This window comes from Tasmannia lanceolata, unplaced genomic scaffold, assembly GCF_043159265.1.
Source record: "Tasmannia lanceolata isolate RefF3 unplaced genomic scaffold, GAP_Taslan_0.1 ptg000020l, whole genome shotgun sequence".
NCBI classification, from domain to species: domain Eukaryota; kingdom Viridiplantae; phylum Streptophyta; class Magnoliopsida; order Canellales; family Winteraceae; genus Tasmannia; species Tasmannia lanceolata.
This window is the reverse complement of record NW_027518697.1, coordinates 12,664,366-12,949,904: the sequence shown is the minus strand read 5'-3', so window position 1 is coordinate 12,949,904 and position 285,539 is coordinate 12,664,366. Positions and strand designations below refer to the sequence as shown.

The 285,539-nt window shown below is 38.3% G+C and overlaps 21 protein-coding genes and 4 pseudogenes across 35 annotated transcripts; 14 read left to right on the top strand and 11 right to left on the bottom strand.

Annotated features, from left to right (window-relative positions):
* The first annotated feature begins 19,475 nt into the window (after positions 1-19,475).
* Positions 19,476-21,886, top strand: LOC143854404 (phytosulfokine receptor 1 pseudogene; annotated as a pseudogene).
* A 16,676-nt stretch (positions 21,887-38,562) lies between these two features.
* LOC143854466 (phytosulfokine receptor 1-like) lies at positions 38,563-42,879 on the bottom strand. 2 transcript variants are annotated; one of them, XM_077364460.1, is made up of 2 exons: positions 41,781-42,879; positions 38,563-40,544 (listed from the first exon to the last, which is right to left on the bottom strand). In XM_077364460.1, exons 1-2 carry the CDS (start codon positions 42,293-42,295, stop codon positions 39,170-39,172), a joined length of 1,890 nt encoding a protein of 629 aa, XP_077220575.1. In that variant the 5' UTR covers positions 42,296-42,879; the 3' UTR covers positions 38,563-39,169. The 2 variants fall into 2 exon arrangements, with proteins under 2 accessions (XP_077220575.1, XP_077220574.1); XM_077364459.1 differs by having other exon boundaries at positions 38,563-42,879.
* A 12,592-nt stretch (positions 42,880-55,471) lies between these two features.
* Positions 55,472-56,176, bottom strand: LOC143853766 (secreted RxLR effector protein 161 pseudogene; annotated as a pseudogene).
* Positions 56,177-58,979: 2,803 nt separating this feature from the next.
* On the top strand, positions 58,980-62,489 carry LOC143854976 (transcription elongation factor 1 homolog). Its single transcript, XM_077365129.1, has 5 exons — positions 58,980-59,133; positions 61,316-61,446; positions 61,607-61,677; positions 61,970-61,991; positions 62,270-62,489. The coding sequence occupies exons 2-5, from the start codon at positions 61,334-61,336 to the stop codon at positions 62,328-62,330; spliced, it is 267 nt and encodes an 88-aa protein (XP_077221244.1). The 5' UTR covers positions 58,980-59,133; positions 61,316-61,333; the 3' UTR covers positions 62,331-62,489.
* Positions 62,490-63,722: 1,233 nt separating this feature from the next.
* LOC143855219 (gibberellin 2-beta-dioxygenase 6-like) lies at positions 63,723-65,240 on the top strand. Its single transcript, XM_077365446.1, has 3 exons — positions 63,723-64,177; positions 64,520-64,841; positions 65,010-65,240. The coding sequence occupies exons 1-3, from the start codon at positions 63,723-63,725 to the stop codon at positions 65,238-65,240; spliced, it is 1,008 nt and encodes a 335-aa protein (XP_077221561.1).
* A 1,512-nt stretch (positions 65,241-66,752) lies between these two features.
* LOC143854432 (uncharacterized) lies at positions 66,753-74,266 on the bottom strand. The gene is made up of 3 exons (XM_077364411.1): positions 74,106-74,266; positions 67,647-68,445; positions 66,753-67,542 (listed from the first exon to the last, which is right to left on the bottom strand). The coding sequence occupies exons 2-3, from the start codon at positions 68,352-68,354 to the stop codon at positions 67,078-67,080; spliced, it is 1,173 nt and encodes a 390-aa protein (XP_077220526.1). The 5' UTR covers positions 68,355-68,445; positions 74,106-74,266; the 3' UTR covers positions 66,753-67,077.
* Positions 74,267-78,633: 4,367 nt separating this feature from the next.
* Positions 78,634-80,940, top strand: LOC143854640 (BTB/POZ domain-containing protein). 2 transcript variants are annotated; one of them, XM_077364695.1, is made up of 2 exons: positions 78,634-80,286; positions 80,453-80,940. In XM_077364695.1, exon 1 carries the CDS (start codon positions 78,713-78,715, stop codon positions 80,123-80,125), a length of 1,413 nt encoding a protein of 470 aa, XP_077220810.1. In that variant the 5' UTR covers positions 78,634-78,712; the 3' UTR covers positions 80,126-80,286; positions 80,453-80,940. The 2 variants fall into 2 exon arrangements, with proteins under 2 accessions (XP_077220810.1, XP_077220809.1); XM_077364694.1 differs by having other exon boundaries at positions 80,403-80,940.
* A 2,547-nt stretch (positions 80,941-83,487) lies between these two features.
* Positions 83,488-106,431, bottom strand: LOC143855185 (uncharacterized). 3 transcript variants are annotated; one of them, XM_077365406.1, is made up of 8 exons: positions 105,018-106,429; positions 103,038-103,137; positions 100,696-100,764; positions 95,323-95,440; positions 84,943-85,031; positions 84,672-84,733; positions 84,476-84,548; positions 83,488-83,946 (listed from the first exon to the last, which is right to left on the bottom strand). In XM_077365406.1, exons 1-8 carry the CDS (start codon positions 105,536-105,538, stop codon positions 83,875-83,877), a joined length of 1,104 nt encoding a protein of 367 aa, XP_077221521.1. In that variant the 5' UTR covers positions 105,539-106,429; the 3' UTR covers positions 83,488-83,874. The 3 variants fall into 3 exon arrangements, with proteins under 3 accessions (XP_077221521.1, XP_077221519.1, XP_077221522.1); XM_077365404.1 differs by having other exon boundaries at positions 84,452-84,548; positions 105,018-106,427; XM_077365407.1 differs by lacking the exon at positions 100,696-100,764 and having other exon boundaries at positions 84,452-84,548; positions 105,018-106,431.
* Positions 106,432-122,190: 15,759 nt separating this feature from the next.
* Positions 122,191-123,742, top strand: LOC143854616 (two-component response regulator ORR3-like). Its single transcript, XM_077364661.1, has 5 exons — positions 122,191-122,573; positions 122,735-122,802; positions 123,157-123,234; positions 123,332-123,402; positions 123,493-123,742. Exons 1-5 carry the CDS (start codon positions 122,432-122,434, stop codon positions 123,596-123,598), a joined length of 465 nt encoding a protein of 154 aa, XP_077220776.1. The 5' UTR covers positions 122,191-122,431; the 3' UTR covers positions 123,599-123,742.
* A 2,848-nt stretch (positions 123,743-126,590) lies between these two features.
* Positions 126,591-133,812, bottom strand: LOC143854255 (Rhodanese/Cell cycle control phosphatase superfamily protein). Its single transcript, XM_077364128.1, has 8 exons — positions 133,421-133,812; positions 131,402-131,455; positions 130,595-130,744; positions 130,082-130,253; positions 129,346-129,437; positions 128,081-128,184; positions 127,714-127,983; positions 126,591-126,972 (listed from the first exon to the last, which is right to left on the bottom strand). Exons 1-8 carry the CDS (start codon positions 133,745-133,747, stop codon positions 126,819-126,821), a joined length of 1,323 nt encoding a protein of 440 aa, XP_077220243.1. The 5' UTR covers positions 133,748-133,812; the 3' UTR covers positions 126,591-126,818.
* Positions 133,813-134,815: 1,003 nt separating this feature from the next.
* THO1 (nuclear matrix protein-like protein) lies at positions 134,816-149,224 on the bottom strand. 2 transcript variants are annotated; one of them, XM_077364247.1, is made up of 21 exons: positions 149,065-149,224; positions 147,966-148,049; positions 147,215-147,289; positions 144,343-144,436; positions 144,069-144,214; positions 143,896-143,970; positions 142,536-142,608; positions 142,375-142,440; positions 142,214-142,260; positions 141,773-141,844; positions 141,492-141,620; positions 141,330-141,395; positions 139,890-139,931; positions 139,487-139,603; positions 139,283-139,365; positions 137,888-137,954; positions 137,126-137,197; positions 136,952-137,002; positions 136,690-136,749; positions 136,429-136,581; positions 134,816-135,500 (listed from the first exon to the last, which is right to left on the bottom strand). In XM_077364247.1, the coding sequence occupies exons 1-21, from the start codon at positions 149,164-149,166 to the stop codon at positions 135,207-135,209; spliced, it is 1,968 nt and encodes a 655-aa protein (XP_077220362.1). In that variant the 5' UTR covers positions 149,167-149,224; the 3' UTR covers positions 134,816-135,206. The 2 variants fall into 2 exon arrangements, with proteins under 2 accessions (XP_077220362.1, XP_077220364.1); XM_077364249.1 differs by having other exon boundaries at positions 143,896-143,967.
* A 5,413-nt stretch (positions 149,225-154,637) lies between these two features.
* LOC143854955 (uncharacterized protein At2g29880-like) lies at positions 154,638-166,086 on the bottom strand. The gene is made up of 3 exons (XM_077365102.1): positions 165,931-166,086; positions 155,619-155,968; positions 154,638-155,351 (listed from the first exon to the last, which is right to left on the bottom strand). The coding sequence occupies exons 1-3, from the start codon at positions 165,968-165,970 to the stop codon at positions 154,773-154,775; spliced, it is 969 nt and encodes a 322-aa protein (XP_077221217.1). The 5' UTR covers positions 165,971-166,086; the 3' UTR covers positions 154,638-154,772.
* A 1,527-nt stretch (positions 166,087-167,613) lies between these two features.
* UNG (uracil dna glycosylase) lies at positions 167,614-178,208 on the bottom strand. The gene is made up of 7 exons (XM_077364548.1): positions 177,832-178,208; positions 176,974-177,194; positions 175,814-175,972; positions 173,176-173,206; positions 169,530-169,665; positions 168,899-168,982; positions 167,614-168,233 (listed from the first exon to the last, which is right to left on the bottom strand). The coding sequence occupies exons 1-7, from the start codon at positions 178,136-178,138 to the stop codon at positions 168,167-168,169; spliced, it is 1,005 nt and encodes a 334-aa protein (XP_077220663.1). The 5' UTR covers positions 178,139-178,208; the 3' UTR covers positions 167,614-168,166.
* A 2,270-nt stretch (positions 178,209-180,478) lies between these two features.
* On the top strand, positions 180,479-188,583 carry LOC143854974 (CMP-sialic acid transporter 2-like). Of its 6 annotated transcripts, none has more exons than XM_077365127.1 (15): positions 180,479-180,586; positions 182,260-182,372; positions 182,453-182,516; positions 182,632-182,743; positions 182,950-183,029; positions 185,814-185,889; positions 185,987-186,087; positions 186,264-186,335; positions 186,666-186,717; positions 186,821-186,862; positions 186,934-187,055; positions 187,163-187,222; positions 187,305-187,353; positions 188,152-188,246; positions 188,349-188,583. In XM_077365127.1, exons 2-15 carry the CDS (start codon positions 182,303-182,305, stop codon positions 188,398-188,400), a joined length of 1,047 nt encoding a protein of 348 aa, XP_077221242.1. In that variant the 5' UTR covers positions 180,479-180,586; positions 182,260-182,302; the 3' UTR covers positions 188,401-188,583. The 6 variants fall into 6 exon arrangements, with proteins under 6 accessions (XP_077221242.1, XP_077221241.1, XP_077221238.1 ...); XM_077365126.1 differs by having other exon boundaries at positions 180,485-180,586; positions 182,260-182,320; XM_077365123.1 differs by having other exon boundaries at positions 180,485-180,586; positions 182,260-182,320; positions 182,426-182,516.
* Positions 188,584-190,394: 1,811 nt separating this feature from the next.
* LOC143853765 (xanthotoxin 5-hydroxylase CYP82C4 pseudogene) lies at positions 190,395-192,773 on the top strand (annotated as a pseudogene).
* Positions 192,774-194,965: 2,192 nt separating this feature from the next.
* LOC143854463 (large ribosomal subunit protein eL13z-like) lies at positions 194,966-202,297 on the top strand. 2 transcript variants are annotated; one of them, XM_077364453.1, is made up of 5 exons: positions 194,966-195,111; positions 199,591-199,705; positions 199,857-199,990; positions 201,305-201,463; positions 201,813-202,297. In XM_077364453.1, the coding sequence occupies exons 2-5, from the start codon at positions 199,597-199,599 to the stop codon at positions 202,032-202,034; spliced, it is 624 nt and encodes a 207-aa protein (XP_077220568.1). In that variant the 5' UTR covers positions 194,966-195,111; positions 199,591-199,596; the 3' UTR covers positions 202,035-202,297. The 2 variants fall into 2 exon arrangements, with proteins under 2 accessions (XP_077220568.1, XP_077220569.1); XM_077364454.1 differs by having other exon boundaries at positions 194,993-195,121.
* Positions 202,298-210,637: 8,340 nt separating this feature from the next.
* On the top strand, positions 210,638-219,421 carry LOC143854181 (transcription factor ILR3-like). 2 transcript variants are annotated; one of them, XM_077364016.1, is made up of 5 exons: positions 210,640-210,926; positions 211,585-211,647; positions 216,206-216,283; positions 217,446-217,608; positions 218,909-219,421. In XM_077364016.1, the coding sequence occupies exons 1-5, from the start codon at positions 210,835-210,837 to the stop codon at positions 219,188-219,190; spliced, it is 678 nt and encodes a 225-aa protein (XP_077220131.1). In that variant the 5' UTR covers positions 210,640-210,834; the 3' UTR covers positions 219,191-219,421. The 2 variants fall into 2 exon arrangements, with proteins under 2 accessions (XP_077220132.1, XP_077220131.1); XM_077364017.1 differs by lacking the exon at positions 216,206-216,283 and having other exon boundaries at positions 210,638-210,926.
* A 925-nt stretch (positions 219,422-220,346) lies between these two features.
* Positions 220,347-226,365, top strand: LOC143854574 (uncharacterized). 2 transcript variants are annotated; one of them, XM_077364607.1, is made up of 7 exons: positions 220,347-220,503; positions 221,383-221,542; positions 221,627-221,682; positions 222,147-222,281; positions 223,977-224,033; positions 225,699-225,833; positions 225,988-226,365. In XM_077364607.1, exons 2-7 carry the CDS (start codon positions 221,386-221,388, stop codon positions 226,051-226,053), a joined length of 606 nt encoding a protein of 201 aa, XP_077220722.1. In that variant the 5' UTR covers positions 220,347-220,503; positions 221,383-221,385; the 3' UTR covers positions 226,054-226,365. The 2 variants fall into 2 exon arrangements, with proteins under 2 accessions (XP_077220722.1, XP_077220720.1); XM_077364605.1 differs by having other exon boundaries at positions 221,383-221,682.
* A 2,072-nt stretch (positions 226,366-228,437) lies between these two features.
* Positions 228,438-229,952, top strand: LOC143853764 (pentatricopeptide repeat-containing protein At1g08070, chloroplastic pseudogene; annotated as a pseudogene).
* Positions 229,953-233,597: 3,645 nt separating this feature from the next.
* Positions 233,598-245,804, bottom strand: LOC143854592 (dehydrogenase/reductase SDR family member FEY-like). The gene is made up of 8 exons (XM_077364632.1): positions 245,500-245,804; positions 244,248-244,368; positions 240,453-240,570; positions 236,619-236,755; positions 235,780-235,881; positions 235,551-235,643; positions 234,351-234,423; positions 233,598-234,230 (listed from the first exon to the last, which is right to left on the bottom strand). The coding sequence occupies exons 1-8, from the start codon at positions 245,688-245,690 to the stop codon at positions 233,968-233,970; spliced, it is 1,098 nt and encodes a 365-aa protein (XP_077220747.1). The 5' UTR covers positions 245,691-245,804; the 3' UTR covers positions 233,598-233,967.
* Positions 245,805-248,661: 2,857 nt separating this feature from the next.
* Positions 248,662-252,496, top strand: LOC143854726 (kinase-interacting family protein-like). The gene is made up of 4 exons (XM_077364825.1): positions 248,662-248,784; positions 248,896-248,971; positions 250,773-251,287; positions 251,833-252,496. Exons 2-4 carry the CDS (start codon positions 248,902-248,904, stop codon positions 252,211-252,213), a joined length of 966 nt encoding a protein of 321 aa, XP_077220940.1. The 5' UTR covers positions 248,662-248,784; positions 248,896-248,901; the 3' UTR covers positions 252,214-252,496.
* Positions 252,497-254,832: 2,336 nt separating this feature from the next.
* LOC143854725 (kinase-interacting family protein-like) lies at positions 254,833-259,867 on the top strand. The gene is made up of 4 exons (XM_077364824.1): positions 254,833-254,958; positions 255,079-255,154; positions 258,335-258,849; positions 259,386-259,867. The coding sequence occupies exons 2-4, from the start codon at positions 255,085-255,087 to the stop codon at positions 259,764-259,766; spliced, it is 966 nt and encodes a 321-aa protein (XP_077220939.1). The 5' UTR covers positions 254,833-254,958; positions 255,079-255,084; the 3' UTR covers positions 259,767-259,867.
* A 1,804-nt stretch (positions 259,868-261,671) lies between these two features.
* LAP3 (Calcium-dependent phosphotriesterase superfamily protein) lies at positions 261,672-264,302 on the top strand. The gene is made up of 4 exons (XM_077364837.1): positions 261,672-262,089; positions 262,547-262,831; positions 263,037-263,204; positions 263,742-264,302. Exons 1-4 carry the CDS (start codon positions 261,725-261,727, stop codon positions 264,139-264,141), a joined length of 1,218 nt encoding a protein of 405 aa, XP_077220952.1. The 5' UTR covers positions 261,672-261,724; the 3' UTR covers positions 264,142-264,302.
* A 6,087-nt stretch (positions 264,303-270,389) lies between these two features.
* Positions 270,390-275,346, bottom strand: LOC143854438 (BTB/POZ domain-containing protein At3g19850-like). Its single transcript, XM_077364420.1, has 3 exons — positions 274,216-275,346; positions 273,017-274,114; positions 270,390-271,013 (listed from the first exon to the last, which is right to left on the bottom strand). The coding sequence occupies exons 1-3, from the start codon at positions 274,276-274,278 to the stop codon at positions 270,600-270,602; spliced, it is 1,575 nt and encodes a 524-aa protein (XP_077220535.1). The 5' UTR covers positions 274,279-275,346; the 3' UTR covers positions 270,390-270,599.
* A 14-nt stretch (positions 275,347-275,360) lies between these two features.
* Positions 275,361-285,176, bottom strand: LOC143854439 (tetratricopeptide repeat (TPR)-containing protein). Of its 2 annotated transcripts, XR_013237518.1 has the most exons (6): positions 284,472-285,176; positions 280,023-280,072; positions 279,346-279,433; positions 278,621-278,737; positions 277,014-277,137; positions 275,361-275,491 (listed from the first exon to the last, which is right to left on the bottom strand). XR_013237518.1 is itself a non-coding variant. In XM_077364421.1 (5 exons), exons 1-5 carry the CDS (start codon positions 284,952-284,954, stop codon positions 277,084-277,086), a joined length of 792 nt encoding a protein of 263 aa, XP_077220536.1. In that variant the 5' UTR covers positions 284,955-285,174; the 3' UTR covers positions 276,765-277,083. The 2 variants fall into 2 exon arrangements, 1 of the variants encoding a protein (XP_077220536.1); XM_077364421.1 differs by lacking the exon at positions 275,361-275,491 and having other exon boundaries at positions 276,765-277,137; positions 284,472-285,174.
* Positions 285,177-285,539: the final 363 nt, after the last annotated feature.

Sequence of the window (285,539 nt, the reverse complement as noted above, 5' to 3'; positions counted from 1 at the left end):
CTTGTAGTTTCTGTGTTAATTTGGCAATCTGGTCATTTAATTGTTAAATCAAGATTAAATATGAATTTAATGTAAAAATCTGTAAAACTCATTTATTAAGCTACATACATTCCCATCTTGCTGCTGTAGAAATTTCAACTCATTTCGAATTCGTTTGCAATAATTTCACTTGTAAAATCATTCATATGCTTAAAATTGATACAATCCATTGAAAATTCGAAATTAATTACTACCAAGTGATTTTCAACATTCGAAATTCGAAATTAAAATTGATAAAATCCATTTATAAAATCACATTTACTCAAACTTAATCTAACAAAACCTGAAGGCATCATAGATTGCGCGAACTTATTGCACACACTTACATCACTTGCATCTAAACCCCTGCATCTCACATGCACACACGTCCTATTTTAGGAACCCGGAGTGTTATCTAGCATGGTTGACTGGGATTTCATCACCTGGTGCCTCTGTGCTAGAGAAGCATTCCACCCTTAGCCTAGTACCTTTATGGTACGTAAACGGATCTCTTGTTCACGTACTGATACGCCGGACACTGGTACAGTATATCGAACATGGATTCGCGCTAAGGGAACTCTTGGCCTTACCCCTAGATTAACCCACACATGCATGTAGTATACGAACACATGTGCATCACGTGTGTGAGCCTAGTTTAGGATATCCTACCCATTTGTGTCTAGATTAGGCCGTAGTCCATCTTCCAATGGCTACGATCGGTCCTAGGTACACAAACAAAGTCATGAGTCGAGATCCTCTCTCCACTCCGCTAGATTATGGTTAGGGTTGATGCCTTCAGGTAACACTGATAAAATGTGCGAAGATTAAAAAACTTTTCCTTTGGGGTTAGGATGTAAATCCCATTCATTTCCAAAGATCTCATAGGATTAGTCATTCATGATCCATCCGTTGAAAGCAATCTTATGCTATCTCATTTCATCTTGATCACAGATTTTCAATCTTATATTATCTGATTTGACTCGTGTTTTCATTTCCTTTAGAGAGTCTTTGACTCATTTATCCTTTAGTTGGTGTTAGTGGAGTCTTTGACTCGTGTTTCTTTTCCTTTAGAGAGTCTTTGACTCATATATCCTTTAGTTGGTGTTAGTAGAGTCTTTGACTCGTGTTTTCACCTCTTTTAGAGAGTCTTTGACTCATTTATCCTTTAGTTGGTGTTAGTAGAGTCTTTGACTCATGTTTCTTTTCCTTTAGAGAGTCTTTGACTCATTTAGCCTTTAGTTGGTGTTAGTAGAGTCTTTGACTCGTGTTTCTTTTCCTTTAGAGAGTCTTTGACTCATATATCCTTTAGTTGGTGTTAGTGGAGTCTTTGACTCGTATTTTCATCTCTTTTAGAGAGTCTTTGACTCATTTATCCTTTAGTTGGTGTTAGTGGAGTCTTTGACTCGTATTTCTTTTCCTTCAGAGAGTCTTTGACTCATATATCCTTTAGTTGGTGTTAGTGGAGTCTTTGACTCGTATTTTCATCTCTTTTAGAGAGTCTTTGACTCATTCCTCCTCTAAGTTGTAGTATTAGAGAGTCTCTGACTCATTTGTTCCCCTCTTTAGTGTTGTTAGTTCGGAGTTTCTCCTTTAGAGTTGTTGATTACTTCGCTTTTGATTAGAGGTTAACTCAGTCTTATTAGAGCTTTGCTTGCTTGGGATCTTGGATCGTTTTCTCTCTTCTTGGGACGCTATCTTTCTTGTTGTGGTTTGTCTCTTTGAGACGCTAGTTGCTTATTCGGGGTTTCCCCTTTTGCTTTAGGGCTTTGCCCTAGTTTATGGTATTACTTGCGTGTTCCCTTTAAGATTGAAAATATTTTAAGGTCCTGAGCATTGGAAAAGCTTTAAAATCCAAAAAAAATTAGAAATTTAAAACTCAAAAAACATTTGAAAACATCAAAAACCTTAAAAAAAATCTAAAGTGTTGAGTGTTTTCTTTTATAAGCGTAGTTTGAGAGTTCGTTCCGAACTACGTTGGCTTGATCCTCTTCCACGAGGTACGTAGTGCAGCTTGGGATCCACATCCCAAGTCCAGCCAAACTTTTAAAAATAAACATTTTAAACCTTTGAAAATTACAAAAATATTCAAACCATTTTCAAAAAGATCTTCCTCTAGAGTTAGGAGTATGTCCTAGCTGTTTAGGTTGTGTTCTAGAGTTAGGAGTTTGTCTTGATTTGTATTGATATGGTATGTCCTGTCGTGTGAGTGTCCCTAGAGTTAGGAGGCCTCGAGTCGATCGGTTAGACATTTAGTCGAACCGATGGCTAGACTAGGCATATAGTCATCCCGAGGTTTTCATTAGGTTGCACGGCCTAGTTACACATAGGATTGTAGGAACCACCTGCATTAGCTTAAGGCTAATCAATCTGCATTTAGTTAGGGCATATAGGATGTCCTAAAATCCACCATTCATTGGAATTTAAATAATAGTTCAAGAAGCTTTAATAACTAGTCCGGTCTTTTAGATCGAGTCTAGGATAGAGGTCTAGGTGTCTTAGGCATCATAATTTTGAATAGGGCATCGAACTACGTGGGCTCCGATTCTTCCCGAGGCCGGGATACGTAGCGCAGCTAGGATGGATGGCCATTCTGGTCCGAGTCCAGTCCTGCATTAGAGTTAGGACTTGTCTTGTCCCGTCATACATAGCATAGATTTGTGTCTCATGTTTTGATATGTTTTCTTACTTTCTTGTACTGATACTATACCTTTGGTTGTAGCTTGCATGTGCGTGTCCACCAGAAACTTAGACACCCATTAGGCATGTCACTCATAACCTAGCTTTGCTTAGGTGACACATTTTTCATTTCATTTTACGTGTTTATTTCTCCATTCTCAGGAAATGCATGCTTAGGTAGACGATTCCTGAGGATTGTTCCCATTTCACATGATTTTTACTCAAACTTCTTTGGAATTAATGAAAATGGCATAAGAGACCAAGTGCTTGCACTCGGGCGAATTGGGGGTGCTCTCAGACCTTCCCCATTCGTAACCAGGCACGAACCCATATATATTTCTGGTTATCCATTGCACAGAGGATTTGATTTTAGGGTTCCATGGCCTATCCATGGATGGCGACTCTGAGTTCTTTTTAGGTACATCTCGGTTTCGAGCCCCGGCTCCTGATCAGGATGTATCTCATTCGTTTTGTATCGCCACTCGTGCTATGCTGTGAGGGTGGCATCCGTTTCGAGAGTTCCTTGGCAGAGCTCTCCTTCACATTGTGGAGATCTTAGAGGATTGCTGTGGGGACCTCGCGTCCCTCGCCGCACTCGTCCTCTCCGGATCGGGGTCCACAGGCTGGCGACTCTGCTGGGGAGTTCTTGAAGCATTGCCTAACTCTTTAAAAATGCCATTTTTATTAACTTTGGAGAAATTTGAGCTAAAATCATTTTAAATGGGAACTCTATCGTTAGAATCCAGGGGCACCAGGTAGGTGCGTAATTAAAACAAAGGATTCACACACTGCACATCATGCATTGTCATATTTTTTATTTTTTTTATTATTTTTCATTGTTTTTCATTATTGGCTCCATGGGATAGATTCAATGCGTGCCTGACTGGGATGTTATTACATTCTGATGGTACTGTTGAATCTATTTCCAAGCTATGCGCCAGCGCTGCAGCATATTAAGTATGTTTCATACGCATAGTACCCATTAGATTGAGTCCGGAGCCCTACTTTGTTTTATATATATTATATATATATACTTACTGACCTAGTGAAGCCCAACTAGGGAGTACCCGTGTGTATATTGCATTCATATAGGGTCGAACATCTGTTGCTTACACATGTGGAGCCTAGAGGAGCTTTGCCCCATTTGTAGACTAGGGTAGCTCATTTTTACATTGCTACAACACTGTCCTAGTACACTCACCAGTCTGTCTTGAGTCGAGACTTCCTTGACTCCGTTAGATTAGAATTAGGGCTGGTGCCCCTGGTTAGGATTTGTGTGTATGTGTATTTACTTATATATACTGATTATGTATATTATGGTTCTCCTCTTAGTCAGAGATTCCTTATTCCTTTCAGTCGGTTATATCCATTCCGAATTTAGATCTAGATCTAGTCAGTGGATTTTGACCGTCATTACCTTGGCCGGGTTTAGCCCTTGATCTGTTGATTATAGGGTTTGACCCATTGTTGTATATTCTCACCTTTGGTTAGTCCATCTGTTGATCACCCTTCTCTAGTAACCGTTATTCATACCTTTCGATTGAGCTAGGGTGATCCCTTGTATAGTCGTTATGCTGCCGGATTTTATCCAGAACATTTTGAGCATGACGGCTACCCTTTAGAGTCAGTTTACTTAGTCAGGACCTTGACCTCCTTGTATAGCTGTTGTGCTGCCGAATTTTTCGCAACACATGTTGAGCATGATTGCTATCCTTTGGAGTCAGTCTGCCTTGTCTTGATTCTCATGTATACATCATTCAGTAGGATTAGATCCTTACCCGTTTTGTCTTGAGATCTGGCCGATAGCTCGTTTGCTATCCTTATGACCATGATCTACCATTTCTGATCATATTGATCGTACAGTTGTTGATATCCATCATTCAGATTTTAGATCTGGTCTTTGACCCTACTTTTGTCATTCTTATGGCCATGGTCTATTATCTGAACCATTGATTTTTCATTGATCCATGTTTACCTATCATATATCTTTTACCCTTGGATCATATCGAAATCATTAATGGGAAAGTTTGATCTTACCTGTATTCTTTGAGTGCATGATCATTGCTGAGATCGAAATTTATTTTGATTAGGGATGTTTATCGTTCCTGACTCTTTCATTCCCAAAAAGAAGAGCAGTTATACTCAAATAAGACTTCAAGGTGTGGATTGAGAATTCATTGAAACCCTGTTGATGTAGGTCATATTATCACTGTCTATTTTTCCTTGACCTTCATAGACAATATTTCTTTGATTTTCAGAATAAAATACCCTTTGGTGTATTTCAAGATTACTCTTTTCTCTATTTGTTCAGAATCTTTATCCCATGACTATTGATCTAGTGTGTGTGCTTCCAAGTCAAGAGTCTATGTTTAGCGAAAGACCATTTTTTCTAAAGACTGACTATTTCTAATCATACTTGATCCAGGCAGTCTATTGTTTTACCCACATTGTCAACATAAGCCTTTTGTTGCCCCATTTAACCTAGACCTTGTGGAGTTGCTTTTTCTGGGATTTCTACTCCGGGATTGAACTTTATAGTTATCATTATCATGAGGAAAGGTGTATCACCTATAAGCTTTCAGTGTCAGTTCACTACCTTTGAAGAAGTGTCCTGTATCTTTAGATTTGTCTTTTATTGAGCGTACATCAACTTTCTTCTCTCTAAAGTTGAAAAAGTTCAGTTACGTAGATGTTAAAAGAAAAAAAAATGAAGTCATGTCTGTCAGTCTTTCTTATACAGAGTCAGTGTTCTGTTTTCTGTCAGAACTGATGAAGAGCCCATCGAGGCGCGTCAAAAATCATCAATGTACTTACAGTCTTCAATTCCATAAAATGGTTGATTTCGTATCTTTGATACTCTATGATTCACTCTTAGATCTAATGTTTAAACAACTAAAGACCCCCTTCTCAGATGAGAATGCAAACGAAATTCACCTCGAGATCTGAAAGATGGTCGAACGAGAGGAAGCGCGTCGAGCATAGCCACTTAAAGAAGAAATCAAAGCCATTGATAGTGGTATCGAAATCCGAAACTCGGGATGGATGGATTGGAAAAACTTTATCTCCTAAGGAGCGCAAAGAATTGATAAACCTGTTTAGAGGGATTTGAGGTAGTTTTGCTTGATCCTATAAGGATAAACCAGGGGACTGCCCTGTCGTTGAGCAAAGCAAGACTTCATCTGCTTTAGACATCCAGTTGAAGAGTAAAATTTTAAAGAGATACGCGTCAGGCATCCTGTGGAGCTGATGAGATATTGAGAGGAGATTTTCAGACAGAGTTGTGGAATCTTGAGCATAAATTCAAGATCTTTGAGACGGGAGTGGAGCACAGTGGTTGAAGTTTTGCCAGAAAACCACCAGACTCCTCAAAAAAAAAAAAAATTCAAAGGCTTTGAACCTTAAACAAAAGGGCTTGTACATCAAATACATCAGGAGGCCATCCTTGATCGTTTGAGCTTTTATAGCCAAAATCCTAATGTTTTAAAATCCATTTGTAAACCCTTTGGGCCAAAAGCAAAATTAAAACAACTTCTTTTCAAACACATTATAAACCCGGTGCATTTATGCACCCGAACTACGTCGGACCTGATCCCCACCTCTTCAGGGGTACGTAGGCAACTTGATTAATTCAAGTTCGGTCAAACCTTGGGATAAAATCCCCTTTGAAAATTTTGAAGCTAAATGCTAAACCATTCTTTGAAAAATCCCAAAGCGAACTACGCGGATCTGATCCTCCATCTTTGGGGTACGTAGGTAGTCTGGCTAGACCAGATTCGGTTCAAATCTTTAGAACCTTAGGTATTCAACCCTTTCGAACCCAAGCCCACCTAGAAAGTCCTTCTGGTGAAACAAGCAAAGGTTCGAGGCGAATGAAAAGAAAAACAGAAAGAAAAGAATGAGAGTCTGAAGACCCACTAGGTTGAAAACCCGAAAGGGCGGCCTAGAGATATACATTTGCTAAGTTAACAGCCAAAAGAGTTAGCTTATGTAAAAAGTCAGGGTAGTGGTCTGCTGGATTGAAAACTTGAAGAGGTAATCCAGTCAAGGGCAAAGACTTCCCATGGACAGTTGAGTTGAATAGAAGCAGAAGGAGTTCCTCAGTTACGTAGAATTCCCAAGTTTGAGTACAAGCAAAAGTTGAGATAAGTGGTCTTTCAGACTGAAAGCTTGGAAAGCAAAAGTTATGACTTCTTTTGAAGAGAGAAATCAGGGAGACGGAGAAGCCACCTCTGCACAGGGCAGAATCCTGGAATCCGAGTAGTGTCAGCGAGACTTATTTTGACACCTTTTTAAACTAGGGGCATTAAGACCGAGCAATCCGAAAGGGGTAACAACCATGACGGAGATCCCGATGGAGGAAATTAGGTCATCTTGACATAGTTTTTGAGAGTGCTCTAAGAGTGGCTGACCTTACCATTAAAAAATGATACATTTGATTTAAGAGTGAATCAAAATTTAGTCAAATTATTTGAATATTGTAAGTCTTCTTTGAAAGAGTCTTCAGGAGTCTGTTCCTTGTTTATCATTGTTTTCTTTTAGAATCAAAAGTGTTTGGCACTTGAGAGAATGGGTGTATACCTTCCAAAGTGAAAAGAAAATTCAAAGTAGATCCTGGTTTAAGAATCAAAGAAGGGCAAGAGATTTTTTATTCTGACCTGCCTGAAACATCAAAGCCTCAAACACTGAGCAAAATGAAGAATTCTTACGTTCAGCCTTTGTAGAGTTGGTTTTACCACTATACCAAAGAAAGAACCCATGCAAACTCAAATTTTTTCTACTTACCTTGGTTCTGCCTTCTTAAGACTTTGTCATGGAAGCACATCATACTAGGGGCATCTTTTATGACTTGCGTCATAAAAGATATTACACAATGATAACTGGGATATCTATTCTTAGCAAATAGAAACCAGAGAAGCTTGAACATACTCTTTGAGTTGAATTCCTTGATCCAATTGTTTCTTTTGGAGTCAGTTTCAGAAACTTTAATTCCCAGCGGAGTATAAAATCTACTCCTGCATCCTTCAAACCTCATCAGAATGCTTCTCACCTGTTAAAGAGAGTCAGCACCTGAAAATCTCATCAATCTATTTGAGTTTTGCTTTCAGCAAAGATCATGCGCTCCTAGTTATTCTTGGTAAGAGATGACTGGCCCATTAGTGAAATTGATCAAAGATGGTAAATTCTTCATTCCTTTTGAAAGATTTTAACAGAGTTTGAAATTACCGAACTTACGTTATGCGGTTTGGTCTTTTTGAAAGATTTTAACAGAGTTTGAAATTACCGAACCTGTGTTACACAGTTTGGTCGTTTTGAAAGTTTTTAACAGAGATAGAAATTACCGAACCTGTGTTACACGGTTTGGTCCTTTTGAAAGATTTTAATAGAGATGGAAATTATCGAACCTGTGTTACACGGTTTGGTCTTTTTGAAATGTTTTAATAAGGAAAATATTTCCGATCCTGTGTTACACGGATTGGTCTTTTCTTCCTTCTCCCGGGTATTTAGTACCCCGATGATTAGTAGTGTAATGTCAAGTAGTGACTTACCTAATCATCGTTCCGCAATGTGCAGCTTCTTAACGAGTTAGGAGTCATGTGTATCTGCGAAGAGGTTTGTAGGGGACTGTTTAGCAGGACCTACGAATTTGGGTTTATGTGGAACTGTTTAGCAGAACCGCGTGATCCGGAGTGATTCGCTACCTTGAAAGAGAGGAGTCAGAGTTACTCGGATAGTTAAACAGATTTATTTTCAGTAATGATCTGTATAACTATCGCTAGGCTTGAGACTTAGTCTCGCCTCTGGTACTTAGTACCCAGATGATTAGTAGTGTAATGTCAAGTGGTGACTTACCTAATCATCGTCCCGCAATGTGCAGCTTCCTAACGTGTTAGGAGTCATGTGTATCTGCGAAGAGGTTTGTAGGGGACTGTTTAGCAGGACCTACGAATTTGGATTTATGTGGAACTGTTTAGCAGAACCGCGTGATCCGGAGTGATTCGCTACCTTGAAAGAGAGGAGTCAGAGTTACTCGGATAGTTAAACAGATTTATTTTCAGTAATGATCTGTATAACTATCGCTAGGCTTGAGACTTAGTCTCGCCTCTGGTACTTAGTACCCAGATGATTAGTAGTGTAATGTCAAGTGGTGACTTACCTAATCATCGTCCCGCAATGTGCAGCTTCCTAACGTGTTAGGAGTCATGTGTATCTGCGAAGAGGTTTGTAGGGGACTGTTTAGCAGGACCTACGAATTTGGATTTACGTGAAACTGTTTAGCAGAACCGCGTGATCCGGAGTGATTCGCTACCTTGAAAGAGAGGAGTCAGAGTTACTCGGATAGTTACACAGATTTATTTTCAGCAATGATCTGTATAACTATCGCTGGGCTTGAGACTTAGTCTCGCCTCGGGTATTAGAAGTTTGAGTTTAGCTTGAATATTCGATTACCCTAATAATTGGTCGAGTCTTTGACTGATCGGCATGATTTAAAAAAAAAAACTCTTTGAGTGTTTGGTTTTGAACTTGTTTTGGACGAGTTTCAATACATTGGTCTTTGGCCTATTTTTGTAGGTTTCTAAAAAGAAAAAAAACTCTTTGAGTGTTTGGTTTTGAACTTGTTTTGGACGAGTTTCAATACATTGGTCTTTGGCCTATTTTTGCAGGTTTCTAAAAAGGAAAAACTCTTTGAGTGTTTGGTTTTGAACTTGTTTTGGACGAGTTTCAATACATTGGTCTTTGGCCTATTTTTGCAGGTTTCTAAAAAGGAAAAACTCTTTGAGTGTTTGGTTTTGAACTTGTTTTGGACGAGTTTCAATACATTGGTCTTTGGCCTATTTTTGCAGGTTTCTAAAAAGGAAAAACTCTTTAAGTGTTTGAGTTTGTGCTTGTCTTAGACAAATTGCAACGTGGTTTCTAAGAAAAAAAAATGAAAGCTCTTTGAGTAATTGAAGTGATTGGTTTGTTTGTTTGGTTTGTGCTCTTTGAGCAATTGTTATGTGTACTTTGGCTTAGCCTGATATATAAAAAAAAAGAAAAAGAAAAAATGTTTGTGTTTTTGTAATCGTTCGTTCGTTTTTTATTAATTAGTCGAGTCATGAGTATTAGGGAGAGACTATCTCTTTGAGATGTCTTAGTTGCCGAGTTAAGAGTCGGTGAGAGACTATCTCCCTATTGTTAGTAGAGTTTTATCTTTGTGAATATCGTTTTAAAACTGAAAACCCAAAAATTTGCTTTGTTTTGGTTTCGGGTCAGTCAAAATGTGTCGTCTGTTCAGCTTTGCCATTCGCGTGTTACACACGCTCTGCCAAAGAGGGGCATCTGTAGACACCCCATTTTGACCGGACCCAAGTTCGCTATGCTTGGGAGAAACCCCATCCGATCATTTCCGCCATGTTTCGCATTTTTCCGTGAGAGGTTGAGAGAGATTATTCATAAGAATCCAAGCGAGGGAGAATTTGGACCCGTTTGGTGGGCCCGCATTGAACATTTGTTTAAAATTCGAATCAACCGAGGGCCCACATTGTGGGGCCCACGTTGTGGGGCCCGCTTTGTGGGGCCCACATTGTGGGGCCTCAGTAGGGCCTCTTGTGAGGCCTCTTATGAAGAACAATAATGATGGATTCTCCACTAAAGAAACATGATGGGCCCTCCACTAAGAACAATAATGATGGATTCTCCACTAAGAAACATGATGGGCCCTCCACTAAGAAGAATGATGATGGATTCTCCACTAAGAAACATGATGGGCCCTCCACTAAGAAGAATGATGATGGATTCTCCACTAAGAAACATGATGGGCCCTCCACTAAGAAGAATGATGATGGATTCTCCACTAAGAGGGACAACATGATGAGCTCTCCACCAACACATCTCTCTCTCTCTCTTTCTCTCCCTATATATATCTTCCTTCCCATCCATAAAAAAGGAGGAGAAAAAAAGGAGATTTACCTTCCATTATCTCTTTCTCTTCCATTATCTCTTCCAATCACTCCCTCAAATCCCTTTCCCTATATTCTTCTTCCATTATCTCTCCCAATCACCTCCCAATCCTTCCCTCTAAGAGAAAGCGAAAGACGGCGGATCGGATCGGCGGCGGCAAGATCTTCACCACAGGTAGGTGCATTTTTCTCAAAATATTTCTGTATTTTTCCGAATTTTTCTGATTTTTTCCACAAATTGTGTTTTAAAAATAGAAAACTCTTCAAAAAAACATCTTTTGACGAAGAAAAATTAAATTATATACCAAACAGATTCCAAATTTAATGCAATTTCGTGGGAAATTAATATGTTACTGATTCATTTTACCATGAATTTTTAAGCATTTTTGGAGTTTATTTGGTATATTATTTAATTCTTTCTTTGAAAATTATCAGATTTTGTGAGACCTGTTACTGACATCAAATCACCCTTAAAATTCTTAAAATTTTTACAGTAGTCTTATCTTCCATATTTCTTGTTACTGTAAAATTTTCGAGTGATTTGGATCTGTTTTCATATGGGATGTAGTGTTAATTCTTAATCTGGTCTGAAAATTGTAAAATCCGAAATCGGTAGTAAATAGTCTTTATAATTTATGAAATTCTCACCGCATGCTCATTTTATTGATATCTTATTTCTGTAGAAATTTCATAGAATTTATATGTCTATTTCTTGTAGTTTCTGTGTTAATTTGGCAATCTGGTCATTTAATTGTTAAATCAAGATTAAATATGAATTTAATGTAAAAATCTGTAAAACTCATTTATTAAGCTACATACATTCCCATCTTGCTGCTGTAGAAATTTCAACTCATTTCGAATTCGTTTGCAATAATTTCACTTGTAAAATCATTCATATGCTTAAAATTGATACAATCCATTGAAAATTCGAAATTAATTACTACCAAGTGATTTTCAACATTCGAAATTCGAAATTAAAATTGATAAAATCCATTTATAAAATCACATTTACTCAAACTTAATCTAACAAAACCTGAAGGCATCATAGATTGCGCGAACTTATTGCACACACTTACATCACTTGCATCTAAACCCCTGCATCTCACATGCACACACGTCCTATTTTAGGAACCCGGAGTGTTATCTAGCATGGTTGACTGGGATTTCATCACCTGGTGCCTCTGTGCTAGAGAAGCATTCCACCCTTAGCCTAGTACCTTTATGGTACGTAAACGGATCTCTTGTTCACGTACTGATACGCCGGACACTGGTACAGTATATCGAACATGGATTCGCGCTAAGGGAACTCTTGGCCTTACCCCTAGATTAACCCACACATGCATGTAGTATACGAACACATGTGCATCACGTGTGTGAGCCTAGTTTAGGATATCCTACCCATTTGTGTCTAGATTAGGCCGTAGTCCATCTTCCAATGGCTACGATCGGTCCTAGGTACACAAACAAAGTCATGAGTCGAGATCCTCTCTCCACTCCGCTAGATTATGGTTAGGGTTGATGCCTTCAGGTAACACTGATAAAATGTGCGAAGATTAAAAAACTTTTCCTTTGGGGTTAGGATGTAAATCCCATTCATTTCCAAAGATCTCATAGGATTAGTCATTCATGATCCATCCGTTGAAAGCAATCTTATGCTATCTCATTTCATCTTGATCACAGATTTTCAATCTTATATTATCTGATTTGACTCGTGTTTTCATTTCCTTTAGAGAGTCTTTGACTCATTTATCCTTTAGTTGGTGTTAGTGGAGTCTTTGACTCGTGTTTCTTTTCCTTTAGAGAGTCTTTGACTCATATATCCTTTAGTTGGTGTTAGTAGAGTCTTTGACTCGTGTTTTCACCTCTTTTAGAGAGTCTTTGACTCATTTATCCTTTAGTTGGTGTTAGTAGAGTCTTTGACTCATGTTTCTTTTCCTTTAGAGAGTCTTTGACTCATTTAGCCTTTAGTTGGTGTTAGTAGAGTCTTTGACTCGTGTTTCTTTTCCTTTAGAGAGTCTTTGACTCATATATCCTTTAGTTGGTGTTAGTGGAGTCTTTGACTCGTATTTTCATCTCTTTTAGAGAGTCTTTGACTCATTTATCCTTTAGTTGGTGTTAGTGGAGTCTTTGACTCGTATTTCTTTTCCTTCAGAGAGTCTTTGACTCATATATCCTTTAGTTGGTGTTAGTGGAGTCTTTGACTCGTATTTTCATCTCTTTTAGAGAGTCTTTGACTCATTCCTCCTCTAAGTTGTAGTATTAGAGAGTCTCTGACTCATTTGTTCCCCTCTTTAGTGTTGTTAGTTCGGAGTTTCTCCTTTAGAGTTGTTGATTACTTCGCTTTTGATTAGAGGTTAACTCAGTCTTATTAGAGCTTTGCTTGCTTGGGATCTTGGATCGTTTTCTCTCTTCTTGGGACGCTATCTTTCTTGTTGTGGTTTGTCTCTTTGAGACGCTAGTTGCTTATTCGGGGTTTCCCCTTTTGCTTTAGGGCTTTGCCCTAGTTTATGGTATTACTTGCGTGTTCCCTTTAAGATTGAAAATATTTTAAGGTCCTGAGCATTGGAAAAGCTTTAAAATCCAAAAAAAATTAGAAATTTAAAACTCAAAAAACATTTGAAAACATCAAAAACCTTAAAAAAAATCTAAAGTGTTGAGTGTTTTCTTTTATAAGCGTAGTTTGAGAGTTCGTTCCGAACTACGTTGGCTTGATCCTCTTCCACGAGGTACGTAGTGCAGCTTGGGATCCACATCCCAAGTCCAGCCAAACTTTTAAAAATAAACATTTTAAACCTTTGAAAATTACAAAAATATTCAAACCATTTTCAAAAAGATCTTCCTCTAGAGTTAGGAGTATGTCCTAGCTGTTTAGGTTGTGTTCTAGAGTTAGGAGTTTGTCTTGATTTGTATTGATATGGTATGTCCTGTCGTGTGAGTGTCCCTAGAGTTAGGAGGCCTCGAGTCGATCGGTTAGACATTTAGTCGAACCGATGGCTAGACTAGGCATATAGTCATCCCGAGGTTTTCATTAGGTTGCACGGCCTAGTTACACATAGGATTGTAGGAACCACCTGCATTAGCTTAAGGCTAATCAATCTGCATTTAGTTAGGGCATATAGGATGTCCTAAAATCCACCATTCATTGGAATTTAAATAATAGTTCAAGAAGCTTTAATAACTAGTCCGGTCTTTTAGATCGAGTCTAGGATAGAGGTCTAGGTGTCTTAGGCATCATAATTTTGAATAGGGCATCGAACTACGTGGGCTCCGATTCTTCCCGAGGCCGGGATACGTAGCGCAGCTAGGATGGATGGCCATTCTGGTCCGAGTCCAGTCCTGCATTAGAGTTAGGACTTGTCTTGTCCCGTCATACATAGCATAGATTTGTGTCTCATGTTTTGATATGTTTTCTTACTTTCTTGTACTGATACTATACCTTTGGTTGTAGCTTGCATGTGCGTGTCCACCAGAAACTTAGACACCCATTAGGCATGTCACTCATAACCTAGCTTTGCTTAGGTGACACATTTTTCATTTCATTTTACGTGTTTATTTCTCCATTCTCAGGAAATGCATGCTTAGGTAGACGATTCCTGAGGATTGTTCCCATTTCACATGATTTTTACTCAAACTTCTTTGGAATTAATGAAAATGGCATAAGAGACCAAGTGCTTGCACTCGGGCGAATTGGGGGTGCTCTCAGACCTTCCCCATTCGTAACCAGGCACGAACCCATATATATTTCTGGTTATCCATTGCACAGAGGATTTGATTTTAGGGTTCCATGGCCTATCCATGGATGGCGACTCTGAGTTCTTTTTAGGTACATCTCGGTTTCGAGCCCCGGCTCCTGATCAGGATGTATCTCATTCGTTTTGTATCGCCACTCGTGCTATGCTGTGAGGGTGGCATCCGTTTCGAGAGTTCCTTGGCAGAGCTCTCCTTCACATTGTGGAGATCTTAGAGGATTGCTGTGGGGACCTCGCGTCCCTCGCCGCACTCGTCCTCTCCGGATCGGGGTCCACAGTATCCCCGCCTCCACGAGAATCAAGGCAACGTAGTTCTTCGCGTCTATTCTAAGCTAGGATGCCTAAGACACCTAGACCTCTATCTTAGACTCGATCTAAAAGACCGGACTAGTTATTAAAGCTTCTTGAATGATTATTTAAATTCCAGTGAATTGTAGATTTTAGGACACCCTATATGCCCTAACTAAATGCAATTTAGCCCTAAGCTAATGCAGGTGGTTCCTACAACCTATGTGTAACTAGGCTGTGCGTCCTAAGGAAAACAATGGGTTTGCTAACGCATCTTAGACCTAGTCATCAGTCGGCGATGTGAATCGCCAACTGACCGGACGGAGGCGCTCCTAGCTAGGACAAACTCCTAACTCTAACACAAACACACAACAAGCACAAAACGAAAGACAAACTCCTAACTCTAAAACAACACAAACAAGCACACAACAAATAAAAGACAAACTCCTAACTCTAAAACTCTCTATCTAGGACAAACTCCTAACTCTAGAGGAAGATCTTGTTGAAAACAAGGTTTTGAAGAAAAAAAGGTTAAAGCATTTATTTACAAAGTTTGGCTGGACTTGGGATATAAATCCCAAGCTGCACTACGTACCTCGTGGGAGAGGATCAAGCCAACGTAGTTCGAAACGAACTCTCAAACTACGCTTCTAAGAGAAACACTCAACACTTTAGATTTTTTTTAAAGGTTTTTTATGTTTTTCAAATATTTTTGATATTTTAAAAGTTTTCAAATATTTTTTTAGTTTCGAATTTCTGATGTTTTTGGATTTTAAAGCTTTTCCAATACTCTAAACCTTTAAATGATTTCAATCTTCCAGGGAACACGCAAGTAACACCATAAACTAGGGCAAAGCCCTAAATCCAAAGGGGAAACCCCGAATACGCAACTAACGCCTCAAAGAGACGAACCACAACAAGAAACTGGCGTCTCAAAGAGACAAACCGCAACAAGAAAGATAGCGTCCCAAGAAGAGAGAAAACGATCCAAGATCCCAAGCAGGGAAGGCTCTATATGACTGAGTTAGTCTCTAATGGAAAAACTCCTAACTAATAACACTGGGGAGGGAGAACAAATGAGTCAGAGACTCTCTAATGATACTACCGAGTCAAAGACTCACTCTAAAAGGGGAGGCCACTCTATCATGAGGCTAGGTAAGCCTCCTAAAGGGGAAACTCTCTACATGAGACAAGGCTTGTCTCCGAGACACAAATGACGTAAAAAAAGAAAAGAGACCCTGTGCATATTTGGCAAAGGTAAAACACCCAGCCGGGCCGGACAGCTACCTAGCCCTAGGGTGCAACAAATGTGCAACCAGATACCCATATAGGATAGGGGTATGAAGCCAAGCCGAGTAGGGTGTTCTCCCAAAACCAAACGACGCACAAAGAGGAGGTTTAGCAAGAGAATGAGACTGGGCAAGTCTCCAATATACAAAGGAGGGGTATGCTACTTGGACTGAGCAAGTCCCCTAAGGATGGGCTTGGGCTAGCGCCTTCATCGCCCTCGCAATGAGAGGGGATTCTAGTATCTAAAGAAAATTAACAGAAATCTATAAGACTGTGTTAGTCTATCAAAGAGAGAAGAAAAGGCTACCAGATAATCTCAAATTTCCAATCAATTATTATAAAAACAAAACAAATATCCGCAAAGTATGATTTACAACTAAAGAGTGCACAATCTGTAAGAATATCAACCATAAAATGGTAAACAACATTAATTAGTCCAGACCAGCCGCTGGATAGCCTAATAAAGCAAGAAACAACATTAAACACTTCTATGCCCAACCACAAGTACCACTGCCCCAATATGGGGGTGAAGTGGGTTTTTGAAGTGGGTTTGGGTGGCTGCAAATGGGTGGAAATCCAGGTGGGTTTGGATGGGAGATGGTGGTTCGGCCGGCGAGGGAGAGGCCGGGAAAGATGACCGGAGGCCCGGAGAAGATGGCTGAGGAGGTTGTGTTGGGAGATGAAAGGGGGTTCAATGGATTTTGGAGGGGTACGGTGGCAAAATAGAAGAAGAGGTGGAGGTGGCGATCGGAGCTCCGGTAGTGATGCCGGAGAAGATGATGAAGCTCCTCTCCTCTGTCTCTGTTCTCTCTACCAAACTTGAACCCAACACCTCATGGGAGCACTTACGGCCTCAAACCGCAAAACCATGTTGGAGATTGGTGGTGGGAATGGGATCTGCCGGCGGGAATGGGCTGGCCGGAGGTGGAGGCGATGTTCTTCCTCCCTCTCTTATGCGGCTGTGCGGCTGAAAAATCCCTATCTTTCAAAAACCCTAACTCGATGGGTTTTGAAGAAGGGAAAATGATTAATTTGCCTCCCCCCTCTTTCCTCTAGGACAACCGCTTTACATGAATTTTGACATTCTTTTTCCTAGCTAGGGGTGACCTTGGGTAAGAAAAGGATCAACATTTAAATACTCTTTTGCTACACAAAGGATTGGTATTGGCACTCTCCTGATGGATATCCCACCCCACTTCTATGATATTTTAACTTAAGCTCGTCCTACACCCCAAACATGGGTTCGGGTACCACTCATGTCAATTTTCTGGGATTCAAGCTAGGTTTTAACATAAAATCGAATCAGGCTCGGGCCGATTAAGCTCATTTTCTCATAAGAATTTTAATTTGAGATGACCTGAGTCAATTTATGGGGTTCGGATCCTTCAGAAATTTGGGCTTCGATTCTTGGATTTTCACAATCAGGGCACAGTTTCAGGGTTCAAAAAAATTGATTTCGGGACTTCAACTCAACTTTGGGACTATGCTCAATTTCAGAAATTTATTCGATTTCGCGGAAAAGGGGCCGGTCAAAATGGGGTGTCTACAGGGGGTTATGTAGAAATCACAAAGGTGAAGTCCTCTGGGCCTACTCGGGGCCTATTGGATTGGCAGACTCGAATGAGGCTGAGGTTAGAGCGGTTCACAGTGGGCTTCTCTCCATGCCTCGCCTGGAGTGCGACAGAATCATAGTCGAAGGGGATTCCTTAAATGTTATTCGATGGCTTTCGGGCGCCGCTTCTCCTCCATGGCGATTTGTGCCTCTCTTCGAGGAGATAGAGGATAGATCTAAGGGCTCCTCCATAGTTTATCGCCATGTCCGGAGATCAGCTAACGCGGATGCCGACTCCCTGGCAAAGCAAGAAGTTTTTCGGGCCGAGTTTGAGTGCTTCGACTTTCTCCCTCCTTGACTTATTGTATTGCTATCTTTCTATTCTCTTTGTTCCTTCAGGACCATCTCGGTTCTGCTTAAACATCTATATATATATATATATATATATATATATATATATATATATATATATATATATTCTTTGTTGCCCTCTTCAAAAAAAAAAAAAAAAAATTTAAAACGGATAGAATCAAAAGCGGCAATTTCTATTTAAGGCAAACTCTTTTTTGGAGTGCCGCAAACCTACATTCTTTGGAAACGGAAATAGTAGATTTTGGGGCGGCAAACCTAATTTGTTGGGGGTTCCATTTTGATGGGCGGCAAACTCAAATTTGAGGGTGGAAAATTATTTCCAATAAAACCATTTCTTGGAAAAGACGAATGACATTTTGGAATCCTACACTCTTAGTTAGGGGTGCAAGTTTGGCCCTGTCAGCCCTGACCCGCCCTGAGGCCGAAGAGGGTCAGGGCTGGATTTTCTAACCTTGAGGGTGGGTCAGGGTTCATTTTTTTAGACCCTGACTCAGGTCGGGCGGGTTTTGGGTGCCTCAGTTACCCTGACCCGGCCTGACTCTGAGTTTTCTATTATAGAATTGAACCATCTGTGCATGTTTCTTTTGCTAATGTTTTCTATTATCTTGGATTGATGTTTCTTTAGATTATTATTATTAATTGTCTCTGTTGCCCGTCATGTTGTTGAATTCATATTGTCTTATTTTGTTCCATTTCTCTGTTTATTGATCATTTTGTTCCATATGATAAGTGATTGCTTTCTTTTTTGGCACTCTTAACATGTATTTACACTAGGGTCAATTAGGGCCGGGCCGGGCCGGCACTGCCCAATCAGGGCGGGCTAGGATTAGCACAATACCCTGTAGGGCGGGTAATGGGTTGAGGTTTTCCGGCCCTGACTGGGTCAAGGCGGGTCAGGGCCGAGATAATGGGATCCAGGGTTGGGCTAGGGTTTTGAAAAACCCGACCCAACCCGACCGTGTTGCAGCCCTACACTTAGTATATTATAGATAGATAGGTAAATAGATAGATGGACAACATGGATCGTGGCACCGTTAGAGTTGAATCCTAAAGATCATCATCTAAGTCCCACATGAGACGTATGTTTAATCTGGACCGTTGATCTGTTGGGCCATTACAGGGCGCTTCGCATGCCCCTGTTCACATCCCAAATTGACAAAGCATTTGAGCCCACTAAAATCAAGGGTCAAGGAATGTCCGATCAAAGTGAGAACAAAGATAATGACCTTATTTCCAAGGATATATAATGGTTTTCAAGGATTTTATGTACCAACCATGATGAGAAAAAGAATCTTGATTTTTTTTTATTGTTGGTCAAACTTCTTTAACTCTCTTGTACAAGGATACATAACGGTTGTCAAGGATAAGAGAATCAATTGGTTACACACAAAAAATGCCATATATTTTGAGGTGAATAGGAGAAAATCGAAGAGATTCCTTTCACGAGGTCAAAGTAGAAAAATCAAGGAGATAAAAACACGGTTTCCTCCTCCAATAGCTACACGGTTTCCTCTAATACTTTTTGTATTCAATATTTAACATGGACTTTACACAGTCACAATTACAGTCAAGTGGTCAGTTTTCAAAGAAAAATAGAAAACAAAGCAGAGGAAGTTTCGTCATTCAACACTTTGAATCCATTTAACTCGAATGAATCCCAACGGCACTACACGATAAATGACCAAAACCTTTCTGTTTTGGATGTGCTGTTTGATATTCATAAGATGGGTCTCGGATATTTTTGGGTGTTCTTCACTTTTCTTGGATTTTGCTTCCAAGCACATGTCTTAAATTCTCTGAATCAGAGCTGTAATTCAAAGGACTTGAGAGCATTGGAGGGTTTTTCGAGCCATCTAGATACAGGGATTAATGGGTGGAGCAATGCTTCGGATTGTTGCAATTGGGTCGGCGTCGATTGCGAGTTCTCTTCTGTTTTGGGCAATCGGGTAGTTGGGTTGGCTCTTGGAAACAGAGGATTGAAAGGGATTGTTTCAGAATCCTTAGCTGGATTGGATCAGCTTAAAGTTCTTAATCTCTCTTACAATTCTTTTCAAGACCAGGTGCCATCTGAACTGTTCCATTTGAAAAGGTTAGAGGTCCTCGATTTGAGCTCTAACCGTTTTTCTGGCTTGATTCCGCCAGATACTGACCTACCATCACTACGAATTTTCAATATTTCGTCAAATTTGTTCACTGGCAGCCAGCCACTCCTTGTAAGGTGTGTGAATTTACAATCATTCATTATTAGTAGCAACAAGTTTTCTGGATCTGTTAACACGGGTATCTGCAAAACATCAAGCCAAACTAGTGTTCTTCAACTTTCGATGAATAAGTTCTCCGGCAATTTTCCCATCGGTTTTGGGAATTGTAGATTCCTAATTGAACTTTCCCTCAACTCAAATGATTTGACGGGGACTTTGGCAGATGATTTATTTGGGTTGGCGTCGTTGGAACGTTTGTATGTTCAGAACAACAAGCTTTCAGGTCCGCTTAGTGACAGAATTGGTGATCTTTCTAATCTTACTGATCTGCGTTTCTCCCTAAATGGGTTCCAAGGGCATGTTCCAGATGTTTTTGGGAAGCTTGAGAAGCTACAGTATCTTTATGCTTCTTCAAACCTCTTTGAAGGTCAGTTGCCCCCTTCCTTGTTGAACTTGTCAACACTCCGCGGGCTTCATTTGAGGAACAACTTTATGGATGGTGAGATCAATCTTAATTGCACAACAATGGTCAATCTCAATGCCCTTAATCTTGGTTCAAATCGGTTTCATGGTCGTATTCTTGATAATCTTTCCTCTTGTAGTAAACTGAAAACCATAAATCTTGCTAGAAATAGTCTGGGTGGCCAAATTCCTGAGAACTTTAAAAATCTTCAGGCCCTCTCTTACCTATCTCTTTCAAATAATAACCTCCGTAATATTTCAGGAGCTCTGTCAATTCTGCGGCAGTGCAATAACCTAACTACTCTAGTTCTCACCAAAAATTTCCATGATGAAGAAATGCCTGTCAATGGTATTACAGGATTTGAGAGCATAAATGTTCTCGTTATTGCAAATTGTGGTCTTTCTGGTTCAATCCCATTGTGGTTGAGGAGGTGTAATAAGTTACAGCTATTAGATTTATCATGGAATCAATTTGAAGGTAGCATCCCTACGTGGTTTGGAAATCTTGACTCTCTCTTTTACTTGGATCTATCAAACAATTCACTTACCGGAGAGATCCCCATAAGCTTGACGCAATTGGAAAATCTCATTTCCTACAACAACTCGCCGGAAGGGTCATCTCCTAACTTTCCTTTACTTATGACACGTAGTCAAAGTGCAAGAGGGTTGAAGTATGATAAGGTCACAAGCTTCAAACCATCTTTAGATTTGAGTTGCAACAAACTTACGGGACCGATCTGGAAAGAGTTCGGGCAACTGAAGAATATTCATGTGTTAGATCTGAGCAGGAACCTTCTGTCAGGTCCCATTCCCGATGAGTTATCAGGCATGAGAAGCCTAGAAATTTTGGATCTGTCTTCCAATAATCTCTCGGGATCCATACCTGCTTCTTTGACCAAGCTCAACTTTCTATCATATTTCAGCATAGCAAACAATCACTTGTCTGGGTTGATCCCTTTTGGAGGACAGTTCTCAACCTTTCCAAATTCAAGCTTTGAAGGGAACAAGGGTCTTTGTGCTAATCCATTACTATCTTGTGGGGAGTTACAAATTCCCTCCCAACAAAGCAAAGAAAGCACCATTAAAAGAATGATAAATGGAATTAAAGCCATCATAGGATGGCCATTCGCAGTTGGAGCAGTTGCAGGTTTTCTCGTCTCAGTTATCATATGCACAATGACGGGAAGAATATTCTAGCTTCCATGAATGACTAAAGTAGAATTCACCGAGGATAGTGGAGAGTAGACTTTGGTTTTTTTGGGTTATATGGAAGAGTTAATATGTTCTCTCTGTTACTATAAACCTGCTATATTTGTATTGTAAGCTACCTACTTTTGTGTATTTGGGAGTTATTTGCTTAGAAGCACGAAGCGGGGGCGGGGAAGCGGGGGGATCAAGAAGAGTTTAAGGTTGGGAGCACCGTGGGAGCGTTTATGTAAAATTTTCTTTATATATTTTCAAAATTCAAGTACATCAAAAAATAGTAATTTCTAACCATCTTCACATATATCTTTCAAATTTTAAGTACATCAAAAAGTAGTAATTTCTAACCATCTTCATTTTTATGCCCACTTTCTTCATGCCTTCTGAAGATGCTTTTGTGCTTACTCCAATGAAGTACTTTAAAGAGTTGGAGGAGTTTGATAAAAAGAAGTTGGTGATAGTGGAACTGATGGTATAATAGGAGTAGGTTAGAAGCGCCATGAGAGCGGTTCCCATCTCTTCGGGAGCGTCATGGGAGCGGTTCCCATCCTAAGGAGCGCCGAATCGGGGGTTCTGTCATGGGAGCGGCACCCATGATGAGGGTTCCCGCTTCTAAGGTTATTTGAAATAGTGTTAGCTATGTGTCACACTTAAGTGATATGTGTATAATTATACTTCTATGTTTCCCATTTTGTCTTGTTAGAAGATGAGTGTCATCTATGGAAATGTTGTGCTAAATTGAATAAGATTTACATTTAGTTTATGTAAGAAGATACTCCATCACCATTCTTGTGTCATTGATTTCTAAGAAAAAGCAGAAGGGCCTCTTTGGATAATGCAAAGTTTTTTGCATGCATCCTTATATGCACATGGTTTTGATGTTATCTATGATTAGTTGTTAAATAACGGTTAAAATGGTTTTATAAATAATATATTTAATGTTTTCCAAAGAGGACCTCGTGAATGCATTCGACTTCATATTTAACCAATATGAAGTTAAATATTGTGTGTCTCATATCCTTATGAAATGGGCTGCTGTTTTAAACATATTATCTCGACTTTTCAGTTTAGGAGTAGTATTTGGTATTTATTGTTTTGGCATGGTTTAAGTCGTTATCTTTTTAAATATTTATATTTATACAGTTTGAGTTTCTATCATTGTGGGATTGGAAACTAAAATTTTCTTAGGTTGTTCACCAGTCACAACTCATAATATATATATATATATATATATATATATATATATATATGAGAAAACGGTTCCTACACACATGTGTGGATAAGTTATCTACACACTAGCTTAAAATACAGTGGGGGCCACATTATTTGGGTGATCCAAACCATTCATATTTAAGGCCCTCACATAGATAGGGTGTCCAGAAAAAATCAGATCCATAGGATCATCCTAACCATTCGAACTGTGGAGGCAAAAAATGGACTAATTTGTGAAGGTTTAAAGACATCCATTTTACCTCTACAAATCGTAGGGTTGGGATGATCCTATGGATTTGATTTTTTGTAGACACCCTATCTATGTGAGGGCCTTTAAAATGGACGGCTTGGATCACCCAAACAATGTGAGCCCCCACTGTATTTTAAGCTAGTGTGTAGAGAACTCTTTACACATATGTGTAGGAACCGTTCTCTCTCTCTCTCTCTCTCTCTCTCTATATATATATATATATAGAGAGAGAGAGAGAGAGAGAAAACGGTTCCTACACGCGTGTAGAGAATTTCTCTACACACTAGTGACTTGTGGAGCGCCATTTAACAGCAGCCCTTGGATTAACCCATCCGAAACGTTCATTTATAAGAAAAACAAAAGCAAAAAATAATGCAGTTTTTTTCTCTTAGAACGAAACAGACATGCGCAGGGTTTTCTCCTCTACGACAGAACCTAGGGTTGCTTGCTTTCTCTCTTGCTGTCCATCTCGCCGGTTGCTCTCGCTCTCCCACTCGCTGGTTTGGTTTCTCCTCTACACATCCACTGGATCGGAATCTCCTCCCTCGCTGGTTTTTAGTGGGTTTTTCTTCAGCGGATATTCATCTAACAGGTAAACAACATCTTTAGGGTTAGGGATGTTAGGGTTTTAATTTCTTGTGAGAAAAACAACTTGTTTAGGGTTTACTAGGTTAGGGATTTTCACTCAAATCTGTGGATTGAGAAGAACAAGCTCTATTCTTTATTGATTTCCTGTGTAAAATGAGACTAAGGAGTTGGTAATGTTTCTAGGGTTATTTCCTTTTTATAAGTGTCTGTTTTTTTTTTTTTCATTTTTTCTAGGGTTCTTTCTTTTCTCGATTTACACTGATTTCCCATCAATTTTGAAAGTGGCTCCAGTATGATTTCTGGGTAATATGATTTGTTTTTTCATGAACATACCGTAAACTCATGCTTAATTTTTGGCATGATTTGATTTGGATCCTTGATCAGTTTTTTTTATTTATCACTGTAAAGAGTGATGAGGTTTCACTTCATGATGAACAGCTCCTTTAAAGAGTGATGAGGTTTCACTTCAAGAAGCACAGGGGAGTGTTTTGGAAACATATGGATTTGTTAGGATGTCATATCTTTTGATGGAGAAATGATTCTTGCTTTCATTTTTGAGGGAGTATGAAATGGAATCCCATAGTCTAGCCAAAAAACCCAGCCCCACATGCTTTTATTAGGTGGAAATTTAAGTCTGCCCCCATTGAAATGTGATGGATTCATGTTATTGCTAGCTAGCCAAATCCATATCTGTCATATAAAGAGAAAGGAGAGTTTTACTCTCTCTCTCTCTCTCTCTCTCTACGGATTTGGTAGGCAATTTTGCAAAAAGCCTTTTATTTGCATCGAGCAACTAGCTAGCAACATGGATCCATCACATTTTGTCCTCTCCAAAAAGCCGTTTAAAAATAAGAATAATATATCTGTTTATTTTTTTTCATTTTTTGTAGGATTCTTTCTTTTCTTGATTTACACTAATTTCTTTTCTTGATTTACACTAATTTCTCTGTGTTTTGTGTTTTGTTTCTGTTTTTTTGTGTTTTGTTAACAAAATGAAGCCCTTTATTCTGTGTTTTGGTTTTGTTTTTTCCTGTGTAATAGGAACTGGATCCGTTGGAGCTCTCTATTGTGGAGGTTGATGAAAATAGATTAATTATGGTTGGTGATACATTCTCGCAAGCCGATAAGTTATGTGTTGATGAGGGAGATAGATTAGAGATGAGTGATGAAGAGGAACCTGCGGATTCTTTAGGTTGGGTTGATAATGACGAGGGCGGTACTGGTACCTCAGAAACACCAAATAATGATGATGCGGGGAGTGTTTTAGCTAGCAAACCTTTTGAAGGCCATCTTTTTTATAATTGTGAAGATGCCTATGCATTCTATAACTCATATGCGTTGACTACAGGTTTTGAAATTCGAAAAGGCAGGACTAATAGGTCGTAAAAACAGGTGAACCTAAAAGGAAGAGTTATGTATGTGATAAAGAGGGATTGAGAAATTCTAATGATAAGAGACAGATTGGGAAGGATGTGAAGCAGCGTCGTGAAACAAGAGAGGGTTGCGAGGCAAAGATGGAGATCAATTTGACATAAGAGGAGAAGTGGGAAGTAAAATTTTTGTGGAGGAACATTGCCATGATCTTACATCTCCATTGAAGACACGGTTGTACCATTCACATAATACATTACATAAGAAAGCCTTATGTAAGAATTTGATGGATAAAATGCACAGTGATGGGTTTGGTCCTACTCGCATTGCAAGGGCAATTAACTCTTCAAACGATGGTTCTTCTAGTGCTCTCACACCAGATCAGGTGTCGTCTCATTTTAGAGCACAGAGGGCTAACAACGTGGGACGAGAAGCTGCCACAGTAGCTAATCAATTCCAAAAGAAACGAGCAGAAGATCCGAATTTTGAGTTTGCCATGGAGATAGATGTTGATTTAAACCTGAGATCGATGTTTTGGGCGGATTCGAGGGCCAGAGAGGCATACCTAACCTTTAGCGACGTAATTATTTTTTACGTCACTTATAAGACGAATAGGTATAGGATGCCGTTTGCACCATTTACCGGCGTAAACCACCACAGACAGTCTACACTTTTTGGTTGTGCCCTCCTAGCAGATGAGACGGAGGAGACATTCACTTGGTTGTTTCGACAGTGGTTAAAATGCATGTTTGACAAAGGTTCAGAGTGTATAATAACTGATATGGATGGGGCGATGAGAAACGCGATTAGGCGTGTTTTTCCAAATACACGCCATCGCTTTTGGTCTTGGCACATTCGTAGGCATCTAGTTGAGCATGTTCCAGACATGCGAGATGCAACTAGTCAGTTTTATAAGGAATACAACCATTGGTTTTATAGGAAACATAAAACCGACAGTGAGAAGGAATGGGGAGCTTTGGTGGAGAAATATAATTTAGATAAAAGACATTGGTTATGTAAGATGTGGGATTTACGAATGCACTGGGTTTCTACTTATTTTAGAGACACATTCACAGCTGGAATGACTTCAAGTGCACGAAGCGAAAGCATTAATGCTTTCTTCGATGGATTTGTTAACCAAAGCACCACTTTAGAAGAATTCGTGGTATAATATGAAAAGGCACTTGTGGATCGGCGGAAAAAGGAAGCTGAAGAGGATTGGAGGATTGAATCATTACATGCAATATTGAAAACAAAGAGCACATTGGAAGCAGATGCTGCAAAGTGTTATACTAGGAAAATTTTTGACTTGTTCCAACTTCAATTTCTAGTGAGTATTGATTGTTGGGAAGACAAGGAGAGTGAGAATGGGAACGTCATTGAATACATGGTAAGAATGCGTAATGAGGAGGAGTGGAAGAGTTACAAGGTTATATATGATGTATCGGAAAGTGTTAATGCTACATGTGAGTGTGCGATGTTTGAGACCGCAGGGATTCTATGCAGACACATACTTCGCATAATGGATATGAGGCGTTTAGGTTCTATTCCCGAGCGATATCTCTTAAATAGGTGGGCAATTGGGGCGAGATATCAAGTGAATAGTTTGGCATGTACAAGCATAGGAGATAGTGATGAAGTAACTTCATTTGAGAGATGGTGCATTACATCAAGGGTTCATAAAGTACTAGATGAACACCCGAGAAAGAAGAGTATTTTGAAGAAGATGGAAGAAGACTTAAATGTGTGGGTGGCGAAATGCGAACAAGCAAAGAAAGACAAGGAGATTGTCTTGGAAAGCAATGGCAGTCAAGTACAATCCAACTATCCTCTCGAAACAACCGAGATACGTATTCACGACCCTCAAGTTATGAGAACCAAGGGTCGACCAAAAAATGCTACAAGGTTTAAATCTCCACTGGAGGCCTCTCAATCTCAACCCAAGTAGCAAAGGACGTGTAAAAAATGTGGAGAAAAAGGCCATTATGCAACCACGTGCAAAACATACCCTAGGAAGAGGTATGTTTTTAAATCTCAATGTGTTTGTAATAATTTTTTCCAAATCGGAAGGTTTATAATATGTTTCTCATATAGATGACTACAACGAAGGTTGTAGAGAAAGAGGTTAGAGTTGGCAAGGAGGAGGACCACTGTTGGAGTGCACTAAGTAAGTGTTTACAATCAAATCTACTTCTAATAGATTTATTGAAACAATCATAATGCCTCTATTCTTTTTAATTAAAACTCATGCAAAATGGTTAGCCATCCTTTTTTTATCTGTGTGCCATATCTTGTTTCACTTCTAATAGATTTTTGTGTACCACTGATGAATTTTAATCATGTCAGAAGGTTTATAATATGTTTCTCATATAGATGACTACAACGAAGGTTGTAGAGAAAGAGGTTAGAGTTGGCGAGGAGGAGGACCACTGTTGGAGTGCACGAAGTAAGTGTTTACAATCAAATCTACTTCTAATAGATTTATTGAAACAATCATAATGCCACTATTTTTTTTAATTAAAACTCGTGCAAAATGGTTAGCCATCCTTTTTTTATCTGTGTGTCATATCTTGTTTCACTTCTAATAGATTTTTGTGTACCACTGATGAATTTTAATCATGCATTTGATGCAAGTCAGTAGAAGAGGTCGGAAATTGGTCACCGAAGCTTTAGTGCAGATGATTTTTTTTTGTTCACATGCTGTTTGGAACCTACAACATTTTTTGTTGAAGGAGAAAAGGACAATTAGTACAAACACATTTTTCCTATACATCCACTTCAACAATTGGAAGTAATATTCACATTTTTGTTCACCTGCTGTTTGGAACCTACAACGGTTCAACTGGTGTTTGGAACCTACAATTGGGAAGTTAATCCATACAACTGTTCAACTACAGTGGTTTTTTTTTTTTTTTTTGAAATTCTGTATGCTTGTACCCAATTTTTGGGATTTCGATGTAAACATTTGATGAATGTAAACAGGGTGCCCTTTGGAATGTAAACAGGGTGCGTTTTGGATGTGAATGTAAACATGTGGAGAATGTACACAGGGTTCCAATTTATCATTTGCCTTTAAACAGGGTGCCAATCTAAGAATATTGTCAAAAATTTTCATTTTCAGGGTGGAATGTAAACAGGGTGTTGAAAATATCATCACCCAATTTTTCATTTGCCTTTAAATTGTGGAAATAAAAAAATTCTTGGGAAAATTTCATATGGGTGAGACAAAATTTGATGACTTGTATCTAACCCATATAAAATATATCTACGAATGTGTTTGGATTGCCAGAATTAAGGGCTAGAATTGGTATCCTACTTCGATTTTGCCCAATTTCTGACATTTGGTTCAGAATAATTAACTGAATCAAGATGCGGAAATGACACCGGGGTGAAACTAAGAGGTGGTATTTTGATTCCACTTGGATTCTAATGATTTTTTTTTTGTGCCTATCTCTCATAACTGTCTCGACTATATTTCATGGAATACTTTTCATGTAAACAGGGTGCCTTTTCATTGTCAAAAATTTCCAAGTGGGTGCCTTTTCTTGATTTTGTGTTCTGAGTTTTTGATCTTTCACTTTGGAGTGGTAGATTTTGCCTCTGGCTTGGTGCCTAATGGTTTTTGAGATGGCAACCTGGAGAGGGATTTTCGAGTTGTAGGTATCTGTTGCATCATGAGTAGATTACTAACTAGCCATTAATGAGCATTTGCAAAGAACCTCAAAACTCCAACTATCTATCACATTCAAACATTCACCATTCATATATGAAAAAGGTCACTTGAAGTACATCACCCATTCAATATTACATCGCAATACCTTCAACACTAAAGAACCCCAAAACTCCAAGTACCTATCACATTAACTACATGTTCTAAGTCTTGACGATATACAAAAAAAAAGCCCAACAATTCCAAGTACTTTAACCAACGCATTTTCATTCCCGCGTTCCATCAAGACCTTCATTTGGGCTACCTCATCCCTATTGTGTTCCAACAACAACTTTATCTCATCCCTATTGAGTTCCATCAACAACTTCATTCTTTGTAGCTCATCCTTTTTGTGTTCCATCAACTCCTTCATTTCATGTAACTCAATCTCCCATCTTTCCATATGGTTGTTGGATTCCCTACCACGCCAACTTTCATAGGCGTCTACAACTTCGTCTACCCAGTGGAAAATTTTGCAGTTCCACTTCGTACCATCCTGCGTGTTTTAGGAAAGTTAGAAACTTAAAATATACTACAAACCTAATCAAACGTAATCAATCTAAACTTACATTGAATGCGCACGAGTAGAAAACCCGGCCTCGGTTATCTTTCCTATCAGTCTCAGCGATCTTCAAAGTTGCTTTAAACACACAGTCACAGTTTATGGGGGGTATTCTTAACCCACGGAACCTCCCATTATTGTTGCTCGATGAAGACATGACTTTGTTTTTTGTCTTTGCAAATCAAAGTTAACAATCAAAGTTATAAATTATTTCAATGACATATGTAAGAAAATAAGAGATACCTACTTAGCAAAAAATGAAACCAACTTTAGGTGCAAAAATCCAGTTTTTAGCCTCTTCAATCTAGATTTTTAGGGTACAGAATCCAGTTTAGGTGAAAAATATAAACCCCAAAATAGCTTTTGCAGCCACAAATAGCTAAAACCTAGATTGAAGATGCTAAAACCTGGATTGAAGATGCTAAAACCTGGAAAACTCAACCACACAAATTTACAAGTAGATGAAACCATGAAACCATAACAGACTTTTTCTATTCCACACAAAAAAAATTTGTTAGCCATTTTTTAAAGTAGATGAAGCCATGACAGTTTTTTTTTTCATCCCACACAACCACACAATCTACACACAGGTGGTTTTATGCTAATGGAAACCATGATTTTTTTTTTATGATAAATTAGTTTCTCAAGTGGAGAGAAAGGGTTAAGGTATGGTCTAAGAAGAAAACAAAACACCAATAACCTAAAACCATAAAAACCCAAACATAATTTCCAATATCCACACAATTAAGAATTGCATTTGCATGGACAAAAAGCAATTACTAAGAAGAAAATAAAACAGGAATCAACTGCTTGATTCCCATCAGAAACAAAACCAATACAAAACCCTAGACCTATAACCTAAAGCAAAAAGAAACAAAACAAACGTAATTTCCACCAAAGCAACCTCACAAAAAGTTCAATGAAATACAAAATAGGAAAAAAGTAACACCAAAAAAGTCATCGAAACCCTAAAAATATAGACGAAATCAGGAGGAAAAAAAGATGAGTTTCCCAATACAGGGTTTCATCCTATGGTAGAAATTAGGGTTTACTGACCACAACAGATTTCGAATTGGAAAAAACAAAATTATAGGAAGTTTACTTGATTAATCGTTAGAAGAAAACAAGGAGAGGTATTTCAGACCGGAGAAGAGAGAAAAGGGGGATGTATAATGCAGAAGAAAAAGGGTGAGAAGTGGCTAAATAACAAACCCTAACCCTTTTTAATGGAGTTTTTGTTTCCTTGTTTTTCAGGCTTTTCCAACAAAAAATAGTAAGGAAGCTAACAAACCATAACCCTTTTTAGGTGTTATAAAAATTAATTTTTATGTGTATAAAAACCAGGTTTTTGGTCTTACAAAACCAGCGTTTAGATGTTAAAAGATGGTTTTGAAACCCAGGAAGATGAAGAATCCAGTTTTTATGTGAATAAAAACCAGCTTTGATACAAAATCGAAGCTTTAGCGTACAACAAAAAGGAAAAAAGAAGAAGAAAGAGGTGGAGAAACCCTTACCTGGGGAAGATGTAAACCCGAAAAGGAGAATCGTTTTGAGTTTTGGGTTTTCTCCAGTGAGAAAAAAAAATCCAGTGTTTTGGGTTTTACTCTAGCGAGAGAAGATCGTTTTGAGTTTTGGGTTTCGTTTCACTTCGTGCCCTAATTTTCGATGACAAAACGATCTTCAAATGTATGGTGTAGATCAAAGCGATCTAAGGGCTGAGGTTATAAGGCACCGAGGAGGTCGCTAATGTGTAGAGAAATTCTCTACACACATGTGTAGGAACCGTTTTCTCATATATATATATATATATATATATATATATATATATATATATATATATATATATATATATATATAGAGAGAGAGAGAGAGAGGAAAATGATTGTGAGCTTGAAGCTCATATAGCTTATATGAGCTTGAGGGCCCAAACACATGTGAGCTCACATTGTTAGGATGATCCAAAACATTCATTTGAAAGGCCCTTACATAGATAGGGTGTGTACAAAAAATCAGCTCCATAGGATCATCCTAACCCATCCAAAAGTGGAGGGCAAAATGGACAAACACAGTTTGCCACAAATCTGCCCATTTTTGCCCTTCGATTTTGGAGTTGCTAGGATGATCCAATGGAGCTGATTTTTGGTACACACCCTATCTATGATGGGGCCTTGTAAATGAATGGTTTGGATCACCACAAAAAATGTGGGACCCATGTGTTTGGGCCCTCAAGCTCATATAAGCTATATGAGCTTCAAGCTCACAATCATTTTCCTCATATATATATATATATATATATATATATATATATATATATAGAGAGAGAGAGAGAGAGGAAATTGTTTCTAAGCTCAAGCTCAGATGAGTGCTCAGAAACAGTATCTGAGCTCGAGTGTCAAAAACTCATGTGGGCCCACATTTTTTGGGTGATCCAAAGCATTCATTTGAAAGGCCCTTACATAGATAGTGTGTACCAAAAATCAGGTCCATAGGATCATCCTAACCCATCCAAAAGTGGAGGGCAAAATGGACAGATATTGTTTCTCCATAAATGTGCCCATTTTCCCTCCACAAATGGAAGGGTTAGGATGATCATAACCACCTAATTTTTTGTGGGCATCTCATCAATGTAAGGGCTTTTCAAATGAGTGCTTTGGATCACCCCAAAAATGTGGGCCCACACTGTTTTGGACCTCGAGCTCAGATAAGCTTATCTGAGCTCGGGCTACTTACCTAATGCGGTTGTAGTTATACTAGGTTGCGAGAGATCGTAGTGGGGTTCATGGTAGGCCCTACAGGAACAACCATTGAATCCCTGCGACGATCCCACTCACAACTCGCTGGACCCCTGAAGGATTGTTGGACAATCTGGGTTTCAGACTTTATTGCATGTGAGGAATGGAATTGATCCATTGTATTTGATACAAGGAGGAGATGCACCATACATAGGGTGTCTGCACACTCATATAGAAGAAGGGGCACACCATGAGATGGTGGGGCCATGCTTAATTAACATGCCCACGTTGAATAATTAATTTCTATTAGTTGGAACTTATGTGATTTAATTGTGCATGTGCTTAATTAAAGCTTAAATCCTATTGGTTGGGATTTAAGTGAAATTCTATTGGCTAATAATTCGGTGGATTCCTATTGCTTGGAATTCTAAGAAGGAAAGGAGAGCAAGAGATGCCATTGGAAGCCCACTTGAATTGGAAAGCTTCTACACACTTCCACCATGGAATTTTCGTCCATACATATGCTTTATTTTAATAAAAGAAAGGTGGTGGAAGGCTAAAGTGTAATTGCACAGACGTGCCAATTCAAGAGCGCTTCCTAGTGGGGAACAAGTTCCCAAGGGTTCTCTATATAAAGGGACTTGGGGAGAATGAATGTTTCACTATATATATATATATATATAACTGTTGGTGCGCTTAAGCTCACCATTTTTTTGGTGCGCTTAAGTTGTTATAACGCCTCCATTCATTTAAATGTTTGGGTCCAGCTTAAGCGCACCAAAAAAAATGGCGCTTAAGCTCACCAACAATTTTCTCATATATATATATATATATATATATATATATATATATATATATATATATATATATATATATATATATATATATATATATATATATATATAGAGAGAGAGAGAGAGAGACGAAAACGTTGGTGCGCTTAAGTGGTTATAACGCCTCCCATTGGTTTTTGTATGTGAGACCCAAACATTTAAACGAATGGGAGGCGTCATAACCACTTAAGTGCACCAACACTTTTCTCATATATATATGAGAAAACAGTTTCTACACACAAGTGTAGATAAGTTATCTACACCCTAGCTTAAAATACAGTGGAGGGCATATTATTTGGATCATGGCCCTCACATAGATAGGGTGTCCACAAAAAATCAGATCCATAGGATCATCCCAACCCTACGATTTGTGGAGGTAAAATGGACGTGTATAAACCTTCACAAATTTGTCCATTTTTTGCGTCTACGGTTCGAAGGGTTAGGATGATCCTATGGAGCTGATTTTTTGTGGACACCCTATCTATGTGAGGGCTAATGGTTTGGATCACCCAAACAATGTGGGCCTCCACTGTATTTTAAGCTAGTGTGTAGATAACTTATCTATTTTAAGTTAGTGTGTATATTCTATTCTTCCCTAGAAAATTCGTGCAGGCCTTCTCCCCTCCCAACTCTCTTTCTCTCTTTCCAATTTAGCAAGTTCTAGTAGAGTTCTAGTTCTAGTTCCACACCGGTTCTAGTTCAAGTTCTAATTGAACATGTTTGGTTTGGAAGCCAAGGAATACTTCTTCAGCCTCCTCCATCTTCGCAAGCTTTGGAAGCCACTACTTCAACTTTCGGAGGAGTTCGAGTTCGAGAAACGAAGCACACAGCGAGTAGTAGATCAAGCAGCGATTATCGGACCAAGGATAATCATTTGTAAGTTCTTAATTATTTCAAATCACCACCAATATGAATCTAGTAACTAAGATCTTGGTTGAGTTGGCTGGAATCGAGAATTTTTTTTCTTTGTGCAAACTAGACTCCGTCGCGCTTAGCGATTCCACCACCAACTTTCATTCACAGCTAGGGAGAGCTTGAGATCGCGGCTGTGAATCCCCATCTTCATGGTGGCCATGGCAAGGTCATGGTTGACATCTTTGATCTGAGAGAGCTCACCATTGAATCGACGTACGTAGTCCGTTAATGTCTCGTTTTTGCCTTGCCTAAGGGACATGAGAGCATCGATAGTCTTTTGGTGAGGACGGTTGTTGGAAAAGTACACAACAAACTCGTGACTGAGCTCCTGGAATGAGGTGATGGAGTTTACCAGTAGTCTAGAATACTAGCCCCTCGCCAAATTTTTTTCAAGATGGAGGAGAAGGCCTTACACATGACCCCATCCCAAGCACCGTGGGGTTCCATGGTTCGATGGAAAGATATGAGATATTCTAGGGGTTCCGTGGTTCCGTCGTAATATTCTAGGTAAGGAATCTTGAAGGTCGGATCCATGCGGGCCGAGGCAATTTCTAAAGTAAACGGCAAAGAAACCTTGGCCTCCCACTCATTAACAGGATCTCTATTCTTCGGTCCGTTGATCTTCTGATGCACCTCTTGGAGTTGTCATGGAGATTTGTGATAAGCGAATCTACTAGGGACAGGTCAACCATAGCTGGGTCCGATGCAACAGGGTTAGTGAGCACCGGATCAGCTGCAGCTTGGAGGGCAAATGTTCCTCGGATTTCCCCCAGGAGGATCATGCTCTTCCTCGTCTCGGTCAATGGGTTGAACTTTTCGTAGTCGTGGCATAGACTGAGGAGGAGCGGTGCTTGGGTCGGGTGGGAGACTCCTCATGTTGCCTATGAGGAGCTGTAATGTCTCCGGTTCTCATCAAGCCAGGTGAAATCGTTGAAACTTGAACTGTTCTATTGTAGGTCCGGCTGATGATGGTGTGGTGGACAATGGAGATTCTTCCACATGTGGAAGCTTTTTTCCTCCTGGCGGAGGAACTAAATTTGAATCAGAGCCTTGATTAGTACAGCTCCTTCTAACGATGTTGCTTGGTTGAGGATTTGTGGGATTCTTCATCTTGAATTTTGAAGGGTCCCACGGACGGCGCTAATCTGATGATGCCGAAATCTGGTAAACTCTGGATGGTAGAGGTGTTCGTCTTGCGCTCAAAGAACACGCGTTAGGAGTCTCTGAGTTGTGACTCTGGGAGACCACTCTAACACTCAAGTCAAAAATCGGCATAAGCAGGAGAAAACCAAGCAATAGGAGAAACAAAGAAGCAGAGTAGCAATGCTTGTGAATTAATGAAGATTGGAGAAGATGCATACCTTTGAGCATGTGATGCAGATAATAGGCCAATAAGTGGCATATTTGCCCATTAGGATTTCTAAGCATTTATTTTCCATGTTATTAGTTTCTAGGATTTTATTTTCTATGTTATTTTTAGGAATTCTTGTTTTAGTAGGTTACTATTTCCTAGGTTGTTTATTTTCCTATATATAGGCCTCTTTACAACTTATTTTGTAACTTCGAATGATTATTGAATAAATATTGACTCTCCCCTCTACAAGTTTCTTCTTCTTCGTCCCCTGTTTTCTTCTTCTTCTCCTCTTTTCATATTCTTCTCTTCTCCCCTAATTTCGTCTCTTCTTCTCTTCTTATTCTTCTTCTATTCTTCTCCTTCTATTCTCTTCTTCTTCTAATTATATCCCCTTTCGTCTATTTCTCTCCCCTTTCTTCAATTTCTCTTCACGGTGCTACATCAATTTGGTATCAGAGCTTTTCTTTGTGAGATCCTGCGTCAGCGTGGGGTCTATTTATAGAGTTCACAACAGTCTAGGATACTTTCCTTAGTGGGAGGCTTTCCTTATTGGGAGGCTTTCATTGGAGTAAATTTCCATACTTATCTTGAGAAACACCAAGATTCCTCATGGGAACTAGTTTCTATTTCGATTCACCGACCCTGTAGGAGAGTTGCCGCCCTTAACAGGGACTTTCCCTTCGAACACTTTCCTACTTAGGGGAGGCTACTATTATGGAGAGAAGGAGAATCCTTCTTGCGCTCACTCTAGGAGGCAAGTTCGGTTTCCTATTTAGACCATGTGCCACGCGTTGCGTGCCAATTGGAAGTGCGGATTTTACCCCAAACAAAAATCACTCCTATCTTTCTTATTTCCCTACTTTCAGTGGATGGAAATCACTCTGGCTTTTTCACCATATTTTAGTTAGGTTGGTATACTTCTCCGCCACTTCAATCTCCAATATTTTCTGTCCAGCGGAGAAGAAACAAAGAAAACAGAGGGCAACTCCCCCAATCACTATCCAATACATTGCCACTAAGCTTACTTATGATAGGAAAATGCTATTAGGTGCATATCTAAGACAAAGACTATAGGGACTATAATATTTTTGAAATGAAATCGAATCATTCTTTCAGAATCTAATGCTAGAGACCATCAAAAGTTGCTTACAGTGTGTGGTTTATCCTCCCTACTCTTCATAGCCATCTTTCTCTGCTTTTCAAATGCTCATAAGTCAACGACACTATTCAACTCCCCCACATCAAACACTCATATTCCAACCCACTTTAGGTTTGGATTCTAGTATATATTGATGATGAAAAGTAACAAAATCCAACTTCCCCATTTACAGGAAAGGCATGCCTAGCAGCATAAGCAACAATAAGAATTATGAAAAGAAAAAAACTATCAAAATTCAAGAAATATTATATGACCTTTTTTCTTTTCTTTTTAAAAAAAAAATCTAGAAGATAATTTTACCTATTTAGTTGATCTTTTTTCTTATGTATATGCATGACCTAGCCTAAGCGCGAGCCTTGACGCAATGGTAATGTTGCTCCATTGTAACCTAGTGGTCACAGGTTCGAGTCACGGAAAGTAGGGGTAAGGCTGCCTCTCCAGACCCCGCAATGGCGGGAGCATCGGGTAAGGCTGCGTACATCTAGCCCTCTCTAGACCCCGCAATGGCGGGATCGAGAATCGTGCACTGGGCCGCCCGTTTTTTTTTTTTAGAGATCGTTTCGCATGCGTCACGGCATAGCAGAAATGGGTTCGTCGCCCATCCAAGAGCCGTTGGATCACCTTGACGGACGAGATTCAAGGGTTTGAAAAAGGTTGAAAGTGGTAACCCTGTAACCATCTAAATCTTTTCCGAAATCTTTGCGCGAAAAGTATCGCCCACTTTCATTTGCGAATTTCTCTCGAGTATCATTCTTCCTTGGCACTCCATTTTAGGGTTCCATAGACGATCTGGCATTGGTGATTTTGATCGGGAAAAATGTCGAGAATACGTTGGAATCCCCATCGCTATCACTCTAATTTGGTCGCTATCACCATCCCCACTTAAAGCAATGCTTGTGGAGGTGAATGTGACCCTAAAACGGAACCCACAAGCATTATCCATCTCTGGTAACTCTGTACCAGAGATGGATAATGCTTACATTAATTGCGTCCCGTGGCTCCAAGTTTAACACCACATAAGATGTAACAAGATAGAGGGGAAAGGTTATCATGTTGGTGTTTTCATTCAGAATATGATTATTATTAATTTATTGAGATGTTTGTCGCAGTAATTATGGCCTTAATTTCATTGCTCTGCTTGAAAATTTTGAACAGGGATTGGTTTGATTTGCTTCGAGTGGGAATCTAAATTCTTACTTGTAACTAGCTGAATAGGGGGCCCTGAAGTCTCTGAAGTCTAATAGATGATTTGAGATTTCGTTTACAACTGCTAATTCCGGATTGTTTGTATTGAGCTGGAGTCAAATTCCAATTTTTAGCATCCAAAGCCCCATTTTCTTATATTCTCATTATTATTACAAAAAAACCTCCAAGTTTCTCTGTCCTTATGTGCCAATTTAGACCAAAAAATAAATAAAAATCTTCATGTACAAGCAAAATTGAAACAGATCAATATAAGCAGTATCATAATTAAGCTAAGCAGTACAATACAAGCATCAAATACCCCATTACTTAAGAAACTGTAGTTTTTTTTTTACACATGAACAAAGTAACAAAATTTCTCAAATAATTGAAAGATTCTTTAAGAAAAACTTGCTTTTATGCCCCATTTTTCAACTTTATAAAATCCAAAGAATTTAAAGAATCTTGATTTTCTGAATTAAATGTAAATTATTTGAAGTAATTAAACCCAAAATTTCTGAATTAAATGCAATTGTGACGAATAATTCTTCAATTTCTCATTAGGAATTCTAAATTATTGGAAAAAAATTGGAGTGAAAACTAAAATGAAATCATAATCTAGCAAACACGTGCGCTTAACCAATTATATTCACCCCCTTTTTTTACTTGGGACAGCGCCCTCTAGTGTATATATGACTACATTTTTACACTAGAGGGGGCTATCCCAAGTAAAAAAAAAAAAAAGGGCAAATATATCATTACCCTTATTTTATTTTATTTAAAAAAAAAAAAAAAAAAAATTGGTAGAGATTTATTACTCAAAGGAAACCAAGGCCTGTGACTGAGATGGTCGGGCTATCAAGGTACAAAGCAAGGGAAAGAACAATAAAAGCAAGAAAAACAAGTTAAGGAGGGGATGACTGCTACCATCCAACCATAGAATCACGTTGAGGAAGTCTCCTTTTTTTCTTTCATATGCAGATATTTTTCCTTAACGCTTCCTAAACATTTTTAGTACACATTCTTTATACAACAGCTTTAAAGCCAACACTTTAAAGCTAAAACCAAGACTTCTGTGCATAGTCTTTCTACAATTGCTTCAAACAAATTGCATGTAAAGTTCTTACAATTTATGTCCTCTACCAATCCATATGTCTGGCAAAGTTCTATATTTTACATCAAACTTCTTACCCAAAAAAAAAATTACCTGAAAGTTCCATAATATTAAACAATAGCAATATGAACATTACAAAAGACCAAGAGAAATCCCTGCGTCTTGTCTCCATGGAGCAATGTGCCCATCTCTCTTCAATTGAAGTAAATCTAAGTCTTGGACAAAAACAGTTTTACTCATAGGCTTTTCATATAAATCTAAGTCTTGAACATAAACAGTTTTACTTACATGGTTTTCATATTCATATCTTATTGCTTCAGTTATATCCATCGCCTTGTGTGTAGATTTGAAAGTCAAAGTTTATCAGGTAGTAGGACATTGAGAATTTGGGAATGTGTAATTGTTACTAACAGATGGATTCACATTTGATGGAGAATACCTCATGGTGGAGAATTGAGCCCAATGCTGTCAAGCCAGTTAACTATCTGTTGGATAAATGGCCTTACTTTGGGACACTCATTTAAGCAAATACAAGCAATTTCAAGCACCTGCAACAATTGCTTGTCATTCTCCTTGTCATAAATAAATGGATCAAAAACCTCTGTTTCCCTCTTCTCCTTTTTCATCTGAAGCACCCATTGTATCAAATCTCTACAACCTCTAGGTTTGCACATGTCCATGGGCCTCTTACCTGTTAGAAGTTCCAAAAGAACAACACCAAAACTATACACATCGCCCTTAAAAGTGGCAACTGGAGCTTGACCATATTCAGGAGGGATGTAGCCTAATGTCCCAACAAGATCTGTTGTAACATGGGTCTCATAAGGTAGTATAAGCCTTGCAAGCCCGAAATCCGCCAAGTGGGCTTCGAAGTTTTCATCTAGGAGGATATTACTTGACTTAATATCTCGGTGAAGAATGTGGGGTTGACACGATTCGTGCAAATAAGCCAACCCCCTTGCTGTTCCTTGTGCTATCCGAAGTCTAGTGTCCCAATGTAATGCAGAACCCCCGTCGAGTTTCTCGTGCAGCCAGTAATCCAAGCTCCCATTCTCCATATATGAGTAAATTAACAATCTATCATTCCCATATCTGCAATATCCTTGAAGAAGAACAAGATTTCTGTGCTGAGCTCTAGAGAGTGTTTCGACTTCAGCTTGGAATTCTCTCTCCATCTGACCACAGTCTCCAGATAGACGTTTGATCGCGACCTTTCTTCCATCAGGAAGAATTGCTTTGTAGACCAGACCGAAGCCCCCACAGCCAATGATATTAGCCTGATCAAAGTTGTCTGTAGATTTTAAGAGATCGTCTATGGTGATCCCTTTGCTCTCCTTGTTTTGAAACAAAAATACCAGGCTAGACCCCAATAGTTCCAAATGTTTTTCGGCATCCACCACCTCTTTTTTGTTATCATCCCGTCTCCAAAAACGAGTTCTTGACACAAAAAAGAATGCAATAGAAATGAGAAAAACAGTTCCCAATCCAATCCCAACAGTCATTCCTATAATGATACGCTTGTTTCTCTGCGGTGTTTTCTTTGACAGGGAAGGAATTTGCAGCTTACAAGGTGGTAAATGGCTACCACAGAGACCCTTGTTCCCCTCAAAGCTTGAATTTGGAAAGGTTGAGAACTGTCCTCCTAAAGGGATCCACCCAGACAAATGATTGTTTGCTATGCTGAAACTTGATAGAAAGGTGAGCTTGGTCAGAGAAGCAGGTATGGATCCCGAGAGATCATTGGAAGACAAATCCAGAAATTCCAAGCTTGTCATGCCGGATAACTCATCAGGAATGGGACCTGAGAGATTGTTCCTGCACAGATCCAACACATGAACATTCTTCAGTTGCCCAAATTCTTTCCAGATCGGTCCGGTAAGGCTATTGCAACTCAGATCTAAAGATGGTGGGAAGCTTGTAATTTGATTATACTGCAACACACTGGCACTTTGATTGCGTCTCATAAATAAAGGAAAGTCGGGAGAGGGCTCCTCCCGTGAGAAGTTGCGGGAAATGATGAGACTATTCAATTTTGTCAAGCTTATGGGGATTTCCCCGCTCAATGAATTGTTAGACAAATCCAAGTAAAAGAGAGAGTTTAGACTGCCAAAATACGAAGGGATGCTACCTTCCAATTTATTCCATGACAAATCTAACAGCTGTAACATGCTACACTCCCCCAACCACAATGGAATTGAGCCAGAAAGACCACAATTTGCAATGATGAGAACCTTTAGGCTTTCAAATCCCGTAGTACCATTGACAGTCAGTTCTCCACCATGGAAATTTGAGGTGAGAACAAGAGTAGTTAGGTTACTGCACTGCCGCAGAATTGACAGAGCTCCTGAAATATTATTGAGGCTACTATTTGAAAGAGACAGGTAAGAGAGGGCCCGAAGATTTTTGAAGCTCTCGGGAATTTGGCCACCCAGACTATTTCTAGCAAGATTTATGCTTGTCAATTCACTGCAAGAGGAAAGATTATCGAGAATAGGACCACGGAACTGATTTGAACCAAGATCAAGGGAACTGAGATTGACCATTGCTGTGCAGTTAAGATTGATCTCACCAACCAGAGAATTGTTCCTCAAACTAAGCACACGGAGTGTTGGCAAATTCAACAAGGAAGGGGGCAACTGACCGCCAAAAAGGTTTGAATGAGCACAAAGATCCTCTAACTTCTGGAGCTTTCCAAAAACATCGGGAACGGACCCATTGAACCCATTACAGGAGAGATCCACATGGGTAAGGTTAGAAAGATCACCAATTCTATCACTAAGCAGACCAGAAAGCTTATTTTTTTGAACATACAATTGCTCCAACGAAAGCATCCCAAACAAATCATCTGTCAAATTCCCCATCAAATTATTTGAGTCGAGGGAGAGTTCAGTTAGGAATCTGCAATTCCCAAAACCGATGGGAAAATTGCCGGAAAACGAATTCATAGAAAGTTGAAGAATGCTAATTTGGCTTGAAATGTTGCATATGCTTGTATTGACAGAACCAGAAAACCAATTGATACTGATAATGAAAGCCTTTAAATTCACAGACCTGATGAGAAGTGGCTGGCTGCCATTGAACAAATTGCATGAAATGTTGAAAATTCGTACAGATGGTAGGTCAGTATCCATTGGAATCGATCCAGAAAAACGGTTATAGCTCAAATCAAGGACCTCTAATTGCTGCAAATGGAACAATTCAGATGGCAGCTGGTCCCTGAAGAAATTGTAAGAGAGATTAAGAGATTTTAGCTGATCCAAACCAGCTAATGATTTTGAAACAACCCCTTTCAATAATTTCTTTTGAAGATCCAATTTGACTACCTTTCCACCCATAGAATTCCCCAGCCCTAATACAGAAGAAGACTCACAAACGACGCCAGGCCAATGACAACAATCAGAAGAAGAATTGCCCCACCCATATATACTTGAATCCAAACCCATCAAGAAACCCATCAATGCACTCGAGTCATTTGAATTGCAGGTTAGGTTTTGAGATTTTAAGACCTGAGCCTGGTAACAAAACCCTAGAAAGATGACCACCAGCCAAACATATCCAACACCCATCTCCAAAAGCTTAGAATTTAGAAAGAAAAATGAGAAACCAGATGGGTTATTCAGATTAGGAACTAGAAACAGTAAAACCCATATGAATTCTCAAGAGAATTCAAGACCTGAGACTGGTAACAGAACCCTAGAAAGATGACCACCACATAAACCTATCCCACACGCATCTCCAAAAAACATAGAATTTAGAAAGAAAAATGAGAACCTAGATGGGTTTTTCAGATCAGGAACTAGAAACAGTAAAAGCCATATGAATTCTCAAGAGAATTCAAGACTAGAGAGATGAATACTACACAAACATATCCAACACCCATATATAAAAAAAACTTAGAATTTAGAAAGAAAAATGAAAACCCAGATGAATTTTTCAGATTAGAAACTAGAAAAAGTAAAACCCATATGAATTCTCAAGATTGTTGGCATTCTCCAACTCTTTCCATGCCCCAGAGCCAGAGGATAAAAAGAATGAAAGCAACACCAAATACATAGGAAGAGTAAGAAGAAACAAAGGATTGTTTTTCTCCTTTTTATATAGAGAATTCGAGAAGCAAAATCAAAAGAAGAAAAATAGAACAGATGGGAACTCAAACCTGTCAGATATTGAGAGAGAGAGAGAGAGAGAGATTGGTTTTGACTGCAGAAGGATCCATTTGATAGGTCAGCCGGTAAAGGGCACGGCAACCGGACAGGAGAAACGGCATATAAGTTTTACCGGATACCGCCGGTGGATTTCGTACGGTCGTCGATGTGGTAAAGAGTGGTTGAGAAGTCAAAGATCGGTTGAAGACAAATGTATAGATTTTATTGGGAAATGATATTTCCCCCCTCTGATGGATACAATCCCCCCCTTAACGTTTTCGTTAGGTTTTAAAGGCAAAGAAAAACGTTAAAAGGGGAATTTTATCCGTTTAGGGGGCGGGAGGGAATATCAGCGCCCATTTTATTTTCCGGTACTAATAAAATTTTATTATTTAATTATTTACTAAATTTAAGCAAAAATTACTGAAATTTCAGAATATTTAATAAAAAAATCAATTTCTCGAAATTTCGGCTGAAATGTAAAAAAATATTATTTAATTATTTACCAAATTTAAGCAAAAATTACTGAAATTTCGGAATATTTAATAAAAAAATCAATTTCTCGAAATTTCGGCTGAAATGTCCGAAATTTCGGTATTTCGGATTTCACCAAATTTCGGATTTCAGCTGAAATTTAAAACCACAGTAGAGGAGCTGCTGTTGGATCAAATATCAAGGGCGGTATCTTTATCGTACCACCTTTACGTGTTTCTTCATCATAAAATTTCTTTCTTATAAAATGAAAATATGTTTAGCCGTTTTGTAAGTGTTTTCAGTCTTCGTAACGTGTAAAAGTGGAAGATATACTCCCTACATTTATGGGTGTATGACGCGGAAGGGTGTGGCTCTCTGGCGTAAAGTCATGGGTTTGTTCCCCAGTGACGAGCGTTCGAATGCCCCTTGCTTACCCGATGCGCGTGGTTTCCGGGTGATTGCGCGCATCCGTAGGGAAATAGTCCTAATCCTACCCCCGAAGGGGGTGGGGACAGGACACCCTCCGTTACCAAAAAAAAAAAAAAACATTTATGGGTGTCAATATCAATTCTCAATAGTAAAACATGTTTAGCCTTTTGTCATCAGCTACAGATCTTAACGAGGAATGGAAGAGATGAAGATAGTGGAGTAGACACGCTTGCATTAAAATATCCATACACACGGTTCTTAAAATCAAGAAGAAACGCGGACAGTGTAAACACATTGAATATTATTGTATGAGTTTTTACCCACCCAAAATCACATTGAATATTATAAATTGTGTCTTCTAGCAAAATTTGATGGGCAACATTCTAACGGTATATGGTCACATAGTTTGGACCCAACCTTGCATTGCTTGGGGTCCAAGGCCCCTTTTGTTTTGGATTTTGAGAACCGATTGTGAGTCCAAAACAGATTGTTGGACTCAAAACTTTACATTTAAGTTTGTGTTTAATAATCAATTTTGGACTCGCAATCAGTTTTCAAAATTCAAAACAGACATGGCCAAACTTAAAGTAAAGTTTTGAGTCCAATAATCAGTTTTGGACTCACAATCGGTTATCAAAATCCAAAACAAACAGGGCCTCTGAGTGCAATAATCAGTTTGGACTCACAATTGATTTTCAAAATCCAAAGCAAAGGAGACTAAATGACATCGTTCTGATTGGAAGAGTTAAACCATTCGATCAACGACCAATGTTACTTTAAATATAAATTTGTGGGCTGTTAATCGAACAGTTATGGTCTAATGGAATCATAGATAAATGGTTTGGCCCCAAAACGGTGTTTCAAACGTCAAACGGTGTTTCAAACGGTACCCCAAACACGCACTAAATCAATCAAGGTCAGGCGTGTAAGATCGTGCTTTAACTTGAGTTTTTATAGGTCGTCTGGATGCACGTCTATGTTTTTTTTTTCTGACAAAAGCACAGTGGGGGGCCACTCCGTAAGATGATCCATACCATTCATTTGTAGGCAGGTGTCGATTTCGTGGTGGGCCCTTCTGGAGCCACGTGTCAACAGCTCATTAGTTCCTGTTTTTCGTACCCCATCAGGATGATCCAAACCCTATGATCTCTAGAGATTTCTATAATGTGTGCATGTTTAGTTAAACACCGTATAAAAACTCACGTCAACATAACATAATAAGGTTGTATTTGGATCTTGGGGAAAATTTCATGAAAATATTCCATGAATTTTTTCAAAGAAATTTTTTTATTATGGAATAAATTTTCAATGGAAAATGAGTTTAACAAATGCTGGAAAATTCATTTTCCATGGAAAATTATTAATTGACATTCGAACAGAAAGAATACATGTTATAATTCAAACCTTCCAGATTTTCCGATCGAATTCTTGACTCTTGACTGAAAATATGAATAGAATAGGATTAGCTTTAAAATTTAGAAAGAGGCCGAATTTTGGTTCAAACTTAATTATAATATTTTAGATAAGAATAAGTCTAACTGATTTCTTATGCATATAAATATACAAAAATTTTGGCCATCCACATGTAGTGCGTAAATCTAAATTAGTAATGTATGTTGGGAAATGATATTCACACTCTTATTTTGATAATGGCACTTGTATTTTGGTAATGGCACTTCTCACTTTATTAACCACTTTCTTTATCTGCTGTTGTTAGCTTTGTGGAAATTGTTACGGTCGGTGACCTTTGAAAGCTAGCTAGATATGAGTTTTAAAATAATTATTTTTCGTCTGTTGATTTTTATTGTACAGAAATGGATATCATGACCCAATATTAATAAAAGGGAAGTGATATAGTCGCCCCATTTTCTTCCCAGAATCACACCCCTCTCTTCTAATGTATTTATGACCAAGGTTTTAATTTTCGGCTTCCAAAACCGTGAAATTTCGCATATTTCGCAGAAATTTTTAATAAAATATTAATTTTTTATTCCTTTACAGAATTTCAGCTGAAATTTCGGCCCAAAAAAACAATATTTCAAGCGCCTTTACTGAATTTCGGCTGAAATTTCAGGATTTCGGTTTCGGTGAGGACCGAAATTACCCCCGAAACCAAAATTTAAAACCTTTTTTACGACTACTTTTTTTACACTATAAGGGAGTGGCCAGAAAAAGAAAAGGTGGGGTGAATAAATCATTTCCCTAATAATTCTAAAATAATTGGCGAGAAAAACTTTTTAGCTCAAAATTCAACAAGAAATCAAATCATCCAATAAAAAGAAAATCAAAAATGCTTTTCTCTAATAGTTAATAATTTTTATGAGATATTTCCTCGTTGCAAACATGCCAACAAAATTATCCCCGTGATATCTTTTATGCAATATTTTGCATGTGGTGGTGAAAAATCATCTTAAGAAAATATAAATTATGCCCCTGATAAGGCCTAAAGGGTCTTGAAATGAAATAAATAAAATAATCAAAGAAAATTACATAATCTTTAATGGTTTGACATTTTGCTAATATTACATGATTGGATGGAGTTTCGGGGGCATTCTTAGAGACGAGAATGAATTAACCAAGTGGGCATTTTCAAGGCCGATCAGAATTAAGGATTCAAATGAAGCGGAAGTGAGGGCGATCCTTCAGGACATTAGATAGATGTCGGGAAGGGATATGGACATCCTTATAGTGGAGGGAGACTCCGTCAATGTCGAATGACTTGATGGTAGATCTCCTCATCAATGGAGATTCATTGATGAGATTTTGGGCAGTGTGGGGGCCAGTCTGGTTCACGATGGAGCTTCGGCTTTAGAGATTTTTTATTTCTTTACCCCTCAGAGCTTTGCTCTTTGTGTAGTGGTTGTTTATTTTCTTGTTTTCTCGCCTCTGTCATGATTATGCATCTTAGTAAAATTTCACCATTTTCAAAAAAATTAGGAAATGATATATTCACCCCTTTTCTACCCCGTACTACCTGCTTGTATGGTAAAAAGAGAGGTCATAAATACACTAAAGCGGAGTGGCCGTGCAAAGAAAAGAGGACGAATATATCACTTCCCATGAATTAATTTTTGGATGCTAACTTGAATAGTGGCATACAAATTGAATGTTACTAACCAGAGTCAATATTTTATTTTGTCTAATAGCTCCGCAGTCTTCTTTTTAAATAGGGAAATGATATATTTGCCCCTTTTTCTACTTGGCACAACCCTCTCTAGTAAAAAATACACTAGAGTCTTCTGTCCCACACGAGAAAGGGGCAAATATATCACTTCCCTTCAAATATTGCCGACCTACTACTTAGTATAGGGCAAGACCCTTAAGTAATAAGAAAAGGGTCCTAAAATCAATTTCACATTAAGAATCACTTTGTGGGTCAGATCATCATATAACTACCACTTAAGTAAGGGAAGTGATATTGACGCCCCTTTTCATCACCAGGGACACCCAGCGTCAGTGTATCAATGGCAAAAAGGGGGCTCATGTACTTTATATCAGAAAAATCCAGAGGCTTTGATTGCAAAGTACACTGGCAAATGGGTGTCCCTGGTGATAAAAGGGGCGTAAATATCATTTCCCTTAAGTAACTATGTTAATAATGGTAATTAATTTCGTGTCCGATATTTAATCAGTTTTGGACTCACAATCAGTTCTAAAAACCCAAAACAAACCGGGCCTTAGTCTTTGCTTCTAGAGGGACACCACATGAATCTCGTAAAGCTTTTGCGGCTGGTGCGAAAGCAAAACTCATGTTTACAACACTATCTTATATGTTTAAGATATAGTTATTCCACAGTGATTTACAAACTTTAACTTATATTAAACAAATGTCAACAAAAAACATCAGAGAAAGTCTGTCTTCTTCTATAAAGAGTAAATAGAAACACTTCTTTGAATTTATTTCCTTAATGTCACTATTTTATTTTATTCGGTTGAAAATAAGAAAATCATAAATTTTGTACCTCATCAATAAAATAAGTCGTTTTTACATCCAAAAACTGGTAGCATTACTAGTTCATTTCTTAGGGATAGTGTTGGATTTTGAAGTTCAAATTTTAGAGGAAAGATTCGTAATAAAGAATAGGGATTTGTTAGGGACCATCGCAGAAAGGCATTTCGCGGCTGGCTGTTGGATTTGAGAGCAGCGACACAGGCTCAGTTTTTAGCAGATTTTGTCTTATGCATTTAATTCATCTGAGGGGGCTGCTCTGGCTAGCCTATCCCTCTTATGTCTCATTATTTTTTTGAATAACAAAGAATAGTATTAACAAGCAGAAAACACGGGTAGAACCCGGGCCAACAAAGAAGAAAAGAAAGAAAGAATAAAGTAATAAAAGCAATAGATCCCTCAAGTGTTAAGAATGTCGAAACTCTCTAGAGACTCCTTCAGTACTCCTTCTCTGGCTAAACTATCGGGTTGGGCTGATAGGTCGAAAATCTATGGAGACAAAAAGAAAGATTGATGACCGAGGGAGCATTGGTATTATGGGGTTATCCTGTTTTAAGATGGACCAATATAAAAACACAAGCGCGAGCCAAGCCGGGTTGCGCCGTATCATGTTGTGTTGCACGCACGAGTTCTCATATTTTAATTGGCTGCCTTAGTTTTAAATTTTTATTTTTTTACATTCGCATTTATGTGACCATTATGTCAAATAACTTTGTTAATTATCGGTTTTTAAACGTTGGGTTTTCTATTTCATAGAACAGCCGCTTTGAGTTACTGTCTGAGAAAATACATGTCGTCACTTCAAGGAGGCGGGTCACTTCAAGGAGGCTTGCTCTTCTTTATAAAAAGGGAAGAACTCCAATCCCTTGAGACATTCTATTCTTTTGATTTTTTGCTCGCCTTTTGTTCTCTGTATTTCTTGTAATTGCACTCTTTGTAATGGCATCCTTTGTTCCCTTCGTTGTTCGTTCTGTCTTAGCACAGTTCCAAAGTGGTTCGAAGAGGACCATGTAACCAAGCGCACATCTACTCTTACAGGCTATTTATCTTAGAAAAAATTCACGCATCCCGTTATACAATAGAGGATGAATGTGATTTTAAGGAGAGTGGCCAAGTGGCATGGCTCAGCCTACACAATCATCTTTTTCAATAGTCTAAGAGCACAAGTTTAATACAAGAAATAGGTCATCTTCATGTTGGGGAAGTTGCCTTGTTTCCTATTTTGAGTGGGAAAGAAAAACGAGAAGCTTTTTTTCTAGGTTTTCTAAATACCTAGAGGATATCGAAGTCCTCTTCTTCACACACAAGAGAGTGTGGCTTCAAGAGAGGCTTGGACGTGAGGTGAAAGAGAGAGGGAGAAAAAGAGAGAGAGAAGAAAAGGGTTTCTTCTTGGGTTTTCTCTTGTGGTTTTCTTCTCAGGGTTTTCTCTTGGGTTACTCTCAATGTACGGTCTTGGGTGAGCAAAGCAAGGAAAGAGTTGAGGGTTTGGGTTTAATCGATTGTAATCCTTGTATATATATTTTCTGCTTCTTCTTCTTCTTCTTAATTAATTTTATTCTTATATGTGCTTATGCTGTCTAATCAAATAAACCCAATGTAAAATGACATAGATAACACTGTAGAGACTTTATGATGAGTTTCTCTTGATATTTCTCACAGCATTGTTGTCAAACAATTTTTTTATGGGACATGAATTGCATGTAAATGGGGAAGTTGGATTTGGTTAGAATAGTAAACCCTTGTCATCATCAATATAGTAGAACCCAAACCTAAAGTGCGTAATATAAGCGTTTGAAGTGGAGGAATTGAATATTATCGTTGACTTATATTAGCATTGAAAAGCACTTGGCTATTCAAGGTGGGAAGATAAACCACACACTGTAAGCAACTTTAGATGGTCTCTAGCATTAGATACTGAAGGAATGATTCAAATTCATTTGAAAAATACTATAATCCCTATAGTGTTTATCTTAGATATGATTAATAAATCCGCCCAGTCCCATCGAATGGCATTTTCCCACCATAATGAAGCTTAGTGGCTATGTTTTGGATAGTGATTGTGGGAATTGCATTTTGTTTTCTTTTCTTTCTTCCTTCTCTATTGGACAGAAAATATTGGGGATAGAAGTGGCTGAGATGGATGCCAACATAACTAAAATATGGTGAAAAAAGACAGTGATTTCCATCCACTGAAAGTAGGGAAACAGGAAAGGATATGAGTAATTTTCCAATTCAGTGGAGGCTAATTTAGATCATGGAGTGACTTTTTGGGTATCTTTTGGGACAAAGGAAATGATGGGTTTGGTCTGATAATGCTTGCTCAACTCAAATGACTAAAGGTTAGATGGAGAAATGCTTAGCAAATCACACAGAAGTTGCTATGGAATAATCGTTTCACTTTGGTATTCCATCCATCATCCATACAAAATTAAACTCCTAATTGTTTTACATTACCAAAAAAACAAGCTTTTTGCATTAGATATTTCTCTCATTGTCAACCTATGTTATATTAATATCATTAGGAAGGAAATGCCTTAGAATCCCCCCCCCCCTTATTTTTTACTTTTTTTTAGTGGGTATGTTGGTTGGGATGACCGATACTTATAGTGGCGATTTGCCTTAATATCTCTTAGAAAATTCAAAATGAGCATCTCTTAGATGCTTAATTTTGTGTCTGAAACTCTGCGCTTCTTCACTGATGACTAAAGAGAAATACAATTAGAGAATTTTCTCGTACTCCAGATCGTCTAAGAAACACTTAATCAGTCGGTTATATTGTTTTAGTGTGTGAAGAAATTTTTATTTTTTTCTTCTTTAATTCTATTAGACCCTGTTTGTTTTGCTAGAATTTTGTGAAATTTTTTTTTTTTTTCTTTTTTTTTTTGTAAGCCGGGATCGAACCCCCGACCCTTTGGTTGATGAACAAATCCTTTTAATGAGTAAAGGCTCAACCTCATTTTGTGAAAATGTTCGGAAAATAAAAACTTTTTAGGAATTTCCTACTTTTCTGTTGTTTGATTGCAGATGAAAAAAGTTACTCTAACCACTTCAATTGAAGTTTTATTCAGAGGGACCTTCAATGGATAATAATATCCCTCTAAATAAGCCATAATCATATCATTTGTTCCTAAATCGTGGAAACAAAGAAATTTCCACAAAAAATGTTCTTCTTGCAATCCAAACATGACCTTAGTGGTGGTGGTGGTGATCATGATAATCCACTTATAAGACGAGTGGGAAGTACATTATTCTACTCTAAAAAATACATCACTTGGTATGGATTACTATGGGTTGAGTCTTTCTCATTACAATGTTGTGGGCTAGACTTTGGTGTGGATCAACCAAATTAGCAAACAATGTTGAATAGTACACATTAGCTGCAACTAATTGTAGTTTTTCAAGACCATTAGAATGTGAGAAATGTCTGTAATCAACCTCGAAAAAATTCTAAGTTAGAAGAAAGGGAGCATTTTGATGGGCTTTCTCTTTTGATAGGCTAAGTCTAACTTCTCTAAGGAATATCTGTCAGTCTTTTATGAAAATGTCAATAGTTTATGAAAATGTCAACGGTGGCTCTCCTAAGTTTTCAGAAATAGAAAGCAGTCAATTATTTTGGTAGCTCGCCAATTGGGACCAGTCAAATACCTTGGACGTGCATATGGCAAAAAATTATAGGGGCTCTAGGTGTTACCTTACAAAGATTCACATCCAATGAGAAATAGTCAATTGATCTAACGGTTAGGAATGAACTTATGCTGAATGTCAAGTTTGTAATTTATGGTGGGGTCCAACTCCTGATCAGTTCAATCACTAATTACACACTGTGTGTAGGATGAAGATGTAGAAAAGAATGATCAAGCTTTGATACCACTTGTTGAACACAGAGATCAAAATTAACAAGAAGCAAACCTCAAAAACCAAGAAGAAAATACAATGCATACATGCCAGGAGGGAGAATCTCATTCTCTTGAATTAATTAATAACTCAATGAATTACACCCAACTGCTCAGCCAAAAAAACCCAACAAGACTCCAATTCTAACTATAACTCAAACTCTATTATTAACAAAGAAAACCTATTCTGACTATACCCCAAAACTAACCATACGTCACTTCCTCTTTCTTAGAGAACTCTATCACAATTATTTTTTAAATCCTAAAACTACCCCGTGCAAAATACGGTCTTTGCTTTCTCCTTCAGACCCAAAAACCAACTATAAAACAAAACAAGACAAAACCTATTAAAATAAAACTGCAAGTCCTATCATATGTCTAACACCTTCTCCAACGAGGCCTCAAACCTCCCAAACCGGGCATACGGTTTTTTATCTAACAAAACACAAACTAACAAAACACAAAACTTACAAAAACTAAACTCCAAGATTGACTAGGATTCGATCGACTACCCATGTCGGCCCCGGCCCCTCCAGCGTATGTGTAGAGTCGGTGATGACTCTCAACAGAAGATTGTGGTGGGCCACTATTCGGAGATTGGTCATTCGTTCAAATTCCCAAATGAGCACAGCCTGGCCCAACCCATCTACAATTGTGTCTTTTTGTGTTGTTTTCTTGGTTTGACAGTGTATAGTGCATCTAAAATATGGGATTTTATATGACGTGTATAAATCTGTATTTTTCAAAAAGTAAGGTGTGACCCACTTCATAGGTATGATCCAAATCGTCCTTTTGTTGGGCCTCGATGTAAATAGGTTGTGCCCCAAAAATCATTTCCATAAACCCTGAGAAAATGACGTGGCAAACAAGAATATCAAAGAGTATAAACGAACAAAAATAGAAAAAAAAATCAAAAAGTACAAAAAATTTAAAGACATCCACATCCCTGTAACATTTTAAAGACATTTGTATCCATTTCCCCATCTTTTTCTTCCTCATGATTATGTAACTTTTTTTCCTTTTTTCTGTCGAGCACGAAGATGTAAAAGGGGGCGGGGACCTAGCGGCAAGTGAGCGAGGGTTGTGGCATGGTGGTTAGTACAGGAGTGGAGTGATAGGTACCCAAAAGTAGATAAGAAGAAGGTGAAATATTCCATTTCAAAAAACAAACAAAAAAGGTGAAGTATTGGTTCGTTTGGGAAACCAGTCCCTCGTACAATAGCATGAAATTAAGTTAAAATCTCCTTCTTTATTTCATAAATGTTTAAGGATATAGGGATACAAAGACCACAATAGCCAGGACTCTGCCAACACAGCATAAAAGATAAATATGATAACAATAAATAAGCAACAGACCTAATATTAAGGACTCCTAATCAAAACTACCTACTTGGACGTTATTCGTAATTCCTAAACGTAGCTATCAAATCACTAAAAATCGAGGACTTAACACTCCTTCCCCCTTGAAAATAGCCTTGTCCTCAAGGCTATTGATTTTCTTCGTCTTCTTCGCTGTCAAGAACTTGAATTAACTGAAATTGAGGAAACTTGCATTTGTGACCAGGAACAAATCGCTCGTCACAGTTGTAGCACAACCCCTTAAAACGTCTCTCCTTCATCTCGCCCATCGTAAACCTTCGATGACCCTTCGGATCTGATGTTGGGTACTCATGCTCAATCATTGTACCCTTTTGAAATACCAGGCTATGCTGGATTTTCTCTTCCATCATCCGCACCAATCCAATAGCATCATTCAATGTCTTCGGACGGAAGACTTGAACTTCTCCTGCCAACTCATCCTTGAGACCTCCCACAAAAGCCCCGACCAAGGCCTTCTCAGTCCATCCTTCAACCATGTTAGACAACCTTTCAAATTGTTTTTGATATTCCCATACCAAAGCTGTTTGCTGAAGTTTACTGAGTGCCAAATCAAAGTCTTTGAAGTCTGTAGGGCCAAATCTAACACACAAGGCTAACTTCAAGTCCTTCCACTCCATATTTTTGTGAACTTTCTCGTACCATTGAAACCATTGTAGTGCTTCACTCTCCAGATGGAACGATGAAAGAGGTACCTTCATATCTTCTGCAGTCTAATGGAAGCGAAAAAATTGTTCTGCGCAATATACCCATCCCGTCGGTTCTTCTGATCCATCGTATTCAAGGAAATCCAACCGAGTGTACCTCGCTTGGAGAGATCCTCCATTTGTTCCAGACCCTGATGCGTCATTTCCTCCTAATTCCACGTTGGAATAAGTAACCTTGCCATGGGAAGCCTCATCCTCGACGGATTTCTGCTTTTGACTTTCCATAAATTTGTGAAACATCTCTGCCAGATTGTTAACGGTCAATGAAATTTTTTTCTAGGGTGGATTTTGTACACCTTTGTGTATCATGGAGGAGGTCAAATGTGCCTATATATTAGGAATGTTTCAAAATATTCCCGATATATCAACCAATATGAGGAATGATAGATGCAAGAAGGGCTCTTAAATCGATCCCCATCATTTTTAAAGTCAAATGAGAAACTGAATTCGGTTGCACTTAATGAAGTGGATCTATTCAAGTGCCTTCTGCATGAAGAGAGCCCTTGCATCTAACATTCCTCCAACCAGGGGTGGTGCCAGAAATTTACACTTGGGGGGGGGGGGGGGCGGGGGGGCAGACTAATTTACACTTGCCAGCATTGGGCATTGGTGTGTTGGGGGCGGGGGGCATGGCCACTAAACTATGTAAGCATGCATGGCTGTGCATGCACCTTCAAAGGGATTTTTCGAGTCAATTGGGAGAGGGGGTGCTCCCCTCATGCTATATGTGCCTCCGCCCATGCCTTCAACCAAGATATATATGGGTATCAGAGGGGGGCCGATATAGCTGATATATCAATTTTTTCCTTCAAACTTTAGTATATTTTAGCAAGCGAAGGTTTTCGAGAAGAGAAAGTGCAAAATTCGATCCAATTAGTAGTTGTTGATTACTTAATTTCTTTGAATTTTGAGAACCAATTATGAGTCAAAAATTGATTATTGGACTCAAATTGTTTTTTTCCATGGAATAAATGTTTACTATGTGTTGAGAGATGGGAAAGGGAGAGAATTGAGAGGGCATGAGTGAAGTGTGGCAAAAAAAAAAAAAGGAAAACAGAAACTTCATTTTGAGTAGAGTTTTTCTTTCACCCGTTTTCAGCTACGTCTCACCATCTCCTAATAGAGAAAGATGGATTTCACAACACCGGAAATTCCTCTTCTCAAATAGTGAAACCAAAGTTTACACTAGCCCACGATCAATAACCCAAAGTAGAAGAAGAACAATGCCCAAGGGAGACGTGCATCTATATATGAAAGAAGAACACAACATACATGACAAGAAAAAAAAAAGAGAAGAACGCTTCAATACATAGAGAAAATATGAGAAAGCTTCAAACACTAGCTTGCACACAAGAGCTTCAATGGAGGTCTAGGTAGATAGTGGAGACTCTCTACCAAAAGGAGTTAATTAGAATAGGCTTAGTCAATGGAAAGTAGAGAGGTAATAGCTTTGGTAGGAGATAGTGGGTATGGGAAAGTGGGGACTTTAGTGCTAGTAAAGTGGTAGTGGGTTTAGAGTTTCAAGTAGGGTTCGAAATAGGTGGGTAGTGGGAAAAGTTGTAGCAAACATGTGTGGCTCACACATGTGCAAGCTAGGGAAAATGACCACCATGCCCATGGAGACAAAATACAATTTTTGTCCTCACAACATCTCTCAAAATAAAAATAAAATAAAGCAACCCAAAAAATGCACTTTAAAAATTAACACTCCCCCTTAAAGTGATTTTTTGGAAACTACTCCAAGCTTACCCCAAAGTAGCTCAAATGGTCATTTGGAAAGTGACTTAGTAAAGATGTCGGCAATGTTCTCTTTGCTCCTCACTTCCGCTATACCAATTGTACCATCTAACACTTTTTCACGAATGAAATGATGTTCGATTTCGATATGTTTTGTTCTTGCATGACAAACCAGATTTGTGGCAAGTTTGAGTGCACTTTGGTTGTCACCAAGAGTAGTCGTCGCCTTGTGAATAGGTAAATGAACATATTCAATCAACCGCCGCAACCAAACACATTCTTGAGACGCAAGAGCGGTGGCTTTATATTCCGCTTCCGTTGTTGAAAGAGACACCGAGTTTTGTTTCTTACTACACCAAGAAACACCAGCCGATCCACAGAAAAACACATAAACGGAAGTAGATCTTTGATCATCCAAGTCCCCTCCATAGTCGGCATTGGTAAATCCATTCAACACAAAATCAACCCCTCTCTTGTAAAGCAACCCAAAGTCAATGGTAGAATTCACATACTTCACAATCCTTTTTGCCGCCTCCAAGTGTGGTTTTCGTGGTTCTTGCATATAGCGACTAACAAGCCCAACGGAAAAAGAAATATCCGGTCTTGTGATAGTCAAGTAGATGAGACCACCCACAAGAGCACGATATGGCCGCGGATCCAGAAGAAGCTTGCCTTCTCCCCTCCTTATCTTTATGTTGGGATCAAGAAGAGTAGATAATCTTTTACTTTGACTCATCCCAAATCTTCAAACTAATTTCTCCGCATAGCCTTTTTGAGAAACTAGCGCTCCATCCTTCAAAATTTTCACCTCCAAGCAAGAAAGTGACTTAGCTCTCCTAAGTCGTTCATTTCAAAACGAATAAATAGCTCCTCCATTAACTTTGCAACCTCAACATCATTGTTACCGGTAACTATCATATCGTCTAGACGGATTGGGATCGGTAGCATCCAACATTTCTTTCTTCGCCGGCAGATCCATCCTCTGATGTCGACATAAAAAAGTACAATAACAAGCAACCATTTCTCTTTCTTCACAAATAAACTAAAATCGGAGTTAGAAGCAAAATAACTACAAAATTGTAAATATTCGGCAATCTTACCATACTACGCCCTTGGAGCTTACTTTAACCCATAAAGAGCTTTCTTGAGCTTGAAAACATAATTCGGATGATCACTTGAATTGTAACCCAACGGTTGCTCCATGTAGATGTCTTTGTCAATCTCACCATACAAAAAAGCATTCTTAACATCAAGTTGCAACAATTTCCAACCATGACAAGTGGCCAATGAAATTACAACTCGAACGAAAGTCATCTTGGCAACGGAACTAAAAGTCTCCTCATAATCCTCTCCATACTTTTGAGAGAACCCTCTAGCCACCAACCTTGCTTTGAATCTATTCACACTCTTAAAAATTAGCATTCCTCACTCACGCCCTCTCAGTTCCCTCCCTCTCTCACCCTCTTTGTCCATCCTCAACCACTTGATAAACTAATATTCCATGAAAAAATTCATGGTTGCAAAACATGCCATGGTTCTAGCTTTGACAATCAGGCCCGACAAGTATATACTGAAGGCCTCCTCATAGATTAAATTGGTTTAACCAAATGGGAGTTTTCAGGCCCTATTGATTTCAAGTACTCAAAAGAGGCAGAGTGAGGGCTATTCTTTAGGGCATTAGGTTGCTTTCTAGAGGGAAGTTGGAAAATATTATTATAGAGGGTGATTCACTTAACGTCATTAGATGGTTATATGGAAGGCGACCGCGCCCTTGTCGATTCCCTAACACGATTGACTAGATATTGGACAAAGTGGAGAGTCACTCGGTTAGGTTCCACTATACTCTTAGGTCGGCATTAGGATAGACTTTCTCAAGCGGGAGTCAATCGGCCTTTGCTAGAGATATCGGACTATTTTCTTTCTTGATTTTGATTTTTTCCTCATTTCTCTTATTTCGCAACTCTCTTTGTTCTCTCAACCTCCTTAAACATGTATATACCCTCTTTTTTCTCAAATAAAAATCACCATTTCAGGAAAAAAAAAACAAAGACCTAGCCAAAATGAAAAGCTTTACTAATTCCTATGGATGTGCGCAATCACCCATAAACCACGAGCATCGGGTTTATTACTGGGGGATTCGAAGTCAAGTCACAGGGAGCATACCCATGACTTTAAGCCAAAGAGCCACACCTGTCCGGGTTATCGGATCAGACGGTTAGTATTTATCAACTGATGCAATCCTCCCGTCCATATTAGATTCCAATGGATGAAGAGCCACGATCTCTTGCATCGGGCCACCCCAAATCTACGGCTTAGATTATGAAGGAGAATAAAAAGAAGAAAATGAAAATGGAAAAAAATTTCACACGTGTTTCCAAGCTGCTAAAATCAATATCGTGACGGGCCCAGATTTTTCGGTCAAAACGGAACCAGAAATCCCGTTGCAGTAGAGCAAAAGTTTGGTAATCTCTTGATTGTCTTCTGCCTTTGTATGTTATCAGCTTTTGAGATGTTTTTGGGAACTGTAATGACCTTTGAGAGCTGCTTAAATAATAAAAGACAAGTTGATCTCTAGTGCAATAATTATCAAAACATGGCAGTGCCAATATCATTAGCATTAAGAAACTGTCTTAATTTAGATTCTCTATCAGTAAGGTAATTTGATGAGGGAAATGATATTTTCGGCCCTTAAACGGATAGAATCTCCTCCCCTCCTCCTAAACGGTTTCTGTGAGAATGGTTCACTGCTTTAGGATAAATTCACCCTCTTTAATGTTTTTTCTTTGCCTTCAGAACTTAACGAGTAATGTTGAAGGGGGGATTTTATCCGTCAGAGGGGGGTGGGGAATATCATTCCCTTTTGATGAAGGGAAGTAATATATGTTCCCCATTTTATTACTTGGGACGCCCGGCAGCAGTGCATCAATGACTGCAGAAGGTCTGATGTACTTAAGGTAAGAAGGATTCAATGGGGCTGATTGCCACGTACACTGGCCCTGGGTGTCCCAAGGAATCAAAAAGGGCGGATATGTCTCTTTGCTTTGATAAATAGTGGGTGTTAAATTCAACTTTTTACTTATTTTAACTTTAAATATGTGTAATTAACTAATATTGTAAGCTTAAGATATAAATGAACCACCCGGTTTCCATTGAACCACTTAGTTCAAAACATATATAGCTGTTTCTTGTCGAACTAGCTCGGACCGGCCGGTTTGATCGTCATAGGGTATCCCCACCCCAGTTTTTTAGGGTGGGACTATCACCTACGGATGCGCACAATCACCTGTAAACCACATACGGGCTTTCAACAATGATAGTCACTTGAAAATGTGCCTTTACCCATTGATGGCATTTTGGTCAATCAATCTTTGTGGCATTTTCGTTAAATGCCACGAAACATAGGAAGATATTTGGAATTTTCCATATTTCTCTGTTGTTTTTATACTGTGTTTTGAATTTTTCTAGCCTTCTCCTAAGATCAAGGCTTTTTTTGCGCTTCTCACTCTCTATAGTTTGTTACATATTCTTTCCTTTTTATGGGGATTCTGTTATCAGAATTTGGTGTGTCTTATTTTATACTTTTTCCTTTTTTTAAAGATGATTGAATACATTTCTTTTATCATTTGCAGTAAATTTCTGTTTATTGGGTTCCTGGTGTTTTTTCTGAACTGGGTTTCTGATTTGATAGTCAAGGTATGTAGGTTTTTTTTTTTTTTTTTTCTATTTCATTTTTCTTATTGTTTGGTTATTAGTAATTTTCTCAGTTTATAAATTCTGCCCATGCATGAAATATCATTGGATACTATATCTGTAGGAAAACTGTTATTTCACATCATCAAAAAATAAATAAAAATAAAGAGAAACAAATTAAAATATAATGCTCGATAATAAGCATTGCAAAGCACGGTGGTAATTATATTTTGGATGATTTTGTATGTTTAATTAGAGGGTGTAATTAGTCATTGGCATGCATCTAGAGGTATAAAGTTTAGTAGCCCATGGCAATTTAATTTCCATTGCGGATTAGTCTATGGGGCATGCTTGTTCCTTGGATGACCAAGTCCTCAGGTTTGGAGATCATGACATGGACGGCAATGCCTCATTCATTGGTGGGCTACAACATGCGAAAGTGCAAAAGGGTTTGCAATGGCTAATCGTTAGTTTTGCTCCATTCTGTTTTTAATCTCGGACCTTCACAAAATTTGATTGGGCAACTGATAAACCACATCCATTCTCTTGTAACCCATCCATTAATTCTACATCAGCTAAGTCTCTCCCGTCTGCCTTCTGGGGAGAGATCTCCTTTGATCGGGTTAGATAGCAACTTTATTTAGCTTAATCCGTTTAACCAATTACAGTATCCATCCATGTCTCAATAGGGATAAGATGTGCTAATTCTCTTATGCCCTTTAATGATCACTATGGTCTATGGGTAACTCTAGTCATTGCACTGTTGATCTCATTCTTCAATCTTGACCGTCAATCTTATATCAATGATCATCTACATAAGATCTTACATGATAATCTCACGACCTTGTTTTTTATAATGGCACTAGATTCGTTGATGCTAGGCATGTTGGAAATCCTTGTTATGACTGAAACAACAGTTCTTTACGTGATTTTAGAAAGATTTGAAACACTTTTTCATTAGCAGTGACAATAATGTATTGTAATTTGGTCAGAAAGATGGAAATCCCCAAACTCAAGGAAACTTTGGGCTAATTTTATGGCGGAATTTAATTGGGAGTATTTTAGTAGTTGATGAGTTCTCTCATCATCTTTTTTTCCCCCTTTGATTAGCTATTCTCTGCCTCCCTTTGTTAAGGATTGAAGACAAAAACAAGAGAAAATGTATCTGGTAAATGAAATCCACCCTCCCCTGTTTTAATGATGACACTTCTCTCTTGATTTTACACTTATTTAATTAGCTATTAAAGGCTGTTGCAATCCCCAAACTGCTATCAGTAGCCAATCAAAACAATGTTTAATAACTTAAGGAGTCTCATTAATCAAAACAAGGGAGTGCAGGTATCATTTCTAGTTTCAAATTTGGTTGTATTAGGCCGATCCATCTTTTGTCCAATATTGATACACAATCTATACTCCCATTTGCATTATCCTTGAAGTGTCTTGCATTACATCATTTAGGCCTTACTTGTTTTGGATTTTGATGTAAAACAACCAATTACTCCAAAAGCTTAAGCTTTGGTTGTTCCACATTTGAGAGTCCATTTCGAGTCTAAAACTGATTCTTGGCAAAATGAGGCATTTGGTTAGCTGTGTAGAATCGGTGTTTGACTCTAAGATGATTCTATATGTAGAATCGATTTGCGTCCAGAATTTGAATCTACAACTGTAGATCAAATGCCTAATTTTGCTAGGAAACAATATTTGACAAGAAATTATCCTCAAAATCCAAAACAAACAGGGCCAACATGGATATTGGCTGATCTTTTTGGTGCTAAAACTAGAAGGTTGCAACCATGACTTATTTGCCTAATCTCACTTGATTTTTTAGCTCCTAGTTGCTCCCTTCTTCTGCCCTCCCCTACTAGTGAATTCCTCTTTCTTTCTGCTCTTGTTTATTTCAGACTCTTTAAGCAGGGAAAAGATATTTCCTTCTAAGATAATACTATATTAGTAAATATCTATGCATACAGTTCAAACCCATCCATTTTAACCTCCACAAATTGAAAGGTTAGGATGATCCTGTGGAGATGATTTTTTTGGGCACACCCTATCTATGCCAAGGCCCATCAAATGAATGGTTTGTATCACCCAAACAATGTGTGTGTGTGTGTGTGTGTGTGTGAGTGAGTGTGTGATTGAATTTTATTTGCTCTGGGATATTGGATTAAGTGAATTGATTGTGAAGGGAGATTATATATAAAACATGGGGAAGAGGAAGTCCAGGACAAAGCCGCCTCCGAAAAAGAAAATGGATAAGCTTGATACAGTCTTCAACTGCCCCTTCTGCAACCATGAGAAGAGTGTGGAGTGCACTTTGTAAGTGCTAATTCTTTTCTTTTGTTCTTCATTGTTTTGTAGATTATATCTGTATTAAGTAGTGAATGCCACCTTATATACCAATGACCCGTATTTGATATTTTGGAAGAAAAATTATATTGCCACAAATTGTTATTAAAACATAAAATGTATTTTTCAGTGATAGGGACAACAAAATTGGGATGACCAGTTGCAGAATCTGCCAAGAGAGTTACAGTACCTCCATTAATGGTATTTCCTTTTCCTTCCATCTAATAATCAAACGTAAATCTAATACAATCTCTAGATGCTGCATAATTCTTTATTTGATGTTTTTATCAACAATTTAAATTTCATCTTTTATATATAAAAAAATGGTAATTTGCAGTAGCACAGGAATCCAGAACTAATAAAAAGATTAAAGAAAACTAATTTTCAAAATAATCAGTTTATTTTCTCATTTTCTTCAAATAATAAGAACAATTTTATTTCAGTAACTGACACTCACCATGCTGATTTATGTTCATCCTTGTATGTGTTGCAGGTTTAACTGAAGCTGTTGATGTGTAAGTTAATATGAGCCATGAAATATGTATTAATTTACTACTGAACATCTATGATATCTGCACTCCCTTGTTTTAATAATGACACTCCTTTCTTTATTTAGCTTTTGTAATTAGCTATCAAACGCTGATACAATTCAGCAACCTATCAGAAAAGTGTTTAATGAAGTGATGGTGGCATTATCAAAACAAGAGCGCAGATATCATCACCCTTATTGAATTCTAGATCATTATATCTATCTGCATTTACATTTGTTTTCTGAACAATCTGAACTCCACAGCTATAGCGAATGGCTTGACGAATGCGAAAGGATCAATGACATGGAAGACCACATTTCATAGTCTATTGGTGCACAGAAAGCAATTGTGGTGAAGCTCAGAATGAATTCCAATTTTCAAATTTGTGTATAAAGTCTTAAATTGTGAACAAGGACATGCCACAATCCTTTGGTAGATGAATAAAATGTATTCTTGAATGAAAATCTACTGTCTTTACTGCTTGATGTGTTCAAGTAGCCTCTCTCTCTCTCTCTCTCTCTCTCTGTCTCCATATGGGCTGTCTTTGAAAAATCTGATTGCAAATACATTGTCACACTTTCCAAAACATGTCATGTCTGTGCATGCAGTGATCTTTACCACATAAGGAGACCCTAATAAATAATATTCCCCTTCATTGAACGTTGTGGATTTCACATTCTCAACCCTCCTCGACTTTCTTCCCGTTCAATTATCTTTTCTCTTGTGCTCACTGCTCATCTTCATTAGAACAGAAAAATCATTCATGTCCCTAACCGCCCACATACTCCAATTTTTTTCAGAGAGACCATGACCATGCAATCAACCAACCCTTTGTCTTGTTGAAGAATATAAAAAGGTTAAATGACCAACTTTTGTGACTAAAAGCACTCCCCCAACTTTTAAAGAAATACTTAGTTTGTCTTATTGTATTTGAATAGTTCCATTTTAACTTCATCTCTAAAACTCTTAGGAATGGAATATAAGCGCTGAAGAAGTTTATGAGATCATGAAACTCAGGTCAGACATTCATTGATTAAAAAAGTACAACTCTATTATAGAGCATAAGCATCTATTACTTACCAAACGACCCCAAACAAATAGCATGCCGTCCTATGTATACCCTTTTAATTAAAATAACTTATTTTAGGTGGTGGTTTCCCCCTATCAAATACCTTGACTTCCTACCCACATGCATCCCAAATTTTTAAATAACAGAATAACCTCTCATCTTATAAAGAAATGAGAACTTTACAAGTTCAAGCCTCATTTTTTTAAGTCCTTGAGAATGCATTTGGATTTTTAAGAGGAGCAACAACTTCTTTTCTCCTCTTTCTTTTCCACATTCTCCTTATAAAGTTGGGGAAAAGTTAGTTAAAACCAACTTTTTATTTTCTAAACATTTTCCATCTCTACTTTTCATCTCTAAATACTTGTCTTTAACATATTTCTGTTGACTATTTCAGTAGAGGACAAGCTAAAAGAAAGAAGCTCCCTCCTTGTGACAAGTGTCACAACCTCAGAGCTCTGCCTTGTCCCATTGTTCTTGTCCAGTTACAAGCAATTCCCTCCTCTCTTTGACTCCTTCACTAATGTCTGCTCTACTGCACCCATATAAACACTCCCTCACCTTCAATGAAAGAACTCCACTGAATCTTTAACAATTTTCTGATTGCCTTTCGCTTCTCTGATTGCCGGAAAACCAAGTTCAATTCCAAAATGGACTCTAACCCACCTTTCTTACATCGATATGGAGCATTGTTACATAACTCTAGCAAAATTCGGAACAGTTTGAATGATCAGAGAGGTGAAATTGTAGGCGAATGCGAACTCCCATTGCTTGATCTTAAGAATCTGACGAGCGACAATGAAGGGGAGAGGCGGGTCTGCGTAGGGGAGATTGCGAAGGCGGCATCAGAATGGGGTTTCTTCCAGGTTTTGAATCATGGGATTAGCCATGAGCTTTTGGAGGAAATGAGGAGAGAACAGGTGAAGATGTTTGAGATGCCCTTTGAGAAGAAGCTTAGTTGTAGGCTGTTGAATGACTCTTATAGATGGGGGACTCCAACAGCTACTTCTGTTAAGGAATTCTCATGGTCAGAAGCTTTTCATATTCCCCTCAGTAAGATTTCAGAAAATGGTTGGTGCTTTGGAGAGGAGTTCAATTCTCTCAGGTAATTTTTCAGTACTATTTCCATCTTTGACAAATGAAAACTGCGTTGCAGTGAAATGCCCATAACAAGATTTGCTACTGTTGATTCTCCTTGCCGTTTGAATTATGATTAGATAGTGATTGGATGATGGGTCCATATTCAACCTTTTTCAAGAGAGATATGGTGGGCCCAACACCCCATCAAGGTAGCTATTGTAATTCACACCAGATCATTCACTTTCTGTCCAATTTTGGCCCCACTTGATCACCACCATTTATAAAAAGTAAAATCAACGGTCCCATCACATTGGATAACTCTTTTCCCCTCACTAACTTCTTGCTTTTGTTACTGCTACTCCTCTAGGGAGGTGATGGAAAAATTTGCAGCAGCAATGTCGGAGCTCGCGCGATTGCTTGCGGGAGTTCTGGTGGAGAATTTGGGTCAATCAAGGCAATTTTTCGAAGAAAATTGCAATGAGAGCACGTGCTTTCTCCGCTTAAATCGATATCCCGCATGTTCGTTATCTCCAGAGATCTTCGGCTTTGTACCTCATACAGACAGTGACTTTCTTACTATCCTTCATCAAGATCAAGTTGGTGGATTGCAATTGATGAAGGATTCCACATGGGTCGCCGTAAAACCAAACCCGGATGCTCTTATTGTCAACATCGGTGACCTTTTTCAGGTAAGACGATGCTTAAAAGTGAATCATGCAGAAAGAGCAACCAAAATTAGCATTTAAGTGTTTAGAAATAAATAACATCTACACGCCCTTGGTCTTTCTTTTAACATGCTATGTTGTACTACTGTTTCATTAAGCTGAACTAATTGAGGAAATTTATTGATGTTGTAGGCATGGAGCAACAATGTGTATAAGAGTGTAGAGCACAAAGTGGTGGTGAATCCAAATGTGGAGAGATATTCCATAGCCTATTTCATGTGCCCTTCATATGATTCCATAATAGGGAGTTGCAAGGAACCTTCCCTTTACAAGAAATTCACCTTTGGACAATACAGGCAACAAGTCCAACAGGATGTCAAGATGTCTGGCATCAAAGTTGGCCTTCCACGATTTCTTATCTAATATATAAACATCGTATATACATCTATATTCTCTGTATAGAAGTATATGTTCCCTTTAATCTTCACTGCTCAAATAAACAAAATAAAGGATGGGGAGAACTAAAAAAGAGAATTCTTATTCTTTTTATGATGTAAAGAGGTCTTGTTGTCTTGTAATTCGATCAGTTCTTCCGAATGTGATTTTTAATTCATATTCTAGTGTTCCTACACACGTATGCATATATGTATTTTCCTCTTGTGATCTCTATGTTAGGTATGGTCATGCCCAGGGGCATATCGGTTGAAGTGATTCTTCTTTTTTATCAATAAAAGCTTCTTTATCAATAAAAGCTTCTTCCAAAGCTTGCAACTTTTTTTTTTTACACGGAATTGAACGCAGCCCCTGGCCGGACCACCAAAATTTTATATATTATAGGGTACATACAAGCGGAGGGCAAACCTCCTAGCCTCTAAGGCAAAAAAAAGGAGGGAAAACCTAACAAAACCAAGAGGAGGATAGCCAAAATGAGGAAAAATAGCAGCCTCACTTGCAGCTCAGGGCATCATGAACCTAAGAACCAGCCACCATACTCATTCCATGTTAGGCCTTAATCATGACAGGAGAATGGTTTTGAGATTCTCCCCTACCAGGTTTTAAACCAATGTTTTCTATTTTTTTCTTGACGCTTCAGGGTTGTGGACGATGAGGGGTTGACTCTTCATTAAACCTGCTTTAGATGGGAGCTAGATGGTGTTCCTCCTGCTGAGGAAATGCCCCCAGGACCAGGAGCGGGGTGTTTGGGAACTGGAGAGAGAGAGAGAGAGAGAGAGAGAGAGAGAGAGAGAGAGATTTTGTTTTGTGGGGGGGAATCTTCCGTCTTAAATCTTCGTTGGATTCTAACTCTACGGTAAAGCACTACTTACATTCTCATCTTTTCGTTGGATTCTAACTCTACGGTAAAGCACTACTGACATTCTCATCTTTAGCACTCTCTTGTGGACCATCATCCCATATAGCCTCCCAACATTTTTACCAGTGACCAATTCCACAATCAACTGATCTACTTTTTTCTTATCCATCAGCAGGGCACTGCGTAAATTTAAGCTTGCAACATTCTGAATGTAAATGAAGATATCTAGATAGATGGATCTTCTCAGGCCTCCAAACTACTCTACCATAGAGACCGACTATAGACAATAACACCACCCACGCCTCCCCCTCCTCCTTGTCCGAACATAGAGGTATCCAAAGACGTCCTAAGACACTACTGTAGTGAGATATATTGAGAATTCTATCGTAACTGACATTATCTCTTGCTGATGTTGATTAATTCAACATTAACTCTAGGTAGATATAAAATTCAAATGAGGTTCATCAATAGTTAACAAACTTTTGTTGACAAATTTTAAATTTTGTTGATTTCAGAGAATTCCCTGTGATGGTTCAAAATCTGAATTGATTTTGTTCAGCTTCGAGTGCACTCTCGTAAATTCTAAGAAACAGTGATACAGAATTACAGACTTATGTCCATGATGGTTAAATGTGGTGTTCTATTTATTTCTGATTACAAATTTTTACAAGCCATTGCAATCCAAGTGCAATTGTGATCCTACTTATTACATTCACAGTGAAGTATGTTACCTAATGACATAGTTTCTCACATCAGACGCCAGCGTATGTACACGCCGTTAGGTATAATACGTTGATCAATACATATAGCCACCTCACAAATTGATTCAAGCTTCACTGGCTTCACGGTCCACAATTCGCAGTGAATGAGAGGAAGTTGATTAATTTACAGCAATTCACAAATTGGATCCTAGTCTAAATCCATGTTCCTGAATTCAAGACACTGAATTCAGTCAAGAAACATGGCCACCTTGTCTTTAAGACTGCTCTTCTTTTTCGACAATGGGACCTCTTCTTCCACCACAACTCGATTTTTAATGGGTTTACTCAAGTCGCACGCCCAGGCCATATCCTCTGTAATTGACTCGAAATTGCGCTCTTCGCTTTGGGGTTTTTTTAGCAATGGACCCAGAAAGAGATTCAACATATCGGTCGCAGGATCACCCGTTCTGTTAGCATTAATTGTGATGTCTTCTTTTGCTGAACTCTCTTTATCCTTCCTAACAGTTCCAGGTAAACCAGAACTGGGTCCCCTCGTAGTACATGGAGATATTCCTTGAATGTTTTCAGTGGTTTTGAGAGAATCTCTAGACTGGTTCCTGGAAAATATTGATGTGCTTGGATATTGAGCTTTCGATGTGGGTTTGGTAGTTGTTGCCTGTTGAAGTTCATTCCCCTTATCAGCTTTAACATACTGCACACAAATGGTAGAAATGTGAAATTGGACACTAGAACACAGAATCCACAAAGCATGTTCAAATAGCTATACTATAATGTTAAATAATAATTGTAGAATACCTCTTTGGCCATGCTCATTAGATCTTCCATGGTCAGTTCCACCCCATCCTCACTTTCTTCAGCTGGAGATGGGGTTTCAATCTCCTCACTAATTTCACCTTCATAACTCTTTGGGTTTTTCTTCTTTGGAGAAACCCGGTTTCGAATAAGGGCCTTTTTTCCACGCCTTTTAGCAATGGGGTTTGCCTTTGGCCGGGAAGCTTGGGCTGAGGATCGCTCTTCCTCAGAAAGTTCTGCCCCATCCTCACTTCCTTCAGTTGGAGATGGGACATCAATCTCCTCACTACTTTCAAGCTCACAACTCTTTGGGTTCGCCTTTGGAGCAGTCCGTTCCCGAACATCTATCCCTGCTCCACGTCTCAACTTCACTTTCTTCTTTTGCACATCAACTTCACTAAAGGTGGCCATGGAATTATTAGGTTTAGCATCTTCTCTGCTTGATCTCCTGGTTCTTTTCTTTGTCTCACACCTTGCTAGGAAACCTGAGTCCACCTCTAGAGCTTCCACCTCACGAGTAATGACCTTTTTTACAGGCTTTTTAGTAATGGTTTTTGTCTTTCGAGCAGCTTTTGGTGAGGGTTGTTCTTCTAATGATGCATGGTTTTCATCTTCATTTCTAGACTCTCTTTGTTGGTCAGCAGCCTTCACTCCTAGCATCCATAGTGGTAATCGTCGCTTTCTCCCAATATCAGTATTAACATCAGCCATGTGTCCTCTAAGCTTTGAAGCAGATAGTTGTGGCGAAACCTTTATCGTTTTGTCAATTCTTCAGTAGTGTTTGCTTAAATAATATCTTCAACTACAAAATTCAAATGCAGGCAAGAACTTAGAAATATCAGAAATATCATCTATAGTATAGACTTCATTCTGACCCAACACATTTGGGATGGTGTAAATGAAACTTAAACCTTGTTCTACTTGATTTGGGAGTATCTAAATATCATTAGGAAATCAAATGATATAGACCATGGGGGGTACCCGGCCCGAAATAGTTGAACCCAAAGTGGGACTCAAAACCAGATATGTTTTCAGCTAGAACCTTGATCTAGCAACTTAGACCAACATCGGCCATCTTTACACCCAAAATGCACCTCCGATATATGAATGCAGATGATCTGATAGGGTCATAGTTGAATCATAACCAGTCCTTTCATGCCTATTTATTTCCAGAAACAAATTCATTTTTATATCAAGATTTGTATATTCCCACATCAAAAAATTCAAAGTTTCTTCACAGGACCAGCTTTTTGAAGTTTAAAGTTTAAACATTAAACCTATAAATAGCCCAAACTCAAAAAGGATTCAGAGTAACCCCCAGTGAGGCTAATGGTTTGGCAGATAAATTGACAAATTTTTGACTCAGTTGTAGCTTTCCAAGAATCTGGCTGCATATGTAAGACGAGTAATGTTACTGCATTGATTCTTGTTTTGGTAATTTTTATGTGATTTTTATTTATTTAAAACAATTTTGATTTTACTTGATCAAACTAAACAAATAGTCAAATATCATGTTCACCCACTTTGATGCTTTAGTGCATCAGTTACCTACTGCCAATTAAAATGATCCTACCTGCTTGGGGAGATTACACTCTAATGCTGAAACCATGGTAGACGGAAACTCCATGGGCGGGTGGGAAGCTCGTTTCGCCAAAACCGTGTTTCAGAAACGTGATGAAAAAATAGGGGAAACGTTTCCGAAACACATGGGAAACACATGGGTAACATATGAGAAACTTACGAGAAACTTATGTGAAACATGTGTGAAACGTATGGAAAACTCGTAGTAAACGTATTGAAAGGTATGGGAAACATGTGTGAAACTTACAAAAATTGTTTTGGACAAAAACACACCAAAAAATTGTGGAATGGATATTAAAAAGGAAAACAATAGCATATATTGTAATAAAAAACAAAAAATAAGAAATATTCAAATGAAAACTAACAAATTTTAAATCTACAAAACCATATATTTCGTGTTTTCCTTGTCTTTCATATGTTTTCAATGACATTTTTGAAACATTTCTAATGTGTTTCCTAAGACATTTCCAAATGCGTTTCTCATATTATTTTCTTCTATTTTTCCATTTCTCGTTTCTCTTCTATTTTTTTCCCTGCGTTTGTTGTTCCCGTTTCACGTTTCGCTTCCCGAATTCATTTCCCACCCTAGTAACTATGGCTAACTAACTTTATCTAGTTCTAAATCTAGAAATTACCATGGGAAATATATGTGCAGTCTCATGCATTGATAATGGCTTTCCTATCTTTATTTTACTGTTTTCTAGCTAGCTATTGTACACTGATAACATTTTTTTTTTTTTTTTAAAAAACACTATCCACAGTCATGATGATGTAGTAGGATGCATAAAGTTGCATAAATCTTGTACTTTGGGTGCCACTCCTGCTAAGAATTCTGCAGTCTTTGGATGCTTCATGTCCTACAACAGATTATTTCCTATCTTTTGTAGCTATGATTTCTGCCTATATTTTTTTTTCGAAAATGGTAACTTTATTGATTGTAAACAACCATACAGAAACGATGAAGGGGACAAGGTGTCCCCCATCACTAAACGAAGAACAAATATAAGACTTTACAATCTATGAATTGTCTGAAATCGCTGCCAAGAGCGCCAGGGCAGAATTGGATAGAAACTCTTCTACACGTCTGGCATTCACTCCAGCTTTCGCTAGCTCATCGGCCTTATCATTAGCGGACCTGCAAGTATGCGAAAAACGGGGGCCAATGACCTTACAACAGTCCCGAATTTCCAAAATAATGTTAGATAGTATCCAAGGAACTGGGGCTTCTCCACTCGCCCAAGCGATGACGTTCGACGAGTCTCCCTCCACCATGAAGGGCCAAGGTGATGAGAAACATACCAAGTCCATACAATAATGCTCTCGCCTCTGCTTCATTGGATTCGCATATCCTATCCGGGTCGGAATATGAAAATATGATTTTGCCCTCTTCATTGCGAATGAGCCCCCCAATCCCATCTGGGCCCGGTTTACCTCTAGCACTACCATAAAAGTTGAGCTTGAACTAGCCGCTAATGGGTGGCTTCCAAGATGATGATGGACGATTTTTTACTATTTTCTTCCAAATGATTGCTTGCAAGTTCCTCAAAATCACTTCAGCGGAATATGATGCCAAGAGATAGGCTGATTTTGCAAGCAATGATATCAATCGTAATCTCAAAAATGATACTGGCGATGCTTTTTCCATCATCTTCAAAGATTCTCCTGTTCCTTTCTTGCCAATTATGCCACATGGTGGTGAAAGGTACCATGCTCCAGAGGGACCGACTCGCCTTGCCGAATGGGTTACTGGGCCAATATAGTAGGGATCTTGAGATGGATCTGTAGAAAACCCAAGAAAAAAGAAAACTCCTAATAATTGCCCACCACACAACCAATGAAAAGGGGAAATGAAGGACACGGTTCAAGGATTCTTCTGTCGCTTTACAGAGGATACACCTGCTTGCTAAAGACGCACTAAGCTTCTTGAGGCGAAGGCATGTCTTTATCCACCTATGAGCCACTGTCCACGCAAAAGCCGCCACCCGTGGTGGGTCTGACAATTGCCAAATGATGGAAAATCTGGAGTCCTGCCCGTCGACACTCACTGATCAGATGGAGAATATACCTGAGGTGTCCGAGGTCCAAATCCGACGATCCTAGCTTGCCGAAGAGCAATACTGGAACTCAATAAGAGAACATTTGCGAGCCTCAAAACCTCCTGGTCCTTAAGGTTCCTTCCAAGTCTGATTAACTAGTCTATCCCTCCCCCATCTCTTTTCTTGTCCATGTACTCACATACCCGGGCATTTGTGTTGGATGCTAGTTGATAAAGGTTGGGGAAAGCAAGGCACAGAGGGAGGTCCCCTAGCCATAGATTTGTCCAGAAACAAATAGTCTCCTCTCTCACCCCCACAAACAGTCTAATACAAGGATAGAAGATACATCTGGAACCGCAAATAGATTTCCATGCGCCAGAGCCTTTCCCTGCAACAGGATCCCTGCATTCCTAATCCCCCCACCCTGCCCGTATTTGTTTCCAATGGTGTTATGCCATGGAGTCTCCTTTTCCTCTCCGTACCACCAAAACCATTTTCCAAAGAAGGAAATGTTTCTCAACTTGATTCGCCTATGATGCTGACTGCTCCTTGAGGTTTCAACATGCACACCCTTTTCCATCTCATGAGTTCTCTCCTCCCTTCTGTCCCATAGGAAATCTCTCTGCAGCTTCTCTATGTGTTTGGCTACTTTATATGAGACTTTATAGAGGGAAAGGTAATATACCGGCATGTTCGCCAAGTGATAGGTACTACTTCTTCCAAGTTGCCAATTTCCTCTCCATTCTCTATGTCACCGGATCCCATAAGAAAGCTTTTGGTATTCCATGGCCAAGCGGCAAACCAAGGTAGATTAATGGCAGTTCACCGTTCTACAACCGATAATGGCAAAGTATTGAGCTACCAATGCGTTTTCTACATTCTCCTAGGAGGCCTTTCAAAAAACTGATTTTCATCGCCGAGGCCATTTCGGACCATCTGAAAATTCGCTTCAAGTTGCTTGTGTATTCCGCGTTCTCCTGCCTACTTTTGGTACTGAGGAAAACCACCCAATAAAAGAAAACTTTATTAAAATAGTGATGCAAGAAACATTTATAGTAGGCGCAAAGACTACCCACATACATGGATTCCCTACCCAGATTGCCCTTACTGAGACGATCATCAATGTTGTAGTCCAGCCATCAGCTTGCCTGCTTATATAAGTGCACCACACTCATCTGAAAATCTGGAATTAAATTTATGAGTGACTGTCTTGATTAATCTTAATCAACTGGTTTTCATAGATGTGTACTTTTTGTTCATTTAATCTACCATCGACCTGTGGGAAAAGCCTCAATCAGCTCTAGAATTTCACAAAACCTGAAGAGAACTACTCACCCAGAAATTGTATAGAATGGACAAGTCGTATAAAGGAAGAATTGCAAAGAGATGAGCACCTCAGATCAATCTGAGCATCCATATCTCACATTGTTGTCCAGCATTGGTGTGGGTGTAAACCGAGACTCAAACCTCATTTTCGTACCTAAACTATCAACTACTTTATCAAATATATCTAATGTTTTCGAAGAAAATCATACTTTATTAATAAGAAGAAAAAAAAGAAAAAAAAAACAGAGAAAACAAATTTAATCTATGGATTAAATTTGAAGTTTTCCATTCATTACAATACTAGGATAAATTTGTTTTTTATGTCAAAATAGACAATTGTGATGCCAATCTTTTGCTTGAACAACATTTCACTAAGGCCCTGTTCGTTTCAGATTGTGGCCACCGATTGTTAGGCCCAAAGTGATTATTGGACTCAAAATTATGTTTAATTTTGATTCCAGTAATCGGTTTGGGCCTAACAATCGGTTATCACAATCTGTAACGAACAGGCCCTAAACAAAACAAAGACATCTCTGGCACTGATTATCTTGTGATCTTGGGAGGACTTGTAAAGCTTCGAAAACTGAATAACTGGCAAAGAACCCAAAATTTCAACTAAAATCATTGTATTCTAGTACCATCTTGCTGCACTCCTCTTAATCGTCCCAGTTTTCCTTGGTTTCATGGTGGCAATAACAATTACATCTTCCCCAATGTCTATTATCAAGATAGTTTCATTGAGTTCTGTTCAGTGAACAAAATGTTGGAACAACCTTTTCATGTTTTTATCGTCCAAGGATATCCTAAAAATAGTACCACCCATATTCCTAAACAAGCAAATTCTAGTATGATTATTTTATGTTGACCTTATTTGCAAATAGAACATGAAGGCGAATAAGCCATTAATTACATCATTTATAAAACTATTATGATTATTATTTGCAAATAACTACATTTTATTTCAAGACCATTTGCATATAAGATTATATGCAAATTATTTTTTAGATCTATCCAAAAAGGCCTTAAATCTTCAAATTGATAATAAGGATTCCTCAATTATAGGATAAAATAATTAAATTAAAATCAGAATCAAAGAAAAAATAACCAGAAAACAAGAAAAAAGAAGAAGAAAATCAAAATAAGCCATTGACTGCATCATTTATAAAACTATTATGATTATTATTTGAAAATAGCTATATTTTATTTGAACCCCATTTGCATCTAAGATTATATGCAAATTAGTTTTAGAATTATAAAACCAAAGAGGCCCCAAATATTCAAACTGAAATTAAGCATTCCTCAATTATAGAATTATAAAATCAAACTAATATCAGAATCCAAAGAAAAAATACACACCCCAATTTAGTTTTCTTTATAAAAGCTAGAGGCAATAAATTGGTATGATCTGATCAAAGCACAGAAAACTGGTAAAATCCCAAAATGGGTATTCGAGATTATTACAAGAATTCATAACCAAAAAAGAGATCACAAAAGGGTATTCGAGAAATCGAACAGTTACCCATGAGATGCGTAGGAGAACCGATGATTGTTCGTGCAGGAAAGGGGAATTTTCCAGGCTTTCTGTTTTCTTTGAAAATTTGAAACCCTTATGGAGAAAACAGAAAACGACGCTGGAGAGTAGAAAAAAGGAGGTGAGATTACCAAAATGGTAAAACTGAAGCAGTGAAAGAATTTAAAAGAAAGACCATGGGCTGGATTGATGTACCAAATTAAGGTGCAATTATTAAAGGGAATTGATAATTCACCCCCTTTTCTTCCCTAGGCCCCCCTATTCATATGATGTGTGGCCGTATGAACTAGTATTTCTCAAAAAGTAGGATACGGCCCACTCCATAGGATGATCTAAACTGTCCATTTGTTGGGTCACGATATAAATAGGTTATGCCCAAAATTCATATCCATAGGATGATCCTAACACTCGATCAATAAACCTTTGTGCAGTCTCTCTTAGGGCTGGCAATTTCACCCGAAAAAGTGGGGATCCGCCCCGCCCCGTTTGGGGAGGGGATTCCCCGATTTGAAAGGGGAAGGGGAAGGGGAATATAAAAATTCCCCGGTGCGGGGAGGGGAAGGGGAAGGGGAAGGGGATGGAGTTGTCCCCGCCCCGCCCCGCCCCGCCCTGCTACGCCCCGCTAATCAATGCCATTTTTTGTAAATTTTAAGTGTTTTTTTTAAGGAAAACTACTAGAAACTCTGTGGATCGGCTACAAGATTCCCCCAAACATAAACTTAGCTTGTCTTTTCCTTTTAATTAGCTTCTGAGAGCATTTTGGGAACTATAATAACCTTTTCACAGATGTTGAAATAATAAAGACAAGCTGAGAGCCTGAGACGCTGAGTGTATGCAATTATCAAAAAATCGTAATGCCAACAGAATTTTAGGGTTGGATTGCAGGTTTTAATTTTCAACAAGAAAAATTTAGCTACTAGAAATTTGTTTCATGTCAGCACTAGACTGAATTGCAGTTAAAGAAATAAGTCATTTGTTGATTTTGTTCTCTTCTCCATTCTCATTTCTCATGCTCATCTGGGGGTTAACATGCTATACAGAATGAACTAATGAACATTATTTTGCGTGTGTGAGCGCCCACTTATAGACTTTTAAAGTTCATTGTGACTACTGAAATAGTTACTTTTTGCACATTGGCTGCCTGTTAATGAAGGTAATCCTGGTGCTCATTTCCTATTTATCATTCCATAATTTATGCAGAAAATTGCTGAAAGATGAGGTCCTGTTGTTATTTATGTTTGTTGTCTCATCCATGCATTTCTGATTTTGTCTATCTGTTTGTTGATCACATGAATAGAATCATAGCATTCATCACAATATTGTCTGTAATGGACGTAGAAGAAGGAAGCTTTGTTTGCTGGTTTGGTTGGGTTCCAAAGAGGGGGCGGGGCGGGGATTTTGTCCCCGAAGGATGCGGGGAGGGGAAGGGGAAGGGGATTAGATATTCCCCGCGGGGAGGGGAGGGGGATTCCCCACGATCCCCGCAGAGGGGAAGGGGAAGGGGAGGGGGGAAATTCCCCGCAGAGGGGAAGGGGAAGGGGACCCCAACATCCGGCCCCGACCCGCCCCGTTGCCACCCCTAGTCTCTCTCTATTGATCAGAGGGTTAGGATCATGATACGGAAAATCTCCAAATTTCTATCCGAAATCCCATGTTTGGCTGCCTTTTAGCACATCGAATTTTTTTAATCCCACTCTTGTAATGATTGCATTTTCATCCCATCCCAAAATAATCCCAGGAACCAAAAATAAGCTTGAGAAGATTTTTCTTCTTCCCAACAGTTCAAGCAACCAAACAAAGGTTTGTTTTTTTCCCACCATAGTCCGGTCAACCAAATATAGGATTTTTATTTTATCAGGATACTTCTAGGACTTTTTTTCCCCACAATCTCCTTGGATTTTTTTTTTCCCGCATAAATCCCAGGAACCAAAAAAAACCCGTATTTTTTCAGAAAGTAATGTACCGAAAACACTATAGGATGATCCAAACCGTCCATGTGATGGATCACAACGTAAATAGGGTGTGCCCAAAAAAATCATTTATACAGGATGATCCCAACCCTCAAATCTATACAAGAACGCATATATATATATATATATATATATATGTGTGTGTGTGTGTGTGTGTAGAGAGAGAGAGAGAGAGAGAGAACGGTTCCTACACATATGTGTAGAGAGTTCTCTACACACTAGCTTAAAATACAGTGGGGGCCCACATTGTTTGGGTGATCAAAGCCATCCATTTTAAAGGCCCTCATATAGATAGGGTGTCTACAAAAAATCAGATCCATAGGATCATCCCAACCCTACGATTTGTGGAGGTAAAATGGATGTCTTTAAACCTTTACAAATCAGTCCATTTTTTGCCTCCACAGTTCGAATGGTTAGGATGATCCTATGGATCTGATTTTTTGTGGACACCCTATCTATGAGAGGGCCTTTAAAATGGATGGCTTGGATCACCCAAACAATGTGGGCCCCCACTGTATTTTAAGCTAGTGTGTAGAGAACTCTCTACACATATGTGTAGGAACCGTTTTCTCATATATATATATATATATATATATATATGAGAGTTCTCTACACATGTATATGAGAGTTCTCTACATATGTGTAGAGAGTTCTCTACACACTAGCTTAAAATACAGTGGGGGCCCACATTGTTTGGGTGATCCAAGCCATCCATTTTAAAGGCCCTTACATAGATAGGGTGTCTACAAAAAATCAGATCCATAGGATCATCCAAACCCTACGATTTGTGGAGGTAAAATGCATGTCTTTAAACCTTTACAAATTAGTCCATTTTTTGCCTCTACAGTTCGAATGGTTAGGATGATCCTATGGATCTGATTTTTATTGGACACCCTATCTATGTGAGGGCATTAAAAATGAATGGTTTGGATCACCCAAATAATGTGGCCCCCACTGTATTTTAAGCTAGTGTGTAGATAACTTATCTACACATATGTGTAGGAACCGTTCTCTCTCTCTCTCTCTCTCTCTCTCTCTCTATATATATATATATATATATATATATATATATATATATATATATATACACACACACACTAGCTTAAAATACAGTGGGGGCCACATTATTTGGGTGATCAAAACCATTCATTTTTAAGGCCCTCTTATAGATAGGGTGTCCACAAAAAATCAGATCCATAGGATCATCCTAACCATTCGAACTTTGGAGGCAAAAAATGAACTAATTTGTGAAGGTTTAAAGACATCCATTTTACCTCCACAAATCGTAGGGTTGGAATGATCCTATGGATCGGATTTTTTGTAGACACCCTATCTATGTGAGGGCCTTTAAAATGGATAGCTTGGATCACCCAAACAATGTAGGCCCCCACTGTATTTTAAGCTAGTGCGTAGAGAACTCTCTACACATATGTGTAGGAACCGTTTTCTATATATATATATAGGGGAAAGTGATTGTGAGCGGCCCCTCATATAAGCTTATATGAGGTGACTGCTAAAAATATGGTGGGCCTACATTTTTGGGGTGATCCGAGCCGGTCATTTGATAGGCCCTGACGTAGATAGGGGGTGCCCAAAAACTCAGCTCCATAGGATCATCCCAACCCTACTAACTATGGAGGTGAAAGAGGGGGAAATGGGTGGGTATAAATTTGCCCACTTACCCGTCCATTTTTCCCTCTTTCACCTTCACAGTACGAAGGGTTGGGATGATCCTATGGAGCTGATATTTTGGGCACCCCTTATCTACGTCAGGGCCTATCAAATGACCGGTTCGGATCACCCCAAAAATGTGTGCCCACCATGTTTTTAGCGGTCACCTCATATAAGCTTATATGAGGGGCCGCTCACAATCACTTTCCCCATATATATATATATATATATATATATATATATATATATATATGAGGAAAGTGTCTCTAGTCACTCCCCTAGATAAGCTTATCTACTCCTCCCTTTAAAAAAACACAGTGGGCCCACGCTGTTTGGATGATCCAAAGCATTCATTTGATAGGTCCTAACATAGATAGGGTGTGCCCAAAAAATCAGCACCAAAGGGTCATCCTAGAACTTCATTTTGTTGGGCACACCGTGTTCAAAATGGACGCATATAAACGTGGACGTTTATATGTGTCCATTCTGGGTACCACAAGGCACCACAAAACGAAGTTCTAGGATGACCCTTTAGTGCTGATTTTTTGGGCACACCCTATCTATGTCAGGACCTATCAAATGAATGCTTTGGATCATCCAAACAGCGTGGGCCCACTGTGTTTTTTTAAAGGGAGGAGTAGATAAGCTTATCTAGGGGAGAGACTAGAGACACTTTCCTCTATATATATATATATATATATATATATATATATATGAAAATGTCAGTATATCCGTACAGTACTTTTTAAAAAATGCCCTCAAGAACACTGAACATGTGAAACAGTCAGAAATGGCGGCTCGTCATTTACTCAGATGTGAAGCCTATTATCGTAATTTCCCAACCAACCCTCCCCACCAAAACCCCCTCTTTCCCTTCACCCTCTCTCCCCCCCCCCCCCCCCTTCTCCTCACTCCCATCTCCTCCATCAAATCCTCTACGCAGATAATAAACCTATGGAAGACCAAAATTCCCATATTGCCCCTTCAAACCATCTCCACGACCGAATCAAACTCAACGTAGGCGGAAAACTCTTCGAAACAAGCCTCACAACAATCCGTTCCGGCGGCCCAGACTCCCTCCTAGCCGCCCTCTCAACCCGACCCGACACCAATCCGATATTCATAGATCGCGATCCCGAAATCTTCTCAATCCTCCTCTCTCTCCTCCGTTCAAATCATCTCCCTTCAACAGCCCTAACTCAATTCTCAAAACAAGAACTCATAGACGAATCCCTCTACTACGGTATCGAATCCCGCCTCCGCTCTTCCATGTCCCCTCCTCCTCTTTCCGGCCTCGACGCCTCCCTCATCACCACCATCAAACCTTCCGCCGACGCTTTTCCGACCACATTTTCTGCCGGATCTGACGGATCTCTCTGGATCGCTCACGGAGGTCAAATCTCCGGCTACGATTGGAATCTATCCCAGTTCGGAACTTTAAGAACTCATCTAGAAGAGATTACCTCGCTCCGCCGCGTCTGGCCGGAGATCGCCGGAATCGGATCCACTTCCGCTGCTGGACTCCACTTCTACGATTTCTCCGGCAGTCGCCACGTAGGATCCGTACACTGGTCAGATCCGTCGGATCCACGTGTCTATAAAGCTTTAGTTGCCGCCATCGCTGAGTCGGACGAGTCAGTTTTCGGCTCGTTCGAGTGTAGGCATAAGGAGAATTGTGTGCTCTCGATTGATAAAACCACACTTAAAGTTGTGTCAGAGATCGGGAGACAGAGTGGGAGCTCGGCTAAGGTTATGGTGCCGGGAAAACTCGAGTACTTGCCGGAGCACGGGTTACTTTTCGGGAGCGCAGTGAGCTCCGGCGCGTTTGGTTGCGCGGGGTATATAAGGTTGTGGGATTTACGATCAGGAGAGATTGTTTGGGAGACGAATGAGCCAGGGTCTTGTAGGAGTTCGAGATTTGGTGACTCGTTTGCTGATGTGGATGTTGACTCGGATGAGTCGGCGATTTTTAAGGTGTGTTCGAAATCAGGTGACGTGGCGGTGGCGGAGTTGCGGAAATTGGGGGAAGATCCGTGGGTGTATTTGGAAGAAACAAATCCGAGTTTGAGGAATTATGGGGGAGGTGGGAATTGTGTTATACATTGTTATAAGAGGCAGGCATTTGTTAGTAGAGATTTGGGTTTGGAGGTTTGGTCTCAAACAAGAGGGGAGAGAGGTGAGAGGAGGGAAGGTGTTTGTGAAAAGTCGTATAAGAGGAATTTTGTGGATAAGGAAGAGAATTCTAGAAGGGGGATTATAAGGAGAATGGAAGGGGGTGGGAATCGGTTGTTTGTTAGTAGAGAAGGGGTTGAGGGAATTGAGGTTTGGGAGAGTTCTGATTTATCGGGTGCGATTTCGGTTCAATGATCAAACATGGGGATTTGGGAATATGCTGAATTTCACCAACATTTTATGTAATGAGAGAATGTTGAGTTTCCTGGTTGACTCAATGGTGTATTATACTACGGAATTGGCATGTCGGAGCAGGATAATCATCAGGATTAGCGAATTAAGAACTAGAATGAAAGGTATGTTGTTCAATGCCCAATTTCGACCTTTTGGGATTTTTTTTATTCTAGCTCCTATATACATGTGTCTGACTCACGGCGTTTCATTTGAACTTCTCGTCTTCCATATATTCAAGCATCCAAGCAGAATATGACTACTTTTCTTATGTATAATTAATGACTATAGGGGGGAAAAACTACTCCTAACGATTTGAATTCGTATGAAAATTGTGGGCTGCAAACCAAAGTTATACATAAGAAAAGTGATGTGTCTACTGTATGCTTTTAGTGAAGACCATAGAGCAGCTTATCACCTTCCAATGAAGAACTGTAGGGTGAAGAGTACACGGCACATAGTAAACAGGCATTGAGCAACAAATAAAAGTTAGGACTATGATGTGACCCAATGAGGGTAACTGGCTGGCAAGTTGTTGGTCGTGTAATTGAATCGCCTACCTATGTGAAGAATTTCGATTGGAACTTCCTGGTTTCAATTTCTGTAAGTATATTTTCTTATAATTTGTTTGAAGCTTGTGGAAATCTCACTGATCACAGAGTGTAGTTCTGGCCTGAAAACTTTCACGAATCTCACTGTTTGTCATTGCCCTTCCATGAGGTTTTCTGTTGTAAACTCACTGTATAATTCAAGCTTATCATGATAAGTGGCTTCTGGGATTGAGCATAGTAGAAATTCATAAGTGGGTCGTTAACATTAGATGTAGATGGAGTTACAGAAACATTAGGTGTGGATCGTTAACATGTTTTTTGTTCCTAGGTGAATCCTTTGCTCCTGCAAATAAACGAACATCTTTACAATTGCCTTTACAAAATTAACCAGCACAGGAGCTTCCCTTGGAAATCAGGTCCTTTATATTAAAAGGCCGCAGCATCTACAATTCCTATCGCCATAGATTATCTTCCTCTAAGGGCTCCCAGAAAACAATGAGCAGAAAGGCCAAATTTCTCTATTGTTTATCCGTAACCGGAATCCAAAACATTTAGAGGGTCTCTAACTTTTAAGAGCATTGAGTTCCCTTCTACCTTCACGCGGGGTCTTTCCTTTTTCTTTTTCTTTTTCTTTTTTTCAGAGTCCATTGTTTCTATATCTAAGAACATTTTCTTTATTTCTTCTACGTTTTCCTGATATCCTATTCCTAAATGGTCTCCCAATGTAGCCATTTTTTCGAACTCATCAGAGGATACTCTTTCCTCCGAATCAAATGAAATTCCTCTTTCCTCTTCTTAAGACTCATCCCCGGGAGATTCCGACCCCCTTTCTGTTGGTGTGTGCTCCCCCCTCCAAAGGACTTAATTTTCCTGCTAATCTCCACTTCCATTGAGTCTCTTGCCGTCTTGGAACCTTTGTCTGGGGGACTATCTCCTTCTCCTTTCCCCTTTCTCCTACCTGATTGGCCTCCGGCCAATCCTTACTTTCCTTCCCATGCTTTTCATTGGGCGGAAGGACACTGCCTACTATGTTTTTCCCTAATTCATTTGATCAATGGCCTTTCCAGAATTGGAGATTGAGCATTACATGGAAATTGTGTTTTATACTAGTAGTGGTTGCATCATCAAGAGCACAATAATACACATCTGAGTTTCTCTTTAATGAGATTGAGTTTGGGGCCTGGGCAACCCGACCCAAGTGGAACCCGACATTTTTTTAGTAACCTTAAAAACTCGGGTTGAACTCAGGTCGGGAAAAAGGGGTTGGGAAAAAGGGTTCCTCGGGTCGAGTCGGGTGGCTGGGTTGAACCTCATCGGGCTGGAAATCAGGTCGGGTCCGGTTTGGGTTGAGTAAATGGTTCCTCGCCTACAGGTTGGCCTCAACCCGACCTGACACAACCCTCTACCCGATTTGCACCCTGATTTAGAGGGAAGTGATATCCTTGTGGCTTATTTAGAGGAATATTATTATAAATATATAGGTCCCAACAAATAAAAGTTGGAACTGCGGTGGTTTAAGTTACTGTTTTCATTTGTAATCTTCAAACAATGGAAAAGTATAAAATTCTAGAAAAGTTTTTATTTTCCCAAAATTTCCAGAAAATTACTGCAATCCAAGTATGGCCCTATCTTAATCCAATGTAGTTTTTAGTCTTTAAGAGTAGTTTTGTGTTGCTAATATTTTGGTTTAGCTAATCTTGACCGTCCATTTGTATCCCCACGCTAGCCGCTATGTCATGAGCTCTGCAAGGATGATTTTTGGCCATTGAATGTGTGGACCATTGCCCAAATATATTAACTACCGTCCATGTCTAGGCGCTGGTTAGGATCATCCTATTGGAAGGGATGTTTAAGTGATAGGTGGGGCCCATCATGTGGATGGAAATATCAATATTTATTTGCCACGTTTTCTTCCCCGATCCACCCCCGGTATAGTACAGTTAACACTACTTTTTACACTACAGGGGGTGGCCCAGGGAAGAAATGGGGGAATATTAGCACAACCATGTTTTAATAATTGCACAAACTCTTCCTGTCTTTTATTATTTAAAGAGCTGTCAAAGGTTATTACAGATTTACAGTTCCCAAAAAGCTTTCTCAAGCCAATTACAAAAGAGAAGACAAGCTGTGTTTGTGCAATTATTAAAACAAGCATTTGTACATGTAAATAATAGCTCTGTACACTGGACATGATACACGTTTTTCTAGTCTATTCCATGTCTTTTATGTGAGGGATCAATACCAGGGATGCATTTGTACAGACGGATTAGGAAATGAGAATCGGAATCCTATTCCTTTTCCGCTAATTCAGGCGTTTGGCAGAAATAATCTCAGGATATGCATTTTACTTAGTAGATTGGATAAGATATGAAGCTTTTCGGAGGAATAATTTTCTCATGGGACATGTAGAGTGTGAAAAACTTTAATTCACCCACCGAATTATTGGGGTTGTTTTCTGTGAGGATGGGAATGCCGGGGTTATTTTATCCTCGTATAGCTAGTAATCCAGAGAGAGAGAGAGAGAGAGAGAGGGTGCTATATTCAAAGACTACTAGTAAAACAACTGGCAGGAACAAGAGTTATGCAGGTGGACAGACAAAGGAGAGAAAAGGCAAGTAGTCTCCTCTCCTCCTGATAGTTTGATTCAAAACATGCAACCAAACTCCACACCACCATTAGACTATGTTTCACCCCAAACCAACCAAACTACCTAATAAACCCAAGTTGATTATGTTTCAAGAGATTAACACAAATGAATAAAGAACACTCAGAAGATCAGTAATTAAAATATTATAAAGAACAGTTGTTTTTTCTTCTGATATCCTGTTGAAGTAGCTGGGGAACAACTGTATAGACAAAAAGAAGCCACATTCCAACATTTCCTGTCCCATGATGTATATACAGATAGGCAGAAATCAAGAGCATAGTAACATACAAAAATGTCTCCCTGGAGCCCAGGTTATGGGCAGGCTTTTTATTAACTGGTTCTTGGATCACCATCTGATATTTCTTAGATTCCAAAAATGGGATCTTTACAACAAATTCCTCTTCGTGGGATGTGTGTAAATAAGGAGAAGAAAGCTGCAGCTTCATACATTTATACAGAAGAAAATTGTGTACTTACATCAGTCAGAATGCCCTGGAATCTCATTCCGGAACTCATCAACATCTCGGCTCTTGCTTCAAACAAATACCACCTGAATCAATGCCGCCGTGTGTGCCGAACATTAATCCCTGCAGGCAAAGTGAGTTATTATTTTGAAATAAGGTATGCTTAAAGATGATGGGAATGGCATGGTTTTCAATATGAATCATTATGTAGAAATATGTTGATAAATTTGTTTGGCATCATAGCAAAGAATACCTCTCAAAGGCTTATCCCACTTGAAAGAGACGTTCGCTCTTAAATTTAAGAAAAGATATTTTGTTTTTATGATGCCTCAGTGCTTCGCCAGTATGGAATAAAATTATTACCACCTTCAAATCCAAGGACTAATTCAAGTTTTAGATTTCTAAAATAGAACACAAGACTCTTAATTCCCAAAGATCTCCTAACATCCTACCGTTGTGTCGAGGCTCTATCTCCTAACATCCTAGTGGTGATTAATTTAGCTTCTAACTCGCTTTCTTATCATCCTTGTTATTTAACACCTTCTATTCAGTGGTGATTATTTAGTCACAATGTTTTCACTGGTCAACAAAGGGAACAGAAACAAATTAGGCAGCTATGAGCGCTTACATGAGCTGTGCTAGGGAGAATTACATTGGCAAGTTCCTCATTAATTGAAACGGGCAATGGCGGCATCTGGCTCATTATTCCAGGCATATCTCTCATTCTGCACAAAATGGAAAAAAAAAAAAAAAAAAGTCATTTTAACACGCCAAATGTCAGCATTTACACTAATCTGATGAAAACGTTGGCACTGTAAACCAATTCAGACATGAATGGCATCACATACTCATTTAGGATGGCCATGATATTATTCCTCGAGTGATAGAAGAGATCAATGTTTTCCTGTATCTGTGTGTAAACCACAACACTCAAACAATGGTGAAAAAAATGGAGATTGCTGGTTCATACAATTTTACCGAGGAACATTATGCTTGCAATAAAGGGAAGTACTACCAGCACAAGTTTTACTGAGAAACATTATTCTAAACATTAATTGTTTTAAAAAAAGACAATGGAATCTCAATCGATAGAAGATGACAGAAGTGTGAGGTATTCACCTTGAATGCTTCGAGATTAGCCGAGATTTGGCTAAAAACTTGAGCATTTTCATCCAAAAGATGTCTAGTTGCGTCGCCTATTGCTGGGACTAACCAAAGAAACAGGTTTTCAACATATGAGTTAGTAGTGAAAAGTTTTTTTTTTTTTTTTTTTAATGGTATTAGTAGCGAAGAGTTGAAAAAAACCAAAATAGCAAGAAAGCTCTGTAATCTACACTGGCAAATATATCATTTTTCACAGAACCAACAAAAGTGATAGAAAATAACATAAAACTGATAAAAATGTTGTACAGTAAATATTAACAGCTTTGCAATATAACAACAGTTATAATAAAAAACGTGCTACGAAAACTACTAAGAAAGCCAAAATATACTAATGTAATGACGGGATAATGACACCTAAAAGACGCCAATGAGGTCGCAACTGATAGCTCTGCCCATACATGTGTAACATGTAGATGTATGAATAAGAGGATGCCACCAGGAAGTACCCAAATATACAGCATCCGAGCGAGTGACTAAGCGAGACTCCATCCAAATCTTCAAACAGCATCCAAAACTCTTTAGAGGCGTATCCTAAGTTTGGGAGATTAAATTTCAGGCCAAAACTTTTTTATTAGTCATCCTCAAGAATATATGTCGCATGCGGAAATCATAGAAGATTATAGAGGCATATCATAAGTTTGGGAGATTAACCTTCTCAAAAAAAACAAAAAAAAAAAGTTTGGGAGATTAAATTTCAGGCCAAGAGACAGGTTCTAATCTAAATTTGGATGACCACGTATAGCTTTGGATTTCAAATCTAAATTAATTTTTTTTGTTTGGATGCTCTTTGAATATTAATTTGAAATCTAACAAAACCAAAAAGCCCTAAAATACTTGATATAGGGGCATTTTAGCCATTTTCCATGATCCAGGGGTATTCTAGTCATTTTACCCTATATGGGGGTATTTTGATCATTTTTTTATGTCATAAGGGTGTTTTTAGTCATTTTCCATAACTCAAGGTATTTGGTCATTTTCACCCGGTATAGGTGTATTCCGGTCATTTTGCATGACCCGGGGCTATTCAAGTCATTTTACCTAATATTGCGTATTTTTATCATTTTTATCTCATGAGGGTATTTTTAGTCATTTTTCATGAGCCATAGGTCATTTTTACTTGATATAGGGGTATTTCGATAATTTTTCATGATCTTGGGATATTTTAGTCATTTTACCCTATATGAGGTTATTTTGATCATTTTTATGTCATAAGGGTATTTTAGTCATTTTGCACGACTCGGGGGTATTTTGTCATTTTTACCTAGTACAGGGGTATTTCTAGTCATTTTACCTAATATGGCGTATTTTTACCATTTTTATCTTATGATGGTATTTTAGTCATTTTTTGAGCCATTGGTCATTTTTACTTGATCTAGGGGTATTTTAGTAATTTTTCATGATATGGGGTATTCTAGTCATTTTACCTTGTATGAAGTTATTTTGATCATTTTTATGTCAAAAGGGTGTTTTAGTCATTTTGCATGACTCGGTGGTATTTTGTCATTTTTACCTGGTATAGGGGTATTTCGATCATTTTGCTTGACTCGGGATTTTCTAGTCATTTTACGTAATACGATGTATTTTAATCAGTTTTTAATGTCATGTGGGTACTTAAGTCATTTAACATTTTTTTGATATATTTTGGTCATTTTAACCCCTTACGGGTCAGATTTAGATTTATGAATAACCTCTCGCAGAAAGGATTTATAAATCCAAAAAATTACACTAACATGAGGAATTTGTAAATCTTGTGGATTTCACTCAAATCCAAATCCAGATGTCATAAAGGCTTGCCAAACGCCGAATTTGGATTTAAAAATCCAAATTCAACTCAAAATCCAAATGCAAGGGGTACCCAAACGGGCCCTTAAGGAATTCTTATTTTAAAAGGTTTCTATTTCTTAGGTTGCTTATTTGCCTATATATAGGCCTCTTTAGAACTTTATTGTTAACTTTGATGATTAAATGAATTGAGATTCTCCCCTCTAATTTCCTCTCTTCTTCTCCCCCAAGTCTTCATATCCTCTTTCTCCTCTATTCTTCTTCTTATTCTCCCTAATTTCATCTCTTCTTCAGGTTATTTTCGTCTCTTCTTCCCCTATTCTTCTAATTCTCTCCCCTTTCTTCTATTTCTCTTCCCTTTCTTCTCTTTTTCTTCACGGTGCCTACATCAATTTGGTATCAAAGCTTTTCTTTGTGAGATCCTGCATCAATTTGGTATCAGAGCAAAAGATCCAAGTCTCCGGAGATCGAACTGCGAATTGTCATCAAATTTTCAACTCTAAGTCGAGGTACTTTCTTCTCTTGATCTCAACTCCAAACCTGCAGGAAATTTTGATCAAAATTTCGAGCCCTTCTTGATTCAACAGTCCAAGTCCCATAAGATTCCAGCCCACCTTCAAGAACCTAATACCACCATCTTTTTACCCATCCGAATACTTCCTTCATAATTTTAGCCTTTAATTTTCAGTCAACACATCAGCACCATCTATCCTCATCCTCGAATCTTGAATTCGAACAGTACCTTGCTTCCAAAAAAAAATTCACCCAAACAGTCGTCACCCTTCAAAACCAGTCCAGAGGCTTCAAAACCAGTATCCAATATCTCCTTTAACCCTTTAGTTTCCACGAAATAAAACCCTCCTTCTTGGCTGCAAAAACACACCCTTGAAAGTTGAAATCAGTCCTAAATCTCAGCCACACAGTCCCCTCTAATAACCATCTGTCTGTCCCTCAATTCCCTTTGGGAAAAAAAAAACAGTAACAGGAGGCATTCCAGATAAGGCCAAACACCAAAACCTGTTTTGGAAATTTGAAAAAAAACGAAAAGAAGAAAGTAAAGTGTATCTTTGCTTGGATACGTGGAGCAATAGGTCACCAAAGAAAAGACAAGAGATAAGTAAAGCAAACAAAAATAAAGGCAAGTGAAGTTACTTTAGGAACAGGGAGAATTTTCCTTCTCAAACAAGCAACAGTGGGCCCCATATATTGAAAGCAACTGCTGTTAGAAATTAGAATTTGTGGGAACTTGCACAGAAGTTTCATAAAAGGAAAAGAGACAGACACAGCAACTTCCACATTAAGAAAGGTAAGCTGCCTTTTTTCTACACGTTTGCCAAAACATAAGTACTGTGCATTTATTAGGAAGCCAAAAGGAGTAGCCATATGATTCTTTCAAGGAGAGAGAAAACAGCAAAAAGTTACTTTATTAAGTAGCTTCCTTCCCTCTCAAGCTTACTTTATGTGTACGTGTGTTATATAATTAAAAAAAAAGTAAGGTACCTTGCCTACAATAGCAGGGTGTTACGTGAGAAAAAGAAAAGGCAAGGGTAAGGGGGTAGATCAAACACCCTATTATTACCTTAGACACCCCATTTTTTATAAAAGTCTACTCATTTCCCACCCCCGTTATTTCCTTGGGCAACCCCCTGTTTTTACTTACTTTTTTCATGTGAGTCTGTCAAGTGAAGAAGAAGAAAAAAAGGTGTTATATTTCACCTCGCCCCCCCCCCATATTCCTTCAGACACCCCCCTCCAATTAGTACAGACCAATTTAACCCCCCTCTTTTAAAGTAGGCAACCCCCCCCCCACCAAAAAAAAAGCAGAAATTGAATTTTCTTTTTCTTTTTCTCTCCTCATTTTCTCTCTACACTTTCTCTCTCCTCTTTCCATCGCATTTTATCTCTCCTCACCCGAGCAATTTCTGCTCAAAATTGGACCTCAACCTCAACACGAAAGTTGTGGCACACTTTCAGCAATCAGTAGCGAGCGTAAGCACTACTTCGTGTAGCTTTGGCAACCCATGAAAGCTAGTCCGATTTCATATCCGCGACAGACAGTGTGTTGCTTTCGACATGCCATACAGATCAGACGGTTGATTTCAGTTTTCGTCATCGATCTCTATGACTCCACCATTTATTCCGTTTTTTGATGGGTACGTCGACAGCTATTGGAATGGCCGCACTCGCTTTCACTATTATGAGGATGCATGTTTTCGTTGGATTGATGCTCTAGACGCATATCATGAGTACAATGGCCATGATCACCGCCAGACTATCTACTGGGCTAAAGAAACTGTGGGACGACAAGCCCGATGCTCATGGAGCCACATTGAAACAAATCGTTGTAGAAGACGTGAGCAGCCAATCTGTCGTTGGGAGGATGTTCGTGATGCGTTTATGAATATTTATGCGCTCGACTATTTAAATCAACAGAGATTGAATCGTGAGCGAGAATACAGAGTGTTGTGTAGTGTGAAAGTAAAGTCGAAGCCTTTCTTGAACGACTAAAAGAAGACCGTCATTATATTTGCGAAGCTAAAATTATAGCTGAAAATTCAGTGCGTCGTATACGTGAGTCAGATTTGGAGAGCCAGCTTCAAATTTCTATGGCAGATGCACGTGAGGCTTTTCCCTTGACAAAGTTGATCGAGCATCGTCCTGAGTCAGAGCCGAGTGACATGACTGTTGAGCCATTACCTGAGACAGATGATCGTGGGCATATTACAGAGAATTGCCCTATATTTGCGCTGATTGATCAGATTGTCGAGATTTGTGCCGACACATATGATCTTGTTCCGCAGATTGATCATGGGGTCCATCAGCCTGACATCACCGCCCCAGCTTCAGTCCTAGACGTTGATTTTATTATTGATTCTACTGAGCCAGATGAGATACCAGCGGATGACTTTCATGTTGATTCTCCTGCGCCTACTGAGCTACCAGTTATGTTGATTATATGGAGGATGTTCCCCGATTGGTACCACTCATAGTTGTTATGCAGATCCCACCGATCCAGGAGGAGTACGTTGCTATCTTTCCAGCCAGATTGCTTCTTCCGCGTGGGTTGCGTTATTGTGATTCTACATGGGCGATTTCTTCACTCTCATTCCATCGGCATTTCAGACGCTTCTCACGGTTTTCACGCGTATTATACATGACAGAGTTTGATGTGTTACTACTGCTATTGCTCGAGTTGCTCATCTACATATTTGATCCAGGTGGACTAGAACTCGAGGTCGAGTTCTTTTCAAGCGGGGGAGAATGATGCAGATATTAGGATTTATTTTCGTATTATTTAGTTTCTAGTATATTTATTTTCATGTTACTAGTTTCTAGGATTTTATTTTCCATATTATTTAGAATTAGGAAGCTTAGTCTTTTAGGGAATTCTTATTTTAGAAGATTTCTATTTCTTAGGTTGCTTATTTGCCTATACATAAGCCTTTTTAGAGCTTTATTGTTAACTTTGATGATTAAATGAATTGAGATTCTCCCCTCTAATTGCCTCTCTTCTTCTCCCCCAAGTCTTCATCTCATCTTTCTCCTCTATTCTTCTTCTTCTTCTCCCTAATTTCGTCTCTTCTTCAGGTTATTTTCATCTCTTATTCCCCTATTCTTCTAATTCTCTCCCCTGTCGTCTATTTCTCTTCCATTTCTTCTCTTTTTCTTCACGGTGCCTACATCACTTTTCTTCGACCAACGATAAGCCCACGTAGTTTGTTCGAAAAAGATCAATCAAGCATCCAATGAGACTCGCCAAACTCTCAGTCTCGCTGTCTGATAAGTGGATTCCAAGGATTCTAGTTTCCTAAATTAGTTCTTCATTTCTTTGCCCAGTAACCACTTCATAGCATTGTAGAACCACTTTAAGATTCAACACTTTTCCTTCATCTGGCTCACTAAAAATAAGAGTATCATCCGCAAATTGCAAGTGAGATAAGACCTCTCCTAGGGCTCCAATTTTAAAAGCCATCGATAATCCCCATCTGTCTTCCTTAATCAATCATCCTGCTTAATGTTTCAGCTGCTATCAGGAATAAGAAAAGGGAAAGTGGGTTTCCATGCCTTAAACCTCTAAAAGATTTAAAAGCCTTTAGGAGAGCGATTCACCGGGATTGAAAATCATGCTGAAGATACACAACTTCTAATCCAAGAACGCCATCAATCACCAAAGTTCATTCGCCCCAATGAGTAATCTAGACAATCTCAATCTACTATCATATGCTTTCTCCATATCCAATTTGTAAACAACTCCTTTTAAGCCAGCTTTAAAATAATAGTCCACGGCTTCGTTGGCTATCAAAAGGCCGTCAAAATTTGCCTCTCTTGGACAAAAGCTGATTAGGTGTTGAATATAGCTTTAGGAAGAATCCTTTTCAAACGCTCAGCCAAAACTTTCGCCAGAACCTTATAAAAAGCATCCCACCAAAGTGATAGGTCGTTTTTTTTTTTTTTTTTGAATGATAACCAAACTAATAGGTCTAAAGTCTAAAGACTCGAACAGCCCCATGAACTTAAGGAATCTAAATGATAAAAATAGCCCATGTACTTCTATTCAATTCCATAACATCATAAAAGGCATTGAAGAACTTACACAAGTCATCCTTCACTTCTTCTCAACACCACTGAAAAAAGGCCATGCAAAATCCATCAGGACCAGGAGCCTGATCTCTACTAAGTGCAAAGAGACCCAACCTTATCTCCTCTTCATCGAATGGATTTTCCAACACAAGCCGATCCTCCAATTCCGTTGAAAAAAAACGCCATCGGGTCTTGGGTGCATCCCTTCCTCTGTCGAATAAAGGGATATGTAGAAATCAACAATTTCTTTAGTTATTAGTTATTTACCTCCTTGTCCTCATTAAGCACCCCATCAATTTGTAGAGTAGAAATACGGTTCCCCTTCTTATAGCACTAGCAATACCATGGAATTATGATGTATTCTTATCCCCTTCTTTAAGCCACCTGGATCTAGATCTTTGTCGCCAAAAGATTTCCTCCTGTAATACTAGTCTTTTTTGTTCATCCTTTAGAGTTCCCATTTCCACTATAATTTCCGCAAAGGCTAGACCTTCTCCTTCCCTACATTTTATTTTCTGCAGCCGATTTAGAATCCAAGCCTTTCTTTCTACCCTCGGCATTTTGCTTTCCCGCTTCCACTCTTTGAGTTTTTCCTTAACACACTGAAGTTTAAGAGAGAATACGGAATCAGCCAGACCATGGAAAACCGCTTCCTTCCACCACCCTCCCACTCTCTCCTGCATTTTAGGCTCTTCAAGCCAAGCCATCTCGAAGCGGAATAGGATAGGCCCCCAGGATTCTAATCGAGGATCCAGAAGTAGAGTACAATGATCAGAGATAGAATGGGACAGAGCGCATTGCCAAACATCAGAACGTAGAGTGATCCATCTCGGGCAAATAAGAAAACGATCTATCCTCCTCCTACTCGCATTTCTGGACAAAGTGTACTGATCTCCGCTTAACGGAAGATCGACATCCCATTCCTTTGATGAAATCTAAGAATTCCAACATATTGGATGTTGTTCTACTATTCCCTACCCTTTCTTCCACAAATCTAATTTGATTAAAATCTCAGCCAATACACCACGAAATAGACCACTGACTTCGGATACCATCCAGCTCAGCAAGAACACAATAATCTCTTATCTGGTTTGGGCCATAGACTCCAGTTAAAGTCCAAAAGGAATTAACCAATATATTTTCAATAACACGGAGTCGGAGAATCTGACGTGGCCATACAAGGCAGAACGATTTGGAAATTTTCCAAAACTCCAACACGTCACTATTTTGGTCATTGGTTTCCTAAACATATGGGAAGGATAACAATTTTCCAAAACTCCAACACATCACTATTTTGGTCATTGGTTTCCTAAACATATGGGAAGGATAACTTGGGAAGGAAGCAAAATCTTCTCATTGCTTCTATTTCCCATGCCAAAGATTTCTCATGGATTCTATTTCCTATAGTTGAGTATTCCTATTGGGCATATAGATGGCAAGTATAGTAGTTGTTTAGGGTTTAATAGCTACCGTTAGATTAGATCAATGGTTTGGATGAAGTCTTATTAGAGAAAGAAGTTACTGCTTTTATATAAATACCTATGTGCAAGGGTTGTTGCACGTTTTTTTTTTTACAATTATTGAAATTAAGTTCTTTCCTTTCTTCTTTAGAGAAAGTGTTATTTTCTTGTTCTTCGTGGATTCGTAGAACAGCTCTTCATGGATTCAACGAGCACCCTTCATGGATTTGAAGGTTTATTTGATCGGAGGTCGACGGCGGTCAACCCCCGACTCATTCTTCGTGCTTTTGGCTACACCAGAATCCCTTGGTAACATCTTCAACTAACTCGTATATCGAGTTATCACATGCTACAAGTATCCACCCTGCTGACCTTACAGCCCCTAAAAAGGCAAAATCCCATCTAGATCTACATCCAATCTCCCTTAGCAGCGGCCAATTTATAGATTCTACTTCGTTTCTTGGATGCAAAGCAAATCTGGTTTCCATTTGAGAAGTAACTTTTTAACATGGGCCTTCTTTTCTGAGGAACCCAATCCACAAATATTCCAACTTACAATCATCATTAATGCAAAATTGTTCTTACTCTCCCCCCTTGAATTACACTCCCTCCATGACTGCCTCTACCTCTGCCCCTATGGGCTTACCATTCGATATACTTTCAATATTCATTGTTGAACGAACGCAAACCAATTCCCTAATGATTTTCTTCCATCTTTCAATTCTCCCCTCTTCTACAGGGTCTCTCTTCTCACTGAAATTACCATCCCTATCTTCAGCTTTTTGGAAAAAATTCCTCATATCCTCGTCCAATACAATGTACGTTAGACCCATCACCCTACTAGTTTCTATCAAATGATCGATGATTAAATCATTCAGATCACCCTTCAGACCTTCCCAACTTTTTTGACTAACCTCTCCATCAATCGGATGATCACAATTCTGCTGATTGGGTTCCCTTTCTATACTAACGCATTCTCTGACCCCATGGCCATCTCTCCCCTTATTCCTCCATTTTCCTGCCTGATCAGAGAAGAGTTTGGATCAGCACAAACTTCGTCTGGGGGTTTTGTCCGGATACAATTCTGCTAACCTTTTTCCTCTTTCCGGCAGCATACAAGAGGAGGGAAACAAACCAACCAGTTGGAAATAGTCCTCATACCTGGATTAGTGATTGAGTTCAGATTTTGATTTTCTGGCATTCTCGCTTGTTCAGGGTCCGCCTATCGAAGGCCTCCATGAAAGCTAGGTCTTGTCCCAGAGGCCAAGCCGGCTGGCAATGATTATTTCTCTTCAGCTCGCCCTCTTCTTGAAGCTCTAGACCCATCTCACCAAAGAAAGCATATCCTTTCAGGCTTTCAGGCACCTCCTGCCGAAAGATTTGAAGAACCATGGCTGCTTCATCCACCAAACAGGGAAGGAGGAGACTAACCGACCATTCTTCTGGTCGATAACAGTTCCCAGACTCCTTAGGATCTGGCGATAGCGATATTAGATCACATATCGTCTTTTCTTGTGGATTGCAATTGGAGGGCAATGGACCATCTCCCACAGTCTTCTATGGTCGCAAGGTAAATCAAGCCAAAAGAAGCTTGCGTTGAAAGAAGGCATGTTATTGGATTCAAGGGTCCAAATTCGGTGACGGCCTAGATGCCCTGGGCTTCTGAATCTCCAATAGCATTAATGGGCTACCCTTGATAACCGGGCCCATCCCATATTCCTCTATTTATGAGTGTCATTGTCCTTGTATCCAAAATGTTTTAGGCATGTAGCATTTCACGGGTAGCTATTTTGAAAAGCAACGTATCCTTGTTGCATAGCCTTTAAACATGAAATCAATTCCAATATGCCTAATAGAACATGAGAACAGAATAAAACCTTTAAAATTGTCCAGTAAAATTTTGTGTTATCTTCTTGACATCTATAACACAGGAATTCACTTATTGTTCTGTAGTATATCGGATTTGAGAAATTTAAGTATTTGATATGGGAGTTGTAACATAAATAGATTTGATATGGGAATTGTAACATGAATATTAACGCATAAAATTTAACATTTAAGTATGAAGTTCAAATGAAAAGTTAAAAAGAAAAATGCGCAGAAACAAAAGCTAATCCAAAAGTGATAAGGGAAGCATAAAAAACCTAGTTATATGGAAAGTAAAAAAACTAAGGGATTTGCTAGGAAGTTTCGCGGAAAGCCATTTCGAGGCTAGGTTTTGCATGTGAGAACGGCCACACATGTTGACTTTTGAAAGATTTTGTCTTGTTCATTAATTCATCTGAGCTGGCTGTTCTATCATGCAAAAGCCAGCCGCGAAATGGCTTTCTGCGAAATTGTCTAGAAAATCCCAAAACCTAAACAGGAAAGCAAGATTGCGTATAAACATGTAAGGTAAGAAAACAATTTAATGCAAATGTAGTTGTATCATGCATTGTAGAGGAACATGTGAAAGGCTGAAAGCAAAGACTTGTCTAAACTTTAAAAGTATTAGAGAATATAAGCAACTAACCTCCACACGGCATGTGATCATTGTGTTTGGTGTGATGCATTATAAAAGAAGGTGGAGCCATGGTTGGTTGTGGAGCCGTAGGAATATTTGCCTTTGATGAAGAATCCATCAGCTTTTCCTGAAGAAGCACAATCTTTAGAATCACGATTCTTCAATTAACATTGCATACTATAGATTGCATTTAACAACTGAAAAAGAAACCTTATTTACAGAGTCACAAGCTCATCATAAATTTGTAAATAAAATGGTTTCCTTCAGTTGAGAATTTTGGAAGTTGGTTTATGTAAGGGGTGTTTGGTAACAGACTAAAAAAGTATTAACCATTTTTAGAAAACAAGCTATAACCAATTACAAACTTAAAGCGGCACAATTAGAAAATTAATGAAATCTACCAGGTCCATGATTGGCATCCAAAAACTACACAATATCACCGAAAAAACATGGAAGATAAGCACAAACCCTGCAGCATAACCTGACATTTGTATTTTTCACTAAAACTAATATTTCATCTGGTTCAAGGTTTAAAATTTCTGCACTTTCATAAAATATCCGAACAGCCAAGTTATACTAATTCTGAAAGATAAGTGCATGGGTCATGACTAGTCTGACCTCACCATGTCTTTCAGTCAAGCCAAGGACTCAAAGCCCGAGGCAATTTGCCCAGCTGGTACAAATCAATTAAAAAACAATAATAATTAAAACAAAAATCGGTCAAGGCCACCAATATATTCATATAGCAGTATCGGAGCTAGCAGAGTTGCCGCTCGATATGGTATTTTAAACCTCAATTCTATGACTTTAGCAGAGTTGGAGTTAACAATTTGCATGTACCTGATTGTTGTGCAGACTAACACGAAAATGACATACAGAATGCAAAATTACAGTTAGGCTCATTTCCAGAGAGTAACCAATAATATTCTTGTCTTTTGGGTGAAAACGAACATCAGAAGAAGAGCACTGCAATTTTGTGATAGGCTTACATATCTTCCTAGAAGAGTTAAGTACTTAGAAGCTCATGCTAGTACATTTTAAACTTTGTTGCATCTTTTGATTGATAAGAAAACAATTTCCTATTACCACAAAAAACATTCCAAACTTCAGAACAAAAATATTCTAATAAGTACAATAACAGTGACAAGAATCTCAAAAGTTGATATTCACAAGTTGAACCCACAGATAAATTGTCAATATTGTGAATCCGATTATGGAATGTAACATTGACTATGGAAATTTCTTAAATGATTTTGGCAAGGTCAACAAAAATATATCAGAATCCTCATTAACTCATTTGGACAATAAACTTCAATTGGTACACTATCCGAATAATAGCAATCTTGCAAGTTCTCTTTGCAGACGATTTGTCTATGAGTCAACCAAATGTGGCTTGGATTGGGAAAATTGGATGCATATAATTGTCCAGAATCCAGAGTTTATACTTGAGAAATCCACCTGATGCGATGACAGAAACAAGCCACCAAATCCATCCACCATTTTCTCAGACAAATTAACCTATTGCTGGGAATTGGCAGTCTTACAAATATTTCCTGAACAATAAAGCCTACCAACTAGTAAAATCTACGGAATAGTCTGGTGGAGATCTATCATTTGTTTGCTTTCATCACGAGACTATTGTGAAAGTAGCACTGGATCCCAAATGATGAGCATCAGTCTACAGTTTATACCATGGAACCAGTTGCCGGGAAACTCATTCCCCTCCCTCCAGAAGCATTACTTTGGAAACAGCATTGAGAATCTGATCCATTACCATGAACAGCTTCAGAGAGCAGATGCAGTGAGGTCACCCAAATTTTAGAAAATAGCTTCGGGAATCATACCGTTAGGTCATGAAATAGTTTTCCAGGAAAGGGAAAAAACTATATAGGAGATATTACAGAATGGGTTTCCAATTTTCCATAGAAAGTCTAAATCCTAGGGGACGGGTGAAAGAACGATTTAATCCTTGGGGATGCTTGAAACCATGAAAGCACATATGGGATTGGGAACAGTACAGGCAGTGCATGAGAATGAGTAAGGAAACATCCAGTGTATGGTACAGAAAACTGGGCAAAACAATGTTACGAACTTGAGTCACGAAAAAAAAAAAGGGAAATGATAAATGTGTCCCTTTTCATTACTTGGGACACCCAGCTGCAGTGTACGATGGCAATCAAGTCCCTTAAATCCATCGCATGTGATGTACAGCAGCCTTTTGCAGTCATAGATATGTCACATGTGTCCCAAGTAATGAAAAGGGGCGCATTAACTTTTCGGAAGAATTGGATGATCTGCTGTCAATTGGGGATGTGTTTGGAATTGGATATGAAGAAAATTTGGGGGCCACAAATGATATGTTCCTGGCAATGGCTGCAAGGGACTTGGAAGAGAAAAAGAAAAAAGAAAAAGAGGCTGCAAAGAAGTCGGGAGAGGGGGACTTTGATAAGTAATGGGCTATCAGCTTTGTCTTCGTCTAGGCGTTCTACTCTCTTCAATTTAAGCTTCAGTATTTTCCTTCTCTTCCAGGCCTTCCTCCATACCTTTGTGTATTTGATCTTCTGGGGTTCTAGAATCGTTGGCTGCTGTTTGGGAGTCTATCTTAGGTGTTGAGCCATAGGTAGAATGCAATCCCTTGAAAAAGATTCTAACTTGAAATCGATCGCTTGGTTGTGGAATCACAGTAAAGGTAGATAAACTCTAGATTGGAGCAGAAGTACCTTTAGGTTTTCTTAGTTGCCGATATTTAATTTCAAAATGAAATTTTAGTATGATCTGGGCAACTTGGAGGAGATCTTATTCCAGTTGAGCTATATTATAACCAATTAAGGCTGAGAGGCTATGGTCTTTCGCGGCTTTTTGTCCGGTTTTTGTACTTTTAGTCTTGGAAGGAGTATTTCAATTCGGTTGATGCAATGCTGGTAGTTTGGGGTGGAGAGATTACTGAGGAAAGGTCGGCATGGTGTAAGAAGATGGTACCAAGAAATTCTCTGGGTGTGCTTGTTATAATGGAGAGAAACAGGTTATGGGTATTGTATCTATTTTCCGTTTTTAGTTCTTAGTCCAGGGTATGCCTGTTCAGATACTCTGTAATACAGGATGGGACTCCTGGTCCCCAATGTAATCTTAGTATCAATGGGTGCATTTATCATTTCCCAAAAACAATTTGTGCCTTGGCCTTACAAGATATATGTTGACTGGCTCAGTTGCATATGAAGTATTACACAATATTTAGCATGCCATAATATTTTCCTAGTGTTTGGCATATGAGGTATTAAAACTGCAATGCCAAAAGTACTCCTTTTTTAAATGAAAATTTACAATTTCCAAGAAGTAATTATACATACAAATATCTCTACCTTGTCACTAAAAATCCCATAAAGAAGAATCATTAGAGCTAAAGGTAGATCTCTTTCGCCTAAAGATAGAATCCTTCCTACTAACTAGTAGCAAGGAATTGCAAATTAGGCACAACATAACAAAAGTATTCATGTCGTAACTACATTTGAAATTTACAACAGCACTACATTTTAATATGTTTAGATTCGAGAGCACTAATGTGGGTTTGGTATTAAATAAAGACACTTACTGATGTGCAAGACTGCAAGCACTAATTATGTTCTATATGAGTTCACTGTTTGTCAGTGTTTTTCAGCCGACGGTCTCAAAGAGGATCAGTAACAGTAAACATGAAAACTAAAAGTAAGTTAAAAAGTAGTTGCATAAAACCATGGTTTCTTTTATTTAAAAAAAATGGTTTCTTCAGCTCACTAATATGGTGACGTATGTCTTTATGGCTAAATTAACATTTTTTCCGACAACCACCCCTTGTCGATTTGACAAATTCGTTAAAATAATACACACACACACACACACACACACACACACACACACACTAAGTTGTATATTTCATTTCGTTTCCGCCTTTTCGCATCCACAAGCATTCACACCGCTATATATACCCCATTAACAATTGTTTTTCCACACTTTTCTCTTTCACCCTTCTCTTACAAACTTCATTTACACACTTTCCCACCAACTAAGATCTACTGAACTCTAATCTTCTTTAAGCTTCTCTAATTTTCTAACAATTTCTGATTTTTGCATTTTTTTTCATATTTTTAACTATTTAAAAAAAATCCCTCTGAAAAGCAGAACGAAAAGTTTCGACCGAAACGCGGAACGAAACACCGAAGCTTCCGTTCCGGTCGCCAAAACGAAACGGCGAACGAAATTACAGTGGGCCCCACATTTTTTTAGCATATATATATATATATATATATATATATATATATATACTTAGCTACACCGACGCCTTAAAATTACAGTGGGCCCCACATTGTTTCGGTGATGCAAACCATTCATTTGATGGGCCTTCACATAGATAGGGTGTGCCCAAAAAATCAGCTCCATAGGATCATCCCAACCCTACGATTTGTGGAGGCAAAAATGGACGTGTAAAAGCCTTCACAAATCTGTCCCTTTTTTCCTCCACAATTTGGAGGGTTGGGATTATCCAATGGAGCTGATTTTTTGGCACACCCTATCAATGTGAGGGCCTATCAAATGAATGGTTTGGATCACCCAAACAATGTGGGCCCACTGTATTTTAAGCCGTCGGTGTAGCTAAGTTAGCTACATGTATGTGTAGCTTCACTTAACTCTATATATATATATATATATATATATATATATATATATATATATATATATATATATAGAGAGAGGAAAGTGTTTCTACTCGGTCCCCTAGATAAGCTTATCTACTCCTCCCTTTAAAAAAATACAGTGGGCCCAGGCTGTTTGGATGATCCAAAGCATTCATTTGATAGGTCTTAACATAGATAGGGTGTGCCCAAAAAATCAGCACCAAAGGGTCATCCTAGCCCTTCGTTTTGTTGGGCACACCGTGTCCAAAATGGACGCATATAAACGTGGACGTTTATATGTGTCCATTCTGGGCACCACAAGGCACTACAAAACGAAGGGCTAGGATGACCCTTTGGTGCTGATTTTTTGGGCACACCCTATCTATGTTAAGACCTATCAAATGAATGCTTTGGATCATCCAAACAGCGTGGGCCCACTGTATTTTTTTAAAGGGAGGAGTAGATAAGCTTATCTAGGGGACCGAGTAGAAACACTTTCCTCATATGTATATATATATATATATGTGTGTGTGTGTGTGTGTGTGTGTGTGTGTGTGTGTGTGTATATATGTGTGTGTGCGTGTGTGTGTGTGTGTGTGTGTGTGGTAAGATTGTAATATTTGTCCGCTTTGATTAGGCTTCCTTTTAACAGATTTGATCAGCACTTCATGCCTTGCATTGATTTACCAGCTATTAATCAAAGAGATTTGAGAAGACCACATGAAAACCTTACCTTCCTGTCTTTCATCTTCTTTCCTGCATAGGGCTCTTCTGACTTGCGTCGTTTTCCATTGTCCTTCCTCTATAAATGGTTTTACAATAAACAAATATTAGAAGGCAATGAATCAAGTATGCAACTTTAGTGTCCAGCTAAATGAATTGGAGTTAAACGATATTAAAGTCTGAATATGTAAACAAGTTCTAACAATAGCTATCAAATGATTTTTTCCCCCTGTTTTTAGCCTTTTTCTCACCCTCTCCTCACTCTTACCCTCTCAAGTCTCTCCTCCCATGCTCCTTACCCCTCTCTCACCACATTATAAACTAATATTCCAAAGGAAAAAAATTCAAGGCTGCCAAACATGGCCTGACATGCTACCACAGCTGACAGACCTGGATGTGTCTAGAGTTGTTTACACCTTGCAATGTTACCGGAACTCAGAAGCAAAAAACCAGACTGATCATTGCCCATTGAATCATCTCACGCCATGTCCACTTCCAAGTGAAAACATCTTGCTTATCTTGCCAAGGATTATATAGACGCAATCTCCTCTTCATTCTCACAATCTTAATTCTACCTGATCATTGTTTACAATCATTTCACTAACGACTTATTTTCTATACTGATAGTACCCTCACACTCAATTTTTTGGTTTCAAGTTTTCCTACGCCAAATCAAAGGCCGTGGAGAAATGGGAAGTCAAGCTGTTGGTGTTCTAAACCTTAACTGCATTGGATATGTTCCAAACCTAAAATAGGAGAACTGAATGCCTCGAGACATTTTAATTTAAACCATGCAATGATCAATAGAAAAAAAAATTGAATGATAGAAAATTTACTATGAATGGTGGAAATTTTCCATAGAAAATTTACTATAACCAAGAAGACCAAGAAAAAAGCTGTTTTAGCTTCCACCAAGGAAAAAAAGTTGGGTCAAGAGAATAGCATATACTCCAGCAAATAATGCATGCTCCATCTGCACTGCTGAGAATTGAGAATTCAGCTCTTCCTATTAGAGCAATTAAGCTACTCTACAGTAGAACAGATAAGTGTTTGGAAACTGCAAGGGTCGGTGTGCAGATTAACCAGTGTTGATGAATGGTAAGTGGCTGTCCATGTATGTCTACAGACTTCTCCATTGTTGAACTAGCTTACAAGCACCTTGAAGAGCTGGAGTTGCAGATTTAGTTTTGTATGTTAATAGGAAATCTATATTGTAACCTAGCATCAAAAGTAAAATCCGGGATCTCAAAAGCCACTATAGCAAATCCAGTCCATAGTACAATGATTTAGAAACTCCAACTCCCATTTTTGACAAGAAACTGAGTTGGTTTCCATATAAATAGGGCAGAAATACACCAAATGAAGGCTCAACAACATCAAAGGTTTCCATAAAGGCCTCTATTTGCACATGTACAACTTGAATTTTGAACTATCAAAGAAACAAAATAAGAGTATCTCCAAAACCCAAAATCATGAGAAACAGTAGGGCAGATAGCTACAAAATAGAGCAGTTGTAGTCTTGTAGACACAATTTGTCTGAAGGTATAGAAAATACTGTGCTTTGGTTAATGTAGTACCATTAGGTACCCTTTTATGAAGGAACCTGTTTAATTTATCTTTATTTAAATCATACGTCCACTCGTTTTTCTTTTTCTTTTTTCGGTGAATCCACATGTAGTACGGACAGAAAAGAGCTCCATAGGATGTAATAATAACTTGTGGTGGGTATAACAAATGAGTGGAATGGATTAGCCAGCTAAAAGTTATTCAAAAGTGTGTGGACCTATGCAATGGAAATCACCAATGGAAGTGGCAGAAATTGGAGAGAGCTGATGAAGAAAAGAAGAAGAAGCTAAAACATAAAGGGTATGGATAGAATAGGATATGGCATTGATACAGCCACACATGACCCTACAAATACTAGTATCCAATAGTCTTATATACAGCTTTGACTATTAAATATTTTTAAATGAAAAGTTAAAAACTTAATGAGACAATGGATCCAAATTTTCCTAGACTTTATTTGTTCATTTATTTGCAACCTACATTATGAGATAGCTAGCAGTCAAATAGCTCGAGGGAGATTTATTGCAAAGGAAAAAAAAAATCTCAAGAAAGACTGAAACATGATAAATGGGTCGTTGCAATTATTATATTTGCAACAATAGTCGTTTTGAAATGGGATAATGCTAACCAAGTGTTGAAATACAAACTAAAATAAAAGGTTAATATTTAACAACGTAAATCATATGAATCCATGTGATAGGGAAAAAAATGTATCTTATTGGATAGAAAAAGAAAAAGATGAGATTTCAGCAAGCCATTATAAAGAAGAAGAAATAGAGAGCTCACTGTCATCCACCGACACCTCAAGGCAACATCTCGTACAGTCTTTTCATGCAGTGTAGCTGCAATCTTGATGTACCGCATAATATTTGGTTCATCAGAAAATCTGAAATTTAGTATGTAATAAATCAATAAGTGCAGGAAAAGATTCAGGCAGAGGACCTAAATAAGAGATAATGTTGGTATCAAATCAAAAGATACAAAATGAGAAAATTACTATGAGAATCCTATTGCATAAAGACGCGGAGAAAAAAACACTAGTCTAATTTCATATATACAAATTTCAAAAGGTTTATATAGAAAGAAAAAAAAACAGTATAAAATGTTGGACTAGTATTTTTAACCATAGATGAAAGAATGGAAAGCAAATGGGTGAAGAGGATGTGGGAACCAAGGGATCTAAAAAGGAGAAAATGCAGAAGGCAATGGGGAAAGTAAAGAGTCATGGGAAGCGTCATGGGCATTTATATTTAGTTTTTAAGTTTTTTTTTTTTTTTTTTTTTTTTTTAAAGATCGCATTAGTTTTAGGGAAATGATTTCAGCGCTCCAATGTTTTGATAAATATGCGCTCCACATGTTTGTCGTGTAGTATTTAAAGGGCTTTAAGAGCTTTTTGAGAACCGTAGTATTCCTCTGACAACCCTTTAAATACTACACGACAAAAATTGGAGCGCATAAATCATTTCCTAGTTTTATTGAAACATAAGACACGCCATTCAAAAAAATCTTTCGATAGACTCATTTAGAGTGTGTTTAAAAGGATCATTTAAAGTACTAAATATGCACTTTTGGCATTATCAAAATGGGAAAACATTCTTTTAGGAAAAAAAAAATCACCTAAATAGGAAGTACACTCCCACTAAATTTGGGAAGCAAGAAGAATTTAGCTTCCGAAGCAAGATTGAGACCTGACTAAGGACGTACGGTAACTATGCTTATAACATCTAGTTTAATGATGCTGCATTTAACTAAGATTGACAAGCAAACACCATTGGCTCAACTCAACTCAACTAAGCCTTTGTCCCATTGGCTGTAATGAAAAAATTCAAGTAACTAAAATCAAGCAATTCAAGGAAAACATACAATTTAATTAATACTAAAATCCAAGAGAAAGCAACAACAGCCACTTGGAAGTAGATTCTAATCCAAACAGAAGTTTAATTAGCAATAAGTTTCAGCTTCAAAAAGGAAACTACATTAATTGTTACTTGGGTTTAGATATTATGTAACCAGTGAAGCTGCAGCAAAAGGATCAATTTAAAGATGATGAATATTTAATACAAGAATGGCTAAGAAAATGTCATGAAAAATAAGAGCAGCAAATTGACCTCTTCACGGAAAAAAAAAAGATAAAACAAAAAAGGGACAAAACATCATATTGCGAACGAGACTTTCACCTTAACTTTTTCCCTCATGTTTTGTTTTCTCAATTTTGCTAACTGTGGGAGTAACGCATAGCCAACCCATACAACTTGATCTTTGTCATTATTCATGACAAGAAAATATATCCAATCATTCTGGAACTAAACAAATTCAGCATAACAATTATCACAATTCATTTCACCATTGGCATAAATACCATTCCTAGTTCAAATCAGTATGCGTGCACAAATTGTTCGTCGGACACAGCTACTGATATCAAAGTAGAAATTCATGCAGAAAAGAACCCATAAATACAGTAAATGGTCAGGGAAAAAAAAGGCCATAACAATAATAAAGCTATACAACTTGATCTTTGTTATTATCTCAAAACTAAGAAAATATATCCAAATTTTTACATTCTGGAACTAAACAAATTCAATTATCACAATTCATTTTCACTATTCGCATAAATACCATTCCTAGTTCAAATCAGTATGAACAAATTGTTCCTCGGACACACCTACTGATATCAAAGAAGAAATTCATAGGGAAAAGAACCCATAAATTATAAATACAATAAATGATCAGGAACGAAGAAGGCCATGAAAACAATAAACAACCTACTTGACAAGACCATCCTCCAGTAAGGACTGTTCTTCAATAGACCAATCCACAGCCAATCCTGAGTCATGCTTGAGCCCTGGCACAGTGTCAAGAAGAAGACCACTCCCAGAACTCCCAGTTGGGCTAAGCTCTGTCATACTGTTCATCCCACTAGAATTCCCAGGAAAGATCATCTCGGAAGCGCTGTTCATCCCACCAGAATTCCCAGGAAATATCATCTCGGACGCGATCATCTCGGACGCGCTGTTCATCCCACCAGAATTCCCAGGAAAGATCATCTCGGACGCGCTGTTCATCCCACCAGAATTCCCAGGAAAGATCATCACGGACGCGCTGTTCATGCCACCAGAATTCTCAGGAAAGATCATCTCAGGCGCGCTGTTCATCCCACCAGAATCCCCCATACCAATCATCCCATCTGAACTGTTTATTGCCCCTGATTGAAATGTTATCGCGTGATAATTAAAGGCGTATGCTGGAATCGCTCCATGGTGAAAACCCATATTATAATTAGCTGCCATCTTTGCTGAAGATAACCCCTCAAAGCCTACTCCATAACCAATGAAGAATCCACTACTCTGATTCCCACTTATAAACCCTTAAAATGCTCAAACACACATTGCACGAGCTTTAATTACCTTTTCTTGAATCCAAAATTCCAAATTTCACTTTAATAATCCCCAAATAACCGCCAAACGGTCCAAAAAACCTCGAAAGCTCGACGAAACCCTCAAACACAGTCCAGGACTCAAAATTGCCCCTTTAACCGTCCTAATTTGAAGCCAAACACCTTACCTTCAACCTCAAGAATTCTCAATAAAAAAACTTGCACCAAAACACCACAAATTCCAACCTCAATAGCTCAAAAAAAACCAGCAAATACCCTATCCCTCTAAGAAGACCCTAACCCAGACCCAAAACCCTAACTTTTAAACTCCATAGCACTGGAAAACCCCCAATAAACTCCATTCCTCACTGAAATCGCACTCCAAATATCTGAAAAAAAAAAGGCTACATCCCAAAACTCTAGTTCCTCACCAAAACTCAAATTTTCAGCCTCCAACTTCGAAAAGAAACTCTAATAACAAAACCCTCCTCAAATCCAAATAGAAAGAAATGAGAGAATAACAGAATAAAAATAGCCCTAACTGCTGCACTAGAGAGATGAAGAAAAAAACCCTCTCTCTCTCTCTCTCTCTCTCTCTCTACATATATATCCCTTCTTTTTTTTTTAATCCACTTTTGCTCCAATGGGAAAAGGGAGAAGAGAAAGGGATTTTGTTGAGTTTAAATAATAAGAGCGGCTCTCGGAATTCAGGAACATTGCGAATCCCGAGACGAGCATGCCAATTATTGTGGAAGGGAAACTAGTTGATCCTATGGACTGGGCCGTATGAAGTTTGTGGGGGGGGGGGGGGGGGGGGGCGAGAAGGGTAGAACCTCTATAGGTTGGGGGGTTAGGGTCATCAATGGAAATGATTTTTGGGGCACGACCTATTCATGTTATAGCCCAACAAATGAACAGTTTGGATTATCCTATGAAGTATGGAGGGGGTCATCCGGTACTTTCTTAAAAATACTGGATTATGAGGACTCATACTGTATAAAAATTTCGCTCTGACTATTTGATTTTTCTAAATAAAAGTAAATCCTTGTTTCGTTGGGAATAAAACTATAAAATACGTTTATTTCTTATATGACAGCCTGCTGCCTGTTGGCGGTTTGTTTTTTTTTTTTTTATATTTCACATCAAAATTGCCTAACGAGGAAAAATAGATGAAAATACTCTTCAAGATAGTTTTACATCTTTCTTCCTCACTTTTCGTCTATTTGACGAATTGTTGCTGTGTTTTCTTTGATCGTCGTTTTCTTCCTCACTTTTTGTCTATTTGACGAATTGTTGCTGTGTTTTCTTTGATCGTCGTTTTCCTACTGTGACACTGCTTTGTATGCTCCTATTTGGCCGTCGCCTCCCCGACAATTTGTTTCCATGTGCTATGTGTTGCCGGACCATTCTTGCAAGCAACATCTGTCACAATAGTGAAACTAGCAAAATTCGGCTATCTTACAGGTAACTCACACCGTTTTTTACCTCTATCTTTCTTAAAACAAACTTAATCAATGGTGGAAAGCGTTTCAATGCCAGCCAAAAAAAATCCACTTAAACTAGTCGATTCTGTGTAAAAATGGTGAAATTTGGGATCTGACTAGGGTCAATTCGGTGAAAGTTGGGTTGACTCAGTGAAAAGTCAGTCTATGAAAATATAGGATTGTGTCGTGTCGGTAGAGTGTGGGGGCCATGTCGATGAAAAGTGAGGTCGTGTGGGGAAAATGCGGGGTCGTGTCTGGAAAAATTGAGGTCGACATAACATTTGAAATCGTGCTACTAGTAAGGCATTTTTACATGTGATTGATTTCGTTTTTTCTAGTTTAACATATTTCATTGTCCTAGGGACGATGCTCCTAAATCTTAAATTGTCCCAAAAGAGTATTGCAATCTTTTCTTAGCCTGTCTCTTTCTCATTCAGGAGATGTCTGCTTCGTTTGGTTGCACAGACGCTTGGCAGCCATAGGAATTTGGTTTGAATTTGGCATCCCATTACACGTTTGGTTGCCAAAATGCATCGAACTCCCTTTGATTCCCTTGGATTTGTCTCATCTAATAATTAATTGTCTCTTTCTTGTCCCTTTCTTCGAAAAGCAAAGAATTATGGTTGAATTTTCTTGGGAATGATGTTCTCTCTTTCTCTCTCTTCCCTCTCTCTCCTCTTTCCCTATATTGGTAATGACACCGCCTTCTTTTTCTCCTACTCTCCGCGTATATGTCGCGCAACCAAACACTACACAATTTTCCGAGGTAATTCTAGGAAAATCAAAATGCTTGTCTCCTCCCTTTGACTTCTTATTCCACTACTTTCCGAGCCAACCCAAGCAACCAAACATAGCATGAAGGCATCTGGTTGAGTCTACCTCTATCCAATTCCTCCATTGCAATGAGAAGGCCATATGAAAGCCCTTTAATATGGGCCAAATATTTCGTTATATGGAAGGATAGTAGCATGTTTAATGTAGCCAATGAAGGTCTTTTTCATGATTGCGAAGAACACACCTACGCTAACATGTTCAAACCTCAATCAATGAAGTTTTTCAATGCATGTAGAAGGGTAGAAAGGTGTTTTTCTTGAATAGAACATGTGAGAGGTAACAATAGTTCAAATTGGAGAAACTAATTTATCATGAAAAAAAAAGGGGAGTGATAAATCGACTCCCCAAATTGATAAATCGACTCCCCATGTGTCTTTCTCTCTCCTCTAGGTTAGAGAGAGATAAACACATGGGAGTCGATTTATCACTGGCCAAAAAAAAATCATGGTTGTCATAGTAAAAGGCAAACTATTTATTCAACGTGGGAATGATATTTCCACTGGTCAACAAGGCATTTTCACCTCTTTTGTTTGTTTTTCTTTTGAAAATGAAGTAAAAAGATTGAAAATAGAGTCATTTTTCATGGAAAGACAAACCACAAAGAAAAGGGGTGGAAATGCTAAAAAAAGGCTTGAAACTCCCATCAAATGATTGGAGGGTTAGAATCATCCAATTGTGATGGGTGACTCGTCTACATATAAGGCTAAACATATAAATGATTCATTGATTTGCACCCCTCAACAAGTGGAACTCACCAGTATTTTTGCCCACTCATATATTTTTTCTTAGAAAGATACGCAGATCAAGAAAATGGGTAATAAAGTGTGGTGTGCCATTATAAAAACACGAGTGGGAACCATTCGTGTACATCATTTGCCTTTCTTTTCATAAAGGAAACGGGCATTCATGTCTTTTCTCACTCATAGTTTCTAATTCAGTGTCCGGACAATTTCACACAAAAGCCATCACCTCAAGATTGCTTTTTGGGAAATTGCTTAGTGGAAATTGACACTCGGAAGGGTTGTTTCATTATTTTACTAGATAGGAGCTATCAGCTATGATAGTGCTAAAAGACAGAAGCAAAATCATAGGATGAACCAAACTGTTCATTTGTTGGGCCACAACGTAAATAGGTTGTACCCCATCGATCATCTCCATAGGTTGATCCTAACCCTGTGATCTGAACTGGGACTGCACATTATAAAAACCTCTATAGATCAGAGGATTGGGATGATCCTATGGAGATTATCTATGGGGTACAAACTATTTATATTGTGGCCCAACAAATGAACTATTTGGATCATCATGAGAAGTGATCCAACTGTATATTCTAAAAAATAATGGACTTCACACGCATTCACAATATAAAATCTCACAAAGGACATTTGGATTTTCTCTCTTTCCATTTTCCCTTTTTTAGAATTGCATGATGTGACTTTACATTTATAAATTATAATATTTTAAATAACTATGGGACCACCCAAGTTTTCCTTTGTGTGCTTTAGATATTTAATTGCTAAATGAAATTTTACATTAATAAAGTTTTAAATATAGAATACAGAAATTTACATGCATAAGATATTTAACCTTATACAACTTACATTTATAAGGTATTTAACAGTTAAAGGAAACCATGGCAGGGTTACCAAAAGGACCATGATTTTGCTATAGACAAAGAAATTACTATTGAACAGGAAAAGGAAGAAAGGGTGAACTGCTAGAGTGGATTTCCATTCAAGGAAAGTCCCTTTAGAAGTACATGACAAAATTGACTTATAAAGAAGAAGGGGAAGGGAGAAAACCACTGAAACTCGTGGACTGACGAAAGGGAAATGATATATGCGGCAAGTGTTTCGATAAACATGCGCTCAACTTGTTTGTCGTGTAGATTTAAAGGGATTAAAGAGCTTTTTGAGAATCGTAATATTCTCTGAAATCCCTTTAAGTACTACACGACAAACAAGTGGAGTGCTTGTTTATCGAAACACCTTGGCGCAGATATCATTTCCCTTGATGAAAATGCCCTTATAAATGGGCAAAATGCCGCTGCTATAACTTTTAATTTTATTTTTTTCATTTGGCATTATGTTTGAAGGAATATATGTCATGTAAGTATAGTTGATGGAATTAAGTTATGATGAGGAGGATCTTTTGAAGAATATATGGAGAGAAATTGAACTTAACACGTGTTGTTTGGATAGATACACCTCTTTAATTACATTAGAATCCTTCCATTGGCTCGTTGTAAAACCTTTTAGGGTTTAGTGGGCCCACACCATCTATATATTTGGAACTGTGAAACTACTGGTTACTTCAGAAGCTTAAGCTGTGGGAGTAGGCGTTATTTAATCTTTTATAATTTAACACTCCCCCTCACGTGTGGCTCCTCTTTCTAGAGGTTGGCCTACACATGGCACAGGCGGCCCCTCTTTTGAATTTGGCCACTTCATGTGGATTTGCTATCCGGGATGTTTGAACTCAGGACCTTTGCTCTGATACCATGTGAAATTACCAGTTACTCTAACAGCTTAAGCTACGGTAGAAGGCATTAATATCTTTTATACTTTAACAGGAACCACAATTGGGGCCACACTTCCTATAGTAATGGTGAAAATTTAGAATATAAAACATTTTTGGACTTTAAAGTCCTCATTTCTACACGAACATAGGACTTTAAAGTCCCGACCACTGTGAATTCCTTGCTTAAATAGTCTCAGGCATTTTCATAGTGACCTACAATCCTCTGCCTGGATGTCCCTAACCCCTCTTGGACAGAAACCTATTCCAAGTCTGATATGGAACTGATGTTTTGAACTGTCTATTCTAGCTTTTTGTTTCTATAATATTTTTTACCATAAAGGAAGGAAAATGATATTTTCACCCCTTCTGTTTGTAATTCAAGGAAAAAGTCAGGCAAAAAGGGGCTGTAAATGGTGGGAAAGGATGTGGAAATATCATTTCTCAACCGTCCTGTCCACTACTTTCCACTAATGATGATGGAAGAGATTGATGACCATGTAACTTGTAATATTTCCACTAGCTTCCTTTATGTCGCTTGTTATACCTTCTTTTGTTTCTCTTCTTTCCATCACTTACTGGTCGGTATTTTGCTGCAGCTAGTGGGTGTCAGTTCTAGGGATTGTTTGAGGGGTTCAAAAAAAGGTAAAGAGAAGGGTGTGTCTATAAAAATGTGGGATGTGAATATTAATTTCCATGTAGTGGGGATGGGCTGTTTCGTACTTGCCTCCCTGCATTATTGGTATGTATTCGTGCGCCCTTCACTTGTGGCCACTAGAACAGGGGCCCACACCAACAAAAAAAGAGAGAGATGGGCCCTCCTTTAAACGAGAACAGTTAATAATTAGAGGGGATTATCATCTATCTAGGCAATTCGGCCCTCCTTTGGTAGATAGAAGTACCACCTCATTTATGAATCAAATGAATAAGACAAATTTATAGGAGGTGGCTCCTCTTTCTTGAAAAGAACGACCACTACCCTTGCTTAGACATTTTCTAATTAGAGTTTTGAGAATTGCTAGCGTCCATCGCAAAAGGCATATCGTGGCTGGTCTGTCGCATGTCAAACCAACCACTTCATGAATCCCCAATAAAAGCCGTTTTATATGGTGGATGGAGGTGCATGTAGTGTATGATGTTACAAAAATACACTGGGTGGATCTAAACCATTCATTTATTGGGCCCCGACACAGGTAGGCCCTGCCGAAAAACCTTCTCAATAAGAAGATATTAACACTCCAATTTTGTAGAGGTTTGAAATGGATGGCACGGTATAAAAAACTTTTATCAAAGGCATAGGATCATTCTATGAATAAGATTTTTGGGGCACGGCATAGGGTATCCCCACCTCATTAAGGGCGGGACTAATCCCTACGATGAAGGCAATCACCCATAAGGATGAGCACAATCACCCATAAACCACGTGCATCGGATAAGCCTGCGGGATTCGAACACGAATCTATGGGGAGAAAACCCACAACACCCAAATGAATGGTTTAGATAGCCTAATAATGTGGCCTCAGTGTATTTTTTTTAATAGTGAAGCATGGATGCATGTCCACTGTATAAAACCTCTAATAATTAATAGGAATTTAGGAGAGAGAGAGAGAGAGAGATTATTTTTATTTTTGGGAAATTATATTTAGCCCCTTTTTCTTCATTGTGCCACCCACTTGCAGTCTAAAAGGATAGTCATAAGTCATAACTCGTAAATACACTAGAGCTGGGGAAAGAGGGGCGAATATTGTTTTTGTGCGTTTAATTCGTGTTGGTCATGTATTCTTACTCGTAGGAAGGCATTTTAGAAGGGAAATGATATCCACACTCCCTTATTACAAAATCCAAACTGTTTAGCAGGAAAATTGTCGACATCACCTGTGCCACGTGTAGGGACAATCCAACTAGTTTAAGTAAATCGAAAAGGAAAATAGCTCTAGATAAAACTTGGGATATGATTTTTTTCGCCCCCTTTTACGTGAATTGTGGGCGGACTTTGACGCTTTTTGACTTTAAATCATGTTAACAGGGGAGCGCATAATCCTACAGAGGGCGAAAAAATCATCGCCCTAAAACTTGAATGAAACTAGTTCAAGTAAATTTTTTTCAAATGTAATCAAACAACGGTAAAAAAGCAAAGAAATCCAGGAAAAGTTTTTCTTTTCTAAAGTTTTCCAAAATCTCCTACAATCAAAGGCATGAACTCCTAACTTCCAGAAGATTGCCCACTTAACGGTAATAAGCTCAAATTCTATTATAAGGTTTTGGGTTTAACATTAATTATTTGGTTTTAAAGAGACTAGGAGATTAGCCTGTGCATTGTATTGTCGATGAGGCCACGGATTTGGTCAGTGATTGTAATATCTATATGTCATGACCTTCGAGAGGCAAATAAGTTTAGCAGATCGATAGTCTAGTATGAAGTGTATCGTGCATTGGGAAATCTCTGCTCCTTGTGTATAGTTTTTGCTTCTTATTTCTTAATTTGGTTAGGCCCTGTTTGTTTCAGATAAAATCAATTGTTAGCCCTATACCTATTGTTGGACTCTAAATTACATTTAAATTTGAGTCAAATAATAGGTTCAGGGCTGATAATCGGTTGTCATAATCTGACACAAACAGGACCTTAATGGTGGTACTAATAAATTGGAAGAGAAGCTGATGTAGGTGAGCGGTGAAAAATTTGCAAGAACTTTCAGATCTGAATTATGAGAATTAATATTACATATCTGAATATAACAGGAAAATGTATAGAATTTTCAGGATATTGGGCTGTTTTTGCAACATCCAAGGGCAGATTGTCAATTCAGATTTAGAAAATTATTTACTTCAGCGAGTTAAGAAATAAAAGATTGGAAACTATGAATAAAATTCAAGAACACATGTTGAAATTTATAGGTCTAAAGAATCAAAAGAAAACACAAGATAGGCGGAGAGAATCATGGATAATTCGCATAGAACGAGAGATGCAAGTACAAAGGTCTCGTGCTCGTCTCAACGGGATTCGGATCCGGTAAAATGGCAGCGATCCATCCAATGAGGTGCGCACAGAACTTGTCTTCGTAAGGGCCGTGCCGTCCATACATTGGAGAACTTCTCCCCTCTTGGAATCCTCCAAGAATCCATCTTACTCCAAAAAATTACATTTTTTTCTCAAATAGTCTAAAATGAATCTAAAACTCCACCCCTAGACCCCTATTTATAGAAAGATCTATCCCTCTTAAGTGGATGACATCATGCCACCTCACTTGTGGCCCAGACACACTCACACTTATGGCCCAAACATTAGTGGTGTGCAATACTATTCACATGTACATACATACATACACACATCTTGGCCAATTACTCTTTGTTACTTCTTTGCGCCCAAGCCAATCTTGACCGTTGATTCGTATCCAAGCCATGCTGTGGCTTTTTTGTCTTGAATCTAGGCCAAATGGTGCATTGCCTAAGCCCGATCTACATCAAAAAATAAAGACTTTATGCTACTTGCTGTTTTAGGGAGAGAACCAGTGACTGTTTTGTAAAGAACCAAATAGCAACTTGCTATTTGCAAGGTGTAAAACAAATGCAGTTTTCTTAATTCTGCACCCTAACCGCTGCTGGTGTTGCTACTTCTGACCCATATCAGCTTCTGTTCTGAAGTCAAAAGTGTCCTAAATGCACAACTTTAGCTTCCAACCTTGGGGAACCACGATCTCTTATTTCAACGAAATAGTTTCCTTTGGATTTGATAAGTGATAGCAAATTCCAAAAGCATTGGATCAGTGCCTTCAAACTCATGTAAATCTCTTTGGTCAATAGTATTAGCAGAGATGGCCACACTAGAAGGCATTTCTCTAACTTCTATTTTATCCAACTTGTATGCAAACCGAGAATCACTGATTTTCTGCACATCTTCAGCCAGCTTAATCATTCTACCTCAACCCAAAATTTTCTCCTTTGCTTCAATAGGCTGAAATGACAATTTATTATTTTCCCTTGCACTACCGTCAAGTCCTTCGCCCTTTCCCTTCAAAATTGATGCAGAAGTGGTCTTCCCAACTCCTTCAACTTAAGCATACAAGTGTATCTGACCAGGCAAATTAACCACCAGTTGCAAAACATGGTCCAGCTCCAAAAGAAGAATACTACCTTGATAACTGATGTTGTGAAAGAAGTGGGTCAACTAAAGGCTTTACTAGGTGGCAATCATGTCTGCATAATTCGTTTGATCAGATCCTTCTTGGGCAATAACCTCAAGTAACTTCTCTGCACTGTACCATAGTCAATCTACACCGTTGATTCGTATCCAAGCCTCGTTGTGGCTCCTTTGCCTTGAATCTAGGCCAAATGGTACTTTGCCTTAGCCCGGTCTACATCAGAAGTACAGAACCAACATGGGCGACTGATACAAGGTATATAAAATGCTTCCCACTTATTTCTTAATTTGGTTTTGAAATGGGTTTACTATTGATTGTTGTGTTGAAAGGGTACTGTTTCTTCAGTGTTATAATTCCAGTTCTTTTGATGCTTCGGTACCTCTGAGTCCATAGCTTTCTATGTTATTGAGATAGGTGTAACAGTTCTGGTTTTTATATTATCTTTTTTCGAAATCACCATCTACCATGTAGTTGAGAACAAGTGGTTTCTCATGGTGTTTTAAATGTTCTAAATCTTATAATTTCATCAGAAACCTTTGCAACAGGTTTGTCCAATTTCCAATTTGTTTGGAATACAAAAAAAAAAGGAAAAAAAAAAAATTCAAATTTCAGCTGATTGTTGGATATGCAATTGGCATAATCTGATTCCTTCACAAGGCATCCTGATTACTGAAGATGTAGAGGAAAATGTACAATGTTTCTGGGCATGTAGAAGTACCAAAAATGCTAAGAAGACTACGCCTTTTGGGCTCCACATGTGTCATGTGATCAGAAAGCTGGCCCTATTGCTTTTGGACCCCACCATGATTGAATGATCCTAGACTTTTGATCTAGTCGGCGGGGATTGCTCAAGATCAATTCTTCAGATTATTGTGCTTGTCCCCATTCGAGACCGATCCAGTGTCCCCGTTGTCGGTGACCCTGATATTGCCAACCTCTAGTATTGGGCATCTTCATTATTTTTATAAAATGGCCAAAATTACTTCCTAGTTAAGTTGATATGAAGGAGATGATGAGATAACAGTAGGTGAGCAATTTGGAGTTTTTGCTAAGAATTGAATAGGAATCAATCCGACCCTGACCCGATTTTTATGGAAAAAGCCCAATCAAAACAATCTTCAACTTGAAGCAGCTCACAAGAGTTCTTCAGGCCCCCTTAAAACAAGACCTTTGTGGGATTTGTGTTTTGGGCTTGGGCTTTAATATATTCTATGAGAGCCTTGAATCTTAGTGTCCCTAACTCCCCTCCCCCATTCTACCATGTGTCTAGTGCACATGAATAATAATAACTAATTCTTCAAAACAAAAACACTCTTGGAGTGCTTGGAGTGCTTGGAGTGCATTTAGATTGCCCTAATCAGGAATTGAAATTGTCATCCTATTCTTATTCTCCTCTAAATTGAATGGAAAAAATTCCAATAAAAATTTAATTCCGAGCAGAGTGGAATCAGAGAACCATCTCTTGGGTGGAAAACAGATTCCGGCACTATCTATTTATTCCGCCTCAGTTTCAATTACGCTCCCCTTATTCTGTTCATTTATTTGAAACAGACGATGGAATCAGGCAGAATCAGAATAGGATGCCGATTCCACCTCTTGATTCTGGCAATCCAAACACTCCCTTGTTTTTTCATAAGATAGCAGATATATCCCTTAAATGCTAAAAATTTAGAGATGATAAAATGACCCTTTGTTAGGCCGAAGAGTTTTTTTTATCACACTAATTTATTATCATATATACTACAAGGGATTTGCTAGGCAATTTCGCGGAAAGCAATTATGCAGCTGACTTTGGTACGAGGAAACAGCCACCTCAGATGAATTAAATGAATAAGACAATATCTGCTGAAAACTGAGCCCGTGTGGCTGTTCTTTCATATAAAAGTCAGCCCCTAAATGGCTTTCCGCGAAATTGGCTAGCAACTCCCATGCTACATATAAGCAAAGCCCTCCTTTTGTGCGTTTGGATTGTCGAAATTAGGAATCCGAATCAGAATACCACCTCTAGGGCTGGAAATAGATCGTGCCATATCTATTACGCCCTGGGTTCAATTCTGAACCAAATGCCAAAATTGGAGAGAATAAGAATAGGATGCTGAATCCTATTCCTGATTCTGGCAATCTAAAAATGCAACTGCATTTGGACCAAGCTCTCGAATCGGGCAGAATTGTAATAGAATGCTGATTCTTTAAAATAAACATTTTTCATTAGGGAAATGATATCACCACAACAATGTTTTGTCGGATACACTAAGGCATCTTGTCTTTTAGTATTTAAAAGGGGCAGTGATAAATCGACTCCCAAATATCTTAAATTGACCCCTCATGCGTCTATCTCTCTCCTCTTTCTCTCTCTAACCCAGAGGAGAGAGAAAGACACATCGGGAGTCGATTTAAGATATATGGGGATCGATTTATCACTCCCCTTAAAAAGATATAAAAAGGTTATTACAGTTCCCAAAAAGCTCTCACAAGCCAATTAAAAAAGAAAAAAACAAGTTAGGTCCGTGCATATAACAAACTATGGTTGTGTTCATATCATTTCCCTCATTCATTAATCTTTGCTGGATTACAAGAGCCCTAATGACTATTGATATAGAACACTCATGGGATAAACTTAGAATGATTCATAAAGATCTTAAGATAAGTATGGAAATAATTAAACAAAGAGTATCATAATCTAGATTAGTATCCTAATCAATCTTGGTTGCTTAATCTAGCAGGAGATAATCCAACGATAGGTTGGTGTTCTAAACACATAATAGTTTTGTTCCAAAGCAAAGACATCCACACGCAGTGATTTATTGTATTTAGATATTCATGACCAAGAGGTACTGGATTCTCTTTTGAGTAGGCCCGTCCGTCTTCACTAGAAGATCATACGTGTAGCGAAAATAGGAATATTATAGCTCAAAACTAATCTATGATGAACGTGAGATTCATGTTTTGAAAGCTTAAAATACAAAAAAGGAATCAAATAAACAATTTCTCCTTCACCTATCACCAAAAATTTTAAAAACAAAAGCAACTCAGCTACTTCATAACCAGAAAACTACCCAAGAACTATACATTCGTGAGCCAAATGCAATGAATCAGACCAACAAAAAAAAAATTGGCTCTTACCTACCAAAAAATAATTCAAATTTGCTATAAAAAGAAAGATTTTTACATAGATCACATTTCTAAATGGCATGAATGGTAATGTTCTTATTAGTATATGAGAGCTCTAATTATCATTTTTATTTGATTAAGGGGGATATTTGAGATAAGCTTGTCATGGTTGGTGTAGACGTGCGTTGCTTGTAAAAAGGCTGGTGTGCTGGGCTATCTTGGATCCGTCGGATCCTAATCGAAGAATTTCTCGGGTCCTGAATTCCTCGGGCCCTACTTCCACTATCCCATTCGACTAGATTTCAATTGGGTTAGCGTCCCATGTAGGACACTGTAGGACACTGTGACAGACCCTCTATATATGCCATGTCCAACCCATTTAGATTCAAATCCTTTGGATCCGTTGGACCATCCTAGGCCACTAACACCGATCCGAAATGTGAAATAGTCAAATTAATGGAGTTTTCAATAACAAAATATAGGATTGATGATCAATTTAGGATGCTTGATGTGGTAGTATAGACCAATCAAACTGTCACGATCACCACCGCATCCATGGTTTCAAATTTCAACCCAAATCCGAAATTCGGTCAGCGCCGAAACCGAAATGGCTAATACCCTAAACGTTACTTTTTTTGGCTGAAATTTCGATCGAAATTTTGTGTTTTCTCGTCCGAAATTTAAGGAAATCGGCCCAAAAATCTTGTTTTTTTAATTAAATAATATTTTCCCCATAATTTCAGCTGAAATTACGGAAATCTCGGCCTAAGTTTTCTATTGAATAAAATATTAGTTTTTAAGGTTTCTTCGGATTTCGGCGGAAATTTTGGTTTCAGTGAGGGGCGAAATGCATACCGACACCGAAATTTAAAACCATGGCCACATGTACAGTGGGGCCACAAGGATTAAAAAAAGAAAAAAGGTTAAGCCAATATTATCAGCCTTTTTTAGCAACAGGAATTGGTAAATAAAGGTGGTGGTTTATCATTATCTAATGGAATTTTGTAATTTAGTGTCATCGTTAATGGGACCCAGCTAATACATAGGAATCTCTTAAGAAATAACAAACATTAAATTTCCATAAACAAAATTAAAATATCTCTTAGGGAATAATAATTTAATAATTTCTAACTGCAGCTCTAAACTTAGGGGGATGAACCCAAATATTTTTCTTTTTTTTTCTCGACTACAGCTACCTGCCCTACCATGTTTTGATAATTGCACTTTCTCACCTTGTCATTTACTTTTAATGGGCTTCTCAGAAAAGATAAGTTGAGTTAGTGCAATTATCAAAAGATGGTAGTGCTAATATCACTATCTGTCTTCAGAGTAAGGTTTTTCGTCACTGCAAAGTCTGCATATGCGTTACCATGTTTTGATACTTGTACTCACTCACCTTGTCATTTCTTTTGTGATGGGCTTCTGATAAAGGACAAGACGAGTTAGTGCAATGTATCAAAAAACTGTAGTGCCGATATCACTAGCCTATGATTTTTCAACGTAAGATTTTTCGTCACTAAAAAATCTGTCTGACCCAAGATAAGCGACAGCCAGAGACAGCTGAACAGAGCGCTACATGATCTTTTAATCCAATGGGAGGAGAACACGTGTTAGAACCATATTTCCCAGGCTGTCCAAAAGATTTCAAATCGGACGGCAATAAAATCTTTACGTAAATCGAAAGAAGATCTGATCCATTGAAATCGGGCCGAATCTCTCGAGAATCGGGCTCCCATTTGAACCGTACGGAAGGGACCGGTCTATTGTGTTGTATTTTTGTATGCAGAGACCGCACTTGACGGAGACTGACGGCACGACGTTGACGCCGTCAGATACACGTCGGCTCAACCCAAAGCGATGCCTAAAGTGGGGAGACATCGTCTGCTAAGATTGATATGCTGACGATATATTCAAAATATCGTACTTTTGGCAATATTATGTTTCTCGTTTCATTGTGGGGCGTCAAATAGGGTCTTTCGATTGTGAGAATCCGATATTGAGTCCAAAATTGATAATTGGATTCTAAATCGAATGCAATATAGAGTCAAATAAGCAGTTTTGGACTTAAAATCGATTCTCAAAACCCATAACAAACAGGGTAAAAGCAAGGTTTTAAATTTCGGTTTGGGTAACTGTCGGAATCGGGTACACGATTAAAAAAATATATTATTCCATACGAAATTTCAGAAAAAAATGCTATATAATCAAAAGTTTTGAGATTTTTGGGTTGAATTTCTCAAAATTTCCGACGAAATTACAAAAAAAAATGAAATTTCAACCAAAATCCAGTACCGGATCTGGGCTTAGGAAATTTCGGTTTCGGTGTTGACCGAAATCCGAAATTCGATCAAAATTTAAAGCATTGGGTACAAGTATATGTTCGGATTGTAGGGAAAATATTTCTTGGGGAGATTTTTTTTTTGTTTCCATGGTTTATTGACAAATGATATGATTATAGCTTTATTTAGAGAAATATCTTTATGATTTGAAGGACTTCTGAAAAATCTTGAACTGCTTTGGTGTAAGTTACTTTTTATTATCACTGGTAATCAAACCATATAAAGTTTAAAAAAAATTTGGAAAAGTTTTACTTATCTTAAACCTTTTCAAAATATTCTTGTAATCTAGATAGTGCTTAGGTGAAATTTTAATCCTATAGAGTTGAAGTTACATGCAATGAAAATGGATCCTAAAGTAAGCCGCTTTACTAAAATGAGGAGCCTTAAGTGAGAGTTATTATAAAATTGAGGAATATAAAGTGAGAACCGACAAAGGGGCTCTATTTACATTTTTTTTTTATCGAAATTAATACAATTTCCTCCATAGGTAAAAACTGCAAAGGGTTAAAATCATTAGAACAATATTGGCAACTATTCAAAAAAAAAAACACACACACACATAATTGGCAAGTAACTATAGTTAGGCTCCAATGATTAATATTGTTGTTGGCCGGATTTTATATAAGATATTAGAGAGTCGTATTAATTATCAAATAACTAAAGTCCATCGTTCGCGCTCCTTAGCCCTAGCTATGTGGTACTTTTTTTGTCCAACCTTTTGATTTTGTCCTATCTATGTTTATGGTACAATAGGTTATTTTATACTTATCTATCTGGAAAGAAGATAACTCGGTGACCTCCTCTTGCCACTCTTAAATAGTAGTTGCTATGCCTGAATCTCCACCCGCCACTCTTAGGAAGTAGTTTCTCTGTCTGTATCGCAGCTCTTAGGCAGTACTTTCTATGCTTGTATTTGCTACTAGGGCCGCTACCACTCCCATGTCATAGTCCATAGCTGTTACACGCACCATAAAGGATTCCATAGAGGAGACTGTAAAACATTTCTCGTATGCCTATCCAATATGTACTTACATACAATATATACTTTGGGCAATATTTGCAATCACATGTATGTGTTTTGAATTTTGATTTTTGTGTTAGGAATTAAAAATCTGAGGAGAAGATTTACAAGATTGAGTAATGCGATATACAAGATTATGAATCTGGTGAGCAATAATTATTAGACCCTCAATGTGCAATGAAAATCTTTAAGAAATAGATTTTTTTTATAACTTGTCATCAACTTTTCCCAAGAGGAAAGCAAACAGAGGAAGCAATATACAATTTACACCAAAACTTGATGCAATAAATTTCCCCTTCTTTACTCATTAATGGGTGTATCCTTCGTTGATGCACATTGTCCATTTTTAAGCAACTCATATATGAAAATTACAGCGATAGGGAGATTGACACTTATTCGTTGTTTGTTTCCAACGTAATTTTGAGTTTAATAATTGGTTTGGGACTCACAATTGGTTGTCATAATCTAAATGGAATCGTATAAGATACCTCATCAGAAATGGACTGAAATTTCTTGGGTTATATGTGCAAATTTCTTGGGTTATATGTGCGATACATTTCTGCATTTCCAAGGGACGGGCCTCACGGAGTGGGTCGGGCATGGTTAGTAATGCAGGAAAGCTAAACTGGGGAGGGTGGAAAGACCCAAAACCGGACAATATTTACATAGTGGATTTTGGGGCATGACAAATATGGCCTAAGGAAAAATAATCAATACAAGAATCAAGCAATGGAGCCGATTATTCATTTTAGAGTCCAAAACGAATATGACTACGGGTAAAAATTTATTAAAATGTAGCATGCGCGGCAAAAACCAAAAAGTAGGGGTTAAAGATTTCGGTGATTTCTCATCTGTTTGTCTTTTGGTACGAGTAAAGTAAAAAAAAAAAATCAGGTCAGAAAATCCATATCCGGACCTTAGAAAAAGAGAATATAATCTGATATAATCTTGTCTTGTCGTTGTTCTCTTCTCGAAAGTCTCGACGAGACTCGTGACTATTCTGCCGAGAAGAAACCTCTCCCTATCACAAAAAGATCTCACACAATTATGACAGATACCCTCTCATCTCTCTCAGTCAGCCCCCCCGTTGACTAATCTCTCTATATATTTATCTTTCAACAATCTTAAGAAACAAAGCTCGAGAAGATCTTCTTTCCAGTTCCCACCACCGGCTCAAAATCCAAAGATCCGCCCCCCCCCCCACCGAAATATCTGTGCACAGTATCAGACCCAATATCTTTTCCTTGGTTTTCGAGCTTTGATTCTCAGATTCGATCCTTTCTTAGCCTTTTTAAGGCGAAATAGCATATGGGTTTCTGTCATCGATCGTTTTAGTTTGAGTTTGAAAAAAAAAAAAAAACAATGTCTAGTTCTATGTCTTCTGGCCGGAATCCGGCCACCGGAGAACAAGGTTGTGGGCCGGAGCTTCATGTTTTGGCTGTAGATGATAGTTTGATTGATAGGAAATTGATTGAGAGGTTGTTGAAGAGTTCTGCTTATAGAGGTAAGATTTTGTTGGGTTTTGTTGGTGGTTTTGATTAAAGCTCTTTTTCTTTTCATTACTTGTTACAAGGGGGCCGCATTATCCTACTAGGGGGCAAAAAAATTCATTGCTATTTGGTTTTTCCTTTTTAGAGTTTCTGATTTTGAGATTATTGGGTGTAGTTACAACGGTGGACAGCGGGAAGAGAGCTTTGGAGCTTTTGGGTTTAGGAAAGGAAGTTTCTTATAAGGTATTTATTTATTTTGTGGTGCTGATATTGGAACTACCATTTTTTTGCTAATTACACTAACTTAGCTTGTCTTTTCTGTTTTATTGTGATTATTTTATTTTCTGTGCAGATCTTGTTGTTGGGTTCTTAAGATATTAATGGGTTTACTCCTTTTTTTTTCTTTTTTAAATCTGATTTCTTATTTTTAGATTTTTCTTAATATTTTGACATATCTGTTATTTTGCCTTTTAGGCTTTAATTCATTTAGATGATTTCCCTTTTCTCTCAGATTTTTTAAATATTTTTTAACTGTTTATTTAAAAAAATCTTTTTGCATGGAATTAAAAAAAATAAATCTTTTTATTATTTTTGCAGAAACCGAAGGTAAATATGATTATTACAGATTACTGTATGCCTGAGATGACAGGATTTGATCTTCTCAAAAGAATTAAGGTATGATTAAATCTCTATTTCTTCATTATTATTTTTTTGCAAAATAAAGCTTTTTTCCATTTCTGAAAAATTAATTCTTATTTATTTATATTTTTAGGAGTCATCAACTTTAAGAGAAATCCCCGTCGTTATCATGTCATCAGAAAATGTTCCCACCAGGATCAGCAGGTAATTTCTCCAAACCACAATTGGGGGTAGTTTCGACTTAATAAAATTATAGTTTTCATAATGACCATAATACCCTTTTTGAAAATACAGATGCTTAGAGGAAGGTGCAGAGGAATTCCTGCTGAAACCTATTCGACCGTCGGATGTATCGCGATTACGCAATCATATGATCAACGGTCTTGGAAGCGTCAGCTGAAAATTGGAGAAAAATCCATCTAATTTTTCTGTTTTGTTTGAACTTTGGAGAAGGAAATAGGCAATACGAACCTTTTTACTAGAGGTGGATGTACATTGTGATCAATTTTTGGAATATAGTCTAATAGATGAGATGAACGGATCAGATCATAAATTATGCTCCGGTTGGCCCTACCATAATTTTTTTTGTGATGAGGCATTGATATGGTGAGGGCCAACCGGCCTTACATATTGTGCCAGTGTGTTTACAGTTACATTAATTCATAGAATGACAACATTGTAAGGTGTGAAGGACTATAAAAATCAAAGGGTCGAGCTCTTCTTGGCGTTTTGGAAAATCCACATTATCATTTGTTACCCTAAGAAATAACCTTGCCCTCGAAGTTGAATTCCTAAGAAGATAGGGGTACTAAGTTGTATTGGGTATGATTTTATCGAGTAGCATGACTAATGATGTTGGGAATGATAAATGTGCCCCTTTTCATAACTTGGGGCGCAATCAAATCCATGTGAAGTACTTAGCTGGGTGGGCGAAGTGATGAAAAGGGGCACATTTATCCTTTTTCCCTGATGTTGGATTTCCATCTTCTCGCTTTTTTTAATTTCGTTTTCAAAATATGTTGCGATCAGACTCGAAAAGAAATATGATTTTATTTGTCACCATCAATTCTTGCAATTTTCTTTGTGCGAAAACCAACATTTTCAAGATTCTGCTATTGCGCATTTTCTCGATCATCATGCCGATTTTGTTAGCCTTACATCAATCGTTGTTGTTCTTCCGTCCATTTAAAATAATCTCCTTGTGTAGATCTTCATGTATGGATTCCCAAAATTCATAACGCCAAGCCACAACACAAAATTCATAACGACGGCGGCTCTAATTCCACTTGTTACATGCCTAACTAGCGGTGAGCCGGTAACACAAATAAAGAACATAATATGGAATAGAGAAGGGGATGGTTGATTTGAGGCAAGCTCAATTCGAGAGAAGCCATTACTATCTCAGCAACATAGTTGCTGTTTTTGCTCTAAATTTCCCTCCTTTTATTAGTGATAAACATACACTTTAAATAGAGCAACTACATCCCACGTTTTACACCAAAAGACGAGTAAAAATGAGAAAAATCCGAAAAAGTAACAGCTACTAAGATTCTTAATCACAACTACAACTTTAAAAACTCAAATAAAACAATTAAAAGCCTAAAGCTTAGGATATTTTATTCGTGGGAAGATTTTGCAGCCGTTTTGGAGAATCCACATTCAGCACACATAGGGCTGGCAATTTCACCCGAAAAAGAGGGGATCCGCCCCGTCCCGTTTGGGGAGGGGATTCCCCGATTTGAAAGGGGAAGGGGAAGGGGAAGGGGAATATAAAAATTCCCCGGTGCGGGGAGGGGAAGGGGAAGGGGATGGAGTTGTCCCCGCCCCGCCCCGCCCCGCTAATCAATGCCATTTGTTTGTAAATTTTTAAGTGTTTTTTTTAAGAAAAACGACTAGAAACTCTGTGGATCGGCTACAAGATTCCCCCAAACATAAACTTAGCTTGTCTTTTCCTTTTAATTAGCTTCTGAGAGCATTTTGAGAACTATAATAACATTTTCACAGATGTTGAAATAATAAAGACAATCTGAGAGCCTGAGACGCTGAGTGTATGCAATTATCAAAAAATTGTAGTGCCAACATAATTTTAGGGTTGGATTGCAGGTTTTAATTTTCAACAAGAAAAATTTAGCTACTAGAAATTTGTTTCATGTCAGCACTAGACTAAATTGCAATTAAAGAAATAAGTCATTTGTTGATTTTGTTCTCTTCTCTATTCTCATTTCTCATGCTCATCTGGGGGTTAACATGCTATACATAATGAACTAATGAACATTATTTTGCGTGTGTGAGCGCCCACTTATGGACTTTTAAAGTTCATTGTGACTACTGAAATAGTTACTTTTTGCACATTGGCTGTCTGTTAATGAAGGTAATCCTGGTGCTCATTTCCTATTTATCATTCCATAATTTATGCAGAAAATTGCTGAAAGATGAGGTCCTGTTGTTATTTATATTTGTTGTCTCATCCATGCATTTCTGATTTTGTCCATCTGTTTGTTGATCACATGAATAGAATCATAGCATTCATCACAATATTGTCTGTAATGGACGTAGAAGAAAGAAGCTCTGTTTGTTGGTTTGGTTGGGTTCCAAAGAGGGGGCAGGGCGGGGATTTTGTCCCCGAAGGATGCGGGGAGGGGAAGGGGAAGGGGAAGGGGAAGGGGATTAGATATTCCCCGCGGGGAGGGGAGGGGGATTCCCCACCATCCCCGCAGAGGGGAAGGGGAAGGGGAGAGGGAAAATTCCCCGCAAAGGGGAAGGGTAAGGGGACCCCAACATCCGGCCCCGACCCGCCCCGTTGCCACCCCTAAGCACACATCACTAAAACCGTATTTTGAAGTACTAAAAAGAGTGGGTAGTGCCATTATCAAAACAAGGCAATGCTAATATAATTTTCTTTTATTTATTAAGGCTCCTCCTGGTTACGATTTCGGCATTTGTGACACTGTCACGTAGGCGTAGACAGCATATAAAAAGTTAAAAACACATAAATTAAAGGTGATTTCATTGTAAATAAAATTTGAACTTGGGCGGTTCAAGTTATTTTTAAATTTTGTAAGCAAGCAATGAAAAAGCATGAAATTCTGGAATACTGCCTCTTTTCCAAAGAACATTCCTGCAATCCAAAACAAGTTACTGTAGTGTGGAGGTGATCAATGAGAATGACCATATTCTAGTAGGAAGAACATAAATAACTACAATTTCTTGGGACCATTTAAAAAAAAAAAAAAAAATTTCTTGGGCATTTTAATATTTTATCAGTCAAAAATTGGAAATGACATTAAAATTCTTTAATGAATCTTCTTGGTAATTTTTTTAAGTCTTAAAACTTAAAAAATTGAGAAAAAAAATTCTAAAATTCAGGAAACAAGTTTCTTAAATCCAGGAAATGGGTGTTAAAAATCTAGTAAATATCACTAGGCTGATGACAAATGTATCCCTTGTTTTAATGGCTGGTATCTTACATACATTTGTTACAGGATAATCAAAACTAATTTACACCTTTCCAAGAGAGAAGACAGAATTAAGAATGACAATAACCTAAAACATGTTCAAGGAGAGTTCACATATTTGCATTATTATGGTCTTGAGACATAGATGAGTAGAGTGATATCTGATCAAGCTACCAACTTGCTTTGGACCTTTGCATCTCTATAAATATGCCACTTTTGGTATCTCTGATGTCCAGGTAAAACAGGTCTAAGCCTATGAGCAGATGTGCACTCTAAACAGCAACACCCTCTCAATTCCTTAACACAGCTGGAACAGCATCTGCAAAAGAGATAAAACACACCAAGCATTGATCAAAGTTAGAATTCAAGCTCCCCATGCTTACAACTGTTCTTTAACTCACTAGCCTAAAGAAGATGTTGATAAAATCAAGAGAATTGTACTAATCTTTGCTTAAATTACAATGAGCCTAATGCGTGTTTATATAGAACACTCAAGGATGAACAGAGAAAGATAAGCATTGATTGTGGAAAGAGAAAAAGATAGAAACATACTAATCTAACCTAACTGCTAATCTAATATGGTTGGTTAATTTATCTAAGTTGCCTCATCTAACCAACTTGCTTAATCTACCACCAAGATGATCCAACGGTGGATCTCAATAAAATCCAACGGTGAGATGTCACATATGCTAACAGACGTATTCTTTTCTTTTCTCCTTCCAGATTTTAATTTATATGCTGTAATTGAAGACGAATGTGATGTCAATATTGCAACCTAAAAGTAATCTTAATTTTCCAGCAGTGTGGTGGGTATCCGGCAACGCATATATGCACGTGTGAATGTAATTCAAGGTCAAACCACAACGTAATGAAGAAACAAAATATTAACACAAAACACAATAAGATTTACATGGTTAGGCAGAATATCAGATATCTATCTCAATAGTATCTACGAACAGTGCATCTTTAAATGAGGTTCTCTATGTATGTGTTTGTAATAAGCATCAAAATATAAGATTAAAATATCACTTGGCATAATGGAAATCAAGACATTACTTACAGAAAAAGCAGGTTGCAGTCAAGATTGGCACAGTTTCGATGCCTTAATTCATTCACGCAGGTTCCACAAATATAGCATCTTGCGAAATTGTTCTCAGACACCAGTTTGGTGCCACCTTCAGTCCCAGCCTCACCGTTGTAGGCAGAAGGTGGCAGAGAAAGCCGAGAGTCGAAAACAAATAAATTCCCCACCCATTCAACTGGACCTTCACTCTCGAGATAATGAGAAACACCTCCCTTCAAAGTGTACAAGTTTTGAAATCCCCTTTGTCTGCCATAATAAGAATTTGGAATATTAGCAAGCGTAACGTCTCTAAAAAGAAAAAGAATATCAGACAGTGATTGATTTTTTCAGACAGGCATTCTACCTGAGGATTGCAGAATATACGTCGCATCGGATGCCTCCCGTACAATACATCAGTATATCGGTTCGTTCTTTATCTATACCACTTAAAGGATCTGAGGCAGGTAGCTGGACAGATAGAAACAAAAGCTTCCAGTCATGGGTACAGAAATACACTTCTAAACTTGTCCAAAATAGCACAACGCAATTTAATTTAATTTTTCACATTTGAGTAGGAAATACGACGAAAAACAGATCTCCAAAAGAATGTGAAATATATGCTGGTGGTCTCTTTAGGCAATACATAGAATGAAATGATGCAAAAGTGAAACGCCCAACTATGTCACCAAGATACTGATAAAGACAAGGACACATATGGGAGTTGAGATACCACTTTGAAATTTCTTGAAATTCAGGACATAACTACGAATTTAGGTAATAGAATGAGGTTGGGCAAAAGGATATAAATAAGATGTTTAAAGCATAAATAGATTTGAACGTAGAAAAGGAATTAATAATTTATTAATTTTAGCTTATAGCATTTAAAACAAAGCTACTGATATTGGCACTACATGTTTTGATTAATTGCAATAAGTATTTAAAAAGCTGTCAAATGTTATTACAGTTCCCAAAAAGCTCTCAGATGCCAATTAAAAAGAAAAGACAAGCTGAGTTTGTGCAATTATTAAAACATGGTAGTGCCAATATCAGGAGCCTAAAAAATTGCATACTCAATTTCAGTTACAAATATGCAACACTAACAAACATTAAGCATAAAAGCTAATTCAAAAAGTCCCACATATATGAAGCATGACGGTTAATTCAAGAGAGAAATATCTATAAAGTATCGGTATTCTATTGTGTTAGATCTGCCACGTTGGATTTGCACAAGTATCCTGGTTACGATAGGAATATACATAACTTGGTCTTTCATTGGCTACGCAAGCTTTTAAAAGCTACTAGACGGGATATGACATGGTATAGATATGGGTAAGCCATGGATAATGTGCCAGCACTAAAGTAGTAGAACCTTGTATATTTCCAAACCAAGGGTAAGTAAAGCTAAGACTATTGAACCAAACAGCAATTTCCTTCTACTAAATGACAATGAAGGATTATTACTGTTCTTGATTTGTTCCTGCATGCTAGAAACTTAGAATTTATTACCTATTTCATGAGTGTTGCTTGAGGAAGTTCATGTAAAGCAAATTAATGTATGGTCAGAAGGAGATTCCTACGTCACGAGGGCATATTTGATTGCAAACTTGAATGATGATAACGAGACCATACCTCTGACTCCGAGAGCCCAAAAGAAGTCCTCCTAAAGCAGTTCACATCAGGTCGCTGAGCACCATGAAAATGACCAATGTCCCACTCATAGCCTGTTTCAAGGCAATTATGAGGGCCATCAGAGAATAGCATACATTCAACAAGCAATGGCAACTATCAAACAGAAACCAAAACAAGTAGTTAAAAGGTTTGGGTTCCTTAAAAGGCAAAATATTGGATAAGTTTAGGAGTGCAACTTGGGTTGGGTTCAACTCGAACCTGTCGGGCTCTACCTGAAAAAGTCGGGTTGAACTCGGGTCGAGTCGGGTTCGGATTGAGTTTTCCGAACCCGGGTTGAGTTCGGGTTCGGGTTGAGGGCTTGGGCAACCCGACCCGACCCGAGTGTAACCCGACAATTTTAAAAAGTTTAAAATCTGGGGTTGAGTCAGGTCGGGTCGGTTCGAACCTCATCGGATTGGAACTCGGGTCGGGTTCGGGTTGATTAAATGGTTCCTCGGGTTGGGTTCAGGTTGGCCTCAACCCCACCCAACCCGACCCGACCCGAGTTGTACCCCTAGATAAGTTACACAAAATCTCATTCAATGGGATTATGCTATAAGCACAAGACATGCATCCGAAACATGTATAAACTAAAAGTCAGTTATACCTCAAAAGCTATAAATACAATGATTCCCTGATCCCTTCCTGTAAGCAGGGGGTTATAACCATAACAAAATGACAGCACAAAGATTATTACCATTTCTCACATCCAAGAGCAGAAGCTTCTTGTTAGAATCTGAGCAATCTCCTTTACACGATGCCCGGTCAACATTGTCAGCTTGCAATTTTTTCCTCCATTCAGAAGGCGCTAGTGGGGTAGCTCGCATTGTAGGGTCAAGCAGGGGAAGATGTGAAATACCTCCTTCTAACTGAAAACATCACAAAGAATTACATTCATCAGAGCCTGAAAATTGTCATAAAAAAAATAAAGCAACATAATGAAATTGATATCTACCCCAAAAAATATTGATATTTTAAAGGAACTTCGGACTAGATGCCTATGAAATGTAGCTGGTCCAGTCGTGGAATTGACATGCCACTGTCTGAAAGAATTGCGATGGAGACCTTTGCATAGAGCATCGTGTATCTCTCTTTCTTTTTTTATTCTTTTTTTAGATCAAAATTTTCTACAATTTGATATAGAAAATTGTGACAAGTAATTAACCAAGGGAGAAAAGATGCAGAGAGAGCAGCAGTCAATATATCTTGCCTGTACAAGTGAAGGTTTATACCGCAGTTTCAATTGTGGGAAAGCATGCCCATTGAAGGCTGGCGAAATCTGAACTAAAATATCAGAAAACTGATGGTCTTCTTTTAGCCACTCAACATATGCCAAAGCATCTTTCGATGGTCCGCTGTACTGCACAAAATTTGGAGCTTAGCATATAAAAGGGAAAGTGTGCTGTGAAATAACTAATTGATCGCTCTCTGACCATGGAAAATGAAAACATATAGACTTTCTATTGTCTTGGTGAGCACGAAAATTGTTGAATATGAGCATTGGCATGCATTAGAATTTGAAGTTAGGATAGCCATAACAACAGATGTATGTCTCTTGGGAACATGACAGCTGAAGTTTTTTCCCTGTGAATGAAAAAAGTTCAAATACTCCCCAATACTCCCTCACTAATTTGTATGCATTTAAAGAAATAAAGACCTCCCCTCCAAGCATTTTCTGTCTAACCTGGTACTCAAAAAGATCTTCTCAACTGTGAGAGCATTTATTATATGAAATAACGTTTAATAAACTATAAAAATGCTTCAGTGGAAATTTTATTGAACACTTAGGAGGTAAAATCTGAGTATGAAGTCAAAGAAAACGACTAGTTTCTTTCCAATTGCTATGAAGTTTGGCAGAAAGAGGAAGATTTAAAAAAAAAAAAAAAACAAGTCACTTTAGAGAATTATACTTCTTTGGTGAAAGTTTATATGATAGATTAAGAAAATCTCTTACAATATCATATACAAATATTAAGACTTCAAAATTGGGCAGTTCAGGAGCAAAAATAAACCATACCTGTGCATTGATCCCTTGCTCATTCACATATATTCGACCATGTATGTTACGACCCTGATAAAGTTTGATGATATATAAGAAACACAAGGAAGTGAAGTAACATGGTTTCATAGTTTTTTTATGAAATATATACAACTAACGATTGAGTTTGATCATCATCAACAGAGGCATAGCCAATGAAAATGCATAAATGGAATGCACTACATTTGATGAACAGAGTTCTGAGGTTAAAGAATGTGTCTCAAAAGTAAGTGAAACATTTAATTATATCTTTTAGTTCTCTTCCTAAGATACCGGTTAGATAAGCCAAACACCAACATGGTGTTGGTTGTGGCAGATGCTGTCATTTGGCCACAATAACTAGAAAAAAATGGAAATGTCAAAGAGAAAACCACAACTATCCACAAGAAGACCTCATCTCCAAATGAATTCCACTGACAAAAAATGGGAAATTGTGTCATATTCTCCAAGGTTTTTAAGACACTGCCATATATAAATGAAGGGAATTCTTAGGGATTTAAAAAGCTTCATATTATTCAAATCACTGACACAAGTCTCTGTGAAATTTGAAGGACAGTGGAAACTGCAGCTCCCATATTATATACTTAAGCACATACTTCAATGATGCAAAAAAATGAAATATCAAACAATAGTGTATGATGTTGATGTGAAGGATTGAGGTTGGATGACTAGGCAAACCCAATGGAGATCTTTATTGGCCTACAGTCTCCATCAATTAATCAATCGCACCGTGTTTTACAGCAATTGTCTATGGTAATTGGTAGAATAGCCAGAGTTCATGTTATCTATTTCAAAACTTCATAAAACTAAATGGTGGATCAATCAATTTAACCTAGAAAGTTAATCTAAAAATTATTTAACTTCTTGCTGCTGCATTATTTATTTATTTATTTGTTTCTTTGGAGGATCTTTCATGCAATAGCATTCTAAAGAGATTACTAAATGACATTAGATGACCAAAAGTTGGTGTTCATCTTCCAGGCTTCATTTAATTTAGCAGGGCATTTCTGAAATCAACTATATCATAACATATAGATTTTCTAGCTATCAATTCGCATAATCCTATCTCTTTTTTTTAACCCGGAATTTATCAATGAACCCGGACTGGCACCTGAAATTTTATTAATACGAAGAAAATAGTACAAGAAGGGACATGCCACCTAACCTTGAAACCCAATGATAGAATTTATCAATGAACCCGCACTAGCTCTTGCGAGTGCCACTAATTACCAAAGGATAGGAAACCCATAAAAACAGAATCCTACTGATATTGTCTTAATGTAATTCCTTGGTTATCCGGCTCTCATATCTTCCCTTCGCGTTTTGCGGATTTCTGCAATGAGATAAAAGACATTGTTTGTATCTCCTTCATCTCCAATCACCAGGTTAGGAGATCAGCTAATGGAGTGGCGGACAAGCTAGCTAGAAGTGGGGATCGTATGTAATCTATCGAGCAATTTGATTTTCTTCCCCGATATAGATATTGAATAAAACGAGCTATTTTGGCCGCCTTTGTTGTTTGCACATAATTTGTGGTTCTCTCTCCGAAAATCCCTCTGTAATTTTCTCTTTTCTTTTTTTTATCATCTCGGTATTTTCAATGAACTTTTACCATTCAAAAACTCACCCGTTTTTTATTATTTAAGCAGCTGTCAAAAGTTATTACAATTCCCAAAAAGCTCTCGAAAGGCAATTAAATCAGAAAGAACAAGCTGATTTTGTGCAATTATCATAGCATGGTAGTGCCAATATCAGTGGCCAAAAAACACAAGCACAATGTTAAGAAAATGACTAACATATAAGAACACTAAATGAAAAAAAAATAAAAAAAAATTATTCTTTGTCTAAACTAGTAAGAACACAAGCACAATGTTAAGAAAATGACTAACATATGAGAACACTAAAGTACTAAACACAAGCACAATGTTAGGAAACCCAATATATAAGAGAATAGATCAATATAAAGAGGAAAAGAAAGAAAGAGAGATAGAATTAAACCTGCAAAAAGGAGAGGTGATTTGCAATTTCCTGTTCTGGGTCTTTGATGAACACAAAACGATAGAAATTCACGACCATAAAATCCTCATCCGAAGGTGGTTTTTCATTGAGGTGGGAATAAAAATCAAACCCACATAATATTTTATTCCTTTCTTTCCTTTGTTCAGGAAAGAAGGCTTTGAATCTCACTGAAAGTGTAGAAAAATGTGGGTTGAAAGCTCTATTTCTGAGCTGTGAGAATACTTTGTTTCTGAGAATGATGGGTCTAAGAGAGGAACCTATTTGGAGAGGGGTGTGCGCACCAAATAAAGCTGCGCCACCCTCCATCCTGGTCAGCTCTCTCTGCTATTATGCGCCCCTCCCGCCTCTCAGTTATCTATACTGCTAATGAAGATGGGATACCCTGGTCATTCTAAAGATAGAGGGTGTTTTTGTCCTATATGATTCAGTTTAGGGGTATTTGCAAAAGAGGACTTCCACTTTGTTTTATTTGGAAACAGTCTTCTAGTTTGATAATTTGCAAATAGAGCCATCATATTTGAGTGAGTTTTGCACAGGGAAGTGATACATCCGCCCCTTTTGATATCCAGGAACACCCCCTTGTCAGTGTTTATGGCAATCATGGGCATTGAATTCTTTTGACATAAGTACAACAACCCCTCTTTAGTCATTGATACTGACAAGGGGGTGTACCTCGTGATCAAAAGGGGCGGATATATCATTTCCCTTTTGCAAATTAGGCCATGTCATCAGATTGTGACCAAAATACGCACGGTGGATTGTTTTTTGACTCGTAAAAGGACCAAAATATCCTTGTGTGAAAAGATGAAGATTACCCGGTAAAAAAGACCAAAATACGCATGATGGTCGATAATGCGTTTTGATAGGGTGAGTCCCACCAACTCAACTCATACCCATTCATAGGGTGGGGCCCACCATTTTATCTCATGTTTTGATGAGTTATGTTCCACGATCTCCACCCGAGCCCACGTATAGGATAGGGTCCACCATTTACACCTCATATTTGATCGGGTGCACCCCCCCTCCCCTCTTAAACATCCATGCATACCATTGGCCAAGAATGCTAGGATATATATTCAAATGAAATTCCCACACCCTTGATTCAAAACATATCATTGACCATCATGGTTTTTTTTTTTTTTTGACGACGTATGGTGTCCTCACCCGACTTTGTAGAGTGGGACTAATTCCCTCCATATGCGCTCAATCACCCTAAACCATGCGCATCGGGTAAGCCCAAGGGGATTCGAACTCTCGTCTCTGGGGAGCATACCCAAGACTTTAAGCCAAAGAGCCACACCTGAGGTGTACGGGATATTTTGGTTTTTTACAATCATTAGGTGTGATCCGAGTACAAGTGTTCTACCATGCTACTAAAGCAAAATCTCCATTGTATATTCACCTGTAATAAAACCCTGTTAGCTAAAAACCTATATGTTGTCTTAGGTTACAGAAGTTATGACATTACCTATTACATTTAAAATCTAATCACATAATCTTCGACAGGCCCCCGACATTTTACTGGTACATATGTCTGGAGCTTTTTGATAGATGGCTTCTATGAATCAAATTTATTGATCTCTGCATTTGTCATCGATAGGTTACAACATTACTATCAAGTAATTACAGACAATTTCTCACATTACAATAGTCAATGGCCATTAATTCTCTCAGACTATAATGGGCCATAAAAGGAACCATCTTTCCCTTCTTTTGGGTTTTCTTTAGAACAAAGGCTACTTGCACTGATTAGTAGAATTCAGCATTAGGGACTCTCTTTTACCCCATCTTGTGTGTCCCTGCCTGTTGAATCCAATTCTGCCTCAAGATCTGTCTCTCCATCAACCTCTGCCTCAACCTCGGCTTCGGCCTCTGCTTCCAACTGCCCTGCCTCTGGACCAATCTCCATTTCAGGGCTCTGCTTTTGACTTTCTTCAGGTGTAGGGGCCCCACTCTGGGAGATATTAACAGATGTAGGGTCAGCATCCATTGGTGCAGCTGAATCTTCTAGTTCAGCGCCACTTCCACCACCATCGATCTCAGCTGCAATGCTCGCATTCTTCCCAAACCAACAGAAGCAAAAAATTAGATACGAAATGCATTTTCGAAACCAGCAAAACCGAAAAAGTAGGTTTGGACGCGCGACATAAACTTGAAGAGTAGTGGAAGGAGTAGTCAGCAAGGAGGAGAAGACAAGCATTGGATTTGCCTGAAATTAACCCGGAGAATAGTGGTAAGTAGGTTTGGATGCACGACATAGACTTGAAGAGTAGTGGAAGGAGTAGTCAGCAAAGAGGAGACAAGCATTGGATTTGCCTGAAATTAACCCGGAGAATAGTGGTAAGTAGAGTTTAGTTGCGCAGCATAGATTGGGAGTGTATGAAGTAGGGGGTGTCATTGCCTACAAAGAGAGAGAAGAGAAGGAAGGGAGGGAATGAAAAAGTACCATTCCCAAGATTTTTCAAGCATAATGCCATCTTTTGTTGTGGAATTTAGTTTGAAAGTTATATGAGGGGACAAGATTGCCACCTCAACAAACATGACAATAATTACCTAGGAGACATCCCAAGGAGTCTTCGGGAAGTTCAATGCAATATTGGCAACCAAACGAGAAGTGACATCCGAAATACCAAAAAAAAAAAAATCCTGACGACAGCCGGGATTTTGTGCAACCAAACAAATCAAAAGGGAAATCATAGAATCAAGATGACTTTGAAGGAATTGGTTCATTGCCCCACAAGTGAAGTAAGATATTATCAGGAAATGCCAGGAATCACTTCAAAAATAAATTTAGGTGGGTAATCAAGAAAGATAAACAAGAACAGATTATATAATTTGAAGACAACAAAATAAATTCTTTTTGACAACTGTAAACAGCGAGCTACGGGTGGTATGGGATTGTTATAAAAAAAAAAAAAAAATAAGAGTTATATACTCATGAAAATAAGAGTAATAGAAAACAAGAGAGTTGCATTCTCTTGAACTACCTGGTTATCTTCGGCATGTGGCATAGCTACTTTTGCTTCCTCCCCCTTTCTAGCTCGTTTAGACCTCTCACTAGGTTTTGCATGAATTTTAGAACGGACTTCCGGTGGCAGAAGTTCTGGAGGCACGACTCCTTCAATACCGTGATCAGTAAACTGCAACAAGGGACTCAATTAAGTTCCCTTAGTGACAGAATTAAGGAACTTATACTGATAAATAAAGAAGCAAATAGTATTATTGTTACATGGAAACATAAACCATACTCGAGAAAACCCTTCCAAGTCTTGCCTAGCTGAAAAACGAAGGCCTTTCCAGCAATAGACCTGTAATTCAGTAACAAAAGGCCACTATATGGTTTAGGATAAAATCAAAGGGTTTGTGGATAGTAACCATATAAGAAATGACTAAGAAAGTGACTTGTTCTTGTATATACTACTTAGATCTACCAGTAAACGAAAAATATATCATTCTCAATTCAATTTATTGATTATTGGGTAAAACCATGCCAATAAAAATTTAGCTTACACGATTGTTTTTGTGGTGATACGCAGCTTCTATTCCGGATGAAACATCCATCTGCAATTCTCAGGCATGCAAATGAAGGATTTGTTAGCGATTCTAAAAAAAATTAATTAAGGATTAGTTAGTGGATGAAAATGAAGTACAAAAGAGAAGGGGTGTTGAGTTTCAGATGCCCACGTCTTCAGCAAGGGGTTTCCAATATTCCATGATGGAAGGGGTGCGGACACGTTGAGAATCAGTCAAAGAATTCTGAACCAACAATAAAACCATAGTATAAGCTCTACCGAAAGGGAAAATGTTTGAAAGTTGTATCACTAAACAATGAAAAAGCCAATCTAAATAAAAAAAATCCAGGTTAATGGTAAAAAACTAATAAAAGGAACCCAGCGAGTAGCCTCATGGATTTTACTTTGTTCTTTCTGAGCAATTTGCCTTAAGATTCAAATCACATGTAACATTCCAGTCTGGAAAGGAAATTGGCGGAATTGCTAAAATTTCAAGGCTGTGACTAGGGCATAGCATTTTGTTCTAATTTTTTTTTTTGAAAAGTAACTTTATTAAATGCATCAACGAACATTACAAAGAGGGGACAAGAGGTCCCCAAAGGGAATTACATAAAACTGTTCATAAAGTTGAAGCCCCCATTTTGTTCTAAATTAAAACAACATATAAAATGACCATGACAAACTTGAGTGATTATGCACACATGATCACCAAGCAATGTGCAGTAAAAGATTTATTATCACAACAACAAATTTCAAGAGTGGAATTTTGAAGAAAAAATTACGCTAGCTCAACAATATGGAGGCTGATAAATGTAAATTTTTTTTTTTTGAATGATATCTGATAAATGTAAATTTATTTGTTGACTTAACACTAAAGCTGCTAATAGGCAACATCAAGGAAAAATTGGGAAGCTATATTACACAGGCAACATACAGGATTCTGATCTGCCCACTTCCACAATTGTGAGAGCTCTTTGTTTCCCATTCTCCACCGTGGTTTACTGCAATGAAATGAACAACGGTATCAATCAAGTTTTAGGGTAAAAGGAAAAAAGTTCAGTGCTTAAAAAATAAGGAGGAAACAACTTTTCAGATTCCAAAGGTGACTAAGCCAAAAGGTTGATTGTTAATAGTAAATATAATTAATGATAGTTGCACTTAAAAGTTTACTTGATTGACATTTGATGGTGACAAAAGAAAATCGACCAACTAACAAGTTGTAAGCTATAAATTGTTAAACATATGTTGGGACTCCTCTAAGTGGACAATTGTAGCAATTCAAGCATCCCTCAGTTTTCGACACTCCACCGATCCAGGTCCTATAGTTTCAGGTTTCATTTTTCAAGTTTTTCTGAGGCATACAAATTACATTCACAATAGGTTTTGAGTTTTATCCATCTTAATAGTAAAGCTTTAATAAGGAAAGAAAAACATTAGATTTTTTTTAACAGTAAAGACAATTTTATTAAAAACCAGTCAGCTTGGGGCATACAACAGGGACATGGCGTCCCTTAAGGTATATATAACAGTTTGGACCCAAAAAACCACCGTCTACTCACCTACCTTCCAGCCCAAAGTTTCCACCTTCAAAAGAAAAAAACATTAGAATTACATGACCAACTAAAGTTTCCACTTGTAACAATTATAAACCTATTATTGATTAAAACTAAATTCTAAAATTGATTTACAACATACCACTGAATTTATTTTTTCTGCTGTTTTCAGGTTGCCGAATTCCGCAGTCCATACCAATGTGGATTCTCACATTCGTAAAAGTATCCATGCGACAGGCATAAACATTACTAAATTCCAATTAACATTCTATACAACAAAACAGTTACAGTATTAACAGTAACAAAAACATCATTAAACCAAATTTATCTACATTTTTTATTCCCAAATTTAGTGGTTTTTTCTACTTTCATTTTCATTATGGGAGTGACACCCAGATGTTTTGGCTGAAACCAAGTCATATCTTGATGTTGCTCCATTTCAGCCTACCACATGTCATACCCTAAAACCTAGAGTTTTAGCCCTTCACCAAGAACCACCCGTGTTTAAGCAGTACAAGTCTGTGCACAAAAGACAAAAGCAGATATACCCAGTGTTGGGGGATTGATTTATAGGGATAAGAATGGCATGTACAGAACAAATAATAACCAAGGATTGAAATTTCAGTTTCGGTTACAGTCTCAGCCAAAAACGAAATTTCGGTGAAAATCTTATAATTTCGGCCAGAATTTTTAAATTTCGGTCCTGGACGAGATCCGAAATTTCTGTATTTCGGCCGAAATTTAAAACCATGCTAATAACAAACAAAAATGCATACCGTTTCCTTGCCCCATCTTGACCAATTTTTCTCTCTGTAGCTTGTTTTTCAAATGCTGGGCAACCATCGCGTTTCCACCAAACCTAAAATGCAATATGTAGGAGAAAGTAAATCCAACACAAGCTATCTCAGATTCCAAGGAAAGCACCCACCTAATAATCAGTCAGAGAAAAGTGAAGTTTAACAAAGAAAATGAACACTCACCCAGTTTTTCTCTCGTTCTAATATATGCTCGATGCTGTGAAGAAATTCTTTTCCTTTAGGTGGAATCATTTCGAGAAGCCTTTTTACACGCTCTTCAAGAGACTTAATTTCTTCTTTCTGGAATCATGCACAAATAACATGTAAATAGATAGATATACAAAAGCACAAGGAGTATAAGCAAGCTAACGTAAAATGGATAAAAAAAATTGTAGACCGGAGTTCTGTCCATACGTTGTTTCAATGTGAAACAACGTCTGGAAATGGCATCCAGCGTTATTGAAAAATGAAATGCCCTCATAAAAAAAAGTCTCCACACAAGCAGATAAAAACTATTTCAGATAACATATACATGTAAGTAACACAGTTTACAGCACACTGGAGAAATTATGAAATAAGCACTGACCATGATTTCTGAGGGCCCATCTTTCTCATTTTTCCCTGGTGCCTACAAGAAAATATAAGAATGGAGTTAGATGATGTAATTAATTCAGAAATATTAAAGCGTACATAAATGCCGTGGAATACCTGTCAACACTACATCAGACAACTAATTGTAGTTTTGCAATAGATTCCATCTAGGTGCAGGTCTATCCCTAATGAGTGGGTTAGCTCCACTCATAGAGATAGACCTGCACCTATATGGTCTCTCCCCATGTCTAATTTCTTCAAGCTTAACATTGATAATTCTAGATTAGGGCATCCAGCCCCACCGAGTATTAGTGGGATCCTAAAGAATATGGATAGAGGTGTCTTAAGCTTTCTCTAGCCATATAGGAGTGGCGACTCCAGTGAGGCAGAGGTTTTTGCTATCAAGAGAGGGATTTGTTAGGTTTATGTATTGCGAGTTGAATCACTTGTGGTGGAAGAGGATTCTCACAATGTCATTTGATTGGTTAGAGGTGGCACTGACTTCCCTTGAGGTTTGTGGACGCACTTTAGGAGATTTTGGGCATTATGGAGGGGCATTCAATCACGTTTCTCCATGTTCTTCAATCGGCCGATGAGGAGGCAGACCCTTTTGGCTGTTAGTGGGGTGGAGAGAGACATATTAGCTGTTCTTGTATCACTTTGAAGATCTTGTTTTTTAGCTCTTTTTTAATTTTCTTTGTATGCATTCATTGGCCATCTCGGTCTAGGTTTTTCATTTTGCTTTGCACCGTTAATAAAATGCCTCATCATATAATAAAAAAAAGTGTACCATAGTAACAGTACTTGAGATTTCTCTAGGTTTCAGCGTTTCAGGAACTGTGTTGAACATAATTTTAAATATAGAGCATGCTTAATGTCTAGTTGCAAAAAAATTTAAATTTGCCCAGGCTATGCTCGGTTGCAGGTATTTACCTCGTAGATTAGTGGAGTAAGTGACCAACAAGGAGACAAGTATTGGATTTACCTAAAACTTACAACGCAGAATAGTTGTAAGTAGTGTTTGGTTGTCAACCTCGTAGAGTAGTGATAGGGGTTATCATTACCAATAGAGAGAGAGAGAGAGCGTCGTTCCCAAGAAATCCAAGCACAATTCCAATTTTTTTGTGGGTTTTTAGCTTGGAAATTATAGGGAGAGGACAAGGGTGACGCATCAGCAGACACGAAATGATTAACCAGGAGACATCCTTGGTAGTCTCTTGAGGTTTCAATGCAACATTGGCAAAGAAACAAGGAGTTTTACTGATGTGGCACCCAAAAAGCCAAGCAAAACCCCTAACTCATCCTGGCATTTGTGCAACCAAACACAGCCCTAGTGCATTGGTAGCATAACTATACATGGGAGGAGTTAGAAATTACACAAGTATGTGGCACTCCATCAAAGAAATAAGCAGTATGTATGAACCGAATAGCATACCTTAAGATAATCAAACATTATAAGGCATTGAACAAGAATATGGCGGCGAAAGCCCGGGTCCCTCAACTGTCAATAAAAAAAATAAAATTAAAAAGAAAAGCAGGTAATCAATAATATAAACAGAAAATGAGTCTAAAAATTCATTTGATCAACCCTAATTACCTCTAATCCCATCAATTTACTGCTCGTGAGATACTTTATGCTGAAAGCTGCTGACTCCTCTTCCTCAAGATTATTTGCATTTCCATCACCATCACTCAGGGGCTGAGCCTCAAAGGTATCCAACACCACCTAAACAATTATATTCCAAGAAAAAACATCTGAATAGATCCAGAACATAGACAAAATACGTTACCTAAATTTACCACAGTCAAGATATGTAGCAAATAGGATGGAAGAAAATTTGTAGGATCATGCAATATGATGGGTGGAGACAGATATACCATTAAGTTGGTTGCAAATTTCTGCCACTTGGTAGGTGCAAGTGTCGTGGATGCAGGGTTGCAGAAATGCTCCTGACAGACATAAAAAAGAACACCAGTTTATGAAAATTTTAATGAAATTTGCCACCATTCAAAAAAAAAAGTTTATGTAAATTTTAGTATAAAAACCCCAACACAAGAAACTGTTAAAACTGCTTATAATTATGCAGCATCCAATGTTGTTTGCATTTCTAAATCTAGATATCAGCAAATAACAGTAAAAACTTAGTTTGCTCGACTCTAATCTCAACAAGCAGGCCACTTTGGTAGACTTGAAACAATGTAGGCATGTACAACATAGAACTTATGATAGAAAGGATGATAGCGCGAAGAGATCAAGAGTGAAAGTAATGTGTTTTTTGTTCCAAATCAGCAATCATTGTAGGAAGTGGCATATTTAACCTGTAAACTCCAAAAAGTCTTGTAGAAGTTGAAATCAACAGAAATGCCTAGAGACAAAAGGGAGTATATATCAGGAGGAAACACATAATACACCTAAAGTCAGAAATCAAGGGAAAAATAAAATGGAAAGCAAAGAAAAATCATATAGCTTGGATCCATACCATAAGGAGCGTCCTTCTCATACTTTGTCTCATTGGGTGTGTTGAAAACTCCCTTTATATTCACCGCTGTAAGCATTGATTAATAGAGCAAGCAATGTGACTGATCAACACAAGATGATCAACAGAGGGGTGGTAATAGAGAAAATACATAATAAAATTACCTGAGCGCTCTGACAAAGGGAAAAAATGAGCTAGGAACATAAGAATTCGTCCACAAAACACTACATCATTTGCCTGAAAATCATGACAAACATTAGCAAATTGATGGAGAAGTGTGAGCAATATGGTTTGGTATTGTTCGTTACAACTAGTATCCTGAGATGAAAAATGTTATTACTACATCTTGACTAAAAAGTGTGGTACAGGACCTTTTATGAGGTTTTTAACTTTGGTAGCAAAAACAAGAGCAAGTTAACATAAGAAAAATGGGTCAACATAAAAATTGGCAGAAGTCACATAACAAGAAAAACACTAGGTAACTCTCCAATAATAATGGAATCGTATTCCCAAAGTAGTTTTAATTCAGGCAGCCAAGCAAATCTGAGATACATCAGGGATATATCGGATCATGATTTACTCTACAGAGCTAAGAAGAGAAAACCAAAGAGACTGCGTGGAGATTGGCATGAGATCCAGACACACATGACATAGGCCAATAGTAGGGTATTATGTTAACATTGAATAACTATCAAATATCATGGAGTGTGAAGAAGCAAAAAATAATGGGTAGATAGAGTGCAAAGCCATGGTTTTCAATTTCCTCGGAATTTTCCCGAAACGACCGAAATGTTTCTATTTCCATCCCTACCAAAACGAAATATACATGAATTTCTTTCATGTCATTATTTTTGTGAAAATTCCGGAAACTTGACCTAAATTCGACCAAAATGGTTGGAACGATGAAAAAATGTTATGATTTGCATTTCATTTCATTAATGTAGAGAATGATATTTGAAAGACAACATCATTGAACTATACAGCAAAGTAATCATATCTTATGCTTGTGATGTCAGATCAACATGGGACCAACAAATATCACTAGGTGTTCAACGTGATTAAGCCATTATGGATGACTTTCTTGCTTATGTGTTGGTCATACCAAAGACATTAATTTGGGTAGTCATACCCATGGTTTTAAATTTCGGCCGAAAAATTTTGGTTTCAGCCGCGACCGAAACGAAATTTACATTAAGTCGTTTCTTTAGAAGATTTCGGCAAAATTTCACTGAAATTCCAAAATTTCGCCGAAATGTCACTGAAATTTCGGTTTTAGCCTTTTTTACAAAATTTCCACCGAAATGTTATGTAGATCCACTGAAATGTTATAATTCCCACCGAAATTTATGAAATATTCACCGAAATAGCCAAAATTTCCACTGAAATTGCCGAAATTTCAGTCGAAATTTAAAATAAAAATGAAATCATAATCATATTTTTACATGATTTTGGCCGAAATTTCGGCCCGAAACGGTGGTGACCGAAACCGACACCAAATACCGAAATTTTAAACATTGGTCATACCTTTGAGAGTCGACGAAGAAGCTGATTACATGTCCTCAACATGACAAGCTTCCCTCGGCCAAAGAGCTCTTGCTGCTAGTAATCCACCCAGATTTTATTTATAGTAAAACTAGTGAGTGAAAGTATGTGTTGAAGATTTATTAAGCACAAAATGACTGCAACAATCTACGCACCTTTCCCAAGATATCTTGCTTACTCTCAATATAACCAAAAACTTCTTTGCAGTCCCTCATAGTGGACATTTCGGTCAAATCCTCTAGCAGTTGGAATATCATGCCACCTTCAACATGGCCTCTTTCACAAAGATACAACACAATGTCTCCAAGAAGCAAAAAGGTAATTATACAACCAACCATGACAAAAGAGGAAAGCTATCAAGAAGAGGAAAATGAAATGCAAAATTGAAGATAAATGTCAATTGACAGAATGGATTGTGTGAATACGGACCAAGAAGTCGTGGTATTTGACCATGGGTACTTTCCGTATCATCAATTGATCTCCCATATTGCATAATCCGGTCCCCTGACTGAACTGCAGATGACTGTGGGTCAAAAAGGAAAAGAATTAACAGCAATAAATAGGCAGAGCAAGATAGTGAAGCATGTGGTTCTACATTTGTGAATGTTAAAGTATAAAAGATTAAATAACGTCATCTCCAACAGCTTAAGCTTTTGGAATAACTCGTAGTTTTATAGTGAAGACCAGTTCTGTGTTGTCCAATTATAATTGCAATAAACAAACAAACAAAAAAATAAGGCAACGAAAATTAAATAAAGAAGCAAAAACAGCAAACAAACAAAAGAACTTTGACCAAGATGATTAAGGCAACAAACATATTAGTCAAAAAAAAAGGCAACAAACAAAACCTACAAAAGAGAAAAAAGAAATCAAACAAATGCAAAATGATCCTAAACTGCTAGAGCCTCTCAATGCACACCACTCAAAGCAAGATTGTTGGCAACCTCATTTGCACTCCCAGTTCCTTTGATAAGATCAAGAACCGCCTCTAAAGCATCGGAGTACCTCCATGGAAAACCTTTCCCCTCTTGCATCCGTCAGGTCTCATTTAAAGGATCCCTCTCCTCCACAATCACCAAGTCAAGAAGATCAACAAGAAGAATGCCCGTCTTAAGCACACAATTTCACATAAATTGTTTTTCCTTCCATTAAATATAAAATACAAATGTATCTTACTGCATTCCACACATCTGATTCTGCAAATGATGGGAGATCATCCAAGACACATCTGATTCTGCAAATGATGGAGATCATCCCAGATGCCAGGGAGAATCAAAGAGTTAAGAAGATAGGGCTCATCATTAATGTCCAAAGGGTTTTATTTAGTTTTTAAAGTGTTATTTAAGTCTTTTAAGTCGTAGAGTGGTAGTAGAGTCTTTTCCCATCAAAATCACTTAGTTATTTGAGTTATGAGTGTTTTAAATAGGCCCCACACATGTATTACGACAAATTTAAGTGGGAGAGTCTTTACGTCAGTAGAAGGTATTTTAATCCACAAGTGTTATGTTTTTGTTTAAGATTTTAGAACTTTCTAGTTATCTTTCTTTTCTTATATGTGCGTGTGTAGACACGAGACACTTTTCTTTTATGCTATGCAACGATGGAATGAATAAAGATTTCAACTTCATATCAGGTCGGTTTCTACCCCTAAACTCTTATCTTTCTTTCTTTATTTCATCTTCTTTTTCTCCTCTCCTCTTCTCTCCCCCTTACCCCCTCTCAGTCGGGATTATAAGGCAATACCCCCTCGTGCTTCTCACTTCTTCCATCTTTTCCTCCATCTTTTATCGTTCTTCTCATATCGCTTTAATTCTAGTCAAATTTCTCTGTTCCCTTTTTTCCTCATTCCTTTCTTCACCATTCCTAGTCGGGTTCATAAAATGCTGAGGGTGCAACTTAGGTTGGGCTTAACCCGAACCCATCGGTTCAACCCAATTTTCTTCGGGTTGGGTTGGGTTGGTTTTGCTAAATATCGGGTCCGGTTAGGGTTGGGAAAGGCTAACCGGAAGTGAAATCGGGTCAGGTTAGGGTAGAGTAGTTGGTAATCCGACAGCCCAACGGCATATCCTAAAAACATGTTGTCATTTTCCCCTTTGACCGCTCCCCCTGTTTATAATTTAAAAAATGCAAAACCTGCCCCTTTTTTCCTGTCTACTGGTTTCCAGTTGTTGTCCTATTTTTGTAGCTTTGAAGAGGGTAAAACAAGAAATCACAACCCCGAAACCTGCTCCTTTTTCACCCTTATGAGTTCTTCTTAGCATCTAGAAACCCCTGGCTTCTACAACAAGAAACCAAGCACCAATAGATTATGGCAAAACCTTCTAACCCTAAACTCATCCGACGAAGAACAAAGAAAAGCGTCTAACGGAAAAACTCGTAGTTGGAGGAAGAAGAACAAAGAAAAACATCTTTCAACATTAGGGAATCTATTTTTCACTCTTTCTTAGGATTTTTCCACTATTTCTAGTTTTTCTTGTTCTTTTCTCTTACCTTTTTTCTTAGGGAACGGTGTGGCTAGTTTCAAAGGAAGGGAAGGCTATCGCTGGTTTTACTACTTTCTTCCAGATCTCTTCGTCCTCTTCCTCTTCTCCTCAAGTTGGGTTAGGGGCGGGTCCGGGATAGGGTTCGAGTCGCCCTGCCCAAGTTGGGGCTCGAGTCTCGTCGAGTTAGGGTTGACGTGATGTTCCTTCGGGTTGGCCTCAACCCGACCCAACCCGGCCGAGTTGCACCCCCATAAAACGCTCCTCTTTCTACTCCTATCATCCCTCTTTTTTTATCTTGACCGTTCATGATCCTACTCTTTTGAGTTCTTGTTCTTGATTATCTATTCTTTCTCCCTTTCTCTTGGTTGTCATGGATTCACATCAGCAAATGACTATAGTATCAAACATTTTAGAAAAAATCGTTTATTCATAGAATCTTAGACATCAGGAATAAAAATAGATTGTTTCAACATGTTAATAGTGAAGGCATAATAAGCACAACAATTATTGGTAAAAAGTAACTTGAAACCAAAAAATGATATGAATATCATCATGGATGTAGTCAATGTTAAGCAGAGAAGAGAAAAATGCACAGCAAAATTCTGGTTAATTGCTAACATTAAAAAAAATTCTGGTTATGAATAAAAAAAACTTGATGGTAATTAATCATAAATTGTGCCTTTAAGACACTGGCTTACTCATGGATTTATGTGCGTGCATACGTTTTGTTCTGGTGGGAGTTGAAATACAATCACAAAGCTGCTGAAGAAAATGGAAAAACCAATTAAGCAAGGATTTAACATTGTAGGGTAACTTACCACCAGTTCCTGAAGTAATGTTCGGAGAGCATTCTCCAGTGATTGATTTTCATCCTGGACCAATACTGTTTGCCTCTGTCGAGTCACCAAATCACCCATTTCAGTCAAACTAAACATTAGATGCATTTACTGATGATTTCAGGATTAAGATAGAAAATTGTCAACATGATGTTGTCAGTCCTTGATAACTCAAAAACAAGAAAACCCAAGGGTGGCCTTAATTGAAGTGCTGGGGACACTGCATAGCATGATAATTGATGAGATATAACTTCTTCATAATAGAGATAATAAAATATGCATATATGTATATTGTACATACATATATAATAACTTGGTATTATAAATACATATATATATATATATATATATATATAGACACATACACACACACACACACACAAATATGTATATATGTGTGTGTGTGTGTGTGGACATATAGACATAAATGCATGCATATGTTATGTACAAGTACAGGGAAATGATATCCACTCTCCCTTGTTTTGATATTGGCACTCTTCTCTCTATTTTACACTTATCCCACTGGTTGTTAGTTGTTACAGATCCCAAAAAGTATCAACAGAAAATGAAAGAGGCTTGAAATAAAGAGACGGTTGCCAATATAGAAAAATAAAGGACTGGATATCATCTCCCTGTATGTATGTATGCATATAGTCAACAGACAAAGTTGGTCCTGAGCTGCACACCAAATGGTATACAGGATTTGAAAATATTGAATCAAAACAGAGAAGACCTGAGGTTTAATAGCTTCTTGCATCGCCTGCAGAGCAAAACTTGCCGGTGGTCCAGTTTGCAATAGAGCACTTTTAAATACGTCCTGAGGCAAACAAACAAAATTAGATTGGTTTGATTTCAATCACAATAAATAAAGCAGTGCTGCTATGGAGACCGGCTGCCTAACCGAGAGTGGAACCAAACAAATCCCTACATGCCACATCACACAAGGAGGGGTAGTTTTGACATTTTGAGAATAAAAGGCAAAAATCAGGAAGTTGCTGTTAATGGGTGAAGAGGCTATTTGTTCGGTTCCATTAGTGGTAAATAAAACGCAAACTGGTAAATAATAATGAAATGCATCTCACCATTCAAAAAAAGGCAGCGATAAGTCGACCCCCATATAGGGCAGTGCTTAGAGAGAGAGATGGGGGTCGATGTAAGATATTAGGGGGTCGATTTATCACTGCGTATCAAAAAATAATAATGAAATGCATCTGCAAAAAGAAAAGATCAAAAGGTGCACCAAAAACAATTTTCAAAGGGTATGCATTGTATCAAAAGATTTACGGGAAATTTTAGATATAGGAAACAATGTGCATTCACATTATGATGCATATAACATGCAATGAGTTAATGATTGTAATGAGCATCACAAGTAATAAATTTAAAACCTTTTGATGCACTTCTTGATGTAAACAACAGAACTCAAACAAGTGGCGAATCATAGTAATATGAATAAAAAACAAATTCCACTGTTCTCGATCAATAATAGAAAACATGTACAAAAACAGTTATAGGCCATTTGGATACATGGATTTTATAATCCATGTGTAGGGTAAAACCTAGATTTTGAAATCTAGGTTTTAAAATTCTGGATTTTATAAGCTAAAACCTAGATTTTATAGGCTAAAACCTGGATTTTATATTCTTTAAAATGTACAATCCATGTTCTAGCTTATAAAATCCAGTAATCAGTTGATGAACTTAGGAAAGAAGAAAAAAGAAAAAAAAAAAAAGGTAAAATCTAGGGTTTGAAGAAACGAGATTTTCGTTTTTGATTGGCTCGGTGGAATTCAAAAGAATAAGATATATAGAGAAAGAGAGAGAATTGTTACAAGAACTCGATCTCGATCGGCATGGCAAGAAATAAGAACAGGTGCTCGCTCTTTCACGTGCTGATGGAGAAGAATACGAAGCCCGGACGGAGCTTCCGCCATTAGAGACTCAGAATCTCCTTCCTAAAAGTGCTACTTTTAGTTGGCAGTGTTACATAGGGTTTTCTCAGGAGAGATTATAAATGTATGTGACCCCTTATTTACCAAAACGCCCCCTTGTAGTGGTGTGTAGTGTAAGTAAAAGGAAATAATTAAGGGAGATAATATTTCAATCCCCTGCAGTACGTATTCGCCCCCCTTACAACGTGATCAGTGGGCAACTTTAACGCTTTTTGAGAGTCAAATCACGTTAACAGGGGGACGAATGCGTACTTAGGGGGATGAAAACATCACCGCCGTAATTAAAGTCAAAACAAATGAGGATTGAAAAATTACCAATGGCGGACATAAAAATAACGAAATTATCAACAGGACTTTTCTGAAATTATCAATGAGGGACAAAAAGAGGTTTGTCAGTAAGAGCCGGACAAAAATGCCCTTTTCTTTTCTTAAGCAATAAGTTTTACTTTTTCACTCTTCCCTCTTCTTTCCTCTTTTTTTATTACTTTTTCCCTTTTGGACTTTGTTTTTTCACCCTACCAGTCATCTTCCCTATCATTCAGCCACCATTGTCACTGGGAAGTCTAAAAAACTTGAAATGTGAGTTCATTCCCATCTATCTCTAGGTTTTGTTTTCATTTGTTTTAGGGTTTTGCATGTCTCCTTCTCCCTTTCAATGGGAGGTGAGGAAGATGAATCGTAGGGTAGAAAGACAAAAAACGGTGTAAATGAGCGAGTGAAAAAAACAGGAAGTAAAAATATATTCATAAGGGACTTGATAAGCCCATTTGGAAATTGGTAATCCCGTTTTTTATACTAGATAACCCCAATCCCAGAGACTTGAAAACCCCCTTCCAAAACTCCAGTACCATCGGCCAATTTTCACTTCAGAGACTTGATAAGCCCATTCGGAATTTGGTAACCCCATTTTTTATACTAGATAACCCTAATCCCAAAGACTTGAAAACTCCCTTCCAAAACTCCAATGCCCTTGGCCAATTTTCAAGGACTTGATAAGCCCACTCGAAAATTGAGAACCCTACTTTGGGGACTTGCTAACCCCCTTCCAGGGAGTTAATAAACCCTTTCTGCTTATGATAGAAATAACAACTCTTCTAATGGCATTACAATTCTGCTCATGATAGAATAACAAAAGATGTGGATGTTGTATTCATTACTTGCTTCATGTATTACACTCCAATTCGTGTATTACAAAAAATACATCAAAAAATGTGTAGCCATCCATTCATGTATTACATCAAATTTTTCTTATACAACCAATTGTCTTCCAAAAAGTGGGTGAAGCCATCCAAGCATTACACAAACCATTTAAACCCTAAACAAGATAAATAAAAAACAGAGGAATGAAAAATAGTGCAAGACCCTACAAATAGAAAAAACAAAACTTAGATAGAAAGAGATAGATGGTAAGAATGATGGTGGTTGCTTGAAGAGGAAGATGACTAGTAGGGTAAAAATCAAAAAGATGAAAATGGAAAAGGAAAAGAAACAAGGTGAAAACGTGTTGTAAATGATAAAGGGCATTTTCGTCCAGCTCATACTGACAGACATCTTTTGTCCCTAGTTGATAATTTCAGAAAACCATGGGTCCTGTTGAAAATTACATCATTTTTATGTCCCCCAACGGTAATTGTTCCAATAAGGAAAAACTTGTAACACCAAAATACGAGAATTGCCAATGGGGGACCCTCTTTTGAAAAATCAAAATTGAGGATCGAAAACGGAATTTGCAAGAAAATCTAACCAAAATGCCCCTCACGGTTATCAAGTCTAAATAGGGGTTATCAAGTCTAAAAAGGGGTTATCAACTGGTTAACATGTCTAAATATGATTCAACAACTCTAAACTAAATAGGGTTATCAAATATCGCCCAGGGATATCAAGTTCTCAACAGGGTTATTGAGTCTGACAAGGCGATATCAAGTCTCCTTGTTTACGTACTTGATTGCCCCTTTTTAGTCTTGATAGGTGCTCACTATTTATGTACTTGATAACCCCTTTTCAGACTTGATAACCTGTTTTCGACCCCTCAGTATAACCTTTCAAAAGAGTGTCCGTCATTGGCAATTTCACCAACAAATGAAAACACCATCCCTGGCCTTTTTGGTTGAAATGTAGGCTCATTTAAATTAGAGATTTTATATGGTGTATGCCCTTGTACTCCTGTATTTTTCAAAAAGTACTGTCAGGCTGACACCATTGGGATCCAAACCGTCCATTTGATGGGCCATGATCTAAATAGGTTGTGGCCCAAAAATCATCTCTATAGGATGACTCTAACCCTCCGATCTACAACGGATCCACTTCGGAACGAACTCACATATGTCTCAGTCAGGATCCATTCAAATCCCTTATTGGTCGAATCCGATTCGGAGTGTTATTCGGGTCCTACTTCCCATGTCTTTGGTCATGATCCATTTCAAATCGGATCACCCATCGGAGTGTCTTAGTAGGTCCTACTTATGCTGTACAGAGTTTTCAAAATTTTCCAAAGAGGGGGAGCGCGAGTTGGAGCAGCGATGACACAGCATATCAAAGACTTAAGGCTATTTGGATACGTGGATTATAGAATCCAGGTTCTGGTTTGAAAGCGGAGTAAAATTATGGATTTTACAGTCCATTATCCTGGATTTGAAGTTAGAAATCCAGGTTTTAGAAATCCCTCCTCCACTTGAGATTTCTAAAACTTGGAAACACCCGTCAATCTCCTACTTTCTAGCTCGATGGAAACAAAGGCGAGAAATCAGAAACAACGAATGGTTAAAGAAGGAAAAGAAGAGCTAAGTGACTTGAGACTAATGAATGACAATATAATGAAAATATAAATAGAAATCACTTGAAAAAATATGGCTTATTTTTACTAAAATACCCTTAAAATAATACTTAGGGGCTGTTTGGATAAGTGGATTTTTGTAAAAATTAGCAATGGCATAGCATATTGTTATAAAAATTGAAGGAAATTTTCATAAAATAATATAATAATATTGTATTGAAGACTGTCCTACTGGCTTTTATTAGTTGTCCAAATCTGATCGGTAATTTTTCGGATCCTATGATCGGGATCCGAAATATGTCCATGGATCCAAGTAGCGTGTCTAGGTCCTGCCCATTTAACTTTGTCCATGGGACTCTCTGGATCCATTGACACCCCTAATTTAAATTGAGAGTATAAGATATAAGAATAGCTTTTGACAATTCATTGCTTTTTACGGCATGTTTGGAAACAACGAAAAATTATTCCATGGAGTAGTTGTATGGAATAGTTGTAGACCCAAGTGTGTAAGAGATGGGCCGAGGAGGAAGAAAGATTTGAGAGTGCATGAGTGGAGAAAGCATGAAAAATATCCTTAAAACAGTGAAAAAAATTAGGCTACCCATAGTCCCTCAGCGTCATTGTAGACTCGGATTTGCTTTGGCTATGTTTTGACCCGCATCTACGTTTTAAAGTAATGAGGTCTCCCCAAATTGGGTGTTTCCTCCCTGTTTTTATGGGATTTTCATTCTCCCACCCCCTGAGTCTTTCCCTCTCCGCTCTTCTCCCATAATTTGCGCAGCTTATATTCGTAAGTAATATTATTTCATGGTTGCCAAACATGCCCTTAGGGTGGTTAAAAGTGAACTGCATATTAGTTTAGGATTGAACTATTTTTGGCTGTCTCTACATAGTAAAATGGAGTGTAACATTTTTAAAGTTCTTGTTTTTGCATGTGAGAAACCCTAGTTGTCATATTAGAGAGAGAAAGTACCTCACATCTTGTTTTAGACATCATAAGAGGAAAAAGAAAAGGAAGTGTAGTGCTAGGTCCTAAGTGGGGGCATGCTTAGGTATGGTACTAGGTGGGACCCAATTTGGTATGGGGCAGGTTTAAAGGGCCTATCCTAACGGATTCCATCATCTCTGGAGCTTTTGGCGTATTAGTTAGATACGTAACATTTGGTATTAAAGCAACCACCACGTCCTATGTACGAGTTACAGAAGGAGCGACTTGTAGAGAGGAGAGGACTACCTCGAAAGGGCTACCTCGTAAAAAAACCACAAGGAAAGCCATTAGAGTGAAATTGCCATATGGTGGGCTGCCGCAAAAGAGGCGACCTATGGAAATTAAAAGGCTAACCGGGAAAAAAAGATCACAGTAAAAGCTGTCACAAAGTGAGCCACCATGGACAACGGATATGGAAGCGTGGTGGAATGTTACGATCTTGAGTGGGGAGCTGCTTAGGTATGGGACTAGGTGGGACCCAACCTGGTACGATCATGATAAAAAGATGTCCTTTAAGATGTCTTTAAGCCGTTGGTTTTCGCATGCATCGATCTTTGAGAATGTGATCCCTGTTCAGCCAGGATGTTAGCGGGCATCATTGCAGGACCGACAAGAATTCATGATGCCAATGAAGCGGAAGCACAAGCCTCGCTATAAGGAGTTGAGGTAGTTTATAGCACATGGATTGGGCAAGCTGATTGTTCAAGGGGACTCAATGAATGACATATCTGGGCGAGCAACAAAGAGGCATGCCCATGGATGTTAAAGTGCATCATTGTGGAAATAAGGGATCCAGTAGCAACAGTATCACCGATGTTTCATCACACGTGTCGATCAACTAGTGAAGAGGACAATAAACTGGCCAAAGAAGGAGGAGAAGGGGAAGATATTGCTATTCTTCTTGTGACCATGCAAATGTACTGGGAAAGATGACATTTCGTTGTAATTGCTGGCCCAATTCTGTAGCAGCTGAGACAACAACATGAAGCGCATAAGTTAGCCAAAGATGGTGTGGACAAAAGGAAGTTACAGGTCGTTCAGCTGGAACCAAACAAGGAGAGAGACACCTGCTAGAAGTCTCCGGTGAACTGGGAAGGGATTGTTGAGGATCAATATATGTATTTGGGGTGGTAGAATTATACTGTGGTTTTAGTAGTTTCTCTCTTTGAGATTTTATATGGTGGCCGACCTTTACACGTAAATGTCGGAGAGAGAAAACCCCTCACCCTTGTTTCCACACGGTCGGCTACCATACAGTTTCTCTCTTTTGTAATTGCAACCAGATCTTCTTACTGTGTTGTAGATCTTTTGTTCCTAGTATCACCGTCTGTTAGTTTTAGTTGCGGTCTTTAACACAACCTTCATGGAGTCTTAACGAGTTTCTGTAGCAATGTTTTAATGGTGGGATGTCTCGTCCCCACGTGTTGGGTCCCTTTTGAACAGACTGTGCACAAGAAATCATCTCCAATCTTAACCCTCCTATCTGAAGAGGTTTCTGTAATGTGCCATCCGTAAACAGATTGGAGGGTTAGGATCCTTCTATAAGGAAGATCTTCTGGGCACTCCATATTTAATCTGGAGCCGAATAATTAAGATGGTTTGCATCATCCAACGATGTGGGACGCCCTGTATTTAAAAAAAAAAATACGGGCAAATATGTGCAGATACCATAAGAAAACTATATAAACAACATATAAAATAGCCCATAAATTAAATTCCATTTCGACTCAAAACTAGACGTGTCCAACATAAGATCCAAATGTAAACACACAAAAAGCCCATGTAAACAAGGACATGATCATTCAAACGTCGACAATTTCACATCCTTCAATCAGGAAGATGAAACAACAGCCACTCATGCCTTAGATCCTCATCAAGCATTAAGAATATGATCGCTTTGTTTTCATCTGAGGTCAAATAATCAACGGCTTTAAACAAGAGACGGTTGTCAATGTCCGGAATCTTCTGAATCTCCTCGTACAAACTCTTCATTTTCTTCTCCTTTTCGAGCCGCTTTGCAGTTTCTTGGGTCCCATCAGTTAATGATCTAATTGCTTTCACCATCTCCGCCAATGTAATATTGATGTTAGTGATTTGCTTTCGTTTCTTTGATTGTTTGGACCCAGCTGATGCCATAGATGGGGGCTCACTTTGTCGAGAGGACCCTTCCAAGCCCGCATCTGAAGACCACTCATGAGCATCATCCATCCGATTTTCAGTGTCTACATCCATATGTTGGGCGATAATGTGTGCACCATTCTCCAATGCTAGAGTTTTATTGTCAATGTTATCTTCAAAACCCTTCCTGGATTGACTTCCGTTAACTTGATCCTTACCAAGGATGATAGATAACTCGTGGTAGTTGGGTAGAGGCTTCTTTCTGAGGGGTTTTGCATCAGGGTGTGTCTATGAAGAAAATAATGTGTAAATCCAATCATATTGTGTAAACTATAATAAGTACTACAAGGTTTTATTGAAGAGGAAGTCTAAACTGAAGGGTGTCCTTGCATAAATAAGATGAAAGGGCGCCCCCATTGGTTCAAAGTTGCCAAAGTGCAATTATAATAGCACCAAAAATGTAAAAGTCAAAGGCATTAAATGAACTTTGGGAACTTCGAACCAATGGGGGCGCCCTTCAGTTTAGACTTCCTCTTTATTGAAAAAGAAGTATACCTTGAGATAGTCATCCCATACGCTGTCGTCGGCGATCACCATAGAGGAAGCATCATCCCATCTAAAACCACTTTGGTCGAGTAGAGATTTCAAGGTAAAGTAGTGCTTTTTCCAAGTTTTCAGTCTATGCTTGCAATTATCCTTTGTAATGTGAGTTCCAAATCTTGCATTCAACTTTTTTTCCACGATTGCCCATGCAACTTTTGTGAATCCATTTTCAACCTTCCTTCCTAAATGTGCTTGCTCTACTAGTGCTGTAGTAAGGTAATGATCCATAGTTACTGTCCAGGATACTGACTTCTTCGGGCTAGCTCCGACTGATTGAATCGCTAACTCTTCACTTCCCATTCCTACAAAATAACTCCATATACAGTTCAATTCAAAGCGAAAATATATAAGTTCCTTAGGCCCTGTTCGTTTTGGATTTTGAGTCCAAAACTGATTATTAGACTCAAAATTGCGTTTAATTTTGGGCGATGATAAATTCAGACTCTCTGATGGATAATTCGCACCCCTTTAAAGTTACAAAGCGTTAAAGTGTGCGACATCAATTCACTTTACAGGGGTGTGAATTATCCCATAGCGGGTGCGAATTTATCATCACCCTTAATTTTGAGTCAAAGAATCAGTATTGGACTCAAAATCTGTTCGCAAAATCCAAAATGAACAGGGCCTTAATAAAGTTATAAGCTAGCCAAACCAAATTAAACGAACATTTGGAAACAATAATTAAGGTTAAACAAGCATAGTTCAAGATTCCAAGAAAACTCCAGCAGATTCAGTCACTACACCTTCACACGTACCAGTAAGATTTAAATTCTAAAGTAAAGAAGAATCTTACTCCCAGAAGAAGAGACAATGTATATTACAAGAAAACTCATATGGTACAAAACAAACGAATAAAAGCATTATTATAACAAAAACCAGATTACAATAACAAATAGACACCCCTAGCCTAAGTAATAAGTGATGCAATGCATTGTCATCATATTCACGTAATGGAACTGCCCATCAAATCCAATAAGTAGCCTCAGAACATTTTTTGTTACAGTTTGAGATTGAACCATTTTTTCCTAAAAATATAAAAATAAATTAAAATTTTGGAACAGAGTTCCAGAGTATTACAAATACTTCACCCAATCTGACCTGGATTCATCTACCTAACTTAATTATCTTCTGGTTTATATCATGGTCATTCGATTTTATCTTCAAATGAGAACTCTAGCAATATTTTTTTTGAATGGTAGAATTCTAGCAATCATGGTCATTCCGCTGCTGTCGGAATGTGATTCGTTGCTCAATTATGTTCACGGCCAATGAAGACAAGTTTCAAGACCTTCAGGGGTAAGTTTTCTTGACGTAGAGCGGCTGTGAAAGGGTTTATGAGTTCTTCAGAATGGGTGAAGGGTGCAAGATTACAATGAAAAAGGGACTGATTTTGCAAGAATTTAGGGATTGGTTTCAAAATCTAATCTAGGGTTTTATTTCTCAACAAACTACGAATGGAAAAACGATATCCATGAGCAAATATTAACGATTCAAATGGAAATCCATACTAGTCGAAGAAGATAATGGATGGAAAATGGAAAGAATTTTCAATAGAAAAATGGAAAGTTACAACTCTTCAAGTGATCTTGCGCTCGACAAGATTTACTCACCTTGAAGGCGGATCTTTAAAAAAAAGAAGAAAAAGGTGCCGGATCTTGCACTCAACAAGACGAACCGACAATCCAAAGAGGAAATGCACATCAATCCATCACGGTGCAAATCTCTAACGGATGAAACCTCTATCTCCTCTCTTGGAACACTTCCAAGCCCCCTACAAACTCCAAAATCTCCAAAAATTACATTTTCAAAAACCTCTAAAACTCTACCCAAGCCCCCTATTTATAGAAATTTCAGCCCTTTAAGTGGCCCACACATTGGTGTTCCACACACTTAAAATTATGGCCCACTCACACACTTACACTTGTAAATACACAACTACGCACACTTGCACCACTAACAAGCCACACATAGCCTCTTTTTTTTCTTTTAATCCAGGTCTAACCAAATCTTGACCATTGAACCATGTTCACGCCACACCAAGTGTTGGCCCGATCTACATCAGTTCTCTGGGAAGTGTTCTTCGGTGGCAACTAAAAAGCCTAGACCGAAGAGTTCAAAGGATTAACAGAGAAGAGTATAAGATAACCCAAACAGATTATCATCTAGGTATCAAGAAATTTGGAATAAAATCCCTAGGACTGTTGTTGCAACACTTGAGGGAAGAGATGCCCATCTTGCAGTGTGTTTGCCTTTTGTGGTTTTGCTAGGTTTTACAGCCCTTGAATTTCCTTTTCTCCTTTCAATAAAATCTGATTGTTCAGGAAAACAAAGAAGCGGAGAGAGATAGCTTGCACTCTAAGGAAAGAAGAGAGAGGATGATGCAAATCTAGGGTTTGCACTTTGCGGGTTATTTTCTAGGAACTCAGGAGGTTAAAAATGGTTTCTTGTTCAATTTAGTAGTATTGTGCATCTCTAAAACAAAATAAATATAAAGATAGCTTTTAAAATATTTCATCAATAGAATTCAACTCATCCAAGTTCCAAATAAGGGAAATAAGCTAATCAAACAACAAAGTCAGATCTCAAGATAAGTCTATCAAATAATCAAATCTACAAAAAAGCGTACCTAACTATGGCCCAAAGGAAATCTAGCAGGACATTGAAATAAGAATGGTTGAGAGGCTCAGGGTATAATATAGGGGCTAAGATGTGAATGATTGGTAGGGCAAAGATTCAAAGTGGAAATATGGGTAGGCTATAACGAAAATAAATGTGGGATCCGTATCTGGGAAGAGAAGAGAGAGATAGTTAGAGTAGAGAAGCAAGAGGGCTGATCTCAGCCACAAGAGAGAATGAAGGAGAATATAGGGGGAAACAAGGGGAGGAACTAGACAGAGATGAAGTAGGGAAGGAGAGAAGGGATAAAAAGATGAACGGAAAAGACAGCCTACCCTTCACCAAGTCATGAGGTGGGAAGGGATAGAAAGTTGAGGGAGACAAGAGAAACAGGGAATAGAAAGAAAGAGATGACAAAAGAAAGACGAAAGAGAAAGCAAGCGAGAGGAGAGAAGAGATTGGTGGCGGGGGGGGGAGGTGTTCTAACCAGACTTGGAGAGAGAGAGAGAGAGAGAGAGAGAGAGAGAGAGAGAGAGAGAGAGGCATATCTTTTTCGATCTCCAAAAATTAGACTTTAGACTAAGTAGTGAGCCATAGGGTTTTGGCCAATAGGATAAAAGGATGTGGAAATTCTTTTAACGGGCTTAAATGGTGGGCTATGGGAGCAACCAATAACATTTTAAGGTTTCAAGTGAATTGCATTTACGAGAATTTAAGTGGATTTCGGCTTCGATCTAGGGTAGTGAGCCATGGGTAATAGGCAGGTAAAGTGGGTCATAGGTTGATGTGGACATCCTCTACATCTAGGTTAATAAAATGAAAATAAAATATATTTTTTTCATAGAAGAGTGGCAAAGTTTACAGCCAGCTGCCAACCTGACGCCAACCCTCCTTTTCCTGGCTTGGGACAAGCTGTGAAAAACACAGGCGGAGAAAATGCAAATAAAATACTAAACTAAATTCTAATTAAACACTAAACAAGACATCCATCTAACATTAACAAATAAATCTAATCATGGGGCCATTGGATCACATCAGAGGAGGCGGAGAAAATTATTAGGTTGTCATATTGGCTCTAATATGTAGTTAAGATTCCATGCTCTTTGAGAGAGAATTTTAGAGTTTTTGAGAATTCATCACTTGGGAATTTAATTCCATGAAAACCATGCTCATGAAATGGAGCAATCCTCATTTCCAAAGAATTAGTTTTAGTTGTCTAGGATCAGATCAACTTAGAGAATTGTCATCGCGATTATCCCCATACTAGTGATATTTGATAAAAAAAACTTGAGAAAGCAGGTCATTTGGGAGCTCTTCAAAGAGAATCAATCTAATAGGAATATAAATGTTAACATTGATGTTGATAAAAATTGAAAAGTTAGTCATTCATGGTTTGTTGAACTTGAAATTTTACAAAAAAGAAATAAAGGTAAAATCCCTTAGAAAATAAGAGATAAAAAAGGTGGTTACACGTCATGTTATTCACTTATTCCCAAAAATAAAGTGGATAAACATGAAGTTAAAGTATTTTCATAAAAAAGAAAACAAAAAAGATCCCATGACTAAGGGAAAAGAAAACCTAAATTTAAGGGAACAGATTAATTCTCGCAAAAGAGGAAACAAGTCACCCACGTTTCAAAAAGGGAAGTTACGTAACTCCCCACAAAAGGGGAAGTTGTGATCATGGAATCCTAAATAAGGGATGAGGCGGCACCCACAACGGCTCAAAGGAGGGAAACTTTAGATCGTGAAGCGAAAGTGAGGGATAAGGTTGCACTTGCCAACTACTTCAAAAGAGCTCTTTAAATAGAGCAAAGATCTTTTTGGGAAAAGGGATCTTTTGGGGGATCCGATCGGGGAGAGAAGAAAAAGGTTACGCAAAGGAAGAGCAAAAGAAGCAAGGAAAGAAAGAAATGAAAGGTAAATATTTCCAGAACTAACAAGTCTCTTTCCATTTTTTCAGACTTCATCAAAAAAGGAGAGAAGTACTTTTGAGTCTCTTTCAGGAGACTCAAAAGAAAGAAGACCTTTCTCTTCCGGGATCCGGGAGAAAGATGATAAAGAAAACATTTTAAGTCTCTTCCAGAAGGCTAAAGATGAAAAGAAGACATTTCTCTGCCAGGATCCGGGGGAAGATGAAATGACTCAACAGAGTTCTTCTTTCGGAGAACTCTCTTACAAAAGAGTCTAAATAAAATCATTTGAGATGACTCAAAGGTTTCTCTCTTCTAGGAGAATATTTTACAAAAGAGTCGAAAATAACACAGAAACAAAAATCATTAGAGAGTCAAATTCACTCTCTCTCCACGACTAAAGGAAACTTGCATTCACCAAGGGGCCATTTGGATACGCGGATTTTAGAATCCTTGATTTCTTCAAAATTTTAGATGGGAGACGAGAGAAGAAAGAGACCAGCCGTCATCGTCATTTTCTGATTTCTCGCCCTTCTTTCCGACAGCAAGAGACCAGCATATCGTCCCATATTTCCAGGTTTTAGAAATCTCAGAATGTGGGAGAGATTTCTAAAACCTGGATTTCTTACTTAAAATCCAAGAAACACTGTCAGGACAGCATGCAACAGCCTGATCATGAACCCTCTTTACACTGTTTTCAAACGAAAACCTGGATTTTAAAATCCGCGTATCCAAATGACCCCCGAGAGTTTCCATAAAGCTTCTCTTTTGGGATGATAATCAAAAGTTGTATTTAGATAGGCAACTTCTTGATGGATAATCAAAAGTGTTTTCTTTCTTCAAGAAATGTAATTAACGGCGGATAGAGCCAGAATTGTACGATCCCTACCAAAATTAATAAAACCTCTTCTCGTGATCTCAATATGTTTTATGTGTGTGATTTTCTTTTTCATGCATGTGAAATTTGTTGCGAACATGGTTCTACTGGGTAAAAGTGTTCCATGACAAGTTTGCCGGAAATAGAATTGGCCGAGCATATCGCAATGCATACATAGCTGAGGTGGCTGAGAATCATATACAAATCACAAATGAAAAACTGCACATAAACACAAAGCCAACCAGTAATACCATGCTATTCATCTTCCCCTTCTTGAATATCAATATTTGCAGCAATAGCATTTTAATGTTAGTAAAAGGAAACAAAATAATAATGATAACTAGCTTCAATCTAAAAAAGGATTTTCTCCCTTTGCCATTAGGGGTTTTGAAAGGCTCGGCTGAAAAAAGATTTTGTTCCTTTGCAGTAGTGGTCTTGACTTTCCAAACCTATCATCCAAATGACAAAAATATGAAGATTCTTCGTAAAAGATAGTTAGTTTCACCCTCGAGAAGATCATCAACATTCTTCTTCTTCTTCTTCTTTTTTGAATGGGAACTTTTATTAGCAAAAAAGAAAAAAGAAAAAGGCGACCGAAATGGGGGAGGGATCAAAGGTCACAAGCTCCAACTGGATAGGCCCAGAGCGGGCGAGATTCATCCATCTCGGAATTTGCCGATCGCCACATTTTCTGAAAGACCATCGAATGACCCTCTACTCTATCCTTCACTTCCTCAATTGCGCTTATAAAGTGACACAGATAACTGGCCCCTTCCCTCATATCCACCAAATAACATTGAGAGAATCGCCTTCCACTATAAGGGCGTCAAAAAGATCTTGGTCAAAACTGAGAACTCCAATAAGGAGAGCTTGAACTTCTTTTGTTTTGGAGTCTTGAATCCCAATCGGGCGAGAAAAGGCCAAACTGAGTTCATTCTCCGCATCACGCAGCCAACCCCCAATATGATCTAGACATGGATTTCCTAAACTGGACCCATCAAAGTTCAGCTTAAAGAATCCAAGAGGCGTAAGGGAACACCTAGGGCAGGCTTAATCCACATTTACTCTATTAAGCTGAATATGATTGGCAAATAGTTGCACCAATCGGCAACTCCCCAGGCGACCGAATCAGTTTAGACATCAGGGGCTAACAATGTGGTGTGATATTTTGCGTGTTAAGCACAAATTTCTAGAAGGGACTCAATTTAGGGCTACCTCAGGGGACCGAATTAGTTTTTGGCTTGATATTTGGTCCACGCCACTCCCCTTAAAAGAATCATTCCCTGAGTTGTTTGCCATGGCTTCCTCCAAAGAGGCTCTTCTCGTAGATTGCTTCGTTTGAAGAGATAGCAAGTTGGTTCGGTGCCTTCTTTTAGAAGAAATTTCTTTGGTTGGGAGCTTGATATGGTGGGTAGGTTTTTGGGAGCGTTGGAAGAATTTTACATTAAATCGTTAGGTTGGATAAAAGAGTTTGGATTTGGAACTCCGCGGGTGTTTTCACTGTCAAATCATTCTACCTCCACCTAGTACTTGATCATGGGCCTTCTAGAGTGGCCAAAGTTTGGACGATCCATTGCCGTCCAAGGGTTTGTGTATTTGGTTGGGCTGCCTACCTTGGAAAAATTCAGATGGTGGATTTCCTACGTGGGCGGGAGATGCTTATTATTGGTCATTGAGTCCTTTGTATCGAGGTGGGGGAGTCATTGGATCATATCTTTATTTATCATAAAGTTGCTAGAGAGGTATGGAGCGGCCAGAGAGTTATGGAGTCGTATTTTGGGCAGATTTGAGATTGCATGGGTATTCCCGACATCCCTTGTTGACTTATTGGAAAGTTGGTCATCAGTTCCGTAAAAAAGAAGGGGAAGATTATGAGGAACTTATCCCTTCTTGCTTTGATTTGGATGCTGTGGAAAGAGAGAAATAACCGGGTATTTAAAGGACACTTGGGAAGGACCCCCCCCCCCCCCCCCTCTGCGCGCCTCTTTTCTCGCTAATAATGTTATTGCCTTCAATATCACGTGGGCAACGTCTATTCCGTGTTTTAGGTTTGTGTCTGCCCATGACCTGTGGTACGGGTGGAAGGAAATTTGCAATAGTTCATAATCAATCCCCAAGATAGTGCAGGATTGGAAACATCCCGATCCAGGTTTCTTTAAGTTGAATTTTGATGGGTCCAGTATAGGAAATCCGGGACCTTCCTAGGGACTGGCTGGGATAGTGGACTCCAGTGAAGCTGAAGTATGTGCTCCCTATCAAGGAATTAAACTCCTTCACAATGAGACTTTGGAAAAAGTGATAGTGGGAGTGGGATCTCTTAATGTTATTAGATGGCTTAGTGGTGCCCACCCTTTTCCATGGAGGTTTGCTAAATTCTTTGAGGAAATTTAAGACAGGGTGGATGAATCTCCCCCTTCTTTCTATCATGTGAGGAGGTCAGTTAATGATGTAGCCGACAGGTTGGCAAGGGAAGGGGTATCAAAAGAGGACTTGGATCTTTATGAATTTCTCCCTCGTCAATGTTTGTATTTTCCCATTTTTAGGGGTTCCTTTTTATGTTTCCTCCATCTGTGCTCCATATTCTTGCTTTGAATTGACCATCTCGGTCCCCTTTCTTTTAAGGAAATCTTTACCATTCAAAAAGAAAAAAAAATTGCCAGCTCTCCATTTGCCACACATAATGCACACCTTTTTCAAAAGACCTCAGGAAGGAACTTCCGCCCACTGGGCAATAGTGTGAAGAAGGATATATTCTTGGATCACGCACATCTTTTTCAAAAGACTCTCGGAGACTATTATTTCTTTCCTTCAAAAGGACCCAAATAGATGCAACAATCGCCAACCCCCAACAATGTGCCTCCTAGTTGGCCAAGGGGCAAAAGACCACTGAGCAACATGACACGGAAAAATTCAAGCAATCCCAAGGAGGTTCAGTAAAAATACCAGACCTCTCTATCGACAGAACCGTGAATGAAGATATGGTCCACCAACTCCTTCCCTGACACACATAATGCACAATGGTTAACAATTAGACGGTTCCAACTATGAAGATGGCCCAGTAAAATGGACAAACCTGTGAGGTGCATGGGCTTTCCAAGATTTTCTAACAAGAGAGTAAGGAGCAAAAGGGACAAGGAGTTGGTAGAAGGATTGAGTCAAGAATTTTTTAATTTCCCATCCGATCCCCAAATCTAGATTCTTCTATTCATTACCATAATTCTTAATGTAAGCCGAACTAAGTTTGTTCAATAAAACCATAACTCTGCCAATCTCTCTATCAAAAAAATTCCTGTGAAACTGAATTTTCCAATCCACCTTTCCATCATGTCTATTGCCGCAATCACTAACAAAAGCATTCCGATAGGCCGCAATTCAGACAAGATCTAGGATATCATCAAATAGAGCACTCGACCCACACCTCTGGTCCATCCACAATCTAACTCTTCTTCCACACCTTACTCTAAGATAAATACCATTTTGGAATTGGTTAGAGGTGTTCCAAAAGGACCCATACTTTGCTTCAATTACCGACCTCTGCAGCAGATTAGTATCCTCCCCAAACCTCCCTAGCCATACCAAGTAAAGCATTATTAACAGACATAAGCTTTCTAATAGCAAGGCAGATCGCCTAGCCAGGAGCGGAGTCAACTGAGAAAGCTTGGAGATATTCAATTTCCTCCCTCCTCTATATATCTTGTACATAATGTTTATGTTTTCTTTGTTCTATAGCTCCGATCTCCGCGGTCGGCTCTTTAACGCCCATGATTAATAAAATATTTATCTTTCAAAAACAAAAACAGACATAAGCTTTCTAACGCCGATCCTGCCTTACACCTTGGGTCGACAAGTGACAACCCTCCTCCCAACGGATCAAGTGGGATTTCCTACTATCCTCTTTATCATTCCACAAAATGCTACTCTGAAACTTACGCAATCGTTTAATGTTGAAGATGGGGCACTAAAACAAAGACATATTTTATAAGGGTGATCCACCCCTAATATCACTCAATCTCTATTGCACATAATCACCATTCTTTCTCATATATCTTCAAATTTGGGAAATAAAAATCTATTAATACCATGAGAATTTTTTGATAAAGAAAATGTATAAACAACCATCTTCAGGTTTTACAATAAAAATTTCCAGTAATAATTAGGGAAAAATTAGACAATAAATAAATAATATAGTCTGTAATACTTGTGAGGTAGACTTCTTTACACAAAAGCTTAAATGTTCCTCACTTTAGCTCAATGCACAGTTCTATAAGCTCAGATTATCCCCTTTTTCTCAGCAATTTGGCTCCATTTTGAGGCAAAGTCTGAATTAGTCCTACAGTTGTTCAATGCTAAATGCACAAACATTTTTTGGGCAGGTAACACATAAACATTCTCAACTGATTCTCTACATTTTGACAATCAAAGGCGTAAACTTCTAAACATTTAACTGCCAGAAAATCACTTAGGCCCTGTTTGGATTGCAAGAATTTTCTCAAAAAGTTTGAAAAGAAAAAATAACCCTAATTCAATTTTTATTTAGAGGGACCCTCAATTTAAGATGATAACAAACCATACTATTTCCCTCTATATTGAGGAAAGATAAAAAAAATCACACGTAGCATTTTAGAGCAAAACCCTAGAATTCTGATTTAAACCCTAGAATTCTGATTTAATTTCTGATCGATCAAATGGTCTCATTGATGTTTGAGGTAGAAATAAAGAGTGAGATAGAGCATGAAATCAATGGATTAAAAGGAGATAAGAGACAATTTATAATTTTTTACAGATTGTAAAGGTATAAAATCTATTTTATTGAAAGAGAAAGATGATTTTTTGGAGTAGAAATGGAGGTTTTACTGACCAGAGATGTGATTGAGTGGAGATTCTTCGATTTCGTTCATTCTTATTTCTTGAAATCTTGAAGAAAATTTTCCCTACTTTCAAAGGCTGTGATTTTCCACAGAAATTTTTTTGTAAGCGCGAAGCGAAAGCTTGAAAAAAGTGGTGTAGACTGTGAGTGTGTAGGTCTTCTTAAGATGGCGAATTAGGTTTTTCTCGACGTGGAAAACATCGGTATGATCGAGACCGTAGATTTGGGTGGGCCATAGCATGGCAAAGGATCGGAAAAAATTTTCTTAGGAAAATTTTCCTTTACCCAATTTAGGGGGAAATGATATTATTGTGGTTATTGTAGAGGGGTAGGATCATAAATTGAAGGTCTCTCAGTAGGGTTGGTTCAATTTATATTATTTTTCACGTGTAAAAAATGTAGGAAATCTTAGAAATATTTTATATTTTTCCTTGCCAAACTTTTCTAGTAATTTCCTGCAATCCTAACAGGTAGTGATGTCTTTTTTTTATCAAGGGCTATGATCATCCGATCATGATGGGCCTAATGACAATGGGCCTAACTTATGGTCACCCATTGTCCATTATGAGGGTACAAATCGGGTTCAACCCGATTTTGGCTCTGGTTGGGTTGGCATTTCCTCAGGTTGGGTAGGGTTGGGAAAAGCCAACCTGGTTTAATTTCGGGTTGGGTTAGGGTTGAGGCCTTGGCAACCCGACACGACCTCCACCCTCTAATTTTATCTTGATTTTCTATGGGTTAATGTACTTTTCTATTTGGCTCAAGGTGGTGAACCCGAACCAACCTGGCTCAACCCGACCCGATTTTGGTTAGATGGGTTGGGTTAGGTTTGACCATCCTCATCCTGAGGCTCGGGTTGGGTTGGGTTAGGGTTGAAGGAATGCTACCTCGGGTTGGTTTAGGGTTGGCCTCAACTCGATCCAACTCGACCCGAGTTGCACCCCTAATTGGATATGTTTTCTTATCCAATGTTTGCTATTTTTATTCTAGTTATATGTTAGGGTGTGTTTCTTTTTCACGTAAAATGGGATCAGAACAAATTCCGCACCCATTTACCACTTAAAACATTTTACACCCATTCTACTACGGACTCAAGAACAAAGGTCCATGTGAACAGTGGATATCAAGTCTATCCAAGATTTTTTTTTTTTTTTTTTAAGATTAAAGCCTTCTAAAACATCTTAAACTATTTTGGACCACTTGGATTCTCAAATCATTCCTATAGAATTTCACTTTAATTAGGATTTAACAATTGTAAGCTGCAGATGTTTTCTCAAATTTTTTGGGTAAGGACCACAACAATTTCAATAAGAAATCCAAGTTTTGTCATCACACATCACCTTGAATTAGGATTTAGCTGTTTGGTTGCAGGTATCTACCTCGTAGATTAGTGGTGTAAGTAGTCAACATGGAGGAGATGAGCATTGGATTTACCTAGAACTTACCTAGTAGAATAGCAGTAAAGGGTGTCATTACCAATATAGAGAGAAGAGAGGGAAGAGAGAAAGAAAAAGTATCATTCCCAAGAAATCCAAGCAAAATTCCTCCTGTCAATTTTGGCTTGGATTTCATAGGGAGGCGACAAGGACATCAGCAGACATGCAATGATTAGCCATGAGACATCCATGGTAGTCTCCGGGGATTTCAATGCTATATTGGAAACCAAACAAGTGATTTTGCTGACATGTCACCCAAATTCCAAGCAAAACCCCTAAGCCATCCAAGCTTTTGTGCAACCAAACAAATACTAAATGTCATAAACTAGCACACCAAGCATTGAGTTATTTGCAGACATTCATGCTGAATTTTGCACTACAGATGATTTTGTTTCCTCATTTCTAGCTATTCCCAACATCATTTTACATATATATGTTCAACTATCAACAAAATTAGCTGCTGTATAATATAACGCAGCTTTTCACACGCTTAGTATTAAGAGGAATTCTACAATGGCAACATCAGAAAAGAACACAAAATGCCATAGCTCTAGATAAAGAGCTATGGAACCCTGCTTCAAAATGCCAAGTTTCCAACTTGGATGAATCTGCTTCATACCAATTAGCCCCAAAAGCCTATAACTTGTAATAAAAACTATAGATATATGTATGTATTAGCCTATAACCTGTTATAAAAACTATAGATATATGTCTGTATTAGCCAATGAACTCCCATGAATCTACTTTTCCCAAAATGCAGCCCAAAATGATGATACAGGAACTTGGCCAGGTTAGAGTTGCCAATCTACAGGTAAAATCCCCATTTTCTCCAAGATCTGGTTTGTCTGAGAAAAATGCCTGTTTCAGCAGAACAAGAACGGGAAGTTAACAATTATATATCTTGTTAGACAAGTTTAAACAAAGATACAGAAAGCTAAGATACATGCTTGGCAGTTTCTTTAGGATATTAAAGAAGATACCCAACCTATATAATGCTACCTTGAATTATTCTATGATATCTTACTATTAAAAAGGGAAGGTAACTGTTTTGCACTGGGAAATATGCTACACTGCATGTGTCTATACTACATAATGCCAGCCACAAACTTTCACTACCAGCCTATTGGTACAGACTATAGAGATTCCACCACATAATACCATTCCCATTTCCATTATGAGTGGTGGGTCAATGCGTAAATAAGAAGAAAATTAAACAATACTGTACACCAGACATAAGCAAGGAAGTTTAAATGCATTGCTAGTGAATTGTTTGGTCTATGATTCAACTCACATTTCAACAAACCCAATTACTGTTCCATGTAGGCCTCTAAGATGGACCGACCCATATGTTATGGGACATTTATAATAAGAATAATGTAATCTAAAAGCATACATGGGATTTTCATTGAAAAATCTCAAAAAATGCTTTTTAATATAGAAAGATGCAGTTTCCACAAATATGAGAGTGCTTTATTTGCCAAAGGTCTAGATTAACTATCCCAGTGATCATGGATAAAACTAACCTGCAACCAAAGAAACCTCTATTGGCAGACAAACCAGAAGGATGGGCAGCTCTGAGAATGTGGTGATTTGACTCATCAATCAATCTGCATAATATGCTTCCTTGTTTAGTAAATAAAAGCTGAGATTTATATATATATATATAAAAGGAACACATCCAAACACTGCCATTCTTTTAAATGCCTGATTGCCCGTAATCAATGAGAATAAACTTCTAATAATAAGCAAATAATTATTAAGACATATCAGTGTTTAGCATAACTGAAAAGAAAATGCAATAGAACGTAAGGACAGCTCTTGATGACAGAAAAAACATGGCTCTTTCAATATATTTTTTTCTGAAATATGACTTTTATTACACCAATATCTGAAACAGGGACAAGATGTCCCTCGACATACAACCATTACACCCCCACTCATGGCTGTTTCAATATGACAAGTTTCTTTCTGTAGTTATGTGTTCTTTCAATAAACGAGTAAAGCTCTGTAGTTATATGTTCGGCTTTATAACAAGTTTCTTTCTGCGAATTTTAGAGAATTGTTTGGCTTTTGCCACATAAGAGCGAATTGTACGGCTTTTGCCATATCTGGGGTCACTGTCCCCAGATGCAAAGTTAATTCCACTGGATTTACCTTGACTTCTCTTGAGCAGAATTTCCCCATAGAAGAAATACAATCCCACTTTTCTTCTGTGAAATTGTTTGAATTACAGCATCGGTAAACCGCTCCCACCCTTTTCTTGCATGGGAATTTGCTTGATGGTTTCTCACTGAAAATAAAAAACAAAGTTAATAATGACTTGCAAAAGAAAGGGCTACCTACAGGCTTAAATTGTGCTGGAAGTGAGACATGATCTGATTATAAAAGTTTTTTTTTTTAAAAAAAAAACAGCTTTCTTTCTTTTACATGATTGCCATGTGATACCAGCAAAGTAGAGAGGTGACATACATTAAGCACAGATCCAAGTTCCAACACCCTCGGTTAACAGTATCCAAGGGCAGGGACATGATTAATTAGCTTACACAACATGTGGCATGAGAACCTGAGTAGAGAATCTTTATTAATTTTGGTCCGAGAAATCTCAACCCACATACGGTAAAGTTATATAATCCCAAGCATCTTAAATGCTATGCAGCCCATGATTTATCTCCAACAGTGGTCAGTGAGTTTTGCTAATTTATTTATGCATCATAAGTTGCAGGAAAAGATTAATCATACAAGGGAATTGTCATTTACAATTCAGGGTGTTAAAAACTTTTTAACCGTTTTCAAGCACAAGTGGGTTGAGCTCCTCAGAACCCAGAGTGGGTTGACCCTGTCACTAAATATTAATTTAGTAAGTACAAAAAAAGATGACAAATAGAGATCTGCCTGTGGAGCAGGTAAGCCAAGAACAATGCTAAGTCAAGTTGCCCAGACAATGTATACACAGCAATAATGACCATTGATCTGATGGGCCACCACCAATCTATATGAGCAAAAACATCCCACTCCAAGCAGTTCCTAGTATCTAAATCCAAAAAAGTGACTTTTTGGAAGCTTTGTCAACAAAATTTCACATTCAAGTATGACATTAATATTATGACTGAGAACTATTTGACAAATACTCACTAGTTAAATGCCTGGAATACTTGGGAGAAGAAACAAGACTACAATTTTTTAAGCAATGAAACCAAAAAATTATGTTACTCTAGATGATCTTCATTAAGATGAGATCATTCAAGTCTTGCAAAGCCAGAATAAGTGTTCTTTTAATAAGTACCATAAAATGTCACGTGCTAACATCTAAAGATACATACTAGTATTATAATGTTATCTTCTACTGATTCACTACACAGAATCCATTTGGGAAAAGACCCATTGGGGAAAACTTTGTTTTCTAATGCAGGGCGGAGCCGATGGAAGGGCTTTAGAAAACAATGGCAAGGACTGATGTGGTTAAGAATAGCGAACTAGATGGAAGCCAAGGGGACATTATGAAGAGAACTGATTTGGGCTGTGAGGTATGACAATATCATTTTTTAACAAATTTAAATGTTCGGGAAGATTGAACAAGATCCAGCCATCAGATCTGTTTGTGGTTCTTGAACAAAAATACATCCAGTCCTCAAATTTAAGGGATTGATCAAGTAGAACAGTAATCAACTAAGATATAACCATCAGATTCAAAATCAAAAGTAGGATTCAAGAAATTATTCATATCTGGCTGTTGTATTTACGATCAGGATTGATCATTAGAATATTTAGTGTGAATGAAGTCAAACACAGTATAATACGAGAACTTCCAATTCGATTCGATCCCCGATGCCATCAACTGGCAGTGAGAAGTCGAGTAGGCCCCAGTGATAGGCAGATCTTCTCAACACCAGGGCATCCCGTCACATCACCAGGGAATCACACCACTGGTTCCCTAGGGAGTCACACTCAAAGTTGAACGAGGCATCATACCAAGATCAATGGAGAATCACTAATCCAAAGTTACACAAGGCAAAGGGGCTGTTTTTCATTCATCATATGACGGCCCTAAGTCCTTTACAATGTATAGACCACCACATAACGACTTCTAGACACTTCCTACAACTAAAAAGACTCAAATGTAGGCCTTGTTGACCATGGTTTTAAATTTCTCCAGAACAGGCGAAATGTTTCTGTTTCCATCTCCACCGAAACAAAATCTCAATGAATTCCTTCCACGTCATTACTTCCGTCAAAATTCTCAAAATTCGACCGAAATTTTTGAAATTCAATCGAAATTTCCAAAATTAGACCAAAATGGTTGGAACAACAAAAAATGGAAAGATGTTATGATTTGCATTACATTTCATTTCATTAATGTAGAAAATGATATTTGGTAGGCAACATCATTGAACTGCACAACAAGGTAACCGTATCTTATGCATGGGATGTCAAATCAGCATAGGACCAACGCATGTCAAGGTGTCTAATGTGATTAAGCCATTGTGGATAGCTTTCTTGCTTATGTGATGGTTTTTAAGTATGTATTTGTGCTTATTCTAGCATTTCCCAAAAGTTCATCTTAAAATTTCATCATTTGCATATATTTCCACACACGTTCATGTGATTTTACAAGATTCCCACCGAAATTTCCATTGAAGCTGAAATGTTCCATGTCGACTGAAACCAAAACCGAAATTTAAAACCTTGCCCTTGACTAAAATCCTAAACTCTAGAAGTTCCTCTTCAGAATCCACGCAAATAAGAACCTCCCTCTGAACCAACAAAAATAAGGCCCTCCCTGGCTCCCCACTTAATATATCATGAGAATTGGTGGGTTCTATCTTTATTACAAAGGTCACCTATGTACTACTGACTAAATAAAAGAGAATAATTAAAATACCACTAGTGACTTATAATGACCCAAGTAACACTCTATCCACTAATAATAGGCTCCATCATCTTAATTTAACCTATTTTTTTATTTGTGAAGGATGGTTCCCATCAACTTCACAGCTAACATCGTTTGCCCATAGGAAAATGAAGACTTGCCTTGGTTTTTCAAAGCATGTATTTTAAGATTTCCTTCATAGTATATGATGCACATGTCACAAGACCCAACAGTCTCTCATGCTCCATATAATATAAATGTGCAAACTGCTTCCTAGAACAACATGGAGAAACAAATTGATCGATTCCAGAGGCATCTTACATTTAGTGGACATCCAAGAATCCTTGGCTTTGATGACTCCATTGATTGGGGTGGGCCATGTGAACAATATGATTCATTCTAAAACAAAGATCGGCCTTTTCATCAAAACTTCAAAGCAATATTGCCATCTGTTTTGTAATCGAAATGGCGGGACTGTCTGCTCATATTTAAAAGCAGTAGGTTTGCCTCATACCTACCCAGTGACTATACAAGAAACCAAAAAATCCAATAGATAAATAAATAAATAGAACTCTTGAACTATATTACACCTTGCTTAATGAACAAGATCAAGAAAAGGGGTCTACATGTTCTAGAGATTATAACTCTATATGTCAAACTCTAAGCTCATGCGCTGAAAAAAGAATGTTCTTTACTAGTAACTGCTGCAGAAATTTTCACTGTTAAAGATATACAGTAAATACCCAATAATTAGGAATAATTGAGAGAATTACATTGTGCTGACATTGATAGCAGAGATCAATCGATATTCTATGTAAAGTATATAAATGAGTAACTAAGATGTAGATAGAACGGAATGAGTAACTAAGATGTAGATAGAACGGCATACAGCATGGTTCACAAGCCACTCAGGTGAAAAAGAATGTTGCTTACCAGTAAGTACAGTGTTGAGAAGAAGAACACCCTACAATCGAAAGAAACTGTGTAAGGTATTTTCTTGGCAGTGAAAATTAATTAGCTACAAGGTTACAAAGCAATAACATCTTGTAGAAGCACATCAGTACACAATTAGTATTTAGCCAACAAACAAATGCATAAAATGTAAATCAACAAACTAGATATGCAAATAGAGCTACAATGCTATAAAACTAAAAAAGGAGAATAATCAAACAAGAATTTAGAAGTTAGCAAAAAAATTCATGAAAATATATTTCAATACTGGGAAACGTGCTTTAGGAAAGAAAATTATAGTCTTGTCATGCATGTCTTTTGTCAAGATGTTTATTAGCCAGCACCCTTGCAAAGCATGTAGCATCATACATCAAATACAATCGAAGTGATCATATAGATAAGCACAAACCTCATTCAATTTTCAAGGATGGCCATGAGCATACAAACTAAAGGCTTTGGTAACAAAAAGGACCAGAACAAGAACAATCTGACAAGGGAAATATGAATATATACAATGCCACTAGCTTTTATGTGGTTACAAATGGAGTGTGAAGTTCAAATATTACAAACTCGAGATTAATTAGTTCCATATATGGTGGAATTATATTGTCTACAGTGCTTCTGTTCCAAGATCAAGAAGATAATGGAGGGTCTGATTTGCAAACATGTAAGCAATGTAAGCAAATTGTATTCACCTAGTAGAAATACATTCATCAAAATATATTGGTATTGGCTTCACCACCTCATTTCAATTCATCATCCTGCCTCCTACAAAAGTTTTGAACAACAAACAAAACTATGATATGCTCAACAATGGCATTTCTCATGACACTAAGATCACATGCTTTTTGAAAGGCTCATTTGCCCCATGGCAGCATCTTCCTCACAAATTACCATAAAAATTCTCCTTATCAACATCTAGTACATGCCGTACTGCTTTATAGAGATGGATTTTTCTAAACCAGTTAGCACAAATGATCAAAATATATAGAGCTACATTTCACTTCAAGAAAAAGTTGACAATATGAATGATGAAAAGACATGAATAAATAAGCAGTTATCATTACCAATATCTGGAAAATGAGTGTGTATGGAAAAATCTGCATTTCCACTCATTATCACTATGATTTGCACAAAATGTGCATGGAATGCATACATAAATAAATGCATGCATACATAAGCAGATCCATGGATGGGTGCTATCATTCATGAAGCCTGCTGCTCTTAAAGTTGGAGAAGCGAGCTACTAAACCTCCACTCCTTAGTTTTGATTGATAGATTTAAAGAAGAGTGATAGACAGTGTTTTGCAGCCCCCAATTTTCAATTACGAAAGTTGATGGAGCAAATGAGGCAATGATGGCACATCCCGAACAACAAAACCATCAGCAGCCAACTTTTCATCAATTCTTTTCTTTTTTTTTGAATGGCAACTTTTCATCAATTCTAGTTAATAAATAAGCTGTCTTGCAGGAACGACTACACTGCTTTCCCAGTCAGATACGAGAACCAGTATAGTGCACAATTTTCAAACACAAGACTTTAATTTAAAAGGAAACAAACTGTGATTTGTGGACATGTGAACGACTACACTGCTTTCCCAGTCAGATGAGAGAACCAGTATAGAACACAATTTTCTAAACACAAGACTTTAATTAAAAGGGAAACAAACTACGATTTGTGGACATAGACACAAGTGTTGTGTGTCGACATAGATAGATATGGATTGTCGGACATGGCAAACCCCCAAAATTTGGAAATGGGAACACAACTAAAACAGAAAGTATATATAATCATCACGATTTGTGGGCACGGATTCATGTATTGAGTTTCAATATGAATACAAGGTGTCTGGCATTGCAAGCCCTAAAAATCTAGAAACTGTGACACACCCATACACATAGAAACATATAAAATTACTGATTACTATCATAATTTGCAACAATATAGATATGCTATTCATTTAACCAACTAATAAATCTTTAGATTAATCAACTACAATCTAAAACAAATATGAGATAATCAAATAACAATGCATTCATCAATTTGATCTAGTTTTCTTCAGTCTCAAATATGTGGTAACAAAGAGAGACCAATAGAATATAATGAATATAATATTGGAATAAGAGTTTGTTTATAGTTTTAGGTTAAGTGGAGGGGATATAACAACAAATATTAATTAAAGAAGAACTAACAAAAGAGTTTATAATAAAATAGGAGTTAATAATAAAAGAGGTAAACACAATATCCAATAAAAAACAAAACGTGACACTTGACACACTACAAAAAATGTGTCGACACGCGCACATTAAGTCTGAAACTTCTAGCAGTACATTTAAAAGTGTTCAACACATATCCAATAAAAAACAAAACGTGAAACTGGACAAACTACAAAAATGTGTCGACACGCCCACATTAAGTCTGAAACTTCTAGCAGTACATTTGAAAGTGTTCAACACATGTGTCAGCAATAAATTCAAAGCGTCAGCTATCAAGGAGAAGCTGTAATTGCAAAAATAATAATAAAGTAGCGCAACAAGCAATAGAGATAAAATGAAGTTTGAAAGAGGATACTATGTCTGTATAGGATTGTTTACATTATATCAAACTGTAATCTTTTACCTGTATGGCCCAACGTTCCAAATTTCCATGAGTTGGAATAGAGCAGCCCACATCTTGTCGAAGCTCCTTGAATATATTGACCAGACTTGAAGGAACCTTGATTCCTTCCGGTACTGAGAAAGCAAGGCCCATTGCTTGACCAGGTCCGTGATAAGGATCCTGAGATTTTAAAAAAAAGGATAAGCAACCCATGTCTTTCTTCTTTAGCATTGTCAAGATAGATAATTAAACCACAAGACAAATACTCAGCACGGTCAGATCATTGCATTATTTCCCTCTATCAACAAGACTACACTAAAATAAACAACTGAAGTACAAAATGCATAGTCAGAATTTCGTTTAGTTAAACTACAATGACGTAGAAGTGTGAAACAACCAATTACTCCAAAAGCTTAAGCTGTTAGAGTTGGTGTTATATAATCATTTTACCTTAACACTCCCCTCACTCCGTGGCCCCTCTTTTTTGGATTGCCCGTACATGGGGATTTTTAATATCAAGGAGTTATTGGGTTCTTAACAGAGGACCTGCCTTGAGACAATAGCTTTGATACCATGCGAAACAACCAATTAATCTAAAAGCTTAAGCTGTTAGAGTTGGTGTTATTTAATCATATATAATTATGCTGCAATACTCTCCCACCTGTGGCCCCTCTTTTTTGGGTTAGCCATACACGTGGCACATGTGGCCCCTGTTATGGGTTGGCCGTACATGTGGATATTTTAATATCAAGGAATTGTTGAGTTTTAAACCCAGGACCTGCCGTGAGGCAATAGCTCTGATACCATATGAAACAACCAATTACTCTTAAAGCTTAAGCCGTTAGAGTAGCTGTTAGTTACTCATTTATACAGTTACACTTCAACACACACACGACCTCCCATGAGGCAATAGCACTGATACCATGTGAAACTGTCAATTACTCCAAAAGCTTAAGCTGTTAGAGTTGGTGTTATTTAATCATTTATGCTTCAACAAGAAGTATAAAAAATGAGTTCAGTTTTTAATTTATTTCTAAAAATTTCTAAACAAGCACCAAAAGCACCCAATTGCTGAACGCAAGATTTTTGTCACAATTCCTCTATCGTTTCACTCACTTTTTAGCCCCAATTAATGAACACCAAATAGGGGAGAAAAAAATTAAGGTTTGAAATGAAGATACCTGGCCAATGATTACCGCCTTCACTCTGTCAAATGGTGTCGAGTTAAGAGCATTGAATATCAGAAATGGCGGAGGATAGATTGGGACACTTCCGTGTGCCTCTAGCTCGACGAACCTACATAGATTCTTCGCGTAGGGTTTCTGAAGCTCTCCGGGAAGAGCTTCCAACCATGTCTTCTCCACCAAAAGCTCCTCCAACTTCACAAAATCCATCCCTTCAGCTGGAAAACACATAAAATTGCATTAACTTACATTGACAAGGTTACATTAGTAAAGTTAAAGATTTCTAGTAAATTAAACTATTAAAACTCATAAATTTCTGCTTTTCCCGCCGATATGTTATCGCTCCGATACCTTGTAAAATTAAAGATTTCTACTAGTCTCAGTTACAATACAATTAGCCCTAATGAGAGTTTTTATAGAACACTTGAAGGAATAAAGAAAGAACTAGGTTAACATAACCGAGGAAAGTGATAACGATCAAAATCTTAAAACACAGAACACTGGATTAACTTACATTTATAAGGTTTACATTTGTAAAATTAAAGATTTCTACTAAATCACACTCTTAAAATTCATAAATTTGTACTTTTCCTGCCAATCTGTCGTCGTGCTCTAATACCGTGTAAAATTAAAGATTTCTGCTCGTCTCAGTTACAATACAATTAGCCCTAATATGTGTTTTTTACAGAAAACTCATAGGGATAAAGATTGAAAGAGATTAACCTAACCAAGGAAAGTAATAAAGACAGAGATCGTTCCTACTAAATCTAGCTTAGTTGCTAATCTACTGTAACAACATTAGTTAAGAAAAGCAGAAAAGACAAAAGGAAAAAAGTTAGAAATCTTTAATAATACCTTTAGATTTTGAGACTTTTTCGGTACAGATTCTGAGATTTTTTTTCGAAATGGCTAGGGCTTTGTTGAGCTCGATCCTGGCCTTCTGATCGGCCGTGAGATTCGAAGGAGATCCGATCTGAAGCTTATCGGCATTGTTGCAGGAGGATTTGCAGAGGGTTGATGATATGGTGGATTTGGGGGTTAGGGTTTCAGCAGAGGATTGGGATTTCAATCGCTTGGTTGGGCGGAACATATCTGTTAGGGTTTTGGAAGAAGACATTTTGGGGGTAAATTTTTGAGGAGAAAGGAAAGAGAGAGTGACCATTTAGAGAGAGAGAGAGAGAGAGAGAGAGGACCCAAACACTGTTTATGGCGCGAAATGGCCACAAATGGTGAGAAAGTGTATGAAGCTGACAAAAGAGTAAAGCTTATTTTGTTTTATTTTTGGCAACTGATAGTCGCACTACCGTATTTTAATAATTGCACTAACTTATTTTGTCTTTTATTGTTTAAACGGCTCTCAAAAGTTATTTTTTTATTGCATTTCCGCCCAAAAAGCTCTCAAAAGCCGGCAAAAAGAAAAGACAAGCCGAGTTTGTGCAATTATTAAAACATGGTATCATGGTTTTAAATTGCGACCGGATTTCGGATTTCGGTGAGGAACGAAACGAAATGGTACGGAAACCAAAATTCCCGAAATTTACAAAATTTTGGTAATTTCGTCGAAATTTTGAATAAAATAATACTTTTTTATTCTATTAAATAATTTCGATTGAAATTTTGGTAATTTCGTCCTAAAAAATCGGGATTTTGTGCGGCAATACCAAATTTCGCCCGGATTTTTGCTAAAATCTTGGTTTCGGATAAGTCCGAAATTTTAGCCAAAACTGAAATTTAAAACCATGCATGGTAGTGCCCATATGAGTTTTCATTGTTTCCATGAAACAAATTTTATGTCCTTTTTTAGGTCGAAAGAAAGAAGCGAGGGATTTCTCAAGTTATCTTCACTTTGGCACTACAATGTTTTTATAATTGCACTAACTCACTTTGTCTTTTAATTTTTGTTAGCTTTTGAAAGCTCTTTTGGGAGAGTTTTTATATGATGCCCGACTGTAAGTAGCGTAAAAAGGCTACCCCTTTGATTTTGATTTTGATTTTATTTTATTTTTATGATTAAGCAGGGGTTAGGCAACACCCCCACCAGATATATTAAAGAAGTAGGAACCAATAAGTACAAGAGGTCCCCAGGGCACATAATTAAACCACGGGGTTGGGCTTGGAGAGCTTAGAGAGAAAGGAAAAAAAGTAAATTACAACAATAAATCAGTCAATTCTAAGAATACCCTGATAAACTACAGCCTTTGTTAAATCTCGCCAGCTTGATCTCTGGATAGAATTTCCATCAGAGGCAAAGGGATGGAACGGATAGGAATATTTTCGCCTTTGCATGGACAACTTCTTTTTTATAGATAGTTGGCAGCGGAGTTTGTTTCTCTCCAAATATTCAAGATCCTCCAATCAATACTATCGAGATAGCTCTATGCTTTCTTGACATCCGGGAGATTTTTCCAAGGTGGATGGGATGATTTATCCATAGAAGAAACAACAAAGGTGGAGTCAGCTTCAATCCACAGTTTTTGTGATCCCCAATGCCATATCAGCAGTGACCCCAATACAGATAGCATGAATTTCCAGAGAATAAATTTCGCCTTTTGGAATTGACAGGGAGAAACAGTAGATCGCATCCCCATTTGAGTCCCTGATGATTCCTCCTATGCCACCTCCTTCGTCGGACAGAGACGCATTAGAATTGAGCTTAAATTCTCCCGGGATTGGCGGAATCCATCTGCAGAATCTGTCGGCTTTACAATTCAAGAGAAAGTTGTACCCGAAATTATTAGCCATTAGAATATTTCTGTCGGCATGATCATCAGAGATATTGAGATTTCTCAATTTTATCTTGATATCATCCATAATTTGACCGAAGACCTGTCTTTTGTACGAAGCCTTTCCTTCAAAAATTCAAAAATTCAGCTATTTCCATATTCTGTAAATAGAGGCAGCAAATGCTACCTTAATGGCAAGAGTACTATGTCTCTTTCCCTTCCAATTTGATATTTGATCTAACGGCATTACAGCAACACACTTTTTAAGAGGCTGCTGTTGGATCAAATATCAAGGGTGGTACTTTTGAAGTACCACCTTGACGCTACTTCACAGCCGGGCGCCATATAATTTCTCCTTTTGGGAAATGTGATAACATTTGACAGCAGTTTAAATAGTAAAAAATAAAACGAGTCAGTTCAACTGTCGAAATATGGCAGTGCCAATATCAGTAGCCATATTTTAATGAATGACTAACACTACCATCTTTTGATAATTGCACAAACTCATATTGTCTTTTTATTTAATAGGCTTCTAAGAGATTATTGGGAATTGTAATAACTTTTGACAGCTGGTTAAATAATAAAAGACAAGGTGACTATGTGCGATTGTCAAAATATATGCATCTTGCTCTAATGGTACAATAGGGTTCAATTAGCGGTATTGATCATTTGAGATCAACAACGACTTTTCATTAATCGGACCGTCCATCTAGTGGGCATCTAGTGGGCCATACTTAATATCGGCACTCCCTTGCTTTAATAAAGGCACTCTTCTTTTTAGTAAGGGAGAGCGACAGAGAACCGAGGATCTCCTTTTCTCAGCTTATTCGATTTCTCGCTCTCTGGAATTTGGCTTAGCAATGGAATACAGAAAACTCAAAGATCAGGTGATAGTCTTTCCATATGCTAAATGCTCATTTTTTCTCTTGTTCTGTTGATCAAATCCATAGGACTGTTTTGGGTTCTTTTTCGTTTTTGTTTGTTTGTTTTTTTTTTTGCATTGGGTTTGGACTAATTTGCATTTCCATGAATCGATTGGCATTTTTTACAAATACCCATCTTTGAAAACTCGAAAGCTCATCTGGGTTTTATGCTTGTTTGTTTCTTTTTTAGTTTCAAGTTTCTATGTCGGTTTCTTTAGTCAGTCTATATTGATTGAGGAATATTGATTAGTTCTGAGATTTGGGTATTTCAGTTTGGTTGGAATTAGGCATTACTGCAGCTACCCATTCGTGGAATTTTCAAAATGGCATTTGGGTTCTGTTTAAGTTCTTATTTTTACAATTCTCATCTGGGTTCCTTTTAGATTTGATTGTATCGAAACTTGATTGCAATTAGGCTTTTTTGTCTGTAAATATCATGCTTCCTATTTTTTTGGATTTTGAGAACTAATTTTTTTAGTTTTTTGGTTCCATTATGTCTGTATTTAATTATGAGAACTGATTTTAAAAAAAAAAAAATAGTTCTATTTTTTCTGTACATATTATGCCTCATGTTTGTTTGGATTATGAGAACTGATTTTTTTAAAATTTTAGTTTTATTTTGTCTGTAAATATTATGCTCCCTGTTTGTTTTGGATTATGAGAACTGATTTTTTATTTTTTTGGTTCCATCGTAGGTTTGATTGTATTGCAACTTCGTTTAGGGTTTTTTGCAGCCACTCGTTTGTGGAAAGTTCGTGGTTGCTATCTAAGTTCCTGCTTTTCATCTTAAGTTGTTACGACCCCTTGAATCAAAATCGTGTGAAAAGTAAAAACAAGATAGAAGAAAGAATAAAGACCTATTCGAGATGGTTGAATCTCCTAAAACAGCCTTCTCATTCCATTCATACATGAAAGAGAAAGAAATTACATTCTTATAGTCTTAGCATTCCTACTACTTGGGAAACAGTCAACACTTTCTAAATCGTAAGGGATACTTAGGAAACAAGACTAAAATAAAAGAAACTAATATAAAGGGGAATATCTCAGCTATAGAGCAAGAAATAAGGAAATTCACTAATAAAGAAATCAAGGAAATCTTGTAGCCAATCTCGGATACGTAACATAAGTTCACACCCAGGTTCTTTAGTTGGTTATTTTTTTATTAATTTGAAAAGTAGGTGCTGGATCTTGGTTGAAAGTAATTTTGTTTCTTTAGGTCTGAAACTGCTTTATTTGGTCCTCTTGGTGTATGTATTTCGTGCATTTCCTTAACATCTGTTTTGGGAGATTCAAAGTAGGGTATTTTTGGGTAAGTTATGTTGGATGTTGATAACCTTTTTTTCGTTCTTTTTATGTATGTTGATAACTTGATCCATTTTCTTCTTATACCTTTTCATTTTGTAATTAATATCTTATAGTCCTGGGTTCAGGTTCCCATTTTTTTATGCAGTGGTTGAATTTTTAAGTGAAAATCTAACATTTATTATATATTTTTAATCTGATAAGAACTTTAAGGCCATGAATTAGTTTCATTGAATTGAGGCTTTTAATTTGTTGAAAACTATACATATATAAACTAGGAGGAAAGTTCTTTTATAATTTTTTCTTAATGTACTTGTTGGTAATGGGACTTGCAGGAGAAAGATGGGGAGCTTGTTGAAAGGGATATAAAGGACCTATATGGGAAACCTCTCTCAGGTGGTATGTTTTTGTCAAAGCTCAAGCTTGAACCCGGAGCAGCACCTGATGGGTAGTTTTCCTTTTTGTTTTTTGCCTTTCTGAGACAAAACTTTGTTTCTTTAGCTCTTAAAACAGCTCATGATTCTGCAGTTCCTGTAAATAATATGGTCAGCTTTGGAGGCAACTTGGCTGAGAGGTCCAAGTGGAAACTCAAGTAAGAACAATAGAGAAATGTTAATAGTATTTCACTTGGTACCTGATCAGAATAAAATATTTGAAATCATCTAATGGTGCGTTGTTTATCTCGTTCCATTTTCTTGTGGTCGTAGGTCAATTGTTACAATTGCCCTGACATTGCTTACAAGTTCACAGGCAATCTTGATTGTGTGGTCTAAAAGAGCTGGGAAGTATGAGTACAGTGTTACCACTGCAAATTTTTCGGTGAGGAAATAATGACATCCTTTGTATGAATTTATTTCAAGATCATTACCAACTCCCAATCGGTTATCTTCCTTGTATAAAAGAAACGGATATATTAAAAAGCCTGTCACAGTTCTGAAAAATATGCTATTATGGAATTCAAACATGAATTATGATTTTTTTAATCTATTTGAAAACTTGATCCTTTTTATTTTTATTCGAGTTAGGTAGAGGCTTTGAAATGTGCTCTATCACTTGCTGCTCTTGGGAGGATATGGAAAAGTGAAGGTGTCACAGAAGATAACAAGTAAGAATAGTTCAATGTTAATCATTTTTTATAGCATGTTTTCTTTGAATTTTGCATAAAAAATGTTGAAGATTTATTTGCGTCATTTGATTACCTGAAGTTAGGATATTATAACCTTTCACCCTGATTAGCATGTGAAGTGCTTGGGCTACTACTATTAAAGATTTAGGGACAATGTGTATCTAGGATTTTGAACTTGGGCCTCTAAATCTTGATATAAAACTTAGCTTTTATCCTTAGATTGTTCTTGAGTACTGATTTGTAAACTTTAATTTGTTGTTGTCATTATAGTTTTCTAAATGCAAGATAGAGTGCTTTTTTTCTCTCAACAAGGAATGGTCACTAAGATCTTAAGGCTTCTATTGAAGAATCAATTAGTTCCCATCACATGGAATTGAAGTTTTTGCTTGTGGAATTAAGTACTCTATTTTATTGAGAAAATCATAAAAATAAAGAGCTAGACTAAACATGTTTAGGCCCTTATTCATACCCCTATACTCCATTTGAAATATTAAGTGTGTTACTAGGTGTGCTCTTTCAGGCGTTTATGTTGATTGTTTGCACTTATTAATAGAAAGCGGTCCCACAGGGAGTCTTGTTCCCCAACTACCCTCCACCATTTATGAAGTTAAGGTCTAAGGTCGCTACTTTGGTGTGCTATCTTCCTACTTTGAAAGATTCGACTTGCTAGAGTATTGTTGCCAAACTTCAAGATTAATGTTGTATATGACTGGGTAATACCATGCTAGCCACACCATGGCCCTTAAATTTTTATGCAAAACTTTATCTGGCCTCGAGCTGTTATTTGGCCACGAGCTGTCTTCTACACACTTGTGTTGTTTACCTGTTGTGACATATCGTCAAGTATTTGATCAATATGTCTGCAAACTAGTTCCTAAATGTATCTATGAAGAAGGTTTTCGGTCTCCACGGAAATGTTTTGGGTTCAGTTGAGAATTTCGGTGAAAATCCTGTAAAATCACGAAAACATATGGAAATATATACAAATGATAAAATTTTAAGATGAAACTTCATAAAATGCTAGAATAAACACAAATGCATACTTAAAAACCGACACATACTGATATAGTATACCATTGATACTATTTTGGTATCAATATGCATTTCAGTTTCGGTGGGGAGAGTACAAAAGCATTTTGATCGTTTCTTATCGGTTTCGGTAGAAATTTAAAAAGTTGGTTATTAAATTGTGAAACAACCAGTTACTCCAAAAGCTTAAGCTGTTGGAGAAGGTGTTATTTAATCTTTTATACTGTAACACCCGCCTCACGTGTGGCCCCTCTTTTTAGGGTTGGCTTACGTGTGGCCCCTCTTTTTGGGTTTGGCCATTACATGTGGATTTTTAATATGAAGGAGGTTTGAAGTCAGGACCATTGGTCTGATACCATGTGAAACAACCACTAACTCCAAAAGCATAAGCTGTTGGAGAAGGCATTATTTAATCTTTTATACTTTAACAGAAATGATGTTTATAAAATCTGTACCGTAAGTAGATCAGTGCATACCGAGTGGAACACTCAAGCTTTGAGTAGGCAAACTGCTTTAGGGTTTTAGGTTTCGCACATCTTTGTGGGTTATGTGGTCTTGGTTAGGCACGTGGAAATATAATTTTTTGTGCTAGTGTGCTTTATAGAGGAAGTTTGGATTAAAGATTTTACACCCCACATTCTTATAGTATGACAGGTGCGTCTATATATGCATACAGAGTGATGATTGAATAAGGGAATTTCATGTTTAATCTCAGATAGTAGCTGTATAATTTCAGGCCAATAATAGTGAACTGACCACAGAGGATTACCATTCTTTTTTAGGAGGTTAATGAGCACTTGGCTGTCCGATTGAATCTAAACTTTTTTCAATTTAATATTTTACAAAATCCTAGACCATCAGGTAAATATCTTGTTTCAGCAAAAAGCATATTTGTTCCAATTCCATAAAAATGAAAAAAAAAGCAAACATGCGGCCTTTTAATCTCGAAAGAGTCGGAAAGACTCATCCACCTCCTGAGCTTCCTGGATTACCTTTGGAGACGCCATCCCATTGAGATTTAAAAGTGCTTGGAGGTTTTTCCCAATGAGCCTACATCATTCTTCTTGGGTATGGTTGATTTGAAATTATTCCTAGCTGCGATAAAGCAAGAGTTTCCATAAAATTACAAGCCTTTGGAGGCTTGTAAGCTTTTGATAAATCTCTTATCCAGTCCATAACATTTTAATAATCGAATTACCAGTATTAGATTTACCCTCCATTCTTCCATACATTTCCTTCAAGATCCCATTCTAGACGTTCTTTAATTCTCCCATCAACGGCCACCGCTTTATTAAGTAGTTTTCATGCGAAACAGCTGATTTTAGTTGTAAATCAAGCCAAATGTTTTTTGCCCATTTGGCATTTCTGACTTTGTGGTGAACTTTCAGAGTTTGAAGGGGCACCAGATAAATCTATCCTTGTTACTCTGAAATTTAAAATTGAGATTTCTGATTTCAATGCGTACATCTGGTTTCTTGACTGAACCCAAAAAGCATATTCGTACGGAACATCTGGTTTTATCTCTAGTTAACATGTTGCTTTGATTAGTGATATACTTTGACTATTGCTCTGCTGGAATAGGTTATAAAATGAATTGATACAATATATGGTCTGTTTCTTGATAACTGCCAGACCTAGGTTAAACTGAACAGATACAAAGCACGGTCTGGTTCGATAGAGATTAGATTGCTTGTTCTCTCCAGTTCTTATGTGTGCCTTTCTGTTTTTTCTCAGGTTAAGTACATCATTGGATGAAGTTATTGTTTATCCTATACCTGCGGCACTTTACCTTGTTAAGAACTTACTACAGGTAGGCCATGTTAAGCTTTATTTTGAATAATAAGTTTTGTAAACTTGCAATAATGAAAATCTTGGGTATATTATATTTTTTATTTTTTGCTGCACAGTATTACATCTTTGCCTATGTGGATGCACCGGGTTACCAGATACTGAAGAACCTGAATATTATCAGCACTGGTGTGTTATACCGTATTATTCTGAAGAAACAGTAAGGCTTATGCTCTGGCATTTTCATGTTATGTTGGGCTTCTGCAGTGTTTTCATAATTGAAAAAAAAAAACATTCCTTCTTAATGAAAATCATGTGCAAATTGGGGGTTTATCTGTTTAAACTGAGATTCGTGTATTATAATTTCTCCGTCACTTATTGATTATTTCTTTTCAGGTTAAGCAAAATCCAGTGGGCAGCTTTTATTCTATTATGTGCAGGATGCACAACAGCACAACTCGACTCTTCGTGAGTATAATTTGTTGCCATGGAAATAGTGTGTTGTCTGTTTGTCTGTATAATTAATTTTTTGCCTTCTTTATTGGTATAAAAAGGATGTAATATCATAAATAAAATCAGTAAAAACTAATAGCATGCCTTGAAGTTTGCGATACATATGATTTGAAGGTCAGATAATCATTAAACAGTAGAAGTTTCTTCTTGTTTGTCTGTAAAAAGCAACAAAACAGTGTACTAACATTTCACAATTCAGTTTCTTCTCAGCCTCTCTTTCTAATAAGTTTATCATGGCCATTAAGATTTATTAGCCACTTCTTATTGACAACATTGTTCACGCAGTTCAGAGGACCGTGTTCTTCAAACTCATTTTGAAGGTTGGATGATGGCTATTGTGAGTTCTGAGCTCTTGAATCATTGTACTCGAGAAAAGAAGACTTTTTAAAGCTGATACTAGTGTTCATGACAATCATTGAAATTAATTATTTGTTTTGCAGGTTATGGCACTATTAAGTGGCTTTGCTGGGGTCTACACAGAGGTTTCTCTTTGGTACTCTATCACACTTCTTATTTATGACTCCCGCTAAGCCATTTCCCATGCACTCTGCAGGCAATTATTAAAAAGCGTCCTTCACGAAATATCAATGTACAAAACTTTTGGCTCTATGTCTTTGGGATGGCCTTTAATGCTGTTGCAATATTGGTTCAAGATTTTGATGCAGTCATGAACAAGTAAGATTGGAGATATTTCTAGTTTGAAGTTTGATGCCTTTTCTTATGCTATCCAGTAAATTTGTTAATCTCAATTACTTAGCATGACTTACATCTATAATGTTCAGGGGTTTCTTTCACGGCTATTCGTTTATCACAACTTGCATGATTCTTAATCATGCACTCAGGTATTTATATGATCTCTGTAATGGGCATTTATCTGATCTCTGTAATGGGCATTTATCTAATCTCTGTAATGGTTATCTGCAGTGGAATTGCCGTATCAATGGTAATGAAATATGCTGATAATATCGTGAAGGTAAGTTGTGGACACGGATAGTTTTCAATTTTCATTTGATAATACAGTAATGTTATTTGTAAGAAGGATTATTGTGATTACTAATTTTTTAAATTGATGAAAATGGGTTCAGAACTCATTGAGTATCACTACCCTTTTCTGGCAACGATATGTCGATGGATGCCAATAAATGCTTAGGTCTCTTAAAAAGGTCTTTTTTTCCTTTTCTATCATACATCTATTGCCACCAATCTAGGGGTTAGGATTTTTCTAATTTCAGTCTATGCACTTTTTGGCCACGGCCATCCATGGTTTGTACCCAGTGGATTACCAGTCTGAATCTTGTGCATTTATATTATCTAAATTTCTTTTCTGGTTATGAAAATAAATTAACCAGAAAAGAAATTTCACTATACATAATAGTTGCAAAACAAGGAAGAGTTTTAACTTAAGGCTGTCCCATCTCCAAAGGAAACTTGTATCTGATGCAGTGATGTGTTCTCTAGGATGTCAATTTTATACAAAAATGTACTGTAGTTGGTACTAAGTATGTCAACAATTTCAGCTGCAATCCGAGTTCTGAACACTTTATGGTGGTTGTATCTCTAGGCAATCTTCTCCCCCATTTTGAGAGCATTCCAAACTCCCCTTTTGTTACCTGCTTTTTATTAATTCATTTTCTTATTTACTTGTGAAAAATAGATTACCTTCTTATGTACAATTCTCTTTCATCAATTTATTTTCTGCTTACTAGCTCTTTGCTTGAATTCTAAAGTAATCTCTCATGCAAAATTTACTTGGTTGTTCATACATATACAGGTGTATTCTACTTCAGTGGCGATGCTTCTAACTGCCATCATATCTGTGTTTCTCTTTGGGTTTCATCTCTCCCTTGCCTTCTTCCTCGGATCAACGTAACTATAACTTTTAGCCCTCATCATCTTTACTTTTATGTGATAGTTTAGTTATTCTTCTCCGCATTAAATCAAAGTTTTAACTGCAAGGCATGCTTTCAGGGTCGTTTCTGTCTCAATTTATCTGCACTCCATTGGGAAGCTGCAAAGATAATCCGCGTCGCATCCTGCATAATTTTCGCGGTTGAGCGGCCAATGTAAACTTCCTTTTGTGTGTCCAAGTGTGTGTGGGTTTGTTGTATTTTTTTTTCTCATTGATGTACTTAAAAACCGAATTTTACAACTTTTGTTTGCTCTTTTGATTGTTTTGAGACCCCATTGGTCTCATTGTTCCTTCTGTTTTGCTTTTTTCTTAATGCATTACCATTAAAAAAATCAATTTTTAGGGCACAATATTGCATGTTCTCTCTTGGGTAAATTCTTTTTCATCCTCAACTGTAGTTTCTATAGTGGGAAAATAAAGAGCAAAAATTTAAAAAAGTTCTATTAGGGCCCGTTTGGATGCCGAGAAGATTTTGATTTGGATTTTTCACATTTGCAGCCCATTTTGCGTTGTGATTTGGATCCGGATCAAATCCTTGGATTTCCAAATTAGCGACTGACAGTGAAAAAATCAGATTTCCAAATAAGCTGTGGAAATAAGTAATTGGAAATCCACAGATCTGGCAGTTTTCTCACCCTCTTTGCTCCTCAACCTCTCCCCTCCACTAGGAAGTACCCCCATTCCTCTCTCTCTCTCTCTCTCAACATGAGGTGGCGGATCTATTCATTTTATATTCAAAACTCAATTCCAAATCCAAATACAAAATATAAGGTATCCAAACGGGTCCTTAAAGATATTTTTAAAGCCTCCCCCTTTGTCTTTAACCTCCATTAAAAAGATCTTTAATCGTATAAGTTCTTTCACTGCATTCCATATTTTCTTACTAGGTAACCCACTTGAGTGAGAACTGCCAATCTTGCATAGAAGGTAAGGTTTTCACCCAGATGAATCTGGATGTATTGGGGATAGGCTGACCGAACATGCATTCATTCAAACAGTTTCATCAGTGGAAAATAATAATTTGATTAAGTAGGATGTTGTCTTTATCAGCTAACCATTCAGGAAAAAAAGAAGAAGAAGATGTCTTTATCTGCTACCATCTCATATATTTTAAAATTAATGTGTATTCATGTTGTGACTAGGTAATTAAAAGAAATAAAAAATCTTAGTAGAGCCGTTCTTGCAAGCGGACTAAGTTGGTTACTAACACCTTCCAACTCGTTTTGATCAGAGTCATCCATGGATCGTAGAACCCTAATTTTTAGTTGATGACTTCGATTGTGTCATTCAAATGAACAATGCATGTAATTTCATCTTCTCACTTCATTCATCTTATTCATCTCCCTGGACCTGGTGCCGTGCTATGACATAGAGTTCAATGCTCTTCTTCTAAATAAAACTTTGGACACTTGTCCCACCATCTTCCCCACATGAATGGCATTGGGTATCAGTTGATTTAGACAGATCGATTAAGTCTTTTAAAGCTCGTCTTGTTGGTAAAGGCTTCAATCAACTCAAAGGATTGAACTCTGTAGGGACACTCAGACCCAATGGCGATCTGCATTGTTTTTTTTTTTTTTTTTTTTTTTGAATTGTAGATTAACCGAGGCAGTTATAGATGCTATAACGAAACTTCGTAAGAAAGTATCTCGAGAAATCTATGTAGATCGAATTGGGTCTCAATCGGAAGGGTTCATAATCTCATCCGTCCAATGAGCGAACTGCCAAGAAGGTGTTTGTTCTTATGTTTCCAATGAATGGGATCTAAATCAATTAGATGTCCATAATGCACTTCTAAGTGTGGAATATCACTGCCCTATTTTTCGTCTTAGAAAAAAATATTAACCGTCCAAAGATTCTTCTTAAGCTCATGCAAGCCGAATGTCAACCATCCAAAGATTCTTCTTTAACTCATTCAAGCGAATAGCTCTAAGTAAAACTAGAACAAGAAAATGGAAGACAGGGACTTGCATTTTTCTCTGGTGTTTGATCTTCAAGCCCAAAAGGTTAAGATCTTTACATAAAGAAGAAACCATGTAGGAAATGATATTAGAAAAGGAGAGGAAAAATCAGCACTCCATTGATCTCTCTAATCCAATCCATCCATGGATTTGCTTCTTCAATTTCAAACAATTGCTGGGCCTTTTGCCTTGTTCATTTTCTTCAATCTATGGATGGGATGGAGTAAGAACGAGAAGGGAAAGATCAAGGGTGCACCAGAACTCGCCGGTGGGTGGCCTATAATTGGCCACCTACATCTTCTAGGCGGGCCCGAGCCACTTTATAAAAAGCTCGGGGCCATGGCGGATCAATGTGGGCCTGCTTTTATGATCCGGATCGGCATGTATCGGACCCTTATTGTGAGCAATTGGGAAGTTGCTAAAGATTGCCTTGTTACCAATGACAAGATTCTCGCTTCCCGTCCCAAAATTGCTATGGGGAAGTATATGGGCTATGACCACGCCATGCTTGGGGTAGCCCCTTATGGACCTTATTATCGTGAGGTGCGAAAAATAACCATGCTTCACCTTCTATCCAATGGCCGGATCGTGGAGCTCAAGCACGTATGGACGACCAAGATTGAAGCCCGAGTAAAAGAGATGAATGCAATGTGGGTGAAGAATGATCGGCGTCCGATTAAGATTGAGATGAAGGAATGGTTCAAAGAATTGAATTTTAATGTGGTTGTAAGAATGATTGCCGGAAAGAGATCTCTTAGCGTCCCCGGATTTCAAAAGGCGATTGATCGGTTTTTATCTAGTGGATGCTTTTGTTATTTCGGACGCAATTCCTTTCCTTGAGTGGATGGATTTGAATGGGAACATATGTTCCATGAAGAGGGCCGCTGAGGAACTGGATGAGATCATGGTAAAGTTGTTGGAGGATCATCGCCGTAAAGGGGCGTCCGGCGAGGCCGAGGGCGAGCAGGACTTCATGGATGTGATGATTTCACTCATGGAGGATTCTAAGTTCTCCAGCCATGACCCTGATATCATTACTAAGGCAACTTCTCTGGTATGTTTATTTTTTCGCAAGGCATTCCTTCTTGGATGGGTCACTATCGAAAAATCACATGGATCGGACGGTTCTAAATGCCTATATGAAAATAGGTTGGCTAGGATCATTCAATTAGTTCTTAGGGTGCAATCATACCATCACAAGTAGACTAGATCCCATCAGAGCTTCAAAGTTTAGGTGTGTTTGGGCGAGAGTAGTACCAGGACGGATGACCTCCAAGGAAGTCCCATTTTGCACCCCTCTTTTATATCCATTTAAAAAAAGGATCGTTCAGTCCTTATTTCATATAAGGCGCAGGCAATAAAAGGTGGGCCTCACCAAAATGAATGGTCGTGATCAATGATCATACCATCTACACGGCATTTTTGTGGGTCCCATTTGGCTTCTACCAAATGGCAGTGCAATTGTTTCCACCTCTTTCTCTTCATTTCCAACTCCTTTTGTTTCTCTTCACGGCTCTGTTCACGGTTTCTTTTGACATAAGATGGGTGAAAAACAAATTTTTTGTTTTGTGGCCGCTTTATGTGGAAAGAGAAAGTCTCTACCTGAAAATAAGAGATGAGAAACAGAAGGGGGTGAAATGCAGCCATTTTTAGGAAAAGTACAAATAAGAAGTGGTGGAAATATCATTTCCTTGCCCTGTTTGGACTGTAAGAATTTTCAGGGAAAGTTTGGAAAGTAATGACATTTCTAAAAGTTCCTACTTTTTTACACATGAAAAATGATTATCTCAACCGACCCCACTCAATTTTTACTTAGAGGGTCCTTCATTAGTTAATATCCCTCTAAATTAACCATAACCATATTATCAGTCCTTCCAATTATTTGAATTTCACTTGTGATCCAATTTCTAGGCTCTCATTCTAGGCGGGGCCAAGACCACAGCATTCTCTTTAAGAGGGGCCCTCTCCTTACTCTTGAACAATTGCCACGTCTTAAAGAAGGCTCGAGCTGAGTTGGACATCCACATAGGCAAAGATAGACACGTGGAAGAATCAGATATCAAGAACCTACCGTACCTTCAAGCCATCGTCAAGGAAACATTACGCATATGCCCTGCAGGGGTTCTCACCATATCAAATGAAGCCTTAGAAGATTGCCAAGTGGCCGGATTCCAAGTCCCCGCGGGCTCTCGGGTACTTGTGAACATATGGAAGTTGCAAAGGGACCCGCTCGTGTGGCCGGACCCTTTAGAATTCCGGCCAGAGAGGTTTTTAAGCGATCGCGCGGACTTCGACTTTAGGGGTCAACATTTTTAGTACATTCCGTTCGGGTCCGGCCGGAGAGTATGCCCCGGCGTCTCATTGGCTCTCAATGTGATGTACTGGACCCTTGTACATTTGGTCCATGGGTTCGAGCTAGATACCCCAAGTGGTGCACCTATTGAACTAGCCGAGAGCATATGCCAGAGGGATTTAGACCCTCTAGAAGTCCTCATTACCCCACGTTTCCCTACTAAGTTTTAACAGTGGTAGAGACATTAGAGATTTGAGTTGCATTTGTAAGAGGTTGAATCTTATTGCCAAGGACTAGTGGTAATGCAATATGGATAGCATTTTCTGGTTTATTAAAGGGAAATGATGTCACCACAAATATATTTAGACATTTGCACAAACCCAGCTCGTCAGAGCTTTTTGGGGAAATATAATAACCTTTTGACCTCTCTTTAAATACTAGGAGGCTGTTCTCCCATGCAAAAGTCTGCCACCAAATGCCTTTCCTTGCTAGGAAATTTCGTTTGAAGCAATTTAGCAGCCGACTTTTGCATGAGAGAACTACCACATTTCGTTGGAAGCAATTTTGCCGCGGACTTTTGCATGACAGAACCACCACCTTTCGTGGGAAGCAATTTTGTGGCCGACTTTTGCATGAGAGAACAACCACCTCAGATGATTTTTAAGAGTAAGACAAAATTTGCCAAAATGTGAGCCTGTGTGGCTGTATTCTTCCGTCATTTTACCCGTGACATTGGATGGGGTGTTTGGATTTAGGGAGGGAAATGATATCCCCGCTAAACGGATAAAATCCCCCCCTTTAACGGTTTCTGTGAGAATGGTTCACTGCTTGAGGATAAATTCACCCACTTTAACGTGGGGAGGGGGGGGGAGGGGGTTGGGATTTTATCCGTCAGAGGGGTGGGGATATCATTGCCCAAAAATTATTGAAAATAAAATTTAGGCGTGCAACTCGGGTCAATTTTTGGGAATTTGGGCACATTCCTAATAAATCCATTGTCTAGTAGAAAATTAATGAAAATAAATTTTTTTATGGAAAAATATTCCATGGAAAATAAAATTCCAGGTTCTAGTAAGTTTCAGTTTTACTTGAAACAAGGAAATTTTTTATTTGGGGAAATAATTCCTTTGAAGATATATTTTCCAAACACTAGGGGTGCAACTTGGGTTGGGTTGAGGCCAACTTGAACCCGGCCCTAGGAACCATTTACTCAACCTGAACCCAACCAAACCCGATATGAGTTCCAACCCGATGAGGTTCAACCCGACCCAACCTGAGGAACCTCTTTTTCCTACCCGAACCTTACCCGACCCGACCTGACCCGAGTTCCAACCCGAGTTTTCAAGCTTATTAATTTTTTTTTTAAAAAATGTCCAGTTTCACTCGGGCCAGGTTGCCCAAAGCCTCAACCCGAACCCAACCTGAACTGCACCCAACCCAAAACGACTATTTTTTTTTTTTCGTGTTGAACACGACCTGAGTTGCAGCTAGGGGTGGCAATCTAACCGAACCGAACCGAACCGAAAATCCGGTTTCGGTTTGGTAAAACCAAACCGATTCAACCGAACTGAAACCGAACCGTTGCCCCTGATTTCCAATGATTATGAGTAAGGGGTGGTGAAATACTGAAATTGGCCGAACCGAACCAAAAATTCAAATTTTGGTTTGGTTTCAGTTCGGTAGAACCAAACAGATTCAAATTTCGGTTTGGGGGTCAAACCGAACCGAAACAGAACCGTTGCCACCCCTAGTTGCAGCCCTAACTGCAAACACTTGATACCAAGAAACAATAATTCCGGAAAAAACTTTTCCCTCACATCCATGGTTTTAAATTTCGACCGAAATCCAAAATTTCGGTGGAGACCGACACCGAAATGGGTAAAAACCAAAACAATCATTTATTTCGACCGAAATTTCGGTTTTTCCGAAATTTGACCCAAAAAATCTTTTTTAAAAAAATATTAATTTAATATTTCACCAAAATTTCGACCGAAATTTAATATTGAATAAAATATTAGTTTCGGGTTTGGTACCAGATTTCGACCGAAATTTCAAAATTTCAAGGTCCGAAACATGGTTTTAAATTTCGACCGAAATCCGAAATTGATTTCGGTAGAGACCGACACCGAAACCACAAAAAACCGAAATGGTCATTTATTTCGGCCGCAATTTTGGAATTTCGGTCGAAATTTTGGTTTTTCCGAAATTTGACATAAAAAATTTGTTTTTTAAAATATTAATTTAATATTTCACCGAAATTTCGGCCAAATATTGTGTTTTTTTGGTACCGAAATTGCTCATCAAAAAAAAAAAAAAAAAGATTTCGACCGAAATTTCGAAATTTCGATTTCGAAACCGGTACCGAAACCGAAAATTTAAACCTTGCTCACATCCAAACATTGAAATTGTCTTGTATGGAAGAAGGGTATGCATTTTAAAAACCAGTAAAAAGGCAGGGCATTTATGGAACACGAAGACCTATATATACTTCACTCATTTTAACATTTGTTCTCTTCTCAGGCAAGCGCCGACCTAGCTTCCTTCTCCTCTCTCCAAATCCTTTCAAAGGTATTTTCTCGTAAGTCTCATTTTATTCTCATTTTTTAGCCTCATTTTATATTTCTTTGTTTTTGGAAATCGTATCTGCTTCTCTATTTTTCGATTTGACTTAACATATTAGGTTTTTTAAGGGTTTTAGAGTTTCAATGGAACGGATTTAGGGTTTAACGATCAGAAATCTCCTAAGCAGTGTTGATTTGCCTTACCAGATTAGGATTTTAGAGTTTTAATTGAACGGATTTAGGGTTTAACGATCCCGATCAGAGATCTCTTAAGCAGTGTTGATTTGCCTTACCAGATTAGGGTTTTCTTCTTCTTGGTTTTAGAGTTTTAATTGTACTGATTGTCGGTTTAACGATCGGAGATCTCTTAAACAATGTTGATTTGCCTTAACATATTAGGATTATTTTAGGGTTTTAGAGTTCTAACGGAACGGATTTAGGGTTTAACGATCAGAGATCTCTTAAGCAGTGTTGATTTGCGTTAACATTTTAGGTATTTTTTAGGGTTTTAGAGTTCTAACGGAACGGATTTAGGGTTTAACGATCAGAAATCTCTTAAGCAGTGTTGATTTGCTTTTACATGATATGTTTTTTTTTTTTAGGGTTTTAGTGTTTAATGGAACAGATTTAGGGTTTAACGATCAGAAATCTCTTAAACAGTGTTGATTTTGTCAGAGATCGGGATTCGATGCATAGAATCAGGCAGGGAGGTTTTGGTTCTAGAAAGAGAGTTGTTGTTATGCTGGCCTGGTTGCCCTAACTAGGGTTTAGGGTTTGGTTTTGAGGTAGATGTTTTATTTTTTAGGTTTTTGGTTCTAGAAAAATCGGATCTTTGTTTGCATGGGTTGGGACTGGTATCTGAAGGTTCCTTATTTGATTTTATGTTTTGTGGTTTTGGATGTGAACAGTGTTTTAGAAGGGGATGTCTATGGCTTTGTTCTTCTGTTTTATTTGTTTTATTGAATTAATGTGAACAGTACTCCTTTGTTAATGTTTTAACTTTTTGAAACAATAAATGTTTCTTTGTAATAAATTACAATCTGATTTTGTATTGTATTTGTCATGGTAACTCGTTGGATTTCATTTGTGGTAACTCCCCACCTCGTGTCTGGATTTTATTTACGGCCTTGACCAAAAACACCTCACCTCACCATGTCAAAGAGCTCTTCGATTATACATTATTCGACGTTGATTTGTTTTGAAAACTGGTCTCTCAAAAACTTACTTTCAGTAGGATGACATTTATGGTACTTAATGGTCCATTGAGTTGTTTGAAAAAGTTGTAGGCTCCTGCTTTTTCTGTATTTTCAATTTTTATCCCCTCATGTCTGGATTTAATTTTTAAGGCCTCATGACTAAAAATGTCTCATCTCACTATGTGAAAGAGCTCTTTCACTGTATTAGATGCTGAGGTGTTGTGAAAAGTTGAAAACTAGGCCCTCGAAAACCTAAATCTACTTTCAGTAGGATGACATTTGAGGTACTAAATGGCCCGTGGAGCCTTTTCAGAAAGTTGTAGGCTCTCCTCATTTTGCTGTATTTGATTTGGCCACATCGGTCATGGGCTTCCGCCCTTGCTTTATTAAAATTTTATCATTCAAAAGGAGAGAAAGTTGTAGGCTCATATAGCTACTTGTTCCAACAAAGAAGGCTAACGTTTCAAGAGGAAAAACAAGGAGTTTCAGGTCGAATATGTGATGTCTAATAGGAAACAACATCAGTTGATTGCCACCTTCATCAAGCCTCTCTTAGTCAAGTAAAGAAACATGCCAGCCCTTGCTAATGAGGACCTTGGAAGAGTCTGTGTTGGGGGATGGGGTGGGGTGGGGTGGTTGGGAGATGTGATGTAGTAAGCTCCTCTGACCTTTGTTATGACTGTAGTGTATTTCCAATTGATTGCTGACCCCTTAATTGGTGCTCTTATTTTGATTTTTTTTTACCTTCAAAGCCAATAAAATTTATTTAATGAAATTTTTATACAAAAATAGAGTAGTGATGTGACCCGATCTAGGTCAACCATCTCTATGAAACTAATTCATGCTAGAAGAGCTTGGATCTCTGCCATCATTGCATATGTATGCCCCAAAGGTCCCGTAAATACCCATCTCATGGTACTGTCATTCTCGCGAAGAATACCTCCATCACTTGCCGTTCTAGGAAACCTGAAGCTGGAGCCATAGTTTTAAAACTCCCTTGCATCATCATGGACTCCCTTTTCCCTTGGCCGTGTGCCGCGTTTTGCTGCTGTGTTCCACGTTTTTCTCTGCAGAGATAATAAAAGCTCCTTTGACCCTCCCGAGTTATGACCACGTCAACCGAGTACTCGACCGCGTTGTGCCGAGTAAACTAGGATTTTCTTCGACTGCATCCGCATTTTAAACACTGTTGGAATCATCAAAGTCCAACTTAAGAGAACCTGGGGGAGGTGGGTCCATCTAGAGGCCACCTTGATCTGATGTGATGTGCTTAAGCAAATCTCGTTCCACGACCTTAAAGTAATTTTCTCCATTTCCTTTGAAGTCCGTTAACATGCACGCCCACCGAATTTATAGGGAATAAATGTGTTATTGTCACCCATGAATCCTTTAGGTACATTTATCCAGTAATTGGTATCTTAGGTGAAAGAAGAGGAACTGCTCTTCATGTACTTCGAATCTTGCGTCAATCTCACTCATTCAAGTTGACGGTGGACTCCAACCCACTAAGTACTGGAAACTTCGTAGTTGGATGGGGAAGCTCGCTTCTAGGGAAACTTGTTCTAGAAGATAAGCTCTTCTCATTTACCAAATTTAGGGGAAGCACGCTTCCTACTTATTTCCTCTTAATTAATAGTAAACTTCCTTTCAGTGATAATTTTTTTTCTAAAAGAATATTCTCCTTTTGATAATGTTGAAGGAACATATTTTAACAAATGGTAAATTCAAAACTTGAAAACCTACCTTAAGTTTCAAATAAAAAGTTTGTGGATGTTTTTCCAAAATCTTTACATTAAATAAAACATGAATAAAACATGCGAAATTGTAAATTCGTAAAACTTTCTACTTTTAATCCTTGCTTATGTTAACCCTTTCTTCCTAAACTACTACAATCCTACTCTTTCTATGTACTTCTTGTAATCCTTGCTTATTACATATTTTATGTTGACTTTCAATGATGCTTCCCACACATTTTCTCTTTACTTTCTTTAAAGCTTTTCTAGTTTGGGACAAAGCCTTAGTTGAGTTGAGTTTCTTTAGATATTTTCGATTACCATATTTTCTCTTTTCTAAAACCCCCGCTTCCTACTTTTGCTTCTTGTACTCGCTTCCCACTCGAGTAACTATGCTCCAACCCAAGTCTATGAAAGTCTGTTGATGGCCTATACAACCCATAGTTTTAAAACTCCCCTGTGTCATTGTGGACTACCCCGAGCCGACTTCCTTTTCCCTTTTCCGCATTCCCCATTTTTATACCATGTTCAGCATTTTGCCCTACCGAGTCAATAAAAACTCCTTTGACTCTCCCGAGTTATGGCTGTGCCAACTGATCAGCCGCGTCAACTGTGTTGTTGGCCGCGTCCGCACCAAGTCGACGAGGATTTTTCTTGGCCGCATTTTGACCCGCATCCATGTTTTTAAACACCGATACAACCTAATGGTGGACAACTTTCAATGCTTACATAAGGTTCTCTCCTAACAATAGCATGTTTTTGTGTCGCACATTCTCTACTCTATGTTACACATTCTTAACTCTATTGCTTTGTAAAAATAAGCCATGCATACAACAATGTATATATGTGTGCATGCGCGCGTGTGGTAACTTGGTATCCTTATAATTTTACTTATGTCTGTTTTTCACATCTTTAGATTTTCGGTGACAATGGGTTGTCATAATGTTGTTACCTAGATGCCTCAAATTGGCCAGTGCTCCCTCCATATTTGGCTTGATTATTTGGTTTGCCATCATTTTATGCTTGAGTTGGCATGAGGATGTGTTTATATTAATCGATAGACAGGCACGCGCGCTGGTGTGTGTGAATTGGTAACTGGGTATGCTGATAATTTATACTTATATCTGTGAAAATCCATCTGTTTTGGCATCTTTAGGTGTTCGGTGACAATGGGTTGTCATAATGGTACCTAGATGCTTCAAATTGGCCAGTGTTCCCTCCTCCATATTTAGCTTGATTATTTGGGTTACCATCATTTTATGCTCGACTTGGCATGGGGATGTGTTTATATTAATCGATAGGCAGTTGCGTCACATCTTACTTACGATTTGGAAGTATAACATATTTTTTTTCGCCATTTTGATACTCTTAAATCTGCAAAAGCTACTTGCAGCTGTGTGGTTTTTCACAAAGATTTATTTCATCTTACAAGAGGTTTGCACATTTAATTGTGAAGTACGTTATTTTTAATCTTTTTAGTGGCTTGTGTGGAAACTTAAATTTCGCTTAATTTTTATCGGCTTGCTAATTTCACTCGTAAACCTTCCATTGTTGCAGTGAAATATGGTGAAGCATAACAATGTCGTGCCTAATGGGCACTTTAAGAAACATTGGCAAAACTATGTCAAGACATGGTTCAATCAACCTGCACGTAAAACAAGGAGACGTGTTGGTAAGGATTAATGATTAACTGATTATGCATTTTCTATTCATTAAATTAAACTCTCTTTACTTGAAGCTGCTATCAGCTCCTGTCATCTTTCAAGTTAAAATATGCTTACAATAAAAGGAAGCTCTTACTATGGCCTTTTAATAACATGCAGCTAGACAAAAGAAAGCGGTGAAAATTTTCCCTAGGCCAACAGCTGGACCTCTTCGTCCCATTGTCCATGGCCAGACACTTAAGTACAACATGAAAGTCAGGGCAGGCAGAGGTTTCTCTCTAGAAGAGCTGAAGGTTTGTTTTTGAAACTGAATTCTATTTTTCTGCATTCTGTTTTCTTGTTTGAGTTACTAACTAGTAACTATCCACGGGAATTATTCACTCTTTAGTTACTCTTTTTTTTCTTAAAAAAAATCAGGATCAGCACTTTGATGAACCACTGTATTGCGACAAGACTGATTCCGGATCAGAGTTTAAATGTGCAATTGGGTTGGATTGTAGTTGACAAAACAGTGTTATGAATTCACCATATTTATTCAAATTCATAACTGATTCTTACAGTATCAGAATTAGGTCATTATCCCTTAAAACAAAAGAATCAGGTCATTATAGTGCCGACCAATCATTTTTAACTTTCCCAGTATCTCAGAGGCCGCTGGTTCACAATATTTCACTGATATAACTTACGATTTGAATCTCTGGAGTGGCATGCATCTTTCCCAGTATGTCAGGAGGACATAAGATCTGTATAAGATCCTTATTCATTTAGGTTGTAGTGGAATGTTGATACATGGTCATAAATGTGAAAATTGTGGTTGTTTAAGTGGCCCTGCTGCTTTGAGCTTCATGGATTGGAAAAGACCATTGTAACTTTGAAACTACCAGTTTCTCCAACAGCTTAAGCTGTTGAAGAAGGCGTTATTTAATCTTTTATACTTTAATACTCCCCCTCACGTGTTGTCCCTCTTTCTAGGGTTGGCCTACACATGGCACATGTGGCCCCTCTTTTGGGTTTGGCCATTGCATGTGGATGTTTGCTATCAAGGAGGTTTGAACTCAGGACCTTTGGCCCTGATAACATGTGAAACAACCAGTTACTCCAAAAGCTTAAGCTATTGGAGAAAGCGTTATGTAATCTTTTATGCCTTAACAGTAAGTTTAAGTTTATCTTGCCCTTCCGAAACTGTGACCATTGTTAAGAGCTTTGACTCTCCTTAACATGATTGATGTATAATGTTACAATTCTATTCCTTGTAACTCAAATGGTTTGACCTTTCCAAGCATAGATAAATATTTAATTACCTATTCCTGTCACTCTTTTGGCTGGTACTGCAGAAACATTTTTCATGGGATAGTTTTCAGTTACTTAACCTAGTCTTGATATGTTCCTTAATGATGTTTGATTTATTTGCATTTTCATTTGGTTTGCTGATTGTATGCTCTTGATGTATCTTGTTGCCCTATTTGTTAATTTGATTTAAGTTATTTTCAGTGAAAAGGGTAATTTATAACATTTAGATCAATCAGTCTCGAGGCATTTAGTTCTTTATAACTGGGTGCCACCGATATTCTCAGTTAATTGACATTTCCTGATCGATGCTTTTGCAGGCAGCTGGCATTCCAAAGAAATTGGCCCCGACTATAGGCATTTCTGTGGATCACCGACGTAAGAATCGATCATTGGAGGGACTTCAAACCAACGTGCAAAGGTTGAAAACATACAAGGCCAAGCTGGTTATTTTCCCAAGGCGACAAGGCAAATTCAAGGTAAACAATAAAGCTAATACTTGTGATATCACCACTTGTTTAGTAGGAACACTATACGGTACCATTGCAAATTAGCTACCCATTCGACTACTTTTGCTAATTTTGCACTCGAAATTCCCTCTTACATTGGACCCCATATTTATTCCATTTGATGCCCCTAGCCTGTGAGGGATGCAAATATCAAGCCTATTTCTACCATAAATTCCTGCTTTGCTAATTGTAACTTTGATGTTTGCAACCATATTTATGCTATTTCGTCATGTGCATCTCATTTCATTCAGCGTGTTAGTAAAAATAAAATTCCGAGGGTAAGGAAACTGAATTTTTTTAATCTGTTTCTTGCGCACAGAACGGAGATTCTAGTGCAGAGGAGCTATCTTCAGCCACTCAAGTCCAAGGTGAGTACATGTCCATCTCTCTTGCGAAGCCGGTGGTTGAGCTTGTGAAGGTCACCGACGAGATGAAGGCATTTAAGGCGTATCAGAAGCTTCGTTTGGAGAAAACAAACAAACGCCACTTTGGAGCAAGGTTGAAGAAGGCTGCTGAAGCAGAGAAAGAGGAGAAGAAATAGAAGAGATTAGGTTTACTGTAGGCAGAGGAAGATGATAACACTCATTTCCTTTCTCTTGCCAGGGAGATAAACACATGGTTTTGAGAGTGAGTTCACTTTTTTGCTTGGGAGTTGTTGTTTTGCAGATGACTTTGGTTTGAGATAGTCCCTCCTGGAGTAAGTAATCTAGGAGTTCTTCTTAGTCTTAATTTAAAGTTTTAAACTACTATTTCGAAATATGACTAAAGTGCGCGCTTGGTAATGATTCTAATTTTATTTCTTGATTTTGATTCTGTTTTTATTCCTATTCTGGGTCTTTAGAATTAGTCATATTTGGTAAGTAACAAGAGATGGTAGCTGAGATTGCGGATTTTTTTGAGTTCGAAAGTGATTATTGAACTCAAAATTACGTTTAATTTTGGAAAATGATACTACGACGCCCCGTTTTTTATCTTGAGAATTGATTTCTGAGTTCAAAAGTGATTATTGAACTCAAAATTACATTGAATTTTGGGAAATGATAAAACCCCCCGGAAACGGATAAAATCCCCCCCCTTTAACTGTTTCTATGAGAATGGTTCACTGCTTTAGTGCTACCTACATGACAGCAAAACTAGTAATAGTTACGCCACCCATAAAGGAATTGACTGATTTTCAGTCACTCAATTTAATGGTAAGCAACAGCTCCACATCCAAGTTCAATGATCCAATGGTTACAAATTTATGAAAATGAGTGATTTTCAGTATCTATCAATCGGACGGTCTCAGGTTGAATGATTCATATCATGCTGATGTCACGTGGGTGTGTCCATATCAATCCTCTCACTGGCTTCTTAATAGAGCATTTAGTACCAACCCCAAGTCCCAATTAGAAGAAAAAGCCTCGTAGACGATGAAAAGTCATGTTTCACATTCCATATTCTCCGCATATTGAAGTTGGTCCCCTGCTTTTTGTATTCTATCTTTCAATATCTCAGAAAATAAATGCATACCACTCGTTCATCCCATCTATACACCTCTTCACCTTTTTCAGATGGTACAACCCAACCCTACAAGCTTTTGAAAGGAAAGTGACATATTCGGCCCTTTTTTTACTTGGGACAGCCCTCTTTCGTGTATTTAATTTATGACCACTCTTTCACATTAACGGGGCTGTCCCAACTAAAAAAAAGGGGTGAATATATCATTTGACTTTTGAAAAGCAAAATAATGGCCAGTGTTGATCAAGGTCCCTATATCGGACCACCTTGACACCGGCCAATATATGAGGAATATTCCAAAATATTTCATCATATCGAATCCCCTCCGATCCTGATATAAACTCAACTCAACTAAGCCTTTGTACCAAACTAGTTGGGGTCGGCTAATGAATCATTTTTAGAAAATTTTCATGAAGAAGGTGAAAGAATCTACCCGGCTCAAATTGACTAAGTTTAATCCCGACACTAGTTGGTTTCGTCTATATGGCTCATTTTCTTCCATTCTCTCCTATCTAAGGTCGTATTTTCTATTATGTTCCTAGTACAATATGCCCTTACCTCTTTTTAGTCCATCACATTGGCACGAGTCACTTCTTCTCATTGGAGCATCCAAAGTCTTGGATATGCCCAAACCATCTTAAGCGGCGCTCTCTCATCTTTTTCTCAATTGGTGCCACCCCACCTTTTTACGGTTGTCTTCATTTTTAATTCTATGTAACCTTGTGTGGCCGCACATCCATATAAGCATTCGCATCTCCGCTACACCCATCTTATGCACATGCTGCTTCTTGGTGACCCAACATTTTGAGCCGTATAGCATGGCTGGCCTCACATCTGTCTTATAAAACTTTCCCTTCACCTTGGTAGGTATTTTATGGTCGCACAGAACTCTTGAAGCATGCTTCCACTTCAACCAACCTGTTTTTATTATGTGGTTAACATCCCCTTCTACTTCAACCAACCTCTGATCCTGATATATTAGGAATATATCACAATATTACTAGGTTATGTGGGAGGGGTGCCAATACCGATATAAATTGATATAAAGATATTTTTAACCTTGATGTTGATGTTTTTGGACATTCTTAGAAGGCTAATGCGCCTAGCCACTTTCAAAAGAAAATGACATTTTCACCCCCCCCTACGCTTCCCTGGGCCACCAGTTCATGATGAATGTCACTTCCCTTTTTTTTTAATTCTCTTCATCTGCCAAACTGATTCTGGTGATCTTGCTATGGTTACTTGTTAAGGGCTCTAAGGCCCTATTTGTTTTGGATTTTGAGAGTTGAATATTGATGGGACATAAATATGGCGCGACTCCCAAATCTCGCCACGTGTCGTCCATGCATCAATGGAGCTTAACCATCATGAAGAAAGGTGCTGATAAACGGCAAGACCATACGGTTACGACACGTGTCACCTTCTCGCCGTCCAAGCCTCATCATAACAAATTATGGAAGGGATTATCCAGCGAAACCACGCGCGCCGTCAAAATAGGAGAACGGCCTAATCCTGCGAAGAAAGGTTTTCTCTCCGTGATGATGAAAAGGCCCGCACGTCACCCCTTAAAAGGAGGAGAAGGGAAGAAGAAGACAGAGAAAATCTCCCTAAAGACAACCGGAAAAGAAAGAAAGAGGGAAGGCAACGACAGAGGAGGCCGGGAGCTTAGTCCTACTCTCCCTGTTAGTCCCCTCCGACCCATCCACCCACATACCAAGAAAAGAACCTGCGCCTCGGCCTTGGTAAACCTGACCAAACCTCCGCCTTTTCTCGCTGTTCTTTATATTGTTGGTCAAGAATTTGACTTGGGTGTCGAAGTGGTCGTCCGGGACCCACCCCGGACCCCCTGACCCCTTTGTTTGTGATTGCAGACCCCGCAGAGGCTCTCTACCCACCTCGCGATCGCAGACCCGGATTCCGACGCCATCATATTGGCGCCATCCGTGGGACTCGTTGAGTATTGAACGCCTTATAACGATGAGAAACCACACCCAACAACAAGAAACAGGGGTAATGACCAGGAGCAAGGCCCAGCAAGCACAAACCCACGCCTCAAATTCCCAGGAGCCAAACTCGCCGCTCTCTGGCCAACACCAGCCCGACTCCAGCACACCGCAAATGGTCCCCACCATGGAAATGTTTAACGAACTTCGCCAAGAGCTACTCCAACGTTTGTCTCCGCCGGAACCTCCGGCCCCGGGGAGGCTCCTGACAACACATGACCAGACGGAAGCCTGTGACGAAAGTGACAAGGAACTGCCGGGGGAGTGTCATCCCCGGCGAAGGCGAGTACCGGCCCGCCGGACGCCCTCCCCTTCGACAAATAGCCCTTTGCCTCCCACAGCTAGGGGGCACCAGCGAAACGACGAAAAGCAAGCTACGCTAAGCCGCGCTCCCCCTGCCCGGACGGCTCGCTTCAAGGAACTACCCCCATCTCGAACAGAGGAGGTAGCGACCTCAGCGCAACCCCCCGGACTGGACCCGCTAGCCGACCTGCAAAGGCAAATCCGAGAAGTAAAGCCGGAAATGAAAAAACCTTACGCCCACGACATCCTCGATGAGTGGGAGAGGGAAACGGCATCCCCGTTCACCTCAGAGATCTTAAAAACCCCAGTGGAAGCAGGAGTAGACCTCTCCCGTTTCGGTTTTTACGATTGAAGCACATACCCTCTTGAGTTCCTCCAAACTTTTAAAAGGGTAATGACGCTCTGGGGCGCGTCGGATAGATTTATGTGCAGAGTCTTTGCCTCCCTGTTAAGAAAGACCGCCAACGACTGGTACATGAGGCTGGAGCCCTACTCCATCGCATCCTTCCACGAATTCGGGAGGAAGTTCAGCGCAAGATTAGCCAACAACCGCCTCCGCCACGATCCGGCGGATGCCCTCTTAGCCCTCCGGCAATGAAGAAACGAGACCCTAAGAGACTTCATGTTGAAATTCAACGCCGAGCTAGCCCAACTTTCCAACATCGACGTCCAAATAGCGGTTGCAACACTGAAGCATGCCACCACAGACCTGAATCTCAAACTGTACCTCACCCTCAAGCCACCACAGGACCTGGAGGAACTTGAATCCAAGGCTAACAAGTTTGTGCGAGCGGAAGAAGCATGTGCATGAGAGCAGAGCCGACCCGGCCCAGAGGAAAGAAAAAGCGAAGATGGCCGAAGGGTCATGAGGCAACGGGCCGAGGAAAGACAGGCAAGCCGGAACCCCGTCCCCGTCTTCGAGAGGCTGGGAAGCGCCCCCTAAAGGTTCTCCTCTCCCATGTCCTGCTCGCTATCAGAGAGATCAGGGTCTCCTGACCCCCCCAAGAGAATGACCACGAACCCGAAGAAGCGCTCCACCGGAAAGTTCTACAATTTCCACGGGGACCACGGCCACGAAACCGACCATTGTTTCCACCTCAGGCTCCAGTTAGAAAAACTGGCAGACGATGGGCATCTAAATCAGTACCTCAGGAGCCCTGTCGAAAACTCGAACGAAGCCCATCACCCCGCCGACGGACCAAGAAGCAGGCGCTGGTCCAGTAGCCGACGCCGATCCCCTAGCAGGTATCGCTCCCGGAGCAGACATCGATCCCGCAGCAGGCATGACACACACCGCCACCAGCGCCCCAAGAAAGGAGAGCCCCCTGAACGGCCGCCGGCCCATGAACAGCCGCCTACCATTGTCGGAAAAATCAACATCATTGCGGGAGGACCCGCAGCGGGAGGACCAACAACAGCTGGTCGACGAGCGTACGCGGAACGGGTATTCTCCCTGGAAGTGCCTTCCAAAAAGGCCCGGACGAATCCTCCCCATGAGGATCAGATCATCACTTTCTCCTCCGAAGACCTCAACGGGCTACAAGTTCCACACGACGACGCACTGGTCGTCAGGCTAATCATCGCCAACTTCGACATAGGAAAAATTTTGGTTGACACGGGGAGCTCCGTCAATGTGCTGCACCTCGGAACCTTTGAAGAGATGAAACTGGGCGAGGTGAGACTAGGACCCGCAGAGTACTCCATCTACGGGTTCTCCGGGACATCGGTGCGGGTCAGTGGCAAAATCGACTTACCCGTAACCTTTAGAACGTACCCATCCAAAAGACCATCTTGACTACCTTCATGGTCGTAGACATACCTTTCACCTACAGCGCCATCATAGGGCGCCCCGCTCTGAGAGATTTGGGAGCAGTAGTCTCCACCCCCACCTCAAGATGAAGTTCCCCACTCAAACCGGGATAGGAGAAGTTCGGAGGCAGCAGATGATAGCACGCCAATGCTACGGGCAAGCTTGAGAGGAAGCAACGCCCCGGCCGAAAACTTCACGATCGGGAGTGAAGACCCCCGAGAGCGGGCCCGTACGATTAGAGGGGAGCCCGCCGAGGAGCTAGACTCTATCCCTATAGCCGAAGATCAACCAGAGAAGCAAGTCCGGATTAGTTCCTTGCTAAAAGGCACCTTACGAGACCAAATGATCAGTTTCCTCATAGCCAACAAAAATGTGTTCGTGTGGTTCGCTCAGGACATGCCCGGTATACCCCCGGAAAAGGATAAAATCCCCCCATTAACCGTTTCTATGAGAATGGTTCACTGCTTTACTGCTACCTACATGACAGCAAACTAGTAATAGTTACGCCACCCATAAAGGAATTGAGTGATTTTCAGTCACTCAATTTAATGGTAAGCAACAGCTCCACATCCAAGTTCAATGATCCAATGGTTACAGATTTATGAAAATGAGTGATTTTCAGTATCTATCAATCGGACGGTCCCAGGTTGAATGATTCATATCATGCTGATGTCACGTGGGTGTGCCCATACCAATCCTCTCATTGGCTTCTTAATAGAGCATTTAGTACCAACCCCAACCTGTAGTCCCAATTAGAAGAAAAAGCCTCGTAGACTATGAAAAGTCATGTTCCACATTCCATATTCTCCGCATATTGAAGTTGGTCCCCTGCTTTTTGTATTCTATCTTTCAATATATCAGAAAATAAATGCATACCACTCGTTTATCTCTCACCCCATCTACATGCCTTGTCCCTATGTTATCATCTCTACCTTTTTCAGATGGTACAACCCAACCCTACAAGCTTTTGAAAGGAAAGTGATATATTCGGCTCTTTTTTTTTACTTGGGACAGCCCTCTTTCGTGTAAAAAGGGGGTGAATATATCATTTCACTTTTGAAAAGCAAAATAATGGCCAGTGTTGATCAAGGTCCCTATATCGGACCACCTTGACACCAGCCAATATATGAGGAATATTCCAAATTTTTTATCATATCGAACCCCCTCCGATCCTGATATAAACTCAACTCAACTCAACTAAGCCTTTGTACCAAACTAGTTGGGGTCGGCTAATGAATCCTTTTTAGAAATTTTTCATGAAGAAGGTGAAAGAATCTACCCGGCTGAAATTGACTAAGTCTAATTGTGACACTAGTTGGTTTCGTCTACGTGGCTCATTTTCTTCCATTCTCTCTTATTCAAGGTCATGTTCTTTGTTATGTTCCTAGCCATCAAGTCTTTCCCCACTGTTTCTACAATATGCCCTTACCTCGTTTTACTCCATCACATTGGCACGAGTCACTTCTTCTCACTGGAGCATCCAAAGTCTTGGATATGCCCAAACCATCTTAAGCGGCGCTCTCTCATCTTTTTCTCAATTGGTGCTACCCCACCTTTTTACGGTTGTCTTTTTTTTTTTAAAATTCTATGTAACCTTGTGTGGCCGCACATCCATCTAAGTATTCACATCTCCGCTACACTCATCTTATGCACATGCTGCTTCTTGGTGACTCAACATTTTGAGCAGTATAGAATGGCTGGCCTCAAATATGTCTTTTAAAACTTTCCCTTCAGCTTGGTAGGTATTTTATGGTCGCACAGAACTCCTGGAGCATGCTTCCGCTTCAACCAACTTGTTTTTATTCTGTGGTTAACATCCTCTTCTACTTCAACCAACCTCCGATCCTGATATATTTATATCACAATATTACTAGGTTATGTGGGAGGGGTGCCAATACCGATATAAATTGAAATAAAGATATATTTTAACCTTGATGTTGATGTTTTTGGACATTCTTAGATGGCTAATGCGCCTAGCCACTTTCAAAAGAAAATGACATTTTCACCCCCCCTTTGCTTCCCTGGGCCACCCGTTCATGATGAATGTCACTTCCTTTTTTTTTTTTTTTTAAATTATCTTCATCTGCCAAACTGATTCTTGGCAAAATGATCTTGCTATGGTTACTTGTTAATGGCTCTATGGCCCTATTTGTTTTGGATTCTGAGAGTTGAATATTTTAGTCCAAAATTGATTCTTGGTAAAATTCATCCTCCTCTTGTATCTTTTATTCCTACTAATAAAATTCAAGTTGCCGCCACGGCTTTCTAGATAAATTCCGGGTTAAAAAAATGCCTCATCTTGTCAAGAATCAGTTTGGGACTCATAATTATTTCTCAAAATTTCCTTTTTTGTTTGGTAAGCTAATGGGAAATACACCTTCTCAAGTTTCTGCGAATGTGAGTCATAATCAGTTGTGAGAATCTTAAGGTCCTGTTTGTTTTACATTATGTCAACCAATTGTGGGCCACAAATCGATGATTAGACTCCAAATTAAACGTAATTTGGAATCCAACAATCAGTTGCAACAATCTAAAACGAAGAGTAATTATATGGTGGTGTTATGAACTTTAAGAGGTGACCATGTTGATGTTATGAACTCTAAGCACCTTACTAGGGCTGTAACTCGGGTCGGGTTTTGGAGAACCCAACCCTACCCGAGAAATATCTCGGGTCGGGTTGGGCTTTTTCACGTTGACGCAATTTTTTAAGGAAAATTCTTATTTGGCAAGGCAACTCAACTCATAGAAGTAGAAATTACACTCACATTACACTTGAATCAAACAATGATGCAATTACACTCACATTACACTTGAATCAAACAATGTTGTAATTACAATCAAACAATGCTGAATCAAACACTTGAATCAACTCAACTCATAGAAGCAGAAATTACACTCACATACAATAACAGTGGGTGCGTGGGTTTTCACTTTTAACTTTTAACTAACAATAGAAAAAAAATGTCCATACTATAACTTATGTAACTCGGGTCGGGCCCCTTCAAACCCGGCTTGACCCGAGATTCATGCGGGCTTTTGAATGCTCAACCCGGCTCGACCCGAAACCCATGAAACCTGAACCCAACCCAGGTTATTTTCGGGTCGGGTCGATGTGGGTCGGGTAAAACCCGGCTCGAGTTGCAGCCCTACACCTTACGATCTAAGAATCGGTTTGGGGGCTCACCATCGGTTGTTATAATCTAAAACGAACCGGGGCCTAAGTGGTTTGAATCATACGGACGGCCAGATTTTCACTTCGTTTCATGAGAAGTAGGCCCCTGTGATGAACGATCCAGATCATTTTAGGATACTTGGGGTCAAGGTCAAACGAAACTGTAAGAATCCCATTCGTGCGCAGTATTTTTACTATAAATTCTGGGCAATTATTTTTTCGCTCCTACTGCAGGATAATGCGCCCCCCCTTATAAGCTTTTGAATTTCCATAAATGCCCTTTTATTCGGTTGTCCTTTTTGGCGCTACCTCTCACTCTGCCCGTTTAAAACCGTTCGTTTTCTCCCATTCTCTTTCTAATATATTTTTTACCTTTCTTTTTCTCTCTTTCCCTATCTATCTTCCAAAACCCTAGATCGAACAACCTTTTATCTGTTGCAACCCTAGGGCTAATTTAGGAGAGATTTTTAGCTTATTTGATCCTCATTTCCCTAAATCACGGAAAAAAAAAGGCGGAGCGAGAGATTTCCGTTTCGGAATTTTCTCGAATTAGATGTCGGATTACGATTGGATCAATGATGTCGGAGGATCTGACGGAGAATTCCGTCTTATTCTCGACTGTTTCAATGATCTTCCGAATGCCTGGTACAGATTATCTTTTTGATTTTCTGTTTTTGTTTGTGAGATACGTTTGATTTTCATTGCATGAATTTTATAATCCAGGATTGTAAAATTCTGGATTTTGCTTGCTAAAACCTGGATTTTATAAGTTAAAACCTTAATTTTATAAGCTAAAACTTGGATTTACAATTATTTGTGAGATACATTTGATTTTCATTACAAGAATTTTACTACCGTAGAGCTAAAATGCAGAATTGTAAAATTCTGGATTTTACAAGCTAAAACTTGGAATTTATAAGCTAAAACCTTAATTTTATAAGCTAAAACTTGGATTTTACAATTGTTTGTGAGATAACAGGAATTTTGCTACCGTAGAGCTAAAATGCAGAATTGTAAAATTCTGGATTTTACAAGCTAAAACTTGGATTTTATAAGCTAAAACCTTAATTTTATAAGCTAAAACCTGGATTTACATTTTTAGCATCGTAAAATCCAGGTTTTAGATTATAAAATCCAGGTTTTAACTTATAAAATCCTAGTTTTAGCTTGTAAAATTATACTGGATTATAAAATCCATGTTTCCAAACGGAACGTTTGATTTCGAGCTCTTTGTATGTTGATCACCTTATATTCTTCTACATGTGGGTTTTTTTTTGGTGATGTTTTGGACATGGAATGGCAGTGTGGAGATTGATGATGCATTCAAAGATGTCCATGGTTTTGAGCAGAGCTGTTCTAGGAAAAGGTATATTTTTTTCGGCTAATGATATTCAGACTACCGTATTTTGATAATGGAGCGAACTTACCTTGTCTTTTCTTTTTAATTGCCTGTTGAGAGTTTTTTTGGGAATTTTGAAAGCCTTTGACAACTGGTTAAATAATAAAAGACAAGGTGAGTTTGTCCTACTATCAAATGTGGTAGTGCCAATATCAGTAGCCCTTTTCTTTTCTTGTGTTACTATAGAAACGCCTAGCATTTTTGAAGGTAATAGGCATTTGTTGAACCTTTTTCACAGAGAATTATTTAAGCATATTCATTTACATTGATCTCAAATGCAGAATTGCCTTACAATGGCATGGATATGTTTTTTTTTTTTTTTTTTTTCGAAATTTACAAGTTTTGTGCTTGTGGTGAAGTTAGTTTTATTTTTTCTTTCTTTTCTCAACTAGGGATCTTACTTCAACTATGTAGATGAATTGAATAATTTGATGCATGATTCAACTAAAGAAAATGGTAGATGTTTTAGCTTGTGCAAGTAGTCCTAAATCTTCTGGTTTGCTTGACATGGTTTTGGCGCCTCGGTGGCTACAATGAGACGGTGTTTAAATTGGATGGAAATCATGATGTGATGAGAATAATTCATATATTAGCATGTTTCATTGTTTGTTGGGCTTACCTCTTCAGGTAAGTAGATTTAATTGATCATCCATCATGTACAGAAGTGGCTTTTTCCCTTTAAATTTATTGGCAGAGACCATTGCTCGTTTCCTCTTTTAGCTGTATAATTGCATTGTCAAAATGTCTTCACCTTCTCATCTTGAGGTAAGATGTCCTATTTGTTCAGAAAATGTGTTGGACTGGTGATTGCATTTTGTGGTTTCAGGATCTCCAAGTCTTCACATATTCTCCAAGGTAAAAAAACTTGAAAGATGCATTCCAAAGTCATAAATCACAGAATAATGATGTATTTATTAATTCGAAAGTGAAGAAGGAAAGCAATGCAGACCTCTCAATGTTTATCCAAATTCATTCATCATGGGCAAGAGCTGCTGGCAGTTTATCTTAAGAATCATTTAGAGTCATTGGTCTAGAATGTTTGATGAGATGAGGAATGGTGGATATGTTATCTTTTCAGTGCAAAGCTTGGCCAATTACCTCGTATGAGGTGTTAGTCAATGAAGATGTTGTTGAGGATGAGCTTACATACAGTTGAATGGATTCAATCTTGTGTGCTTTGGTAGTAGTAGGTTCTATATGAGAGCTCACCATTGCTACAGGGCCTCTTTTTTTTTCATTAACATCAACAGAGTGTATTTTTAGCTTCTAGAAGGGCAAGATATTGGACCACATAGATATCATATGGTTCTTTTGAAGGCTTCTGAGATATCTTGGCCTGTGCGTCCGAGTTGCTGCAAGATAAATATGATTTGTGTTATTTATTCTGAGCTTTTCTGCAGCTTGGGTTCATCAAATGGAGAGACTGGGAACACAGTTGATATTAATAGTTCAAGCTGATCATCCTGTGGAAGGGATAGAAGTTATTATTGTAGAGGCGGTGGTACTCTGGTCAAGGGCATTATGAGCTTGATAAAATGCCCATCACCCAGAGTCTGTAAGTGGTAGATGCTTGTTGGTATGGAGGTGGCCTCCAAACATTTCATGAGATGAACAAGTCAGGTTTATTAAGGATGCAATGAAATTTTTGGCTTAAAAAATGTTAATTATAAATGGAATACTTTTGTACAAGTTGAGGCTATGCTGTTCTCTTCTTTCCTTCCTCTTCAGCTTGATGTCGGTGCATCTTGGCATTATTTTATAGAAGGAAATTCCATGAGGCATTTTTGGAACTGGTCTAGAATTTTTGCTCTATTTGTTGAATATTACTGGGATTCACTTGTTAATATGCCCAAATGATATGTGTGTGTAGTTAATATTGATTTGGAACTCATTCACTATACAACTGAGTACATAGGAGAGCTTGATGGTTCTCTACCATTGAAGTGTGGGTGGAGTGGTGAGCTTGATGGTTCTCTACCATTGAAGTGTGGGTGGAGTGTTGATTTATGCATGTGTGTGTTGTCTTCCTTCAACTCTTTGCTACACCTTTCAGTCTGATATTAAGCCCTGATCTCACCCTCAATGGACTTAGCCCTTCAATAAGAATTTCCAACCTTCTTTGTTGGATAGGGAGATTTGGACTCCACTTACCTAAGAAAATGTTTTCAAATTTCCCACCGAATCCACATGAAACAACCAAAATGTTTCTGTTTCCATCCTCATCGAAACACATAGCGAAACCGAAACTGAAACTGAAACCATAAGTATATATATTACATTGTTTTGACCGTTAAAAACATGTCAGTTTTAATTCAAAATTTTAGTGAAAATCCTGTAAAATAATGGAAATTTAAGATGAAACTTCGGAAAATGCTAGAAAATTATTTATTTTATTTAAAAACTTCAAAATAATCAATTTCTCGTCTTAAAATTATTAGAGAATAATAAATAATAGTTATAAAGAAGCTACTGTTCATGATCGTTTGGCAGGATTAATGGTAGAGTTACTAGGAATATGAGGTTACGACACAATATTTCTTTTTTATAGGGAATTGGACAGGGTGGCTAGGTTTCTTAATGTCTTGGACTCCATTTTTGTGAAGAGGGATGGAAGGGACAAAAGAATTTGGGTCTGGAACTCCATTGGGATATTCAATATCATGCCAGTTTTGCCAACCTCGCCACCAAACTGAATTTGGAAGATTCCAGCGCTACCTAGTGTGTGTGTCTTCGGGTGGACTGTGACTTTTGATAAGATTTTGAGAGTTGATCATCTTAGAAAATGAAGGTTTTTAATAGTGGATTATTGTGTGTTGTGCTTAGAGGCGAGTGAGATAATAGATCAGTTATTTATTCACTACAGAATATATAGAGAGCTGTGGAGTCACGTCCTAGTTTGTTTTGGCATCTCATGGGTCTTCCCTTACCGGTTGGAGGAGCTTGTGGCTAGTTGGGCCTTGGCCCCTTGGCCAAGGAGAGGGAATGTTTTTTGGAGTTTGGTGTTGTTAGCTACCTTGTGGGCAATGTGGAAAGAAAGGAATAGTCGGGTCTTTAAGAGTAAAGTCGAAAGCCCCTAGTCCATTTATTTGATGGCAATTTCCCCTGCCATTAGGTGGGCGAGAGTCATACCTTGCTTCAGAGGTCTGCGCAGCTATGCTTTCAGAATGTTCCAGAAGGGGGGTATGCTTTAGTGTGGGGATGATTGACACCCCAACGCCTAGGTGGTTGCCTCAGGAGTCAGGTGGGCAAGACCTAATTCTTCTATTGTTTATGAATCATTGGACCATTTTGGCTCCCTGCTCATGGGTATTATGTTTAATGCTTGCTGTATTTCCCATTGTTGAAGGGCAGTTTTCCTTAGTGCCTGTTGCCTTGGTGGTCTTGGCGAGGCTAAACTAGAGGTTTCCCCTACCTTGAAGCAGGCTCTTTTTATCCTAAAGTCTTACTTCTCATCTTTCTCTCTCTCCTCTTTGTTTTGAGCAATCCATGGTTCTTCAGTGTTGTCACCTCTTTGGTTGTTGTTTTTCTTTTATTTGCTTGGGAACCTTTCTTTAACAAGATTCCCATGCATTAGAAATCGATTCACCCCCCTGTATTTGTATAGAGTTTTGATATGAGAAATGTACATTTTTCAGTTTTGTCTCAATGCTCTGAAGTCATGGAATATTGGTAGGCTTCTAGATCTCTCTCTTTTGCTTCTTTAAATAGGTTTAGGCCATTTTTTAAAAATAAATTTTGGATTTTTTTATTATATGTCTACCCGAGATGGTACTTGCATTGCTCTTTATATTACCATGTACTGTTTGCCTTGAAGTTTAATTCTCCATGATTTTCCTACATATCGGAGCCTATCATTTAACTCTTATTCATGGTTCATAAGACATGAAGCACCAAGCGCAGGGAGAACATTAAGGAAGAATTCTCAAACTTGATTAGAATTCATGTAATAGTCGCTGAACTTGTAGTCTTGTAGATGACTATATGTTCACCTTGACATCCATTGAAAGCAAACATCATGTACTGTCTCTGTATAAGATGGTAAAACACTAGGGCTCAGAAGCATGAAGAACTCTACAAGCATCATGCCTCAGAAGTTTTTCCAATGCCAGTGTGCGGACAAGATGTGTACCTTAGATCCACATATCATTATGTTTGATTTTTAATCACCCATTGCATCATGGGTAAATGTACATCTCTTTCTATACAATTCATATCGTCTGTTTGTTAGATATAATTATTATTTAGATTTGACTTCCATATTATGTGATAATTAATTTATGCATTTGAATTACTCTTTTCAAATTGTAGTAATTTTCAAAAAAAAAATAAAAAAATATGCATTTAAGTTCATATGACAATGCATTAAGAGTTCTTTAATCATATGTTTACTATGCATTTGATATGAATGTAAATGCCAAATGATGCGGTGTTTTGCATTTCAATGTGTGGAGATGGAGCATAAGAGATATCATTATATAGTTGGCCTTTTGATTTGTGTAACATTCCTTGGTCAATATTTTTGCAGAGCAAGAGATGAATCACTCACAGGACCTAAGTCTAAAGCATGTCGTGAGAAAATGCGGAGGGACAGACTGAATGACAGGCACTCACTCTCTCTCTCTCTCTCTCTCTCTCTCTCTCTTCAATGTGTGTTTGTCTACACACGTATGTGGGGAATGCTATGGACATATTAGAACTTAGTCCAAATTTTTAGAAAAAAATGCCGTTGTTATTTAGTTGTAAAAAATTAGTGAGGCATAGGTACTTAAATAATTTTCTTTACTATTCTTTGTACATCCCTCCTATTTGTAACCCTAAATAATTTTCTTTACTTTTCTTTTTCCATCCCTTCTATTTCTAACACTCTCACCATGATCAACCCCCTCCCTCATTGCCTCCACTACTCTGTGTGTGTGTGTGTGTGTGTGTGTGTGTGTGTGTGTGTGTGTGTGTGTGTGTGTGTGTGTGTGTCATGAGAGGATTAGGCAATGCCCATGCTTCCATTGGCTTCTATGAAATATCTTGGCAAACAGATCCAGCCACTCCAGCAAGCAAGCATGAAACTCGAAGGTATCCTGGCCGCTATTACAGGTTTGTCTTTTGGAGATTTTTGTCTCTTTTACTGATTGATGGCATGATCCAAGGGCTTGGATTCACATGCAAAGAAAATGCCCTATTATGGAGGCTTTTGATTTGCAATAAAAAGTTATGTTTGTTGTGATGATGGCAATGGTGAATAATGGTTGTGGGACAACAATAGCAGCAGCTTGTGGTGACACTGATGGTGATGGATGGGTAGTGCTTGTGTGGTGTTGGTATAGCATGCTCAGCAATGGAAAGAGAGAGAGAAAGAAGATGACAATGAAGAAGTAAAAAAGAAAGTTACCGGAATGCCCATATCTTATTAAGATATGGACACAGTTCTGATATATCCATGAAATGGACATATTGCCATTTCCTTATTCCTCCTATACACACAGATATATGGGAATTATATCTGCACTTCTCGGCTGTTAAAGAATGTTCAATTCTCAAAAAGCTATCAACCTACCAGAAAAGGGTTTAGTAAAAGTTAGGTTACCATGATCAAAACAAGGGAGTGCGGATCTTATTTCCCAATATATGTGTACATACACAGCTATGATTCCATATGAACATATGAGATGTAGGAGAAAATGTTTGTTGGTATTTGATTTTCTCCAAGCTTCTTGCATCAGTTTCTTATGTAGTTGCATGGTTGATTGATTTATCTTGACCAATTTTAGGTTCATAGAATTGGGTTCCGTTCTTGAACTCGGGAGACCTCCTAAGTCTGACAAAGCTATGATTTTAAGTGATGCCGCCCGAGTGTTGGTACAGTTGAGAAGTGAGGCACGACAACTTAAGGAAGCAAATGAAAAACTTCAGGAGACAGTTAAAGATCTGAAGGTTTGTTCTCTCCTATTATGTTATTTTCCCTTTGGAGACATTAAAATTGACTTTATATGAAAATCGACTTGTCAAGGACAAGCATTCGCCGAAATTCCATGCGAGTTGTTGTTTCTGGCTTCCAAATGATCTGACCTGCAACCCCCTTAAATTTGAAGAGATATGATGTTCTTATTACATAATATCAGCAGATAATTGATTTTGGGGAAACTATTCCGATAGGGACATGGTTGATAGATTTATCATTGTTATTGGAAATTATGAATAAATAATTTTTGGCCTTTTCTCAGAATTGAATACATCATCCCCGTTTACTCAATCATTAGTGAAAAAGCTGCTCAAGTGGTCATGCCTATATTACCAGAAATAGATCTCTGCTTTTCTCTGTTCTGTCTGACCAAACCCTTTTTCTCCTTCCCCTTTATCTCTTATGCATTTTCTCCATTTATGGATTTAAAAGAAAACTGAAAATGCGCTGATGATGATCACTAACTATACCAGGAGAAATTTTGTTAACATATAGAAATTCTATCAAAACGATGTCTTTGTTTTATTTTCTGGCTAGCCACTTTTCATTAATGAAGCTTTGCTGGAAATCCCAGTCAATTAGCCTTTCTCACATCTTAAACTATCTACCAAAACGACATCCAAGAAATTACATGATAAGACAAGTTCAACAAGGTCACGTTTGGATACCTCACGTTTTTGTATTTGGATTTGGATTTGAGTTTTGGATACAAAATACATCTATCATCCTCATGCTCATGTTGTACGAGGGAGAGAGAGGGAGAGAGGGAGGGACGTCTGGTTGCTGCAGCAGCAAGGTCGAGGAGCAGCGAGGGTGAAGGTAATTGCCACAAATATTGATTTCCAAATAATGTCTTGCAGAACAGATTTGCAAATCGGATTTTTTTCACTGTTGTGGCCAATTTGGAAATCTAAGGATCTGATCCAGTTTCAAATCTCAACTGCAAATGTGAGAAATCCAAATCTAAATCTTGTGGGTATCCAAACGTGGCCTAAAAGTTCGAATAATTTTGAATAATAAATGCCCAACATGTCATTTCAAAAGCAAAACCCCCATCCAAAAAAAATTCGAAGGGTGGTTGTTGGAGAGTTTCCGATTGCAATTCCTTGCTATCCAGACCTTCCAATGTCTTCTCTGAATTGAGATATTTTATTCCTTCCATTCATTTCTTGGTATGCAATGGACAATATGAAAGTCAGAAAATGTTCTTTGAATTACAGTGCTAAAATGTTAATTTCTGGTATTCACGTGCATTTATTTTGATTCTTTCAGGTGGAGAAAATCGAGCTACGAGATGAAAGGACCAAGCTTAAGGCAGATAAGCAGAGGTTAGAGCATCAGGTCAAAGCCATGAGCATGCCACCGGCTGGATTCATGCCACACATAACTGCCCTCCATCCAGCCGCTGCCACTGCCATTTCCGCGCACGTTCAATCCTCAGCAAACAAAACAGCACCCTTCCCTGGATATCCCGGCTTGGCCATGTGGCAATGGATGCCCCCTGCACTTGTAGACACCTCGCAAGACCACAAGTTGCGGCCTCCCGTTGCTTAAGCTGGAAAATCCCATGCAGAAACTCTCTTTCTGGGCTTCTTAAATCTTGTAATCACCATATTTTGGAAAAAAAAATGATCTTATTGTTATTATTGCATTCTATTATGTCTAAGCTGTGTAGAACACTGGTATGTCTTAGTCTCAGCTCTTTTGGTGAAAACTTGTAATCTTACTTTTGGACATGGCTTTGTGTTCTATAGCTCAAGTCTTATCTGGGATTTAAGAACAAAACCCATCTTACAGGAATGAGACATCATACAATGCTCAGCCCAAGCAAAGGAAACACAGAGCATCTACATAAGAGGCAAAACTATTACAACCAACTTACTAGACATTATAGAAAATAGGCATAAAGTCTCCAATTATGAGAATTTTTTTTAATGGTATAAAGTCTCTAATTATGAGATTACCACTCCATACTCCCTCATTTGCAAGCTTGCCCGCCTCTACATTAGCTTTCCGCTTGACATGACAAAATTGAATGTGATACGCATTGATACAATTTTTCATCAGAAAACGTAAGGAAAAAACCACTCTAATTGTGATCATCCCACGATTTTGGTCGTCGATGGGTGAGTGTGTGCGAGCGTTCTAGAACTAGTCAGGGTTCAGTGTGTTCAGCCAACTTTGGCACTCCTTCAAATAAGGTGATTAAGGAGGTTTGTGTTTTACAGGCTGACTCCCTTAGAGGCATGATTGTGCGGCAACAACCATTTTAACAAAAGGAGTGAGTAGGCAGGCTCAGAGGACTGGTTATGTAAAGGGAATAAATGCATGAGGAATGGGTGGTAAATGTAAAGTTGGATAGAAAGGTAAATTATGTTGGAAAAGTAAGTGACACTGGAAATCTAAAGGGAATGATCAAACTGTTCATTGTTTCATCCGGTGCTGTGTTGATAGAGGGATCCAGAGCTTGTAGTAACATTGGCATTTGTTTGAAAAATTAACCTTTAAATAGGGGTGTTTTTGTCTTTTTACATTATAACGGTAAATGATATACCCTACTCCTTTTCCTCCCCGTACCACCCCTTTAGTTAAAAAACAAAAGTATATAAACTAGAGGGAGGTGGCCCTCGGAAAAAAATGGGGCGAATATATCACTTCCGTGTACAAGGCACTTTCTTTTGGCGCGTTTTTCGTATGTAGCCGCCGATGAATTCCCGAGGAAAAGTAAGGCCCTATGTATTTTATCCAAAGCCTTCTATTCTCTAACTTTGTTTTCACTCTTTTTCCTTCTTCAAAATTTCCTCTGCAATTTCCACCTAACATCGGAATAAAATTCCACTGTTTCCTAATTTCATGCTCACATACAGGTTCTCTCTCTCTCTCTCTCTTTGATTTTTTTGTGTGGGTGTTCTTTTTTGTTGGCACTTTTTCTGGTAGATGTTTTTTGTGTTGTTTTTCTCAGTCCTGAACTTGTTTTAGTTGAATTTGAGCTTTATTCCACATTTTGGTCATAGGCTTACAATCTTGCCCTTCTTTTATAAATTCTATTAGAAGAATTCCCAAATAACTATGTATAAAGTCTGTTTATACCGTCATAGAACATTTGAGTTTTGGTTATTGAGGATTCTGGATTAGTAGAATTTCATACATGCCAAAACATCATGGTGAAACTGCTAGAGCTTCCATTGGATTAAATGATATACAATGCCACTTTAATTTTACTGAAGACCAATCTGTTTTTTTTTTTTTTTACCATTCAAAAAAAAAAAAAAAAAAAACCAATCTGTTTTTTCATTTGCTTTTAGTACCTCTTTTGAATTGCTTGAGGATATCTTTGGGCAACAACAAATAAGAGTTTAGTGCTAAAAAACAAGTTATAGTTTTTATGTACTTTGCACAATCCATCACATCATCATAGAAGCTCTTCTGAATTGTTTAAGGAGATCTTTGGGGAACAAGTAAGCATTTAGTGCCCAAAAACAAGTTAACATTTATGCTTTAAAAAATCAAGTTATAATTTTTATGTAGCTTGCACAATCCATCAGGTCATCATAGAAGCTCTTTTGTAATTGTTATAAGGAAATATTTGGGCAAACAAGTAAGAGTTTTGTGTCCAAAATCAAGTTATAATTTTTATGCAGTTTGCACAATCCCTCAAATCATCATAGTTTTCATCACATAAGTATGAAAATTCTATATTCTCAGCCGATTGCTGTAAATTTCATTCACAAAGAATCTAATTGCAGGATATGACGAGCATTCTATCAAGCAATCCCCGTCACTGGTCACCGCGAATTCATGGGAATTCCTTCAAGAGCAGTTCAAATAAGGTTCTATGTATAGGATATCCAAGTCTAGGATATCCGTGCCGAGATTCACCTTTTAGGGGAGCATTTTTAAGTCGAGGTCAATATCTTGGCAGTTTTTCTGGAAAGACCGCACATTCTAGAACAATTTTATCCAAGGTGTTGAGTGATGATTTGGATCCAGGTGACGAAGAAGATGACAATGAAGAAAAGGAATCTCCTCAGGAGGAAACTGGAGGGGTATGAGGAACTTATGCTTGTTTCTGTTGCAATTTCTTGTAGTAAGATAGAATTGTATTTCATCTTTTTACCATATGTCAACTTAGCACTAAATGTTCATAAATGGCCATGACTTTATCAAAAAATATTAACGTCATGTGATCGATAGATTCAAACAGTATTAGCCCAATTGTTTTAGACCTCCAAAAGAATTTCCTTTTTGTATTGGATTGTATATTCATGTTCATTTCTTTTGTAATGGTGCTGTATTTAGTAGAATGGGAACTTTTTTATGCACATTTTTTTTTTCTCATATTTCACTCTGAATATTGAAGTTCTCACTCAACAGTGTTCTATTTCAAGAACGAAACAGTTATAAGATAAATTAGTGTATGAGTCTCTTTCCTTGTATTAACTTACCCAAGATATGTATTGGGGCAAGGATCTCTATTTATAGAGTTTGGTCTTCTCATCCATCTTTGCAGGTGAATAATGAATTGTTTCGTAAAGATTTGGAAAGGATTGTTGGGAAAGATGATTCGGCCTTTACAGGGATAGATCTTGCTACTCTTATTAGGAACAAGTATGGCAGGTCTTATGATGTCCAACTCATAAAGAAGGTATCATTTGTTTTCTTTTTCTTGGGTTCAAGCATTGTGGCATTTTAAAGCTCTGGCATGCACAGAAGCTTTAAGACAAGGTTTTCATTTGAATAGTTGGTTAGTAATAAAAAAAGGACGTTATTGCTAATTTGCTAAATGCTACTTTCTTTTATTTCAATCCACGATCACTGAAAATAAGCAGTTGCTATGTTGGCGTCGAGGTCATTTTCTTATTTGTTTGGATGTTAAGGTCTTCAGAATTGTGGTCAAGGGTTAGATCCGAGGTTACCCTCCAAACTGGTCATTGTATATTTATTGTGATATCCTGTGGAAGATTTTTCATTCTTAAATTGGTATTGACTTCATTTAGTCACAAAGAAAAGGATGTTCATAATACTGCTTTGCTTTATAATTGCTTAACTAGTAGCAAAACCAACTGAATTCTAACTCTGACATGATAGGAAGCATCTTATTCCCATGGATAGAGATGATTTTGATTTTCACATTGCTTAGAAATCCCTCATGTTTACTCATCACATTCTTGTTTATGATCACCTTGGTCTTGCTAGAGCATCACTTAATTAGGGAATTACAGTTTCCTCGATATTATCATGGTCACCTGGAATTTTTTTGGGGTCTTTATGCTTGTTTCCAACAAAATTACGCCCAACATGTTTCTTAAATAAATGCATGAAATAGTTTTGGAAATGGAAACTGATTCCATTGTGATGCTTTCATGAAAATAGGTAATGTTAAAAAAATTCTATCTTTTTCGGTTTTTCCTTTTTTTTTTTTTTTTTTTGTAATATGATTTATTTAACTAGGTATTGTTTATAAACCTAAATAGCGCACACCTAACTTTCCTCTAGTTTTAGGCTTGTTCTTGTATGATTTTATGATGCGAGCTTGAGATATTAAGGGAAAAATACACTTAGACCCCCTGTGGTTTCTGACACATTCAACTTAACCCCTAATGTTTAAAAAGTTACAAGTAGACCCCCTGTGGTTTCAATTTGTATAAGGTAGGCCCCCTTAGTTGACGGCTCGTCCACAGATTGAAGGGTTAGGATGATCCGACGGAGCTGATTTTTTGGGCACACCCTATCTATGTCAGGGCCCATGAAATGAACGCTTTGGATCATCTAAACAATGTGGACCCATACCCGAATCTAAACACTACCAAAAACACAGTGGGCCCACATTGTTTGGATGATCCAAAGCGTTCATTTGATGGGCCCTGACATAGATAGGGTGTGCCTAAAAAATCAGCTCCATCGGATCATCCTAACCCTTCAATCTGTGGATGAACTGTCAACTGAGGGGGTCTACCTCACACAAATTGAAACCACAGGGGTCTACTTGTAACTTTTTAAACATTAGGGGTTAAGTTGAATGTGTCAGAAACCACAGGGGGTCTAAGTGTATTTTTCCCTATTAAGAAATTTAGATTATTCAGGAAGATAGATTTCATGATATTATGATGTCGTAATTCATGTTTAATTGTTGTTTCACACATATCGTGTGATATGTTAAGATAAATGATAAATCTAATGATAAAATAAATAAATGATAAATATGGTGTAAATAAATGATAAATCTAATGATCTATTTTATTTCTGAGAAGCCCCTTTTTTTTAAAGTTAGTCAGAAGCCCTTCCTGTTATTATGTTGTTTAAAGGTTCATATGCATTTAGTTTTCTTGCTTTGGTGCAGGAGTTCATGGGAAGAAATCTCCTGGCGATGAATGTAATGTGGAAGTACATGGAGCAGGTAATCTGACCAATATACGACATCTCTTGACATATGTTCTAAAAAATTTGATGATATAAAATGTCACCATTACTGCATGACAATTCCTCATGTTATCTCTTGGGACTATTTCCATATACAGCCAATTGTTAATTTATGCTAGCATGCTTCTGGTCCGTTAACATTCAACATATAGGAAACAAAAGGAACTTAATCAAATTTCCCGAAGAGCTTTTGGGATATGTTAATTAACAGAATGCCTTAATAATGAAGTACATCCACGTATATCCACATCTCAGCATTAGATCCCTGTGCTGGGCATGAAAAACCAGGCTTTAAGATTAGACATCGCTTCTATTGACTTCAAACTTGTTTTATCAGGCAAGGATTTGCTAAAACGCTTTGATCTTTTCGTTAAATTTCTGTGTCCTTCCATGCAAATCCTTTTAATGGGAACTTATTTTGTCTAGTAAACTGTGACTGCAACCTTCTCTGCACAAACCCAGGCAATCCATTTTCGAGAGGAACTCATGTCTATCCTTTGGTTGCATGGTAGGGAATCATCTATATACAGACTAATAAAGATGGACGAGTAATTTATCACAATAGCATATGTTTGAATCTGTGTTGAAAACTTTAGAGGAGACGAACCTGGCTGCAATTTCAAATACTAATTCCGTTCTGAAGTCGCCTAGTACAAACGAGTTCCAACCCCTCTGTTGCAAGCTAAGCACTCAGATCTCAAACCTTGATTGATTGACTGGAAATATCAAGTTTTTGATCCAAGCTTTTTCCTGATAAATATTTTGGATTGAATATATCAACATGCGATCTTCTTTCAGTGTGCAGAATTAATTAAATTACCATAATAGAAATCAATATGTGGCCCCTGTAGGGTTGTTATAGACATATAGCTCACACTTAAGAGTCTAGGTGCAAAGCTTTGAACATTTTTATAGTGATTTTACATTTTTAAGACATGCAAGCATGGTCTCCAAATTTCAGTAGCACAAAGGTTGCCTCCAATTTTGGAGCTTTGAATCCAAGGCATTAATAGTGTGACAAACATCGGTTAGTTTGATCTGCATGTTAGCCAAGGCCTCGAGAGCTGTAGGTCAGGTTACCCATTAGTCTACAAGTTTTCCAGTGTAGAAAGCTCACGTGTCAATGCCTTACCATGTGAACAGAAATGTACCCTCAGAAATGACGGGTTGTCATTAGTAAGCTAAGTAGATCACCTTTATCAAAAAAAATAAAAAACAATAAAAAAATAGAGCAGGCTTGTATCGTGAGTCAGGAGGAGGTATATTTTATGACCAAGATTGTTTTTTTGTTTCCTTGGAAATTTTAAGACCTTTTGACTCATGAACAAGTTGTAATTGTTCAAATGTTCTGTGAAAGAATCGGCAATTGTGGCAGGGCAGTGCTCCTTTGCTATTTTGACATTCTGTGAAAGAATCGGCAATTGTTCCTCGCGAAAACTTGGTTTCATTTTAGAAGGTAAGGGGAATCTCATTACTCAGAAAAAAATCAAGTTGCATTTCCAAAATTTCACAATTACACTGTAGTGAGCATATTGAAAGTTATTATGCTACCGTCAATTCTATGGAATCTTTTTGTTACTGTGTTTCTATTCATATTTTATATTTAAGGATATGCGGATTTACCCATTGAAATTTTTTATAGAGATCCTTTCCACTGACTGAAGAAGAGTATCTATTAAGGCTTGATGATGTAGCAAACACATTGAAATGTTGGGGAGCTGTCTCACACATCCGGAACAGCCTTGCCAAATTGAAGGAGCGACCTAGAATAGGAAAGGTAAATGTTCAAGACTGAATACGTACAAGGTGATAGATATGAATTTGCTAACCAATATTTGAAAATCGAAATTGGAGTTTCTTATTTTAATTTACCCTGTCCTGGAATATGTAGCCATATTCCTCTTATGGAACTCTGCCGTTCATTGTTACAGGCAGTTAGTATTTTCATAGACATGGATGAGACTGGAGGCCGCGCCAATGAGTGGATTTACAAGTAACATGAATGGATGAAATATCATTTGGCTTCCCCTATGCAGAGCACTTCCTACTTTCAATTTCTAATCAAAATTTGATGCCACTCGGAATATCTGTCTCGTGATTCTCGAAATTGGAGTTGCTCATTGGTATCATGTCTCATCAACAGAAGTGCGCGACCAGTTTTAGGGGCTTTTACAGCTCCCAGCAAAGAAGCTTACCCTGCCTTGAATTCCTTGTATGACGTATGCTCTTGAAACATTGAGTATGTAAGTGTTTATATTCTTGTAAATTCTCTTCAGAAACTTTGTTTATTTAAGAAGCAATTATCCATAGATTCTTCTCTCTTGCTCTTGCAAAATTGGATTCTGCTTGAATCCAGTAACTGACCTCCTACAGATGAGAAAAGATAGGAAAACAAAAATTCATCTTTGCTATCCTAGTCTATCCTAAGGATAGAGATAAGATTTACCAACTAGTCTTGCAAGAGATTGTAGTTAAGCAACTCAACCCAACAGCCCCAACACGAAATGGGAGTCAACTAGGGGTGCAACTTGGGTTGAGGCCAACCCGACCCAACCCGAGGAACCCATCTTTCCAACCCGACCTGACCTGATTTCCAACCTGACTCGACCCGATTTCTAACCCGACGAGGTTCAACCCGACCCAACCCGACTTTTTAAGCTTAAAAAAATATAAAATTATAAAAAATGTTGGGTTTCACTCGGGTTGGGTTGCCGAATCCTCAACCGAAACCCGATCCGAACCCAACCCGGGTTGGGAAAAGTCAACCCAACCCGAACTCAACACGACCCGACTGGACCTTACCTTTTTTCGGGTTGAATCCGACCCGAGTTGCACCCCTAGAGTCAACTAAGGCGAGTCAATGATTGACATGATCAAATTTTTTTTATTATATTAACTTGATGAGTCAAAGGAGGAGTCTTAATAGACTCAGCGGGACAAAACTTAGACTCGGACGAGAGATCGGCCAAGGAAAAAGAGAATTGACTCGGGCCGAGTCAACTATTGATGTGGGTTTTTAAATGGCGACGATGTTATAGAAGTGGCATGTTTATGCAGGAGCCATTGGCCATATGCCGAACCCAGTTTGTTGGGTTACACACTATGAAGAATTCTCCAATGAGGCATGCAATACAAAGATCATGCCGATCAGGCGATCCTAACAATCTCGCAAACGAAGAACAGTACACATGAAACAATCAACGTTCAACAAACAAAAAAATTATGCCTTTAGTCAGATAAGAGCATATGATCAATGTGATCTTTTATGCCATCGGAAATACAAGGTCAGTAGGGGTGCAATTTGGGTAGGGTCAGTTTGAGCTTTCGCTTAAAAAAAACTGAAATCAACCTGAACCCGACCCAATTTTATGTAAAAGCTCAACCCGAATTCCCAAAAAATAGACCCACGTTGCATCTCTAAAGGGCATCCCTCCAAGTCGAAGAAGGCTTGACCCAATGTCAATGTGGGCTACTTGTGTGCTAAATGTAGTCATTTTGTTCCAACGAGGCATTTAACTCAAGTGAGTTTCACCTCAAGAAATCACGCCCTCACAAGTTTTCAGTGTTTCATAAGTGATTGCTTAACATTGCCATTCAGTTGGTTGAAAGAGATTATGTACTTCCTTGGAGGGTTCTCCGCTAATATTTCAGGAGGGCTCCACCCTTTTCGCGGTAGCCCTTTTCATAGGTTGCCCTCTTCTGCTGCGGCCCACAATGTTGTAACTTCACTCTGACAGCTTTTACTTTGAATTCTTCACATATTCCTTTTTAAGGTAATCAGTCCTTTTGCATGTCACTCTTTCTGAACTTCAAACAGACATTCAAACATATCAAGTCCCTGCAGTCCCTACATAGTCCTACACCTAAGGAGTCCCACGCTAAAGAAATTAGGACAGCTAAAACCTGAACAACTCTTGGTTTGAGTAAGGGTGGAAACTCCTTGTCATGAACTCTTAAAAGTCCATTCCATTTAACCACATAAGATTATGTTGAAATGATTTCTTATCATTTTCTACATGAATCCCGCAAAGCCCCCAATACCTATTTGTCCCTCCTTCCCAAGCTCCATTTCCACATCAAAATCTCCACATGCCTTTTTTCTCATCAAACCCCAAAGCCCAAATCTCTCCTAAATCTCATAGAAATTTCCACAACCCTTCAACAACTAAAACAAATCCACGCCAGAACCATTGCTCTTGGCCTCACCTACGATCAGTTTGTACTAACCAAAATCATCCAATCCTTAAATAATACAAACCTTGATTATGCAACCCTACTCTTCAACCGGGTCCAAGAACCTGGAATTTTCAATTGGAATACTATGATTAGAGGTTATTCTTCTTCTAAAAACCCAATTTTTGCTATCTTTATGTATAACAAAATGTGGGTCAGTGAAAACATTAAACCAGATAATTACACATTCCCTTTTGTTTTTAGGGCATGTGCTAAACTTTATGTGATTGAGAAAGGCAAAGAAGTTCATGGAATGATTATTAAAATTGGGTATGATTTGGATCCTTTTATAAGGAGTTCTTTGCTTAATTTTTATGCTGTTTGTGGCAAAATTGACGATGCTCGACGGGTTTTTGATGAGTCCGAGGAGAGAAATGTTGTTTTTTGGAATTCCATGATCATGGGTTATGCGCGAATTGGGAGGATTTTGGAAGCTTTTAAGCTTTTCAAAGAGATGGAAATGGAGAAAATGATACCTAATGAAGTTACTATGTTGGGGCTGGTCTCAGCTTGTATAGTGTCAAAAGATGTAGCATTGGGGAGAGAAATTCATGGGTATGTGAAGGAGATGGGTTTTACAATTGGTGTGAAATTGGGGGCTGTGTTGATTGATATGTATGTGAAATGTGGGTGTTTAGATGATGCACAGAAAGTGTTTGATGAAATGCCCGAAAGAAACAATGTTGTATGGACTTCTTTGATTTGTGGCTATTCTCAGAGTGGATATCCACACCATGCGATCAAACTTTTTGAGCAAATGCACAATTTGAATATCCGAGCTGACGAATTTACAATCTCTGGCATACTATCTGCTTGTGCCCAACTGGGTGCTCTAAATATCGGTCACTGGGTCCGATCGCTTGCAGAGAAGAATGGGATTTGGGATGTATTTGTAGGGACCGCATTGGTAGACATGTATGCTAAATGTGGGTCAATTGGAATGGCAAGAGAAGTTTTTGATGGAATGACTTTGAGAAATGTTGCTACATGGAATGCCATCCTATCTGGCTACGCATTGATTGGGCACGCGCATTGCATGTTAGGTCTTTTCAATGAGATGATGAAGACCGAGATTAGACCGGATTCTATTACGTTCTTGGCCATTTTAAGTGCTTGTGCACACGCGGGCTTAGTAGAAGATGGGCGCCGACACTTTTTGATAATGAAGCATTACAAGATTGCACCCAAAGTTGAGCACTATGGGTGCATGGTAGATCTTCTAGGTCGTGCCGGGCTTTTGTGGGAGGCAAAGGGGTTGATCGAAAGCATGGATGTTGAGCCAAGTGTTGTCATATGGGGTGCTCTACTTAGAGCTTGTAGCGTCTATGGGAATGTTGAGATCGCTGAGTGGGTTGCTGCCCGTGCCTTTAAGTTGGATCAAATGGATGGTGCATCTTACGTGCTTTTGTCGAATGTGTATGCAGCAGCTCGAAAGTTTGCATGTGTTAAGGCAGTTAGAGAGATGATGGCTAAGAAAGGGATTAGAAAGCCACCAGGATGTAGTATGATTGAGATTGGTGATATTGTTTATGAGTTTGTTGTTGAAGACAAAGCACACCCAAGATCAGAAGAGATTTACTTGGTGTTGGATGAGTTAAGCAGGACACTGAAGGTGGAAGGCTATGTGCCCATGATTGCTCTAGATCAAGAAGTTGAAGACTAATGTTTTGTGCAGCAAGACAAATATAGAAGGTTCCCATCGGAGTGCTTAGTAAAACTAGGATGCACCAAGGGGGTTAGTAAACACATCTCCAGGTTGGTGAGCAGTGGAGATGTGGGTAGTATGGATCAAGCCTAATTGGATTATCCCACGAGTCACGCGGAAGTCAATTTCTATTTGTTTTGTGCATTCATGGAGAACAGGATTGGTCGCTGTGTGAGGTTGCTTTATTATCACAGAACAAGATAGCTTGTTGGGAGTTCAAGATCCCGCAATAAAAAGAGTAAGCATGTAATCTCACAACAATTAGTGACCATGACTCGAAATTCGGCTTCAGCAGATGAGTGTGAAATGGTAGACTGCTTTTTGGCTTCTAGGAAATTGGATAAGCTTTTGGCTCGGTCTGTTAACCAGTGATAGAGCGTGACTCCGTGCAACTGGCCCAATTGGACTGGTAGAAAGCATAAATTTGGAGAGAGTTAGATGATGACAACAAAATATCCTACCAGAGTGTGTTTAAGAAATCGAAGAACTCGATAAGCAACCTAATAGCCAAGAAGAATTTAAGTTGAGCAATATCCTTCATCTGGAAGCAAGTATAAAGGAAATTTTTATGGGAAACAATGGACTGCAAGTCATTACCAAATAAGATGATGTCATCAACATAAACAAGAACTGTGGTGAAGGATGCCCCAACAAATAGACTGAAAATCTGAATAGTCACCCGTGGATTGTTTGTAACCAATAGCAAGAAATGCTATGAAAGATATAGCAAACCATTGTCGAGATGCTTGTTTGAGTCCTTATAGGGATCTGTTGAGGCGACAAACCCGCGTCTCCCCTTTTCATGCAAAACCAGGAGGAATCTCCATGTTTATCTCCTCGAGGTCTCCATGTAACAATGCATTATGAATATCTAACTAATGAAGATGCCAATTTTTATTGCTGCAACGACCAGTAAACACCTAACCGTGACAAGTTTAGCAACTAGGACAAAGGTTTTCTAATAATCCAATCATTCCTTCTGATTATATCCCTTTGGCACCAAGAGAATTCAACCGAACCATCCTAATTGTATTTGATCTTGTAAACCCATTTGCATCCAATGGGTTCCTTGTGGGTTGACAAGGAAGTAAGTGTCCAAGTATGAATTGCTTCCAAGGCTCTGATTTCTGCAGTCATGGCCTCACCATTTTGGATCTTTGACAGCTTAGCAGAATGAATTTGGTTCTATAACGGTGGATATAGCTACAGAGAAAGTTTGGTGAGATGGCGAGAGTTTGCGTAAATATGAGTGGGTAAGAGGTACATACTATAGGGCCTATCGTTGAGGGAAGTGACAGATTGGGAGAGGAATGAATGGCGAGCCTGGCGATGTGTCGGTCTCGTGTTGGTCGTCCATATTATTGGGTGTAGGTGTATGTATATTCAGGTGCGATAGGTGCTGGTGGATCAAGAGATGTGAGTATTATGGTAATATTAAAGGTTAGTTATAGCACATGCTAGTTTTTAATTGCATTTCTTTCAAGATACAGTCTTTGCTGTTCAGTGAGAATTTCAGACTGACACAGGCACATCATTTGCACCATATTCCTATATGAGTGGTCTTCTTCACACCAATTCTCTCCTTTGCCGTGAGGGTTGAGACTTGAGAGTATTTTTCAAACCTATGAGGCTGCGCTCTTCGTATAGATTTGCAGAAATGGGCTTGGTTAAAGAATGGCATTCTCGGGCGGTTTTTTTCTTCTTTTTTTTCCTCAATAAAAAAAAACACACAAGCGCTGCGAAAAAAGGTTAATGAGGTAACCAGAGATTTTGAGGATTGGTGCAACCAAGCCCATCTACTATAAACAATAGATAAGGCCTTGTTTGTTTAGGCCTGGTTCGTTTTGAATTTTGAGAATTGATTTGGAGTCCAAAACTGATTATTAGACTCCCAAAACTGATTATTGGACTCAAACGCAGTTTTTAGTCAAATAATCAGTTTTGAACTCAAAAGCAACTCTCTTGATTCTCATTCTTGAATCAAGAATTAGAATGCATTTTTTGACTGATCCTGGCAACATAATACATTCGGCAAACTCACGTCTAATAATCAAATTTTAAGTTGTTTTAGCACATTTGGCCGTGATAAAAAAAAAAAAAGAAAGAGATTCTAGAGTTTTTTTGGATTCTCAAGGATCAAATCAATCAAATGGTGGTCCCTCTACGGAGAATTGAAACAACATAGGATCCTCGAATAAAATGATCACAGAGTTAGGGCCCTTATCATTATGCTGCGTGAGATGGCATTTTGTATGCATCATTGTAATAGTCATGCTGTAACATTTATGCATTAGAATGTGTTTTCTAGAATGATTAAACCTACTTGGTGGGTATGAACATGTATACGTTGTAATGAATCATTGTAATTCACCGTAATGATGCCACCCATAGAGAATTTCTGTCAGGTCAAAGAACTATCTTAGGATCATTTGTAAGGAAGTTGACAAACAATTCCAACCAAGAAGTGGCAGAACCAGAGAGATGGGACAAAATCGGTGTTACCCCAAGATCACACCACGTGTCATCTACTCATCAAGAAGGTCATCACTTCCTTATAATCATCAACATGCCTTTGTATGCATATCCGCCGTGCCGTCCACGTTACCTTGCTGACGGGTTAGATGGAGTGCCCTATTATTATCCAATCCATGTTCATAAAACTTGCCTCCAAATGATTGTAAAAGGCATGGATTTACATGAAGAAACGGATCGATTTCTCTCCTAGCTTTCTCATTAAAGAGGATAGTCTAGAGAGAACTCTCCCAACTCCATAGAACTCAACTCTCCTACAGCTTGGTCCTACTAACGGGAAAGGAGGAGAAAGGTCTACCTAGACACTATAACGTTCTTTCTCTCTAGCTTTCTACTCCTACTTACCACTCAATACCCAGAGAAAGCCTATTCTAAATCTTGGTAACCTTATTCAGCATTTGTCAGACTGTCTCGGACAAAAAGAAATCCTAATTTAAGGGGTTCTAAACTGAAGGGCGCCCTTCCAAAAAAAAGGGTGAAAGGGCGCTCCCTTGGTTGAAAATCACCAAGGTGCATCGAAAGGGATGAAAAGTCAAAGACCGTTAAATGGTAATTTTCAACTCCTTCCTAATTGATGGTTTTAGTTTAGAAAATGGGGGTAAATGAAACTCTGGATGAGAGATGGAATTTCACTTGATAGATAAAAAATGAACAAAATTTAAAAAATCATAAAGGGGCGAGGATATGCGTATTTTAGAATCTTGGATTTCCTCAAAATCCTGGATGGAATTACCAAAAGACCTTTATCTCATAAAATAACCCTACCTCATAAAATGACCAAAATATCTCATCTTCCATTCACCCTAGCTCATAGAGATTAGAGATATTTTGATATTTTTGATGAGATTGGGGTACCTTGGTCATTTTTTCACAAAAAAATATTTAGGTTATTTTTCATGAGATGAGGGCATTTTCATGGTCATTTTTTGTAAGATAGGTATTTTGGTTGCTCTGGTTGTGGTGAGCGACGTGGATCCATTTGGGCACCCTTGCCTTAGGCTCTTGCAATGGCAACCTTTGCTTTACCATTCCTCTAGATAATTTATTCCTTGACAGTAAATAGGAGACAAATTTGACCAACAAAAAATAAAACTCATCCAAAACAAGCTATCCATGACAAGGTCTTATTCAAGGTTAGATTATCCCGCAATCAAACAACACCTTTATCCACCAAACATGTCACCAAAAAAATTTGGATGCCATGGTTGTTTTGATATGCAAAAGCACCCTGCAACATTCATAAGCACGCTGTGTGTTTTACTAAGAAGCAAAGGTAGACAATCACAGTAAGAATCAATTTCGTCACGTAAGAAAGCTATCTGTCACATACTTGGTTAGACTAGTAGTGACACAGTTTTGCACTCACATACTTTTCGACTTGTGTGGAGTGAGCAGCAGTCAGCTAAGAGGATCACATTCTGCACCAGTGAAATTTCTTTACCTATTCTCCGTCGAGCCCATAACGGCACTGAACTTGTTCACCTTCTAAAAGCTTTTCCACAGCATCCAAAGGAAGCCCAATCATCTCCAGTGTTTTCTCCCACACCTTTTGAGATGTTTCTATATTATGTGCTTCTTCTGAGGCATTCATTGGCCGACACTCGTGTGAGATATAGGCACAGACGGGCCATTCATCGGCCTTTAACGCCGCACAATATTCTGGGACCTGATCATCAGTGGCCGCGAAAAGTGCGCTGCGTGAACCTACAGTGAACCATGAAAAACTTGATTTTCTTTTTCAACTTTCAACATAGTTCTTTTACCTTTTATGGAGTTATACAAGGTAAGGTAATAAGAAACTTGGTGCAATTTGAAAAGACTCACCTTCCTGAGCAGTAAAGATGAAGTAGGGAATCAGTTGATAAGCTGCTTGAACAATTCTAGGGAGATCTCTTGCCTGCGTTTTGCAACAAAGTTGTAAGTGATGAGGTAGTGTTGTGCACCAATATGGGTAAATGCACAAGTGGATATTTATGGTCAGTCCTTTTCAGATGGCGGTTTACACATAAATTACATCCAAAATGCAGTTGGGTAATCCAAACTGACAGTTCTCTAAAATGACCGGCCGTAAACACGTCTGATAGTACAATTGGCAAACAATAGCTTGCCCTTAAGTTTTCATTTGATTTTTGTTACCTTAATGCTGCAAACTGTTAAAAACTACATAAACTAGGACCTTCGGAAGAAAGAAATCGGTAAAGAATCCTCTCAGAATTCATTGAAAGAGCCCTTGCAACATCCTAAAACATTGGACTTTGAGAAATTTGACGATTTCAGTATACATAAATTATTTGACAAAGGTTCAAATAAAATTACCATCATACAGAAGGCTTGAAGACCCAACACATTTACAAATGGACAGATTAGCATAGTACATAAAAAGTGGATAATATAAAAAATCATAAATAGAAACTACCAATAAACTCACATAAATAGCATAAAAATACTACAATAAACATAATATAAACTATAAATGAAGATCTTTTCCAAATTACTGTCTCATTGTGAACCAGAACACATTTCCAATACATATGTTGAAAATGGCAATTTGGTCTGCTCATATTCTGGTAAGATCCCTACTCTGTAAGGGTTTTAATAGTCTCTTCAATAATGCCATTCAAAAAAATAAAATATAGTCTCTTCAATAACTCTTGCCAAATATATGCGTCCCTGCACTGGAGACTCTGGGCTTACTTGCTATTTTTTTTTTGTTTTTTTTGTTTTTAATAGGTAAACTGGGATCGAACCTGCGAACTCAAGGTTGAGAAACAAAGCCTCAACCATTGAACTACAGGCCCAACCCCTTGCTTGCTTATTTCTATAAATCCAAGGTTGGGCCTGTAGTTCAATGGTTGGGCCTGTAGTTCAATGGTTGAGGCTTTTCCAAATTATCCTCCATGTTGTATGCGCTGCGTGAAAACATAACACATGGAGGATAATTTGGAAAAGAGATCAACCCATCAAAATACGAGTAAATAATAATATCATAAGATGAAAAGAAATCTAATGCTACTGCGGACTTACAACATTTGTGTGGACAATTCCTGGTGATACACATACAACATTGATGCCAGCCTCAGCAGGTAGTCGCCTATGAAGAATGCTGCTAAACATCACCTGAAATCCGAAACACCAATGACCTCATATTACTAAAACTTCATGAATTAAGAAAACCATTAAAAAAAGAACAAAGAAAAAAACAGAAACCATTTTCTAAAGTCACTAACGCACTGCAAGGGAAGCTACGCCACACCTGTGCAAGCTTGCTACTTGAGTATCCCACTACACTTGCGTATTTTCTTTTCCCAAGAACCACATTCATATCTTCCGTATCAACAAAGCCTACACAATGCATCTTCACAGAAAAGAAACACAAATTAAACCTGGCATTTTCTCATTCCATTCTGACCAGTTGCTTTAATATTCTAAATGAATGAATTATTATTCCCTGGTGAGGCAAAATTGAGCCAAGTACTCCAGATTTCAATGTGATAAGAGAAATCCAATAAAAGATTCTCTATCAAACTGACAAAATCACCCCATGGGGATTCTTTATTTCATATTCTTTAGACGCATTTTTGTTCCCGTTTTATATACAAATATGTTTCCATGGGGTGCTTAAGCAAATTAAGAAAAACCCTTAATTCCATTAATTATTTGGAACAATATATGTAGTTGTAACTTAATTCCATATAGTAATATTTTCATTTTCATGATAAAATATCACGATATTATCCGGATATTTTTACGATATTTCTATTTTATATTTTTCCTTAAATTTATATTTTTTAAATATTTTTATCATTTTTCCTGATATAAGCCTGAAAAAATAAAAATATTTAATATATCCTGAGATTTTCCCTTGCAGAGAAATTCCCGAGAATGATATTTGTGACATAGGAAAGAATCTGAGCTTCTTAAAAGGATATGGAAATTCAAAGTGAGATGAAAACATAATGTTTGATTGACAAATTCCTTCAAATCCAACTCCAATAGGACATCCAAGAAATTCATGAGTCACCAAGAGGAATTTGTAATATTTGTTTGATTTCATAAGAAAAACGTTGGATATACCATGAGCAAGTAACTTACAATGGAATTCACATTCACAATTCGGCTGGGAGAGCCTTTAATAAGAGATGGAAAGAGCAATATTGACAGGAGAGCAGGGGCTAGATGGTTCACTTGCATATGTTCTTCGTATCCATCCTTTGAAAACCGTTGGGGCTCTGAAATGGCAGAGATAAACTAATTTTTTTTAAAGATAACAGAGATAAACTAAATTAGTTGAACAAGGGTATCATATAGCCTCACAGGATATAGATGCCAAGAAAACAAAAACAAACTATACAGAGGTTATGTTATTAATAGATGCCAAACAGTAATAAGCAAGCCAGAATATTTCCGTGCCAAGAGAAATTAAACAATTTGCAAAAGAAGGTTTTCTACAGTCATGGTTCTAGGAGAAAGACAAGGAGTTCTTGTTGCTCAAAAAAGATCTGGTGAAGCTTATCCCATCTATAATGAATTATATAAGAATGAAAAGAAAGCCAAAAATGTTAAATTTATGCTAATACTGATTAAATTATCGAAATGGTTTAACTTTGACCTTGTTTGTCCATTGCCTTCTTCCATTCAGGGTGTGCCATAACCTCTTTCAGTCTTTTCAAAACACTGTGAGAAGGGCGGGCTGCAACAAATGCTTCGTAGGAACTAGACAAACACTTCTTTTTTTGAATGGCATGATAATATTATTAACTATGCAAAGGGAGACCGAGGAACTCACTAATAAGAAACAAATTGAGAAATTGGATGAGCCCTACAGGATCTCTTCCCTGGAAAAAATAAAGAATCAAAAGAAACACTGGGAACAATAGGAACAACGGTAGTCCTAGGAGGAGACAAGAAGGGGTCAGATGTACACGAGATCAAAGAGTCATATTGTGGAGCTTGGACTAGTGGATGTACCTCTCCTCCCCTCCTTTTACGTCCATAGGTAATAATCCATGAACTTGTTGTACTTCTTTGTTGACTCTCTTGAGAAGAACAATATTCTCATCTCTCTTATAACCCCCTGATGAGAATCAGGAATAATCTTCCCTAAACTAGAAAGAATTTAACATCCATGGAGGCATACTCCGAAGGCAGTTCATCTCTTGAACCATAGAATTAAAATTTGTCTGGGAAACTTGAGTCATATCACATTTGGTAGATGATTGAGGAACTTCAGGATTTGTAGTACTCTATAAAGTGTGACCTATGGCTGTATCTGAGGAAACACTATTTGCCACAGAGGATGGTTTTCCATGGAAATCCTAGCACCTGACCCTGTTATGATTGGTCCTACCACAATGGGAACATTTACAATCCCATATTGATCTTCCTCTGACTCTTTCACTGACATTCTAATTATACCGATTACTTCCCCTGCCACTATTATCACTGCCTCTGCCATGACCCCTACCCGTAACTCCTGATCACCAAGAATCAGAAACCAGAGCAGATCTATTATGAACTGGAAAGAGAATGTCTATTGCCATTTTCTACGCACGAGGGGACAACACTTCTCACAACAAAGAAATCCTCATGACATCCTAATACTCATCAATATGCAACGAGACCCTACCACTATCTGTTTTCTAGCATTTGCACTACCCGTTCAATCAAGCAAACTAGATCAAAACAATCTAGATTGTGGGAATCAAGTAAAAATGCAAGACATTAATGTTTCCGAATTTCTTTTATCCCCTTAAAACACCATTCAGAAGGGTTCAAAAAGTTAAAAAGAAGACCCTAATAACTTATAAAACATCGTGTTTATGTGATGCTCATCTAAAACAAAAAAAGTTAGAAAGAAAACCCTAATAACTTATTAAAACATCATGTTTATGTGGTGCTCCTCTCGTTTCAGATCTGACATTATCCATACGACTGTTGATATCAGCCTTTACGATGCCAATAAGGGACTTTCGAGTTTCGAGTTTCGATTATAAACCCCTCAACAGAAAGCCCTTGATGTATATGGTCTAGACTCAGAATCAAGAGGAAGAAAGAAGGAAGAAAAAGGACGATTTTTTTTGGGTACAATGGTTAATAAGAATAATTGAATTTCATTACCTTAATTCTTTCATTGAAAGCACTATGAAGATAATAGCAGCTATTGGAAGGATACACAGCTAGTGTGTATATTAGTGTGTTTTGTGACTATAACCATGTATGTTTTAATAATTTGCAAGGCCAGTGCACTTTCAGTCAGCTTTCCTCAAATTTGTACAGAATTTTTAAAAATTGGGCCAAATTGTGAATGCATAAAGCACTACAATTGGTTTTTCAATGGCAAGTGCCGGTCGTCGAGTGGCTGAACCAACCCCTACGGCGGATCCACCTACTGATGAATGCCAGCCATCCTTTATCGGGTAGGCTTGACTATTCTAGAACCCTTGATGATTCGATAGCCCGAGAAAGATCGATGAGCGTACATGTCATAACCATCTTATCCAGAATACCAAATACTCGGACTGTACGTGCAAAATATACCATTCGATTGATCAATCAATTCGAAGTAAATTTTTATTGACCCCAATTACTGTTCTTTATTACCAGCTTTATCTTTTGTTTCATTTACACAAAAACATGGCGAAAAGGGAGTCTAATATCTTCATAAGATCCTAATCTCCTCTAAACAGTTGGGAAGCCTCAACAAGATTCGGGGGCCTTTGCTTTCCCAACGGACCTCTGACAATTAGAAGCCCACGAAACGAACAGATAAAGAACCTTGATCCTTCAAACACTTGTCAAGTATAAGCCAGGTTCAAACACTCAAAAACTTGCATAGAGAGCAGTAAATAATATTGGTCGGTAATTGAAATTGGGTCCCTGAAGAACTTGCACAGAGAGCATGAAAAGCTCAGAAGTTTTAAACACTTGCGGACTTGAAATGAGCCACTCAAGAAAACCCCAATCAAGATAACAAAACTTCAAAATACCCTTATCGTTTTCTCAAAAGGGAGAGGAGGGCTTCAGTTTTGGCTGAAAACATGAGTTTGGGCAACAAGACATGATAACCCCAATATCATAGGCCAATCAGCCATTGCTACTTTTGGATTCATATGTTCCCCATGGGACATTAAATATAATAACTAGGTTATTACACACACACACACACATATAGAACATATAACTAAGAGAACAATAAGACTACCTATCAGTCGAATGGGCCAAACGATTGCTGAACAGAAGTAGATTCTCCATTGTAGATAGACTGTCTAGATAACACAAGAATCAGGAAAAAGAGTAGCATATCTGAATTCTGAACTGGACAAATTTCCCACCTTCATGTGAAGTTCAATACTTATACGAAGTTATTTAATCAGTGAGCAATTCCTTCATTTAGTGCCACACAGAAATTCTAATTTTTCTTGGGAGTTATACAGGTTGAAAACTCAACTGCACTTGAATCGAGAAGACGATGAATAGTATGCTCACTTCATTGCAAATTCATCAAAGTAAAAAATGTTCAACTTGACGAAGTACCAGACATGATGATCAGAAAAAAGAAAATAAACAACACTTCACCACCGAAATACTCTTACAAGAACTGTTCTCCCTATCTAAACCAAAAAAAACTGCATCAACAACAAGACAATGTACTAGAGCAACCAGGCTTCCAATATTTTCACTAATACTTTAGCTGCTGGTAAGAGGAAAACAATAAGAGAAGCTCAAAATCGAATGAAACAAAAATTTCCACACTTTCATGGAAGACAAAGATAAAGTGGATAAGAAATATATATACAGCATTAGGAATCACGATGTTTGCTACTTACAAGGAACTGAGAGCTATGAGTAGAACTAATCATCACACAAACTTCAGAACCCAAGAATGGAGAAGTCAAAACGGGATGAAATTTAGAAACCAGTACAGACCTCCGATCGAAAAAATGCCAGCATTATTAATCAAAACATGCAATGGTCCTGAGCGTGCATTCCATGCTTCAGCGAATCTTACAACGGACTTGAGGGAGAGAAGATCAAGCTCCATGACCTTGACAAGTAACAATTTTGAGAAAGGTCAGTCATTATGTGCATAGAAGTGTGACTTGAATAATACTACTTTCATATTAAACTTGAATAATACTACTTTCATATTAATGAATAAAAATTTATGGATTTCTTGATCAGTAATAAATTTTCAGAACATCTTGATTTCCGAAACGACTTGGTGTAAACAGGCAGTGAGTAAATTTGTGTCAGCAAGCCACGGAACAAACATATTGAGAAGTGTCAAATGATCAACAGAGAATAAATGTATAAATTGTCGAGATAGACTATAATATGCCTCCACTTTCTTAATGAATCACTACTATTCCCAGATGAAAAGGATGTAGCAGGATATGGCCAATGTCTTATCCCATGGCACCACAGACTGTATCACATTGTCACTGGTGTACCTTACCGAGTGAGCATCCAAGTAGCAACAAACTACATCAAATCTCATCCATCACAATAAGAAACTTTCCATTCATCTGGCATCCGGTTAAGTACCAAATATCAGGGTGGGTCGGAACTTGGAAGAAAGAAAAAATTCCAAATCTACAAACACGCACAAAAACGTATGGAAATACGAATTCAAGAAAGAAATTAAGGTAACAAGAGAAAAAATATGTCTCAAATTCGTTAGAGAAAAAAATAAAATAAAAATAAAAAACATATTAGATGCATTTCTTACATATTTCTCTCATGCTTCCCTAGACATTTCTCTATCGTTTATGAAACGTCTCTAATGCATTTCTTAAGACATTTCTCAATGCTTTTCTCATACAATTTTCAATCGCTACAAGAGTATTAATTAGATTAATCACAACCTCAACTGTAATCAAAGGTGAATCTACTCCAAAAAGTTACGTCATATATCCTACACGGGTCTTACAAGATAAATGCACGTAGAAAAGTTGCTATCGCATTACGATGACCCGTTTCTCATTTTACCAACACCCCCCCCCCCCCCCCCTCTCTCTCTCTCTCTCCCTCTCCCTCTCCCGCCCGTGTTTCTTGCCTCTGTTTCACATTTCCCTTTCGAAATTTGTTTCCCAACCTGGTAACTATGGTGCTAATACTGAAGAGTCTTAACAATAAGATCTCCTAAACAGGAAGAGTATTAATTAGATTAATCAAAACCTCAACTCCAAATCAAAGGTGATTCTACTCCAAAAGGTCACATCATACCCATAAAAAAAATTATGTCATATATCGTATGCGGGTCTTTCAAAATTTCAAAATAAATGAACGTACAAAAGCTGCTATCACATTACCATGAAAGATTTCATAAATCACTTTTGGGGATGTGGAAGAATTCTCTTCTTGAAAAATAAAGCATTGACTACCATGGTTTTAAATTTCGGCCGAAACAAAATTTACATGAAGTTATTTCTTTACAAGATTTTGGCGAAATTTCACCGAAATTCCGAAATTTCATTTGATATTTCGTGTTTAGCCTTTTTTACAAAATTTCCACCGAAATTTTAAATAGATTCACCGAAATGTTATAATTCCTACCGAAATTTATGAAATATTCACCTAAATAGCCAAAATTTCAACTGAAATCGCCGAAATTTACACCGAAATTTTAAACATTTCGGTTGAAATTTAAAATAAAAAAATGAAATCAGTCATATTTTTACATGATTTCGGCCGAAATTTCGGTCCGAAACCGAAACGTTTCGGTGGTGACTGAAACCAAGGTTTTAAATCTCGGTTTCGGTACGAAATCTTGTAAAAATTTCACCGAAATTTCCGAAACGTTTCACCGAAATTTCCGAAATTTCACCGAAATTTTACCGAAACGAAACGTTTCGGCTGAAATTTCCGAAACGTTTCGGCGAAGTTTGGTACTTTTCCGACTCACAGTGAATTTCGTTTCGGTTTCCACCGAAACCGAAATTTAAAACCATGACTGAAACCGACACCGAAACCGAAATTTAAAACCTTGTTGACTACATTCAACACAATGTTGAATCGATCGAAGGTAACTTACCTCGAACAGAAGCATCAATGTACAAACACAATATACAAAGACAAGCAGCCACATGTTAGTCGACATCAATATCAAAAGCATGTACTTAAAATGTTGAACATCAGTACTTACCAGTTGAAAGCAACAGTGGGTGTATGATGTAGTCAAAAATCAAATTATGGCTAAGGAGAATGACGCAATGCAATTTAGTAAATCATCCAAGTCAGATGATCGGTGACTCAAGATCAACATTGGATTGAAGACGTGGGAATCAACATCGAAGAATCATTAATGAAAAACTATGCAAACCTTATGGGATGTAGAAAAGGTACGGTACCAATCACCTATCTTGGACTTCCTCTAGGAGTGGGGGTACTGGCTCCATCCCTATGGGATCCGGTGATTGAAAGAATGGAATGGAAATACTAGCTTCACTGAAGGAAAGATATATATCACTTGGAAGAAGAATCACCCGAATAAAAGTGGCACTGGCTAATTGTTCAGTTTACTTTATGTCATTATTCAAAGTTACTCCAAAAGGGGTGGCAAGAACAGAGAAACTACATAGCGACTATCTTTGAGAAGTAAAGGATTCAAATAAGAAAATCAAGCATCTTATAGGTGGAAGAATTTGTGCAAGAAACAGAGATGGATTTGGGATAGAAAACATCAAAATAAGAATGCAGACCTCTTGGAAATATACTTATGGAGATACGGGGAAGAGAAAAATGATCTATGACATAGAATTGTTGGGGAAAATGTGTGGAGGATGGGGGGATTGGGAGTGTAGGAATACATCTATAGAAGAAGGTCCGGATGTGTTGGGACCCGGGTTCCGGGTAGAACTCACCCTTTAAAGCTAGCCGTTAAAGGGACGACGCTCAAGTCCCTTATAAGCCCATCCACATCTCTTCACTTTTCCGATGTGGGGTCTTGCTTTTGCGTGGAACCCCCAATAATGCACCCCCCCCCCCCCCCCCCACACACACACACACACACATGCGGAAGCAACGTGGAGAATCTTGCCCTTCCATGCGAGAGCAACATGGGAACACAAGATCTTCTCCAAGGGAATTTCACCATCCTTGAAGGTACACCGGAGTTATCGAGGGAATTTCACTGTCCTCGAGGGCACATCATGGTTACCATGCCCCGGCTCTAATACCACATGTTGGGACCCGGGTAGAACTCGCCCTTAAAAGCTAGCCGTTAAGGGGAGGGTGCCCAAGCCCCTTATAAGCCCATCCACATCTTTCACTTTTCCGATTTGGGATCTTGCTTTTGCGTGGAACCCCCAACAGGATGGACGGTGGTTCATTTGTTCCTCACGATTTTTTATGAGCCTAAATTTAGATTTAGGGTGGGAAGGAGGGAGAACATCTGTTTTGGGAGGATATTAGGAAGGAAAGAAATCATAGAATATTCTAAGACCATCGTAATCCTATAGGAAAGTTAATATCAGAGGTGAAAGTAGATCTAATACGGTGGGCAAGAAAAAAAACAAGGAGATGAATCCTCTTCTCACTCAAGATTTGATTAAAAATTGGAAAAAAATTATTCAGGAGAAAAACAGGATTTCAAAATATAAGCCTAGATGGTCTCCTCCCCCTCTAAGACTAGCTAAAACTAAATTTTGATGTGAGTCCAAAAGGAAATCCAGGACAATCCGAAGTGTGAGTAATATTCTGTATACAGAGTTTAGTATATACCTCAACATTAAGTGGTGCACCCAGTCCAGACCATTCATTCTGCCACTTCTGAATTAACTCAAAAGCCGATTTTGCGTTCCTCACCGCCATAACCACATGTGCACCTGACTCCGCAAGTTGCCTGCATTAATCAGAGGATATTGCCCACTTAGAAAACCAAAAAAAAAAAAAAACTTCAGAAATAAATAAAAGAGAAAACCACTAAGTTTTATTGACAAAATTTACTAGCAATAACGAAATACCACTGTTTTGAACAACACAAATATTACCTAGTTGAGTACCCACATTAGCAATTACATAAATACAATCAAAAGTACTGAATTTTTTCAAAAAGCAAGTCTAAACATCAAGAAAAAACAAACATTTAAAAGAAATCCGCAAGGATAACCCCCTACTCATCCAACCCACATTCTAATATATCCAAAACTCAACATATCTACAAGAAAATCATAAATTCAGAACCCTCTCCTCAAATTAACAACAATATGCTTGATCATCAAGACTCAAATATAAATAAGACATTAAAAAAACAGCAATCAACCTATAGAAATTAATTCAAATACACATCAAATCTAAAAAAAATCAAAAGAAGAACAACCAAGTATACAAACAACTGACAGATGCAAGAGAAAGTCATCAAATTGACAGAAACTCACCTCATGATTGATCAATAATCAAATAAAGGCCATGAAAAAAAATCAAATTGAAAAAAAACACATGACAATTCATAGATAATCAAATAAAAAAATGGTCAATTTGAGCTGAAAACCTAAATTATCTAAATAGAGTGGGTAAATTTGATTATTAAGCTATGGAAAAGACCCATATTTTCACGAATCTAAAAAACGAAAATTTAAAGGCAATTATAAGGAAAAAAAATACCAGAAATCTTCTCATCAAATTGACAGAAACCCACCTCACGATTTATCAACAATCAAATAAAGGTCATGAAAAAATAAATCAAATTGGAAAAAAAACCACGTGACAGTTCATAGATAATCAAATAAAAAAGGGTCAATTTGACCTAAAATCCTAAATTGTCTAAAAAGGGTGGGGGACAAATTTGTTTATTCAGCTATGGAAAAGACCCACGTTTTCATGAATCTAAAAGATAAAATAAAGAGGAATTTACAAGAAAAAAATTCATATAAGCAAGAGGCCACCCATCAAAGGAAGGAGATCTCACATCACATAACTCAGAGGTTAATAAAAACAAAAGAAAAAAAAAACAATAGGGTAGAAATAAAATTACTTGGCCATTTCGAGGCCAATTCCACTGGTGGAACCTGTTATGATGCAAGTGATATCATTGAGAGGGGGTAAAGGCAAAGGATTTTGTAAATGGCTTGCCATGATCCTCTGAAATAGCATCTCATATACCACATAAAACCACCCTCTTAGCCATTCCATCCATCCAAGTCCCTGTTTCTGAGAAGAACCCATCTCTTCTTTCTCTTTTTTCTTTCTTTTAATAATCTACAGATAAGAGATCTCTAGATTTTTTTGGTTCAAGCTAGTGTGCAAACATCAAAGGAGAGTAGGAGGAGGATTTCTGGCGAGTGGCATATTCTGGGTTTTATCATATGGTTACAGATATTAGCACTACCATGTTTTGTTAATTGCACGAATTTACCTTGTCTTTTGTTTTTAAATTGCCTTCTATAAGCTTTTGGGGGAATTTACCGTGTCTTTTCTTTTTAAATTGCCCTCACTGAGCTTTTGGGAACTGTAATCACCTTCGGTAGCTGTTTAAATAATAAAAGACACTATCAGTTAGTGCCATTATTAAAACATGGTCATGCCAATATCAATAGCCAATACATGATACTATTCTATTGAGGCTCCGTTTCTTTCTAGGTTTTTTACCTGGAAAGAAACGGAACCTAATTCCTGACTAAAAATGGTGTGCATCGATTGATGCACACCATGGATTTTAACAACCGTTGTCCAAAACTGATTATTGGACTAAAATTCACATTTACACCTTTTTTTGTTTCGGATTTTGAGTCCTCAACAGTAGAAGTTGGGTTTGCTAGCGTCCCGTCTATCACATAAGACATTTCGCGTATGGTTGGTTGCATACTTGCACGTCAGGGAAGCCACCAAGGCTCACTTTTTAGCAGATTTTGTCTTCATTCATGAGGTGGCTCCTCTGACATGCAGAAAGACCATCTGCGAAATGCCTTATAAGATGGAAGCTACCAAATCCCTCGTTAATATGCTTTGCTTTAATTTGAACAATCAGGTCAAATGTGATCGATAGCCGCAATTATGTACCAGCCTTCATAATTGGGGCCTGTCTGTTTTTGTTTTTTGAGATATGATTGCGAGTTTTGTACTCAGTTTTAGATGCCAAAATTGAGGCACTGATTTTTTTTTAGATTTTTAGAATTGATTTTGAGTCCAAAACTGATTATTCGACTCAAAATTACATTTAATTTTGAATCCAATAATCAGTTTTTTGGAGAATTTATAGGATGGGCCATAATTTTAATTTTGAATCCAATAAACAGTCCTAAATACAGTGGAGCACACATTATTTGGGTGATATAAACCATTCATTTATTGGGCTTTGATGTAGAAAGGGTGTGCCCATGAAATCTTCTCCGCAGGATGCTCCTAACACTAAGATCCGTGGAGGTTTTGATACTGTGCCATCCATCTTAAAAGTCCACAAATCGGAGGGTTAGGATCATCCTATGGAGAAGCATGTATGGGCACATCCTATTTACGCCAGGGCCCAATGAATGAGTGGTTTGGATCACTCAAATAATGTGGGTCCCAATGTATTTTTTGGCTGCACGTACTCACACAACTATCACCATATAATATCTATGGGATTTCCTAGCGTCCATCGCATAAGGCATTTCACGGATGGCCTGTTGCATGTCGAGGGAGAACGCATGAAAATTTAAAAAATTCTTGGGAAAATATTATGATTATTCGATGCACCAATTTAAGCTTTAAACAATCTTTTAAAATTTAAAATTTGTGTAAAAAATCTCACGAATAATCCACCCATTTCCCATACGTTATTTGTAAATTCACAACCTAATTTAGGAGAACGCATGCACTTAAAAAAGCTTCCATACATTTTGTGATTATTTAGAAAAAATACTTATCGGTATGTAGTTTAAGAGATTTTATTTGTTGCATTCAAAAAGCTAGTGTAGGGCCCACTTCATTGCTAGATCCGAACCGTTCATTTGTTGGGCATCGCATAAAATAGGTTGTACCACGTAAATCATCTGCACAGGATTATCCTAACCGTCCGATCTATAGAGGGACTGCACATTATAGAAACATCATGATGGGTTCTGAATACGATTTTATATGCTCTGAATGGCTAAGATCATCTTTAAAACTCTAATTAATTTTGTAAAGATTATCAATGCGCTCAACAGCAAGTGTCTAAATCACAATACGTTTTAAAAGACTTCCTAAAAATATGAAGACTTGATAAATCACAAACGACTTTGCTTCTTTGTTTCCTAAAAATTTTCTCATCTAAATCCAATCCAACCCTTACTGAAAGTTCTCACATTCCTTAAAACTCTCTCAAGTGATTTGCTTCTTTGCTTCCTAAAAATTTTCTCATCTAAGTCTAATCCCATCTGTCCTACAAGTTATCAACATTCTTAACAACTCTCTCAAAGAGTCCAATACGTTTTGAAAACTTAATAAAATTTTCATTAAGGCGGCTAATCTAAAATTTTCATTAAGTTTCATGTATAACTGTGGATATTTTTATGGTTGGTCATAATCATGGTTTAAAATTTCGGTCTCGGTAACCGTTTCGGACCCAACCGAAAACCAAAATTTGGTAATTTGGTTTGAAATTTCAGCCTAAATTTTGTAACACTTAAAAAATAAAAATAAATAATGGCTTTAAATCGAAATTTTGGATTTCGGTCGAAATTTAAAACCATGGTCATAATATTAATAATATTTTGCAACCTAATGAAAGCTAAATAGTTTTTAAGGCCTGAATATTGTGTTTATTTTTCGGGTCCAATAATCAATTTTGGAAACAAACAGGGTTTTTGGATTTTGACAATCAATTTTCATTCCAAAACTGTTTATTAGGTTCAATACTGTGTTTAATTTTGGGTCTAACAATAAAAAAATTTACGCTCCCCCGTGCATCGCACGGGTCTGCAACTAGTTCGATGGGATGACTCAAATGGCTAAATCGCAAATCGTTCGTCTCAACGGTCAGGATCTTGATGGCAATCTCGGAAAATAAGGCGAGGCACGCGCTATATCAAATCAATCGCCCATACTCGAACAACCCTAATCACACTTTGAAACAAGGAATCCACGTGTCAATATCTGAGTGGTAGTAATCCAAGTGCCCAAGTAATTTAATCCTCCCTACACATGCACCTCTCTCTCACTTTGCAAACATCCTGATTACTTGTGCTTCCCACTTCAACTGCAAGCTCCGGTCAGCGGAAAATCTTTCCCGGCGGTTTTTCTCCCAATACTCGCCGCAAAAACTGAGGCCAAGGTGAAGGACCATTCTGCTACAGAAGAGGTAAAAGCTTGTTATCATTCCATTTTTTTTTTTTCCTTATCGTTAGATTTTCATCGATTTTTCAGTTTTCATTCCTTTTCGGTTTGGAAATTCATTTTTCAGTTTTTGCAGCTCGAAATGGCGGGGAGTTGTCTTCAACCATGTCGAATTCCCGCTAAGGCGTCCTGGCTTCAACCCATTCTTGCAGGTAATTTAATTCTACAGTATTAAAAAAAAAAAACCCCGCAAAATTACTAAAATATCCCTAAAGCTGTGTTTGGATACCTCAAGTTTTTGTATTTGGAATTGGATTTGAGTTTTGGATACAAAATACATCAGTCATCTTCATGATTGTGAGAAATCCAAATCTAAATCTACTGGGTACCCAAACGGGCCTACCTTCAATGTGAATTGTAACATCCAATGAAAGATATGGAAGAGAATGGGTGTATTTACTAAAACCCAGGAATGTAAAATTCATCTCCTGTTATAAGTGATAACAACCTTTGTTCGTCTCTCTATATTTTGAAGAGGAATTCATCTATTTTGAATTGTAAAAAAGCAGAAAAGAGGGTGCCCATTGAAACAGTGTGGAAAGTTGCAGAGGATTTCTGGAGTAAAAGACGTTGTTTTTGGGTAGAAATTCCCTTTTTTTTTTTTCCTTCCATTTATGCTTTTGCAAAGACGAGGAAAAGCTGGGTAGCTCTTTTTCAGTCATTTTTCAAAGGGTTTTGCTTGTGGTTTTGAATTTTGAAATTGCTAGAAAAGAAACGTATCCAGTTAAAGTGCATGATTATGGGTAAAAGTGAAGGTAGAAATATAATAGAATGAGGAGTGTTTTTATTAAAAAAACACGTTCATTTTTTTTTGTTCCAAGATCCAAAACTTCATGAATGAGTTCATTACCGTTAGTACATACAGAGCCTTTGTTAAAGTCTACCCTTCTCTTCTGTTTTACAAGTGTTTCTTTGAAAACGGGAAATGATATCAGCACAACCGTATTTTAATAATTACACTAAGTCAGCTTGTCTTTTCTTTTCAAATTGGCTTGTGATAATTTTTTGGAACCTTAATAATTTGGGACAGCTCTTTAGATATTAAAAGACAAGATGGGTTAGTGCAATTATTGAAATATGGTTGTGCTAATATCATTTCCCTTGAAAAATACACTTATCAGGTGATTTCAAATGTGTCGATGCTGATTGCTGATAGAAAGAGTCTCCATTTCAGAGTGCTTCATAACAGCTCTTCCTATTATGCCAGAGTGTCAAATAATTTAGGCACTGATATTTGCACTTCCATGTTTTGATAATGAGACGAACTGACATTGTCGTTTCCTTGTTAATCGGTTGCTAAGAGCTTTTTTGGGATGGGAAAAGACATATCTGTCCCTTTTACTTCTATGGGCCACTTCCTTGCAGTGTAAAAACAGTAGGGAATAATAGTCCTGCTCTAAAAGTTGGGGTGGGGATACCCTATGTCATAAAAGAAAATAAAAACAGTAGTGGGAATTGTAACAGCCAGTTAAATAGTAAAAGACAAGGAGAGCTCGTACACTTATCAAAACATGGTTGTGGGAATATCAGTAGCGATGAGCTGCCATTTTCAAGGACAAATATGCCCATTCCTCTTATATAGATTGACATACATGTTCTAATGGTACGTGAGGCAAAATCAACTTGGTTGTTTGTGTCAACCTTGATTGTCACTTACCGAGAAATTATATGATGGGTGGCCTTAGGAACCGTATTTTTTCAAAAAGTATGGTACGGCTCACTCCAAAGGATGATCCAAGCCGTCTGTTTGTTGGGTCACAACCGTTGGGCACTTCCTATTTATGTTGTGGCCTAACAAATTGACGGTTTGGATCATCCAATGGAGAGGGCCGTACCATACTTTTTGAAAAATACCGATATGTACGACCACGAGCCATATGATTTCTCATCACTTTGCTTATTCATACAACTTACTTTGGGCATTTTTCATCATTTGTGAAATTTGTGCCACAGATATCGACCGGAAGATGCAAAATCTCGCCATCAATCACCCTGAAGAAGACGATTCAGACTCCTTCGCCCAACGCGCAGAAAATTACTACCGAAAACGCCCTCAACTGCTAAACCTCCTCCAAGAACTTTACAATCACTACCTCTCCTTAGTCGACCGTTACTCACTCAAAACCCAATCACAAATCCCCTCATTCCATTCCGACCACGAAGACGACAGTGCCAGCGATCGCACGATAATCATTCCACCCTACTCTGATTCCGATTCCGATAGCTCCCTTTCCTACCAAACTCCACACTCGAGTCCCTTGAAACAGACGCAGACATCAAACGAAGCCATTGTTACCGAGCTTGTTGTAAAGACCGTAGACAAAGAGATACTCCTCCACGAGCTGAAAATTAGGGGTCAGTTGGAATCGGAATCAACTCGAAAGATTGAATTGCAGAAGAGCCTTTTGGAAGTGTTGGAATCGGAAAGGATGGTTCTGCTTAGCGAGAATGCCAGGCTTAGGTTCCAGGTAGTGTGAAACAGCCAATTACTCCAAAAGCTTAAGCTGTTAGAGATGGTGTTATTTAATCATTTATACTTAAACACTCCTCCCTCATGTGTGGCCCCTCTTTTTTATGAGTTGGCCCTACACAAGGGCACATGTGGCCCCCATTTTGGGTTGGCCATATATGTAGATTTTTAAGAGAAATGATAAATGCGTCCCTTTTCATCACTTGGGACACCCAGCAGCAGTGTATCAATGACTGCAGTTAGTAGCAGCAGTTTGATTGCCACGTACACTGCAGTTAGGTGTCCCATTTGATGAAAAGGGGTGCATTTATCATTTCTCATTTTTAATATCAAGTTAGAGTTGGCGATCTTTAATCATTTATACCTGGGCCCTCTTTTTTTATGGGTTGACCCTACGTTGGCACACATGGCCCCACATGTTTTTAATATTAAGGAGTTTTTGGGTTTTGAACTCAGCAATATCTCTAATATCATATAAAAATAATTACTTCAAAAGCTGAAGGTGTTAGAGTTAGAGTTATTTAATCATTCATACTTCAACAGGTAGCAGTTCTGGTGGAGGAGAACAAGGGATTAGCTTCCGAAGGAGTGTTTATGAAGAGGAAGGCAAACGAGTTGGCTCGGTACGTGATGAAGATGAGTGAGGATCATAGATTTTGCGTGATGAGCTGTAAAATTGGGGATTTGGAGGGGAAGATTTACGGGTTGGAGAAGAGGAATAAGGAGTATTACGCGGAGATGGTGAGGAGGGAGGAGGAGAAGAGGGAGATTGTGAAGGAGACTTGGTTGGTGGTGGAGAAGCTCAAGGCAGAGAACGGTAGGCTGAAGGAAGAAGCCGTTAGGGCGCGGGAAGGGTTGGGGATTTCAAAATGGTGGGACCGGGTTAAGAAGCTTGATTTACTAAGTGTGTGTGGGCCCCGGTAGTTGAAGTGCCGTTGATTATATAATTCAAGATTGTAAGGGTATTTTGGTAATTTGAGGACAATTATTTTTAAGATTGTAAGGGTGTTTTGGTAATTTGATAATTGTAAAGGGGCTTATGATATTTCGAAGTAAAAGCTGCACTGTTTGTTTCCTCAACAAATCCCTGGTGGGGCCGCTAGTTTGTATCGGGTGATCTGTGCCGTCATTTGTTAGGTTATGTTTTATCTGATTCTGTATCATTTCATGTAAATTTAGAGGCCGTTTTGGATAAATGGATTTTAGAATCCAAGTTTTTAGTTTGAAAACAGTGTAAAAGAGGGTTCATGATCAAGCTGTTGTATGCTGTCCAAACAGCGTTTCTTGGATTTTAAGTGAGAAATTCACGTTTTAAAAATCTCTCCTGCATCCTGAGATTTCTAAAACCTAAAAATATGGGAGGATCTGCTACTCACTTTCTTGCTGACGGAAAGAAGGGCGAGAAGTAAAAAATGAGTAAAAAAACGATGGCTGGTCCGCTTCTTCTCTTGTCTCTTAGCTATAATTTTGAAGAAATCCTCCTAACGGCCCCTTTTATTATGTTTGAGTTTGGAATGTACCGATTAGACGCTTAGGATCACTTTGCAATTGAGTCTTTTGCACATATGATACGGTGTGTGCACCAAATCAATGGTATAGAGCATGGACTGATGGGTCCCACCATAATGCTCTTTCCGTAATGGGGAAGCTCAAAGGAGGATTTCCCATGGTGAAACACTATAGAGATCCTTGGATAAGCTATCCTTCAATTTGGATATCCTGCTTAGATTGAAATTATCTTTTTCGCTTTAGCTAATAGTTTCAAGTCCTTCTGTTTGATGTGGACTATTTTGGATCTCTAAGGACAAAAGCATCATGTAATCAGAAAATTTCAACACCTAATAACTGGTAATTTCATTCGAGCGTTGTCAAAATCTCCCTTTTTTTCCAATATTCTTACAGGGTAATGATATATTCGCACCTTTTATAGTTGGGGCCTGCTTGTTTTTGTTTTTTGAGAAATGATTGCGAGTTTTGTACTCAGTTTTGGATGAAAAATTGAGGCACTATTTTTTTTTTTTTTTTTTTAGATTTTTTGAATTGATGTGGAGCACACATTGTTCGGGTGATCTAAACCATTCATTTATTGGGCTTTGATGTAGAAAGGGTGTGCCCATGAAATCTTCTCCATAGGATGCTCCTAACCCTAAGATCCGTGGAGGTTTTTATACTGTGCCATCCATCTTAAAAATCCACAAATGGGAGGGTTGGGATCATCCTAAGGAGAAGCATATCTGGGCACAAAGAATGAATGGTTTGGATCACTCAAATAATTTGGGTCCCAAAGTATTTTTTGGCTGCAACTACACACACAAAACTATCACCATATAATTTCTATGGGATTTGCTAGGGTCCATTGTAGAAGGCATTTCGCGGATGGTCTGTTGCATGTCAGAGGAGAACGCATGATAATTTAAAAAATTCTATTTTTTAATGGATATTTTAAAAAATTCTTGGAAAAATATTATGATTATTCGATGCACCAATTTAAGCTTTAAACAATCTTTTAAAATTTAAAATTTGTGTAAAAAATTTCACAAATAATCCACCCATTTCCCATACCTTATAAATTCACAACCTAATTTAGGAGAACGCATGCACTTACAAAAGCTTCCATACATTTTGTGATTATTTAGAAAAAATACTCATTGGTATGTCGTTTAATGCTCTGAATGGTTGCCAGGTTTTTTTTGTTCCCGGGAGTTATGTGGGAGAAAAAAAATACCCTGGGACATAAGTGGGAAAAAAAGAGTCCTAGAAGTATCCTGGTAAAATAAAAATCCCATGTTTGGTTATGTGGGAGAAAAAAATACCCTGGGAGATATGGTGGGAAAACAAAAAAACCTTTGTTTGGTTGCTTGAACTGTTAGGTAGAAAAAAATTCTTCTCAAGCATATTTTTGGTTCCTGAGTTTATTTTTGTTCCTGGGGTTATCTTGGGATGGGATAAAAAGGCAATCATTACAAAAGTGGGATTAAAAAATTCACCCCACAAGTAATCATTACAAGAGTGGGATTAAAATAAACCTAGTGCTAAAAGGCAACCAAACATGGGATGGGACCAAAATTTAACTTACTCTCCCACATAACTCCAATGAACAAAAAAAACCCAGCAACCAAACAGAGCAAGAGATTTTTATATGTTGCATTCTCACGAAGTCTAATATTTTTTTTAAAAAAGAGCTAGTGTAGGGCCCACTTCATTGCTAGATCCAAACCGTTCATTTGTTGGGCATCGCATAAAATAGGTTGTACCCTGTAAATCATCTACATAGGATTATCCTAACCGTCCGATCTATAGAGGGACTGCACATTATAGAAACATCATGATGGGTTCTCAATACGATTTTATATAATTTGAATGGCTAAGATTATCTTTAAAGCCTCTAGTTAATTTTATTCCAATCGCCAATACTCGAACAACCCTAATCACATTTTGAAACAAGGAATCCACGTGTCGATATCTGAGTGGTATTAATCGAAATGCCCCAGGTAATTTAATCCTCCCTACACATGCACCTCTCTCTCACTTTGCAAACATCCTGATTACTTGTGCTTCCCACTTCAACTGCAAGCTCCGGTCATCGGGAAATCTTTCCCGGCGGTTTTTCTCCGAATACTCCCCGCAAAAACTGAGGCCAAGGTGAAGGACCATTCTGCTCCAGAAGAGGTAAAAGATTGTTATCATTCCATTTTTTTTTCCTCTTCTCGTTTTTTACCGTTTGATTTTCATCGATTTTTCAGTTTTTGTTCCTTTTCGGTTTGGATATTCAGTTTTCAGTTTTTGCAGCTTGAAATGGCGGGGAGTTGTCTTCAACCATGTCGAATTCCCGCTAAGGCGTCCTGGCTTCAACCCATTCTTGCAGGTAATTTAATTCTACAGTTTAAAAAAAAAAAAAAAAAACCCCCGCAAAATTACCAACATATCCCTAAGGCCGTGTTTGGATACCTCATGTTTTCGTATTTGGAATTGGATTTGAGTTTTGGATACAAAATACATCAATCATCTTCATGCTCATGTTTTATAAGAGAGGGAGGGAGGGAGAGAGATAGAGAGGGATGTCTTGTTGTTGCTGTAGCAAGGTCGAGGAGCAACGAGGGCGAAGGTAATTGGCACAAATATGGATTTCTAAATAATGTCTCGCAGAAAAGATTTGAAAATCTTCTTTCACTATTGTAGCTGATTTGAAAATCGAAGGACCCGATTAAGTTCCAAATCTCAACTGCAAATGTGAGAAATCCAAATCTAAATCTACTGGGTACCCAAACGGGCCTACCTTCAATGTGAGTATTTTGGGTACTCTCGCCTTCTTTTTTGAAATTTTCGAAGTTCGAACTCCTTTTTGTTCTTCGAGTTTCGCTCGGCTCATTGGGAATTGTAACGGCCAATGAAACATACTGAAGAGAATGAGTGTATCTACTAAAACCAAGGAGTGTAAATTTCATCTCCTGTTATAAGTTATAACAGCCTTTGTTCCTCTATATTTTGAAGAGGAATTCATATATTTTGAATTGCAAAAAGAAAAGTGGATTTGAAAAGGATAAAAGCAGAAAAGGGGGTGCCAATTGAAACAGTATGGAAAGTTTCCGACGATTTGTGGAGTAAAAGACGTTTTTTTTTTTTTTGGGGCAGAAATTCGTTTTTTCCCCTTCCATTTATGCTTTTGCAAAGATGAGGAAAAGCTGGGGAGCTCTTTTTTAGTTATTTTTCGAAGCGCTTTGCTTACGGTTATGAATTTTGAAATTGCTAGAAAATAAACGTAGTTTAAGTATCCAGTTAAATTGCATGATTATGGGTAAAAGTGAAGGTAGAAAAATAAGAGAATGAGGAGTGTTTTTATTAAAAAAATGCAAGCTATTATTTTTCATTTATTTTTTGTTCCAAGATCCAAAACTTCTTGAATGAGTTCGTTACCATTAGTTCTGTTAAGATTTGTCATGGGAAAGTCTGACCGTTGGATCATCTTGAAGGGAGATTTGGCAAGTTGGTTAGTTTGGGTAATCTAGATAGATTCGGCAACTAGATTTAGTTAGGATAATATCTTTCCATAGTTATCTAGATTTGATTCTATGTTTATCATGTGAGTGCTCTTTATAAGCACCTATTGATTGTCTCTGTAGTGCATTGATTGTCTCTGTAGTGCATCCAAGTTTAGTGAAAATCTCTAAATTTACAAGTTCTTTGGTTGCTGGGTTTTTTTTGTTCTCAGGATTTATATGAGTAAAGGTTTAGTGGTCACATCAGCTTTTTCTTGCTGACATCAGCAAAATCTTGTCTTGAAAAGGGTGTTCTCTCTTTCTCTCTCTACCCTCTCTCTCCACTCATCATAATATCTTTCTCTAATTAATGCTTGTCCCATCTTTTGTCTCCTACCTTTACCCACATAAATCCCAGGAAAAAAAAAAAAAAACCCGGCATCCAAACAGAGCATAAAAGATACACATACAGAGCCTTTGCTAAAGTCTACCTTTCTCTTCTGTTTTACAAGTGTTTCTTGAAAACGGGAAATGATATCAGCACAATCGTAGTTTAATAATTGCACTAACTCAGATTGCCTTTTCTTTTCAATTGGCTTGTGATAGATTTTTTGGAACCTTCATAATTTGTGACAGCTCTTTAGATGTCAAAAGACAAGATGGGTTAATGCAATTATTAAAATATGGTTGTGCTAATATCATTTCCCTTGAAAAGTACACTTGAAAGGGTGATTTCAAATTTGTCGACGGGTGAGAGAAAGGCACGTCCATTTCATGGTGCTTCATAAGAGCTCTTCCTATTATGCCAGAGTGTCAAATAATTTAGGCTAGTGATATTTGCACTACCATGATTTGATAATGAGACTAACTCACATTGTCGTTTCCTTGTTAGGCTGCTAAGAACTTTTTGGGATGGGAAAAGACATATCCACCCCTTTTACTTCTATGGGCCACCTCCTTGTAGTGTAAAAACAGTAGGGAATAGTCCCGCTCGAAAAATTGGGATAGGGATACCCTATGTTATAATAGAAAATAAAAACAGTAGTGGGAATTGTAACAGCCGGTTAAATAGTTAAAGACAAGGTGAGCTCTTACACTTATCAAAACATGGTTGTGGGAATATCAGTAGCGATGAGCTGCCATTTTCAATGACAAATAAGCCCATTTCTCTTATATAGATTGACATACATATTCTAATGGTACATGAGGCAAAATCAACTTGCTTGTTGTGTCAGATTGTCACTTTCCGAGAAATTATATGATCGGTAGCCTTAGGCACCAATATTTTTTTAGGAATAAATACATTTACACCCCCTCTAGTTTCTGACACATCCACTTCGACCTGTGGTTTAAAAAATGACAAAGACATCCCCTCTAGTTTCAATTTGTTTAAGGTTTGCCCCCTCAACTGAAGGTTCGTCATAGATTGAAGGGTTAGGATATCTGATGGAGCTGATTTTTTGGGCACACCCTATCTATGTCAGGACCCATCAAATGAACGCTTTGGATCATCTAAATAATGTGGGCCCATACCCGAATCCAAAGCGTTTGGTAGTGTTTGGATTCGGGTATGGGCCCACACTATATGGATGATCCAAAGCGTTCATTTGATGGGTCTTGACATAGATAGGGTGTGCCCAAAAAATCAGCTCCATCGGATCATCCTAACCCTTCAATCTATGGGCGAACCTTCAGCTGAGGGGGCAAACTTTAAACAAATTGAACTAGAGGGGATGTCTTTGTCAGTTTTAAAACCACAGGGGTCGAAGTGGATGTGTCAGAAACTAGAGTGGGTGTAAATGTATTTATCCCTATTTTTTTAAATGTATGGTACGGCCCACTCCATAGGATGATCCAAACCGTCCATTTGTCGGGGACAACGAAAATGGGTTGTGCCTGTTGTAGCCTAACAAATGGACGGTTTGGATCATCCTATGGAGTGGGCCATAACATACTTTTTTGAAAAATACAGATCTGTACGACCCCACACCATATAATTTCTGATCACTTTCCTTATTCGGACAACTTACTCAGGGCATTTTTCATCATCTGTGAAATTTGTGCCACAGATATCGACCAGAAGATGCAAGATCTCGCCGTCAATCACCCTGAAGAAGATGAATCTGACTCCTTCGCCCAACGCGCAGAAAATTACTACCGAAAACGCCCTCAATTGCTAAACCTCCTCCAAGAACTCTACAATCACTACCTCTCCTTAGTCGACCGTTACTCCCTCAAAACCCAATCACTAATCCCCTCATTCCATTCCGACCTCGAAGACGACAGTGCCACTGATTGCACAATAATCATTCTACCCTACTCGGATTCTGATTCCGATAGCTCCCTTTCCTACCAAACTCCACACTCGATTCCCCTGAAACAGATGCAGACATCAAACGAAGCCATTGTTACCGAGCTTGTTGTAAAGACCGTAGACAAAGAGATACTCCTCCTCGAGCTGGAAATTCAGGGTCGGTTGGAATCGGAATCAACTCGAATGATCGAATTGCAGAAGAGCCTTTTGGAAGTGTTGGAATCGGAAAGGATGGTTCTGCTTAGCGAGAACGCCAGGCTTAGGTTCCAGGTAGTGTCAAACAGCCAATTACTCCAAAAGCTTAAGCTGTTAGAGATGGTGTTATTTAATCATTTATACTTAAACACTCCCCCATCATGTGTGGCCCCTCTTTTTTATGAGTTGGCCCTACACAAGGGCACATGTGGCCCCCATTTTGGGTTGGCCATACATGTAGATTTTTAAGAGAAATGATAAATGCGCCCCTTTTCATCACTTGGGACACCCAGCAGCAGTGTATCAATGACTGCAGTTAGTAGCAGCAGTTTGATTGCCACGTACACGTGTCCCATTTGATGAAAAGGGGCGCATTTATCATTTCTCATTTTTAATATCAAGTTAGAGTTGGTGATATTTAATCATTTATACCTGGGCCCTCTTTTTTTATGGGTTGACCCTACGTTGGCACACATGGCCCCACATGTTTTTAATATTAAGGAGTTTTTGGGTTTTGAACTCAGCAATATCTCTAATATCATATAAAAATAATTACTTCAAAAGCTGAAGGTGTTAGAGTTAGAGTTATTTAATCATTCATACTTCAACAGGTAGCGGTTCTGGTGGAGGAGAACAAGGGATTAGCTTCCGAAGGAGTGTTTATGAAGAGGAAGGCAAACGAGTTGGCTCGGTACGTGATGAAGATGAGTGAGGATCATAGATTTTGCGTGATGAGCTGTAAAATTGGGGATTTGGAGGGGAAGATTTACGGGTTGGAGAAGAGGAATAAGGAGTATTACGCGGAGATGGTGAGGAGGGAGGAGGAGAAGAGGGAGATTGTGAAGGAGACTTGGTTGGTGGTGGAGAAGCTCAAGGCAGAGAACGGTAGGCTGAAGGAAGAAGCCGTTAGGGCGCGGGAAGGGTTGGGGATTTCAAAATGGTGGGACCGGGTTAAGAAGCTTGATTTACTATGTGTGTGTGGGCCCCGGTAGTTGAAGTGCCGTTGATTATATAATTCAAGATTGTAAGGGTATTTTGGTAATTTGAGGACAGTTATTTTTAAGATTGTAAGGGTGTTTTGGTAATTTGATAATTGTAAAGGGGCTTATGATATTTTGAAGTAGAAGCTGCAGTTGTTTGTTTCCTCAACAAATCCCTGGTGGGGCCGCTAGTTTGTATCGGGTGATCTGTGCCGTCATTTGTTAGGTTATGTTTTATCTGAATCTGTATCATTTCATGTAAATTTAGAGGCCGTTTGGATGAATGGATTTTAGAATCCAAGTTTTTAGTTTGAAAAAAGTGTAAAAGAGGGTTCATGATCAAGCTGTTGTATGCTGTTTTGACAGCGTTTCTTGGATTTTAAGTGAGAAATTCACGTTTTAAAAATCTCTCCTGCATCCTGAGATTTCTAAAACCTAGAAATATGGGAGGATCTGCTACTCACTCTCTTGCTGACGGAAAGAAGGGCGAGAAGTAAAAAAGGAGTCAAAAAACGATGGCAGGTCCGCTTCTTCTCTTGTCTCTTAGCTATAATTTTGAAGAAATCCTCCAAACGGCCCCTTTTATTATTTTTGAGTTTGGAATGTACCAATTAGACGCTTAGGATCACTTTGCAATTGAATCTTTTGCACATATGATACGTTGTGTTCACCAAATCAATAGTATAGAGCATGGACTGATGGGTCCCACCATAATCCTCTTTCCGTAATGGGGAAGCTCAAAGGAGGATTTCCCATGGTGAAACACTATAGAGATCCTTGGATAAGCTATCCTTCAATTTGGATATCCTGCTTAGATAAGTTATGTTGAAATTATTACAGGGAAATGATATATTCGCACCTTTTTTTAACTTGGAACAGCCCCATCTAGTGTATTTATGACTACTCGCTTACATTATATAAGAGGTCACATATTGAATAGGCAATGGAAACAATGTAACATCTAGTATTCTAGCGTATATCCATGTCTCTCTTAAGACTGGATGGTGCGTAGTGTTGCTGAAAATAGGGAAAAGAAAAACTATTCAAAATAGTGTTTTTGTTTTCCTTATTTTTTTTCTACTACTTCGTATCATCTCTTCAATCATGCCCTCTCAATTCTTCCCCTCTCTCAACTCCCTCTTGCTCTCTCAACACTGGGTAAGCTAATATTCCATGGAAAAAAAATTAAGGTTATCCAAGGATTTATATCCCCACAGTGAAAAGCCCAACGAATTGTTAACATCAATATTCAATATACACATTCAACATGCATCGCCCATGGAGATTGGGCAAAACAAACTAGGTAGTTAGTGGGTTGCTAAACTAAGACCAAAATATTTTCTGGAAAAAATCCAAGGTTTTGCAGTTTACCTAGAAAACAAGGGAAATTTTCTATTTTGGAAAAGAATTCCCTGGAAAATGAGTCTTCCAAATACTGGGAACAAAATTTCCCAAGGAAAATGAGTCCAACTGTTTTCAGGGAACAACATTTCCATGGAAAATTTCTTTCCCATTATTTGCTAGCTCTTTTTCCATGGAAGTTTTTTTCCAGGATCAAATTTTTTCCCATTCTCTAGGAAAATTTCAACCCTTCTGAACACTCGAATTTTTTTTCAAGGAATTCTTTCCATCAAAGTTGTATGGCTCACCAATGAAACAATTCCTAATTAAAAGAGATGGGTGGCAGTATCACGTCCCTTTAAATTTTACTCAGTTCCTAAATAGGAAACACTTTTTTCACAAAGAGTAGTAGCCTTACGTTTGGTTTCAATAGCAAGTAAAGAACACAAAAAACAAGGCCAAACTGAAATCGAACCTACACTCTCACCGTCACCCTATCACACACAATGCATGTCTTGAACTTGTACTAAACAAAAAACTTTACAACCCATATATCTTCCTGCCTTTGCTCCTCACTTACAAGCCATAAATCTTCCTGCGTTTGCTCCTCATTCTAGTGATAAAAAATAATGGAGAAACATAGCACATATATTGAAGAACTAGCCAAACACTCACTTATCCTCCTCATGGCCATGGGACTGGGCTTGATTTTCATGGACCCTTTTCAAATGGGCCCTCTAGGAGGTCGTGACTATCGGCCTGTTAAGCACAATGTGGCTCCATACAGGCAAGTCATGGACCTTTGGCCTAGGGACAACCAGAGCCGGTTGAGGAATGGGAAATTGGAGTTTGTGGACGAGGTGTATGGTCCTGAGTCCTTGGAGTTTGATCTTGAGGGGAGAGGGCCTTACACCGGGTTGGCCGATGGGCGGATTGTAAGGTGGATGGGTGAGTCTGTTGGATGGGAGACCTTTGCAATTGCTACTCCTAGCTGGTGAGTTTTGAGCATGAACATTCAAATGAAGTTGACCTTTCCCCTTGTTGCAATGCTCTCTCTCTCTCTCTCTCCAAGTATAAATGAATAAATAGCACCAACTCTATCATCTTAAGCTTTTGTAGTAGTAATTGGTTGTTTCACATACCATTTAAAAAATTGGTTGTTACTCATGGTATCATAGCCATTGCCTAGCCGCAGGTCCCTGGTTCAAAACCTAACGACTCCTTGATATTAAAAAAATCAATGTGGACAGCCAACCCAAAAGAGGGGCAACACATGAGGGGGGAGTGTTCAAGTATAAATGATTAAATAACACCAACTCTAAGAGCTTAAGCTGTTAGAGTAATTGAATCTCTCTCTTTCTCTCCAACACACATTTACATGAGCTAGACTTCATTTTTAGTATATATGTGGTTCGTTTGCTAATGTGGTTGATAGAAATGTGTCTTACAAGGTCAGAGAAATTATGTGCCAATGGGATCAACTCGACCACGGCCAAGCAATCGAAGCACGAGCAACTATGTGGCCGTCCTCTCGGCCTAAGGTTTGACCGAGAGAAAGGAGATCTCTACATCGCCGATGCTTACTACGGTCTCATGACTGTTGGCCCAAAGGGAGGGATTGCCACTCCTCTAGCAACCCATGCAGGAGGGAAGCCAATCCTCTTTGCAAATGATTTAGATATTCACAGGAATGGCTCAATTTTCTTCACAGACACCAGCATGAGATACAATAGATTGTAAGTTTCCTTATACTTTTTTCTTGGTAGAACAAAATTTTCATCGAAATATACAATAGATTGTAGTCTTCAAGAAAAATACAATGGATTGTAGTCTTCAAACGAATTTTGTAGCATTGTGGGTTGCTATAAATTGTATGTTTAGCTTTTGTTTGTGACTTGGGTTTATGGTCTTGGCGGTATACTGGTGGGATTTTTGCTACAGGGACCATTTCTTCATATTGTTGGAAGGAGAAAGTACTGGAAGGCTACTCAGATATGACCCTTCTTCCAAAACTACTCATGTTGTTCTAGATGGCTTGGCATTTCCAAATGGTGTACAGATATCTAGGGATCAAACCTTTCTTATTTTCACAGAGACTACCAATTGTAGGTAAGAAACCTCCCTCTCTCTCATATCTGGTTTTGGGGTACTGATTTGTTGGAGATTTTCAAAAGAAAAAAGATTTTAAAAATAAAAAGGTTTTATTTTGGGAAAATCAGTGTTTTGCAAGAAAGAAGAAAAAGGCTTGTAGGAAGGATAAAAGTTTAGTCCAATGTTGAAAATTGAGAAAGCAATGTTTTGAAAGAGAAGTAAAAGGCTTATGAGAAAGTGTAGTCCCACATTGGATAGTATGAAACCAAGAGGGCACTTTAAAGAGAGAAGAAAAAGGCTTATGGGAAAGTTTAGTCCCAGATTGGAAATTGAGAAAGTAAGAGGGCACTTTTCTCAATTTCCAGTGTGAGACTGAACTTTTAGCCCTCCCAGAAGCCTTTCTCTTCTTTCTTTCTAAACACCCATTTTCTCCAACTAAAAACCTTTTTATTTTAAAAAATTCTCTTATTTTGAAATCTCCAACAAGATTTAAATGAATAGTAACATAACCATGATTCTAACGACTTTGTTTTATGCTTCCATTACATGTTCTAGGCTAATGAGATACTGGCTAGAAGGCCCAAAGGCTGGAGAAGTGGAGGTTTTTGCTAACTTGGCAGGGTTTCCAGACAATATACGCTTGAATGAGAAGGGTCAGTTCTGGGTTGCGATTGACTGCTGTCGAACCCCGGCTGAAGAGGTCCTCTCACACAACCCATGGATAAGAAGCATCTACTTTAGATTGCCTATGAAGTTGAACTTCTTGGCCTATTTGGTAGGAATGAAGACGTACACTGTCATCACTCTGTTCGACGAGCGGGGGGAGATTTTGGAAGTGCTTGAAGATCAAAGGGGTGAAGTAATGAAACTAGTGAGTGAAGTTAAAGAGGTTGATGGAAAGTTATGGATTGGCACAGTGGCTCATAACCACATTGCCACTTTCCCTTACCCTTAGGACCGAAATTTAGTGATCCCAATTGCGCTCTATGAGCAGCTGCTACTCATGGCAGTTCAATTATTCGTTGATGTATTTTGAGCTCTAAGTAGTAATTTCAGTGATATTTGAATTTCTCTTATATTCAGATGAATAACATGCTGAGAGACCCAATTAGAGTACGAATGCTTCAAGCAAGGAAAAAAGGGGATAAATTCAGACAAATGCAAATGCTAAAAAAAAAAAAAAAAAAAAAAAAAAAAAAGGAGAGGAAAAAGAAGAAATTTATGGTCTAGTGAGCTTGTGTTCAATTGTTAGTAGATGGAAGCAGAAAAAATTTGAGGGTTTTAAATTCCCCATGCAATCCATCACAGTATGAATTCCTTTCATGTATTTGTTTTAAATATTTTCATTTCTGTTTTTATTTTCAGAAGAAAGATAACTATATTGAGAGCATAAAGAACAGATTACATATTCACAACAATAGGGAGAGTGGACCCGGAGTAAACCAAGTCCCTCGATGCCCCGATTTAGACACATGATCCGTTGGATCATTGGCACTCCTAGAGACATGAACAAAAGAAAGGAAACTATTGTTAATCATACATTTAAACTGTTTGAAACTGCTCAAAGCGAAATACAAGAAACAGAACTGGACTACCTGTTGTAAATTTTGAGGGTACTGTTGTTGATCAAAACAGAAACTTGTTGCTTCAAGGCGTGATATCACTTTCCTTAAGACAAGATTCGCCCCCACTAGTAATGTGCAAAGGGGATCCGCGAATTGCCTCCAAGATACAATGAAGCCTAGTAAGGAAGCCCTACTAATGTTTGATGACGCGTAGCACTAGCAGAATCAAACCCGAAATGCCCTTCCGAAATTTCAAGCCTTAGAGAAATTTCTAGATAATGTTTCTGCAGAAAAACAGTATCTAGAACAGTAAACAAAAGAAAAACAGTATATAGAAATACTTGGGGATTTTGTAGGAGTGTAGAAGAGAGTGTAAAGTCTGTCAGAATTGCCAATTCGTTTTTTTTATATGAAATGACTGAAGTTTGCACATTTTTATAGACCATCTGGTGTCTTTTCAGTGTGAAAAACACCTCTATAGGGCACCTTTCCAGAATGTTTGAAATATGACCGTTAGATCGCACCCATTGATATTGAATGGTCCTGATCGATTCTAGAGGTGACTGTTGGTTTGAGTAAAACCTCTCTCCAACCCAGTCATCGTTAGATCAACCATCTATGGTGTGGATCGCACCCCCTTGGGGGAAGGGACACAACCCATTTGATCACACCCTTTGATCGTTGAAGTGCAAAGTGCGCCTAAAAAAGCGCCAATAAAGCGCCACTATGCGCCCTATAGCCCATTGCCCATTGCCCATTGCCCACGCCGCGCGCTCGCGTGCGCGTGCGCGTGTGCGAACGGTGCGTTGCACCGTCCCGCGGGTCCAACCATGGGTTCAACCCAATGTGCAATCAACAAGAGTTAGAAAAGGTAGTGCTTTATAAGCCCTTCTCTTTCTTTTCTCTCATCCGGTACGAGACTATCTTTTCAACTACACTTCTACATCCTTTTGTAAAAGCAAATATTTCCAAGAAAACATTTTCTTTTTCCCAAACGCTTTTGATAAAACATTTTCCAAAACACTAAAACATGTAATATACATGATTTTGAAAATGCAAAATCACTAACACTACCATGCATCAAAGAAAACCATTGCAAGAACCAAAGCCTCATTCAGTGAAGATGACTTCAATGAGTCAGAAGAAAAATGGAAACATGTCTTGTGGGCTACTATCTCTAAAAAACCATCTGCAAAGAAAATGGGAACTCAGAGGGGAATTTCAGCTCATAGCTTTGCCAAGTGGATTCTTCCTTTTTAAGTTCATAAATGAAGAGGATTGTACTTAGGTCCTCGAAGCCCCCATCACAACCTATGGAGGTCGTGCCTTCATCCTCCAAAAATGGATCCCTGACTGCTCTATGGAAAGACTGAAACTCAACACCATCCCTATTTGGATCAGGTTCCCAGCCTTGCATCTGAAGTTTTGGACCCACAAAAGGCCTGAGTAAAGTTGCTAGTGTTATTGGTAGGCCCCTGTTCATGGACGCAACCACAGCTGAAGCTTCCCGACTCCTCTACGCTCGAGTTTGTGTAGAGATCACTGTTGAGAGTAACACTCCCTGAGGAAATCGAAATTGAAACTCCTTCTGGGACCATCTTTCAGGTAGTAGAATACGATTGGAAACCCAGTGCTCGTACAACCTACAAAGATTTCAGTCATACTACTGAGGGATGTCTCCAACGTCCAACCAAGACATCGGCCCGATTGCAGAAGAAACAAGAATGGGTTGGGGGAAAAAATCGAATCCTACAAATGAAGGAACAAATGTGGCCCAGAGAGAAAATATCTCTCAGCCTACATGTCAGAATATTGGTGATACCCTGGACAAAAGACCTCAGAAAAACAAAGGTGCAAATACTCCTCCCGGATCCAAGACCCTCCTAGCAGAAAATCCATTCAACATTCTTCAGGACCTGGATCCAAAAGCCATCCAAGACAATGATAATCAAGACTCAGAAGCAAAGATGGGTGATGAAGAGAGTGAGGAGGACACTGGAATCATGGTTTCAAATTACGGTTTTAGAATGCGTTTCGATCCTCACCGAAATATCGGCCGAAATTTGGAAATTTCGAAAACAAAATCAAATAAAAGGATATTTTATCTCGTATTTTGAAATTTTGGTAATTTCGGCCGAAATTTCGAGATATTAAATAATTAATAAAAATTGAGATTTTTGGGTGAAATCACTTAAATTTCGGACAAAACTTCAAAATTTTGGTCGAAATAAATGACCGTTTCGCGTATGTGTGATTTCGGCTTCAGTCTCAACCGAAACCCAAAATTTCGAATTTTACTCAAAATTTAAAACCTTGACCGGAACAGAGGATGACTCCGACCTTGAAGAGGTTTCCTTCTCCTTAGAATCTTCCTCAGAGAAGGAGGACGATCCAAAAGCACAAAAGTTCCCAAGGAATCTCAAAAAAAGAAGGTGTCCTGGGGGATGAATGCAATCAAGTCTACCTAATCCCAATCCAGCATGAGGATAGTAGTGAAGAAGAGAATCCAGAGCTTGAGAAATCAAATGAATCAGGGTAGGAAGTTCTCAAGAAAAATTGGCCAAGACGCTCACTATGTGCCGAGCATACCCCTACCAAATTAGTTGATTATGTAATTCACAAGCATTGAGCATTTAGATCTCTTAGGCTTAGTGTTTGTCATGCATATGTGCTGAGCCTTGGTTCTCCCCCTCTCACATGTTCCAAGTTAGGGATGGTTTTGTGCTTTTATTGTACCATCTCCCTCTTGATCTAATAAATCGGTAGGGGTCCTCATTAAACCCTAGCTTACCCATAAAAAAAATCTCATCCAAAAACTCAGGTGATCATTGGCACTCCATGGAGCAATCCTTGTGCCTTGAACCCAAGAAATGACATTTGAAGAATCCCCTTCTACATCCAAGATCTCTTCTATTTGATCCCTAAATAAGCTCATGCCAAAATGAAGAGCACACTCCCCCGCTTCAGTACAGTCCGTTATTCCAATTGGCCTAGAGAAAACATAGTTGATGACACCTTCACTGCATCTAAAACCCATCTGATTCCCAGTTTCCCAAGGTTGTCAATGGAGCAACAATCAACATTGAGCTTGAAAACATTAGATGGGAAGAGGGAGGGGGGTCTCGTCTCAAAATTGCTAACATATTCTCCTTTGGAATGGCAGCTGCAATGATCCTCTTCCAATTCCTTAAAATGAAATCCGTAGAGTAGCCCCAAAAGGCGTGAAGCCAATTTGCCATGCTAAATCTGATCTTTCAAGCAATTGTAAGGAAAGATGAAGACACCAAAGTATTTTTCCTAATAAGCAAAGATATTATGCTTCAACTCAATAAAAGATTCTTGACAGAGTCTGATGCTACCCAGTGAATGCCAAACCAATCGTACACTCAATGGATGAATATGGGGTTTATAAATTATTCTTCCATAGAGCAAAGGATGCAGCTATTCGCCAGTAGGATATTGTGCCTCTTCAGCCTGTCCACCATATTAGTTTTATTCAACACTACTAGCAGAAAGCTTGGATCTTATTTGGCACTAGAGAATTCCAAACCTTAAGTCAAAGAAATAGATAAGCCGTATGGGTCCAAATCCGACTGGGAGGGTTCCAATGTACAAAAATATCTTTTATATTTGGGATTTGCTAACCTCTAGTTTGTCTTCATTTACGAGGTGGCTGGTCTGAATTGCGACAGACCACCCGCGAAAAGCCTTTTGCGATGGATGCTAGCAATTCCTTTAATATTTTAGTTCATTAATCTACATTCATTGTAATCTCTATTCCGCAATGGCGGGAGCCTCGTGCACTGGGCCGCCCTTTTAAATCTCTATTCATTAGAGGTATCTTTGTAATATATAGAAGCCTATTCAAAACAAAAACTCTTTCTCAGTCTCTTTCCTCTTCCCTCTCCTAATTAACCCTGAGGCTTAACTATGAACAACTTAAGCATGATCTAGGACACTCGATGGGCCCAATTCTGTCCCAATCCGTCATGACCCAGATTTGAAAACACCTCCTAATTAGTGGGCCCAACTCCCAATCATGACTCACTAGTCATGGGTCCCATCTCCCAAGAGGTTCCAAAGTCCAAACAAAGATAACTCGCCTAGAGCACCTCCCAATTAGTGGGCCCAGCTCCCAAGCATATAAAAATGCTATTCCCAAAATGTCCCTGTCCCACCAGCCAACTTGTCCTTCACTAGCAGCAGTAGTTCTTTTTTAGGTAAGTAAACAATGACAACTGAACCAATCCTCCTCCCAACCCACGCCATGTTCCCCACCCACCTTACCATCTTACCCATTAATTAAGGGAAGTATTATTTGATATTTCCACCCCCTTCTGTTTCTCATCTCCTATGAATTGCAACATTTCCACTAAGGGTGTCAATTTTGGCTCGGGCTCGGAAGCTCGCTCGAGCTCGGCTTGAATCCTTAACGAGCGGAGCCCGATTTAGGCCAGGCTCGGCTCGGCTCGTTAAGGCTCGTTAAGAATTTAATATATATATATATATATATATATATATATATATATATATATATATATATATATATATAGGGAAAGGTGTGCGTACTCGGTCGAGTAGATAAGCTTATCTACTCGGTCGGGTTAAAAACAGTGGGGGCCCACATTTTTGGGGTGATCCAAACCATTCATTTGAAAGGCCCTTACCTAGATAGGGTGTCCACCAAAAATCAGCCCCATAGGATCATCCTAACCCATGCAACAGTGGAGGGAAAAATGGGAAAAAATGGACAAACACAGCTTGTCCACAAATCTGCCCATTTTTCCCTCCATTGTTGGATGGGTTAGGATGATCCTATGGGGCTGATTTTTCGTGGACACCTTATCTAGGTAAGGGCCTTTCAAATGAATGGTTTGGATCACCCCAAAAATGTGGGCCCCCACTGTTTTTAACCCGACCGAGTAGATAAGCTTATCTACTCGACCGAGTACGCACACCTTTCCCATATATATATATATATATATATATATATAGACACACACACACACACTAAAAGGGTTGCCCAGGGAGTGAGTGGGGGAGGCAAAATATGTCACTTCATTTTTGGAACCCCATTTGTTACTTGGACCACCCCATAGTGTAAAAAAAAGTAGTCAAATTACACTAGATATGGCTGTCCAGGGAAGATGAGGGGTGTGAACTTAATATAACCCGAGCTCGGTAAGGCTCGCGAGCCTGACCGAGCCGAGCCGAGCCGAGCCAAGCTCGGCTCGTTTACACCCTTAATTTCCATTGTTGTTTCTGTCGATTTTAAGAAACGGATTTGCTAGGGACCACTGCAGAAGGCATTTGTGGGCCGGCTGATGCATGAGAGAGCAGCCACCTCAGATGAATTAAATAAATGAGACAAAATCAGTTGAAAAATGAGCCTCTGTGTGGCTATTCTCTCATGCAACAGCCGGCTATAGGATGGTCCCTAGCAAATCCTGCAAGAAGAATTTTTTTTCTTTCCACGTTTAGTAGGAATGATGTGATTATGGTTGATTTAGAGGGATATTATCATAATTTGAAGGTTCCGTTGAGTAAAAATTGAATAGGGTTGGTTCAAGTTATCTTTTCTCGTGTGTAAAAAAGTGGAAAGTTAAGAAATATTTTTCCTTTCCAAACATTTCCAAAAAATTCCTGCAATTCCCAGCAAGGCCTTAATTAAATGACAAGAGTTTCATCTTAAATTTGCAAATTCCCAAAACACCCTTTACTCAACTATCACAAAAAAAAAAAAAAAAAAATCACATTCATGTTACATTTAGAACAAGTACCCCCCATGAGAGAGAGAGAAAGAATAAACTTAGATTGGGCATGGCTCTAATGAGGACAAGGGAGAGAATTAACATAGCTTGGGCATGGCTCTAGTGAGGGGAGGGCTGTTATAGACCTTGTTCTTCACCATCTTTGACATCTGATCCTTCATTTCAATACACACCTTCTCTAACTCCATCACCCTGCATTGCATTCTCTCTAAATTTACCCTCATCCCTTCCTTCTCCCAGAAATCCAACAATCTTTCATCTTCCTCTCCACCATACGAAATTGTACACATGTCGGCCGAGAAGGGCGATTCTGATCTTATGCTTGTTTTGATCTTGTGCTTAGATTTTTGTGACATAAGTGCTTGAATGGTGATCCTCTGCGGGATCCTTGGGTTCTTCGCGAGGTCCTTGCAAGCTTCGACGGTCAGCTTCTTGTAGTTCATGCATCTACATATCCTGGTTCGTTCCTCCGGAGTGAGCGCTAAATGGGACTGAAAAAAAATCAACTCATTGTAATTAACTGAAATTAGTGAACTAAGCAAAGGATCAATTAGTATTTCAATTCCATGTTTTTTCCTTTTTTTTTTCTAATTTTATGTATGAATTTTTTCTTGTTAGCTTGATGATAGTATATTCTCTAGCACAAAGCAATTGGAGTATTGGACCTAGGGGTGCAACTTGGGCCAGGTTCAATCCAAACCCATCAGGTTCAACCTGAGTTTGGTTCGGGTTGGGTTGAGATTTCCTTTGGTTGGGTTGGGTTAGGGGTCATAACATCTGACCCGATTTAATTTTGGCCTGGGTTGGGCTGGGGCCTTGGGAAACCTAACTCGACCCAAACCTAGTCCCATCACCTAATTTTACCGTGATTTTCTGTTTTTGTGCCGGGCCAACCTAAACCCAATTCGCTACAACCCAATCCAATCTGGCCCGATTTTAAAAGCAGGTTGGGTTGGGGGTGAGAGATTTAAAGGCGAGTTGGGTTAGGGCCGACCCTCTTGACCTGATGCTCAGGTTGGGTCAATTTAAGGTTGGGATTTTGGGTCTTCAGTTTGGGCTTGGGTAGGTGTCAACCCGTTCCAAATTGGGTAGAGTTGCAGTTGCACCCCTAGTTGGACCCATCAATCTGTGGGCCTCACTATTGATGGGCCGTGGGCCATGAGTCCAACTTTGCACCGATCGGGACAATACTAACTGTTTGATCAGCCTTGCAAATGGAAGGCTACTGCAAAAGATGAGGAACACATAAAAATCTATGGTTGGACGGTAAGGATCATCTGATTAGTGTCGTTGATCCGTTGCGGGGCCATAAAAAGGGGTAGCTTAAGAATAGGGCAGTTATTAAATCGACCCCATATATATCTTAAATCAGCCCCTATATAAGGCAGTGCAGAGAGAGACAGAGAGAGAGAGAGAGAGAGAGAGAGATAGATGGGCTCGATTTAAGATATTAAGGGGTCGATTTATTACTGCCCTAAGAATATTAGGCACTGTTCGGTTAAGATTACGACAACAGATTGTGAGTACCAAACCGATTATTGGACTTAAATTAAACATAATTTTGAGTCCAACAACCGATTTGGCACTCACAGTCAGTTCTCATAATCTTAAACGAACAAGGCCTTACTAGGCATATAACTGTAGGAAAGCATCCTTAACGGAATTTCCAACTACCAACTAGTTAAGGAATTACATGCATAGGCAATAATTAACATTCGCCGACAACGTGAAAAAGTTGGGACTCTAAACAGAAGCAAAAGAGAAGCTCTGATCCCCTTGTTTTTTTATATTTTCACCCCTCTAAACTTCTCTCCTTGGATGAGAGGCGTCAATATCAAAACAAGAAGCAATGAGAGAGTTTATATGACAAGAACTCAAGAAGGGCGTCAATATCAAAACAAGAAGGTTGTTAATATCAGTTCCATAATTAGAGAAAATCACATACAAATCAGCAATTTAACAGAAATATCACAAACCCATCAATCACATGCAGTGCATGCAAACAATAAATAATCTGGCTAAAACTAGAAAGCAACAAAATATCAATGGCAGAAAATCTGTCTATTTAGAAGAAGAAAATATGATGAAAAGAAATAGAGAAATGAGACTTGTATGAACCCATAGGTTTCGAAAAGTATGGAATAGCCCACAGCATAGGATGATCCAAACCGTCCTTTTGTTGGGCCACAACGTAAATAGGTTGTGCCCCAAAATTCATTTCCATGGGATGATCCTAACCCTCCGATCTATAGAAGTTTCCTTAATGTGCAGTCCCTCTAGATCAGAGGGTTAGGATCATCCTATCGAAATGATTTTTGGGGCATACCTATTTCTGTTGTGGGCCATTAATAGATGGTTTATATCATCATATGGTGTGGGCCATTCCGTACTTTTTTGAAAAATACAGGTTTATAGGGCCACACATATAAAATCTCTAGAAAAATATAATAGATTAGACACGAGGAAATGGACAAATGGGTTTTTGTCCTCTTACCTCAAGATAAATGTCTATTGCTCTGTAGACCCCATCAAAGCAGTCTCTAGCACTATATGGCAAGCTCTCTGCAACTGCAAGAAACTTTGAAACCCTCAAGCTCTTATCAGGAGAAATTTCCTTCATGTATTGATCCATTAACCTCCCAACTTTCTTCATCTTATGTAAACATATTCCATCTTGTTCATTAACAAAAACTCTAACTAATCTCAAAACCAAATTAACATCATAAACAACCCCATCATGCCCTGAAACAAGTAAATCATCCAAGGTTGCTTGATCAAGCATCCCACCAATCAATCCCTCTAATTGAGTCTTGTAACTCTTGCTTACTCCCAAATTTGAAACCACCCTCAAAACCCAAAACAACCCTCTAAAAGAGAAAGCTGTTTTGCCCACAGAAAGCACACCATCAATGGCAATATCTGAAAGGCCACCATATTCAGACTTCGATACCATTCCACTTGGTCTCTGAAGAGCTGTATTCAAATAGTGGAGGAGGAATTTGGTGAGAATGAGACTGTTGTTATTTGTTCCATAATTACCCATGATTTTGACCACCTTTTCTATAATCTTTGGGGGCAATATTGTCAAATCATCAAACCACCATGTAGATTTAGAGATTCTGAAACAAGATGTTGTTTCTGGTGAACAAGAAGATGATGATGATGATGATGGTGTAAAGGGTGTATTTGAATTTGAAGTAATCTTTATAAGAAGAGCATTTATGAGTTCTTCAATGAGGCCAGATGAATCAGCATAAGAGAAAAAAGATTCAGATTCCTTTAAAGATGACAATATATCAGTCCAAGTCCAATAGAAAAGCCCTTCAAGAAAGGTCTCTGTCTGATAAAGGAGATTACAATTTGTGAATTCTTCAGTCATTTCAAGGAAAATTGCTGAGCAACGAAGGAGGGATATGTTTGAAGGGCTTATGGGAATTCTGCCTTTATTGTAGCAAAATCTTGAAACTAGCTCAAACCCTTTTGGGCCGCCTGGAAAACCATTGATTTTGATTACTGAATCTGTAATGTGGTTATTTTTATTTTCTTGTTTCATCATCTTTTTCATTCTTCCTGAGAATGTTGAGATAATCTTCTGCAGAATCAAGAACAAAAAACAAAACCCATATGTAATTTCTAACAAGATGGATGATTAGAAATTTAGAAGTGGATTATAGCTTTGAAGAAAGGAATTACCTGATTGAGAAGGAAGGTGTGTTGGCCATTGACATGGACTTTCAAATCACAGAGCTCTTCCATTGTTGGTTGGAGATGAACAATATCGAGAGAGAGAGAGAGAGAGAGAGAGAGAGAGAGAGATTAGTTTATATATTAAAAAATAACATATTTAATAATTACACAGGGAGATGATTTTTTCGCCCCCCATGTAGGATTATGCGCCCCTGTTAAAGTGAATCGGGCAGACTTAACTCTTTTTGACGTCAAATCACATTGACAGTGGGGTGCATAATCCTACATGGGGGGCGAAAAAATAATCGCTCATTATATATTGTATTCTATTGATCAAAAATATTTATTTAGGCTACTGATATTGGCACTACCATGTTTTGATAATTTCACTACCTCATCTTGTCTTTTACTGTTTAAACAGCCGTCCGAGGTTATTACAGTTCCCAAAAAGCTCTCAGAAACCAATTAAAAAAGAAAAGACAAGATGAGGTAGTGCAATTATCAAAATATGGCAGTGCTAATTAACCTCAGTAGCCTATATATATCTTGACTTTATCTTAATTTATCTATGTGGATTATTAATTATTATTATTTATTTTATTTTGCAAGTTAAAAGTGTTAGATTAGTCTGCAGCGAATGAGTGATGAAACCCTCTAAAGGTCGACCATCCTCCTTTCTCATTTTGGGATTTATTTCTCACATTTGCAATATCAGTCTCTTTATCATTTTTATTTGGGATTTGCTAGGCAATTTCTCGGAAAAGACATTTGGTGGCTGGCTTTTGCATGTGAGAACAGCCACACAGATTGACTTTTTGATAGATTTTGTCCTATTCATTCAATTCATATGTGGCTATTCTGCCATGCCAAAGCCACACGCAAAATGGCTTTCCAAGAAATTGCCTAGCAAATCCCTTCTTATTTACATGGAATAGAGGCCTCTAGACCCTTGAATAAGAAAATCTAGAGTTCATCAGAGGGGAGTGTGAATGCTGGAAAAATGGGTGCGAATATCATTTCCTTTTGTATTAAAACTATTTTCAATGAACTTTATAAGAATACCCTTGTGAGACATAATCTCTTACAATTGATAGTTCTTTACTCTTATCTGTACAAATTAATATATTGTTTGGTAGATTTCTACTTTATACCACTTGTAGAATTGGACAGGGCAAATGGGCATTTTCACCCATGAGTTGTGATAAATGGGAGAATCAAAAGGCATCTCTTTTGAGTTTCATTAGGAAGATGGAGAAGGCAGCCTCATCATCGGGGCCTTTGGCTACAAAAATCCAAATCACAATCAAATCAACCCGTAAGAAAACAAACCCAGATCTTCTTAGATTTCTGAACCACTTAAATGACAAATATGCCCTACTTCTATGGAAAATGGTGCAAACCGTATGAAGAAGTGGGAGCATAGAGGTGCACGTGTATAAAAAACACAAGATAGACAGAACTCTGAGGGTGCATTTGGATTGCCGGAATTTGGAACCGGAATTGGGATCCTATTCCGTCTCCACAGATTCGGGCATCTGGTTCAAAGTTCAAACACATTAAGGGCATGGGAGACGCAAGGAGGAATTATATTACCGCCAAGTAGGTGGTATTCTGATTCCAGAGGCAAAAAATTCTCCAATTTCCTTAAGAAAACCTCTCTCAGCAATGCTCAATCCGTCTGCTTGCTTCCAACAGGTAGGGGTGCAACTCAGGTCGGGTTGAGGTCAACCCAAACCCAACCCGACAAGGTTCAACCCCGACCCGAGGAACCCTTTTTGCCAACCCGACTTCAACCCGACCCAACCCAAGATTTTTAGCTTAAAAAAATTAAAAAATTATTTAAAATGATGGGTTCACTTTGGTCAGGTTGCCCAAGCCCTCAACCCGAACCCAACCCGAACTCAGCCCCGGTTGAGAAAACCCAACCCGCCCAAATTGTACCCCTACCAACAGGTAAGTCTCCAAATGAAAAGCAAACAGAAAAAGAAAAGAAAGTGCTCTCTTTTCCTTTTCTTTCCTTGCATAAACCTTACAATAATCCATTGTTATTTCCCTCTTTTTCAGTCCTGTTTTCAGTATTGAAATTCCTGGTAGACGAGACATACCTTTAACTCTGATACGAACTTCATTATTTACTCCTTTCACGGACACCATTGTTACATTTCTAGAGCTTTTATAAGGTGTGTGTGGCTGTATGGTCCAGTATTTCTCAAAAAGGACTGTAGGGCCCACTTGTGGGATGATCGATACCGTTCATTTGTTGGGCCATAACGTAAATAGGTTGCATCACAAAAATCATTTTCACAAGATGATTCCTGCATTTTTTTTTCTCCCTCTAACTCTTCCCCAGTGTCAATTCCACCCTCGATTCCATTCTTTTTTTGAACCAAATAATGGAATCGTACAGAATTGGAATCATATCCCAATTCCAGTGCCTGATTCAGACAATTGGAATCGTGACCCAAGACATAGGTGAATCCAGTCCTAATTGGATGCATTGCACCCCTAGTCTACTGCAAAAGCTTTTGAAATCAAATGAAACATGAAGAAAAGTATAGTGTACATGACAAAAGCGGGTGCATTTATGGATGCAAATTTGTGAAAAAAATCAAAGAGAAAAAGAGAATACATATGTTACAAATATAGTGAGTAAATTAGCAAATTTGCAATCTAATGTGGATGCCACCTTGAGAGTGAGTGGAATAAAAATAAAGGATATTTACAACAAAGGCCTAGTATATCAACGGCTAATTCTAACTTGGAAAGTGATGGGAATATAAGCCTGAAAACAACATTAAGCTTACCTGTAGTGCCCTTTTATTGGATTCTCAATTGCACCTTTAAAGGTAATAATCCAAAGTGAATTTGCAGGGGTTAGGACGAAACATCTGTTATAGAGAGTTTCTCTTGAAGCTTTGCAACCCGAGCCTGCATGAGCAATGTGATATTATAAGCCAGATCCATCAGAAAATAAGCAATTTATGAAAAACGCCGTTGAAATAATGAAAGGAGGGCCTCTTTGGATGCCACTAAAATTGGGTCATTTGCAAATACTTTAAGGGCCAGGGCCCGTTTGGATACCTCATGCATCTGTATTTTGATTTGGATTTGATTTTTGGATACAAAATACATCAATCATCTCCGTGATCATGTTTTAAGAGGGAGAGAGAGGGGGGAGGGAAGGAGGGATGTCTAGCTACCGCTGGAGCAACGTCGAGGAGCAGCGAGGGGAAGGAAGTTGCTACAAACATTGATTTCCAAATAACGTCTCGCAGAATAGATTTGAAAATCGGAATTTTTTGCACTGTTGTCGGCTTGTCGCTGATTTAAAAATCTAAGGATCTGATCCAGTTCAAAATATCAACTAAATCCAAATCTAAATCTTGTGGGTATCCAAAAGTGGCCTAAGTTAAATCTTATTTGCATTCAGGATATTAAAGATATTAAATTAAGGATGCGTTCTTTAACCCTTCTCGGCACCGCTTCTGTGCCCGCTCGTTTCTGTAATTTTCGACGTTCGAGCAGAATTTGGCGGTGATTTACAGTCAATTTTTTAAGCAAAGCAGCATCGCTCTCGGTGATTCTCTTCCGCCCATTTCACACGTTTAAAAATAGAGAATTAGAAACCTTGAAGAACACGTCCTATAGTTTTCTTTGGAAGCCATTAATTTTGTCATTTTTTAAAACTATCATTAATTTTGTCATTTTCACTTTGAATGTGGCAGATGGGCATCGGAATAGTTAGTTTTCTTATTGTATCCACTGAATTACATTGTATGATGGTGTATATCCAGTGTAGTCCAAACTCCAAACAGGATTTATGCCTGTTTCTAATGGGTGGACCACTTGTCCCCTTGTAATCTTTTTAGAGTTAAAAGACAATTTTCAAAAACAAAACAAAAATTAAAACTATTATAACTGTCATTTACAAAGAATCTTATTTAACTTCAACGAATTAAAGGCAAAGAATTTTCGGAGGTCTCCAAAGAAGCACTACAGCTACTTTTTGCCAAATCTACAGAATGTGTCTTCAATCTTAAAACTATAAAATATGAGACAAAAGGAGAGGTGCGAAGTCTAAATGTGTCACAATTTAAGCAGAATCACATATGCACCTCTCATTTTCTGTAAACGCACTGAAAGAGAAATCATGAGACAAAGCAAGTTTTAATTGACAAAATTTTAAATTCGTAATGGTTTTCACTAAGCAAGTTTTAGTAAAAAGGAATGGGTATTTTCAGCTATAAGCACAAAATAATCGAAATAGTGTTAGCTCTATTTGGTGTTGTATTATTTTTTGACTGCCATTTGATTTTCCATGTTCATTAGAAATGAGAAAAGAATAAGAAGAAAAAAGTCCACTTGGACTGCTTTTCAATTACTTGCAAAAGAATATTAAAGGGTAACAAACCTTGAAAGATTTGGAACGACGGATAGCCGGATCGACCAGTAAAGCAGATGAATATGCGTTTTCAGCTGCATCATATTCCTCCATAGCCAAGAAAGCATCACCTTGGCAAATATAAGCCTGCACCATTGAACCAGTTCATATCTCTAGGATTGGGATGTGAGCATAGATTCAATATGAAAAACTCATGAAAAAAATAAAGTCCTGTAAGGAAATCCTTTCTGTGACATTACTAAAACGAGTGGGGATAAAATCACCCTTATTTTCTCATGGAAATTTTCTAAAATGTCCCTCCTCTAGAAATTGTGATAAGACACTCACATGCATGCAGATACATGCATAACCCATAATTTTATGTTAATGACACAGTTTATGATGTTTGATTGGTACAAATAGCAACCCTACTATTGCCATTCGAACAATAATAATAAAATATGAAAACTTAACAACAGCTTGCCAATGTCTGGATTTCTAAAATAAAAAAGTGTTCACACATGTACTATTTCATTTGGAGAATTTAGCATTTTTAACATTCTACCAACATTACACCAAGTTCCTGATAAATCATAAGAACACGTCTTGATCTTTCCAAAATGTACATGGGAAGGAATTACTTAAGAAGAAATGAAGAACATTTTCCTAGACAGTCGTGGGGATATATAAATTTTATATTTTATATTTTCCTCTGAAAACAGAAGCATTTCATTAGACTAAGTTATAAGGTTTACCTGAGGATATCTAGGAGCTATTCTTGAAGCTTCTTTAGCATCTTCAAGAGCACTTGAGTTGTTACCCATCGCCAGTCTAGCAGCAGATCTGAGAAGCAAAATATCTCATATATAAAATTGAAGTAGTGGACTGCCAACAGAGAAGAAATATTTCTTTTTTGAAAGGTAACGTATTTCATTCCAACCAAGATAAAGATTACAATCCAGGGGACAAGATGTCCCCAAAGCAAGAGATTCTTTCAGATTTTAAGCATTTGACCGCAGTACTCTTTTTTTCATACAATAAACGGACGATGGAAAGAAAACACTTACTGACATTTGAAACAGTAACGCTCAAGAGAAACAAAAGATGCGATCAATATCTGTGATGCCAGCTACCAATTAACAGATATACACTATGGCCCAACTAATTAAACCCAGTTTGCTGACACTATTAACAGTGGCAGAACTAGAAAACTATCAAGTGCTTTAAACTTCTGTTCTTCGGAATAATTCAAATTGTGGAAGTCGCGTGTAGTAGAAATTTGCAATGATACCATTCAACAAAAAAAATTGCAAAGATAATCCGACGCGTGTTGAAAAGACTAAAGCCAAAAGGATCATAAGTGTTCAGATTATTATTTTAAAATTGCTATCATTTCAAGGATTCTCAGATGATAGGGTAACGTTTTACAAACCTGCTTTTATAAATGATATGCAGACCTCCAGATGGTTTAAGATCAATGGCCTGTAAATCATAAGAAAGATGGCATCATTAGAGCCTTTTTAATCAGCTAGTCAGATTGCATACATATAAATAATTATTATAATTCGGTTGGATCTATGGACTCATGTTGGATACCAGTGTGACCCCGGTTCACCCTGTGGTATCTTCACTTGAAAGTCAACATGTGCCAGACTTGTCAGAGACGGTACAGCACCTAAGCTATATGGCCCTGACAAGGTAACTATTTTACCCCAAGTGCTAACACATCAATGTGAAGACACGGATGATGCGGTTGACGAAAAAATCTAGTGCATTTGGATCACAAGCACGCATAATCAGCAAATAGAGCCATAAATATCAGCTCAATGCTGGAACAAGGCTCGATTTTTTGTTTTATTTAAACAGACCAACCTATGAAACTTTTCCATCCTTTCCATCCTGATTCTAAATGAGTCCAATAATCTAAAGGAGAAATATTGTTATAGAATGTTTAGCTGTGTACTATTTTTGTATATCCAAAAAAATAATAAAAAATTACAAAATATTTTATTTTTGCGAATTAGTCTAAATTTATTTAAATTTTCCTAACATATTTTACTATCTATTTTATTTTAAAATAACTTTTACAAAAGAGAGCAATACCAGCAACACGAGTCAGACACTAACCGGTCCATGGAATACCTTCGTTTTTTTTTTTTGAATTGTGGGAAATTTTATTCAATGTGAAGAAAGACCCCTCGACCGAGCCTAAATGGTCACTACAAACCAAAAGATATGGAGCCTAGATGGTCACTACAAACCAAAAGATATGGAATAACAAAAAACTAGCAAAACTACGATCGAAGCTCTCAAGTAGGGAGATGGTCAAAGATGTCCAAACAGTCTCTGGTAGCACCAAATCAAGCTAGTCTGTCAATGTCACTAGTCACTGTTAGCCGATCTTATCACATGGTGATAAGAAGGATGGAAGCCCACCAGACGATCTTGAATCTCAACAATGAAGTGTGTGAATCTCCAGGGATGAGGGTGGCTTCCCTCCATCCAATGGAAAACAGACAATCTCCCTTAACAATCAACCTCCCCAAATCGGTCCTATCTGTGATCTTGATGCCCTGGGGGAATGCTCTCACCTACGCCCCATTCGAATTGGCAATTCCAATGGGGCCGAAAAAATGACCACCTAGGAACTCCATTCTCATCTTTTAAGAACACCACCTACTCTTGCTGGCCATGGATTGCCCAAACTAGACCCATCAAAGTTAAGGTTTAGATAACTTGGGCTAGGAGGGGACTACCAAGGAGAGCGAGACGTCACATATTTGCCACAAGCACAAATCTCTCTCCATCCTCTCAAGAGGTCATAGGCAGAGACAAATCTAAAGCTTGGAAGAATCTTCATCAAAGATATGGTTAATGCAACCACCTTCATAAAAATAATGTGTGAATCCTTAACCAAACCCTTAAATACCATAGCATTCAGTTCCTTCCATAAATCCCATATAGTGGCTAGCAACAAGACTACCTTCTAAAGGATTTTTCCTTTCTCCTGCCAAGGAGCAAGAAAGCAACATTCCAATAGATCAGACAGCCGAGCTGCTAAGACCCAAGCCAAACCAAATCGCTTTAAAACCCGGCTCCACACATCTCTTACCAATCTACAGTGAAGGAATATATGGTCAACGATGATCATCATGAGGCCATTACACAAGTGATCCACTATGAGAAACTTATTAATCATGGCAGTCCACTCAGAGGCACAAACCTTGGGACGAGCTGGAATGCTCCATACTTTAGTTAATGGCAAAGTCGTAGGGCAACGGACTAGGTGGTGATAAAAAGACATAAATGAGAAGACCCAGAAGGAACTCCAGATCCATAACCTTTTATCGAGGCCAATTCTTTTAATATAGCAGGAATCCAGAATCTCCAATAGTCGAGCAACTCGGCCCAGCTCTCTATCAAAGAAGTTGCGTCTGAATTTAATCTTCCATGAAATTCTTTACTATGGCATCCTTATCCAAAGCTACCACAAAGCGGTCTGGAAACCTCTCCTTGAGAGCAGATTCTGCACACAAATTATCTTGCCAAAATTTGATCTTGTCAACCATGTAAACTCTGAACCGGATTCCTACATTGAAATTATATTTTTGCCTTAATATCTCCCTCCACATTGTTAATCCACTAGATCTATAATGGTCCTCAGATATCTTTTTTTTGGTAGGTAAGCTGGGATTGAACCTTCGAGCTCAAGGCCAAAGAACAAAGCCTTAACCAGTGAGCTAGGTAATTCTTGACCTTATGCAGAATTGATGCGGATCGTCGGCTCAATACGAGGCATATTTGCCCATCAAGAATAGACCATTGACTAGTCACCACTTCACAGCACCAGAGAATCGCCTTTTGCTTCAACAAGTCTGGAAAACTGTCGGACATGTATGAGTCGACTGCCTGGGTAACATACTAAGGGTATTCATACATGATTATACTCTCTTGTACACAAGAGCAATATGCATATGGGGTATTTATTATTCAAGAAGCTCCAATTGCTTTAGGGTTGATCTAATCAATCTCTTAAATGAATTTTCCATAATACTAATAGAGGCTTATGCTCCCACTTGTACGAGAATAAGAAATAATACCTTTATATAGCTTCATCCTTGTAACCTAAATTTTAGACTAGCCAAATCATGTCTATTGTGCCTGTATTTTACCCCTTTAATAGAAACTTGATGATGATGGCTTACATATGTAGAACCTGCCGAATGCTAGATGTACTCTAAGCCTCTAATTGAGGGTTGCATGCTGGGAATACAGCAGTAGTTCAATTTATGCTTCTGACCCAGGTTTTCAGGTTGCGTTCGAAGGACTAAGGGGAACAATATAACCATAGCATGCTAGAAGGTCCATGGCTTCAATATTGTAGAGTATGCTGGCCCACGTCTAGAGCATAGAGGTTAAAGGAGGTATCGTACAAGAGCATTAAGAGGAGATGCAAATAAAATGCCGAATCGTTATGGTAAATGCAAAGAAAATGTTGAATTGTTATGGAATGTATAACCCTCATTTAGCACATCAATTAGTTAGGAATTAGGAAGAACTAGTTGTAATGGATATGGAAGGTTAAGAGTTTGGTCTCTGAACCTTTTAAACTCTAGTAAAAGTATTGGTAAGGCCATTTTGATTGACTCCGGCACGTGAGAAAATAGATGGGTCAGGTTTGATTCCAGCATCAGCTTATGCATATTGCTCATGTGATAAATTGCCGGATGATGAATCATCATTGTAAGGCCATAACTGAAGTTTTGATCCAATGGGAGGGTACATCACTAGAAGATGCTATGCGGGAGACCTCAGACATGGGCATCCATTCAATAGAGGTTTCTTGATTTCCAACCTTGTGGTCAAGGTTCTCTAAGCATCTGGTCAAGGTTCTCTAAGATTCCTAATAGTCAGGAGGAGCAGCAAGTGCCAGCTGAGATCAGTGGATGCACTCTCAAGAGATTGCATAGATTCGTTTGATTGCTGGATTAGAATTAGTTTGTTGGAGATTTGTTTAGATTGCTGGAGATTGCATAGATTCTGTTGGATTAGGATTAGATTGTTACTGTTATTATCTCCATTCACTTGTTATCTGCATTGACCCTTTTCTATTTATGGCAGGGATCAGACAGAGGATTTCCGAAGCAGCAATCAATTTATGGCAGGGATCAGACAGAGGATCATTCCACTATCAGCCGGTGTGGAGAATTTACAGTGAAAGGAGTTGTAGATTCAAGACATAAAGCCTTAGTGATGATTCAACAGACCGAATAAGTTGGCGAACAAAGCAGGAAGGAAACTATTTCAACTCAAAGCCTCTAGAAAGAAAGCAAGCATTGGCCCGGTTCGTTCGTCTTTAGGCTTAATATAGGCAGAGGGATTTGAATTACGAGAAATTATATGATGACGGGCCGTATAAACACGTACCCATCATCCCATCCTTGATTTTTTATCCAACAGCAGCTCACTTTTTGAGGAGCAGCGGTTGGATCAATTATATGATGAAGGGCCGTATAAACACGTACCCATCATCCCATACTTGATTTTTGATCCAACAGCAGCTCACTTTTTGAGGAGGATCAAATATTTAAAAATCAAAATATTTCTAATCTCACGCACGCACAAAAGATAACTTGAACAAACCCTATTCAATTTTTAACACAAGTGGGACCTTTAATTTATGATAATATCCCTCTAAATTAACCATAATCATATCATTTCCCTCTAAATTATAGAAAGAAAAAAATATTCCTTTGAAATAATTTTCCATCAGAAATGTTTTTCTTGCAATCCAAACAAGGCCTAAAGGCAAAAGGAACCTAAGTTCATAAAAAAACTCAATTCAAAGATGAGTAGTAAAATAACACAAAACAGATTATACCTGAGACAAAAAAACCTCTGCTTCTGACAAATTCCCCTTCTCCATCTCTCCCTCTCCCTTCTTCCTCAACGCGAGAGCCTCAAGATTCTTCGCCGGATCAAAACTTCTCCCGGAGCTCCGGCAGATTTCCGACAAGATCTCGGAGGCTCGTGCCGCGGTCCCGCAGTGGCCGATCCGAACGCAGTCCGGCAACACCACGAGGTTGGGACCGGCGCCACATCCACCTAAACAACCGGCGGAATTGACGGAGATATCGGCCGGAGCAAGATCGGATAGGATTTCTAGGGTTTGTCTGGATCCTTGTTTTCTGCAGCTCCGGTTCACGCAAACCCTAATTTCGATCTCGGATTTTATGATAAGACGAGTATGGGGAGAGGATTTGAGGGGGCGAGGGTTTGGAGAGGAAATTGAGGGTGAGGATTTTGATATGGAGAAGAAAAGAGGGTTAGGGTTTAGGAGAGGTTTGGAGTTGAAACTGTTCATATCTCTCCCTCTCTCTCTCTCTCTCTCTCTCTCTCTCTATGTGTTGGGCAGAGAATGCGGGGAATTACTAGTGGTGGCGGGAAATGATATATTCGCTCCCTTTTCTTCCTTGATCCACCCCTTCTGGCCCTTGTGGACCGTTGTGGTGTAAAAACGGTAGCCAAAGAGGGCTGGTCCAGGGAAGAAAAAAGGGTGAATATATTACTCACATGGTGGATGCTAGGAATAGGAAGACTCCACTGTGTCAAGGATCTCCGCAACAGGTGCCTTGATTTGATGAACGTGTCGATAATATATGGATAAATACTTTTCATGGCAAAAATACTCTCCATCTCTAGGGGTGTAAACGGATCGAATTCGGAGCCGATTTGGCTATATCCGAATTCGATTACCGTATACACTATCCGAATTCAGATTCGGATTCGGATTCGACGGATATTTAATATCTATTACTGAATTCGTATCCGTCGGATATTGTTCGAATTCGGATATTATCCGTATCTGTTTATCCGGTAAATTCGAACATTTTATTGCAGCACTTTATCTTTTTTCTCCTACTTATTCGAATGAATTTTCCAAATCTTA

Coding starts and splice junctions, on each gene's coding strand:
- LAP3 (XM_077364837.1), top strand. CDS start 261,725: ATGGAGAAACATAGCACATATATTGAAGAACTAGCCAAACACTCACTT. Junction 262,090..262,546: donor GCAATTGCTACTCCTAGCTG/GTGAGTTTTGAG, acceptor GTGTCTTACAAG/GTCAGAGAAATTATGTGCCA. Junction 262,832..263,036: donor AGCATGAGATACAATAGATT/GTAAGTTTCCTT, acceptor TTTTTGCTACAG/GGACCATTTCTTCATATTGT.
- LOC143854255 (XM_077364128.1), bottom strand. CDS start 133,747: ATGGAGGGTGGCGCAGCTTTATTTGGTGCGCACACCCCTCTCCAAATA. Junction 131,456..133,420: donor ATCACCTCTCCTTTTTGCAG/GTTTAATTCTAT, acceptor AAACTTTATCAG/GGTCGTAACATACATGGTCG. Junction 130,745..131,401: donor AGCAAGGGATCAATGCACAG/GTATGGTTTATT, acceptor AATTTTGTGCAG/TACAGCGGACCATCGAAAGA.
- LOC143854466 (XM_077364459.1), bottom strand. CDS start 42,295: ATGGGTGTTGGATATGTTTGGCTGGTGGTCATCTTTCTAGGGTTTTGT.
- LOC143854725 (XM_077364824.1), top strand. CDS start 255,085: ATGGCGGGGAGTTGTCTTCAACCATGTCGAATTCCCGCTAAGGCGTCC. Junction 255,155..258,334: donor GCTTCAACCCATTCTTGCAG/GTAATTTAATTC, acceptor TTTGTGCCACAG/ATATCGACCAGAAGATGCAA. Junction 258,850..259,385: donor ACGCCAGGCTTAGGTTCCAG/GTAGTGTCAAAC, acceptor ATACTTCAACAG/GTAGCGGTTCTGGTGGAGGA.
- LOC143854574 (XM_077364605.1), top strand. CDS start 221,386: ATGACGAGCATTCTATCAAGCAATCCCCGTCACTGGTCACCGCGAATT. Junction 224,034..225,698: donor TGTGGAAGTACATGGAGCAG/GTAATCTGACCA, acceptor AATTTTTTATAG/AGATCCTTTCCACTGACTGA. Junction 225,834..225,987: donor AGCGACCTAGAATAGGAAAG/GTAAATGTTCAA, acceptor TCATTGTTACAG/GCAGTTAGTATTTTCATAGA.
- LOC143854432 (XM_077364411.1), bottom strand. CDS start 68,354: ATGGCTGATGTTAATACTGATATTGGGAGAAAGCGACGATTACCACTA. Junction 67,543..67,646: donor TAATGAGCATGGCCAAAGAG/GTATTCTACAAT, acceptor ATTTGTGTGCAG/TATGTTAAAGCTGATAAGGG.
- LOC143854974 (XM_077365121.1), top strand. CDS start 180,560: ATGGAATACAGAAAACTCAAAGATCAG. Junction 187,354..188,151: donor ATGCTGATAATATCGTGAAG/GTAAGTTGTGGA, acceptor ATACATATACAG/GTGTATTCTACTTCAGTGGC. Junction 188,247..188,348: donor GCCTTCTTCCTCGGATCAAC/GTAACTATAACT, acceptor GCATGCTTTCAG/GGTCGTTTCTGTCTCAATTT.
- LOC143854438 (XM_077364420.1), bottom strand. CDS start 274,278: ATGGAAGAGCTCTGTGATTTGAAAGTCCATGTCAATGGCCAACACACC. Junction 274,115..274,215: donor ACACCTTCCTTCTCAATCAG/GTAATTCCTTTC, acceptor TTGATTCTGCAG/AAGATTATCTCAACATTCTC. Junction 271,014..273,016: donor CAATAGACATTTATCTTGAG/GTAAGAGGACAA, acceptor ATTTTTTTTCAG/TCCCATTTAGCGCTCACTCC.
- LOC143854592 (XM_077364632.1), bottom strand. CDS start 245,690: ATGGGTTCTTCTCAGAAACAGGGACTTGGATGGATGGAATGGCTAAGA. Junction 235,644..235,779: donor CAAGTAGCAAGCTTGCACAG/GTGTGGCGTAGC, acceptor TTCGGATTTCAG/GTGATGTTTAGCAGCATTCT. Junction 234,424..235,550: donor GAATTGTCCACACAAATGTT/GTAAGTCCGCAG, acceptor TGCAAAACGCAG/GCAAGAGATCTCCCTAGAAT.
- LOC143854616 (XM_077364661.1), top strand. CDS start 122,432: ATGTCTAGTTCTATGTCTTCTGGCCGGAATCCGGCCACCGGAGAACAA. Junction 122,574..122,734: donor GAAGAGTTCTGCTTATAGAG/GTAAGATTTTGT, acceptor TATTGGGTGTAG/TTACAACGGTGGACAGCGGG. Junction 123,403..123,492: donor GTTCCCACCAGGATCAGCAG/GTAATTTCTCCA, acceptor TTGAAAATACAG/ATGCTTAGAGGAAGGTGCAG.
- LOC143854640 (XM_077364695.1), top strand. CDS start 78,713: ATGGAAGACCAAAATTCCCATATTGCCCCTTCAAACCATCTCCACGAC.
- LOC143854955 (XM_077365102.1), bottom strand. CDS start 165,970: ATGAACGAAATCGAAGAATCTCCACTCAATCACATCTCTG. Junction 155,969..165,930: donor TCCACTCAATCACATCTCTG/GTCAGTAAAACC, acceptor GTTATTTTGTAG/GAATGGGAAGTGAAGAGTTA. Junction 155,352..155,618: donor TATGGGATGACTATCTCAAG/GTATACTTCTTT, acceptor TTTTCTTCATAG/ACACACCCTGATGCAAAACC.
- LOC143855185 (XM_077365404.1), bottom strand. CDS start 105,538: ATGGCAGCTAATTATAATATGGGTTTTCACCATGGAGCGATTCCAGCA. Junction 84,734..84,942: donor CTAATCTCGAAGCATTCAAG/GTGAATACCTCA, acceptor GTTTACACACAG/ATACAGGAAAACATTGATCT. Junction 84,549..84,671: donor ATCATGGCCATCCTAAATGA/GTATGTGATGCC, acceptor CATTTTGTGCAG/AATGAGAGATATGCCTGGAA.
- LOC143854463 (XM_077364453.1), top strand. CDS start 199,597: ATGGTGAAGCATAACAATGTCGTGCCTAATGGGCACTTTAAGAAACAT. Junction 199,991..201,304: donor TCTCTCTAGAAGAGCTGAAG/GTTTGTTTTTGA, acceptor ATGCTTTTGCAG/GCAGCTGGCATTCCAAAGAA. Junction 201,464..201,812: donor GGCGACAAGGCAAATTCAAG/GTAAACAATAAA, acceptor TCTTGCGCACAG/AACGGAGATTCTAGTGCAGA.
- LOC143854976 (XM_077365129.1), top strand. CDS start 61,334: ATGGGGAAGAGGAAGTCCAGGACAAAGCCGCCTCCGAAAAAGAAAATG. Junction 61,447..61,606: donor AAGAGTGTGGAGTGCACTTT/GTAAGTGCTAAT, acceptor TGTATTTTTCAG/TGATAGGGACAACAAAATTG. Junction 61,992..62,269: donor TTAACTGAAGCTGTTGATGT/GTAAGTTAATAT, acceptor TGAACTCCACAG/CTATAGCGAATGGCTTGACG.
- UNG (XM_077364548.1), bottom strand. CDS start 178,138: ATGGTCACTCTCTCTTTCCTTTCTCCTCAAAAATTTACCCCCAAAATG. Junction 175,973..176,973: donor AGGCGGTAATCATTGGCCAG/GTATCTTCATTT, acceptor TTAAAATCTCAG/GATCCTTATCACGGACCTGG. Junction 168,983..169,529: donor TCTGCTCAAGAGAAGTCAAG/GTAAATCCAGTG, acceptor CATATTATGCAG/ATTGATTGATGAGTCAAATC.
- THO1 (XM_077364247.1), bottom strand. CDS start 149,166: ATGGCGGAAGCTCCGTCCGGGCTTCGTATTCTTCTCCATCAGCACGTG. Junction 148,050..149,064: donor CCGATCGAGATCGAGTTCTT/GTAACAATTCTC, acceptor TGTTTGCCTCAG/GACGTATTTAAAAGTGCTCT. Junction 139,366..139,486: donor TAGAACGAGAGAAAAACTGG/GTGAGTGTTCAT, acceptor ATTGCATTTTAG/GTTTGGTGGAAACGCGATGG.
- LOC143854181 (XM_077364016.1), top strand. CDS start 210,835: ATGTCGGATTACGATTGGATCAATGATGTCGGAGGATCTGACGGAGAA. Junction 211,648..216,205: donor CAGAGCTGTTCTAGGAAAAG/GTATATTTTTTT, acceptor ATATTTTTGCAG/AGCAAGAGATGAATCACTCA. Junction 217,609..218,908: donor AGACAGTTAAAGATCTGAAG/GTTTGTTCTCTC, acceptor TGATTCTTTCAG/GTGGAGAAAATCGAGCTACG.
- LOC143854726 (XM_077364825.1), top strand. CDS start 248,902: ATGGCGGGGAGTTGTCTTCAACCATGTCGAATTCCCGCTAAGGCGTCC. Junction 248,972..250,772: donor GCTTCAACCCATTCTTGCAG/GTAATTTAATTC, acceptor TTTGTGCCACAG/ATATCGACCGGAAGATGCAA. Junction 251,288..251,832: donor ATGCCAGGCTTAGGTTCCAG/GTAGTGTGAAAC, acceptor ATACTTCAACAG/GTAGCAGTTCTGGTGGAGGA.
- LOC143855219 (XM_077365446.1), top strand. CDS start 63,723: ATGGACTCTAACCCACCTTTCTTACATCGATATGGAGCATTGTTACAT. Junction 64,178..64,519: donor GAGGAGTTCAATTCTCTCAG/GTAATTTTTCAG, acceptor CTACTCCTCTAG/GGAGGTGATGGAAAAATTTG. Junction 64,842..65,009: donor ACATCGGTGACCTTTTTCAG/GTAAGACGATGC, acceptor TTGATGTTGTAG/GCATGGAGCAACAATGTGTA.
- LOC143854439 (XM_077364421.1), bottom strand. CDS start 284,954: ATGAACAGTTTCAACTCCAAACCTCTCCTAAACCCTAACCCTCTTTTC. Junction 280,073..284,471: donor CAGAGGTTTTTTTGTCTCAG/GTATAATCTGTT, acceptor TATGATTTACAG/GCCATTGATCTTAAACCATC. Junction 277,138..278,620: donor GTCGTTCCAAATCTTTCAAG/GTTTGTTACCCT, acceptor TTGCTCATGCAG/GCTCGGGTTGCAAAGCTTCA.